The following is a 288,358-nucleotide window of genomic DNA, read 5'->3' as shown; positions in this document are numbered from 1 at the left end:
TCACCCAAATTTAGCTTAACTTTGTAGCGTTATTCCTTCCTGAGAAGACAGCATGACATGGTTGGTACCTCTGGATTCTTTATGTCCTCTAGTTTCACATGATGCCAGTATCATCTATCTAGTTTTAAAATGCAGCCTGGCACAGCCTGTTAAAAACGAAAATGTCAGCCGGATTATTCTGATTAAAAAAAATTAACACATTAACACATTAGATACACATTAGATTCACAGTTCAAAACAAGAAGGCTGTGAGCTAAGTGCCTCAGACTGTAAAGAGAGTCAAAAAGTACTAATAGATGGAACATAATTATCGTTAATATTAGTCTTTGTTGACACTAACAAAAAATGTGGAATATTCCCAGCCTTATCCTCTGATATCAGACTCAAATTTCCACCTTTCTTGATCACGTCATCCTTTAATTTCCTGGTGTAATGTCAGCCATCGTTAGCACATCCTCAACAGTGAAACTTTTACTGATTTGATACAGAGCTGCTACACACCTACATGTTCAGACACGTACACACACACACACACACACACACACACACACACACACACACACAGCACAGATCCCACCGAGATTTTAAAGTGGATTCGGGTGCACACACAGGCCAAGCCACTCACTTCAATAGACTTGAGTGTGCCAACAACCTCACTTCATTGATGCAATTATGGTGTAACCCTTCGCTTGGCTTACTGCAGCGGTCTGATCTCATTCATCCAACAATGTGGACTTGAAAGGTAGAGAGTTTTTTAGTGTGGGGCTTGACAGAATGCAAAGCTGGGAATTTATCATTTTTCTCCGTCAGGGTGAAATCAGAGCAGGATGGATCCGTCTACTTTCTGTGTGTTTGGTCGAACGACTGAACTTGTTAGGCATTCACTTGTCAGCGAGAGCGACATCAGTCGTGGAGGGTTCGGGATGTTTGAAGATGTTAACTGACGTGGATCAAAGAAGATAAGGTTGCAATTTATTTAAACATAGAGCCTCAAGAAAACTTTTGACCTGTTTTAGAATAAAAGGGCTGAAGATACCAGCTGCTTTGGGTGGTGAAAAAAAAGAACGAGATAGTGGAGTCGTGAATCACGGATGGTGATAAAAGCAGCCTCACCTCAGTGCTGATCACTTCACTAGAGACTCATTCAGCCATTGACATTGTGTCCTTTCCTCCCAGAATCAATGCTCAGACACCATGTGACCTGATCGCATTGGAAATGATGTATGACAGAGTGGAGCAAAACTGCAGTTATCATTTTCATACATCTGTTAATCCCTCTGTGTCTTTCACACTTGCACAGACATGTGCATACATTTTCTCCGTTCTCCGACTGCCCTTGCAGTTCACTACAGAACAGGGTCACATCCTCGCCATTGTCAGCATATTTGTCACCGCTGTCACCCAGCCCCCATCACCTCCAGCCCCACCCAGCTCCTTGTGTTACAACCAGTGTTGGTATTGTTCATTTCTGCAAACCATGAATATGTGACATTTGCATGTTTCATATGCAGCATGTTTGGTGTCTGGCCTAACACCCAGGCAAGACAGCTACTGTTCGAGATCCAAAACTTAACGAGTCATTGCAGCATTTTTCAGCCATGATTGTAGCATCAGAACTGTGTGTTTTTGAGCAAGACATTGAGGCATGTGGCACCAAATGCAGGTGTTTTTTTGGGAGACATCTGGGCATTTTCAGCACTAATTACGCTGACAATATGGGTATTTTAAATAGGGGTCGGCCAGTATTAGTTTTTCAAGGCCAATACGATACCGATTATTTGTAGTTAATGAGACCTATAACCAATATTTGGAACCAATATGCATTTATATTAAAAATCAAAATAATTCTGTCATTATTTGAAACTTGGAATATAACAACCTCCAACACAAAATGTTGTTTAAATGTTTGATAAAAATTTAAACTTTCAACATCATATACAGCAAGTTCCCAGCAACTTTTTATAAAGTCAAGTGAAAAATTTAATTAAAAAATGAATTAAAGTTAATTAATTAATTAACTTCATTGGCGATAGTTAAAATCAAATGCTGATACAGATAATCTGCAAAAGGCCAAATATTGGTGTGAATAATTGGCCAGGCTGATACTCTTTTGACACTCATAAATGCCACTGTAGTGAGGGCTCAATTTATTGTTTACATTTTTCTCTCACTACTATGGTGGCATAGATATATGACGCACGCCGATGATTTGTTTTTGCATATTGACGTCTATGGATGTACGTAGGTCGTAGCCTGAGATTCAGAAGGTGATGTCATCACACAGTCTGCAGGAGGCTTTAGATGACTCTAAGACTTTATGGTAATCGTAAGGATGGCACGATGGAAGTCAGTGTCATTTTTATCCTCACACTTTGTAGCTTTCTCTTCAGTGACTATGGAACTGTCTTATTCAGTTCATCTGTTCATACATACACGCAGAAGCTGACTTCTCTGTCCATGGTGCTGAAACTGGAGTACCCTTTCCATAAGGGCCTCCTTCATGGACATTAAATTTTATGTCCCGCACGTGCTCTGTAATGGGAGTAGTGGGGGATGTCTCGGGTCTTACTATTTTCCACCATTAACTCTCCATCTCCGTTTCTCTGTCTCGCGACCCCCACTCCTTCTCTGTGATGGCAACATAGCGTTTGTTTCACCGACCCATCGCTGCACCGGTTTGATTAAAGGGCGCAACACAGTCCATTTGTAGACTGTGTTTTAAAAGGTGCTATCATGGTACATTCATTCATCCTCTCTACAGCCTGCTGTGCTAGACTTAAAAACACCGTCTCACCCACACTGTCTCTTTGCAACATTATGTTTCCCCCGCAGTCATTCACATGAGGCGATACAGTACGCAGTGGCCTTTGTGAATAATGCAGTGGCAATAAAATCTTTTGCTATGTTCAATTACACCAGCTTTGGCTGCCTCCTCTTCTGCTGCTGCTCCCCTTCTGTTTGTGTGTGTAAGTTCATCTCTGTGTGTGTGTGTGTGTGTGTGTGTGTGTGTGTGTGTGTGTGTGTTGATAATGGCAGGACAGGGCTATAAAGACCCGACCAACATTCATTTTATCCTCCTTTATTTCTCTATTAAACTGGGATGGTTTCCAAAAGTGGACCGGCCTGTTAAAAAAATGTTGTTTTTAGAATCAGAGACAATCTTTTCACAACGTTGGTGCAGTTAATTGGATGGGTCGTCTTTCTTTTTGTCTCATCACACTGTGGTCCTCCAGTCCTGCTGGTGCCTGGTGATCCCTCTCTCTGCTGTGACCTTTAGCATAGATTTAAACGTGTTGTCTCACAGTCAATAGACAAATGAGAGACAGTGGACTCAATTAGACATGCCAAAGAAAGTGAAACGCCTCTCTAAGATGGGAAGTCAATGCATGGTTATTACATGTTCCCTGACCTATGACCCCAAGAATCCATGATAAAGTCAACACAAAATAACAGCCTTTCTTTCTTTCTTTTTTTCGTGGCCATCTGGCCTGTATTCACACTTAAAGGGTAATTTCTGAATTTTAAACCTGGACCCTTTTGTTTGTGAGCGACTTATGGAGATAACAATTTTTTAAATTGGTCCAGTATTGAGCAAGATCGCTACAAATGGCGGCAGCAAAACGGACCGCAATATAAGCATTCGGAGGATTTGTGCACCATCAGTTCACATCCAGTAAAAGTGGCTCAGATTATAGTTATGAGGGACAACATATTATTGTTAAAAAGTAAGGTCATTCTTGTTTATGTAGTACGCTATGAACCTTTCTCTGTTGCCGTAATTAATTCATTATTATTATTATTAGCAAAAACAGCTCCAGCTGACCCATTAAATGAAATCGCTCTTTATGTACGATTTTGTACAGTTATGGTTACAGATTTCTTCTTATACTTGTACTTTGAGTGTTATTAATGTGCCAAAAGTAAAAGATGAATTTGAAGTCGCATATTATTATTGTTTTGATTATTGTCAATAATAATAATACTTTGTTTTACTTAATAACTTATATTGTGATAATATTATTGTGCACTCTTTGGGTCATGATAATTGTGCAGTAAAACTCTGATACCACGGCAGCCTTACTTTGACTCAAGAGTTTATTTAAATGGAGCCCAGTGGGTTTGATTTTAGGGGCTTTTTTAACAATCTTTCTCCATAATGTTGTCAGACTATTATAACAATTAGCGCCTGTCAGTGGGAAAAATAAGCACTTTTAGTGGACGTTAACTGACAGTGCACAGTTGCCCCAGGTGGTTACACTGTGGCCTTTTGCACCACTGCTTCCCCTCTTGTTTTGTACTGAAACAATTTAAAAACTTGTTCTCTTGCTTAGTCATAAAAACATGGTAACATATGGTCCATGTTAAAAAATACCAAAGTTGTCCTTTAATAGCTTTAAGCCTTGAACGCTGATATTAAAGTGAATGATGACCATTGATCTTTGCGTTTGTCACAAAGCAGATTGTAAACACAAATCCATCTGGTCTATAAAACAACAGGGTTGTAAAGTTTACAAGGTTGTGAAGGACGTGTGGTCAGGGTTTACGTACATCTTTATATCTCAGGTTCTTCAGTTTGTGTCACGTGTGTTTTCTGTTCTCACAAACTGCATTTTAAACAGACAAGAGCAAATTTTGTAGGTCTGTATCCCTGCTGCTACCTCCCTCCCCTCCCATCAGACACTGAAATGAAACCTCTCCAAAATCAATACATCCGCTTGTGGGTTCACATGGGAAAAGCTGCATCAGATCATCCAGAAGCAGCACAGAAACCCCCCCGCTGAGACCACACCACCTCTGCACCTAATGTTTTTCCATAAAGGCTTGTTGACGGAGGGCTACCGGGCGAGCATCTGTGTGTAGAGAGCCAACGGAGAACTTCACAGCTCTCCTATCCGGTGTCTTGTAGAAACATTCTCCCCCGCTGTGGTTTCACTCTCTCTGGTGCCGAGCTCCAAACTTTTGAGCCGACTTTTTTTTTTTTTCTTCCCGAGAAGATGATTTGTGCCTAAAGCCCTGCAGGTGAGCTGGGAGCCTCTAGCCATTCAGGATTTTTAATGAAAGTGTATAATGTCGCAGCTGGCAATGAGATTGAAGAGGACTTTTGACAGGGCGCTAGGGAGGTCCTGAGTTGGTTTACCAGGGGCACAGCAATTAACATGGAGAGATACTGAGAGACAGATTGGATTAGCTACTTCCCTCCTATTGTAGCGAGAAAATGATCATCTCTTTTAGCATTTTAATGTTTTTTTCTGCTTTCTTTTAACCGAATTGTATTGGCGGCTATGAAAGCTGCTGGTTCTGATGACGCGATCCCAGATTCTCACCCAAATGACTGCTGAAGCTTCCATATTATGGTAATAAAAACATGTTGTGTTCAGATGCTAGGTCATTATAGCATGCCTGGCGGCTTTTGTACATATATTTGCACTGAGGATGTGTTGAGTCTGTGGCAGAGGCATAAACCACATGTAGTTTTCCAGATGCAGCAGCTGCTAACAATCTCGCTCCTGCTCCCTGCTGTAAATAATAAGATGGTAATTCTGGCATCAAATCAGTCTATATTTATGAAGGTAGCTTTCATGGGTGGCTTTCTCAAAGTCTCCGCCCTGACATGTTTAAAAATACTTGTAAATACTTATAATTAAAATAATTGTATTTAAAAACAAATATAAAGACAATCATTTTGTTCAGGATCAAGATCAACTTAATTTATAAGGGGAATTTGTCTCGGGCTACGTGATATGCAAAGTTATAATCACAGCAACACTTTAGAGACAATCAGTTGATACAGTGATGTGAGACACATAAGAAAAACACAAGACAAAACACAGTCTAAACATGTATTTACTGTCACCTCAAAATGAGGAAGGAAAGCTGACACGGCCTTCACAAAGTGCACCTGCTCTACAATATTGCACGAGCCTCTGCAGTTACAGTATTATTGCACAGTAATATTAAGAGCAATGTAATTGCACAAAGATAAATTAAAGAAAAATTATGGCATTGTTATTCACAAAGACAAAGTAAGATAAAGTATCCATAAGAGCAAATATAAATAGCAGCTATTTCACAAGGATAAAATATGATAAAATAACCATAATAACAGCAAGATATTTTAAAAGAACCAAAGTATTACACAGGGATGAAAAAAAGTAATAGCAGGTAATAAATAGATTAAAAAAAATAAATGAAATTATTACATATCAGAAAGATAAAATTACAAGGGTTACTAGGACTGTTAAAAATGCTGAAATTGGGCAGGTTGCATGTTAAGTACAGCTCTGGAAGTTGGATGGAAGGAGAACTTGTAACAATTAGTTTTGTATCTGCTGCATCTATAGCATCTCGGTGAGGTTAATACTATAAATTCAGAGTGAAGAATATGGGAATCTCTCCAATGGTGCCACTCTTGGTGTGAACACAGCAGAAGTTACCAACTTCTTCTCTGTGCTCAGATGCAGCGTGCACTGTAACATCTGATCAAGGTTGTTCGACTGGTGAAAAAAAGCCCAATTATTGCCTGATAACAGCAGTTTGCTTTGCTGCCCCTGAACTCTCTGACCTGTAGTATTAAGCTGCAAAGTACTGAAATCTTCGAGATTGCCGCTTTAAACAGTCCAATAGCCACTGACCATGCACACATGCAGCATAGACATTCCACTGCCATCTTTTTCAGTTATTTTTTATAATGAACTGAAAAGCGTGTGACCCTCTGCGGCCCAGAGTGTGAAGCACAAGTGCATCTCTTTTCAGCTATTAAAAAGCCTCTTTGTATTCACAGGTTGATCACACTGCAGCCTGCAGCTGTTGAGTTTTTCTGTCAGTAGTTTGGGCTGTTTAGCCTGAGAGTCGCTGTTTAAATGTGCGACAGCAGTAAGTGGTCAAGTACCTCCTGTTGTACTGCTACCAAACTCCAGCCAAAGGCTTCAAAAGCTGCATGGTCTTGTTTTGCTGTTGAATGTGCAGGTGCTTGAGAGTTCAGGATAAAAGGAGCAGTGAGGAAAATCTGACAGGAAGCAGAGAGACTGTGAAGTATTAGTTAGCTGTGGCCCAAGGCATCATGTTTTCAGGTTGTCCATCTGTCTCATTCATGAACACAATATCTCAAGAACACCTTGACGTATTTTTTTCAAATTTGGCACAAACATTCACTTGGACACAACGATGCACTGTTTAGAGATTGGCTGCCAAAGGTCTAAAGTCAAGGTCACTATGACCTTGTTTTTCACATTCTTGCAAACATGATATCTCGAGAACAGATGGAGTGAAATTCTTCGATTTTGACACAAACATCTCTTTGGGCTCAACATGAACTGATTCAACTGTGGTGGCCACAGGTCAAAGGTCACAGTCAGAGTGGCCTCATCTTTTCCATTCTTGTGAACACAATACCTCACAAACACCTTTTCCAAATTTGATACAAACGTCCATTTGGACGCTAAATTGGTGAGACTTTGCTGGTCAAAGGTCAAGGTCACTGTGACCCTGCACCAGTCTCATTCATTCTCAGTCTCACTCTCTTGAATGCTATATTTTGATAAATCCATGTGAAATTTTTGTCACATGTAACTCTAACGTCCACTTTGACTCAATGATGAACTGATAAGCTATTGGTGGTTAAAGGTCACTGCTACCATCCATCAGTCTCATTATCTTGAATGCTGACTCAAGACAGCCTTGAGGATTTGTTTTCAATTTTGGCACAAATGTTTTCTTGGACTGAACAATGAACTGATTAGAATTTGGTGGTCGACTAGGTCACTGTGATCTCACAACATGAAACACAAAGGGATGGATGATCAAGATCAACCTCACTATGACACTAACGTTCTCTGGCATCTTATCTCAGGAACAGATGGGGAGACTTTTGGTCAGATGCTGAATTGGTGACACTAATCTTGAGTATCCACCTTGAAACGGTGCTGATTGAATAGATATTCTGTGCTGCTGATGGTAAGATGTGTAAAGCATCCATGTTTTCATGAACATGAATGTAAACTGCAAATGCAGCTTGACTTGTGCGTCAACGCATACGACTGCGAGGCTGTAATTCTTGTTGGGAATGAATAACAGTGAAATTAAAGTGAAAATCTTTCCGGTGTGTTTTTAAAGAAAAGCTGGGACCCCAGCTTCAACATCCTCCCCTGCCTCTGTCTCTGTAATAAGCCTGATGCCGACACAAAGCAGGCCCCTGACTGGCTCTGTGATCTGTGCTAATATGAGCTGACAGCTAGTCCGGCATTGCACGGCTCTGACCAGGCCCCCGCGGCCCTGCAGGCCCTTCCAGTCCTCCGCGAAAGGAGGGGAGCACCACCTGCTACATGGCTATCACTTTAACACGCGACACAGGCAAAGTCAGCCCTACAAAGACCTCAGCATCCACCCTCCGTTGCCGTGGAGACGGTGGCTGCGGCTCGTCTCGACTCAAGCTGGTGGATCGGCTTTGCCACACCCATGGGTGTCTGGAATGAAAGACGGGGAAGGTTGAGAGGGAGTGAGAGATTAGTGCGAGAGAGGAGCAGCGCTCCACAACCGAGCCAGGTTTTTTAACCCAGACATGAACAAAACCTCTGCTTTCAAAGGGAAAATACCACATTTTCTGTTACTTTAATCACCTTGAGCCATGAATCAACACACGATGATTTATAATTCTGTAAGGCTCTACTGGACAATCATGTGTCATGGGAATTGTATTGATTATTGCAAAGATTTGGCTTAAATGAATCCATCTGACTGAAAATGGTCAAATTAACATGCTGTTAACGAGTGAAGCAGTTTCCTTCCAGAGTTGTTTTTCTTCAAATTCTTAACTTTTAGAATGATGATCTGCTGAAGTTTTTCTGAGGGAAAATCCAACTATTTCCAACATTGCTCCGAGGAGTAGAGAGGGTCAGGATGTTCCTCAACATGTGGGTGTTTTCTGCCGCGGTGCTGCGAGCAACATGTGCTAAAAACAAACTGACAGGCTTGTGTAATGGACGGCAGGATTGTTATATATTGAAGTAGCAGCAGAAAATGAGGAGGGATAGAGAGCCAGTGGTACATGCAATTAAATCAGCTGTATAAATTAAATGGATTAATAAAAGTATTAAAAATGTTGTTAGGACACAAACATTGTGCTTGTAACAGTTTTGCCTCGAAATGTCTTGAGAGGATGATGCATCCGCTGGGTTTGATTTGATCCTTCGCCTTGGAGTTATCTTTGCAAATATTGTCTGAAAATGGCTCTGCAGGCTTCGGTATGTGGTAGCTGGCAATGCACATTAACACATTTCCCCTCAGTAAACGCAATAGATCTGGAGGCCGCAAATTATTACAACTGGGATTTGAATGCAGCAGAGTTCATTATTCACAAAGCCAGGAGGCCTCTCTCGGTCAGGGAATAGTGTAGCCATAGCATGTGTGTATGATCTGCTTTGATTTGCACTTGGGTGTGAGGAAAATAAAGGACGGATTAGATGTGAATTTAAACCATGTATATTTTACACTTCCCTGAAATGATGTTGTTAGAGTACAGTATGTAGAGGAGGGGGTGTGCCTACACAGATTATTGCTACCTTGTGGCTGAGAAGCATGATTAATGTAGGACATATACAGTACATATACTGTACATATACTGTACATATAGATAAATAATTCGACCCGCGCCCTGACACGCCATACTGACTCAAAGCGCACATATTTCCCTTTTTGTTGTAAAACCTTGAATAATTCAGCACAAACTATAAATTCAGTGTGTTATTTTAAAAGAATGCGTTGAATTATTAATGCATTTGATGCAGGTGTGTTAGTGCACATCAGATCATTGCATGTTTGTGAGGAAAACCTTTCAGTATTTCGGACAGACGGTTATTGAACCGGTCGACAGCGGCAGAAGAAATGTAGAATTCAGCTCCTTTCCAAGAAGAATAAATGCTTGTTCTCATGTGATCTGTGCTTGGGCAGTTATCTATTTTTAAACATATTATGCAGCCTAATACATAATGATAATATTTTTTTTAGTTCAGAATGCACAGGAATCTATTTTTAAGATGACACAAATGAAAATTATAAAGAAAATGACATTGCCAGATTGGAGGAACTACAGTCAGTTTGTACAGAAAAGCATATGGACTCTTTCTTTTCATTGATCTGTGGCGCTGGTCTTGGATGAACCACAAGATATTTGCATGTGCGAGAGAGAGATTTCTCTACAGTCACGTGACACGTGTTCAGCTCATTAGGGCTCAACTAATGAAGAATCAGATGCAGACATGTTGTTGTCTGTCAGAGTCTAATGGATTATTCATGGTCATGTTTACACAAGTGCTCCCACTTAAAAGCGCTGAAACAACGTCTGTTGCGTCAACCTCCCGTACCTCTCAGCACATAAATCTTCTGTTAGCTGCTGGTTGAAGTGTATGTTGTGTGCAGTGTGTAGGCATTAACGGCCAGGCTTTTAGTGTGCCAGGGGAACAGTGGGTTGAGTGTTCAGTATTTGACCTTTGTGTGTTTTATTTGCTGTTTTTTAAAGAGCGTCTTTGTGTGTTTGTAAGGGCATTGAAAAGAAAAGTTTTGCAATGGCTCTTAATAAAAGGGAAAAATCTGATTACTGGGGCAACAGGTCTTCACATATATATATATATATATATATATATATTTTCTTCATTGAAGTGTTCCTTGCATGATTTTAGTGCAGTGACTGACGTTGGTTTCTTAAAAACACTGGAAACAAGTGGAATTACCTTGCATCATGGGCCGATTCTCCTGCATATTTGATGAAAGGCGAGATTTATAAGGAAGGAACAGTGAGATTTACGATGGCTTTCTGCACCGTGTGCATGTCTGACAACTTGAGCTACTTTCACATGATCAGCATCAAAGCGCTTAACACCGTGTAAAAGCATTTATTTTTTATGGAAGGAGCGCTGATGCCCGATTTAGCAGCGATGCTACGCCTTCTGCAGGGAGCTGCTCAGGCAGACTCACATCCCCGGTGCTCAGAGTTTGAATAGCTTCAGTTTGACACTGACCTTTAGAAGCGTTGTTAGCAGAGTTCACTTCTCATGAACGCAGCTCTTGATTCTTGACACGTGGAAGCTCCTTTTCACCAAAATGAAAGCTTAGTGTTGCATCAATGTGATTTCCCAGAGACCTGTTGTTTATGTCTGCTCCATAAACAGCCATGAATCTGAGAGTCTGTGCATCAGACGGTAACTCACCATGCTGTTGTACCAGTGGCATTTCCAGTCGTGATTGTGCCGTCAAACTGGGTTTCTTAGTAAAACATTGCTGTGTTTACATGCACTTTTTTATCAATCTGATTGAAGATTTCAGGTCAACTGTTCACATGGGATGTCGTCTAATACGATCTGGTGTTTACGTGCGCCGACATAAGCTGAGCAGCTGTGTGACATGCGCATAATTATGAATAGAATAACCTGACAGGGACGCCAACTCTTGCATACAATATGATACTTTTCACACACTAATGCCACAAGTGCATTTTCTCACAGTGAAATATAAATAAGGAAAACTTCTGACAGCAGCATGGCGCTGTCTCTCTTTACTCTCATGCACCCAGGGAGGAGTGAGTGAGTTACTATGGTTACAGGTCCGCTCAAGCCGCTTGAGCGTCTGGTGTGCCCCCTCCAGGAAGCTGAAATCAAGCTAACTGCTAAAATGGATATTTTTCATATGTTAAGCAGTATTTGCTGTTGTTTTGATTGATTTAAGAGTTTGGAATAAAGTCAAACTCTCCGTTGTAATCCACCTCTGCTTGAAAGTCATCATTTTCTGGAAGTAGAGAAATGTACATTGTCACGTCTCCTTATGTAAGGACAGAGCATGCGAAGACAGAACGCAGCCATAGATGAATCAGCTTCATCTATAACACGATACAAATTTTCCTTTGATCGATTTATGAAAAGGTTTAAACTATGCCTCTGCAACAGATTGACATTTGAATCAGTTTTGGCCTGTTGAAGCTGATCGTTAATATGAATCATATTTAATCTCTTTGGGCTTTTAAACTTATTCTAATCAGATTAGTAGGCCCCATGTAAACGTGCCTATTGACGAATTTTTAGCCGTGATTGTGCTAACAACGCCATTGGCTGATTTTACATGCTGCTTTTAGCAATAATTACATGACTCAACACATATTGATAAAATCCAAAGTTAAAAAAGATGAGCAGTGAAGTGAAGGAAAGATATTTGGAAACAACTTGCTCTAATAGTAAAGTAAAATGATTTATTCTCTGCTCTTTGGTTTTTAAAATGTGTTCATTATGCAGTATTATGTTGACATTTATTTGAGAACAAAGAAACAGTAGAAATAGACTGTAATTAATGTGTGCAAAGTGCAAGAAACTCTCAGTATAACAGGAATGGGCGAGGAAGTGGCTGTAACGCTGGTGCACTGAGGTTTGTGGGTGAGAAAGAAGAGACACGCTGCGGGTAAAAGGAAGATAGAGAGGTGATGGATGGCTGAGGACGGAGCTTTGGAAACAGTCTGCATTTGGAACAATTCCCATCTCACTCGGTGGTTGAGTAGCCCGTCAATCACCTCTTCAACATCAGACCATAGCAGCTGCGACACACCCAGGAGCTCCTCTCCCCCCTCACCTCCCAGCCCCCCAAACACGAACAAAAACACACTTGCCACAGAGAGCTCTCTCTTTAAAAAAAATCACATTGCACTCACTCTCAATACTCAGCCCATCACACTCTTGCACACACTCAAACACACTTTCCTCTCAATACAGTCGTCGTAATGAATGTTGACATTTACGTTCATGCAAATGTAATATTTGTATGTTATGATGTAGCACATATGTTGAAAATTTCTTTATATTTGAACAATGCTATGTTGTTTTGTTAAGGCACAAAAAAAACACTTGGGAATAGTTAGGAAAAGATTTGGGCTTAAAATACACAATTTTGGTGGCACAATGGAAATTTCACCGATGTCTCACTAAAAGCAACTGGTTTTGGTGGCAAAATCACATCTGGAGATGCTGCAGATGTCTTACTAAAAAACACCTGGCACAATCACCGCTGGAAATGATGCCACTTTCTCGCTTTAAAACTCACGGTTTCAGTGAAATAGTTGCAGCTAGAAATGCTGCCAATGTCTCACTGAAAAACAGCCCCTGTGGTGGTACAATCACAGCTGGAAATGGCGCCGATGTGTCACTCAAAAACAACGACTTGGTTGGTTATGCGACTGATGTCTCACTAAGATCAGCCAGTTTTGGTGGCAGAATTGCAGCTGGAAAAGCCACCAATATCTTGCTAAAATCAGTTTTAATTATACAGTCACAGCTGGTTTTGCCGCCCATGTTTTGATAAGAAACATCTTGGTGGCACAGTCCAGCCTGGAAATGACAATGTCTCGCTGAAAAACATGGGCTTTTGGCAGCACAGTCAAACCAAACCAAAAGGTCTATCTCTGTAGGGATCCTTTTTATAATGTTGTCAGACACTTAGAATAACAACCTGCGCCTGTCAGTGGCAAAAACAAACTTTATTTAAAATTTGTTGTTTTTATTAGGCATTTAGACACAAAAACATGGGGGAATAGAGTCCTGGTTGAAAAACACAGAATTTGCCCTTCAGGAGTGACTTTTTTCTGCTGTACATAAAGAGTTCCTTATCTCTTGTTTAGAAGATAATTCGCAACAAAGAAAGTTCAGAACTTTTTAATTTATTTTCTGGGAGATTTCCCGTTTTCTTATTAACTTTGTGGTTGAAAGATAATTCTTGGCTGAGATATTGGTTCGTTTCAGTGGAAACTGTCTCACCTCACTGGCTGGAGTTTTGCACTTAACACAAAAATGTATTGAAAGACTCAGTGATAGTGGCTCATTAGGAGAGATTCAGTGCTGAGAACTCTTCTGTGTCTGTTGGCTGGAGAGCTCTCCTCCTGCTAACAAGTGTCTGTCACTCTTCTCTTAAAAACCGAGTTTGAATGGTCTCCAGACAAGCACTGAGCCCTGTTTTCTGCCACAGTGATGCCTCACTCTGCTGTCATTGAGCTCCTGTCTCTTTCTCCTGTGTGTGTGTGCTGCCTGTATTGCCTCCATGATGAGATTTTACACTTTTGTGGCGTCAACAATTACTTTATCCTTGTGTAATGTTGATTTCATGCTTGGTAAACACCTTGTCACAGATGCTGCTCCCACTTTTTCCAGCACCATTCTTATTTTAAGCCTTGGGGGCGCCCTTCAATTTGATGCTGTTATCTTTTTTGCCCTCTGTTAATCTTCATTAAAACTGTCCGTGGGAGCGAGTACATGGCACGTTATCAGATTTGTTTGGATGCGAGACTGAATCGTCCTGAACTCAAGGGAGGCAAAAGGATATTGCTTTTACACACTCTCTGGCTAAATCAAACCTTTTGTTTGCATTTTAACTTTGGATTGAAGCAGAAAACTGAAAAGTCTTCAGTTTCTGTGGTCTTGACATTTCATCGCAGAGAATGGCTTCTTCATACTTTTAACATTTAAAAACTTGTGGCGTTTGTGACTGAAGCAAAGCCGGGTTTATTTGTGTCACTGTAAAACCAGTAAAGGTCAGTGGAGCGGCAGCTGAATGGTCCCAGCATTAAAGAAAGTGTAATTTAGGCCTTTTAGTGCCCCAGTCAGTATCAGCTTTAACTCTTTGAAACCTGGATTGACACCACTTTTCTTGTTCTTATTTTAACCTTTGAACACTGAGCAAATTGGTTAGATTTCTTTCAGAAACATAGAGAAAAAGGCAATGAGCAACTTGGTAAAAAACAACCTGCAATTTACCCAAAAAAATAGTAGATTTAGAAAATGATTGAAAATAAGCTAGGGAAAAATATTCAGAAACCGATATCAATTATTATCATTTAATTTTGAAAGTTATGTTTCAGAGTTATCATTATTTTAAGAACTTCTTCAAGTAATTTATCATTTGTTTTTTTATGTAATTTTCTTGCTTTTTTCCAGTGCTAATTTTTTAAGTATTTCTTGTTCCTTTTTACTAACGTCTTGCTAACATTTAGGGTTTTTTTTTGCTAGTCAGTGTGCTTTGCAGTGTACTTCAGGGGACATTTTGGTCTCCAGTTTAGAATTTAAAACTTTATATGTACAGCAAAACGATTCATCCATTATTCATATTTAACTGCCAAATCAGATCTGGCTGACATAATTCTGAGTCAGGTACCGCCGTGGATTTAAAGTTCAATGTAACCTCACAAAACATTTTTTTGGCCACAACTCATGAATTTATATGCTAATTATCAGAAGATCTCTCAAAGGATATAATGACGAAGTGATGCCGTTTATATCCAGGAGGTCAATGGCCAATTGCAATATCATGATGTTCTGCTAAAACTTATTCAACACCATAACTCAGAAACAGAAGGGGAGACATTTGCTCAAACTTGAAGACATTAATCTTAAAAAAGCGCTGATTGTAGAGATCTTATGTGCATTCTGGTTGAAGGCATGCGATCCATGTTTTCAGTCATGGATGTAAACCGTAACTGCCACTTGACTTGTGCAGGGAGGCATACTAATGCGAGGTGGTAATTACAGTTTTTTCTGACATTGGAAATTTGCTTGCGACAGTAAAATAGCTTGAAAAGGTGTAAGGCCGAGATAAATTGCAAGTCAAAGACTAGAAACATTTCTCAAATTTTTTGTTAAAAAAAAAACATGCTTTTTAATCTGATGCATTAGTTTTTATTATCTGTGTGCTTGCTGAAGAATTACAGGCTGCAGGAATGTGCAAAGATACTCATGTGTTTCTCCTGTTTGCCCTCTGACAGTTTCCAGTATGTAACTGTTCACTATGCATGAATTTGGAGCGAATGGAAAGATAAAGTTAAATTTAAAATACAAAGATTGCACAGCTTGCATAAATTGACCTAATCTCAGTATCAAAGTCAATTTTGTGTCATTTCTGCCTCCGTCATGTTCTGTCTGAACCTGCTTTGACTACAGAAACGTCACAAACAAATGGATCCCATCTTTGGAGATTTCAGTGACCCTCGCCCTATTATCGCCATTTTCTGCTTCTTTATTGTGTGTCTGTGTGCTCACATGGGTCATAACATTTCCTTTTTGCTCACCGGCTTTATAGTTTTCCCACCGCTGGTCCAATTAAAAAAAAAAAAAAAATCAGCAAAAATAAACCTTTATTTGGGACACTGTATAAAAGGTCAGAGAAAAACTTAGTTATAGTTTTGGAGAATAATAAATCACTTTACTTTCCATTCATTCTGGATCTCAAAAGACCAGAACAGACTGTCAGGGTTCATGCAAGGTGCTTGAAGTACTTGAATGCGGCACCCAGTTATTTAAGTCCTTGAATACCTTGAAAATCAGACAGTTTTTAACTTGGTTCTAATTATTTTTTTACTTGAAAGTCCTTGAATATAACTCGCCCTTGTATGTGCAAACCCTGGACTGTCAACCAATCAAAGAGAAAACGCTCTGTTACCTTTTACTGAACTTCCACAAGCACAAATCCACATTTCCTCATTATTTCATGAAAGCGCTATTGTTCACCTCATGAAAATAACCTTTTTTTTTTAAAAAAATGTACAGATGAGATACTCTCTCTGGCATCTTGCACAAATTGGTTAACAGTATTAGGTGAGTCTCCGTGCACAGATGCTCCTTTCACCCGCACACAGTCCTCTCATTGTTTAACATGCAGACGAGCCTCTGTTGGGTATAATCTCATGAGAGGTGCAGCAGGTCGTTTTATTAACTCAGTTTTAATAACTTCATCGAGTGGATGTGTAGCCCATTACTGGCGTCTACCACTGGCCATTCAGAAGTCATTGAGAGGCCTATCGCATCATTTTTATCTTTTTAGCGTGATTGAATAAGTATTTATGAGAAAACTGGGTGATTCTCAGTAGTGGGAAGTCATGGGTTCACTGACTAGAATGCAAAGTTGGATCATTCAAACAGAAAAATAGTCAATTAAACCTTTATAATGCTGTCTGTTGATCAGCAGTCAAACAAAGCAGCTCTCTCATGACTTTGTCTCCCATTACTGACAGTCCTATAGTACTGCCTTTCATTCCTTATTGACTAGCTACCATATATATATCTATCTACTGTATCAACCCAGCAAGCCATCTTTTGTGGTTTTCTCCTTATAAATATGTATTTTTATCTTTCAGAATTGACTATTTGGCTTAAAAGATTATTCAGTGTTAAATTAACCAAAAATGGACTATGGAAATAATACTGATAAGGTTTATTTAGATCAGAAACAGAGATTACAAAGTGCTTAAGAAGAAAATTTACTCCAAAATCATAAAAAACAAACTTTTTCTCCTACCCATAGTGCTATTTATCAGTTACGATTATTTTGGTTTAAGTTGCAGAGTGTTGAAGATATCGGCCATAGAGATGTCTGCCGTCTCTCAATGTAATGAACTATATGGCACTCAGCTTGAGGTGCTCACAAACAATATCAGCACAGAAGGAAGCGTGCATCTACTCACGGATGAGAGGCTAGAGCTCGTGACAGCACACAATGGAAACATTAATGGTGTCTCCCTCAGCCGAGCTATAACATTAGCTAGGTCAGTGGTGCTAAAAATAGATGATCAGTCTGTACAGTTTTATAACAAAACAAAAAATAACAGATATCGAAAGTTGGCATGTTGACTGCAGAAATTTCCATCAGAGCTGTTGCTGCTACCAGAAGCCGATTTCAATGTTTTTTCCCTGGATTTAGCAGAACATCCACCCTGGCCTCACAAAAGCACAACTCAGTTACAACTGCTGTCAGGTCAAAGACTCTGGTGAGGACATTAAGCATGCAGATGAATTTCCTGGTCACTGGCTGTGACGGTTTGTGCAGAAATGGTTCGGTTGCACAAACCAATTGCTGCATCAGCTGTTTGGGTGACCCTGAGCTGGTACAGTTTCATGTGGTCTGTGGTTATGACGCCAGTTGGGCATTATATCTGTTGAGTTAATAAAAAAGTTGTAGATCCCGAACTTAAACCTTTGAAAAATGGGAGCAAAAACAGAAGTGTTTGTGTTCAAATCTGTTCCTTCTTTATCTGACTCTTTTTATCTCAGTCTATATTTCCATCTCTCTGTTTTATGTTTCTGTGACGCACAGACTCATGAGCAGACCGGGCTGGTGGTCAGCAGGGGGTGGGCTTTGTTTGGTCGGGGGTCCAGTACCAGAATTTGATTAATCCTGGTTGGAAATGACAGAGGCCTGCCTAAAGTCCCATACAGTCCCGTCTAATTAGACTTGACTAGTTCCTCCCAGTGAGCCCCTGTTCATGTATGCATCCTCCTCTCCTATATATGTCAGTATATACAGTCCTGCATGGTTCCCATTAGAAGCAGACATGTGATGTGATGTGAGTAGAGATGATGGAGCTAGATGTATGGAAGGTCATTGTATGGCAGCAGAGCGTCTGTCTCTTTATTCATTTCCTCACAGATTCCTCAAACAGATCTACTTCCTGTCTGTTCTCCATGATGCTATCCTGCAGACAGGAAATAACATGTCACTCTTTCTCCCATCAGTGTCCTCTCTGCGATTCATCTGTGCTCTTTGTTTTGCTTCTGTGTTTTGATATTTGTCAGTCTGTCTTCATGCTGTGGCGGCCCAGCTTATCATGCAAAACTACAGGTTATAATGACCTGTCCATCAGCCGTCTACAGGCTTTGTTTTTATGCCTCCGCGCCGGCAACACCCGAAGCTGGAGGCATTGTTTTCAGGTTGTCCATCTGTACATATGTCCAGTTATTGTTAACGCAATATCTCAAGAATGCCTTGAGGGAATTTCTTCAAATTTAGCACAAACATTCACTTAAACTTAAGAATGAAGTGATTAGAGTTTGATGGTCATAGGTCAAAGGTCAAGGTCACTGTGACCTCTGTCTCATACTTGTGAACGCAATATCTCAAGTACAGTTTTTTCAAATTTGGTACAAGGGTTCGAGTACACTCAAGGAAGAGCTGATTTGATTTTGGTCATCATAAGTCGAGGTTATAGTAACCAGTGACCTTGCATTCCTCTCATTCTCATAAAAGTGACATCTCAAGAACATCTTGAGGGAATTTATTCAAATTTGGCACAAATGTTCAATTAGACTTAAGGATGAACAAATTAGATTTTGGTGGTCAAAGCTCAAGGTCACAGTGACCTTACATTCCTCTCATTCTTGTGAAAGCGAGATCTCGAGAACACGTTGAGGGAATGTATTCGGATTTGATGCAAACATTCACTTGGACTCAGCGATGAGCTGATTAGAATCTGATGTTCACATGTCAAGGTCACTGTGACCTTGCATCTGTGTCGTTTTATTGAAGGCAATATCTTAAGATGGCCTCAAGGGAGTTTCCTCAAATTTGGCACAAATGTCCACTTGGACTCAAGAATGAAGTGATTAGAATCTGGTGGTCGAAGGTCAAAGGTCAAGGTCAAAGTGACCATAGCTCCAGAACCACCTTGAAACTGTGCTTATTGTATATATCTTCTGTACGTTAACCGTCCATGTTTTCACAGATGTGGATGTAAACTGTAAGTGCAGCTTGACTGATGTGCGGAGGCGTGGCGGTGTATTTAGTGGTTGTCTTGCTTCCAGCAGTCCACTTTATTTCATCCTGTCACTGCTCATTTGAATTCAGTGAAAATGTGATGCTTCAAAGCCAATGTTGCAGGATCCCACTGCTGCACTTGTGATGTTAAGAGACACTTTTTTTGTGTTTGAAGTGACTTCATCGTGACACCAGAGAAGCTGATCTCTAGAGGAAATCACAAACATCCCTCTCCTATCTTCTGTTTTTGCTTCTTTTAATCAACTATTCAAACCCTCAATCAATCAATACGTCCTCATGCATTTTGAATTCACCCTGAGAGTGATGGTTTTCTTTTATATGTGCCGTAATTATTGGAGTAAAGGGGAGATATGACATGAAAGCCAAAGTTCAATTGCAGGCATCGCCAAGCCGATCTACGGGGGCATCAGATTGCGGTATTAGCAGTCGGTCATGCAGCTCTGAAGTTTGACTGCAGCACTTTGATGTTTGGGCTTGCTTGTGATAAGCCCCAAAGTCTCAGAGGCACAGAGATTGAGCAAAACACCCAGGGAGACTCCGTGCTGTTTGTGTGTCCGTGTGTGTGTGTGCTGTCTTCAAGTCAGTCTGAACAGCTCACAATAAACACTCGTGTAGCAGAGACGGAGAAATGTTATTAGTGAAGTTAGTTGAATCTTGTGCATCTGACCAGATATTAAAAAGCAATGAAACTAAGAACATTAAATGGATAAAAGTGGACACACACCTCTCTCATTCAAACCCATAAATGTTCTCATACATCAGCCTCCACTCTTCTTGGAAGCGCTTTCTCTCAGGATTTGGATACCTGGCTGGAGGGATTTCCTCCCATTCACATAAGAGCATTAGTGAAGTTTGGCTGCTGATATTGGCCGATAAGGTCTGACTGGTGGTCAGCATTTTAATTCATCCCAAAGGTGTTGGATTGGGTGAAGGTCTGGGTTTTGTGCAAGCCAGTCAAGTTCTTTTACACCGTGGCCTGAACCTAGATATGCATTATTTAATAGTCAGAATAAATGCTGGTAGTATATGATTTAACAAACCATAGATATGTAGCATTTGAATATTATTGTGTAGCTGGTACATTGAAACTAAACATTTCTTTATGTTTCAACAACGCTGTGGTTAATGTGTGGTTGTTGATATAGTGTCAAGATTATATTTGGACATAATAGCAATGTCCCTATACCTTGCAAGTGCTAAATCAATAGGGATTGTTTTCAGTGTCCATTTATATAATTAGCAAATATGTGTGCTACCTGGTGAAACTTAATTATTTGAATGTTAGGGTTGAGTTTTAGTTTCCATTAATATTGGAAGTATTTTTAACATTTATTAAAAACAAAAACAATTATTTGGATTTGTCCAAACCTCAATTCTAGCAGCCACATCAGGGCTGATACAGTGTTCTTACTGTAATCCAGCAAATGTGCAAATAGAAACTCCAGTCAATCAATCATGCACTGCAGTAGAGAATGATTTAAGCAGAAAAATGCTGTTTTTTTGTATAAAATCTGTATTTTAGCTCTTGTTGATTAATGGGGGAGTTCAGTAGAGTAGGATGTTGTGTTTCATATTCCAGTCGATGCATAATAGAATCTAGCTTTGCCATGTGCATTAATTAACACACCATCCAAAGTTTAAATGAGGCCACTGGGGCTAGTTTCCACATTTAGCTCATGTGGTGACTGAAAATGGATTGGTGGAGTGTGTCATTGCTGGTGTTGATTATTACTGTGTGCATGAACTGAGAAATAAAATGCAGTCCCACCATGAAAGGAGACATAAATGGGAATTGGATGCAGCAGTGAAGTCAAATTATCCTTGTTTAAATAAAACCAGTATCAAAATGCTGACATTACATTATGAATATCACAGTACAATGTCACCATGTTTTTTTATTGATTTATTTGGTTGCTCATGATGCCAACGGGCATTCAGTTTCAGGAATGTAGTAAACCTTACTGAGCTGCAATCAATAATTCAACATTTTTTATGCCTCTGCAGCGACAGGCGTGGACGGAGGCGGTATGTTGTGGGGTTGTCCCTACATTCGTATGACTCTTTGTCTACCTGAATGCACATCCCCTTCTCATGAACACAATATCTAAAGATAATCTTGAAGGAATTTTTAAAAATTTGACTGAAATGTCCACTTGGATTCAACATTGAGGAAATTAGATTTCATTGGTCAAAGTCACTGTGAACTTGTGTCCAACACATTCTGGTGAACTTGATATCTCACTAACACCTTAAAAGAATTTTCTCAAACTTGGCACAAACATCCTCACTCAAGGATGATTAGATTCTGGTATTCAAGGTCAAGGTCAGTGGGACGTAGCATCTGTCTCATTCTTGTGAATGGGATATCTCATGAAAACATTGAGGGATTTCCATTTTTGTCAATGAAATATCTAAAGAAATGGTGAGGTAAATTTTGCAAATTTGGCACAAATGTCCACTTAGACTCAACAATGAACTAATTAGATTTTGGTGATTAAAATTCACTATGACCTCATCCATCTAATTTTTGTAGATGCAATATTTCAAGAGCACCTTGACCTTTTTTTGTCTCATTCTTGGCACATTTGGCCATAACTCAAGAATTCGTGCTCTAGTTATGACACAATTTCACATAAATGTTGGACAAAATTTGATAAAATGATGAGGTAATTGTATTTTATATCCTGAAGATCATAGATCAACTTTACTGTGACAACTTTATACTTTTCTGGTCATTATTGAACACCATGACTCAGGAACAGAGGTGGAGACGTTTGGTCGGATACTGAATTGGTGACACTAATCTTGAAACTGTGCTGTATAGGTCTTCTGTGCTGACGGGTTGAAGATGTGTGTGAATCGTCCATGTTTGAGAATTTGTATCTTCCTTACAGCAGTGTCCATGTTTGAAGCATTGTTAACTTCATGGCTACACATGAGTCTGAAGAGACATCAATGGAAACTATAACTGCAACATGACTGTTTCGGAGAGGCTTTCAGCCTCAAGGCGATAATTCTAGATTTTAATGTTCAGAATTCTTAGTTCTCAGGTGTTCATTTTTTGTGCATTGATGCAGCTACATCAAGCTGAACATGGGGAATGCCCTCGGTCACCATTGGGCCCATGAGACCATGTTGCTCTGTAAAGATCCACATAATGAGACCCTGTATAATCAACATAATACAGATGCTCCAAAGGCCTCTCTGACTCATCACACATTTGTTTGAATCAAATGCAGTGTCACGGGCAAAAAACACAAACAACGTGGCTAAAAAGGTTAAAAAGAATTGAAATGAATTTGAATTTCAATTAGTGAATTAGATTTCCATAATGCAGTGACTGTGAGTCATCGCTGTGTGAGTAGCTGCTGCCTTTGTGAATAAAGATGAAAAGGGTTGTTTGCTTTCCCGACGTTCCTCCAGGAGATTATTTTGCCACCACCTCCCGAGAGCGGGCTTTGAGAAAAAGTGGCAAACTTTCTAACCTCCGCGTTGTTTATCAGAAGTTTGATTATGTGTTTGCTGTGCAGAATTCTTCTGTCGCTTAACCTTGAATGCAGCAGCGAGGTCCAGTGAAGCTTGAACGGATTTGTCTTTGGAAAGGAGGAGCTACTGGAATATTGGATTTGCAGGCTCAGCTTGGTTCTGCATGAGTGAGCTACTTCTGCTGTGTCCTGGAAGAAGTGCTGCTGGTGATTTGCCTCTGCAAAACTGCTTTTACATTGCTGTCAAGTTAATTGCAGACTTACATCTTTTTAATCTTTAGCTCATTCAAGGAAACAGCTGAAGGGAGTCAGCCATTACTCCTCCCATCCAGAACACATCCAATCACTGAATCTTCCTCCTAAGGTAGAGAGGTGGTTGGTTGCATAACTCCATCTGTATGTGGTCAGTGGTGAGGGAAGAATTCAGATAATTTACTCAAGTAAAAGTAGCAAAACCACACTGTAAAAACTACTACATATACTCTTGGGTACAGCAGTACATCACAATGTGTAAGTGGTAACTAGTAACAATAGCTGTAGTGTAAAATTTATGTAGCAGGATAACAAAACTATGCCTGAATTGTAGTGAAATAGAAGTATAAAGTTATGACTGTACTATTTTATTATTAAAGCAATAGTTTGGATTTCTTGAAATGGGCTTGTATTTAGGGGATGACCAATACTGTTTTTTCAGGGCTGATACTGATTATTATTCGTCAATGAGACTGATAATCTAATAATAATTCTAATATTTAGAATTTGGAGTATAACAAACTTCAACACAAAACTTTGTTTAAATGCCTTGATTTCATCAAAACTGAAACATCATATACAGTAAGTTCCCAGCAACTTTTTTTTTTCAGAAATTCAAGTGAAAAATAAAATTAAAAAAATCATTAAATATAAAAATATAAAAAATCTTCCCATGCTCACACTATCTTTGCACTTTTAAATTAATAATTTTTTTTGATGATAATTAAAATAAAATGCTGATACAGATGGTCAGCAAAATGCCAAATATTGGTGCCAGGCCAATGATGTGTTGCTTCATAGATTTCTGAGATGCTTATCCATAGCTGATTAATATTTTCATAGCTTTACCCTGACATTAGACAGTCCTTTTCAATCCTACACCCACTTTCAGCTTTTTTTCACAATTGCAGCTGAAATTGCTGCAGATGTCACCCAAAATAAAAGCACTTTTGGTTTCACACTTGTGGTTGCACATGCTGCAAATTTCTCACCAAAAAAAACAGTTTTGGACATTTGTGGCTTGAAATGCCATTGATTTCTTGCTAAAAAACCATGGCTCATGGCTGAAAATGTTGCTAATGTCTCGCTAAAAAAAACAGCCAGTTTGGTGGCACAGTTGTGGCTGCCTCTAAATTGCCTTCAATGTCTCATGGTGGACAATTGTAGCTGGAATTGCAGACAATTTCTTGCTTAAAGCCAACCAGTTTTGGTGCAGCTTATGGCTCATGCAGCTGGATGTCCTAGTAGAAAAAAAGCCATTTTGGTGTCACTTTCACAGCTGGAAATGCCGCCAAATCCTCACTAAAAAAATGCCCAGTTTTGATCACATTTTTTCATCTTAAAATGCTGCCAATGTCTTGATTAAACACGTTCTGTTATTTGTTGGTCTCATACAGTTGTCTGCAGCTTGACAACTGTCTGGCTCAGGTGTCACACCATCCACCGTGCCTTCCACACCAGACGACAAATTCAGTTCATAACTATATCACTTTAGAAACATTGATATAATACATATTATGTACAAATGTAATATATTCATGGTTTGCAGGAACATACAATGCCAATATTTTCTCTTGGCGACTGGACTGCATAAATAGGTACGCAGGCTAAAATGGTGCCAGAACCGGTCTGTTTGCAGATTGCAGTGGCAGCACAGCAGCAGCATCAGCAGCCGATTGGATCTTCTCAGCCCCCGTGGAACAAAACATCAAGTTGATGCATGACTCCTCCACTGTGTCTCCACAGTATTGAACTTCCTCTCCCCTTTTTCCTTTCTTCAGTGCAAACCCCCGAAGCTGATCATGACCTTTACTTTGCCAGAGAGGAAAGATAGAGACACAAGCAGGTCGTATCGTTGCTCTCTGCTTTAGTGTCTGCGTAGCACGTAGAGGTGAGCGGGTGGTGTCATTGCTATTCATTACATGTCCAGTGCTTCCCATTTTATGGATTCCAGTGTTTAACAAAACATTGATTCGGAGGCTCTATTATCTCCAGGCAGTCATATAGTAGGTAATGCTTGGCAAGCACTAATGGCACACATAAACACTCACACGGGAGCTCTGTCATTAATTCCCCATTGCTCTAGCATGATCATTATTAGGTGTCTACTTCACTTTCAAGGATGAATTGTTCATTTTCCAGACAAAGGTTTTGATCCTGCATTGAAAATAAGGCCACACGAGTGTATTCAAGGACCTCTCCACTACTTTTCTCCTCTCGACTTCACCGCAGTAATACTGGTGACCAGATGTATAAGTCATTGGATTTCACATCAGGGTGCTTGAAGTTTGAAAGCTACTGCAAAGCCTCCTCTGCAGAATGCACTCGAAGAATGAATGAATTACTCAGGAGATCAAAGCAATAATCATTACATCAAAGAAAACAATACAGAACAAAATCTAGGTTAGGCAGCACATAATTAGGCTTGAGCTCATAGCAACAATAAAAAAGGGAATTTTATTCATTATTTCTGAGTCATCTGAAAATTTCAAAACACGCTCTTTTACCCTTGAAGGCTGAGCACATCACTACAGCCTTTTAGAAAAATCGTGAGAATATCTGGAGGAAGAAGGGTCTAACAGGATGGCTAGTTTTAGAACATGGTTATTCAGAGATAATACCAGCATGAAATATTTAAAGAGATGAGGATCTGCGCTCACCTTCTGTCCCTCACCCTCATGACAGTAAAAGGTCTTCTTCTGTGTGAGCCCAATTCTTTATGCAATAGGCATGATGCAATAAATTGCTGTATTACGTGATTTTTTGTGATAACATGACAGTCTCCTGTCATAACATCATCACCATTCATTGTCACCTTCAGACTGAAAACATTCATCATGTACCTTTTTTCCTTTCAGATTTTTTTTTTCAGCGATAATTGTTGTTTTGATCTCATTTGTAATTCATTTAAGTACAAGAACTTAATCAAGGACTTTGCAGATGTAATTGATAGCTGCTTCTTGCTAATGGAGAATGTAACTCCACATGTGGGTAGCAAAGAAAAAGAAAGGTTTCCAAGGAAACAAACCAATGTGATGCTTTTGCTTTCCCTGATAATAGTAGGCAGGATTTGAAGCATTGTTTATCCTTTGCCAGTTGAAGATATCCTCTGGCTTTATCTCATCCATTTTGGCCAAAAGTAATTATTTGTTGAATAAAATCTCTCAACAAGTAGTGGCTATTTCTGAGCATTGATAATAAAATGGGCTTGATTGCAGCTATAGTGTAGAACCCACTTCTTGGATAGTAAACTCAGACATTTGACAAAGTAGTCTGACATGCGGTTGTTCCGAATTAATTAATTAATTAATTAATTCGGAACAACCGCAATTACAACCGAATTAATTAAGCAATTTTTATCCTTAGAGATCCCAGTAGATTTGGTGGGAGGAAACCTGATGTTATCAGGACACAGTTTGGATGGAAGATTCAAAACTTAAATGAATGTAGACTAGAAAAAATCCTGCCTTCTTGTTAAATTTTGACACTTGGGCGTCATCATAGTGATGCTAAGGGTGCCTTTTGCTTTGTATTTTTACGCAGGGGTCGGCTATTAGACTTAGGCAACAAAACTACTTACTTAGGTTTGACTGTCAACTGATCAGTGACTGACTAACAACTGACTAATGACTGACTAATAAATGACAAACAACTCGCTTCTAGCAACTCACAGGACAATTAAATCAACACTGACTTTTAGTTTCACTAGGGACACAAACACGTTACTCCTGGGTCAAAGTCCTGTGTTTGTTGCCTACCCACCTTTCTTCCCATCACCTTAACAGAACTTTTGCACTATTTATACTATTTCCCATGCTCCAAATGTGTCTTAATATAATAGCGGCACTAGTGGGTATTACATTTGAGTTGATTGATTACCTGCTGTGTCTCATACAGATGTTCAAGGGTGCAGTGTGCGTCCATATCTGTTGCTGAGTGCCACTGCCCATGACGAATGCATTTTAGGCAGGCTAGTAGCAAAAAAAGGTGGTCCACCACTTTGTTCTAGTCTGGTGTATCTCACCAACTATTACGATAAAATCTTGCAGATATTCACAGTCCCCAGAGAATTATACTGACTTTATATTTTATTTAACAAAATCATGTGGTCAGTTCAGTTTCTGCAATATTGTGGTTTAGCACCAAATACCTGCAAAACGTATTACACTCCCATAAGCCTCAGCTGTACTTTTGATTTAGTGCCAATCAACAAATGCAAGCATATACACAAGTCAAATTAAAAGGGTGAACATGGTAGACATAACATCTGCTAAACATCAGGATGTTATCCTTCCCATATCGCCATTTACCTTAAAGCACTGATGCTTTCATTCAGAAGATGGTTAAGAGGTCACTTTTTGGTCACCTGATCAGAAATCATACTCATTTCCAACAGATTACAATGGGATGGGTCACATGTTGACATTGTTTAATTGTTTGAACCACGACTGTATTGTACTTGCTTGTGTGGTATAACAGATCAAGTTGTGATTCATGCAAGACTCCAGGAACAGTGCCCAGCTCTGAAGCCAATTTGACAAAGTGGCCAAACCAAGGAATAACAACTTCCAGGTCTGGCATAAAAAACAAGAACATGCCTGTAGATCCTTGGATACATGTTTTTTGTGTCACAACCTCTTCTAAATGACTAGTTTTACTATCTGGATTTGATATATATGTTCGATTACACTTTAAAAGTCTTGAAAAGGTGCACTATTTGTTGGTTTATCCCCTCTCAAGTTAAAAAAGCTCTACCTCTGAAGTTAGTCACTCGGTTGCTGGAAGTCTGGAATAAATGGGGCTCTTTCTCCAACACTGTATCCAGTTCTCTTTATGCATCGAGAGTGTTGTGAGTTTTTTTTCTTGCAGAATTTTCTATTTGTGTGTGTCATTTTAAAGCATTTTTTTGTGCAGATGTCAAATATAGCAAGAACCATGAAGGGAGATTTTGAAAGAGCAATTCTCCAAAAATTCAAGCACGAATCACCTGGCTGCCGGCGTTTATTAAGTTTAAAATTGCGAGGCCAGTGATGACTGACTATCAATGGAGGGAAAAATCAGATTTATCTTCATGCAGAAGACAAACAGTAGCAGCACACCAGAGGGGAGAGGTCACATGCTTTACTATGGTAACAATACTCAGAGAAGAAGAATGCCTGTTTCCAAGGTGATGTGTGTTGCTACATCGCAGATGTAGGTAGAGGAGACGGCAAGACGCTCCACCTCGAAACAGCCTTGATTTAAAAAAAACACGCTCCATCAATTCATGTCATTAGGAGCCACTCATCTGATTGCTTTTTGTTCCCAAACATTCTCATAAAAATCTCTTCTTCGAGTGTTTCAGATTGAAACGTGCATCTTTAATCTGCGGCATTATTATATGATTGTAGCTCTCTGAGGAAGTACACGGGATAAATGTAGTGTCTGCAGCAATCAGAGAAATGCTGTTGTGTGTAGTAGATATGGAACATCCATTGAATTTAGGAGAAGATGATCTGCGGAGCACGCAAGTTGTTATTTCCCCCAGTCCCTTTCTACTTTAATCTCAATCATAATGATGTTTTGTACAGTTGTATAATCCTGAGATCCTGAAGATTACGTGTGTGGAAATGGAAAATTCTTATACCTTAAAACACTCTTTTGGTAATGAAACATTCATGGCAGCACTCCACACATCCCCACATGCTATAGGTTCAAAGGCATTTCAAAAAGCTTCCTTCTCTTTGCATTTCTCAACACCGTGGTCTTACAGATTACACGATGCTAGAGCTCGTAATACGTCCGGGCTGCTCCGCTGCTGAGATCCCAGTTTTAATTAAGAACGTTTGTCTGGGGAAGCCAACACTGGTGTTAATGAAAGGGACAGGCATTGGAAGAACTTGGGAGGGATATAAATAGCAGCTTTTGTAGGCTAGGATTCCCTGTCGGGTTGGAGCCAAGCTCATAGCAGATCACGCCAGCTGATTAGCATAGACATGCTCCCGTGGCTGTGGATGCAGATGTGCCTGTGTGATGTTGTGTCTGTGTTGTGGGGGGTAAAAAAAACTTGTTGCGTAGTATATCCTGTCTACGAGGCTCATATTTGCATTATTTGTGTTTGTGTAAGTATACACACGTGCAAAAATGCAAAAAAAATGAGGCCACAGGAGGAAGGAGGGAGGAAATCAACCCTAATACGCAGGGGAAGGAACAGCTACTGGCGCTTGTTTCTTGGCCTAATACAACAGATTTGCGTATTCCTTTTATTCTTGTGGACAACTGGCCAAACACAGAGTGTGAGACTTTGTGTTGGGATATTTTTGGTGCAGCTTCATAGGGGTGCAAGAGTGGAAAATGTCAGACAACATCAGACTGAGGTGTCAAGAGAAGGGAAAAACAAGGCCTTCTCTTTTGTACCAATACAGACTTGCATTGTACAAGAGTACCTTAGCAGATCATTATATTCATTTCATTGTATTCATTTTTTACTATTGTCAGAGTAGGGCAGCACAATGGAGAAATAATTGGCGCTGTTGGCTCACAGCAAGAGGGTTTAAATCCTCTGGAAGGCTTGCAAACTTTCCATTTTGTTTTTATGATCATCACAGGACACAAACAGCAGCCTCTTGAGTTGACATACCTAAGAGTAACTAAGTCATCAGTGATTTTTGGTTTCATAGGGGACAGTAACAGCAGTCTTCTGGGTCAAAGTACTGCATTTTTATGCGATGTAATTTGCATTACATATGTGACTTCGGGTAAATATGTTATGCAAGTTAACTCAACATACGTTAAAGTAAGTCAAAGTCTACTTTTGGTTTCACACAGGACACACACATCCGCCTCCTCTGTGTCAGAGTCTTATGGTTGTGTGTGACCTAAGTTTTGTTACATGCGTGACTTGAGTTAGTACATTCCTTAAATCAATGTACCTAAGTTAATGTAACTTTTAGTGTTACATAGGACACGAACAGCAGTGTCTTGGGTCAAAGTCCTGTGTTTGTTTGACCCATTCATTATCCACTCCAACCATTTCCCTGTCTGGACTTTGTCACGTTATACATCAGCTGACTTCCTTCTTTGCTCCTGTCATAACTGCTACAACCACGAAAGGTCACCACTAACAACAGATTTAAATATGCTTGCACAGACAACCTATACTGATACTGCTGTTTTCTAGGGGAAGGACGATCTGGATTCATATTATTCAAGACAATAACTGAAAGAATGATGAATATAAAATAAGCTGCAACCTTAGTTGCACTACATTGTTTATTAATCACACACTTAAGCTTCAAATAGAAGATACAAAAAGAGTTAGTCATTTCAGGAAACAGGAGATCATCAGCTGTAGCAGACAAGACACTACAGGAGAGCAAGATGATGGTGTAAGTGTTAGAGATTTATGTTATACAGTATAAAAGTGTAATAGTATTCAGTGGTGGATTAGGAGCGCAGCAGTAAGTGGATAGCAGAGTGAATGGTGAGACATATGTTGTGGCTGCTTCTCGACTCCACACCTTAGAGCAGCGAGGTTTTGTGTGTGTGCAGAAGTTACATTATCCTGTGTAAGCTGTGTAAGCTGTGTGCCGCTGCTGTTTCTTTACTGAGGATGAGTTGAAGTCTTTCAGACTGACAGGGTGTGTGATTTGTGGGTCGGCACGGGGATTTGCTTTGAATGAGGAGGTGCGCTCATCCTCCCGCTCCTCTAGATTCTGCTCTTTGAGTCGGAGGAAAATACAGTTCTTGCTCAAGGTCAGCCCATCCTGCTGCAAAGTCAGTCATCATCACAATAATGGATTTTTTTCTCTCCCTTGGCTCGTCAACAGCACCTTTTTGTTGCTGCTTGCGTTTCTAACATTGTTTTGTGTGTTTATGTGCACACCGAGTGTAGCAGTGTGTGTTGAAAAAGAACAATGAGGCCTATAAAATGAAATAAACCTCAAGACACTTGAGACTTGTAAGAACATGTAGCCTTGTACCACTGTTTCACCCTTTGACAGCAGCTTTCTGGAATCATCTTTCTGTGTGTAACTATAATCTCTGCAAGGTTACATGTATGAAACAACAGAGAATGCTTCAAATAAGAAAAATCTATCGATAAAAATGTGGACACAAAAAAGCTTTTACCCTGAGCCCACCCTGAGCGGACTGGTTTACAATGTGAGGTACAATTTGCATTTTAAAATATCCTTATTAAGCACTTTATTGCCAGCTCTCGGAAGTAATGCTGCTTTTTCACAGTGTGAGCCTCTATTCTTAGCTGCAACCAGCAGCAGCTTGTGTACATTAAGTCACTCTGTCTGTTGGTTGGATGTCCCAAAGAAAAACTTTAACAGAGCCACAAGACTTGTTCTTTCTGAGTTTAGTTTGTTTGCTAATAGGGGTGCACAATATTGGGAAAAATGACATTGCAATTATAACTTTACATTAATTTAATTAGCTTTAGCTTGGCTCATAGCTGGTAACTAGCTCCTACAGTCCAGTGTAGTATCAAAATATGTTCATGCGTCAAACAATGTTGCCCTCCTGTTAATACGTAGCGGTGGTTAGGGTTAGGGCTGAGGGTGTGTTTTAGGTTTAGGGAGACGCATATTGACAACAGTATTCAACACAACTTTACATTAAAGAGTGGTTGGAAGACGTTGTCACAGTGTTGCATAAAACACATGCTTTCTTTCTTCTGTTGAGGATCATAAAACACAGCCCTCTTTTTACAGTCTTTGTACTGGAACCTGAACTTACCCAGAGGCATTTTGCTGACTGCTGTGGCTGCGGAAAAGCATGCACTTCACTGTGTCTGCAGTACTCTCTGGCCCAGTTATAGTACTTTTCTACACACAAACTTCTGTAGGAGAGTCTTACTTTCCACACCAAATGCCACCTGACTACGTTTCACACACAGAGAACCTGTCTTAAAGGGGAAGGCTTTGCTGGCATTATTAGTCATGGAAAATGAAAAAAGTGTAAGATTTTGTTTTGTGTCAAGCAGCAAAAAAGTTTTCATGTTTTTCAGGCCTTACTTAACATTGTGCATCCTGTGATGCTATGGATATATTGTGCAGCCCTAGTTGGGCTTATATTGAAAATAAATAGAGGTGAAACAATAGATTAAGCTTGTCACATTCCACTGGTTTTAGAAAAAATCCACTCTATAGATAACAACATATTTCAGTATATTAGCATGATCTCTAAAACCATCATCTTGCAGGGAGAATTTTTTTAACAGTAATTAAACTGATGAAAGTAAATTGCCAGAACAAGCAAACACATAAATCATTGATCTTTGTTCATCAAAGACTTTGATTGCATTGCTGCTGTGAATACAAACAGCATTAATTCAGGATTATTTCATCAAAGATTAATGCTTGCACTGCACAATGTTAAATAAGGCTTCGCTGTACAAAGTGTGCTCTGTAATAAGCCGGTGGCTTAGGCATACAAATATTTCATGCACTGTTTGATTAAACAATAGGTCATTGGACAAAACCTTCTTTGTTCATCTCAGAATAATATCAACCTTGACACATTCATTGTGAAAATAATTGAAAACTCTGCTTTTGCACACAATATAGTTTCATCTTTGAAGCTAAAATAAACCTTGCTCGTGTTTGAGGAGCTCACAATAAGTGGCGCACTGCTAAGCTCACATTTCACCCACTGTGACATACATCTGGCAACCCAACAGCACACGAGAGCCTTTATCTGTCAACATACTAATGCCTGCAACTCGAGACAGAGCTGGCAGCCCAGTAACCGTCGAGGTTTGAGGCGGAGTTGGCAGCTTTCTAACTCCAGAGATTTCTGACACATATCTGACAACCCCGGTAACCCTTGAGATTTCAGACGCATATCTGGCAACGCTTCGTCCCACCAGGGCTTGCTCCACATGGTGCATCTCGATCTGGCAACGCAGCAGCCTGCCAGAGAACTGCAGGGAGCAGACTGGTGCAGAGGATGGAGCTGGCAATCCACCAGGATTGGCCAGTTTCTGCTTTCGCATGTTTGGCCTTTTGGAGTTAACACAAGGCAGCTATGACAACAAAGTTGTACCCTTGGAGAACGTAACAATTAATACTGTAGTATAGCACATAGTTCCATCTCATTTCCAGCAGTATAATTATTACCACTTCAAAAAAGTGTGTAATTAGTTCAGTTTTTGCCAACCTGGAACCTTTTTTCCCATGATTTTGTGTCTGAGTTACTAATGGAAAGGGCATTTTTTTGAAATTGGTCCAGTATTGACTGAGAGCGCTGCAGTTTGCAATGGCAAAACAATATCATACTGCTGTGGCAGGTTATGGTTTCTTATGGTTAGGATAGCTCCATCGTCATAGGTTAGAGTTATGGTTAGACAATGATAAACCCCTTTACTGTATTATTTTTGAGGCCACAAATGCTGTAATACTCTCAATTGTGTCTCTGATAAACACCTAATAGTATAGCATTCATATTTGCAATTAATATCAAAGTAATAGGTTAAAAAAGTGCTGTGAGAGATGCTTTTATTAAACCACATAAGAGCATAAAGAGTAGGATTTCAGCCATAATTGCACAGACCTTTGCCCTTGCTGATGCCCTTTGTTTAATGGAGGGCTCAAAAAAATAATGTTAAGAATAAATCTGTGTGTAATCATCTAATGAGTTCTTTAAGACTCGTGTTAAGGAGGCCGGATGTGTTTGTGCAGAGACAGTGAGAGCATGCAGGGCAGTTTTTAGAACAATGCTGCAGTGAAACAAAAGGAAGATTCGTAGACTCATGCTGGCTGGCAAACAGCTTGCTGACTTGTGACTTTCTTTGTGCCATTGTTGTGCAGTAAAAAGAGCGAGTATAAATGCAGGTGGATTTGATCACTTAGAGTCATCTAAACCCTCTTACTGTTTCATAGAGAGCTTTCAGCAAAAAATGTTTTCATAGATCCACCCTCATGTTTTATTGAAGCAGGTTTCAAGTGTTTTTCTGTCATATTTTTCCTCGACAGCTCGTCCTGCGGCACATCACTCCTCCTGTACCCTTGACTTGACCCTGTCACCGAATTAAGATGCCACAGGGGAGCCTCTGCACTTGTTTGTGTGCCTGGTAGACGCTGTAGTGCTTCTTGCTCTCGGTATTCTGGTGTTGTTTCACGCGGGATGCTGAAGTCTGGTGGTGCCTTATGCATCACAGCCTCACAGGCATAGAAATGGAGTCATATCTTGCAGGTATCTCACCTGTGTGCAATGTGAGATTTATCTGCCTGGAGATGCTTTGAATGAACACATATACACATATCTCACTGTTGGAATTGAGTTTGTAACTGAAGTGTGAAGTCACGATGTCATGCCTGTTGTGTAGATCAGTAGTTTCCAACTGGTGCGTCGTGGTCCAAAAATGGGTTGTGTGTCCATTTTGACTGTCAGTGGTCAAATCAGGCGCCTTTGATTGAATATCTGGGTTCACCTCTGGGTTAAACATTGAACCCTCATTGGTCGACTGTCCTGGTTTATCTGGATGTAGAATTTTACAAATGACTAAACTGTAGCTTATTCCATTTCTGCCTCTCCCCTTGAGATTCTACTGAAAGGACAAGATTAAATAGCGTGCTGCAGAAGTTTTCATCTTAAATATTTTTAAATTTCAGCAAGATGGGTCACATAACATGACGTCACATCCAACCTGTCCTGCACATAGACTGTATATAAAGATGGACAACATGACAGTTCCCCTAAAGTGTAGCTTTCAATCTCGATCGCCCCCTGGTGTCTGGCTGCAGTATAGGTCATAAAGCCCGCCCCCCATGTTAGTGAATGGGCCATATGCCGAACTGAAAACTCAAAGTGCATGCTAAATAAACTTTTACCAAAGATGGTTTCTGTCACTGAAGGTAGTTCTCATCACCCTGAGGTTTGTTCAAGAGATTGTTTTTATGATAAGTTCTGTTTTAAGGAGTTGTTTGATTCTACAAAAAGGGGATTTTCTGCCATGTTTGACAGCTGTGACAGCCAATCCCTGCGCTAGCGTTCAGTTGGGTTGCTCGTGATTGGTTGAGCGGGTGTTTTGGTGGGACTTCGGCTTTGAATGATATTACCAGCGCATGGTGGCAACAGCTGTATCTGGGATGTTTAAGTTTCACTGAAGCATAGCGGTGGTTAAGTGGGGACGCATCGTCCATCTTTATATACACGCTATGGTTCTGCCAGCTATCTGTTTCACCGTTCTGGTGCTGTTACCAGCTCCCTTGGTGCCTTAAAGGCTGTATAACTCTGTCCTCCCATTCTGTGATCGTACCTTTTACACAGAACGGCAAGGTGGCATAACAGTACAATACTCCTGTCTTGAGCAGGCTGTGTAAAAGGAGCTCAGTGTTGAGTTCCAGCTATTTAGTATGCGATTTAACAAAGACAAACCTCATTAACCTGCCATGTACAAGTGAAGGAGTTGTTGTTTTGCAGCATGTGTGCTTTGTGTCACAGCGTGATGGATGCTGCTTGTAACGGGACACTGGGGCCAAAACTCAAGGCACACAGGCAAAGCAAAACATCTGGCCTCCGAGGCCCTCGAGGATCTAAGGGACATTAGCCTCCCAAGGACAGTTCCCTCAGTCTGTGCTCCCCAACAACATCATCTGTTCCACCTGTATGTGCGCTGCATGTGTGAGTGCAGTTTCCAGAATCATCTCTCTGCAGCGCTCACAATCAGTCCGGACCGGACAAAGGAGCGCAGCCTCATCAACAAAATTTCAAATTCAAAAACATGAAAAACTATTATCCCCTATTATTGCCACCCCCTGCTGGAACCTATCACGGCCGTTTTATCGCTCTGATCACACTGTTGAGTCATTGCTCAAACGTTATGCAGTCAGCACATACAGGGCTGCGTGTTCATCACCTGTGAGCTGTTTGTGCTGTATTTCCTGGCCCCGCAGGTCCGTCCATGTTTGCCTTATCTCAGCACCTCTGCCTGGCTGCCAGCAGACAGCATTATCATCCCATTCTACCTCAGTCTGTGTTAATGTTTGATTTCTGCCTGACTAGACGCTCCGTCCCTGACCCCGCCGCTTCTGCTGCTCTGCATTGGAATAAACAGTGCACTGATTATAAGCTGGGCCTGTTTTGTAAACAGCTTTGTGAACTTTAAACGGACAAAACGATTGTTCATTCATATACAAGAGGGAGAATTGTTTTGATCAGTGTGTGTGCTCTGAAAGCTGTTTCCTGAATGCGGGCTGACTCTCAGGTGGTCTACTTCGTGCTACAGACCTTTTAGAAAATGCCAGAGATTCACAGCACCAGGCCTTCAACACTAATTCATTCTGAACAGTGCCAGAGGCCATTTGACTTTCAGTGTTTACCCGCAGAGAGAAAGAGAGGAAATACTGGTGTTAGAGAGCGTATGTGTAACAGCATGTCTTCTCTTGTTATCTTCACTGCCAGTTGAATATGTACATACTTGTCAGTCTGAGCAGATGTGGTTAAATCAGTAGTGGACGAAGTATCTAGATCCATTGTTTATTTAAAAGTACCAATACCACCAAGTGAAAATACTCTGTCATAAGTGAAAGTCCTGCATTGAAAATGTTACTTATGTAAAAGTAAGTATACTCAGAAAAGTATTAAATGTAAAAGAACCCAACACAGAAAAATCTTAAAAAAAAATAATAATAAAAAGAACATCCTAAAATCCTAACATTATCAGAAAAAATAATAAAAAACACCAAAAAACACCTCAAAATTATGTAAAAATAAAGAAACACTCAAAAAAGAGAAAATATCCCAAAACTGAAATTTATATTTTTTTAAAAACAAACCAAAGAAAAAAAAACACCCCCCAAAAGCTCAAAGTTATCAGAGAAAAAAACACCCCAAAACACCTTTTAAATTAAACATTTAACAAACTCAAAAATGTTTATCGAAACAGTTGGCAATTAATTTTCTGTCATTCGACTGATATTCAACTAATTGGTTTGGTAATTTACAGATTAGCATTTTTTTTAGAACAGCATATTTTTTTAAACTCTTGTTATGTTTTTTTATGCAAAATTCTTAATATGTAAAGTAAAGTCTTCAGTTAATTGTAGTGAAGTTAAAAGTACAATATTTCCCCCTGAAATGCAGTGAGGTAAACGGATGAAGAGCATGAAAATAAAATACTCAAGTACCAGTACCTCAAATTTGTACTTAGGTACAGTACTTGAGTAAATGTACTGAATTACATTCCACCACTGGGTTAAATATACGTACAATGAGGTATCTTTTTAACAATTCTATCATTGGTGTTTTGTACGGATGAGTCGTATGATATGAAAATCTTTTTTGTTTGTTTGACCTTTAAAAGCTGCTGCTTCTAGACAGCATGGATGATTCAGGAGTGTTTGGCATGGTTTGGTGATGATACGAATGGCTATTTCTGCATCGGTTTGTCCAACCCGTCACCGTGCCTCATCGAGAGCCTGCAGGGAGCCTCAGGATACCATCTCGTCTCATGTCCATGACTGTGATTTTCATTCGAGTCCATATAATTCATGTAGGAACCTGTGATTTACTGTTGAGCTAAGTGTCCAAAAGACTGCGCAGGAGAGGAGGCTGGAGAAGAGCGATAACGCCGCCTGCACAAAGACGGCTCAGATAAACGCCAAAGACAAGAGCAGGAAGTGGAGACGAATAGACAACTTAGGATAAGATGGTCTTTAATGGTGACCTTAAAGGCACCAGCCCTCGAAGGCATCTGACCAGTCGTTCTCCTGTTTCCCAGACAAACTGTACCATGAGCTGACTCTATGGGAAATATTACTGCTATGTCAAGTATTTAAATCATTTTGATCATGTTTCTCGACCTCTAGTTTTATCTTGACATGAACATAGTTTAAGTGTTTATTTAGCAGAGTTTTCAGGATTTCTCTAATATTTCTGCCACCAACCAAATAAATTGGAGGAGATTTTTTCTTTTAATTTTTTAATTCAACTGCAACATTTTTTTCCAGAAGTGTCTCCATTACTCAGGGTGATCGAAAGACCACATTTATAATAGTTTTATTGAGACTACTTTTTTGGTATAACATTATTTGTAGAGGCTGGGACTGCAAGATTTCTTTGGTAAAATAAGGCAACAGTGACATAAACTACAGTACATTTTATGTTTTTAAATCTATGTAAACCATAGCTTGTCTAAAATGATGGACGTACTGTGATACCACCTGTTGGTTTGTCGACTCCTCTTTTGAAGCCTTGAGTTTGGCATTTTAGCAGTCGCTGTTTTGGAGCTTTGAAGCCAGAAGTGACCATATTTTGACAAAAGGGTGGAACTTACTTTAATCCTTGGTTAGCATGGTGCATTTACAGCTATGTTTAGCTATGATTATGCTAATGCTAAATTTTGCCAGTAAAAACACAGCCTAAAAACCATCAAAACAAAATGTACTTACTGGATAAGCTCAACACCCAACTCCTTAGAGGGTCTTTCAGTATAACCAACTTTTTTTTTAGGTACAACCCAAACATTACAGTAAACTTTTATGAACTGAAAGCACATTAAAGTAGCAATGGCTACAACTATACTCTGAGAAACTGGGGTTATCTCATGGTTACCTAACCAATGTCTGTGGCAGAAACTTTTCAACAGCCTGACTTTCAGTCTTGATAGAAAATTTAAACAGGTGAGTTACATAAAAATTCACCCACACTACAGATGCTATTTATGGGTAAATTAGCTGTTGAAAATTTATACGACACTCTAAAGGTGTTTATTTCTGCTGTAGAGTTGGGCATTTTAACATGGAGGTCTTTAGAGATTTACTCGCTTTTAGAGCCAGCCTCAAGCCTCAAGTGGTAACCAGTGCAGTTATTCCACTCCAGAGAAAGTAATGAGGTTGGCAACAAAAACTCATGCATATATTAAAGGAGTCTGCACATAACAACCAAACTATCTGCTTGGTTAGCTAGCATTAGATAGATGTGAGTGAGAAAATAGGCTTTTTGTCAATTGGATTGACCAGACCTTTCAAAGCCATAACTGTTAAATGCCAGTGATGCAACTACCGTAATCTCTCCCTGAGCACTATTCACTCAACTGCTCTAAAACGCCATCCGGTTCAAAATGCTGAGACTGTAATTGTTAATTCATGCTGTTTGATACTTACAAGCCATTTAGCTTTAATGTTGTGTCAGCGAAGGACTAAACAGACACTTAAGCTACAGCACACAATGTTTTACAGTCGACAATAAACTGACATGGAAGATTATATGATTACCTTGATAGTTTGAGGTGCCATTAGATGATGTTTGACTCTCTATGTTGTCAAATAGTAGTAAATGTTAATGGATGAGTCTTAACTTGTATACAGGAGAGATAAGTACCCCTTGAGAGCATTAGGAAAATGATGCAATTAAAAGTTTTTCTATCTCTAGTCAATAATGCAGTCATTTCTCATGCTTGTTCTAATATTGGGCAGCTTTATCCTGTAGAGCACTCACACCATTTTCCAATTCACAATAAAAATAAAGTAATTTACACTAGGAATTGTTCTAGGTCTTTAAGAATAACTAAGGTCAGAGAGTGCAGCATCAACATAGAGCTTGTTTATCAAAAAGAGTGCCAGTGGAGGATCCCTCTCACTCCTGAAACAGGTCCACGCTAAGCCCCTAATGTCCTAAATTCCTAGAAACATCCTAAACTCCCAGAAATGTCCTATAATCTTAGAAACTTCTTAAAACCTGAGAAACATCCTGACATCCAACAAATGTGCTTAAATCTCAGAAACAGCCGAAAGCCTTAGAAACGTCTTAAAATCCTAGAAATGCCCTAAATCCCAGAGTTACTCTAAAACCCTAGAAATGTCCTAAATCCCAGAAATGCTCTTAAATCCTAGCTATTTCCTAAAATCAGAGAGATGTCCTAAAATCCTAGAAATGTCCTCGAAAACCCTAGGAATGTCCTAAGATCTGAGAAACGTCCTGAAATCCTTGAAATGTCCTGAAATCCTAGAAATGTCCTAAAATCCTGGAAATATGTATGGAGCTGCTGCGACTGGCCCCTGGCCCTCTCTCATTTTGCAAATGTGGCCCCGATATTTCAGTTTCATCTTGAGTTTCAGATTGCTTTTCTGTCAAGCATTTGTGATGAATGAAGGCAAGGTTCAGGTCAGTGGGGCTCCAAACTCTCTGAGGATCGGAGATGGCGTTTTAGCTTCCAGTGGAGACAAAAACAAAAGCCACAAATCACTAAAGGAGGAGTAGGAAATGTCAAGGGGTCAAGAAAGTACTAATCACTTGTTTCATATCCACTGCATTTGACGCCTAAACTAGTAGATCCAGGGTGAGTCACCTCTCTAGGCCTAAACCTGGATATCTTTTTCTATCTTTGTTCTATTCCATGTTTTTTACGCTACGATTTTTATAAATCTTTCCAGATCTCACGGATCTTTTTCATATCAGCGAGGAGTGAACATCAGACCGTCTTTGATGCACAGAGGGTGTTTTGTTTATCATGGCTGTTGCTGGTTATCTGCTCGGACAGGGATTGAATCATCGATGCTCCAAAGCCCACCCTCTCTCCCCACTGTAATCTTTGCAAATCCCAACACTTGTCTGATGAATTTTCAAAACGTGGCATCTCGCCCGCACCAAACAGCTCGGTTGTTCGCTTGGTTATCTGCCTAACTAAATTTGCCATGCTTATCTGGCCGCTGGACTTTGATTTACGATACTACACTGAAGCTGGTGTTCTGGGACTTTCATCTCTGCAGTGTTCATTCATCTGATGTTGCAGTGGAGTCGCAATGTGTTTTCTTTTGAATGGATTCGTCGCATTTCAGGCGCCTGGTGCTGTTGAATATGCCTGGGCCTCAGTGGACCTCTGTGCACAGTCATGATACCTCTGGTCTGCACATAGACCCTCCGAACAAACAGATACCAGGGCTGAAACAATAAGTCCATTTATTATTTAGCAGATTGACAGAAAAATGAATCGTGTTGCCAGAATTGGGTCAAACTAACTCGCTCAGCTCACTCGCTCGTTCACTCACTTTACAAACTTTACTTGACACTTTGTCTGAGATGAAAAATACAAATGTGTCTCTTTTACTTAACCTTTCCAGTTTGCATTTCAAAATAAAAGACCAACTTCATCATTAATTGTGATCTTCCAATTTTATACTTTTACAGATTATCGGCTGGTAATCTTTTCCCAACTTTTTTTCATAATAGTGTTGTAGTCCATGTATGGCACCACTCACATGCCAAATGTCGGCCATTCTGAGTAGCCTAACTGATCCATGATGATCTATTATGACCATTTCAAAAGCTTGTAAATAAAGGCAACATAAATAGATTTAAAAAAAAACAATTAAGCTTTCAAGGGTTAATTGTTAATAAAAAAACGTTTAGTTGCATCCCTAGACAGGTGTATAATCCCATTTGCTGGCTAAACTAGGGTTAGAGGACACGGGGTCGTCAGCCATGGGAATCATCTCGTCCTGCTGTGCAAGGCGAGCAGCAGTCACAGCACATCAACCAGCAGTCGTCCTGCTGCTGCTGTGTCCCTGAAAGAAAAAAAAAAAGAACTATTTTTCCCCTTTGGAGCCTTGTGCTCTTCATGGCTAATAGATGATGGATGGTGTGACATTTCCGGCCACGCTTGTTTGGGTGTTTTCGCAGCGATATGCAGCTTGGTAGCTGCCTGTATGGCCGGCATTATTGGGACCAAATGAGGTGAGCGCGACAGAATATTACATGTGGAAAACAGAGAGTAGGCATTCTCATCGGGTAATAAAGCGCTGTCCCCCCTCCCTGACCTTTTTAATATGGGCAAAGTATCACCATGCGTTGCAGTGGCATCAATTTATGTCAGGGAACCACACATTAGAGCTGTCACGTCTAGAGCACATGAATCGGAAAAGGGATGTCAATGTGATACTTTCTTTCATCGCCTCACTCTCATTTCCAGAATTAAAGCCAAATAATCCATCTTGAGATGAGGCTCATTGCTTCTTTACCTTGACCTTGACCTTTGCAGGCAGAAATCCGCATACACACACACACACCAGTGTCCAGGCGGATCTCATGTATTAAGAGGAGCTCCTCTGACAGCACTTGTTGTTGTTGGATGTCAACAGTTAATCAGACAACAGTTATCCTAGACACAAATCTTTATTGTTTGTTTGTATTTCTGGATGTTCTTTAAACGTATACTATCCAGGAATAAAAGGCTATTGACACTGCCAGCAAAAGTGTATGCCAACCCCAGATTCACTATATTATTTGGTGCTATGTCTACAATTTCACTGGTTTTCTCCTGGATGCGTGCAGCTGATGGTCTGGCACCTGGTCTCTACCTTTTCACAAAGTTTCGACCTCACCTGTGCACTGTGCCCATAGAGCGAATTTGTGTTTGTGAGCAAAAGCAAGTTATTGTAAACAAACTGTGATTCAGCGTATAGTTGCTAAATTCATCTCGCATTGACCTAAATTCTGTAAAGAGCTGATTTACACTGACAAATGTTCTCCTCTTCTTCTTTTTTTAAGACTTTTTTTATCAAAGACCTTAATATTTTCCAATGCAGTCTCTCATCTTTTGTACTAATGATTTAACAATGAGAATTTTATGTCCATTCCAGCCTCGACTCTGCAGAAAATGAACTGCTTTTGCTTCCATGAAGTATAATAATTCCTCCTATCGCTCTCCTCTATAACTACAGCGAATTCCACTTATTTAATCCGACACCGCCTCTTGAATTTTGGAGGTTCGAGGCTTATGTTGTGATGTGGGGCGATGGAGGTGTGGCAGTTCCTCATACAGGAGTTCAAAGGGATCAAAATTAGTTATTAGGCGCTGGAAGGGCAGTAAATTGTCAGGCTGTAATTTTCACCCTCAGATTTATGTCTTGGCCTCAAGGGGCCTTTACAGCACAGAGACGACCCCTCTTACCTCGCCAGCTAAAGGTTATTGTAAATCACACCCCTCCTTCCCTCAACGCCATCAGACTCTCTCACATAAACACCCCGAGTGACCTTTCATTTCCTTTTTTTCAGTCTGCTCCGCATGTCTGCTGTGCTTTCCTTGAAATAATCATGCACAAGCTTTTTTTTCAAGAATTCTTTTACTTCGTTCATCATTTAATATCTTGTTTTTCTTCCTTCTGTTAGTAGTTTCTATAGTTACTTTTGTCTTCCCTTTTTCCTCTCTTTTTAAAATACACGTCTGTTTTCGCAAGAAAAAATAGAATTCTCTTTTGTCTCTTTTAGCGCATTTATTAAAAAGTTTGACTTTCTTATTCCAAACATAATCACAGGCAATCAAGCAGCATAAAAATCAATGCATTATTCAGCCGACAAAATTCACTGGTTTCCTTTTATTCATGGCTGGCTCGTTTTAAGTTAATGGTTAATTGTGAATGATTAATTTCTGCTCGGCTCGTTATGCATAAACAATGAACCTTTAGGGAAGTGCCATTAGAGTTTATGTGGATTTTTGTGGAGGACATGCACAAAGCGATATAAAATCAGATTGCTTTATCATGTTGATTATGTTTCCTGTGTTGGAAAAGCAATAAAGAGCTTGATGTTTTTTCAGCCGCCCCCTACAGCTCCTCTGTATCTATATTGAATCATCCTGCTGTACGCGCTTTGGTTTGAGCAGCTCTTTGAAGTTTTGACGGTTTTACAACCTGCCACTTTCTCTTCCAAGGATAAAAAGGATGTATGATCCCACAAACACTGGAATATTCATGCCTATAAGGATCTCACATAGGTAACGGCTATATTGTGAGGAGAGTCGGAGGGTGTCCTCTGCGTTGTTTTGACAGATACATAGATGAAAGGCGACTTCGTGGTTCCGCACTCGTTGCTGTCGTATCACTCTGCGCCCACCTTCAAGTCACCGGCATGTCGCTGTGAACAGGCAGAGGTGCTTGCTCAGCACGGGTCACCTTCTTGAATATTTAAAGCCGAGGAAATGAGCCTGCTGGCTGAGCTGAAACTCGTGCAGCGATTGTTTCTCTGGCTCCTCGGTGTCCGATCCAGAGTCTCTGTGACCGATCTTTCTTTATCAGCAAGATATGAGCCAAGAATCAGGCTGGCTGTGGTCCAGATGGACTGATGCTGCTGTTCCCTGATCTCTGTATCCAACAGCTTCAGAAGAGTCAGTCTGTAAAAACCTTTAAAGGACCATTTGTATATCAGTAACTCACCTCTACCTCCACACCTCCACTGTGAATGAAGAATCCAAAAACAGAAAAAAAACCCATCTTTGGTTCCACATTTAACAACAGCAAAACATTCATTTATAAGCTTTCTCAGAACTCATGCAGTATAATCCAAGTCTCGTTTATCCAGTCGAATTCTCAGTACTTCCCAAACACACAATTTAAACGAAAATGGTGCCTAATAATTCCCAAAAGCGATTTTTTCCCTTGTTATCACAGGGGAACCTGTTTTGGTGCTGTACGGGATAAATCTTTTGTCAAATAGTGCCATATAAAACCATTAGAGGTGCTGTATAGCACTTTATAGATTTTGAATTTCGAGGCATTGAGTCATGCCAGATGATACCATGGAAGTGTGAATATGCTGCAGGTTTAAAGTCAGTCATAACCGCTGTGTTTCCTCTCTAACCCTGACTTTAGCAAGCTGCAGGTTTTCAGTTATCTAATTTCAATCCTCAAATGTGACTACAGTGATACTTGTCCACTTTAGTGCAGTGTCACTGTCTTGCACATGTAAACATTTGTTAACTGTGCGAACTGCAGCATCTGTATTAGTAGCAGAAGGCTCATCTCATCATTTATTTATAACCACCCTCTGTCCTGTCCTCCCTTTTTGTCCCACACTGTAAATATAACACTGTTCATCAAATATTAAAGCCCTAAAGCGTAGCTGCGCTCTCTGAAACTCAGATGTAGTAATTGAAAAAGCACAAATATCACAAAAAGATTGTGCTTGTTGCTCATTATCTGGTACTTTCCCAGAGTGTTTTTTTTTTTTCGGGACTCCAAATTAGAGTCACGCAGTGCATTCACAAAGAGCTCCTTTTTGCTGTTTCAAAGTTTCCTGCCATGAAAGTTGTCAAAATAAGTCTAATTTACTCTTTTGGAAGAGTGTCTATAAGTTACCCTCTGCCCTCTTACTGACTTTTCAATCTCATTTGCCTCATTTGAGGCTTTTGAGAATCCGCTGTTGGTTTCAGATGAGATTCCCGAGGCTTTGCTGGTAGCGTTATTGCAGTTTTTTTTGGTTTTCTTTTCGAGCTGCTTTCTGCGTTTCATTCGGTGAATCAGCATGCCGTCAATCAAACCAACCACTTCTCTGTGTCTCCTGAGAGCGATGCGCAATTGCCGGGGTTTGTTTTTAGCCTAGAAGCATGTCTCTCCTGCAGAAGCACACCTCCATTTAAAAAAAAAATTCTAGCTGCAATTTTGGCCGACACTCAGGAAGGAAGCCTTGTCCACCATCTCATTTATAGTTTACCTTCTAGGCAGACTCCATGCTCACATACACACTCATACCCTACCTGACATATTGCAGTGCGAGGCAGTTTGCCCAGGTAATGAGATGTGGGGGGAGGAGGGAGGTGGGTGGGGGTGTAATGGTCTAGCAGGTCATGGGTAAAATAGTGCTAGAGAGATGCTCGGAGCAAAACCTCAGCCCATACAAGTGGAATTTTATACTCCCCAGCTGTTTGAATGAACTATAAAATAAAACTGTAACACTTCATCAAAACTGGCCGCTGATGAAACAACCTTGGGTAACATTTTGAGAGAAAGCTTAAAAAGAGCTCAGTCGCCAGATGAATGCTTCTGCAAACCAAGAAAACTAAACATTTGAACGTTTCATGCGTATCATATGAATGTTTCTAGATTGTTGTAATGTATGAGCTGATTTTGTCATTGCGAAGTGGAGGGGACAGTGGATTGTTGTTGTTTCCAATGGCTTTTTATTTTTTAGGGTTTTTTTGTACCCAAACATTGCTGCCTGTTCGGCCGGGATAGTGGCCTCAAAAAGCATTTGTTTCTTTTAAAGACTACTTTTCAAGCCCAGATTGTTGCCATTTTATTTTTTTTTATGAGATATCACTGCTTTTTCAGCAGTTGTTGTGTGTCATTGCCTTTGCAGCCAGGATGGTGGGCTCAAAAGCAGTTATTTTTTTACAGAGAAATCGCTTCTTTTTTTGGTTAGGATAGTGTTATAAAACGCTGCTGGTTTTCTTTTTATTTTTGCAGAGTCATTGGTTTTTACTGACTGTTATGATCATGGCCCAAAAAGCGCTTTTATTCTACCAAGATATCGCTGCCTTCCAGCGGGGATTGCGTCCCAAAAAAGCCCTTTTTTTTTGCTTTCTGGCTGGGCTTGGGGCCTGAGACTCACTTGATTTTTCCGATACATTGCTACCTTTCCGTCCGGGATAGATCAGTTGTTTTTTTGCCTAAATCTAACCACAGCATCATTAAAATGTCAATTTTTAAGGTATAAACTCTAATTACTGGGTGAGTGCAATAGGTGTCATGTACAATCTGTGCAATCATACAAAGTGAAACTCTGACTGTGCAGTTGCAGTTCTGGTGTTGTTTTTGTTCAGGCTGTTGTGTTTTTAATGTCGTGGTGCAGCACTGAGTCCAAGACAAATTTCACCTGCGGGGACAATAAAGCGTATTGTATCATATCGTATAATAATGTGAAAACGTAACGTAGGGCGTTTTTCAGAAATGTCCAAAACCAAAAATTTTTCTGGTGATTGGATTGGTTAAATTGATCGTGGAATATTCTCCCCAGCAGTCAGCCGCTTACACTGTGTATGTTTTTCTCATTTAACGGTAGGATCAGCTATCAGAACCTCCTTTTTATTATAAACCAGCGCTCTGCTTTAGTTAGAGACACTGCTGCTGTTCACAGCTGGGAAACTGTTTGCAGCATCGAGGAATGTCAGCGCTGCTCTCATCACTTCCCCTGAGGGAGTTCTCAAACGTCCCCGGGGCCCCAACAGTCTACTGTGTGTGCTGTTACATGTGTGAGTGCGTATACTGTACTTCACCCTCTACCTCAGCTCGACTTGTAGAAGCAGAGCCGAGGTGAAAGTCCACTTAACTGAAGGTGCTCTGTCACGCAACCCCTGCATGTGCATCTTCACCTTTTATTTATATACGCCTGGACTCTACTGCTCTTGTGCTCGCAAAGTCGTATTTTCACTGCGGCGCATTCAGCCGTCTCTATCTTTTCCGTACTGCCATCCCATTTTCAGGTTATTTATGAGAGCGGTGCCCGGAGGCAGCATTTCCTGGGAATACAAATTCAGCAGGTTGTGTTTTCCTTGAGAGAGAGAGAGCAAAAATAAATATCACTGAATGGAAACAAACTTCCATTTGCTGCATTTTCAGTGTTGTGAATAATTCAGTGTGCCCAGGACACACTGTTAGGAACTCTGGTTAAGCATAAGTTACGCCTCGTATTGTTTCTGTTATTTTAGATATCGATATTTGTGTGTCTGACAGATGTTGCCAGTAACTTGTGAACTCAGCATAGTAGAAAACACAAACACAGCGTGACAGGTTCATTTGTAATGGCGTAAGGACGTGACATTTTTTCAAAAAACATAAAGAAAACGTGGGTTGGAACTGAATTAATTCCTCTTGTCATTTGATGTCAGAATACATATTGCTTTCAATATTTTTAACTTATTCACATTTTAAAATGGCATTTGGACTGGAAGGCAAAGGAAGAATTTATTGTACAGAGAAACATGTTTTTAACTCTGCATATGTCAATACTTGCGTTGACCTTGAACTGTATGTGACAACAAAGAAACAGTAAAACTATAATAGAGAATAAGAACTTTAAGACCTTGACCAATTTCAGCTCGCAAACATATGCGAATAGCAATCATTTATGTCATTCCTATGTTGTCATTCACATCACGCCATTTGCATCGCTCTGCACTGATTTGCATCTTTGCATTGACTTTATAATCTGGCCACGCAAAACAATTGCTTTAAGCTTGGTGTGAACACAGCAAAAAACTCAAAAGATTTAGCCAGGATTAACCAGCTAGCTCTCAAAGCTCCGTCACACACTGTTGTTTTTTTACATTACTGTTTTTGTAGAGATTAAACAAAAAGATATAATGTGTTATATAGTGAGCTTTAAAGTTGCAGGTTGATATACTTTAGATATGAAGAAAGAAAATAAGAGCATAAAAGTATTTACTCAAATCATCCGACCAATTAATAGGCTACAAAAATGCTTAACTAGCATCTCAGCTATTTTTCCTATAATTTGTAGCTTGCAAACTGTTGTTGAAATTAAACACTTACTTTTTAAAACTTTATCTTGTCTTGTTTGCTGCCTGTCTGAACTTGCCCGTTCATTTTTTTATAATCCGAACCTTCCCTCCGAGCCTGTGTGCGTTTATTTATGTGTTTGTACCACATTTGGCTGGAGACACTGACTTGCTGACAGAACATGGGGAAGTTAATTAAAGTGGGTGTCAGCTTGCTCGGTTTAGTGTGAGGACAACAGTTTCAAAATGAGCTGACACTCCCCGAGTCACAAATACCAACATCCACTTCTCTTATTAATCTCTAACAACTTCTCTCTGTGGCAGGGAAACTCAGATCACTTTTTTGGGGTTTTGGGGGTTGTTTTTGGGGGCCACTTTTGCAAAATGACAGGAGGCCAGGGGCCGGACGCAGCCCCATGCATGTTTCTGGGATTTTAGGACAATTCTAGACCTTCAGGATTTTACCAAATTTGTAGGATTTTAGGATTTGGGGTGGGGGGTTAGGAATGTTTCTTAGATTTCAAAACATTTCTAAAATTTTAGGACCTTTTTTAGGATGTTAGGACATTTCTTGGATTTTAGAACATTTCTAAGATTTTGGCACATATGTAGGATTTTGGGACATTTTTAGGATTTTAGGGCATTTCTTGGATTTTAGGACGTATCTAGGATTTAAGCACATTCCTAGAATTTTCTATAGTTTTTAAGTACGTCTACAGGATTTAAGGACATTTCTCAAATTTTAAGATGATTCTAGGATTTTAGAACATTTCTGGGATTTTGAGACATTTCTCGGATTTTAGAATGTTTGTCGGATTTTAGGACATTTCTAGGATGGTATGTCGTTCTAGGATTTTAGGACATTTCTCAGACTTTGGGACACTTCTCAGATTTTGGGACGTTTATTGGATTTTAGGACATTTCTAGGATGGTACGACATTCTAGGATTTTAGGATGTTTCTAGGATTTCAGAGCACTTCTCTGATTTTAGGCTGTTTGTCGGATTTTAGGACATTTATAGGATTTTAGGATGTTTCCAGGATTTCAGAACATTTCCAGGATTTTAGGAAGTTTCTATGAGTTTTTTTCTAGGACACTGGGGGCTTACCAGGACCTCTGTCTGGGGATCTTCCAGTGGCACTTTTTGATAAACAAGCTCTTTTTTGATGTCCTAAAATGTTTTGAAATCCTAGAAACTTCCTAACACCCTATCAGGGTGCAGATTCGGCCGGCAGACTGTAAGTTGAATATCAGCGCTCGATAATTTCACCTGAGCAGACATTTAGTAGATCTAGAAGCCACCATAGTGTGTGAAATATTGTTTCACTAGAGCCCATGATCTTTCAGCAGGTTGCTGTCAGTGTTGCCTTTAGGAAGACAGTTTTAAAAACCTTCCCTCGCCCCGCCCCCGGGGTCAAAGCCTTTTCTTTAACTCAGCTCTAAGACAAAGAATCGCTCTGAGACGGCTTGTTTAAAGAGGAGCTCCACACAGAGACAGTATACTGCCGACTGTTGCTGAGGAAGTTGAGGCTTACCAGCAGGGATTGTTGAGTCTCACAAGCATTAAAGCAAATGATGCAATTTGCAGAAGGGCTTTTTTCTTAAGGGGAGGTGACTGTGATTAGCTCTGTTCCTCTGGGAGGCAGATTTATGGGCTCTAAGCTTCTTTTTTTTGTGCCTGACCTACAGCACAAACCAAGTTTGGAAAATGCACTCTGGCGAAGGAGTATTATGTTCCATAATGACACAAGGGCTTTATTTTCAGATTATATCAGAGATAGAGATAACAGAGATAACATGGAAGTGTGTTGATTACTGTGGGGAATTTGGATTTTAGCAGCAAAATAACAAGTGAAGAAAGACAAGAGAGAAAAAAACATTTGTAAAATTCAGGGCCTATAGGGATGTGTAAAGTAATGAATTGGCCAAGAGCCGATAATAATTTTGTTGTTGTTGTTTATATCCCTATAGTAGTCTTCATTTTAAAATAAATAACTGAACTGTTTTAGAGTCATTCAGCTCGTCATTACACCGTTTCAAATGAGCACAAATTCAATCGCACAAATTTTTAAAACAACCTCTATTATTATTATTATTATTATTATTGTTGTTGTTGTTGTTGTTGTTGTTGTTGTTGTTGTTGTTATTATCAATATTAATTATTACAATTAACACTTAACACAATTATTAACACAGGAAAAATGTAAAAAAAAAAAAAAAAAAAAAAGATCACCTAAATTAATAATGGTAATACACAGAAAACTTGATACACATTGGTCCAAAAAATTTCCCAAAAATTGAAACTGGCAGAAAAGTTTCCCATCAGGAGCTTCATGGTTTTTGTGTATTTAGAGCACATTAAGCTGCACTTGCGTGACAAACTTGAGGGATGTGGCCTTTCAAATTGATTTTTTGGGCCTTAATAATAGCGCCCCCATCTGCCCAATCGGCATCACAAATCTTGAGCAGCATTTGCGCATGACTTCCAGTCATTGGTGAAAACATCATGTGTCTTCAGTGTAACATCTCACAGGAAGTTGCAAAACATTTCTGAAGAAAAATGAAAGAAGTTAAAATAAACACCATAGTACCAGCCTTGGAGCTTGAAACTGTAATTAGGAAAAACTTAAAATCTTACAATCTTACAATCTCTCTGTCTTCAGTTGTGTCAGTCTGATATAGGTCAACGCTGTATAAAGATGACTCGGTTACCAGGCCAACTCTTTCCTCCACCATAGCTTCTGTTGCTATGGTAACAGCTGGGTTGTAACAGTTGACCTGATCTTCCTCTGATAATGTAGTCGTTACTCTGCAGGCACTCATGTATAATAGACACATTTGTCCTGACAGTTTAACCTTTGGCATTTTGACTTATGTGGACCAGTTACAACTGGGTTTTTATTGGTTATACTGGATGTTAGACCGTTGTTATGTCTGTGAGGTCGCGTGTGGCATGATGTGGTAATTTGACTGCTTTTTCTATTTAGGGATAGTTCATATTCATTTTTTTGAAGTGGGGTTATTTGAGGTTCTTATTCATAGTCAGTGTATTATGCACAGTAGACGTTAGTCGGTACGCCCGCAGTTTGCAGAAGCAGCAGTAAAACTCATTATAGCCACCCAAAAAATAGTCCCACCTTAAAAAAACCAATATCAGTGTAAGTGTATGCTAGATTTTGAGTATTTTTACTGCTTTAATTTTCCATCAAGCAGCCTAAAAAACCCTTTAACTCTTGGATCAACATCAGTTGTCTTCAGTTGCTACAGTTTAAACCTCTGAATAATGAGAAATTTTCTTTAAACTGCAAAAAAATTTGAAAAAGGTGACAAGGAAATTACCTGGAAATCATTTCTAGTTCTGTAAACTTTACATAAAAAATCAGGTTACAGAACATATATATATGTATATATTATATATATATATATATATATATATATATGCATTTTATTTTCTGTTTGTTTGTTTTTGCTTATTTTCTTGTATTTTTTTCCTAATTTTCTGATAATTTTTGAGTCATTTCTCATCGCTCATCGCCGTCTTCCCATGTTTCTGAAAGAAATCAATGATAAATGTTATGACCGACTCTGATTACAGTTAATCCACTTGACTTTTTTTGAAGCCTTCACTCATAATAACAGAGCAAGCGTCAGCAGTGATTTTTCATGGTGTCTTTGTGCGGAGGATTTGTCGCTCTATAAGGTCTATAAGGATTTCATCCTATAAGGATCACCGCTGTAGCGATAAGACACAATATTGTCACACCCCCTGGAGTTTGTCTTTAAGTTATTGTCCTCGTCTCCTGAAGGGCAGATGGTGCACACACTCTGAATTACAATGTGTACTCAGATAGACAGATCACTGGCTGTGTTTGTCTAACAACTTTTAATGATTTGCTTGTTATATTTTTATTTTATGTGAAGAACACACGTTTTTTTTTTTTTTTTCAAGTGCTGTACAAGGAGAGTGATAACAATAGGGCTGCAACTAATTTTATTTTGGATCGTTTGTCGTATATTTTTTCAATCAGCGTTCTGTATGTGACATGCAGATCAATAATATAACACCAAACAACTATTTGCTAAAGATATTGTGGCGTCCTGAGCACAGATGAGCTCACGCTCCCTCTGTGTGTACCACACGTGCACGGGCTAGATCTTTGCCGCCACTTTCCCGTCCACTTTCAGGACGCCAACAAGTGATTGTTTTCATTGTCAATTAACATGTTGATTTATTTTTTAAGTAATCACTTAGTTCTTTGATGTATAAAACATTGCAAAATGGTGATAATGTCCATTTGTGTTTCCCAAAAGTCGTTCTCAAAAGTCTTGTTTTGTCCACCATCCAAACATATTCAGCTTACTGTAATTAAGGAGTAAAGACGCCAGAAAACATTCACATTTAAGAAGACAGAATCACATTTGCCTTAAAACATTGTTAAATAGATCATTAATCGTCACATTAAATGGTGTTTTTATTTAACAGCTGACCGTTATTTGTTGCAGCTCTGTAACTCATAAACTCTAAATGTCACATAGAGCCCATTTAAGTTTGGGTTTTTTAGAAATAGAAAATTATTTCTAAAAAGCTAGGGAAAAATGTAGAGAATTATGTTTATAAATATTAGCTATAATTACATATGTAAAATTATTTTTACAGACTTACTATAATTTTAAAGCAGTTTTTCAGGTAATTTCCTCGTTGTTTTTTTGGGTTGTTTGTTTTCTTTTGTTGTTTATATTTACTTTTTTGTTTGTTGTTATTTTCTTGTACTTTTTTTTCCTTTTTTTGTTAATTTTGGATCCATTTTGCTCAATGCCTCCTTTCCATTTTGAGAAGCAGATGGTATAATTTCTACAGTACTCCTCATTCTGCGCGCTCAGATAAATCCACACATTTACCCTTTTTTGATTATGAAATCAAACACAGAGCATGCTGGTTATTGTGCCACATCGCCGGGTTGTAAATGAAAATATAACACACACGTCCCATCACTCAGGAGTCACATTGAGACACTTGTGTCTCTGTTTGATTCCTTTCTTCCCGCCTGATGGGAGCCACTCCAAAGACGCGTCTGCTCCGCTCTTAAATTAGACCGCGAAGATGGGGACAAAGGTTTGAAGTGTTCCTGAGCGACAGGCTGTCTCTCCTCCTCTGATGCTTGTTTACCAGCGTGTTATTGTCACGGGGAAACACAGCGCCGAATCCCCGAGCGAGTTTGAGAATCAAAAGTGTGTTTAGGAGAACAACGGAGCAGGGGGAGAGCTGCTGTGGTCCGGATGTGAGAGGAGCAGCGGGGGAGAATCAGGCAGTAATTGGGGTATAAATGTAGTTCAGCCGTATTTAAATCTTTTGTCAGTGTCCATCTGCAGAAAAATGGACTGAGACGAAAAGAGGGAGGACAGCTGAGGGGAGACGGAGGACATGTCAGGACAGGATGGTGCATTTCACACTCAGTGGACACTTTAAGACTTAATGTACATCCAAGAAAACAAATGCAAACTTTTATTTAATGATTAAGTGAATATTTGCTTTTGTTTGTGCCACCTCCTCTTCATCTTCCTCCTCTTCCTCCACCTTCTCCCCTTTCTTCCCCTTTTACTCCTTCTTCTCCTCTTCCTCTTTACTTATTTCCCTCCTTCTCCTGTTTCATCTTCTTTCTCCTTTTGTTTTTCTCCTATTTTCTTCTCTTTTTTCTCCTCATCCTCCCTCCTCTTTCTCCTTTCTTGTTGTTCTCCTCCTCCTTCCCCTTTTAATACATCTCTATCACCTCGTCCTCCTTCTGTCTTCTTTTTGTTCTTCTGTTTTTTCTTTATTTCCTCTTCCTGCTTTCCCCTTCTCCTCTCCTTTTTCTTACTCCTCCTCTTCTACTTTCACTTCTTATACTTTCTGTCCTTATTCTTCTTCACCTCCTCCTCACCGTTCTCTTTATTCATCTTCAGTGTCATTTGAATTTATTATAATTATTTCCATCATCATCTTATTTACTTATTCATTTATTTAAATAATAAATAAAAGACAAAACACTGACAGAACACGCTGAGGACATCGACGGTACATACAGGATCTAACAACAAACGTCTTATTGTTGTCTTCGATGTAATCTTCGCGTAGACGCTCAGCTCAACCTGTGAGATGATTTCTGCCTCTGGAAAATGAAAAAATATCCGTCTGACTAAAACTTCAATCTGCCGTTTTGATCTGATGCAGCTCAGAACACACAGCAGCTCGCAGTCTGTCGCCTCAGCTGTTGTCCACAGTGCCATGCTCATTCTGTAGTACTACAGTCGACACAAAGCGCCGTCCTCTGTGCCGTCACTCAGAGCTGTAGGTGTAAATCCACTACACCTGGCACCGAGCCTGCGCCGCTGTATACAGCCAATCCTCTTTGGTCTGCAGATTACCATTAGACCGTTCAATCCTCTCCCCTTATTGTACGACGGATTGAACCTTTGTTCCAAAATGCAATGACATGGCTGACCTGTTCTCAATATAATACCTTTTATTAGATAAATTAAATCAATAATAGCATCTTAATGCGCAAGACATGATGTGTTTTTATTTGCTTTGTATGCAGATTAGATTTAGTGAGTTTTCCAGAAGAGAAACCACCTGCATCTGTGCCCGTCACTGAGGAACTGTAATATTTATTCGGGTCATTTTTGACCAATGATTTTGTGAAAGGCCTGTGGTTGTAACCTTGATGCTGTTGCTGTTTTATGTGAATAGATTGCTCTCGATGTAATATGAATTTGTACAAAAAGTGGACTTTTTTTTGCTGTATGTCAGTTTGCAGGTTGTAATAGAAGAGATCTAAATTCATCATTCATTCATCTAAATTATATATTTACCTCAACCTGCAACCATTTTTTCCTCAATTAGCCTGAACAGTTCTTGTCTGTTTGATATTTAACTTTTAACTATTTAACTTTACTTATATTAGGGTATATTGAAATATACATTTGAAAGTTGAAAATAAACACATTAATTTATTCACTGAATAGTGTAAATACTGCACATACAGCACATATATATCAGGGCTCAAAATGCAATTTTCTGTGTGCACTAGTGCATGTACCTTTTCAAATACATGCACCATTTTTCCTGTTTTGTTTTTACCTGCACCAAAAAAGTTTTTACTGTACAACGCAGTAGGTGAACAGAAGTCCAACATGGACCAATAGGACAGGTCATATATTGTCAGTCTGTTATAGCGCAATTTGAGCTGATTTCACTTTACATGTACTGTGAAACTTCTTCAAATACTGCAAATTTTATATGGTTGTAGGAACATTTTGAGCAGAAATCCATCAGCGATGTCCAGCAAATGTAATGTGGTGAAATGTGAGTCCTTCTTTGTTGTTTTTGACTTCTCCTAGTAGCGTAGTTGTTTATTTGATTTCTCTATTCTCATTTGTTTGATTTCATTTGATATGTTTTCATCGTCAGATGCTGGCAGCCAGTTACCCGCTAATGAGCCCTTCTGCTTTACATATGTTGCATTGCATCACTTTACCTCAAACCACGCAGGGCTGTTGTAGAGTATTGTGTGACGCTGACCATGATGCTGATGCTCTCTCTTTCTTCCTTTTGTTGCTCAGGAGTTCGCTGCACTGACCAAGGAGCTGAACGCCTGCAGGGAGCAGCTGCTGGAGAAGGAGGAGGAGATCTCGGAGCTCAAAGCCGAGAGGAACAACACCAGGGTGAGGCAGCATTCACACACAACTTCAAAGCATTTACTAAATTGATTTTAATGCCATTACCTGATCTTGTTAAAATGGGTTAATCTGCCACTAATTCTCTGAGGCATTCAGTGGGCAAAGACAGCCAATCAGTTTTGACATTTACAACTAGAAATTAAGTTCATGATGCTTTTTATGCCTCTGCGCCGGCAATCGCCGAGGCCAGAGGCATTATGCTCCCTGTTTGTTTATATGTTCCACTGCTGTGAATGCAATAGCTCAAGGACGCTGGGAAACAGCAAATTTTGCACAAGCGTCCACTTGGACTTAGTGATAAACTGATTCGATTTTGGTGGTCGAATGTCAAAGGTCAAGGTCAAGGTGACCTTGTTTCAGTCTCTTTCTTGTGGATGTGATATCTCAAGAACACCTCAAGGAAATTTCTCCAAATTTGGTACAAACGCCCAGTTTCAGTCAACAATGAACTAATTCTACTTTGGTTCTCAAAGGTCAAGGTCACTGTAACCTGACATCTCAAGAACAACTTAAGGGTATTTCTTCAAACTGTGCACAAATGTCAAATTGGACTCTGACTGAAGCGATTAAAATTAGTGATCATAGATCAAGGTCACCGTGACCTTAGTTCAGTTTCATTCTCATAAACAAGATATCTCAAAGTGACCTTGGGGGAATTTTCTCAGATTTGGCACAAACATCCATTTGGACTCAAGGAACTGATTCAATTTTTGTGGTCACAATCAAGGTCACTGTGACCTTGATTTAGTCTCTTTCTCATAAATGAGATATCTCAAGAACACCTTGAGGGAATTTCTTCAAATTCAGCACAAATGTCCTCTTGAACTCAGTGATGAACTGATTAGATTTAAGTGGTCAAAGGTCACTAATACCTTGCATTCGCCTCATTCTTACGAATGCAATATCTCAAGGATGTCTTCAGGGAATTTTCTCAAATTTAGCACAAACTTCACAAGTTTGAAAACACATTTTTTGGCCATAACCCAAGAACTAATGTGCTAATTATGATAGAATTTCACACAATTGTCTAAATGGATGAAATTATGAAGCGATGATGTTCTTTATCCAAAAGGGCAATTTGACTGTGAAATCATAACGTTTTGCAAAAACATTTTTTTTGGCCATTACATCATATCTCAGCAACAGAAGGGGAGACATTTGGTCTGATACTGAATTGGAGACACTAATCTTGTGGTGGTCCATCTTGAAACTGCTGATTGTCTAGATCTTGTTTGCTGCCTATTTGAAGATGTTTGTGAACCATCCTCGCTCAAACTGGAACTGCAGCATGACTGGTTCATAGAAGCATACAACAAAGATGTTAATTCTAGTTTCTTCCTTATCCACCCCCTGAAAATTTGCATTCCACAAGTTTGTCCAAAGTTTCTTAACTTGCCCTAAGTTTGCATGTCAGCAGCAAAAACCCTGCTGCATACAGGGATATATACGGCGTCCTCAGAAAGCTTAAGCTATCTGCTGGGTACGGTTTTAAGGCTGTAGAGCCACTGAAGCAACCATGCGCACTGTCTGTTTCCAATGCCCAGACATACCTCATTAGCTCCCTTCATTTTGCCTGAACATTTTTCCACTTACTCCACATGGATGGCTGCTCAACAGTAAAACTAAGTCCAAATGGCACTGATGCCCTGCAGTGTCCAGGTCAAAGTATTTCGAGGGGAAGAAAAACAACCAAAGACATTAGCGGATCAGCTTGATTTTGTGCAGCCTCGTATCTTCAATAAGAAACATTTTCTTTTTAACGCAGTAAGCACACTCTGCTGTTGACAGATAAGACTCTGTTTTCCATCCCCTCTGCTGATTAAGTGTGGATTTTTTCAGTCTTGCACTATCTGTCTCCGGGTGGAGGCAGAAGATTTTAGCACAACAGCGACTGAGAGAAACAGAACGGAGGGAGGTGAGGCGGAAGAGACGGGGACAGACACGAGTCGTCTTCTCTCTCTCACTTTATTATCACCTTGAATCTTGCGATGGGCAATTACCAGGCGATTTTAATTAAACCCGGTTTGTCGCAGTTCATAATTAAATCTTGGAAGGCGTGTGCAGGCAGTCAGTGGACTGAGGAGCTGAGAACAGATGTGATGACAGTGGAGACAGGCTGACTTTATTGGTTGTTTTAGATAAGCATCACAACTAAATGACACGCATGTAAACTCACAAACTGGAGTCATGCAGAGACATGACGAGACAGAAAAAAGAGAGCAGCAGATAAAGGATGAAAATATTTACACATCAGGAGGACAGTGTGGCTGAAGACATTACTTCAGGCAGAACTCAAAGTAAGCATCAACCTCCTGATTGATTCAGCAGTGGACATGATGGCTGCTGATGAGACTCTCAGAGACAGTTGTGTCAGACAGACGAGAGAAGAGACGACACTCAGTCTGCTTTCAGCTACAGTAGAAGTCTGCACGGGGCCTTTTTTCAACCCTGCATGCACATACTCCTTTCATTACCATTAACCCTTTAACATCTGGATTGCATTCAGACGCCTGTCACTGGTATATTAACCTCTGAAACCTCAGAAAATTGGCTTAATTTCTTTCAAAAACACAGGAAAAACAATGAACAACTTGGCAGGAAATGTCCCAAAGGTGTCCTAAATGTCCTAAAAGTAAAAGGTGACAAGGAAATGATTTGAAAATTAGCTTTGAGGGGACGGGTTATTAGATATTATAGATATATAGACATAGATAAAGATGTTAGCAAAAAATGTAGGGAAAGATGTGCAGAAAACTACATTTAGAATTCTTTTAATTACATATTTAAAATTGTGTCACAGAAAAAAGGACTACTTTTTCAAGATTTAGTAAAACTTGTTTTAGCACAAAAGCAACATTTTAAAAGCATTCAGGATTTTTGTAATTTTAACAAATTATTAATCTTTTGGTAAAATCCCATAACATGAGAACTTGAGAATTTCTTGTGTCTTTTTTGCAACTGAGACTTGCAGGTGATGCTTGTGTTGCACAATGGCGATGCTTTTTTGAGTTCCTCTTTCACTAAATAAATCAAGATAAATATATAAGAGAATAAATTAGATTCATGGATTTTAGGTTTCTTTTAAACTCGTGTTCGGCCTTGCCTGTTGCTCCCAGAGTCAACTCCATCTCTGTATTTGTCATTATCTTTTTTCCTACATCAAATTGCTTCCAACCTTCTTAAATAATGAAATATCATCCTCACTGTGTAATTCTTAGTTAGAAAAAAATGCAGCTGTTTTTAGTTAAGTAGTGATATCAAGTGGGAGTTTGATTTCCTTCGTAGTGGTTAACCACAGAATCCATTTAATCCAGCTGCAGCCTTCAGCGGAGGATCTTTAGACTCGTGAAGTGAAGAAATGTTGGGAAAGAAGACACGCAATGTTTTCTAGGAACGCTCTGGGAGGTCATTTTCAGCTGGAACTTTACCCTCTGACCAGATCATTATCTCCGGGATGTAATATCATGTCCTCTGACAATATCCGAGAGGGAATGAAGTGCCGAGATCTGCGTCACATGATGCCGCAGCACCGAGTAACGAGGGGAAATGAAAACAGATGATCTTATACTCTGATCTCAAGCAACAGTAATGAAGAATGTTTTATCTCTGCAGCCGCACTGGTTTTCTCTCTCCCAGTCGCATCCTGGTTGTTTACTCCCAGTTGCTGTTGTCGTGTAGTTTTCCTGATGTCAGCTCCGCAGCTCTGCATCTCATCTCGTCTGTCAGTGAAGCTGTCTGCCAGCAGTTGACTTGACATGTTACCTACTGTAGCAGCCCAGATTAGCATAATCCCTTTTGGACTCTGCTGGAAGGACGGCAGTACTCGCATCTTTTATACCTTTACTCTGAAAAGCTGCTATATATGCAGCCGCACTGGTTTTCTCTCTCCCAGTCGCATCCTGGTTGTTTACTCCCAGTTGCTGTTGTCGTGTAGTTTTCCTGATGTCAGCTCCGCAGCTCTGCATCTCATCTCGTCTGTCAGTGAAGCTGTCTGCCAGCAGTTGACTTGACATGTTACCTACTGTAGCAGCCCAGATTAGCATAATCCCTTTTGGACTCTGCTGGAAGGACGGCAGTACTCGCATCTTTTATACCTTTACTCTGAAAAGCTGCTATATATGCAGCCGCACTGGTTTTCTCTCTCCCAGTCGCATCCTGGTTGTTTACTCCCAGTTGCTGTTGTCGTGTAGTTTTCCTGATGTCAGCTCCGCAGCTCTGCATCTCATCTCGTCTGTCAGTGAAGCTGTCTGCCAGCAGTTGACTTGACATGTTACCTACTGTAGCAGCCCAGATTAGCATAATCCCTTTTGGACTCTGCTGGAAGGACGGCAGTACTCGCATCTTTTATACCTTTACTCTGAAAAGCTGCTATATATGCAGCCGCACTGGTTTTCTCTCTCCCAGTCGCATCCTGGTTGTTTACTCCCAGTTGCTGTTGTCGTGTAGTTTTCCTGATGTCAGCTCCGCAGCTCTGCATCTCATCTCGTCTGTCAGTGAAGCTGTCTGCCAGCAGTTGACTTGACATGTTACCTACTGTAGCAGCCCAGATTAGCATAATCCCTTTTGGACTCTGCTGGAAGGACGGCAGTACTCGCATCTTTTATACCTTTACTCTGAAAAGCTGCTATATATGCAGCCGCACTGGTTTTCTCTCTCCCAGTCGCATCCTGGTTGTTTACTCCCAGTTGCTGTTGTCGTGTAGTTTTCCTGATGTCAGCTCCGCAGCTCTGCATCTCATCTCGTCTGTCAGTGAAGCTGTCTGCCAGCAGTTGACTTGACATGTTACCTACTGTAGCAGCCCAGATTAGCATAATCCCTTTTGGACTCTGCTGGAAGGACGGCAGTACTCGCATCTTTTATACCTTTACTCTGAAAAGCTGCTATATATGCAGCCGCACTGGTTTTCTCTCTCCCAGTCGCATCCTGGTTGTTTACTCCCAGTTGCTGTTGTCGTGTAGTTTTCCTGATGTCAGCTCCGCAGCTCTGCATCTCATCTCGTCTGTCAGTGAAGCTGTCTGCCAGCAGTTGACTTGACATGTTACCTACTGTAGCAGCCCAGATTAGCATAATCCCTTTTGGACTCTGCTGGAAGGACGGCAGTACTCGCATCTTTTATACCTTTACTCTGAAAAGCTGCTATATATGCAGCCGCACTGGTTTTCTCTCTCCCAGTCGCATCCTGGTTGTTTACTCCCAGTTGCTGTTGTCGTGTAGTTTTCCTGATGTCAGCTCCGCAGCTCTGCATCTCATCTCGTCTGTCAGTGAAGCTGTCTGCCAGCAGTTGACTTGACATGTTACCTACTGTAGCAGCCCAGATTAGCATAATCCCTTTTGGACTCTGCTGGAAGGACGGCAGTACTCGCATCTTTTATACCTTTACTCTGAAAAGCTGCTATATATGCAGCCGCACTGGTTTTCTCTCTCCCAGTCGCATCCTGGTTGTTTACTCCCAGTTGCTGTTGTCGTGTAGTTTTCCTGATGTCAGCTCCGCAGCTCTGCATCTCATCTCGTCTGTCAGTGAAGCTGTCTGCCAGCAGTTGACTTGACATGTTACCTACTGTAGCAGCCCAGATTAGCATAATCCCTTTTGGACTCTGCTGGAAGGACGGCAGTACTCGCATCTTTTATACCTTTACTCTGAAAAGCTGCTATATATGCAGCCGCACTGGTTTTCTCTCTCCCAGTCGCATCCTGGTTGTTTACTCCCAGTTGCTGTTGTCGTGTAGTTTTCCTGATGTCAGCTCCGCAGCTCTGCATCTCATCTCGTCTGTCAGTGAAGCTGTCTGCCAGCAGTTGACTTGACATGTTACCTACTGTAGCAGCCCAGATTAGCATAATCCCTTTTGGACTCTGCTGGAAGGACGGCAGTACTCGCATCTTTTATACCTTTACTCTGAAAAGCTGCTATATATGCAGCCGCACTGGTTTTCTCTCTCCCAGTCGCATCCTGGTTGTTTACTCCCAGTTGCTGTTGTCGTGTAGTTTTCCTGATGTCAGCTCCGCAGCTCTGCATCTCATCTCGTCTGTCAGTGAAGCTGTCTGCCAGCAGTTGACTTGACATGTTACCTACTGTAGCAGCCCAGATTAGCATAATCCCTTTTGGACTCTGCTGGAAGGACGGCAGTACTCGCATCTTTTATACCTTTACTCTGAAAAGCTGCTATATATGCAGCCGCACTGGTTTTCTCTCTCCCAGTCGCATCCTGGTTGTTTACTCCCAGTTGCTGTTGTCGTGTAGTTTTCCTGATGTCAGCTCCGCAGCTCTGCATCTCATCTCGTCTGTCAGTGAAGCTGTCTGCCAGCAGTTGACTTGACATGTTACCTACTGTAGCAGCCCAGATTAGCATAATCCCTTTTGGACTCTGCTGGAAGGACGGCAGTACTCGCATCTTTTATACCTTTACTCTGAAAAGCTGCTATATATGCAGCCGCACTGGTTTTCTCTCTCCCAGTCGCATCCTGGTTGTTTACTCCCAGTTGCTGTTGTCGTGTAGTTTTCCTGATGTCAGCTCCGCAGCTCTGCATCTCATCTCGTCTGTCAGTGAAGCTGTCTGCCAGCAGTTGACTTGACATGTTACCTACTGTAGCAGCCCAGATTAGCATAATCCCTTTTGGACTCTGCTGGAAGGACGGCAGTACTCGCATCTTTTATACCTTTACTCTGAAAAGCTGCTATATATGCAGCCGCACTGGTTTTCTCTCTCCCAGTCGCATCCTGGTTGTTTACTCCCAGTTGCTGTTGTCGTGTAGTTTTCCTGATGTCAGCTCCGCAGCTCTGCATCTCATCTACATTTCAGCAACAATGCAATTCATAGTGCTTTACATAAATATTATTGAGACAAAGTGCAAAAGAGACACATTATAAATGACTTTTAAATACAGTTAAAAATACCTGTTAAAATAAATAACTTAACTGAATAAAATAACGATTTAACAATGTGGATGATGATGAGAATTATAACAGTTATAGTTAAATGTAATGTAAAAGAGGGTGTTTAAGATTAAAAACCACCTAAATTGTTTCCTTACTGATGTCTGTCTTGCATTACAGTTGTATTGTATTTTTTACAGTTGTATTGTATTTTTTATGTGTTAGCCACGTTATGTTGTTGATTTGTCTTTAAGGTCTGGGTGCGAGCCTGATGAAGCACACTTTGATGTGTTGTTACTGCTTGCAAAAATGCTTAATAAATTAAAAGAATAAAAGCTGGGGTTTGGTGTGCAGCAAACCTTTTCTCATTTGGATTCTTTCGTATTATTTCTATGTTTTATCAGCACTTCACCTGTTACACTGCTGTGAGGGGGATTTATTTTTTTCTCCAATGATGATGATGATGTTGTTAACAGTGATTTTTCTCATGTGTCTCCTCAGCTGCTGCTGGAGCATCTGGAGTGCCTGGTGTCCAGACACGAGCGGTCACTTCGAATGACGGTGGTCAAGCGGCAGGCTCAGTCTCCCTCGGGAGTCTCCAGTGAAGTCGAGGTCCTCAAAGCACTCAAGTCCCTCTTCGAACACCATAAAGCCCTAGACGAGAAGGTAAGTGTGCCTCCATTAGCACAGCATTTTGGTTTCAAGCTGTCTGCCTATAAGCAGCACGCAGTTTGTCTGCTGTGTCTTGGTGGAACCATTATTATTTATTTTAAAAGTAATATTCTTTTTTGAAGATGTTTTTGGGGCTCTCTGCCTTCATTAGTATAGGACAGCTTAAAGCAGGAGAGAGAGGTGATGACATGCAGCAAAGGGCTGCAAGCTGGAGTTGAGCTCGTAGCCGCTGTGGTGAGGACACAGCCTCCGTACATGGGGCGCCCGCTCTACCAGGTGAGCTAATGGGCGCCCCCCCTGCAAAATAATATTCTTAAAGCTGGCAGTGGAGGTCGAAACTGAGCTAATTCAATGTTTGTGTAAAAATGACAGCTGGCAGGACGTGATGGGTGTGACTTTTTGGCGTAGGAGATTTAAAAATCAGCTGACAGCAGTTGGCAGCAACCTCAAAGACGAAGAACAGCGGCTGAAAATGTCCACCTATATTGAGGTCAAAGAGCTCCTTATCCTCTTAGCAGAGGACGAGATCAGCCACCATGTAACAGAGAAGGCAAATGGTTTGTTATTGTTTAGAAAGTGCTGTCCGTGCACGTTTTATGTCACACTAGAGGCTGAAACTCTTGTGTTACACTTCACACTTTTATGGATTCCAGTACGCCTCCATGCAGTCCAAAATCACACACGTTTGACATGATGCCGCAGTGTTTGGTTCTGTATAAAACAGTAAAGCCGGCAGCATGAATGGACTTCCCAGCAGCTCTATCACGCAGTCTGGGTAAAAAGTGCTATTGAGACTGTGACATATTTTGCTGCCACAGTGTCATCTGTGTTTATGGTATCATTTGTTGGTTTTACTCCCAACCGGCGTGTCTCCTGCCTCCTCACAGCCTGCTGATTTATGACCTCCGCCCCCTGTGTGATATCACCACCGCCCCTGTAATCCATTCATGCTCTCCTCTAAAAGCCATCATTTATAAAGCAGGGCCAGCAACATGCTTTTCAACTGCATAAAAGCTGTCTTGTGCAGCTGGGGGGGGGGCGTCCCCCGCTCAGACCCCGGCTAACTCCTAATCCAGGATCTGGATCCTTTGAGATCTGACATCCTGTGTGGCGGCAGTAGCAGCGGTGGTGTACAATGACCATGCGGTGCGAGTAATTGCTCCATCACAGCCACGGCCACAAGCAATGAAAGCCGCAAAACGCCACTTTGAAGCCACAGCAAACTATTATTGTGAGGCTAAGGGAGGAAAAGAGGACAGCTCTTTGTGCTGCAGCAGTAGGGCTTCTTATGCTGTGTTAACCCTTGATTGCCCAGACTCTAATTTAAACAGTAGTCAGAGGGAAAAAAGTGCCTTTCTGTCAGATCCTTTGCGATCAGTCCAGCTCTGAGAAAATGTAGAAATCTGCTCAAGTTAATAATACAGTCCATCAGAGAGATCAACAAGTATTTCATGATGCGTGTTGGTTTTTTGTTTTGCTTTCCAGGTAAGAGAGAGACTACGAGTGTCACTGGAGAGGGTGTCCGCCTTGGAGGAGGAGCTGACAGCAGCCAATCAGGAGGTAAGAGCTGCCACAGCTAGACTGAATGTGAATAACGGATGAATGCATAACCACATGAACTGAAGTCTTCTATTGCTGACATTGGACTTTAATAGCTTATAGCCAGTTATATGTATATATATATATGTATTTGAAAATGTAAAGTGACAATTAAAAAGTGAAATTTGTGAAAAGCAAGCCCGATGAAGACAAATAGTAACATATAAAAAACAATATAAAATGTCAGCTAACTAGATACTGTTGCGTACTTTACACTGCAACATGTGTCCATGTTTGAATTCACAATGAACAGACTTCTGTCCTGCTCCTTTATGTGGCTGTGAATCTAAAACATACAGTGACGTGTCCTGAATTATGTATCAGCTCAAACACCCAGAGCACCTCTGCAGGCTTCACCCACCCTCATCTGTACACTGTGCACATGAGTGGCTGAGGCTGACAGAAGAGTGACCACTCTCTGCGATGGTGGCCTAACTCCTTCTCAACCTCCTGGCTCAGGCAGGCTGAAGTACCTGAGCACCTCTCACACTGCAGATGGTTGTCTTCCAGCTGAGGAATAAACCCTCAGGCTGGCACTTCACAGCCTGTCAGACATGCCAGTCTGACATTCAGGCTGAGAATAAAATTTGGTGAGAAGAGGAGAAGAAGAAGAAGAAGAAGAAGAAGAAGGGGTAAGGGGAGTGGAAAGCAGAGGGGGGGAGCGGTTGGAGTGGGAGGAAGGGCAGACAGGGAGAGGAGAGAGGAAATGCAAAAAGAGCAAAGACAGAAATAGAGAAGGCAGGTGGGAGGCAGAGGCAGGTTGTGTGCGGAGGTGTTTGTGTTAATGAGAGCGCAGTCGGTCAAAGAACATCTGCCAGGGTTTGGAGACGAGAGGACCGAAGGAGAGAAACACAGAGAGGAATGTCTGACAGTAGAGTGGTCTGAATCCAACATTAGACGGTGTCGGATCTGAGCAGACAGAGAGAGAATTCAAAGACAAGTAAAAGGAGCGAATAGTTAAAAAAAATAACGTGACAGGCCGCTGGATCCCAAAGCTGTCTCTCATTTCAGTTTTACAGCTTCTTGACAAAGTCTGCTTTTTAAGCTGTAAAGTCCCCGACAGACATCACAGTCGAGGATGTAGCACTGAAGATTTTTCTCACATCACACAGCCAAGGTTAGAAAGACCGTACAGTACATCTGCGGGGCCATCCCTCGTAAATGGTTAACACTACACTTGTCAGTGCTGCGGACAGATGAGTGATTGGCCCTTGAGGCGGTGGAGGAGGCAGTTAAACCGGCTTTGCAGAATAAAAATGTCCACGCTTCAGAGGCTCCAGGGAGGCGGGCAGACCGCGAGCCAGCGAACCGGTAATTGATTTGTGATGGAGGTCTGGTATGAGTCCCTTCTCCCCCACGGGGGTTTGGACAACACGGCCACGCCAGATGAAATCAGCGGCCTTTGACCTCATCCAGTCACAGGTGTTTAAGTGGCCGCACACTGATTACTGCTGCTGATTGTAATTTGCTGCTTTGCACCAAACTGTAATGCAGAATCTGTTGGAATCTGTCTGAGCATAAATTGTTGTTTTGCTTATTTATAGGAGTCACTGGACATTAATCAACACTGTGACACATTTTGAAAAAACTCCAATTTAAAAGTGCTTCGGGTGGCTGAACAACTAATTTGCACCCACAATCAGAAACGGACCAAACAGATAAAATAATAATTATATGATAAACAACTACAAAAACCATTGACATTTATAAAAATTCCATCTCATCAAGCAAGTTTTATTTATTCTTGAGTCCAAAATGTCTTGTTTAGTTTAAGACCGTTTTCCTGTATCAAATATTATACTATAAAATTAAAATTTAATGATGAAATAAGAAGAAATCCAACTAAAACTTAAGAAAAAAAAGCTTTAAAGGAATACTTCACCTCCAAGTGATGTATTGATTGATTTGTACGTGAGACTTATGCTCAAACAGATGTTCTGATATCGCAGACCCCTTTTACTCCGATCCATCAAGAATGTTTTCCGTTTTTTGTTCATTGCGGAGGCATGCGAGAAAAACGTCTTCAGGAATTCAACATAACAGCATAAATAACTGATATACAAATTTGCGGGCTGAAGTATTCCTTTTGAGTTTTTCCTCAGATTTTAATGCTCAAAAGCTCACTGTGATTGACAGCAGCTTGTCAACAAACAAACCCACACCTGTCATCAGATTTGATTCAAATACTGCTAAAAGCTGATTGGTGCCCAGAAGTACGAGACAGTATCTTTTTCCAACTGAGTCTTGGCCAACCGAGTGAGAGGCGCACAGACAAACCAGCAAAGCCAGAAATCTTACAGGTGAAATAAACAAAACAAAAAACTGTTGGATGAAAATCTTGTGTTCTTTTAAGACCCGGCCCTACGGAATAAAAAGCTAACTGAGAAAAATAGGTGACAAATTGAATAGATTTTTATGCCTTAGCGCCGGTGATAGCTTTGTTAGGAGGCATTATGTTTTTAAGTGAACGCAGTATCTCAAGAACTCCTGAAGGGAGTCTCTTCAAATTTGGCACAAATGTCTACTTGGACTTAGGATGAACTGATTCGGTTGTGGTGATCAAAGGTCAAGATCAGTGTGTTATTGCATCCATCTAATTCTTATAAAAGGATATCTCGAGAACGGGAATTTTATTTTCAAATTTGGCACAAACGTCCACTTGGACTTAAGGATGAACTGATATGATTTTGGTGGACAAAAGGTCAAGTTCACTGTGACCTTGTGTCTGTCCCATTCTCTTAAACCTATTATCTTAACAATGCCTTGAGGGATTTTTCTTCAGAATTGGCACAAACATCCGCTTTGACTAAATAATGAACGGCTCAGATTTAAGTGGTCAAAGGTCGAAGTCACAGTGACCTTACAATCATGTTTTTTGCGATAATCGAAGACGTCATCCACTAATTGTGACAAAGCTTCACAAAAATGTAATAGAATGATTAAGTGCTGAAATTTTCTACTCAAAAAGTCAAAGGTCAATTTCACTGTGACTTACTAATCTTCAGAAAAAAGATAAGGGGGGGCATTTGGTCACATGCTGGTGACACTAATTTTGGGTCTATACCTTGAAACTGTGCTGATTGCATAGATATGTGATGTCGGTGCTGCCGGGGTGAAGATGTGTGTGAAGCATCCTTGTTTTAGAATATGCAGTTTTTTTGCCGCAACATCCATATTTGAAGACTTCTCTACTGTCATGGCTTCACGTTGAACCTGGACAGACATGGATGTCAAAAAATAACTGCAACTTGACAGGTTCACTGAGGCATATGGCATTATTGCTAGTTTTACATGATTTTAGCAAACAAGACTTTATGGACTCAGTAATAGAAAACAGCTTAATAATATGAAGCCTTGGGAGCAGTCAAATCTAAGTAAAATGGAAGACTTTGACAGAGGAAACATGTTTTTTATTCTTCCTGTTCTAATCCTGTGTGCTAACTCTCACATCTTCTCCAAAGAAATCCCAGCACTATCACAGGCACATTCAAAAAAAAATGAACACCCTTCTCACATAAAAAGAAGTGTATTTTTTGCTTTCATGATCTGTGTGTGTATATATGTTTGTGAGTGTATGTGTGCATGCATTTGATTGATTGCAATTTAAGCGCATTGCACCAGAGACGTGCATGCCCCCAGCTCTCACCTTGACAAAATCAATCTTTTATACTCTAAGAAACCCTCCCTTCAGTCTTCACATTTGTCCAATCTCTTCTCCATCACATTACCTCAGACAGTCCTCTCAGTCCACCACAGAGGTGCTAAAGAAAGATAAGGAAAGCATGATGCTGTGCAGCAAAAAAAGGCCCATTTCGTGCATTTTGCCCCTCTTCTCCTCCTCCGTCAGATGTCTGCTTTTTGATGAGAGGTAGATCAACAACATCAAAAAGAAATAATGGGCACCATGTTTATTTTGCATCTGTCAAACGTCTCCCTTTTTGTAATTTCAGAGCTGGAGATGCATCTGTAGCACTCCGGTCGTCATTTGTTGTGCCTTTCTGTCAGGGGTGGTGTTGCTGTTTGATCTCTGAGCCGGAGAAATTACAGACAATCTCAGAATAATGGTGCAGAAACATACGGAGGCATAATTATGCCCTCGTTAAAAATAATGAACAGAGACGGTGTGTAGTCGATGTGCAACAGGGAAGAAGAAGCCAAGCTGTTGGCTTCTTCTTGTTGGCTGTTGGCTGCAGAGTTAGTGTCCAGACTTAATGCGAGGTAAACCCTGTCCAATGCGGATGGGAGGAAACGTCTCATACTGCCTTACGTTCCCGCGTTAAATAAATGCTGACTCGCGCTTAAACCCACTCAGAACCCAATTATGTTTCAAACACAAAAAAAACCTAATAATGATGGATTTCTTCTCTAAATGCACTCACAAACCATTAGCAAAAAAATATTATAATTATATGTTTTTTTCCCCTCTCCATTCCAATGGACAATGTATTTTAACACAGAAATTGCTTAAAAGAGATAATTACAATAAATGGTCTTGACAGACTTTTTTTGCACTAATTTCTGAAGTATCTCCTGAAATAGTATGTGGAAACCCTTCAGAGATAAATACTCCTGAACATAACCAATAAGAAACAATAAAGCTTATTGTTTCATCGGAAAATAAAATCTTAAAGTGCCTCCCCATATAAACTTTATTTCCTCTTTTCATTTTCCAGTGACATGGAAAAAAATCCTGAGTGAAAACTGTAAATATTTTACCTTTTTTACATATATAAGTGATATAACATCAGATGTTTACTTTTCAAAGCTGTTTGAACACAATTTATGTATTTTGTCTGTATGAATAATTGATTAAAATGTGTCTTGCACTCCCTTCTTTCCTTACAGTCGGCAGTGTTGTTATAAAGCAGGTGTGGCTCCACTACATTGTGATTGGTTGATAGACATCCTATCAAAGAAGTCTGCATTCAGGTGGAATTGATTGACAGTTATCACATAGATCTAGACAGCCTAGAAAAGTTGTGTCCATTGGAGTGGATGTGGGATCTGAATAGGTTAATGTAAGATTTAAGTTTGAATCAGATCAGTTCAAAGTTAGCGTTTCAATTCGATCGACCATCGTGTCATTGATTATGCTGAGGATTCCTTCACGGTTTCATTCACAGCAAATATCTACTGTCGGAAGAAATGCAATTTTCTCGCTTCCTACAGAGGAGCAGATTTTCGAGCATCCCAATTTATTTGTTCTGAACAAAGATGACCTTCAAGTAACTGTATTATCAACTCCTTCTGCAGCAAACTGTATGTATACTACAGATATATTGTGAGGCATCTAATAACAGATACAGTATCTGGGCTGCTTGGAAATTGAAATCACAAAAAAAAGGACAAAAAAGGAATAACACGAGAACCCTGGTGCTTCGGAGATTAAAGCGTTTCTAAAGTGTCTGAAAACTTACAGAGTGGAAGCAGCAGGATGCAGCTTTAATCAAGTCATGCTAACAGCATGGCACATGTTCAGTAGTTTCTGGTCGTTGGTTGATGGAGTTGCTTCTTGGCTGCTGACAATAAGAGTGGGATAAGAGGTTTTTTTTAAACAGAGAAGAAGCATTCCGGTTCAATGGACTACTTTCTGTGACTGTATATGTTTTTCCAACCCAATTTCCAGAATAAATGTTGGCATTGTACGTTTCTTTGTGCTTTGGTTAATGTGAAGTTATGTTATGGACAAAAGACACTTGGTTAGGTTTAGGAAAAGATCTTGATTGGACTTAAAATACCCAGATTTGTTGTCAGAAACATGGCTTGAAATGTCTTGTCATCTTGTTAAAAATACCCGGTTTGGTCACCAAAATCACGGCATTTCCCGATGTCTGGCTAAAAAATACCAGCTTTTCCTACCATAAACACTGCTAAAAATGTCCCATCAACTCATGAAAAAACCTTTGTTTATCGCCAAAAACATGACCGTAAATGTCCTGATGTCTCGTTAAAAGATACCAAATTTTGTGGGCAAAACCACAGCTGAAAATGTGCAATGTTTGTCAAAAATATCTGATTTTGTTGTCACAATCCCAGCTGGAAATGCCTCTGGACTCAGTCTGCTGCTTGACTTTTTGCCCTCCCCATTTTGTTGAGCACATTATAGCACTATAATTTAGCAAATTACTGCAGTGTTTTTCAAAGCTGCACTGAAATAAGAGGCGGATGTTTTTACTAGAAGTTGACATTTTTGGTAGGGCATTTTGCGTGGTTCAAATTACTACAGTACATGTAGCTTACACCCACAAGTTTTAAGTTGTGGAAAGTCTTGTTTTGGAAAGTAGAAGAGGCACCACCAAGTCTCAGGGGCTTCAAGCTGTTAATGAGAGACAAGCAGCTGTGAGGTGCACTGTCTACCTTTCTCTTCCCCATCACGAGGAAAGCGTTAATCACACGGTGTCTGTCGAGGAAGAACCTAATTATTGTTGTTGTCGGTCACCGTCTGACAGGATTATGACTTTAGGACAGTTGCTTAAGGTGGTGGAAAGAGACATGCGGTCCGCACTACCTGATAATTATAGTGATTGTATCAGTGCTCACATGCTTCCTGCTTCATGTTGGTTGAAGCTGTTTTTCCACAAATTCCTTCGGAGAGGGACAGACTGTAATTTACTGACGTTGCATAAGAGGGAAATGTGACGAGTTCAAACACTGAGGTTTCAACATGTTTGTAAAGCCTCATCGAAGGGAATGCAATTACATCAATCAGTCTGAGCTTGTTTTTATTTCGTCTCTCGCGACCTCCAACATAAAGTGTTTGTATGCTTTTGCAGGTTTTCTGTGTATTTCAGCTCTAATCTTTGTGCTTGTTGTCCTCCTGCAGATTGTGGCCTTACGGGAACAAAATGCTCACATTCAGAGAAAAGTGGCTTCCGGGGACGGAGGAGAGGACATCCTGGAGGGAAGTGAAGCTCAGCAGAAGGTTCATGGCAAGGTGAGTCTTTTTCTTGATAAAATGGACATTTATTTTAAACTTATCAATGGACATACAACTTTTTGGTTTAACGTTTTCCTGCAAAAGTGGATACTGTCATTACTGGCTGATAAGTTTTTGGCTTTATGTCAACATATAGGAGGTGGTCAAACTCTGCACAAAATTAGCACAGTTTAAGATATTAAATAATAATTACAAACTTCATTCATATAGCATGCTTCAAAACACAGCTACATAGTGTTTTACAATAAAAGAGGACACATTCAAAATAAAGAATAAATAAAACGGACTAAAAGCCAATCATTTAGCACACAAGCAAATTTAAGTCTTAAAATGTTAAAGTAATTCTTAAAACTTTACAGTATATACAAACGGCACAATCTGTGTGGTTACACAATATTAAAGGGTAAGTTTGGTAATTATAATTCTATTTGAACATGTTTTGAAATTGTTTCAGTATTGAGCGAGACATGTGATGTTAAAGAGTAAGATCCTTTTTGTTTTACAGGAAATAACCCTGAATTCACAAACCCACCAGACTCTTTTAAGTAAACTGTCATTTTAGCATGTCAGCATGTCATAGCCAGCATATTTTCACATTGAACTGGGTGAATTAAGGGTTTATTTCAAACCAACCACAATTGTTGATTGTTGAAACAGTGAAACAACAAACTAAGACATCTTGTTTTGTTTTGGTCGATTTTAAATGAAGTGTTTTTATAATAATAGAATTACTGTTTATTTAAATGGAGTCTGGTGGTTTTTACGATAGCAGTGTCGGGGCTGTTTTTGATTGAACAAAAAGGATCTTACTCTAACAAAAAGGGCTGTTATTGTTAGGATCCTTTCCATAAAGTTAGAATAACAATCTGAGCCCGACAGTGAAAAAAACTTGACGGCACAAACGTGCCCTGAGTGGTTACATTGCAGCCTGTTTCACTCAATGCTAGACAACAACATGTTCTTCTCAATAGTGATTTAGACACAAAAACACAGGAAAATAGGGTTCAGAAAAAATACCAAACTTGCCCTTTAAATAATATCTGGGCCCTCGTCGGTCATTATTAAGTTTCTTCAGTGTCGGAGTGAAATTGTTGGTGTGATACACAAATAATTCCTGCATACGTAGTTTCTCCTGTTGTTTTAAATGTCAGTATAATGTTATTAAGTACAATGTTATTCTAAGGTTTTGATCATCCATTTAGCTCTGCTGGTGTTCTGAAGGTGACCCACAGTCAGCCGTCGGCTCTCGCTGTGACCTCAGCCTCTCTTATTATTCAGGAGCACACGTGAAGCTGCATAACTGAATACAAATTTCCCTCTGATTATTAATTTAGAGACGGAGGTGTAACTGCTTACTAGATAAAACAAAACAGACACTGCATCAGAGCCCAAAACAACCGGGCCCCCGAATCCCAAACAGACCTTTGAAATCTTTTTTAACATGCAGACGGCTGCATCTGCATCTTACAGAGGATACCTGGGTAGATCAATGGAGACGCGATTACTCGACCGGTCTGCTGGAGAAGGCGGGGGGATGTCGGGGGTAAAAAAAGATGAAGGGTGTGTTGTGTGAAGGGATGGGCTAATGAGCAGACAGCTATCGTCTTGTGAAGATAAAAGGAGCAAATACAAAGTGTGTTGTTTTTGTTTCTGTGTGTATATATATGCAAAAGAAACGGTGTGTGTGCTAAAATGTGTTGAAGTGAGAGCGAGCGCTGGTTATTCAGTGTCATTGCCATCGCTGGGTGGGATGACAACCCTGATCTGCACGACGCACGTCTCACAGGAAGCACAGTCCTCTCCACTTGATTTGCACCTGTCCTTTGGTTGTCGTTAGTGTGACAGGTGAAAAGAGGTCACAGAGAGGGGAGGTCGGAGTCAGAGTGAGGAAGCGGCAGCTCTTGAAGTGCATATTGACCCGCAGAGCTCTCAGACCTTTCGCACAGACCTGGATCTGCCTGATAAGCAGCTAATGCAGTCTGACAGATGACGCCTGCTGCTTTAACACTTACATTTTTCATAAACATGCAGCACTGGACTGAGCCTGGGTTACTTACATTGCCCATCACTGCTAAAGAACAGATTCAGTGGCAAACTCTACACCTCGCTAACGTTTTACTTTAAATTGTAACAGAAGACGAATCTTTGTGAAAGATAGATGAATAAATAAAACATTAGTAACTTTGCAGCCGTGTTTCTGCATTTTACATCATGTGTGCAGAATGAGAAGAACAGGAAAATGTGATTATTATGTGATTTGGGATCATTTATGAATTATTTCAAGGCCCTTACTCTCACTGCAATTTTGTTTTTGTTTGTCTTTTTGTGATGGTAACGTTACACTGCAGTGTAGACAGTGCTGTAAGGAAGTAATAATACCTCATAAGTGTACTCAAGTATTTTTTGAGAGTATCTGTGCCTCTATCTGTACTAAACCCTAAAATGTATCTGCTCATGTGGATATAAAACTTTGTCTAAACTCTTGTGAGATATAAAAAGATTGCTCATTCAAACTTTCCCAGTCTTAAAAAACAGGGGTCTTAATTTCACATGACTGTGAAGCGGGCACAATAACAGGAGCCACAGATGCATAATTTATCATCTGCGGGACGTTTTGCAATAAAGTAGAGCCAAATCCTGAAAGTTGGTCCTTTTTATGAGAGCGGCCCGGTGCCGGTGCGCCGGTATTAAAATCAGTGGTGTGATTTAGTGGGTCTTGTTCCCTGCTCGGGTGAATCATTGATCACAGACAGCCGGCAGAGAGGCCCAATTAGGTTGGTCCTCACAGATGGATGGCCGAGGACGGGCAGCTGGGCCCGATACAGCAGAGAGACGAAGAATAAAGACATCACTTTTCCTGAGTCTTCACTTCCACCTGCTCTACAGTGATTACACTCAAACATAAAGCTTTGTTATTTGAAAGGAGGGTGTTATTTAGTGGTGATAATAAAGTTGTTATCTGATGCTCTGCTTAAGTTGGATCTCTCTGGCATCCCCCTCATTAATCTACCTCATGCAGAGACCCGCCGAGCTGCACAGAGCGAGCCCTAATCATTTTACTCATGCAAGTGTCAAAGTAATTTTTCCAAAGGAGACTGGAGTGATTCTCAGTCACACAGTCTTTGTCACCATCCGAAATCAAAGCAGGAGCAGAGCCAAGGCCTCCAGCTCCTCGACACGAATTTATCAGAGTGCTAATGTCTGTAACTCTCCAAAGAAGAAATGGTATCTGAAGTAGGAGCGAGACTGATTTCTCAAGGCCCACTTCAATACGCCACAAGAAGCCGGGGCATGGCAGGAAATCAGAAAATAGTTTTTTCACCTGGTGCATTTTAATCTTTGTAATGTGTCTATTTTTCAGTCAAAGTCGCATTTTGTATTGGATGTTTTAAATTATTTTTTTTTATCCCCAAGTCCGAATGTGGTTGAACCATGTTTTCAAAAGAGAAAGTGGTTTGAATCGTATATTTAAAAGCCACTAGATTGTTGATTTGATTTATTCATGAGCTGTAAATGTAGCAAACCAAATGCTCCCCAGCCAAATGGGCCTGTAAGACAATTACGACCAAGATCAGATTGCCAAGATACACGTTTCTGATTAACCAAAAAAAAAAAAATTAAGGCTGTGACAAAATGAGCCCTGACAAATGCATGCAGCAAAATGTTTATTTAAATAGAAACGTTCGTGCATTGAACACCCTGCTGCATTACGCAACGGCACTGCCTTTTAATACAGCAGGGTTTAATTCAATTAAATTCAAAGGAGCTTTATTGGCAATGGATACAAACATTTGCATCACCAAAGCAAGTGTGAACTCAAAAACATGTCAGTAAAAACGTACTAGAATTTGGTTTATGTATGCACCCACTGATACACCCACCAAATGAGAGGACACACCAGTTGCACATCATTGCACACTGTTTTCAGGAAACATGTTCAGCCTGGAAACAGTACCAAATGGTGCACATCGTTTGCAGATTGAACGTCCATCTGGACCATAACCACAGTCTGTTGCTGTGTTCAGATGCAACTTGTGAACTTGTGTTTATGACATAGATGGTTGTTGAAACCCTTTGAAACCTGAGCAAATTGGTTTGACTTCTTTTAAAAAACATGGGTAGAAGATAACAAGCATATTAACAAGGCATGGCCCAAAAATTAGAAAAAAAATGTTTTAAAAAAAAAGTTTCAAGAAAACTTCCTAAAAAACAAGGAGAAAATAATAAAAACAAAATGACCTAAAAATAGTTGTTTTATATATTTTATCACATTTTTATGTTACATAATTTTAAATTAGCAAGCCACTCAATATATTAGATTAATAAATATTATTTCTAGACAGTCTTCCCTAGTTTTGTATATACATATTTTTTATAACCCTCCCATCCTTTTTTAAACTCATTTTTTGGCAATTTTAATCTTCTTGTTGCCTTTTACTACTTTATTTTGCTTTATTTTTTGCCAAGTCGGCCGCTGCCTTTTCCCCCCCCCATGTTTAAGAAAGCAATCAAACCAATTTGCTCAGGTTTTGAAGGGTTAATGAATGAACAGAGGAGGATTCACAAATGTATTTTGTGATTTTAGTTAACAATAACGATGCACACAGAAGTAGTTATTGTTGTATGTAATTGTAAAGATTTGCAAATGTACTTATGATTTACACACAAGTATTTCTTGTTTTAAATAGTTGTAATAGAAATTCACAAATAAATGTACATAAAGTCTTAATGATAATATGATTTAATTTGACTATATTTTGTATTGTTAACCCTCTGAAACCTGGCACGATGTCTCTTGTTTTATGCTGCTTTCAGATGCCTATAACAAAAATATTAAAACCTGTAAACTGTGAGCAAATTGGTGCAATTTCTTTTGAAAACATGAGGTAAAAGGGCAATGAGCAACTCGATAACAGTTTCCACAAAATGTAAAAAACTTTTAGATTTTTAATTTTTTTTTTTTTTTTTAAAGCTTGGGAAAAATTTCTTGGGGAAAAATTAAATTGACTTTTTGTCTCTGATAAGCATCTTTGAGTATTGTGAAGAGCACTCTATAATTAAAATGTATTATTATTATTATTATTGTTATTTGTTATATCATAATTACATATTTAAATTTATGTTGCAGAAATATTATAAATGTTAAGCACTTTTCCAGATAACTTCCGTGTTTGTTTGTTTGTTTTTAACTAACTTTTTTTCCTTCCTAAATTTTCAGGAAATTTTCTTATACTTTTTATCAACTTCTTGTTATTTGGAGGGCATTTTATTTTTTTGTTGCTCATTGCCTTCTTCTTGTGTTTTTGAAAGAAATCATTCTCATTTGCAGAGGTTTCAAGGGGTTATATTTTTATCAATTTTTCATATTCATACGGGATAATAAATGCACTTAATAATGTTACTTTTGACCAATACACTTAGTTTAGGCTACTTTATACGATTACCTGTCAGCACTTCTGATATATGACAACTTCCCTGCTAAGACTTCATTCACAAATGCATTTTTTTTTCATCAAAAATTATCTGTAGCCAATCAGATGCCTCATTTCCATTCCAGCCAATCACGTCAGCGCGTTTTCCAGTTTGAACGATCAGGTCACGTAAAGCAGCGTAACATCTGCCCAGACTGTAATTTTGCAGACAGGAGGATGAACATCCAACTAATCAAGCTGCCTGGAGAGTTTGACGTTTAGCTGCAACATGACGTCTAATAGTGATAATCCACGTAATTCAACCGTCGTTTCGTGCGTGATTAACATATGTTGCGTTATGAATGCGTGCAACGTTTGTAGTGCTAATCTAAAATTAGCTAACCTAACAAGTAAGCTAACAGAAACAAACAGCCGAAGATCGTTAGCAAGCTAGCTAGTTACCACTTTGCTTATTATGGTTTGCCAGCAATTTACGTTATAATGCGCAACTTATATTCAGGCAGGTAAGATATTAGTGAGTTGCCAATATCGTTTTGGCGTCTAACGTTTGTAGGTTCGTATTTTGGCTAGCAGCTAGCAAATGATTCTGTGTTGTATGTTAGCATTAAATGGCTAATTTATTAGCTAACGCAAACGTTGCTAGCATTCATAATGCAGATATATTGTTATTATCTACACTGGGAGCGTCACTACAAGCTAACAAGTTAGTTGATAATGTCAAAAAACAGCCCAGGTTAATCAGCTAACCTGCTATAATATGAACCCTAATGCTGTTAGACAATCACAAATAGCACCTGTTTACAAATAGACACCTGCTTATATATTATTAAATATATTGAGTAACATAAGTTGCTAGCAAACCTCAAACCTCAGTGTAAAAGTGTAACTATTGTAGGTTATTTAAGGTTCTGAAGTGATTACAATTGCTCATGTTCAGTTCAAAGAATTATAATTAAGTAGAAATAAGAAAAGTTTTAGAAATATGAAAATGTATGTTATGCTGCAATGTCTTTACATGGCTAGGAATAAGAAATATGTACAGTATTTGCATTAAATATACATTCAAGAGGTTTTGGTGAAAATGAATTAGTATACTGAAAAATATTGCACGGTTGAATACGTGCACAGAGCATTGCAGCAGTTGAATTATTGTACCAGTTAAGGCAGTGTTGCAAGGAATAGTACCTTTAAGTCACTATTGCACTACTGAAATATGATAATTGCTCATGGGTGAATTAAGTGCAAGTGCTGGCTTGTTAACTAAGCATTCATGGCGGAAACATTAAATCATACACGAGAGGAAGTTGTTATTTACACCTGGAGCTATACTACAAGCTGCTGAGTTTAACCTCAACAGGGCAGCTGGATGTGGTTCGTTTTAATGTCCATTAGGATGTTCATAATTGCAGATGTAACAACAACATTAACAAATTCAGTGAATTTCAAACATAAAGAGTTTGTAGGTTCAACAATCTGTATATAAATGTCACAACATCCGAAAATATTTTTAATGAAAACAGCTATATACTTTTAAATACATATGCATGGAGAAATATTTGTGTGTGCATGAGAAATACATTTTTGATGTGGATTGGTTTACATTTTTAAACAAATAGTATTTTTTTTTTTGTGCATTACAAAATATTTTTGTAGAGACAGTCAAGTGCGTTGACATAGACATGAATACTCTTCATTTATCTGGTTTTTGGTGTATCCCATTGATATGTTTAAGCATATAAAAGCCAATTTCCTTTTAGGAGAAATCTCAATATTCTTGCTGGAGTACTCTGAATGAAACTGGGATGTGTAAGGGGAATATGAATTACTCGATTTCTCTTTGCTTATGTAACAATATCCTGAATATGATCATAAACCTGATAAAGGGGTTATTTATGTCCATGTATCGCACTATATATAAATCACAGAATACATCTGTGAATTTTTCTGCGTGCATTCATTAATATTGTATCATATTCCTAAGTCAACTGTTTGTGGGGTTATAAAATACAATCATTTTGCTGTCACACCGAAGCTAAAGTTACTGTCCCGTCTTTACTCATCTCTCCCCCAGCGTCTGTCCAACGGCTCTCTGGAGTCGGCCCACGAGGCGAGCCAGGTGGTGGAGCTGCAGGACCTGCTGGAGAAGCAGAACTACGAGCTGGCCCAGATGAAGGAGCGCATGTCCTCCCTCTCCTCTCGGGTGTCCGAGGTGGAGCAGGAGCTGGAGACCGCCCGGAAGGACCTCATCAAGTCGGAGGAGATGAACAACAAGTACCAGAGGGACATCAAAGAGGTTACAGCACACACACACACACACACACACAAACACACACACACTGGGAGAAGCATGCACACATTTGCAAGGGAATAACAGTTGCAAGAGAGACATCAAAGAAGGCTAGCAGTGGCCTAAAAAAAGCCCCTATTAGCATAAACTCTCACACCCCCTCTTTATGACTATGTATTTTTTCCAACACATACACACACTGCTTCTTTAAAGGTTGCATATTATGCTCATTTACAGGTTCATTCTTATATTTTGGGTTTATAGAACATTTTTACATGCTGTAATGTTCATTATTTTTCTCATACTGAGTGTACCTGTATTCACACTCCGTCTGAAATGCTGTTTTTTAGTGCCTGTTTCTTTAAAACACCCTCCTAAAACAAGATTTCCATATCTTTATTCTTGGTGTGTCTGCACTGCAACTGCACCCGAGAAATGACTGTACTGACACTTAATATATTACATTTCTGGCTAGAGGTGTATGATATGGCCCTAAAATAATAATTTCAGGGTATGTTTGCAATAACAATATTCTGAATATTAAAATATGAATATATAGATAGATATGAAAATATTGAAAAATATAAAATATATTCAATTATTATTTGCAATAACATACAATTGCAACAGAATATGTATTAGTTTTATTGTCAAACAATCACATGCAAACAAGTGAATCCTATAAATGTAGCGTACAAACAGACCCCAGCTTACCACCAAAACACATTCCTAACAATGGCTACTGTCACATGGACAAGAATAACCTGTTTATGAGGCTTATTCTGGTTATGATCATATTTGGGATATCAGAAATCAGGTTATTCGTTAACCTGTATACACCCAAGTTTATTTTTTTCTTTGTTTTTTTTAAGATTGGGTTTCTCATTAATGGAAAATGGCGTTTACATAAACACATAAACAGAATACTCAAAATAAACAGACCATAAGCGGGTTATTCATGTCCATGTAAACACACTGAATAAATAAAAACTTCTTAGAAAACAAGCAGCTGTTTGTGCATCTGCCACTGTTATTTGGTTTTTTCAAGCTGCATTATTGACGTGTAAAGCACCAAAGCAGCCAGTGAGATGCCTCCTTCCTGCAGAAACAAGGATGTTTGTGTCAAACATTTGCAATTAAGGATCCCAATCATAAACCCATTCTGTATATGTGTGTGTAAGGTGAATGCCGGTGAAGTGGACTAGATATGAATATAAGCTGATCCCCCTGTAGCCCTCGGCTGAAATTGCTATTGATTGCTAACGATGAAGGCAGAGGCAGAGATTGCGGCCTTATCGGACCGACCCTTCATTATTACCCGCACTGCCTTCTCTGAGGGCAGCTGTTTATTCAGCTCTCCCAGTGGAACTATTTTTTCTGTGGTTTTGAAACCACATGTTCTTGCATGGGCTTGTATCTGCAGCAATTCCCCGAGCAGGAAATGAGCTCTCAGAGATAATGCTGCCGTCATGAGAGGGGGACCTTGTTTCACAACAGCAGTGTGAGATATGAGATCTCAGCTGTGTGATTATGAAGCTATATTGTCTTATTCGGTGACTTGTTTCTAGTCTAAATTATACTACGCTCATGTCATATACGCAGCAAATCTGATGGCAAAAGCTTTATGGTCATCTTGCAGCTCCGCTTCGTGTTTACATTTTATGTTCAGTAACTGTGTGAAGGCGTCTGGACATGTATAATAAATATTGTAGCTGTTTTAGTTTCCATAGTCGTTGCATAAGTATTTGTAATAATAACATGCTGCAATGAAGCTATGGTGGTATAAATAAAATCTGTGCAGATATTAGATTGCAGCAATTCATGTTTGCAAAAATATTTCTTTGAGTTTAAAGACTGGAGTTAGAGCTGCAGATGACCGTAAAAAATAATAATGTGGGGTGAGTATTTCTTTAAGACAAAACTCAGCAGCAACCAAAAACACGCTGTTTGCCCTCACTTCAAAATACTAAAAATAATGTTTTTTGGCATGTTATTCTCTGATTGCTCTGACTGTGTGTTTCTGTGTGCAGGCCATGTGTCAGAAAGAGGACATGGAGGAACGGATCGTAACATTGGAAAAACGTTACCTGAGCGCCCAACGAGAGTCCACCTCGGTGCACGACATCAACGACAAACTGGAGAACGAGTTGGCCAATAAGGAGGCGTTCCTCAGACAGGTCTGTGTAATCCAAGTACTGTTTGTGTGAGGTCAGATTTACCCATGATCTTAATCCTGAGAGATTATCAAGATACTGTGGTATCTGATTTTTTCTTCAAAAATGGATCATTTTTTGTCAAATTGAGTTGTCCAGGTGGCTGCTAAAATTGACTATTCAGAGCTGAAACATCATTTTTTTCCCACAATATAACTGGATTCAGAAAAGCATTAAACATGCATGCAGCTGGTTGTGTGAGATAGATGGTTCCTGTCAGTTAACAAAACCCTCAGAGCTGATTCGCAGAGGTTTGGCAACGAGAAAACCTCTTGACATTGTGTCAAATAAGGTCAGAGAAAATTACTACCGGGGAAGGAATTTTGATGGTGGATCGCTGAAAGTCGTCTTCATAACTTGGTGTATCGCTGCACAATATGACCGAACAGTGATACACATTTATTCTGCTCTCAATGATTCTTTATGATTCATTGCAGCCAATTAGATAAATTGCCCAGCCATAGAAAACTGACTGACGTTTTCATGAGCACAGGCTAAAGCACCAGCTGAGCTCTGGAAGGATAGAAAGACTGTCAGACTAATACGAGAAGAAGTAATCATGAGCGCGCGCGCACACACACACACACAAAAACACACACCATGAGACACACAAGCTTCTTTTGGCTTTGCTGCGAAGAAAGTTGCTTCAAAGTAATGGCTCTGTTTGAGGAATAATTTGACATTTTGGGAAAGACACTTATTTAAATCAAATAAAAAATAAGATACTATATTATATACATTTATCTTTGATCTTATAGAATTTTTTTTTTTTTTCAAAATGTAAATGTTTCATAAATCTTCAATTAAGTAAGGTGGGCTGGTGTATATTTCTGTTTCTAGTTCAACAAAATCAGTCTTCGTGCCAACAATGTCACATTCTTAGACTTTTGTCACGAGGAGCAATTCTTTGTATAAGGAAGCTTTGTGAATACGGCCCCCAAAAACTGAAGAGCAACAAAATTAATTCATAGACCGACAATCATAACTGGTCAAAAATACTCTTGCTGACATTCTCAATTCAGAGTCAAGATTTCTTCTTTCACAACCAATCATTGAGTTAACAAGAAGACCACATTGCAAAATAAATGATAATATAACCTCTAAAACCTTTCCGTTAAGGCCCTGCTACCACACACAAACACACATCCTCGCTGGCTGTGTATTGAGTTCACCTGTTGTTGTGCCAGAAGGATGAACCCCCGGGATCTGGCCGCTGATTTTTTAAGATGAGTTGTTGAGGGAATACAGGCTCGGCTATCGGAACAGCGAGATGAAGGGCTGAGAAGAAATTTTGAGCAAAACGGGAAAACAAGTTGGATGAAAGGTCACTAAGGGAGGATATCGCAAACCAAAACACACAGTCACGGTTTCCCAGTGTCATCCCAGACACCAATGAGATAGTGATACGAATGAAAACAGAAAATATCTGACACAACACAGCCCTGGCCCACTCCAGTCTAATTATTGCTTATTGAGCTGCCAGGGCCGATGCTTTGGGGAGCAGAGCATCTGTCGCTAAAGGCAAAGGCTGCCAAGACAGTCCCCCCCCAAAAAAGAGTCTTAAAACTGATCAGAGCTCAGAGGAAGGCGGGGACAAAAGTCTTAACACGCAACGGAGAGATACACGTCACTTGGTGGAAGTGTCACCGAATGCTGGGTTTTGATTTCCATCCTCATAACGTGTCTGAATGCCTCATCAGGGCAATTACCGGGACGCTGAGCAAAAGTTGTCACTGTCACTCTTGGCAAGTGCAGAGCCGCTGCTATTCTGACTCTGTTATGGTGCTATTTTGAAGGAGGGTTGAGGCACGCTGCCAGAGCCTTCAGTAGCCAGTCCTCCCACTAAAGATATCTGTGGTGCTATTTTTTACCAGGCGATGATGCTCTGCTGACATTAAAAGGAAAAGAAGGAAGGGATTAATGTTCACAGACTGTTTTCAGATATATATGCCAGGACAGAAGGGGAGAAACATGAATACTGTTAACTATTCTTAAAGGTGTACAACGCAGGAAATGTTTGTTACTGTTTGTAAACATCAATTTTGCCCCTCCTCCCTACACTGCTTGTACCAACACTGCGAGCTACTATTGTAGGAACGTAAGATTTGTTGTAGAAGCCGATACTTTTGTAAGCTAACTAAACGAACTGCTGGCACCCACCACTCCAACTGACAACAAGCCAAATTAGTGTTACTCTTTATCCGAATCCATCCATACATTCCTCTTTGATGCTTGCTGCTTTTGGTCTGGCACCAGCCTGACCTCACCTGTACCCTCTTATTGGCTTAGAGGTCCGTGCCCAGAAACCTAGTTTCATGTCTAACTTGCATTATGATTCAGAGCCATGTAAAATATTCTACCATCTGTGCTCTCAATTCAGATTTGCTTTGGTACGTTTGCTCAAAAGATGCTTTGTGCCAAGTGCCAACTGTGACTGTGCAATTTTGCTACTAATTCTGTAAAAGTAGTAGAAGTATACAGTATAGTACATGCTATACATTTTTCAGACTAGAGGAACTTTTTAAACCTCTGTGCCGGCAATAGCCAAGTCCAGAGGCAGTGCGTTGTTGTCCATCCGCACATTCACGTGAATGCGATATCTCAAGAACTTCTCAAGGGAATTTTTTCAAATTTGACACAATCACTCGGACTCAGCGATGAGCCGATTAGATTTTGGTGGCCAAAGGTCAAGGTCACAGTGACCTTGCATTCAGTTAAGTCTTGTGAAGGTGATATCTCAAGGACACCTTGAGGGAATTCCTTCAAATAAGGCACAAACATTTGACTGGACTCCACAATTACCCACGGGTGGTCAGAGGTCAAAGTCACTGTGATACTGCATCTGTCTCATTTTGTGAACACAAAATCTCAAGAATGAACTGATTAGAATCTGGTGGTTGAAGGTGACAGTGTCACAGTGTCACAGTGACCCCATAAAACATGTTTTTGACTAAAAGTCAACCTTTAAAACTGTGGTGTGTTATATAGATCCAGGCTTTACAGAGCATGTATGTGACGGGAGAAATATGAGACTTCAGCGTTCTTGTTGGTGGTGTGAGTGCAAACAGAAAAGAGCTCTTGATGTTATCGAGTTCTTAGAGAGGAGCTCCCTCGTCGGCTGTCTACAGTGTCCTGAAATGTTTGGGCCGAAAAGGCTGAAAACGCCCACTGTCGACTATCTACCTTTTGTATATTTTCTACATAATATGGAATTGGGACACATCCTTATATAACTACATTATTTGAAAATTTAATCAGAGAATTTGCAGTATGCAGTATTCCATGAATCTAAATGAGTACCTGCATGTGTTGTCGATGTTTGTGTGTTCAGATGGAGGAGAAGAACAGGCAGCTACAGGAGAGGCTGGAGCTTGCAGAGCAGAAGCTCCAGCAGACCATGAGGAAGGCGGAGACTCTGCCGGAGGTCGAGGCTGAACTGGCCCAAAGGATAGCAGCCCTCACCAAGGTAAAACACACACACACGCTGTTGACACATTCCCACAGATGCCCTCGTCTCTAGATTTTTCTGTGTGCACGTGGTGTCATGTCATGACGTTTCAACATGTCCCTCTCCTCTTCCTCGGCCACGTAGTCTGACTCCAGCTCCTCTTCCTCCCCCGATGATTATCACTTTGTTATGGAAGCTAAACTCCAAGACATGAACTCCATTCTTAGGAAGGTAGTCCCACAGGGCGTCACAGCTGCTGCCAACTCCTGTAGAGAGCAGATTTCATTCATTTATCTTATTAGTGTTTTGTGGCGAGCGTGTTTACTGGGGTTCTGCTCTGGCTGTTCTACCACCACGGGACAGCTGCATGGCAACTTCTGGCTGGAGCTCACACTTGGCAGTGCTGGAGGAGCTCTCTTCCTCTTTCATTCTGTCCTTTTGGTGGCCTCTTTCTCCATCCTCCTCCTTGTCACTCTTTGTTTCGACCCTCTCTCTCCTGTTGCGCTTTAAAATGTTAGACATCCATCTTTGAGTTTGGGGTAGAGGCTTTGGCTTGTGTCGTCGCCACTGCTTTTCTTTGTCGCCCTTTCAGGCTGTCAAACACGCAGATCATCGTGCCCTCTTTTGTCCTGTCTATGCTGTGCTCCATGTGTAGGCGGAAGAGCGTCACGGGAGCATTGAGGAGCGAATGCGGCACTTGGAATGCCAGCTGGAGGAGAAGAACCAGGAGCTGTTACGGGTGAGTCACTGCGGAGGCGTCGTGCCAGGCAGCGTTAACCAGGCAGCCACTCCTGCAGGAGCATGACAGCTTGAGGCGACTGCGACTGATGACACATTGTCTGATTTATCACCACTGACACTAGACCGAATCAATGTTTCACACACTCTGGTTTGTAAATTGCTCACAAATGATGCAATAATGTACTACTTATTTTAGATCTCATTAGCATCTTTAAAGAGACATTTTATAGTATCATTTGAAAATACTAAAGACCCAGTTTGAGAAAGAAAAGATAATGGTAACCTCAGGAATGGTTCACAAAGTCAGTTTGCCTGCCTGGAGTCATGCAGGAGACCAAATAGAGCCGGATACAAAGCTGATGTGAACCCTGAATTGGTAAAGTTTCATACCATTATTTATTGTAGATCATACTTAAAGGCAGTTCAGAACAACTTATGAGAACTGAAAGAATACTTCAACCCCCAAATGATTATTTATCTATCAGATACTCACCTTATGTTTCCTTGAATTGGTGAAGAAAACCTTGTTTTTCTAGCATGCCTCCATGGGGAACAAAGAATCCAAAAACTGAGAAAATTCTCAATGAATTGGAAGTCATGGGGGTCCACATTTAACAACAGCAAATTATATTAAAACATCTGTTGACAAACTCTCACACAACCTGAGCAGTAAAATCCAAGTGTCCTTTAATTGTATGCTCAATACCTCCAGAACATACTGTGCTTTACGACAGAAAACTAAACTAAAAGTGAGAGTTATCTATCCATCTTATCTATGAAGAATTTTCTCACTTTTTGGATTCTTCGTTTCCTGGAGACGTAAAAGTTTTCGTCATGGATTCAAAGTAACACGAGGTGAGTAATTGATATACAAATGATCATTTGTGGGGTGATGTATTTCTGTAAAGGATTTAATCATGTGAAAAAACTTTTAAAAAATCAATAAGGAAACCAGGTTTATGCTTCAACAGCATTCAACAACAACAACTTCAACAACTAGACGTTTCTTGTTTTTTTTACCTGTGGATGTTAATCTGTGAGGTCACAGAATTATAATGGGATATGAAAACTGAAAAACATATTTTGAGTGTACAGAATTCTGTTAATTTTTTCACACTTCCCTCGGCTTTTCAGTAGAAATAACTGACATATTTATAACATATTTCTTGCCTTTTAAAGTGATAAAGTCAGAGCATAAAAAATGTCTCTTGGGTTGTACTTTCCACAACTGGTAGACTTACAGAAATGATTAGCAAATATTGCTTTGTTTTCAGGGGTTAAACGCCACAAAAGTTGGGAACCACTTTAAAGTAACCAGAAGTTTTACAGCAAACATTTTGAAAACTGGTTATGGCCACATTGCTTTTAAAGTCAATTGATATGACTTTGAAAAACTCTTCAGTTTTGTCCTTGAATCCCTCCAGGCTCGACAGAGGGAAAAGATGAATGAAGAGCACAACAAGCGACTGTCGGACACGGTGGACAGACTCCTCACGGAGTCCAACGAGCGTCTTCAGCTCCACCTGAAGGAGAGGATGGCAGCTCTAGAAGAGAAGGTTAAAGACGATGTCGATGAATACCTGTCAATATCTGTTCTATCCAGCGAATGCCAGGAAGATGTGGATTTTCTCACCTCTGACTTTTTTTTCCCTTCTCTCTGCAGAATTTATTAATCCAGGACTCAGAAGGTTACAGAAAACAATATGAAGATTCACTCCATGAAAAAGTAGGTTTCAGAGATCAAGAAATGATGATTGCATCTTTTTTTAAATCTCTTACATTTTACATGAGGCTGCTTTAATCAAGTACTTTTTAATAGGGAAATAATGAGGTTGGTTGTTTGTTGTTGCAGTTGAATAGTCATAAGCTTCCTGTGGGGGAGGGGGGGTATGGAAAACACTTGAAAACATCACCACGTCAGTTAGTAATAAGCAATATAAAAATAATCAGCACCAAGAGCTCACACAGTGCATCAATGTGACGACTGTAATGATGTCTTGTCAAATTGTTTCGTCCAGACACATCTGGCGGAGGAGATCGAGAAACTGAGATCAGAGCTGGACCAATTCAGATTGAGGGCAGGCTCCCTCACAGAACCCACCCTGTCACGGTAGGTTGGCTGCATATGAGTGTGTGTGTAGGTGTGTGTATTCTGGTTTCACCTATATGAGCGTTTGCAGCCCAGTAATATTTTTAACACTGAAGCCGTATATGACTTCAGACCACTGGACCCTGAAACTCTCCGCTGAACTTTGAACTTATGATATTGTCTGTTTGCTGAGCCCGGTGACCCTCATGTGCCAACTCCACCAGGTCCATAAACGGCGCGTTACGGCCACAGCACGGCCTGCTGAGCTTATCGTGGACGTTCTAGACAATGCTCGTTATTCCACCGGGCACACCTCAGAGCGTCTCAGCAGCGCGTAAAATACGCGCCCAGTCTATTTTTGCCACAGGCAGACAGCGGTTGTGTCAAGCCACACAGAGCAGATCGTACGAGGCAGGACATCAAGCAGCGGTGCATTCTGTCAATTTTCAAAATAAAATGCCTTGCAAGGACAACGGTAAACAGTATCTGCTTCTGCCACCAGCCCTCTGTACTATAAATTTGGCATAAATGTCCACTTTATTAGACACTTTTTTCTGTTGGTTGAAGGTCAACAGTCAAGGTCACGGTAATCTCATGAAACATGTTTTTGGCCTTAACACAAGAATCTTCGGCTTGACAGCTACGTTGAGGCATACAACCGTGTGATAGTATTACTTGTTTTCATCATGTATAGCGTTCATAGTTTTGCACTTTTGGAATACGTAGCATGTGTAGTCACTTCACCCTCTATGATTTTATAACTTACATTTCCTAGATTCAAATCTCAGTTAGCAGCACACAGATTTTGGTTCAGCAGCGTGATAGACTAATATATAAAAGAATTCTTCAGGAGGATTTATCATGTGTGAGTATGATAGGGAGAAATGGTCAGATTGTTGAACCGATGAATGATTGGTCCATCGCTTTCAGGAGAAGACAATCTGCAATAAATTATGCAGATTAAGCTCTAAAATTGACAAGTAATTGGTACTTTTATTACAGTTTTACAGGGAATAAAGGGATGCTTTCCGTGCCTTCGGTGGTTATGGAACTTGTCTGTCTGGTGTTTCTCAGGAGCAGGTCCAAACTAAAGTTAGATTCAGTTCACTGGAGTTCTGGAGCACAAAGATAATTAAGCAACTGCGTGAAACCAAGACGGTTCTGTGTCCAAACATTAGTCATTATTTGAACACGGAAGAAGACTCCAAAGCTCTGAAACAGTGGTTAGTACTTAAAGTTGCTTGACTGTCTGTATACATTTTACAGATTACTCATATTGTTACAGTCAAGGAAACATCTCCATTACTTTATTATTGGATGACATTGACTGGCTGAGATCCAGTAGTCTCCGTATGTAACAGGAAGCCCATAAAATACTGGAAAACAGATATACTCTCTCCAGTAGCAGTCCTGTTATTTTATCTGTCACTGATGAAACAATTTGCTCTGCTCTATTGTTAGAAATGCTGGTATCACTGAACTTGCCGTATCTATTCTTGGATGATTTCTGGCTTCCTTTTCATGCAGCATGAAGTTCTCATATTACAGCACTGATGTGTTGACAGTAGCGGTCTTAATCTCCACCATAGACAAACAATTTACTGCCGTAAAGGCGTGCATAACGAGCACTGATCCTTCAAGGAGTACACTTTACACCGCATCATTGTGACTATTAGGTACGCTTGAGGTACCCGAGTACAAGATTTGAATGGTTTACTGTCTGCGTGTTTGTGAACATTACCATAATATTTTTGTTGTGTCTCATCTTTTGTTACCGCTGTCAGAGCTTAGGCAAAGTTCCTGTGTTGTAGGATACTGTTTATCTTCAGCTTGGCTGAGGTGTAGTATTACTCATAAAAATATCTTCTCAGGTCTCATTTGGACACGTCAGCTGAGCTCCGATTCTCGCTGGGATCTCTGGCTGAAACACAGTCGGACCACTACCGCTCGGCCAAGGTCATCAGGCGGCCAAGGAGAGGTCGAATGGGTCTGCGTGAAACCAAGGTGAGCCGGGGTCTTATTTGTCCACTTTCTTTTGGTCTGTACTGTAATACAGTGTTAAGTGCCTAAGAGTATTCAATATGGCAATACAATTAACCTTTGAGAAGGATACTAAAATCAGATCAAAGGATAACTTTGGCAGTTTGCAACCTGGACCCTATTTATCATGTTTTTGTGTCTTATTAATTTACATCCACTGAAGTGATTGCTTTTCTATTAGTGTCTGACAACGTTATGGAGAAGATCCCTACAGAGAAAGGCCTTTTTTTCCCAGTATTGAGTGAGAAAGCTGTTGTCAGCAACTATGTAACAGGCTGCAAAGTGAACACTCGGGGTATATTCACGGAGTCTGTTCACGTCTACTTAAAGTGCTTGTTTTTTCTAAGTGTCTGACAACATTATGCAAAGGATTCCAACTGAGACAGACTCTTTTGTTGGTCCAGGTTAAGGCGACAGGGCAGCAACCAGCAGCGACAAAGGCAAGGCAGCAAAAAAAAAAACAACAACCACTGTCAATTTATGTCTACCAAACCTGCTTTTTTGCCACTGAAAGGCTTAGATTGTAATTCTGAGTATTTGACAACTTATGAAAAGGATCCCTACAGAGATAGACGGTGGTTACATTGCAGCTTGTTTTGCCACATCGGTCTAGTTCAACACTGGACCAATTTCAAATCTTGTTGTTCCCATTAGTCACATAAACACAAAAACAAGGGAAAATAGGGTCCAGAATAAAAAAAAAAACAGCAGATGCCCTTCAACATCCTGCCTTACGATTTCTTTAAAAATTCCTGAAGCCTGCATAATGTTCAGTTCGTATTAAGGCAACTTTAACTGAAAATGGTATTACGGATATACACAGGGAGAGATAAAGGCAAGTTTAAAAGACGATCTCTTTCGGTGTGACCACCTCATTTGTGCAGTTTTGGTGATGAGAGACACTTCCTGCCACAGTACATCAGGGCTTGCGTGGGTTTTATATGTTGTTGTGGGAGAAGCATATTATCACCAGGAGAGTGTAGATGGGCGTCAATAATGAGATCAGCTCGTGTCATCTCTTTTTAAAGTTGCATACTATTTTTTAATAGGCCTGAAGGTGAAGAGTACAGACTTGCAGCTCCCAGGATAAAAACATTTTAATTATTATTATACTGTACAGCAAATACATGATTACATTGGTAAATGGTGTCTCTTTTAAATTTAATTAGGAGAGACAACAAACTCACCATGTCGCTTGCATATTTTGTCCAGACATAATGAGACAATAGAAGTTGTTTTAGATGATAATGATGTGTTTTCTCAGGCTACAATTAAAACAACTTGTAGTACATTAAAATGTGTTTCCATCTTGTTGGTCTGTTGACTTTATTTTTATACTTTAACAATAACGATTGTTGTGGCTAGAGGCAATATATTTTCTGGTTGTCCATCTGTCCTATTCTCATGAATGCGATATCTCAAGAACAAGAATGATTTCCCAAGATTTGGCACAAATGTACATTTGTGTTTAATGTTAAACTGATTAGATTTTGGCGGTCATAGGTTAAAGGTTTAAGGTAATTGTGAACTCATCTTTGTCACTCTTGTGAATGTGATATCTCACAAACACCTAGAGGGTTTGTTTTTTTTAATTTGGCACAAACATCCACTTTGAGTCATGAATGAACTGATTTTTATTTCGTGGTCTTAAGTCAAAGGTCAATGTCATGTGAGATTTTTTTTCAAATTTCAAACATCCTCTTCGTCTCAAGAATGAACTGATCAGGATTCGGTGTTCAAAGGTCAAGGTCACTGTGACCTCGTATCCATCTAATGTCATGACTGCAATATCTCAAGAAGGCATTGAGGGGGTTTCCTCAAATTTGGCACAAACACTCACTGTGACCTCACAAAACATATTTTTATCCATAACTCAGTAATTCATACACTTATTGTGCGTATGTATATTATGTCTCATAACATAAAATGATAAAATCATGGCATTTGACATCTGGAAAGTCAAAAGTTAACATCGTTGTGCATTTACATGTAGAAGATGTCTCCTACAATTATTGTGAGAAAAGTTTAGGGACCGCATAAGAATTCTGAGCACATATCAAGGTGCCTCTAATTCCCATAAATAGTTTAAATGTATGAACTCTGAATTATATATTCTGATATTCATAGTCTGTCTTCGTCTTTATGTGCAGGCCAAATCGCTCGGGGAGCATGAATGGCGATCACAGCAGCTGGGGGTTCTGGGAGGCCACCACTTTGAGAGCGATACAGAGATGTCGGACATCGATGACGATGATAGGGAAACGTTGTTCAGCTCCATGGACCTGCTCTCACCCAGCGGCCACTCTGATGCACAGACTCTGGCCATGATGCTGCAGGAGCAGCTGGACGCAATCAACAAGGAGATTCGGTACTCGACACACACTGCAGTATTAATTTAATATAAAAGGCCAGATTCCCAGACATATTGATTTGCCTCCTTTACTTATTGTGTTTCTAATCTATTTGACTGCAAATTAGGTTAGCACTTGATACGCTTTAAAAGATTATGTCCTGGAAAGCTGCACCTTTTAATTATGTTTTACAGATTACTTAAAATGTTTTTGACTTTGAGGTGATGTTTTGTTATCTGTCTCCATCACTTTTTAGGAATGTCTCTTAACTTTTGTACCTTTTCTACCCACACCCTGAGCTTATGATGTGATATTCCACCCAAAATCTGTATTTTTGTAGTATTGGATAACACACCCCATTAAGAACAATGGCTTTAGTCAGCCTGTATTCATGTCAGTAACTACAGAAGCAGAAAAAAGTGTCACAAAAAACTTTTCAAACTATATGTGCAACATAATCCACCTATCTACTGTCCACTTTCAGTATGTTCTTGACACTTGCATTTTCCCCAACTATATAGCTTAATTTCTGCTGTGGTTTACTGTGATATTGCTAATATTGGCCAACAAAATAACAATCTTAAAAGCACTACAACAAATGTACAAATCTGAAAACTGAATATCTGACTCCTTAAAAGGTCTTTAGTACAACCAAATGCTGAGCAAGACTTTTTTGGGCAACCAAATCACTACATATAGCTTTTGTTAACTGAGAATGCACTGAAATAATGCCAGCTAAGGCTTATCCTATACTCTGAATCCATGGTTATGCCATGGTAATGTAACTAACGCCACAAATGACACCTGCCTGTCACTCATAGCATCCATGCCTTTTAATTATACATACCTGTGAGCCTTAATGAAATGTAAATAGGTGAGATATGCAAAACAGGCTGTAAACATGTTTATTTCTGCTGTAAAATTGAACATTTTAACACAAGGGTCCATGGGGATTGACTGTTTTGAAATGAGTCTCAAGTGGCCGTTGGAGGAACTGCAGTTTGATGCTGGCTTAATTTTTCAGTTCCAGAGTTTGCCTTTTGCTTAATACATTGCCTGTAATTGAAATGTAATGCAAGAATCTGTGACGCTCATACTAAGGTATCGGTTGTCTTTCAGCGTGGCTGTAAATTGCTCTTCCTTCTTCTCTCGTATGCACTGAATGTTTAATGAAATGTGATCTGCCTATTGCTTGTTAATGCTGTAATTATCTTGTGCTGATAAGTATTCATAACCTCAGGCGCAACTTCACTTAGTTGTTAATTTCAAGGGTTCTTAATGTGGCTTTTGGTCTTCGCTAATTTACATCCCCGTCAATAGACACTGGGCTACATTTCTTACAGGAAGAGTTCATTCAAATCTCACGGCAGATAGTGATCATGAAGGCAAAGAGTCGAGCGCTCAGCTAATTACAGAGTTAGGATATGGGTAAAACTAATGATCTGACTTTTAGCCTTTTTATCTCCTCACTTTGGCCTTTAATTAGCTTGACTTATACTGTAGGTGATTAATGGAATTTGTTAGGAAAATCTCATGAAATCCCCCCGTAGAGATAAGACTAAAGTCTGTAGTAAGGATGCTGATATGCCTGGGAATATTAAAGGAGCATGAAGTTAATGCCATTGGATGTTACTGTTACTGTATATAAGCTCTATATTGCAACATCTTCATGAGCAAATGAGATAAGGACGCCTATTGCTGACTTTGTCCTCCTCTCTGCTCCTCCAAGGCTGATCCAGGAGGAGAAAGAGTCGACAGAGTTGCGGGCGGAGGAGATTGAAAACCGTGTGGCCAGCGTCAGCCTCGAGGGCCTCAACCTGGCACGAATGCACCACCACGGAGCCTCCATCACTGCCTCAGCCACCGCCTCCTCCTTGGCCTCCTCCTCCCCGCCCAGTGGACACTCCACCCCCAAACTTGACCCTCGAAGCCCCGCCCGCGACATGGAGCGTATGGGGGTCATGACACTGGTGAGTTGCTTTAGTACAGCTGGCTGGATCAACAGAATGACCATTTTTTAACTGTTAGAGGAGCAGCTAAACAATGCAAGCTCTCTGTTAGAACAAGTAGCGCGATCTAGTCGTGTTTTTCTTTAAGATAGTTTAGTGTAACATCTGTTTATGGAAAGATATCTGGGAATCAACAAGTTGAGCTCTGCAATCCTAGAATATTTCAACATTTTAAGACACAAAATATACTCAAAGGAATACTTCAATCCCCAAATGACCATTTCAATATTAATTACTCACCCTATGTTATGCTGAATTTGTCAAGAAATCATTGTTTTTTTGCCTTCACAGTGAATGAAGAATCCTAGAACTGTAAAAAACAACAAGAAAACTATATCATAACATTTGTTTGCAAGCTCTCATACAACTCACAGACAGACAGCCGTTTCAATGGAGAACTAAACCAAAAGTGAAACCTGTCTATTCTCCAGAGACTTGGATTAAACTGCATGTGTTGTGTAAGAGTTTGTAAACAGATGTTTTGATATAGTTTTGATGTAGTTAAACACGGAGCCATATGACTATAATTCATTAGGAATTTTCTATGTTTATGGATCCTTCATTCACCATTGAGGCATGTGAGAAAAATCATCTTTAACCTACAACAGAAAACATCCCCTGCAAGATAAAATTAGCCAACTATGTGACACCCTTTGTTTTTTATATATTGTGAACTTTACGATCATTTCCAGCAGTATGATTTGTCACGCTAGAACACGATATCATATCTGCGGGTTCAAACTCATACAGACAAGTGGCATCTGAGATATCACACTGACGAAAGGACTGATGACCATTACATTACAAGAGCAGCAGCTAGTGTGAAATATGACATGGTATTCTGAGGCGCCAAATTGCAAAAATGTCAGTCTGCCTCTGCTTTTAGTCTGCTGCGCTGTGATTGACGGGCAGAAATGTCTTTAAGGCCATGAGGGATTTGCTGTCCTCACATTACACAGCAGCATTCGATTAGAGTTTGAGTATATGCTAAATCTGAGTGTGTACTTGCAGGGATTTAAAATTTATTTTTGGAGATTGTACCACTTTTGTAAAGTACATAGGGATTCAGATAAGTAGAGGAATATATTGAATATATAAAATATATCCTTCCCTTGTGTAAAGGCTACCATATGTCTAAAACAGCTTATGCATCCAGTTAATACTTGATGGTTGTTTCAGTCAGCGGTAAACATAATTTTTGTATAAAGAAATAATAAAGCAAAGAAAATGAAAGGACAGGCAGCTAGAGTTATGTGCTTGTTAAAGTATGAGTTTAACCCAAAAAAGATCATGACTGACCACTATAACAATACAGTGGTCGGTCCTCTCTGCTCCTTCTAGTTCATTTTAAATTTCCAGGGGATGTTATTGCACAAAAATGCCTCTTGACGCAATTGTGTAGACTTACAAGGAAACATAGCAATAACATGTGACATAGCACTGAGCGACACATGCAATTTGGGGTGGTGCTTGGTCCATTTTCAAGTAGGAAAAAATGGCAGCCTGGTCACAAACTTTCTAAAATTACAGCTGAACAGTACGATAAAATGTGTTAACGCTTGTTTGCAGCAGGGAACGGGGAATTATGTATCAGAATCTTGAGTCATTTCATCAGCAATTTCGGGGTGAACTGTCCCTTTAAGCAATATAGCTAGAGAAGACATTAATTTTTGAAGGCTTGCTGCATTAAACTTACATGCAGAGAGAGTCGTGACAGAAGCAGTCTTGCTCTGTCAGCTGTCATCACGCAGGTGTCACAGGGATGGCTCGCAGTTTCTCCAAGAATAGACAATAATCTGTTTCACAGCTCAGCTCCTCTCCAACTCTCTCTGCGCTGACCTGAGGCTGAGACACTCCAGATGTGCCTGTCAAGAAGATTTTGATAGATAAAAAAAATATTCATACATGCCCTCATAATACACCAGAACAGGAGAAGTGTGTGATGTGTCCTTTACCCAGAGGCTTTTAACGGTTTTGATTTTATTGACTGGTCAAATGACTTGTTTACCAATCCTTCTGTGTTCCTCTGTATTGATCTGTGAATTGATGCTCTGGTATTTGGAAAAGGCTCATGAGCATCTAATGGTGTATGATATCGATATGAACAAGCTGTTAGTCTTTCATTACATGGAAATGTGTTCTGTCCATGCTATAACATGTGGATATTGATGATTGCTCTTTTTCTGCCCAACAGCCCAGTGATCTGAGGAAACACAGAAGAAAGGTACGCACAGTATCAGCACAGCATCAATAGACTGTTAATGTGATATTAATAAACTATAGGTTCCCCTGAATTCCCCTTTTAATAGGTAAACATTATGCTTTTCCATATTTTGAGACTTAAATATATATATATATATATATAAGACTATAAGTAAATAATAAAAGACTATAATAGGTCCTCTTTAATAATATATTTGCTAAAGTGACTTCCTGGTGGTGTAGGAGTATTCAAGGGTCACTCCTAATGTCCTTCGCCCTCGTTCCTCAGATAGCAGCAGTGGACGAGGATGGCCGTGAGGACAAGGCCACCATCAAGTGTGAGACGTCCCCGCCTCCGACGCCACGCACGGTCCGAATGACACATACACTGCCAGCCTCCTCGCACAATGACGCACGAGGGTAGGTGTTATCTGTGCAAACTTTTCTTAAAGACAGAAGTTATTTTGTTGGTAGAATCATCTTGGCGTTCATTTTGATTGTTTAGACTTCTGATTATACTACTTAGAATTTAACATTTACCAACTGCAGTAGGGGAGTTTTTGTGTTTAATTGCCTCTCTATCTCTGATGCGAATTATAGTCTTTCTTGTGAATTGTTAGTTTGATGCACTGGTTTTCAGATGGTGTAGTCATCCCAGCTCTGCTGGTTTTTGCTTTGGATGAAAATGAGACTGTTTATTTAGAAGCTTCCAATTTAGCTGCAATTTTGCCATGCATAATTTTAAGCACACTAGAGATAATCTGGATGCTTTTTCAAAACTTAAAGCAAAGGCAGGAGCAACAATATTAGATAAATCTTCAGTAATTGACAGGGATAAATGAGCTTAAGAAGCGAAGTCAGGGAAAGTAGCAAATACTGCACGGAATAAAAACACATTAACAGAGCAAAGGAAGGTATTAAATATGAAGTTAGTGAGATAACAATTTTGGGATGATTACACATTGAGTTATGTATCAACTGTGCCCACTACTAACAACTGTCTATTCTCATTTTTTTTCACAAAAAGCAAACTTTTTCACAAGAATAATGAATATTTCCGCCTTTGAGAAATGATCTCATGAAACTTAAGTCTTCCTATAAGTTTGAACTCATTTACTTGTGTTTTGTTTGTGTCCTCAGGATCGTGGCTTCTCTGGAGGCCGAGGCCAGTGCACTGAGTAGCGTAGCCAGCAGCCAAGACTCACTGCACAAGCAGCCGAAGAAGAAGGGCATCAAATCCTCCATCGGACGGCTGTTTGGCAAGAAGGAGAAAGGCAGACTGGCACATATGGCACACAGACATGTCATGGTAGATCCACAAGGTGGGCACTTCAGGCATTTTTCAACAATACTGATTGCAAAATGCTGATATTTTACCCAATTCCTAATTTTCATAGTTTAGATTCTGTTGTACCAACAATCCCAAATTTATTGAACAGTGTTTTTGAGTTCGTACAATGGGGCACTTAAACTTATATGAAACTAAGGGTGGTGTAACAGTTTCACCATCCCAAATAGCTGCACTGTAACTACTATTTATACTAGTAGTAACATCATTTATGTTTATGTATAGTGAGCTCCTACACTCAGCTGAAACAAAAAATCACATTCATCCAAAACAGAGAAACTCTATGCACCTTACCATCATTCAGTTATCAATGACATTGACTGAATAATATAAAAAACTTAAATTTAAAAAAGTATCATCATGGTCTGGTAACCAGCAATGCAGTACAGTAATATTATCATACAGCAAATTGTAATGTGTAAAGATTGAAATACTTTATTAAAATTATGGAATTATACCCCTCCACAATATTTTTTGTTCTGAATTTTGTTTTCCAGTAACAATAGGTTTAAAAATAAAAATAAAAATGATATAATCATCACCAATGTTAGCAAGTTGAACTCCCTCAGAACTGCCTAAATCCTAATAAAAAATAAGGGTGTGACTTAAAGGAGCCCATTATGCTTTTCCTTATTTTCTGTCATACATAATGTTAAAGTGTTGGATGTTGATGTTAAAATGTGGCCAAAACTTCAGATTTCAGACCACAGTGAATACTCTGTTTCTAACAGATTTTTTAAATTTATTTTTAGACGAGCTGCCATCAGCTTGTGATGGATATCTTTGTATGATCATTTGCTCCAGGCACGTTTACCTTACATATACTGTTACAAGATGCTACATGCTAACGTCAGGGAAACATGTAATCTTGGTTGCTGATGGTGTTAATTTCTCCCCAATTTTGGATCAAATTCCTGCAGAAACATACCCTGTTGGTTTAAAATCTTTTGATTTTTCACCATATATAGTGCTGCTATTCTCTGTTACAGTCATTCCTCCGACTGCAATGATGGTGCAGAGGTTGTGTTGGCAGACTGGGCTTTTTTTGGAGTGGGGTGTTAAGAGAAAGGCACAAAAATGAAGCACTTCACATAGAGGATGAATACAGATGTTTTAGCATAGACAGTGTGAGGAAAGTTAAGTGTTTTTTTTTACTGTTAAAGCATGTAAACATGTTGTAGTAGCAACGCAAAATACAAGAATGAACCTGACAAAGAGCTTAATATGTCCTCAATTCAACACCTGTGGAGTTTATTTTAGTTTATTTATGACACAATATAAATTTCAGATTGTATTCACTGATGTCCTGTGCTCTTCTTCTTCTCTCAGCAACCATGATGGATGCAGACATGGCGGGCCAGGATATGGGGGTGAGCAAGCTGGGAACTCAGGCCGAGAAGGACCGCAGGTTGAAAAAGAAGTAAGCTTTGTCCATACAGGCACATCACTAGCCCACAAAACACATATAAAAGTAGTCCTCTAGTAGAGTCTCCTCACACACAGACAATAGTGTCAATTCAGTATATCAGCAGGTGCAAATGACCACATTAAAGTTTATGGTCATTGTGTTTAGAAGTCAGTGTAGATGTGTGTCTTCACACCTTTGACACACGCACAGAGGCAATAACCTCCACCTTCTGTGCTGTACTGCACTGTGCGCAATACCATAACCCACACTGAGAGCAGGATCGATAGAAAGCAGAGGCTGGATCAGTATCCAGGAGCAGAGATCAGCCTCACTGTATTCAGACATACAGCCAAAGTCAGACTATTGATCCGGCCTGAAAACACAATTAATCTCACAAAGCTACTTTGTCAATTTGTAAGCTTTAGACGACTTTTCCCAACACACCACCCGTAGATTACACTCACATCAGGTCACATCATGTGGAAAAGGGGGATCCCTCTTTTTGCAAATCTTTCAGCAGAAGTGTTGCCATATGTGTGTGTGTGTGTGTGTGTGTGTGTGTGTGTGCATTTGCCATGCCCCAGTGCCAAATGATGAATGTCATTTGCTCGAAGTGCACATTGAGTTGTCATGACGAATAACTTTGCCTCCCATGTAGTCGATAGTAGCGAGTACCGTTTGTTGTATGTTGACAAATGTGTTGTTTTCTCTTCCACCGCACTGACTCTTTCATAGCAGTGTCCAGGATTAAGGCCACACCACCACCTTGCATCTTGGCGCCCCCTCCTCCTCCTCCTCCTCCTCCTCCACACTGCATGCCATCGAGCTGCCTGCACTATTTCCATTTCAGCATCTTGATCGATCAGTACCGCTGTGGTTTCTCATTGTTGGTGTGTTTTTTTATTTCCTTCAAGAGGACAAGTAATCTGAATGTAACTGAGCATCTGAATGTAAGGCCGTGGAGGGGGTCTTGCTGTGTTTCAGTGCATTTTCTCATTTCCTCTGCTGCACGAGATGTGGTCAGGACTGCATTGTAGAAGATGACATTTTCCGACCGGTCTACAGATGCTCCTGTAAACGAATGTCCTCCATTGTGAGATATATGTGTGTGGGTGTGAGCGCACGTGTGGTTTTTTTTGAGCGCAGTATTGTTTAAATGCCTATTGACTCATTAACATTTGTGTACTTTTGTCTCCCCGTGGCTCTCTCTCTCTCTTCTTTGATTCTCTCCTCTTCTTACCCTTCCTCTCCCTCTCATCATCCTCTGACTCTAACAAAGCGGGTAAGTTGTGAGGATGTGTAACTGACCTCCTGGATATGACCATTGTCTCACCTCATTTTGCCGTCTGTCATCTCTTCCTGTCTGTCTGCCATCTTCCCCCGCCACCCCCGAAAAAGACCAGTGCCAAAGCTGACATCTCTTATCTATATGTGTATCTCTCTATGGCTGTTAACGACGCCATCTTTCTTTTTTCATTTTTCTTCCCCCCTTTTTACAGTTCAATGGCAGCTGCATCCACGGCTGGACAGCGAATTTGCCGCCGCTAAAGCTGGCGCCCACTTTTTACACCCGGAATGTCTTCCTCTCCTTTTATATGTGTCTCTATCTCTTTGTGTGAAATAACCAGCTGTAATATCTGGTTATGGGAATGTCAGATTTTGTTTGTATGATTTGTCATAACTGTTTTTTCCTTACTTCCCTTTCCCCAGCTATGTTCAGTGGATGTATTTCTCCATGCTTTAGACCTGACCTGAACATAAGACCTGAGCTATCTCCCCATGTGCTGGATAGATAAGACAGTGAATGTACTAGGGATGCACGATATGGATCTTTTTCTGTCTATACCGATAACTGATAATTAACTGTATCTCATGGCAATACCGATATGATAACCAGTAACTTCCTGCCTCTCTTGGTCAATACTGATACCAGTAAGTGAAATGACCTGCCTCTTATGGTCAGTACCGATGTGATAACCGATACTCTCCTGCTTCTCATGGTTGATACCGATATGATAACTGATGATTATTCGCCTCCTTAATGGTTGATACTAATACAATAACCGATAATTACCTGCTTGTCATGGTCGAAACCGATGCAAGAATTTCCTACTTCTCTTGGCCGATACTGATTCGATAACATAATTACCTGCTTCTCATGGTCTATATCAATACGATAACTGATAATTACCTGCTTCTCAAAATTGATACCAATGCAATAACCGATAGTTTCCTGCTTCTTGTGGTTGATACCAATGTTATAACCGATAAGTACCTCCTTCTCATGGTCAATAACGATATGAAAAACAGTCATTACTTGCGTCTCATGGTCGATACCGATATGAAAACCTTTATGAAAATTACCTGTTTCTCTCAGCCAACATTGATATGATAACTGATAATTACCTGTCTCTCATGGTTGATACCGATGCAATAACCGATAACTACCTGCTTTCTGTGACGACGCGTTTTGCTCTCTAGTCATTGAACTGTTCTTCTCTGTGTTTATTGGCAGCTCACAAACCAACTTTAAAGGTGTACCATCACCTACTGTATCGGGGTGTGTAGATGCTGTCCTTGTTGAGTCAGCCGGCTTCTTACTATGATGTATGGTGCTATTTATCGTCTATGATTTCATTATCCAAATAATACGTAATAATATAAATGTCCCGTTATTGTCTGATAATTAATTGACCAGATATATATTGTGCATCCCTAGAATGTACCCTGGTTGTTTTCGGATGCACACATTTGTATGCCATGTATGTTTAAGTGCCCTTTCACTGTACTGAGGCCTTCAATGCTCAGAGTGCTACATGTATCATGTTTATAAAGCACCACTCTTTTACATTTGTCAATTCTTTGACAGCACACTCAGGGAATTCAGCTTTTGTTATGAAATGTAAATAGAATAAGTACTGTTTTGGTATGTGGGTGTGAGTGTGTTCCTCAGTCCCCCTGTTTGTCAGGCCTTTTTAGGCTGTTTATAAGGTCTCCGTTTCTGGCCCGAGAGTGGGAGGACTCAGCACAATACAAATAGCTCTGTGCACGACAGACCAAGAACATCTACTCGCTGCTCTTTGTCGATAAGATGCAATTTACAGTTCTCAAAGTGAGGCAAAACAAAGTACCACTCCGCCCTCTTAGGTTACACCTTAGCACCTGTGAAACAAAAAACATGGAGCGCAGCCCAGACTTTGGAGAAATGTTTCTTTTATAAACACCCTGCTGCATGATACAAAAACTGCATCAACAAAAGTATCAGTGTGAAAAAATAATCTCTCTCAGCAGAATAAATTCTGAGTAGCTGAACTGGGATGAGTTGGGCAATTGTGCTTAGATTAGCAGTCCAGGTTCACTGTAGCATAGTGCCTTCCAGGTGTGTGTGTGTGTGTGTGTGTGTGTGTGTACGTATATGTGTTGTGTTATTTGCACTCAGAGAGCACATACAGTAACTGCCAAGGATGTAGTATCTTATAAATGTGTTATTTTAATCATATATTTACACATTTTCAGTTTGGATCTAGATCTGCATTAAAATTCAAAGAGAAAGTCCATGGTCACCTATATACTTTTAACCAATATCACAACTCTGTGCAGGGACAAATTGTCCAAAATTTAGATATGGTAGTTTAGTTTAGGTTTCCGCAGAGGTGTTCTGGAGCTTTAGGCTGTATTTCATAGTCTTCATAAGCAGATTGAGTTCATCTGCTCCAGAAAAGCTACTGAATGTGAGATGTTTTTTTTTTTTTTTTTTATCAACTGCTGTTTCAAGGTCAGAAATTAACTTTGAGTCTCAATTTGCAAAAACTTAATGCAATTTGTAGCAGTGGTGGTAAAAAAAAAAGTATCAACTTCCACCAAATGGCATTAAAATCTGTTCAATAGTTGAGATATTCTCCTACAAACACCAACAACATACACGGCTGCTCCTTCTTTCTACCAGCAGTAAATGTAAGGTAAAAAATATCATAGGTGTATAACAGGGAAAATGATAATGTCAGGATGAGGAATTTTTGGAATACATGTAGTCAGTGAATGCCCTCGTAAGACCACTCACAAAGCTTGTGTGTGTGTGTGTGTGTGTGTGTGTGTGTGTGTGTGTGTGTGTGTGTGTGTGTGTGTGTGTGTGTGTGTGTGTGTGTGTGTGTGTGTGTGGCTACAGTTGTGCACTCGTCTCCGCCGCTCTCTGGCAGCACAGAGATGAATGATAAAACCGCTGCCCTTTTCAGCACTCTTAGTGTACAAGCTGGACTCGGAGATAAAGTGTGTTTGAGTACTCTCCTCTCATGTATTATACACACACACAGTTCTGTACACGCAGACACGACACAGTGACTGCAGGGATTTGTGAGGATGTGAGAGGATGTGGTGTTGTAACAGAGTGAGATAATGTGTGTTTATTATAATGTACCAGTGCACGCGTTCATACAAGGTCTCCTCTGTCCCCGCCCTCAGACACGAGCTATTGGAGGAGGCCAGGAGAAAGGGTTTACCTTTCGCCCAATGGGACGGTCCCACAGTTGTAGCCTGGCTGGAGGTAAGCAGTCACAAATTTTACATTAACACATTTTTAAAATCAATGGTTGCCAGTACTGTGTTGGCTGTTTCTGACCAATCACTATACACCTAAGTCACTCATGGTTCCTGCTGTGCTTGGACGGTACCTACTTTGAAATAGTGGCCACAGAAATCCCACAGTTTTAAGGACAACTATATTTCATACTTTTTGTTGTGCTAACACAAAAAGCAGGGTTTTTGAAGCTATAAAAAAGCTCCTCTGGGTTGAAGAGAGAAATTGCTGAAAGTTTTTCAAATGTTTTCTATTTTTTATTTTTATTAATTCACAAGGCTGAGTGCCATTTAGTTCCATAAAACTGAATGTAGACATCTCTATGGCCAATATCTTCAACACTGCATCTCACACCAAACAATCTAGATTGATAAATATCACTAAAGTTATGAGGAAAAAAATGTATTATTACATTTGGGGTTAACTGTACTTTGTTTGACATGCATGTCATCTCTCGGAGACATAATGGTGACATTTCATAAACAATATCTGTATTTCTTTTATATTGTTGCTTTGCTTAGAGCCTTCGTTAGTAATTGTATTAAGCTGTGACCCTAATAATTAAAATAATCATTTATATTTGGTATAAAAAGCTGATAAACCAGAATAATGTCTTTGCAATTTAGGATGAGTCATTGCAGAGAATCACACATTTTCTCTGATATTTTTGGACTAACTGAACACACTGGAGTAGAAAAAGCCAAACAGTAGAAACACTACTGCCCCCTGATGTTCAATGGATGACCAACAGCCAGTTCATGACTCAGTCAAACCCAGTCCACTTGTCCCAATATTGATGGAGTCAAATGGGATTATTTTGGCTGCTAAATATTGAGCTGCTGATAAGGCAGCATTTTGTGCTGAAGTTACACACTGTATTCTTGGTGAGATTTTCACTGTTAAGGGACAAAATTATCTACTGATTCTCAGGATGGCTGACAAAAATGCAATAACTACTGAGAGTAAAACCACTTATTTTGGCAGAATAACATTCAACTTTATCATGATACAGTAAATATAGAAACTTGAGCAAACTGGCTTTATTTTTTTCTAAACAACAAAAAAAAAAAACAGGTAAAGAGGGCAACAAGCAATGGAAAAAAAAGACCCCAAAATTAGAAAGCATTTAGTAAAAAGTACAAGAAAATGGCCTGAAATTATCTGAAAAATTAAAGTCATTTTGGAACATAATTAATATATTTTAAAAATAACTTTCTATATGTATTTATTTCTTGCAATGTGAGGAACATTTATTAGCAAGTTGCTCATTGCTGATTTTCCCGTTTTTGATAGAAATCACACCAACTTGCTCAGAGTTCAACTGTTTGCATACTTGTGAAAAGCAACTGAAAGCAGCAGAAGAAAAGTGATATTGTTCCATGTTTCAAAGGGTTAAAGGATAATTAAGACGTCCAGCCAGATCTTTAGCAAAAAGCACAATGTCTAAACTCAACATCCCACGCTCCTTTGTCTCCTCTCTGTGTGGTACAGCTGTGGTTGGGAATGCCGGCCTGGTACGTGGCGGCATGTCGCGCCAACGTGAAGAGTGGAGCCATCATGTCGGCGCTGTCTGACACTGAGATCCAGAGGGAGATCGGTATCAGTAACCCTCTGCACCGCCTCAAGCTTCGCCTGGCCATCCAGGAAATGGTCTCGCTTACCAGCCCCTCGGCCCCGCCCACCTCCAGAACCGTGAGTCATACAGAAAATTTGGGGACATGGACGCAGACTAGAAGTTTAACACAAGCATTTCAATTCAGTTTTATTTATAAAGCCCATTATCACAAAACACAGTTAGCCTCAGAGGGCGTTACAGCATACCACATCCCTCTGCCCTTAGACCCTGGAAAAAACTCCCCAAAAATACCTTTTAACAGGGAAAAAAATGGTAAAAACCTCAGGAAGAGTGACTGTGGAGGGATCCCTCTTCCAGGACACACAGATGTACAATAGATGTTGTAAATAACAATTAAATTACAGAGGAGCTGATCAGGAGGACAAAGTGATCTCAGGATTTTGGGGTGTAGAAATGGAAAAGAAGAAACATTTTTTTATTCCATATCTGTACACCGTAATATCTGACATCCCTAATTTGTAAAGAGGCAGATTAGCTGTTTTCTTCATTTTCAGTCTTTACGCTCAACTATGCAAACAAGTTCCAGCTTCATGTTAAAAAGTAACATCAATCAAAATTTCCAAAATGTAGAATTGTTTATGTGAACAAAGCTTAAAGTTTGACTAACATGCAAACGTAGCAGGTCAGTATGTCTGGATCTTTTTTCTTCCCCCTGATCTGTTTTACTTGACTTCATTCTGTTATTTAACCAGAATTACTTTGTTTGAAAATAAATGACACAATTTCTGCCTCCAGATCAGCTCTGACAAATGTTTGCATGGCTGCCTGTCCTCCGCTTACATGCACAAACGCCTCCAGACATGAGTGACACGTGTGTTGGCGGGTGACAACAGGCAAACAGAACCGTCACAGTCACGCCCTGCTCATTTTGAATCCTAAAGTCTTTGTGCTAAGTGGGTGAATATTAGTGAGAGTGGGTTTGTAGAACATCGCTCTAGTGTGTGTGTGTGTGTGTGTGTGTGTGTGCTGTAATTTAGCTCTCCAGTCGCTTTCATGGCTCCCCGTTGTCATGGTAATTGCATACGGTCCTGAAGGACTCTGCTGCTCCTTAATGATAGCGACTACACACGCTGCAAAGCAATATGCTTCATACTGAAGGTACACATGCACCAACAATGCAGACCATAAATCATGCAGACATGAAACGTTTTGCACTGTTACATAAACCCAGCGGAAAATATTCATTAAAGTTTCCACATAAAACTATATGTGCATGTTGTGGTCCTAGAGCTGCACTTTGTCTGCCTCCTCTTGTTGTAAAATAACACTCACAGTACTTTTTATGCCCCCTCTTTCCTCTCATCTACCACTTAGCTCCACTTCCACACTTCATGAAACTTTCATTACAGCAACTCCACACGTCCGATCACAAACTCCCCCGACCGTGACGGGGCCGGCCACCCGTTGTCACACTTCCCAAACTTACAAGAGGGGGTTAATTGACCTTGTAAATACGGGTTGACGTGTATGCCGAGCAGAAAATTGAGGGACGGCAAAGACCTGGTTGCAGAGCCTCTTCTGTGCCTGTAGCTCACGCGTTGGGCGTGTAGGGTCGATGCCAGAATAGACTTTATTATAATACATCCATCAAACAGAGTTGTGAAGTAATTAGTCCTAAATTGCGGAAGTTCGTTCGCCTTTCGTCTTAAAGTCAATGGGTTTTTTTGTCAGATAAACTAAAGTTAACCAATAACACTATAGCTAACGTGACGTTTCCTGGCTAATATCTGACATTAGTTAGTGTGACCAGACCACAAAGTCTACCTGGATTACCCGACAATTTTATAAAATACAGATTTGTTTGTAAACATGACAGAGACTTCCAGTGCAAATAGTTGAATGATTTATTTGACGTTTTTGGTTGTAAATAACTGCTAAAAATGGTAATAAAAAAAGGTAAATAACAAACACTCAAGGTTATAACATGAATTAAAAGGTTAAAATAGTGGATAAAAAGGGCTAAAACAAATATTGCAAGGACTTAAAAACTATGCTGGTTCTGGGTATTAATACACATTATAAAATGTAAAAATAGGCGCGTGCACGCAGGCAGACAATGAGGAGCTGGATCCCAAAAAAGAGAAAAGACATAGAAAGCTTAAAACTAATATCGCCACGTGTGCTAACCCTCAAATACAACACAAAACACCCTTACCCCAAAGTAAAACATAAAGCACCACACCAGAGAATATATAAACATATTTTTAAAAAACTACTTAAACAGTAGCAGGCCGCCATCTAATCATCAGGCATCAGCCCGCTGTCCTCATTACCTTTGCCACAAACAATGGTATTAAAATACGCACACGTTATTTAATTTAAAGTTTAGAGAAAATATAGTTAAAGTCTACCTGTACAGGGGAAATACCAATCTCGTCACAGCACACGCGGACGCCCAGTTAGTTCCGATCTAGTGTTTTAAAAACAACAGATTAAGTTTAAAAGAACAATTAAACAGGAGAGGGGGAAACCCACACACACATACCTTAAAATCAGCAAGATAAAAGCCGCTGATCGTGTTGAATGCGAACATTTTGACGCTCCGCAGAGGAAGTTTTTTTCCTACACTTCATCCGCGGTGCGTTCAAGTGTACTCTTCCGGCAATTGGCAAGCAACATTGACGATGCCCTTATTATGTAAAAACAGAGCAGCGTGGCTGCAGGTGACCCGGGAAGTAAAAGTAATAAGGTTGCCCTACATAGATAAAATAATAACTAAAAAAAAAGATTGCCGATGCACTAGGAAGAAATCATTTGTTCACTGTTCATTTCTCCACCTTTGTCATTGTAATGCCGCTCCACACTGAGTGATAAACTTTCTCCACTTCTTTAAGAAAACTAACAAACTACCTTTGCAGTCACACTTATGAATGGGAATGATGCAGACAGATCATAAGTTTTACATGAAGACACAGATGTTATATACAGTCCATGAGATGGATAAACTAAAAAAAAAAAGATACAGATGATATAAGTGATATAGATGGTCTCAGCAAAATGAAGCTATGTCTTCATCGAATTACTTTAAACTATGGCCCCCAATTTTTGTGTCCCTTTTTAACAAATTTAACTTAATTTATATTCAGTACTTACGGTCTGTTCACAGTTCAACTTCAACATGTGTTGAGTGATTAAAAGTCCACATCCTACAGCCAAGCAGTGCGCATGTATGGAAAAACGAGGTCCTGAACCTGCTGTCTGCAAGCCTGTAGATACACGCTTCTGACCCACTCTAGTATTAACCCTTCTGCAGCAGCTCAGGTTCAAATCCGTCTTATGGCACTTTTCTGCCCGTCTCTCTCCCGCATTTCCTTTCTCTCTTAAACTTTCCCATGAATTAAGGTTAAAATGCCCCGAAAAATAATCTAAAAAAAAAAAAAAAAATTAATTTGCAGGACAATCACTGCTGCTATGACGACACAGCTATGCATCAAAATGAAAAGTAGTTATGATGGAATTAACTCAATTAGAAAATATAATATCATAGTATAATATCTTTTGAAGCTTGATTCTGAAAAGAGCATTTTGTGCACAGAGCGACACGAGTGAGTGTAATATTAAAGCGGGCACTAAGGGTTAAATAACTGACTGCATGAGGATTAGATAATGCTTTAGTGAAGTGTCTTTGCTGTAATGTTACCAGTGGAGTCCAGACTGAGAGGATGGAGGAACGTGGGGTTTATGTGTGTGTTGGTGTTAATGTTACTAATGTATTTGGTCCTCCTCGTTGTGCATGGCAGCTGTGTGTTATTTATGTACCACGTGCCGACCGTGGGATGTTCTGTGCTGTACTGCGTTGTGTTTTTGTCCTCTTCATACGCCCTTTGACCCGTGACGGGTTTGGGCCCAGTTCATGGTCTGACTGTGATGCTATAACACTATTGGCTTACAGTGGTGCTGCTCTTCTTCTTTAACACTGCTTGCCCCTCCTGCCGGACCTCTACTTCCTGCCCTGCTGCTCCTGCTGCTCTGTCTCTGGGCTCGGCCCCCTGTAGCCGTCAGGCAATGTGTGGGTGACCCATGAGGAGATGGAGACCATGGCAGCCCCTTCCAAAACGGTCAGTCCCCCTTGTGTCCTTTACCGTCACCCTTTTCTCTCTCTGTCAGTCATGTATGTCTGCGTGTGAGAGTGGGAATTGACTGAGTGGGTGGTGACTGATAGAGAAGGCATGCCTCATTCATCCCCTCTCCTGATCTGTTAACCTCTTTATCAAAACTCATTTAAAGTGATATTAAGTTGGAGAAGCCTCAGCTGGTAATATACAAAGCTCTGTGTGCCTGAAGCCTTCAGTTGCTGATGATGTCTCAGTGAAGGTGCGAGTCAATTTTTGCTGCGGTTTGACGCAGTTCATCTCTGTTATGAAAGGTCACGAATCTTTGGGGAAATGCTGTCTATTAATTTGATGCTGTTACATAAAAAATAGCAGTGTACACAACTCCAAAATCTTAAACAATATATACAATATACAATATGTACATGGTTGTGGTGAGGGTCCAAAAACAAACAAAACATCGAGACCCGCAGAAAAATATTAATGTTCAAACATCAATAATTCTCTTCTCTGATTGTTTTATTTTATTGATGATGCAAATTTTATCGTCCAATATTGGTACAAACAGATTGTCTCAGTGTTTTCATCATCCAATCAGAGGACATATTTGGGTTGGGCTTGGACAGAAACTGGTTCATGAAGGATCGGGCCATTTTTTTTTTTTTGGCAAAGCTCTAGTATCTGCTAGAGAAAGTAAAACATGAATTTGCAGATTCATCTGGTTCCCAGGCTACAATTTTTACAGGACTCATTACAGAAAAAAATACAGGTCTTATTAACATATAAGGACTATAATCACATTTTAAGGCTTTTATTGTGAAGATGCTACTCTTATCCTCGTCCAGAAGAAAACAAACATTCATCACAGCTGACGTACTTCATCTCCTCTCTGGCTTCAGGACCTTCAAAGCTAAAAGCCAATCTTATCCCATTTTTCGGGACAGCATTTTAGCCCATTAGAAACCTATTTCCAAACTAAATGCATACCGTCAGGCCTGGTCACATCTGAGGGTAAAAAGAGTCTCCCTGGAGACCAATTCCACATGCCGTTTAGATTTGAGCTTTCTTCCCTTTTAACTTTCTCAGCAGTAACTTCCACAAGCTTTTCAGCGCGTCCTGAAAGCACCTTTTCGTTAGTCAAGGTTTGTGAAAATGTAGCAGAGGTTGGTAAGAAGAAACTTTCTTCTTTCACCTGGAGTTTTTTAAAACGTAGGCATTCAATGGTTTTGAACCTTGGGTAACTAAAAATATATTAATATTTCATTTTAATAGGAAGAGTAGCAATTAAAACAGCCAAATCATGTAAAACAGGCAATGCTTTCTGTCGTCTGGCATTTCACTTACTCATTCAGCATGCAATTAGCATTTTAAGCGACATATGGGTGCAGCTGCAGCATTTCTTTTAGCACACTTTGCTGTCATAACTCGATTTGTTTTTCATTTTTTTAATCAGAAGTCAGACTCTGAAGAGGGGAGCTGGGCACAGGTAAGACCGGGGAAACTGCTGTTGTTATTTTGGTAACATTTGTCCATTCAGTGTTGTTTTTTTAAAGATTAAATCTTACAGCTGCTTTGAACATATATCAGTTAAAACTTGTTCTTTTGCGTCTTTTTTTTCTCAGACTCTAGCTTATGGTGACATGAACCACGAGTGGATAGGCAACGAGTGGCTGCCCAGTCTCGGACTACCTCAGTACCGCAGCTACTTCATGGAGTGCCTGGTGGACGCACGCATGCTGGACCACCTCACCAAGAAGGACCTTAGGGTGCACCTCAAAATGGTGGACAGCTTCCACAGGTACTGGACTCACCTCACCTGCCTCGTGGTGACAGCAGAGAGAATGTGTGTATCTGTCTGTCAGCAGCTCATCTCACAAACTACTGGACCAGTCAGCCTCATATTTTGTGTGCCCATTCATGACTGTAAGCTAAAAGACCTCTTGTGGTTGTGGTGATAACTGTTGAAAAACCTGTTTTATTGACTGCTGACTCCTCTTATTAAGCCGGTGAGGGCGTTAAGTCATCAAAAAAGTAAAAGAGAAAAAACATAAAGCAAAAAACATATTTTCAGAAATTGTCTCAACCTTACAGTCTGTTGCAGACCAAAATTTGGCCTTCTCAAAAACTGACATCCATAGAAAAGTTTGGTCTTTTTTTTCAAGTGGAGCAACTATAGATTAATTCCATACCTGCTATGTTAGGATCCACTGAAGTTGGGAATGATACAAGCTGAAAAAATGTGCCCGTTTTTGTCTTTGCCAACATTCTCCGCCGTCATCTTGACTTTCAGGGAGCCAGGAGGCATAATTCCACCGGGCGCAGCTCTCTGTGTGCATTGTCCTGATCATCTCTGGTGGTCTCGTTGCAGCAGGAATGCGACCACCTGGAGGAGATCTGCACTCCACTGAGTGCACTTTTTTTAGTTCATAGATTTAATAAATATTATTAAATTGCTGTAATTGCTTTAATTTCAATTTTCACACGTGAAAGTTTTGATTATAGACCCTTAAGATGAAGTATTTCAATATTTTATTAAAAGTATTAAGTATCTTTGTATCTGATAACAGTATCTGCATCTGCCCCAAAAATCCAGGATTGGTCGGACTTTTCAAAAAGAGTTTTTCTGATGACATGACTGTGTATTTGTGTAATTTTCTAAAACCAGAACAAGTTTACAGTATGGCATCATGGGTCTGAAGAAGCTCAACTATGACAGGAAGGAACTGGAGAGACGCAGAGAGCACAGCCAGCACGAAATGAGAGGCAAGTGCTCCCAAAATAAATAAAAAATAATCATAACAAACTAAAACAAGATGCTACAGATGATTAAAAAGACATTAGGCTTTAACATGAGATCTCTGTGCTCGTGTGTCTGCAGACGTGCTGGTGTGGAGTAATGAGCGGGTCATCCGCTGGGTCCAGAGCATAGGCCTGAGGGACTACGCCAACATCCTGCTAGAGAGCGGCGTGCATGGAGCTCTGGTCGCTTTGGATGACAACTTTGACTACAGCAGTCTGGCGCTGCTCCTCCAGATCCCCAACCAAAACACTCAGGTGCTGCAGCTACACCAAAACTAACCTTCATCCAACCATTAAAACAATGACAGTTAAATTCACTTTGCAACACAGACATGCAAAACTGATTTGAATTCAATCTAATGCTACAAACAGCTGCCAGATTTGCATGCTGTGAACACGAGTGATCACATACAGCATATTTAAGTTTCGACTGCCTTTTGACATAGATTTGTTTTTTTTCTTTTTCAATGGGGCCATCAGGGTTAACACGTTCATCATGATGCAGTTAAGGTCCATAAATAACATGCAATTTTTTATAATCCTGATAATTGCCGGCCGACATTCCTGTCTTTGAGAGGCTGTACCGTGATGACAGTAATGATATTGGGATCATACCAATTTCATATGGTGAAAGTTTGGATGAAAATGTCTATGAACCATGAGATTAACCTTGTTTTGTCAGAAAAGTCTGACTTGCACAGCTCAGACTGAGTTTTGTGCATGTATTTCACAATTCAGTCCAAATGAAATTGCTTGAAACATCGTTTGGTGTAAGTGGTGTTGGAACAGAGTAAGGTTATACACATCCTTTGCCAAAAATCAGGTATCCATCATCAAGGTCTGGTCTAAATTGCACTTTACAGGCTTTCCACACTGGAAATGGGAACACCTGATCATGAGGGGAACATTTGTAATTTAACTTTTTTTATGGCACTGTCAAGCCAATTTTAAAGGTGCTGAGTATGGGCAAAAATATTATCTGTCACCAGCTTCGGTCCAAAAGTAGAGGTATGTTGTTACCAGCCTTCAAAAAGCTGGTACAGTCTGAATCAGAACATGCAGATTTGCCAACTGTCACTCTGGCAGTTTGCCCTCTGAATCCTCGCTGCTTATCTCATCTATACTCAGGTAAAATGGATATGCAGCGCGAAGAACGTAACGTGTCAGCTGTCTGTGTTACCATGCTGCTATAAATAGCTGGCCTCGTGAAATCAGAATGTGTTTTTTGTTTTGTTTTTTTCCACAGGCACGTCAGATTCTGGAGCGAGAGTACAATAATCTGCTGGCGCTGGGCACCGACAGGAGACTGGATGAGGTGAGCTCAACCTACAACACTGACCTCATGACAGATGAAGCTCATGTCAGACCACCTAACAATTGGCCTATCGCTAAGCCCCGCCCTTGAACACCACGAGAAATTCACATTTCATGCAGCTACACAATGCACTCGGACATCCTACCTGTAGACCTCCAAAGAAAAGCAGCAGAAATTTCATTTGGTTTTATTTAAATTTATGCAGTTATAACTAAAAAAAATTGTCAAACAATGTGCATGGGGTAAATGTAACACTGATATGAGGTATCCTGAGAGGCTAGAGAATGGAGTGTATTTTCTCCCGTTCCCTAAACCTCACATAAACAGAGCAAAGTGACTCCTTTGGATTAAGCTGTGTGGCACATAAAGCCATTAATGTTATGACCATGGACTGGATATAAAGCTTGATGATGCACTGCTATCTTGCGCTGGTGATGTAATTCGAAGCTGGAGTCTGCGCAGTTGCAATATCTGTGGTGGGGGAGTTCCCACCAAAACCAGTCCCTAGCAGAGCCACTGAATACAAATGCATGGATTGCCTGTCACATCAACAGTTTTTGTGCAATCTCTCTCACTACCAGAGGAGGGAGACAAAAGTTCAGCACTCCAGCTTCAAGAAATTGTGGAAAAAGGGACCATTTGTCATCTTACCCCTGCAATAATAACATATAACACAGAGACATCTTTAAAACCTTACCCTCACTTAAGTGGCGTGACAAGTGAGGGTGCATCACTGCAAAATTTCCGAGCTATTATTAAGGATTGTTCATTTTAATTTTAATGAGAGTGATATTTATCTGTCCATCAGTGTGACGACAAAGACTTCCGAGGTCCATCGTGGCGGAGGCAGTTCCCGCCCCGGGACGTTCACGGTATAAGCATGATGCCCGGATCAGCTGAGACACTCCCTGCTGGATTCCGTCTCACCGCCACCTCTGGTCACTCCCGAAGGTTGCCCCCTGAGGGTAAGTGTCTGTTTATGTACCTCAACTCACCCACTGCCAGATTTTGTTATTTTTAATAGTGCATGAAACTTGTTAAAGGTGGATAATGTCTGAAAAGTTGCCTCAAAGGCAAAGCAAAGGTTAAATCCACCTGTTGCACCACACCTGAGCGCGGGAGTTGCTGCTCCTCGCTGTGTTGTGACTCTGTCTCTTGTTCTCTCCGACTCTGTGACGGCTGCTCTGCAGTCCTCTATGAGGCGCTGGATGACAGCCCTGACGACATGTATTTGGATTGGTTTCAAGGTCAGCTATGCCCCTCTGAGAGTTCTGGGCTTGTCGGCCCTGCGTGTCTGATTATTCTACATACACTCCCTCCTCTTCACATGGTCTCTGCCAACCACTGTCCGGCTGTATCTCTCCTTTTCTTTGTGGTCTCTCACCCTCGCCTCTCTCTTTCTCTACAACTCTCCAATCTCTCTGATATCAAACTCCAAGGGTGTTGTTTTGCAAAGTTGCAAAATAGTTGTCATTAGTCACCCTGGTTGTAAAAGCTGGGGGGTCAAGTTATGGATTAAGACCCATGCTTGCTTGGTTTAACCCTTGAAGTTCCAGTAATTAAGCAGCAAAACAAAAGGCGGCTGAGCGGTGCTATGTAAGTTGACCTGAATCAGGAGGTTTACATAGGGAACAAAATGTCTTGGATGTCTCAAGAACTCAAACTGACAGTTTGTGTCATTTTTCATCCCTCTGCTGTTAAAAGAGGACACTGGCTGAAATAGGCTTCCATTAAAAATTCCACTCTATCTCAACTTGGTTCTTATAGTTTTGGTCATATCAATTTGCTCTGATAATAATGTGCTCAAAGTAACTGCAGAGATCTGGCAACACAGTGGCATTGCTTCAACAAAATCAGACACGGCAGAAACAAAGTCACACAGGTTGTAAACAATTTAAAACAACTTAATTTGGGTAAAATGAAAACTGAGTGCACCCAAAGGAATTCCTGACTGCACTGGAAAACTGTGTGCGCACACTTATTGTAATTACGGTAATGTCAAAGCCTCTTCGTGCAGGAAGTTGCAGTCTAAGATAAATGTTTTCTTTGCTCTCTCTCTCTCTCTAAATTTCCAGATGGTGTTTAAAACCTGTGTGATCTTATCTGACTTTGTTGAGTGCTCATGTATTTTGCCCCCTCCAACTTTGTAGTGATGTTCCTGTATTCCCAGATCTCAGCAATTAAAGGAATACCTCACTAGATTTTGGTTGATTTCCAGTTTTGTTGGTCTGGTCCGGTGTATGGGCTTAAACTGGTTTGATTTTAGGCCAAACGGCTGATCCAACATTTGTCATAGCATAAGCCACATAACAAAGGTTTCACCCTTTGTAACCTTGACCTGATTTCTTTCAAAAACATGGGTTAACATGATATCATGCTCATAAACAGCTTAATGGAGCCACTACTGTTTGACAGGCTGTGTGCAATTACTGCCGAGCCAAGCGGCAACATGACATCACATTTTTGAAGGGTCCTGAATGGGGACGTGCAGTGCATGTTTTGTATGCTTACTGCAACTTTCATATGTTTTTCGGGTTAACCAGCAGAGATATGGCAAGGTTAGTCTCTCAAGAAAAAAGTACCAATAGGGTAACATTTGGAAGTCAATGAAGAAGTCTTCTAACTGTCCACAAGTAACACAGTTTGGAGCTAAACGTTTGTTCGACACCCTGTTTTTATTTTTTCCTGTCACTCATGTTCATGGCTTACAGAAAGGCATACTAATGTTAACTACTTACAGTGGAAAGTGTATTCCTTACTTTTAGCAAGTTTTAATGTGTTTAAAAATACTTCATATGTGCACTTAATTTGGCAAAAAAGGTCTTTGCTAAGATACGACTGGAAATCATTCCTCTGCACTGATTTCAGCCAGTGTTCTCCTCTAACAAGGTGTTCCCAGTGACACTGAAACAGCCTTCTTGTGTTCCTCTGTCTCTTTTCTCTGTACTCCCTGGTCTGTGACGTCCACAACACGTCCACATTAAAATCTGCTGTTGTCCACTCAAAATTAAGACTTCCTTTGAGTGTGTGATACATGGCTTTTTTCTTCTGGGAGTGACACTAGAATTAATGTGCGAGAAAAGTGTTTTGCTTGTGATCTCACTCATACCGTTGAGGACATCTGATCTTGTGGCACATGTATAAGGGTGGAAGTGGGGGAATGTTTCCTTCTCACTCACTCACTCACACTGGGTCCATCAGAAGAAAAAGAAGCTTTAATGTTTAAAGATCTTTGTCTCTCGCTGTCTCCCCCTACAGTCGGACCCTCTGCAGTGCAGCGGCTGGACAGCTCCACGGTGAGAACCTACTCCTGCTGAGAGGAGGAAGAGAGGGACCTTAAACTGTACGCTGTATGTAACACAACACAGACTCTCGCTTTGTTAAATACACAGCTTTCCTCAGAAGTACTTAAAAACATAGTGGATTAAAGCGAAGATGGTCAATTGTTTCCCCAAGATTTATGTTTGTCTCTTGGACTTGGCGTGCCTGTGCATTTCTTTTGCCAGGTAGCTGTGATAAGGTGATAGAAGACGGCAGGGCGAGCAGTGAGCTACCGTCTCATACTGATGTCTCCTCTTTAATGTTTGTCCAAAAAAGATGAGTCAGACATGGTCCAAGCTTTAGAAATCTGCTTCAAATAAATGAGGAGTTCAGTGCCTTACACAGAGATGAGTTCAAAGTCCATTTACATGTTTATTATAGTTCAAGGCTCCTAAAAATAAACCTTATGATACTTATCCAGACTTTCCGGATTACAGAGTGAGCTCGCCCTAGTTTAATTTCCAAACTGTTTTCTTGGTACTGCCAGGTGCAGTAAAAAAAACTGTTATCTCTCTCAAGTATTTGCTTTGATTTGACTACACTGTCTCTCTACATCTGTCGTGTCAACCTAATGCAAATGACTAAGATGACACTGAATTCTGCTTTGCTTTTTAGCAGTCTAGCTCAGATTGTAAAATCATAGTATTGTATGACATAAAAAATAATGTAGAATGCAATTAAGTCGTGGTATGTAATGCCATAAAAACACAATAGTGAACAAGGGTTCTCTCTGGGTCTTGTTCACGAGTGCGGGAAGGATGGAACAGGAGATCGACAGGCGGTGCAGCGTCTGCAGTAATGCGGACGCTGCACCGATCTGTCGTGGTGAAGAGGTAGCTGAGCCGAAAGGCAAAGCTCTCAATTTACCGGTCGATCTCCATTCCTACCCTCACCTATGGTCACGAGCTTTGGGTAGTGACCGAAAGAACAAGATCACGGGTACAAGCAGCTGAAATGAGCTTCCTCCATAGGGTGGCTAGGCTCTCCCTTAGAGATAGGGTGAGAAGCTCGGTCATCCTGGAGGAGCTCGGAGTAGAGCCGCTGCTCCTCCGCTTTTCAAAGTGCACCTCTTACGATGTATTCACACAGTAACTCAGCTGCCATCACAAAGCGTTTTAGGCAACTTTCTGCAGTGAGTACAACAGGCAAGAAAATGTTGAAGTCCTAAACCAGTATCATTACAATCCTACAGAATGTAATAAGTGCTGAGGCTAGAGGCACAGTAGACAGATAATAATGATATAATGCTCTGACTGCAGGCCTATCATAAAACAGAGCAATGTTAGGAAAATAAATAACACGACATCTACAGGGAGAGAGAGAGAGAGGGAAGACAAAGCTTGGGGAGGGGGTTATTCTGCTGGAAAAAGTTTGTGAGTTACATCGTTATAACAATAATTTTGTGATTCCAAAGAATTTGCTCATGCCATCAAGCATGCTGTGGGCTGTTTCAAAGGCTTTCATCAGCTTATTTTTATAAGTACTCCCACACAGCAAAAAAAGACAATAGAGTACAAAGTGTAGTGAGAGCAAAGGGTTGAATTCTGGTATGGTGTGCAAAACAGATTCAATGTAACTGTACTCTGCATACAGTATAACTGTCTTAGCTTTCAGAATTTATATTTTTCTTCTGCTGTAAGATGCCACCACAAAAAAAAAAACAAAAAAACAATTACACACAGGGCAAGATTTGCATAGACGCATCCACCCAAAAAACAGCATCATTACCATGGTGGTGTGTCACTACGTTGCTCTTTTGAATGAGGGTGTCCTGAATTTGTCTACAATTTGTACTGTTACCTTTACTTTCTATGAAACTTTGGGGAAAAGAGAAAAAAAGATTAAAAAAAAAAACAATTTAATGAAAGAGAAGTCAAATAGTAGAGTCAAAATTTAATTTGAGAATGTGATTAGGGCCCGAGCACCGACCGGTTCGAGAGGTGTAAGAAAATATTGATACACTTGAAGACATAGTACACAATCACTTACTTCACTACTTACCATTTTGGGTAATTTTTGATGACATATACTACACTATGAAGGTTTTGGGTCATTTTTGACGACATACTATTAGGGGTGTAAGAAAATATGGATACACTTGAGTATCGCCGTACTTTGCGTCGGGATACTGTATCGATATTCAAAAATACAATATCGATTTTTAATAGGCCGCTTTCTTTGCGTTCATACTGGAGTTGCGCTTCATTTTGTGTTGTGTTTAAACATCCGGACCGCTGGAGGCAGTGTTGCATTTTCGGCCAATTCACTCTTCTTCAACTTAACAACACACGAAGAAGAAAGTCGTGCTATACACAACATTGAGCTGTGAGACAACAGCTGAAGTGAGAGTTCATTTTGGCGTCCACAACAAAGAAGACACTAAAAACTTCACCAGGAGCCATGCTGTTTGCAAAATGCGTCACGCCAAAGTCAAATAGTCGGGAAATACAACGAATCTGAGAGCACACTTGTCAAGACACCACCGTGATGTGCAGCAAACGGAGAAGCTAACGGCTAATAAAAAGTCGCTTTCACGTATGACGCTTGGACGTGCAGGACCACTGAATCGTACGTCACATTACAGATGAGTGGAAGCTGGATTCACATGTGCTACAAACAAGAGAGCAATGCATGACAGTCACACGGGAGAAAACATCGCAGCGTTACTGAAGGAGGCTGTAACCGTCAATGCATCAAACATGAACGTAGCGGCTGAACTTGCAGAGTGCAAAAAGCACTGAAATGGTCAGAAGTGGCGCGACTACTCGCCAGCATCAGACGTGTAACTTCTCTGAAGCTCTGATGAAGGATGCCACCTTGGTAATGTCAGAGGAGAGCATGCCCACTCTGTCATCGCATCACTCCAGGCCAAGCTTGTCATCCAGAAAGCCTGGATGACAGTGAGACAGTGAAGGACATCAAGGCTGCTGCAGCACAAGATCTGGGAAAGAGATATGCCAAAGAGAGGGAGACAGTGTGCATGGCGTCAACTCTTGATCCTAGGTTTAAGGATCTGCCCTTTCTGTGTGAAGCAGAGGCCAAAGAGACCTAGTCCAAGATGACTGATGCTGTGGTGGCTGTCATCAAAAAGCAACAGAATGTAAGTAAATAATTATAAGGTTATTTGTTTTTATTACATACATTAAAGGTTATATACATTAAAGTGGATAGATTTGAGTAAATACAAATAAAATATATTGACCATATAGTTTTAATAGTTGTGCAAATGGGTGAATTTGGGCTCAGGTTGTGTTTTTGTAGTTAAAGTAAATTTACTGTAACAGGTAATACTAATTTGATTTGATGTTTTTCAGCAGCAAGAACAGCTGGACAATCAAGTGGAGGACACTGACCAGTCCGAGCCAGAGGAGGTTGATCACCCAGTCCCCCCATGAAGAGACCGAGGAGCTCATGTGCATTGGCTGACTCGCTTGGAGCTGCATTTGTCTCTGCCAAAGACAATGCTGCACCAAAAACTGCACATGATGCTGCTGCAGCTGAGATTAACTGGTTTAGAGAGGAAGCTCCTTTGTCACTCCAAGAAAATCCTTGTAATTGAACATGAGCATGAGTACCCTCAGCTCTCCACAGTAGCAAAAGTGTTTCCTGTGCATTCCTGGAAATAAGTGTCTCTGCGGAGAGAGTTTTTCTCCACCGCAGGAGACATCATAACTGCACCGAGAAGTGTTGAAAGTTAAAAGCATGTGAGACAATGTTCACCACTTGTGTTTTTTGTTTACATATCAGTGTTTACTTTCTGAATCCCGTGAGCACTTTATTTTTCATTGATATAGGCAGATGTATTTTCCTTTGTTCAGATTGCACAAAAAATAATATTGATGATGTTAAAGGCAGGGGCTAGCATCTGTTTTCTTGTTACTACTTGAGATATTAAACAAACTACTATACAACAGAATGCGAACTTTTAAAGCAGGATCTACAAATCTATACTGTAATTATTTTTTGTTAATTTGTTTACTCAAAGAATGCAGGCACTTGCTAAGACGCACAGATGTGATGGTTCCTTTGCTCACGGTGGAATGTTTACTGACTGTCACTGACTTTGATAAAAAAAAAACTAAAGTTTTTTACTTTTTACTCAGATTTTATGTGTGTTTCTTTATATTATGACATTTTTCCTGAAATAGATTTTTAAAAATAAATTTAAAAAAATTGCAATATATCGGCTTGCTTACAGTATCGCAATATATATCGAATCGTGACCCCTGTATCATAAACATATCGTATTGCCAGTTTCATGCCAATACACAGCCCTTTGTACAGATGAGGGTGTAAAGAGCATATTGCAAGTGGTGTGAGGAGGTTTAGCTCAGTGGGTTAGGCAGCCGGTTGGTGTCTCTGAGATTGTGGGATCAAGCCCCAGTCAGGGCAGGCAACTTTTTAAAGATTATTGTCCAAACAGTTTCTAAATTACCTCAGATTTTACTTTGACATTTCTTTGCATATATTTCTTGATTTTGACAGAGTATCACAAGCCGTGTCTAAACTGTATGAATCTACAGTCAAATGATATTTTATGGCATAGATAAAATATTGACTGATATAAGGGTCATATGGTGTTGAAAGGAAAAATTCAGTTTCAGCAGTGATGTCTGTCAAAAACTTGACTGATATATGAGTCAGGCCGATATTCCTTGACGCATCTGCCGATACTGGTTTTACCTGTTTCTGGACAACGTCACCTGATTTTTCACCCAAAACGATATATTACTCAATTTACATGTTTTAATTTGCTCTGCAATATCACAATCAGTGTCTAAACTATGAATCTACAGCCAAATTATATTTTATGGTATAAATAAAATAAAATATCTGCTAATATCTGTCTGCTGTGCTGAAACAAGGGTCATATGGTGTTGAAAGGTAAAATTCAGTATCGACTGATATATGAGTTAGGCCGATATTTCTTGATGTCGACAGACGCATCTGCTGATATTGGTTTTACCTGTTTCTGGACAACTTCACCTGATTTATCAGCCAAAACGATATATATATATATATATTTCATCTCACAATACAGGGGTCACAATTCAATATTGCGATACAGTAAACAAGGCGATATATTGCGATTTTCTACTTTATTATTTTAAAATCTGTTTTAGGAAAAATGTCATGATGTAAAAAAACACAAAATCTGAGTAAAAGGTGAAAACTAATTTTTTATTAAAGTCAGTGACAGTAAGTCAGTAAACATTCCATCTTGTGCAATCTGAGCAAAGGAACTATAACATTTGTGCAGTCTTAGTAAAGGAAATAACATATTTTCAGAATATCAAATAAAACAAATAAAGTGCCTGCATTCTTTGAGTAAACAAAGTAACAAAAAAAAACTTAGAATATAGATTTGTAGATCCTGCTTTAAAGGTTCACATTCTGTTGTATGGCAGTTTGTTTAATACCTCAAGTAGTTACAAGAAAGTGTAAAATAGATACTGGCCCCTGGCCTTTAATATCATCAATACTATTTTTTGTGCAATCTGAACAAAGGAAAATACATCTGCCTGTATCAATGAAAAATAAAGTGCCTGCAGGATTCAGAAAGTAAAGTGAAATGTAAACAAAAAATAAAAATGGTGAACATTCTCTATTGTTTTTAACTTTCAAGTGTTATTCCAGTTTGTCAGTTCTTATTTTTTAATGTCAAGGTTGTTGTGGATGATGATGAATCGGTCAACATGTCGAGCTTTGAGGACACTTCTCGGTGCAGTTATGATGTCTCCTGCGGTGGAGAAAACTCTCTGCAGAGACACTTATTCAGGAATGCACAGGAAACACTTTTGCTACTGTGGAGAGCTGAGGGTACTCATGCTCATGCTAAATTAAGAGGATTTTCTTGGAGTGACAAAGGAGTTTCCTCTCTTAACCAGTTAATCTCAGCTGCAGCAGCATCATGTGCAGTTTTTTGGTGCAGCATTGTCTTTGGCAGAGACAAACGCAGCTCCAAGCGAGTCAGCCAATGCAAATGAGCTCTCGGTCTCTTCATGGGGGGACTGGGTGATCAACCTCCTCTGGCTCGGACTGGTCAGTCTCCTCCACTTGATTGTCCAGCTGTTCTTGCTGCTGAAAAACATCAAATCAAACTAGTATTACTGTTACAGTAAATTTACTTTAACTACCAAAACACAATCTGAGCCCAAATTCACCCATTTGCACATTTCTTTTTTTCTTTTCTCCTTTTTTTTCATAATTATCCAAGTCCAACTATTAAAACTATATGGTCAATATGTTTTATTTGTATTTACTCAGATTTATACACTTTAAATGTAATAAAAAACAAATAACCTTATAATTATTTACTTACATTCTGTTGCTTTTTGATGACAGCCACCACAGCATCAGTCATCTTGGACTAGTCCCTCTTTGGCCTCTGCTTCACACAGAAAGGGCAGATCCTTAAACCTAGGATCAAGAGCTGACGCCATGCACACTGTCTCCCTCTCTTTGGCATATCTCTTTCCCGGATCTTGTGCCTGCAGCAGCCTTGATGTCCTTCACTGTCTCACTGTCAGGCTTTCTTCTGTGCCCAATGACAAGCTTGGCCTGGAGTGATGCGATGACAGAGTGGGCATGCTCTCCTCTGACATTACCAAGGTGGCATCCTTCATCAGAGCTTCACAGTCTTGAGAACTCATTCAGTGTGAAAGTATCCTTTTCACTTCGTCTGACCTCTGTGTGAAAGGAGTGCTGCACAGATGGCTGGTCTTTGTTCTAAAAAATTCTCCATCATTTCATAAGAGCTGATCCACCTTGTGACATCTGTGATGAACCTGTGTTGATCCGGCTGATCCTCCCGCCACCTCTGGCAATCTCCGTGCCTTCTGCCACGGGAGATTCAGGCTGTGTGCAAAGCATCGCACGCAGGTCATCTCTGCAAGTTCAGCCACTAAGTTCGTGTTGGATGCATTGTCGGTTACAATGACGGATTCTTTTGCCGATAGTATCTATCTGCAGGCTTGCAGGCAGCAGTTTCAGGACCAAAGATCTAGGACCCTCGTTTTTCGCAACAGCGCCACCCAGTGAATTGGATGAATGCCAAAATACAGGTTTATTCCACCAAAATAGTACAATAATAGTACTTTAAAGGATACACTCTGAACTGAACAGAGCGTAAATACTGAATATGAATTAAGTTTACTTTGTTTAAAATGAGACACAAATATTGGGGAATTGAACAGAGAAATGAGCAACAATTAGCCACACATCAGCATTGTGTAATGTTAATGTTAAACTATGGCAGTACCACAATTAAAGGCACTAACGTTAACATATGCTTTAGATAACATTAACATTAACCTACATGCTAACTCTAGCTGCCCCTAGTCAGTTCAGACGTTACTATTAATGTCAGCTGATAACTTAAAACAGATCATGACATACTTTTATCTTTGGGAAATGTATGCAGGCTACTGGAAAGACTTAATCCAACATTATCAGTGTGTGTATAGATCCATGGTGTGCATGGCACGCCCCTTCTTCTTTTTGTGTTACGTTTTGAGCAGAAGAGTGAATTGGCTGAAGATACAACACTGCCACCAGCGGTCCGGGTGTTTAAACACAACACGAAATGAAGCGCAGCTACAGTATGAACATATAGGAAACGGCTGATTAAAAATCTACATTTTATTGTTGAATGTCGATACAGTATCCTGACGCAAAGTATTGCGATACTCGTGATGTATCGATATTTCCTTACACCCGTATGTTGTCAAAAATGACCCAAAAACGTCATAGTACTAAAATGTCTTAGAAAAAGACCCAGAATGGCACAAAAATGTCCATAGAGTTAAATGTTGTCAAAAATCACAAATAAAGTCATTGAGTAGTATGTCTTCAAAAACCACAGAAAAAATGTCACTGTAGCATGTCGACAAAAACCATAAAAAAACATAACAGTATAGTATGTCGTCAAAAATTATTTTAAAAAACGTTAAAGTATATTATGTTGATAACAATCAAGATTGAAACGTAAACACTATAGTATGTCATCAAGTTATGGAAAAATGTCATAAAACGCCGAAGACAGCAAATAAAAAAAAACTCTCACCAAATTTGTGTTCACACAAACTAATTACAAGGCAAAAAATCAAATATACATCAATTATTTCAGAAAATATGTGATGATCTTCCCCTTCTTGTCTTTAGTAGCCTCACCGACGTCACTCTGCTCATTTAAACTACTTCTCTTCTCTCCCTACAGGTACAGTTCTAAATGGCGATTAACAAGTGGAGCTCTGGACAGGCCAACCTGCGAGGAACAAACCACTCTGACGACACGCACTGCCAAGAAGCCCTGACCCCTTTCCCCCCCAACCCTCTTCTTCCTCTTTTCTCCTAAAATGGGCACCACATGTCGGTGCTAAACTGTCCTGCAGGCTGCCCCGCTGTCACCATTTCTACCTTTTACATGTACAGTAACTTGTCGAAGCATAACGTACTGTGTATTTCTTCTACAGGAGATGTGTAGGTTATCTGTAAATAAATATGCCATTTTTAAATATACAACACACATCTATGTATAAAAAGATATATTCAGAGTTTGTGCAAAAAAAAAAGTCCCTGCCACCTCATTTAGTGGACCATAGATTAATATATGCTGCTCTTTAAACTGTCTCCATATTACCACCGCCCTCTTTAGATCATTTTGTACATATGGTTTTATTTTTTCATTGTGCTGTAATGATGATAAACCTGTGCTGCACCATAGAGAGAGGAAGAGACTGGATGTTGTGTGAAAACCTGCCCTTCTAGTGGTGTCTAAGAACCACTTTGAGCCCCACAACAAAAACCCCATTATCCTTTCTTACAGACTCGCTATCGTAACACGAGCATTTTAACAGGACATGTCGATGCAACCGGACGGACATGACAAGCACTTTGATACAACCGCATCAACTCAATGGACTCTTTAGTAGCCAAGGACAAAAACAAGAGACGCCCATTTGCTCTCTTGAAGTCGCACAAAACTTCTTCTCAGAGAACAAAAAAAAAAAAAAAGCAGGACGTCATTCATAGAACCTGTCCACTTGTTGTACTGTATGTTTTGTCAGGCGATACATTAACAAAAATGGACAACTACACACTCAGCCGAGCTGGCCTTCTCCCCCAACCCCTCAGATACTAGAACAGAGGAAATAACTGAAGACAGACTATGCTTTAGCTCATCAGTGTGCATAGAGTGTATATGACCATGTTGAAGTGAGGTGACATTTAATGACAAACCTGTTGCTTGCTGTGACTTACATTGGTGTGTAACTGTTAACTCTTTGTTTTCCGTCAGAGTTTCCAGGGTAACCTATCGTATGGCCTGATATCTGTCTTTTAGTTATTTCTGATGGACGACTCCAACAAGTCTCTTTAAATTTGTTTTTTTTTACATCTTCGATTTGCACGAACAATGAATCATTTTTTTTGTGTACCCATTCTTTTTTTTATTTATTACTTCTTGTACTTTGGTCAAAACTAAGTGGTGAGCAAGCAAATTTTCATTGTCAATAAAAAAAAAAAAAACTACCGTCAGTGAATGAGCTGTCTTTTTTTTCATTCATAATTCAGCATGTTTATGGTTAAACATTAGCTGTGCCTTGCCTCTGCTCATTAACTATGCATGTGCAAAGAATGTTAGTAAATTTAAGCTCACATTATTACTCAGATAACATAAAAATGAGGTAATTTCACTGTTAAAAATGGAAATGTTAATCAACATGCTACACAATGGCGCGTATCTCTGAGCTATAATAAGCACTTTTCAGCCAATTTTTAGAGGGGTCAAAATTTGAGATTTTTGCCTTACTATACTATGCAATTTTCGTTCATTTTTTCAACATGCTATATTATGACTTTTTGGCCTTTTTTTGCCCCTGTTTTCAACATGCTACGCAATGGCGCATATCTCTGAGCTATAATAAGCACTTTTCAGCCAACTTTGAGACGGGTCAAAATTTCAGATTTTTGCCTTACTATACTATGCGATTTTCGGTCATTTTTTCAACATGCTATATTATGACTTTTTGGCCTTTTTTTTAGCCGTTTTTTCAACATGCTACGCAATGGTGCATCTTTCTGAGCTATAATAAGCACTTTTCAGCCAATTTTGAAATGGGTTAAAATTTGAGATTTTTTGCCTTACTATACTATGCGATTTTCGGTCACTTTTTCAACATGCTATATTATGACTTTTTGGCCTTTCTTTAGCCGTTTTTTCAACATGCTACGCAATGGCGCGTATCGTTGCGCTATAATAAGCACTTTTCAGCCAATTTTTAGACGGGTCAAAATTTGAGATTTTTGCCTTACTATACTATGCGATTTTCGTTCATTTTTTCAACATGCTATATTATGACTTTTTGGCCTTTTTTTGCCCCTGTTTTCAACATGCTACGCAATGGCGCGTATCTCTGAGCTATAACAAGCACTTTTCAGCCAATTTTGACAGGGGTCAAAATTTGAGATTTTTGCCTTACTATACTATGCGATTTTCGTTCATTTTTTCAACATGCTATATTATGACTTTTTGGCCTTTTTTTGCCCCTTTTTTCAACGTGCTACACTATGGCGCATCTCTCTGAGCTATAATAAGCAGTTTTTAGCCATTTTTGAGACGGGTCAAAATTTGAGATTTTTTGCCTTACTATACTATGCGATTTTTGGTCATTTTTTCAACATGCTATATTATGACTTTTGGCCTTTCTTAGCCTTTTTTTCAACATGCTATGCAATGGCGTGTATCTCTGAGCTCTAATGAGCAGTTTTCAGCCATTTTTGAGACGGGTCAAAATTAGATTTTTTTTCCTTAGTATACTATGCAAATTTTGGTCAATTTTTCAACATGCTAAATTATCAAGGTTTTTGGTCGTTTTTTCAACTTGCTACACTATAACACATCTCGACATGCTATTCTATGTTGTTTTAATTTCTCTTTTTGACATTTCATATTTTGACATTTTTTGCGATACTATAGTATGCGATTCTTCATCTTTTATTTAATATGTTTAAATATGAAGTTTTTGGTTGATTTTGGTCATTTTTTCAACATGGTATCAAATCTTTTTTGACATGTCATATTGTGACATTTTTTGCCATTCTAGAGTTTGTGATTCTTGTTTTATGAAATTATTGGTTGTTTTTGGTCATTTTTTTAACACGCATGTCATATTTTGACATTTTTTTGCTGTAGTAACTTTGCGATTTGTGGTCAAACAGCTGAAAACCACATAAAATGGCATGCACAGAGACATCATAGCATAGAATGTTACACAAATGGCCAAAAACACATAATAGCATGGTATGTTTAAAAAATGATCAAAACCCACCAAAAATGTCATAATATAGCATGTCGAAAAAATGACCGAAAACTTCATAGTATAGTATGGCGAAAAATGAAAAACGGACACTTTTGGTCGTTTTTTTCAACATGATATACTATGATGTGTCTAGACATGCTTCTAATGATGTATTAGAAGGCCTTGCACTCATTACATAGAAATTAGGACTTATTTGTGATTAAGGTTTTTGTTTAGTTACTGACTCTGTTAAGGTGACAACTGAGAGAACAATTTTTAGTATAGTAGTTCACCAATTTAACAGTTCCTTGTGTACGATGCAATCAATCTTTTTTTTTTTTTTTTTACTTCATAACATATTATGACCTCTTGTTTTAGGACATAGTTGACTATGAATTGTTCTGATATTTCTGTGGATTGCTATTTTGGAATATATAAATATGATACTTTTAATGACCTTTTGACTACATAACTTTGATTTTTTTTTTTTGGCATACTACCATGACTTTTTTATAGCATTTTTCTATCATATGAGTTTTTTTTTTCATTACTCAAATTCTGAATCACAAAATGAGATTAACTGTTTGCTGAGCGGCTGTCACACACCTTGTAAGGCTTGCCGTTGACCAGGTTGGCTAAAGAAGAGCGGGGGATCTTGCCAGAGCGCGTCTTCGGCAATCCTCGGACAAAAAGCACTTTCCTAAAGGCAGCCACTGGTCCAATGTTGTCTCTCACAAGCTTCACCATCTCATTTATGATCTCCTCTTGATTTTTCTCCACACCTGATACACACAGCAGATGAAGTTTGACACAACTTCGAATATACATACTCGTGCTAATTGTGTCTATTACTGCATTTATATGACTACATATTTAAAACTTTAAATATTCACATTTTATTGCTAAGCACAAGCACATTATACATACCTTCATTTTTTAATATTTAGACACTTATTCTAATTGTTTTTCTTGTAACTTTTTTGTTGTTCATTTTATTTATTATTTTGTATTTTTATGCAATTTACAGTCAGCACATTACATATAACATTAATATATTTTCTCATATCTATAACACCAATATATACATACTAATGCTCATTAGTAATTCTTGATAACGCTGTATTTCTGTTTTGTTTTACTCATGTTACATACTCAACACATTATACATCCTTTAGTTTTTGAATTTTTTGCATACTTGTTCTAATTGTTTTTATTACTTTATTTCAGTTTTATTTTTTATTTTATGCACTTTAGACTCAGCACATTACATTTTACATTATTATTATATCATGACATATTTATAATTTTAAATATTCACATACTTGTATTAATTGTTTATTAACATTACTGTATTTATATTTCATACGATTTTCACACATTTTTCATAGTCAGCACATTACACATGCTTTAATTTTTAAATATTGCTAGCAATTACTGGTGCTTATTGTTTTTGTTATTTCTGTATTTCTATTTAATTTTGTATTTTTAATTACTTTGTGTTGGTTTTTATTTCTCTTTGCTAGGCATCAGAACAACTGTAACAAATCAAAGTTTCCCCATGGGGATCAATAAAGTATCTTTCTTCAAAAAGACGAAAAACTAAACATGGCAAAATACTGTTACTGAAGGAGTCACAATGCAGAGATAATGTATATTACGATACTATTACTTCGCTTTAAATCTGACATGCCTCACCATTCTTGAGTACACACAGGGCCAAGGGAACAACCCCCTTCAGAGAGTCCTCCAGACCCACCACAGCACAGTCTCCTACTGCAGGATGCTGCAGCACTGACTGCAAAACACACACACACACACACACACACACGATATGGAACAGTTGCAAACAGTTTAAAATAATGTATAAAAACATGATTTTCATGAGGTACATTGATGAGGAGGGGGTTTCACAATCACTAGGTGTTTAAAGGGGTTGCTGTTTAATTTTTTTAAATTACTTCATATTTATTTTTCCTGAGTTTATCTTCTGCTTTTGTCTGTAAACAATAATGGAAAAATGAAGATATTTGATTTTGGGAAGGTGTATGTACGCATATATGTTTAGTTATTAAGAGAACAGGTTTAAATTAACTAGTTAGCTGGTTAATTAAAAATTCAATGACTTATGGAGAAGGGATGGGATTAAATAAATGTGTATTTCTTCTCACTCCTTTTCAAATATGTAAATCAAATCATCATGTGTTTGACCATTTCTTCAGCTTTATGTTTTTAATTGCCTTTAAATATTACTTTAAAAAATCTATTTTCCTTTTTCAAATGTTTGGAAAAAAATCAATCTAAATCAAAATAATACCCAAAAGAGGAGTTGGGAAAACCTTGTCCTACCTCCTCCAGCGCTCCAGCTGACAACCTGTGACCTGCCACATTGATGACATCATCAGATCGGGACATGATGTAAAGGAAGCCCTCCTCATCCACAAAACCTGCATCCATGGTGTCGTAGTAACCCTGATGGTTGAACAGGAAAAATGAAATCATGTTTTAGAATATTTGGAGCCTCAGAGAAGATATATGTGACTAAGGAGCGTCATAATCTGAGGGTCACTCCATTTGTTTATATATATATATGTATATATGTAAATATATGTAATGAAAGATTTCACCACTAGGGGGCCACCTTTTACCACACTTGTACCACAGCCTACTTTTAAATTATTAATCCAGTATCATAAAAGGACAATTGAGGGAACTTCAATTAAATTGAATTGTTCTTATAGAAAGTAAAGTACTGAAAAATCTGATAACTGTGCAAATTACTTAATGTCCAATGAACATCATAATCTGAGGAAACATTCACACGACTTACCGGGAACTTGGTGAAGTAGAGTTCCTTGAATAGAGTGTGATTTTGCCACAGCGACAATGCTGCACCAGGTGGTAAAGGTAGTCTGAAGAAAAAAGGAAAATGCATTTAAAATGTAGCTCTATCCTAATATTTCTCTTTTACCCCTGCCTCTGTCATAAAAGTACAAAATATAATAACGGTGAGTCTGTGCTGCTTTTAGACAACTTCAACAGGTATTCGGACCTTTGGGCCCTGAGCAAATTGGTTTGAATTCCTTTGAAAACACAGGAAAAAAGGCAATAAGCAACTTGGCAAGAAATATGATGTAAATTGCAAAAAAATTAGCAGATTTATAATATTATTTTTTAAAAGTTTGGGGAAAATATAAAGAGATGTCAAGAAAAAAATACTTTTCCAAAATGTTTACCATGACTGTGGGAACCCTGAAAGTTTTTAAACATTTTAAATTCATTAAGCATCAAGAGCAGTCTATAAGATTTACTGGATAACCGTCTTGACACACAGCCAGCCGCTGCTGGACTTCACTACGCCTGACTCACACTGAGACTTGGCACACACACACAACACACACACGGCAGACAGGAGAGCTCGGTTACTCAATCTCTGTTTATCCATGCACCACCAGTAATCCCCCTTCTTGACCAGTATCCTGACCAAGATGATCCCATTTCCCAAGTTTGAACCCTAAACATGCCTCTGCATGGATTGATTTCACTTCATGGATAATATTCGCACCAAAAATCTTATCTGATGCTGATAAAAAGAATAGTTTCTGCTGTTTATGTCAGCAGCAAAAAGCTACACTCTCCCTTCCAATATTATTTCAGCCAAAACTAAGCAACTGATGTATGAGTGTTGCTGCCTGCATTTCTTTTTTAGAGTCTTTCACTGGCGAGTGCCTCCTACGCACAAAACCCACACTTGAAACAATAAAATGCATAACAAAAGCAACATTATATAATTGAAATATAATTTATACAAGCACTTTTTTGACTTGGCATTAAAGTACACACTGCTTAGAAGCCATAAAACACTACAGCAACCTCACTCTCTGTAAATATTGATTATGATTTTATGAAGCTGTGGATACAGACTTTCTGGCTACAGTCACACAGCTGTTCCCGTCTGCTTGCAGCTCTACCTGAGGTTATCCTTGTGTGCACTACATGCAAGTTCCTTGGAAATCCCCCGTGCTGGCACTGAGTCAATACCAGCAGTTACAGAGAACAGGGAAATGGAGTTGGAGAGTGATAACAGATAGTAGCAGGCTGGAAGATAAGGCGGCACAAAGGGCTAAGGGTTGACTGCAGGAGCTTTTGATGAAGTCCACTTTGCACAGGCAGCTTGTTAACAAAAACAGACACACAACCTTTGCAACACAAAATTCTCTGGAGTCACATACAAGCCCCTTGACAGTGAATTACTGAGATAAATGACTAAAAGTTTGTTTAAATTTAATTAGAGTGAGCTTTTGTGTCGATTTTTTAAATATGTCGGCATGCAAAGGTGAAGCAATGACTGAGCTGCTCACACAGCTGTGAACATAATCACTCAGCTTACCTAACCACGATATTTCCCAGGGTTCTTGGCTTCACCTCCTGCATGTCATCATCGATCACTGTGACTAGAGGAAAGGGAAGAGCATTCATATTCAGAGGTGCTGTATCACCCGCTGGCAAACTGGGAGAGCAAAAATATTAAATGCTCTGCAGGGAATGACAAGCAGTTGATAAGTTTTGTCCACTTCACTTTTGCTTTAAAGGTCCAGTGTGCAGGATTTCGAGGGATATTTTGGTACAAATGGAATATAGGCGTAGGTATAAGTATCTTGTCTTTAATTTCTAATCACCTAAAATAAGAATTATTTTGTTTTCGCTACTTTTTGAATGAGTTGTTACATGTTGCTCTGCCATGTTTCTATAGGTAGGGCCATTCAGGGTTTACTTAAGCTAGTATGCCAAATAAAGAAATGAATTCATTAATAGCATTCTAAACAGCCTGATATTGTGTGACCCATAAGATATGTTGCCAAGAAAACTTAAATGTAAAGTTATATTATGCAGGGCAGATTTTAGATTTTTTAAATACAGATGGATATAAAGTGCACCATGGATGAGATTTTTCCTGTAGGCCAAGCCAAGTAACGTGAAACTGCTTTATTTAGTGTTTTTATTGGTTTTAATCACCTAGTCCCTCTGTTTTGAAAACGAAGCTACATGTGCGGATAATTTTGCTCTCGGTTAAAAACGCCTGAAAATTGAGCAGTAAAAGAATCCTAATCTAGAGAAGTTTCAGATTATTGCACTCGGCAATCCTCACTCATATACACCACTAAATCTTGCGCACAACTCCTTTAAATATATCTGTAATTTTCAATTCTGAAAATAAGAAAAAGTTGAATAATGAGCAGAAAGTGAATTAAATGTGTACTTCAGGTGGGATGTAGATTGACAGATCTTGACTCTTACCATTATAACCTGGAACTGGTTTGCCAGCCTGACCTGCGGGTGGCGTGAGTGAGTTCCCCAGACCGATGCATGAAGAGGTGATGGCTGAGCCGGTTTCTAATGAGAGAGACAGAGAGAAAAGAGATGCATAAAGATTCAAATCTATGTGGGAGGCCCATAAAGTTTTAGTCAAAGCATGAGAGCTCTGGATCTGTAGTGCAACGCCCACATCTTTACAAAGCCTCATAGTTTCTGGCTTTTTTGCTTTCTATCAAAACCTACTAATAGTGGGCTGATCAAAGAAGCTTGTGTGGTGTTCGGTTGCATTGTTCCTGTGAACAGCATTAACCTACATTATGCAAAACTATGACAGCTTCAATGGGCTCTCCATGACTCCTCCACCCAGCTGTGCTCCGTATACAGCGAGGACCTGCCTGTTTGTCAGCCCTGCCAGCCCGCCCACACAATGAACACAATCGATCCAGCTCAGTAAATTAGATGATATCAGAAATCACACAGCAGCAGACCAGCCAAAGATCAGCATCTGCCTCCTTTGATACACTGAAACTTGAAAACTGAAGAAGGATTTTTCAGTCACTGTGTGTTTGTCAGTTTCTTGTCAAAAATGCAAAAACAAAGATGCAGCCGAATGCTTCCATCTGTCTGACAGGTTTTCCTTTTCACACAAGTAGAGAGTTTTACTTACCTCAGGTGTGTCTTAAAAGGAAAATGATGGTATTTTTTAACCAGGACCATATTTTCCCACGTTTTTGTGTTGAAGTTTCCAATGGAGACAACTATTTTTGAAATTGGTCCAGTATTAGGAAAGAGCGCTGCAGCTGGCAGCTGCAAAACAAGCTGCAATGTAAAACACTCATTCGTCAATTAATGTCCATAATAACAATAATAATCTGATAAATCTGGCAGGCTCACATTGCTATTATCAGTGTCTGATAACTTTATAGAAAGGTTCCCATAACAGATAAAGAATGGTTTTTATGAATTTTTTTATAACTTTATAAACTTTTTTTATAACTATAACTTTTATAACTTTATAACTTATCCAATTTGTTTTTCATTGTGTGTAACCAAGATCTCTGTAAGGATCCTTTGCATAATGTTTTCAGATGCAAACTCAAACATTTGCTAAAGGCATTTAAACAAAGGTTTATGTTGTAATTAGTTATATTCCAAATTCTAAATATCGCAGAAAGATTTTCATTTTATTGTCAATGCATATCGGTTCCAAACATCGATTATCGCTCTCATTAACTACTAATTATTGGTATCAGCCCTAAAAAACCAACATCAGTTGACCCCTAGTGTTGATAGTGAGTTTATTGTGTTATTTTGGATTTTAATGCATCAGGGATGCAGGATGCGAATGTAACTACATCACTGGACCAATTTCAAAAACAGTTGTCTTCGAGACAAAAAAAAAAGGAAAATGGGATCCAGGTTAAAACTTCAACACAGTGATTTCTATTATTTCCTTTCTACACAATAACACACTGTTGCACATCTGTTTGTTTACTTGTTGCTTTTTGGACTATCTGTAGGTGCATGCTTTTTGCACAATAATTAATCTTACAAACAGTACTGAGAGCTTCACTGGCTGTTAAACTAAACATTAGATCAGATTTGTGATCGCCCTTCAAAAAGCAGCTTTTTGGCTTTTAAACAACAAAACAGCTAACAAACAAAATACAGCTAAATGACTTCGTGAGCTGCCCTTCTTGTTCACCAATATGCAAATTAATGCACAAGCTCCTCCAAAAGGTAATCAGATCATCTACTCTATAGGGAGTGCATGCAGTGTAAATATGTTGTTTCTGTCATGTATTGTGCTTGAGTTATTGTGGCGCTGAGTGTCTTGGCACTTCCCCTCGTTAATATGCAAATTCATGCAGCAAAGGTGCACTAAACCTGAATCAGATCTGTTATTGCACAGGGGGAAGTGTACAGTTTCAATCACGTATTCTTTTAAAATATGCAGTCAGTGACAGTGCTGACAGCAGAAGTGACTTGACTTCTGAGAGGGCAAAGGCCAATGGCAAAACATTCAAGCTCGCAAGCCTGCTATGCAAATGACAGCTCAGTCGATACGACGGTGATGCACAAAAAAACATTTTAGACTCCTCATTAAATCTGGTGGGAAAGCTACAGCAACAGAGGCGCCCACCAGGGTTACACACCTGTCAGCTACAAACACTAAGAGTGGGCTGCTGGGAGAACCTGGCCACCAAAATGCTACATCTGCAGGTGCCCTGTGCAGATTTCTTGTAAACAAAGTTTGTTAAAATACAGTGTTACTCACCAAAAGGTACAGTCTGAATCCTCAGGGTCGAACAAACATGTCGAATGCAGTTCCTTCCTTATAAAAGATTCACTAAACCTGTGCTGCTCACATTCACGTTTGTTTAATGCATTGCTGCCGCCTGTCAATCAGTCAACCACTGGCAGGAATTTGAGTATTTCAGACTCCATTCCTGTATTTGTGTCGCTTCAGGAGTAGTAGTAGTAAAAACACATAAAGTACAAACAATATGACACAGAAACATACAACAGTTGACATTAATCTGGACACAGGATGATTTACACTTGTGCACATTCAAGCTCAACACGAGAGGATTATTAAGTATCCACCATAACTCCATAGGGCCTATAATTATTCAGTGGGCTTTAAAAAAGACAAAATCTCCGAATAAAACCACGTCCAATGTAGTACATAGCACTTTCAACAGGTCATGAAAACAACTCATATGATCTTGTAGTGGATCACTTTCAGATAATAAGCTAGCAGATAAAAACCAGCCACATAATATGGAGCCTACATTAAATGTTTTTTGTATATAGTCTTGTATTGTTTGGATTATGCTTTCAGCCACCGGCAGGATCACAGCAACGGCACCACCATGACTACGATGCAAGCTGAGCCATCCATTCAACAGAAGCTTCAAATATACAAAAATGGCATTCGATACAGCCCGAGTTCAGATCGTGAAGTACCTATAAGGTACAATCTTGAGGACATGAGGTCAACATTAACCACGACAAAATTACCGCCATCATTTTGTTAAGGTACCAGTTTGAACGATTTAAGTGCGTACAGGCTGCTTCCTCTCTCTACTACTAATCACGTGAGTGCAAACGTCTCTAGACCTGCTTTCAACTTCAGCGCAGCAGGCTTCAAAGACACGAGCTCAGGGCTGCTGTTGGTTGAGGAGGGGATTATATTATCAAATGAAGAGAGCAAGGAGGAAGGATCTGGAGTTAAAGACATTGCCCAACCACAGTGGCCTCTGAACTGACAACCATGTACGCCTCATTCATCAGTGGCGGGTTAGCCACTCCCTGCAGGGTTCAAAGCCCATCACTGTCAGACGAGGCCACATTCGGCACCAATGATAAAAAAAAGAAGATTTTGTATTCCTGTAGGTGTGCATTAAGTCCCGTCCATGTGGTCAGAGAGCAGGGTCACGACAGAGTGATGACAGACCCCCTGTTGACCAATCATGCCCTTTGCTTTCCCCCTTCAGGAGCCCATTACTCCTTGCATTGCAACATTTACGGCTATCATATAACCCGAATGGAACTAGAGCAAAGGGGAAATACTGAAACTTGTAAAGAAGCTGAAACATATTCACAGTGTCTGATTTCAAGGTCAGTTTGGCACGTTTTGTTTGGTAGAAGTTTTTTATAATCAGTTGGCTGTGCAAAATTAAAAACTAAGGATATAATTAGAAAATAATATTTTGATTAAAAGCTAGACAACATCATCTGATCCACATTTTAATAACAAGCCGGTATCGGAAAGCCAATATATCTGTCTGACCCTGACGGAACCCATGAGGGTCCTTAAAAGGCTCTTCTGAATTGCACGTCGATTAGGGCTCAACACATGCGCTGAACCGTGTCAGCATGAGCTGAGCGTTTAAACTTGGCTGTTTACAGCAGGGGCCAGGGCTCGCTGGCGGCGATTTAGGCCCAGGCAAGGAAATTCGAAAACCCAAATGAAAATAGACAATATAATTGGACCTTGACATTTTACAAGGCATGCAGGGAGACAGCGGACTGACTGTGCAGCTTTCAGGCATGAAATCAAACCAATACAAAGTAAAGCGATATCAATGAAAATTAGTTGCATCGCTAAAACATTTTTTCTCACATTTACATTAAAGATGGTGAGCTGACAAGAGCTGAACTCGGCTCCTAAAGGCTGACTCAGATGTTTGCAGAGAGCTCCCAAGGTTCCTTCCTCAGCCCACAATATGACGGCATAATACATCATAACACAGCAGGCTCTGAGAGATACAGAAACAAAAACGATTAAAATATTTACCTGGGAATAGGGCTGCAAGCTTTACAGTTTCAGCATCGACACAGCAATGTGTATGTATGCAATAATCACATTTCAGGATGTGCAATGTCAAGCAAAAGGAAAAAAGAAAAACTTCAATAGTTCTCATTTTTTGAGACTCATGTAGACGGCCAAGCCTGAAATCATTTTGATGCAGATGATGCACTTCACCAATAATTCGAATTAATTATTTCCAAATAGGGCTATTAGTGAACTATGGACAAAAAAATACAATATTTTTTTCATATTGCAATATACTGTATATCACAGTAAAAGAAAATGTCAGTTTTTTTCCATTATCGTGCAGCCCTGTACCTGGAAATATGTTTTATAGTCTGTCTGTGCTTCAGTAAGCAGACACTATCACTACTGATGCAGAAATATGACTATTGACACCCTCAGCACTTTGATTTCCCCACAACTCAACAGTATCCTACATGAATATCTTGCCGATGCGACAAAATCTCATCCAGTGGGGTTATCTGTCCAATATGGGTCTATTTACGGGTCAAGATGAAAACGTCCTTGAGGTGAAAGAGACAAATTCTCTCACAGCTACTACTCTGGTCACATTGTGCCGAGGAGATTAAATATGCTGGATGGGAGAGGGAGACAGCACAGGCAGAGACAGGTGAGTGAACGCTAGAGGGGAGTGAGAAAAAGTGAAAACATTGTCTGTGGGCTGACATCAATCACACACACATATGCACACACACACTCATGCTGTGTGCTTGTCTATCTGCTTGTCTGACTAGCTGCTGGTCCTGGCGCACACATCCAGAAACAAAAACACACCTTGGTATCAGTCTTCTTTTACTCCCATCACTGTCTTTTCCTTTTGCTCCCTCGCGCTCCCTCGCGCTCTCTTTGCCTCTGTACACAAACAAATCAATCTTCCTTCGACCTGCTGGAGATGAGCTCGGCCAGTGAGAGGCATTCTGAGTGTGATGAATGGGCTGAGGGAGGGGGAGGGTTGTTGGAGGATGCGTCGGAAAAGCGGGACGGGTGATACGGAGGCGCCTTTTCAGCTGAGAAGGTGCAATCGAACAGCCGTGCTCATTACTAGTAGCTTGGGGGGGGGAACTGCTGTTCAGGAAAACAAAGATGGCTCTCTGATCCTGCACTCTGTATTCTCTGCAACTCCTCGAGCACTCTTTGTAAAAGAGATGAAACAACTGTCTCCTCACACAATGTACCCCCTCCACAGTGGCTGTCAGGCCTGCACACTGAGACACATAAAACCGATATGGGAACAGGAAATAGTGGCCACAGAGTGCGACTGGGACTGACCAGATTTAGAACATGAAATAGGAGGAGAGAGAAGCAATAACAACAGAGTGAAAAAATTTAATTTCCCCTCGAGGGACAAATATAAAGGTATGTTCTCTTTCACAGCTGCAGATCCAATGCGGGCTTTTGCATAGATGCAATATCTGCTGAAAGGATACACAGAATTAAAAATACAAAGACTGCATCAGAGTGATGAGTGTGCCTTGTTAATCGCCTTTTGCTACTTGCAAACCAGCACCTCACCAGAAAAAGTGTTCATTTTAGTTTTTAAGAATCTGGAGAATGGCCATCGTAGAGCTCAAGTACACTTCCCAACTATAAACGGCGTGATATTCCTGCCTTGAACAGGCAGCATCAATGCTGCGTTTGTCTGTCTCTATGTGTCAACTCTGTAATGGTCTGGTGACCTGTCCAGGGTGTGTCCCACCTTTCGCCAAAGGTCACCTGGAATCTGCTCCAGCCCTACAAGACCCTTAACAGAATAAGCAGAATTTATTCAACAGATGATGAATAAATAAATATTTCGAAGCAAGTGTGTAAAATCTGCTCTGGAGGAAGCCGATTCACTTGTCTGCTTTTTTGAAATATTCACATTCGATGTCAGGTTGCATCTGAAAACTGCACAAAATCAAAGTATAAACAAAATTTAGAAATGGCACTGAGCTCTAGTTTGTTGATTCTTGGAAGGACAGCAGCAGTGAAGCGAACTCCTCCACTAACTGGTATAACACACAAACAAACAGCACTCACTTCACGTGTAAACAACAACCCTGTCAGAAATAGCCACAAGGGTGCTTTGCTTTCTGTACATCATATATATGCACGGCAGCGCTCGTGGTTGTCCTGGTGATATGTGGTTGCTGCGGTAACTCGGTCAGGAGCTAAACAAGTTAGCCAACCCGAGGTCATTTGGAAAGACGGAGCGGCGTAGGAGGATGAGAACAGATGGAGAGAGAATAGATTGTTTTTGTCCCTTTTTTGACATTGTTTTCTTTTAAAGTACATGTTACAATTTTGCTTGTGTCAGACAAAATGATAGCGACAGGGAAACAATATGAGAACAATGAAATGGGATATCATAAAAACTTCAGAATTGCAATAGAAAACATGTCTACCTTTAGGACTGGTGTTTCATTTCCCTGCTGTTTCTCTGAGAATCTGCTTCCAAGAATGAGTGACGAGCAAATCTCACTACAAACTTGTGGGATTAGTTCTGCTAGGAGTCTGTGTAAAACAATACAACTTAAACAGCTCACACTAAGACCATCATTGGCAGTCTGCTGAGGAGCAAACACACGAAGAAAGCAAAGGCTTGGTTAGCCAAGCTTTTCTGATTGGGCTGAATGTCAAAATGAAGCAAAATAACAAGAGAAGACAAGAGAAGAGAAAATGAAATGTGTGGGGACTCAGAGTAGGTTGCAGCAACTACAAAGGGTTGGTGAAACCGCCCACCACAGACAGACATGTAAGCAAGATGAGCAATCATGTATAACATGTGCACGCACACAGGCACACACATCCGCACACACTCTTCAATTTTCAACTCCGGACTCTCGGGACAATTTCATTCCATCAGCTAAAAACATTGCCTCCCTTATCACTTTTCAGACGGCTCGCCTCATTCGCTCAGAGCTAAGTTTATGCATACAAATTCACTACTTAACTTGCTAATGAAAGACCCCGTCTTGTGCCTTAGAAACCTCGGCAGACAAATAATATAATGGCTTGGAATGAATGCAGGACGAATTCCCAGGTTAGAGAGCCAATGACAGCAGCCGCCAATAAACAACGAGGTAACACAAACGTGGCACCTCGGCTCTCGGATATGTAATTACAGGAGCCGCGACATCTGTGCTACTGTCTCTGCAGCAATGTAATGAGACCGAGTGAGCGACAGCAGCTTTTTGCTGCTTGGTGTAGAATGATATGAGACTCCCAAAGGTGGGCAAAGGAGCACGAGGTGACATGACTCAGGAACAATTTTACAGAAAAGAAATGATTTGTTCTTTAAAAGGAGAAGCTGAGGGACTGCTCTATTTGGAGAAAAGGTGGGACAGAATACCAATAAGGTGAAGAATATAAAAAGACTTTTTTATAATTCTTGTTTTAACAACGAACAGCAAATACAGACAAATGAATTAAGCCTAAATGTCTGTTTGCAATACAGAGTCCACATATTTCCGAGAAAAGGCCAAAAACTTACTCAGCCCTTTGAAACCTGAGCAAATTTACTTAACGTCTTTAAAAATCATGGAAAGATGGCAATGAGTAAATACACAAGATATGACCTGTACTGGAAACTGCTGATATAGGAAAAAGTAATCAATACAATAATACAAATTATGTGATCATATAAAAAAAATTCTACAAAAATTATGCAAGGCTAAATTGTTTCTGCTTTGTGGCACATCATATGGAGGACTAAAAATATCCATTACCCAAGTGTTCACTACCAAAACGTTTCCATTACATAAAAGTTAAATAAATACATAAATGTTACATAATGACATAATTGAAAAATCTATTATTTTATTGATTACTTTCTGACTATATTAGCAATTTCTGGTACAGATCCAAGAATTAGCTAGAGATTTGTAAAACTTTAGGTGAAATTTACCTGAAATTAGCCAAAAACTATGGAGAGAAATGTATCAGAACACAGAAAATGAGCTGAAAAAATTGCTAAGATAAAATAAAAATAATAAATATCTGCAATCAGAGATTTTTTTTCTTGTTACCTAATTTAAAATGTATTTCTTTGTTTGTTTACTTTTTCCAGCTAAATTGTTTTCTTGTCAGCTTTTTTAAAATTAGTTACTTACTGACTAATTGGTAATTAGTCAGTATATTGCTGATTGCCCATTTTCCCCACATTTTTTTAAAGAAATCAAATTTCAAAGGTTAAAATACTTGCAAAGGTATCTGAACACTGTGCAAGAAAACTGGTGCCCATGCAGGTTTTAAAAGGTTAAACTTCCAGTTGCAACTTTGCTTAGTAAGATAAAGTAAGATACTAAATGATTCAAGAGGCCAACCTGCTCTAATCCTGACAAATGTTGAGTGCAGAGTCCCTAACTCATGCCGTATACTGTTTTTGAAATGAACGCGGACAATATGCTGAGAAAGTGCCACAAATCAATAATACACGCCCAACTTAACAGATCACTTCCAACTCAATTGATGGACACTAAAAGTTTGTTAACACCCAAAAACTTGCGCCCCGATGTGATTGTTGAAAGCAGGCGCTTATACCTGCTGCTTTATCAGCCTCCACTCCGCTAGTAAGGTTCGCTACTTGCCGCATGGATTCGCTCCCATTAAACCACAGGGCCATGACTGAGGTTGCCCACTGAGGTCGGGTGATAAGGCCTGTATCAAAGTCTTCGTATAAATTAATGCCAAATTTGTAAAATTGAGGTCAGGACTCTGCCAGTCAAGTTTCACCTGGAAATACCATTTCTTTATGACTGTCACTTTGCATATGAGGGCAATATCTAAAAACAGGCTAGAGCCTTCCCCTAAGCTGGCACAAGGTTGGAGACGATCCATTGTCCGAAGTATCGTTCAGTGCTGTAGATTCAAATTTTCCTTTATTGGGGATCAAACCACATTCAGCCTGCGACAGGGCGTCCACATAGTTTTGGTCATACAGAGAATTTAATACTCACAAATACAATTGTTCCAACTGTATATTTAAAGAAAAGCAGCATGAATTTCCTTAATTGTGTCTTCCTTAGGCTGAAAATGTGTTTTATGTGAATCAAAAAGGGCCACTTTATGTACAAATCATGAAATGTGTCAATATAAGCCCTTCTTACAGCACAGCACAAGAAAGCAGGAAATGACAACAATACATGCACTTAATTGCCTTGAATCGTCTTTGTCTGTACTTGAATAAACTTGCCAAAAGCAGACAAAAAGTAGCAATTAAACTGCCTATTTATTTCCTTACGGCAGAAGAACAAATATCAAGAAAAAATGACCAAATCCTAGTCTTACAGTCCTACAAATAGGGCAGGCAAAACTTCTAAAACGCTCCCAGCAGTTGGGACCACGGAGAGCTGCAGCTTGAGAATTGTCATTCCTGAATCCCTTGCGGTCAAGATGGCAAGCTAGGATAACAAAAATGGGGGAGTTATGCTCTTACACTGAGCGTAACTTTAGAAGATCACAGCCTGTCAGGTACTGAATTATTCTACAGAGCCTCCCGTTTAATATAAGAACACAAGAGGGAGGAAGAGGGGATGACGTGCAGCAAAGGGGCCGCAGGTGGAATCAAACCCACGACCCCTGCGCCAAGGACATAGCCTTTGTACATCGAGTGCCCACTCTACCAGCTGAGCTACTGGGCGGCCCGAATTAAGTGAAATTTTGATTTAAAAAACTTTAAAGCTGGGCTTTAACAACACAATTAGAAGTTATAATGCATTTGAAGTTATATAAAATGCTTAAAACCAATTTACAACAATTTTCTATGCAAACAGCTGGTTCTTGCATTATTATTATATTATTATATTATTGTTATATCTACCAAAGCAACTCCACAATTACAACCAATACGCTGATAAGCTGACCACTGAGATGCCAATTGTTCAAAGATATCCTGCAGGTTATGGTGATACATTCCAATTTAAATGAACACTACAGAGGCAATATTCCTGCTGCTTTTTGGTTTCGGGTTAAGATTCCTCATTAACCCCTGATTCAGTGCATTGCTCTCTGTGTGCTGAGTAAGTGAACGCCAGGCTGTTAAAAGCCTGTTTTTCTTCAGTAAGAAGATGTTGTTTTCAAGGAGGCTGTAAAACTGCCCTTCACAGACTCTCCGAGGCTCCGACTTTGTTTCCAGGAGGAGGAGGATGTGTGGAAAACAATCTTGTGCCAGCACTGCATTTGGCAAAGGGCAGGAGAAAATTGTCAATTGCACAATTTATTTGACAGGATGGGTGGTTTGAGGAGGTCCGGCTCACTTTTTTATGGTAATTCAATCCTGTGCGCAAAGGTTGTCCGTCAGAAAGAGTCGGTGAAACAAACACCTAAGACACTACAGTAAGTCCACTACCACTGACTGCTGACAGCTAAACCCTGCCAACTGGAAACACACATTTGTTGCCAGGCAACACCAGTGACATCAGCAACCTTCATCATCACCCCCCTCCACCCCCTGCCAATGGCACTTGGCTCTTAAAATAGCGCACAGATTATTATCAGGCTTCAAAATGGCAGACATTTTCTCGTATGCACATAAAGGAGAGTGAGTCAGCTTCAGGTGCCTCAAAGGTGCAGGCTGTGCCTGAATGTTGGTTTTGGGTGGGTGGGGGTTACCAGATGTTGTGTGTGAGTCTGTGTGCATGTGAGAGGAGCATATAAGCACAAACAGTATGATGGTTCTGGAGGTAAAGGGGAGGAATGGAGGAGAAAGTGCAGGTGAAAACCACAGTGGTGTCACGTCCGGGCTGATGAGACAGGATGAATCAGCATATGAGATGACAGCGGGAGGCTGAGCAATGATTGAGTCCGCTGCGCATGGGAATAACGAGCACAGCAATCATCTCCACTGTGTATCAGGAAAAAGAAATCTGCACCAGCCGAGCGTTGCAGAGTGAAAACTAATCAGCAAGCTAAATTGGTTAAATTAGTCAAATTCTCGGCCGTGTTTAATATTTCTAACAAAGAAAGGCTAATTTTTTTTTTTTTTTTTTTTTTTTGCAAGACAAAGGAAAGAACACTGACAAAACAAAAACATCAGACAGTAACACAAGAAAAGTAAATGGAGGGAATATAATGATCCAGCTTTCCCTCCCCACGCTGCCCATTCTTGAGAAATCCTTAAAGGGATAGTTCAAACAAAAAAGGAAAATCCAGTCATTATCTGCTCACCCTCAGGCCGATGACAAGTCAGGTGAAGTTTATAGTCCACAAAACACTGCCAGAGTTTCACTGGGAAAAGGGGTTGCAATCATTTCCCGAACAAGTGAAGCAAATGGTGACCAGGATTCAAACTTTTTTTTAAAAATCCACAATAAAACCGCAAAATGTCTCTATACTGCTCCAATGAAGTAATCCAAGTGTCCTGAAGCCCCGACGTGCCGAGTTGTTTTGAAAAACGTCACTGGCGTCATGTTTTTTGCCTTGTTGTAGCCTTAAGCTCCAAGTGAGGGAGCTGCTTCACCCAAATTTCCATCAGCATGAGGGTGACTAGATAATGACTGAATTTTCACTTTTGGTTGAACTACTGTGTCCCATTAAGAGTAGAACGTGTAAATTTGATGTTGCATGCAATCACTGACAAAAACTGACAAGTATAATACCAGTTGGCATGAAGGACGACAATTTGTCTTTGGACTTGTATTCCCCTGAAATCCAAGCCTCCTGGCTATATTGTTTACAATCTAAGAGCCTGAGACAAGTTTCAACCCATGACCTCCCCTCTGCTGCACGTCCTGCCGCCTTTCCACGGCTTGAGTCAGTCTTTCTTTCATTTCTCCAAACTCTGGGCCTTGTGCAGATCTAAGAAAAGCTCTGCAAGGAGTGAGCGAGCGCCGCTGGCTCTTTGTGTAATGCGACTGTTTACCAAATCAGCACTGATAAACCAGTTGGCTGCAAGGTGAGGAAAGTCCCACAAGGGATGGATGTGAAAATGTTTGAAAGTGAGCCTTTTTTAATCTTTTCAGTGGTATGCATCTGGCACAGCTGATGAACTGTTCCCAGTGTAAGGAGATGGCATAAAAGATAATAAATTAAATGATGTATCTTTTAAGAGGGGCTTTAATGCAGACGCACACTCAGTTTGATAAATAAATAATTCTACAATGATGATACAGCAGCTTTACACTGAGGAGCTGGAGAATACACTTCAAAGGTCTGTCAGAGACAGGCGTCCAGGGTGCGAGTTCAAAAGAATTTTAATCAAAAATCAAATACAGTGACAAATATTTTAATTCATTTATTTTTAATTTAGCACAAAGCCTTTCTCATAATGTCCAAACACACAAAACCGACATCAAAGTGGCAATGAAGGCCAACTGTTGCATCGTCTCAAGTCACCGTAAAGTTTAACAGACCACATTCTGAGCCTGTGTGAGAGGAAATAACTCTCCATACCAGCAGGAGGCGATAGTGTGTATTCGTCATTTAAAAAGGGAAAACAGAGGACCAACAGGACCAATGTAACCGTAGTTAGCCAGCTACCATATTAACAACACAAACAGATGGTGAAAGAACAAATGCTAGTGAACAATAACACAAACATTTACAACTGTTTATTTAATTGGATTAAAGAAAACAATCTTACTTTAAGCCTTGTGCAGACTGTGAGATTTTATTAATCTTTTAAATTTAGTGCAAGCTAAACTATGCGATATAGATTTAATTAACTTGGGCATGAAGTTTGATGTACGCCCACTGAATCACAGCGTTCATCTGACATACTTCCATTGATGCCAATATGCATGAACAGATCGTCATCAGCGTGAGTCATCCATCTATGCCACTGTAGTGGCAAGAGAAAAGTGTAAACACACATGAATCGAACTATTACTATAGTGGCATTTATGTGTGTCAAAAAAAGTCAGGAGAAGGAGGATGCAAATGTGGTCGCAGCTGTGGCTGGAGGAAAGACGCCAACTTGGCATGCCAATTTTGCAACGAGACCTCGAAGTATTTATTAGCGTCTAAAAGCATTTAGCAGTGTTGCACTTATCAGTGCGTCATTTCATGCTGCATTTCCGTTGGTTGGTCAGTAGACGTAGGTCGTAACAGCAGTCACAGAGTGAGAAGGTCATCGCAAATTTCCGACACTGTCAGAATTTTATTCCAAGACCTTGACGACAGACATCCTCGAACTTCTCTCACTGATCGACATAGGATCACCGGTTTAGAGCCACGACCAAAGATATCACCACGTTTCTTTCACGTTGGCCATCTGTGACAGCCAAAAATTGCACAGTGTATACTGGTCTTTATATAAAGAGTCTGTTGTGAGCTCAAACCCTTTGGACTTTAGCTTTGTCTGTACTTTTCTCACTGCTGTTTCTTTTCTCTTAATGCCAGTCAGAGTAATTTCAATCACTAATGGATCATCCATCTCTGACACAGATTCAACATGCTACTGCAACAGCCAACGAGGTCTGACGAGGGCCAATGAGGGCCAGTGAGGGCCTTCAAGGACCAGCTGGTAACAATGGTGCAGGAAACACAGCAGCAACTAGGGCTACAGATGCATACCAATGGCCTAACACTGACGGATGGATACAAAAATGGAAATTTAAAAGAAGTGAAAACTGGAGGGTTTTTATTTCTATTTGTGTGTTGTGATGCCTGGTGGTGGGGTGGGTGGCCTCGACACGTTGCTCCCTCCTCTCGTCTAATTGGCCAGCTGGGGAGGCTTCATTCAAGGATTACAACCACTCATTGCTTCCTTTTGTCTATCCAACATTTAACAAAAAGAAAATTCAAACTCTTAATCTACATTGTTCTGACAGACACAATAGACAGTTTGAGAAAATAAATTTTGCAAAATTATCATTCTTATTTTTGATATGGAAACCCGCACTGATAAGCGTGACACGGACCCTCGTTTGTCTAATAAAGATGTCAAAGGCTTCCAAAGCAGGAGTATTAGACGCACTGGGAATGAAAACAGGCTGGTTTGGTGTAGTTCAAAGCAGACATGTCTGTAGGACATGGAAAAGATGTTTTAAAATACTTTGTCGATATATTTAATGGCCTCACAGACCACTGCCGTCTACAACGCTGCCTCTGCTAAAAGGCACATTATTATATTCAGTATACAGCTGTATAATGTGGGGTTTGCTTATGGAGGTCAACAAGTGCAGGTATGTTAGGAGCTCTGGAGGAACTCATATTATTCTTCATCAGAAATGTTGTGTGCCACTCTGTTCACCCACGCTCCCCGTCATCACTCATGGCGCCTGTTCTCTCACCATCGATTACAGCTTTCAGCTGCTGAATATTACATTCCAGGGCTACAAGCATGAAGCTGGGAAGATTTATGAGCAACTGCATCAGTGATCGATTTTGGTCAATTTTTATCTATTTTGCAGGTAAGGTACAAGTAGAAGGACAGATCTATCAATATTTATAGCAGAAAGCCAAATGTGTGAGAGAGGGACTTAAAAATACTGTCAAAAGTTTGAAGAATGTGTTGATTCTGAGTTGGACTCTGGGAAATGCAAACAAACTTTGCTTTCAGGTGTTTTGACTGTAATGAGTTTCTCAAGGAGGACTCTGTCTCTCCTTTCTGTGATGCCCATTTTGGAGTAAACGAGCCTTGAATGTTAAAATGCTTTCCATTGACAAAGTTGCTTCTTCTTCTGTCAGAGGGGAAGATGAAGGAGGGGTGTCAAGGGACCGACATTGCTAAAAGTTGCTTGATTGATGTCCTGTCTCCAGGGAGATGGGCGAACACTGCGCCGTGACACTCCCAGCAGGGTGACTCATGAACTTAGTACAGGCGGAAGGAAACTGTGTACACACAGCTTTTTATCTTTTACTGACACTTGATACCTGTCTGTCAATATAAAAACACCAATAAATTTTAACTGTTTATATATGCAGCAGTATAGAAGCCCATTGCAATAAGTTTTGGGAAGACAATCGAGGCTTATGACCACAAAGTAATCAAGATGCCCTTGAGCGAAACACTTGAAGGGATAGTTCAACTCAAAATAAAAAATACATATTTCCTCTTGCCTGTGGTGCTATTTTTTAATCCAGACTGTTTCGATGTGAGTCGCCAAGTGTTGTAGAGATGCTCGTCTTCTCACCAATATAATGGAACTACAAAGCACAACAAAATGCAATCTGCAGCGCGCGCCAGACACGATGGTCAACCCGGAGAATGCTGCCATGTAGTTTTGAAACTTTGAAATTATTTAGATATTTCTCATTCATTGTTATCTCATGCTGGTTTGCATGCTGTAAAATTCGACTGGATGCACTAAGATGCCCTGGTATTTTTTGGCATACTGTGCTTTAAATACTATGTTCTGGGATTAGGGATGTCAATGGTTAACCATTAACTGGTTTAACAGATAGACTGTATATAAAGATGGACGACATGCCCCCACTTACCCTCGCTATGCTCAAGCGAAGCTGAAATATCCCGAATATGGTTGTGCCATCTTGCTGGTGACATCATTCGAAACCAAAGTCTGTGCAGTAGTGATATCCGCAGTGGGGGAGTTCCCACCAAACCACCCATCCGACCTTTCGCGAGCAGCCCCATTGAACACGAGTGCATGGATTGGCTGTCACAGCTGTCAATCATCCCCTTTTTGTAGAACTGAATAACTCATTAAAACTGAACTTATCTTAAAAACAAACACTTCCACAAACATCAGAGTCAGGTGACGACTTGCCCTACAGTGGTTACTGCTTGTAATGCCTTACAAACCGATGGTGGCAGGGTAGTGCTGCTATAGAAACATTGTGCCCAGCCTCTGGTCTCCCCCAGGTTGCCCCAGTGAGTAAGCGGCCTAATTCTTATGCCACAAAACCCCCTTCAGCATTGTTAACTATGTTATCACTGATAGCTCCGTTAGCAGCGTCAGCACAACGAAGGGTGCTACCTTTGACCACCACACGCCATCTCATCTCTCATCACCGACATCTATATAGCCGATATCGCCAACACTCTGCAACTCGCACCAACACAATTTAGACTGATAAATAGCACAACAGATAAGAGGAAAAATGTGTATTTTCATTTTGGGGTAAATTGTCTATTTAAATCATGAAGCTGGCATTAAGTTCCGTTTCATATAAAGGATTCACCTGAAGACAAATGAATTTATCTTGATAATAAGCAAGTTGCGTTTGCTGTGTTGGAGGAATGAATCAATATATGTCACCCATTTTCATGCTACAAGTCCTGGTAAACGTGCATAATCTATATCAGCCTTGGGCAAGTCTTGTTATTAGTATGATGGATTAATTGTTGGTTTTAGTCTCCTCTGGGAAACTGTTTTTGAAAAAGATCAAATAATGCCAGCTGACAAATACACTCTGAAAAAGTTGCTCTGTTTCTTCTGTAACTTCAGAAAGAAATGACAAACTAATGATGATTTAATGAATATGTATAACGTGGCAGCGTCTGTTCCACCCACGCATCTGAAGTCAAACTGCCTCAGACACACAAAGAGAAAAGCAAGTGAGACGAGGAGTGACCCAGTCTACCGTGAAAAAGTGGAGAACACATTTGGATTGCAGCGCCGGCCGCCAGCTGCCAGTTATTGAGTTTAGCAGGGGGTGAAGAATCCAATAGGATTTACACATCGAGACAGAAATCAAGAGGGCGCCAGAGGTTTTTCTCCAAACTCAATAAATCACCTGGCGAGGATAGTCAGAAAGTGTGACAGGGTTTTTTTTAATGTGTGTGTGTGAGGGAGAGAAAAAGGAGGTGAGATTCAAACTTGACGGTGAAACAAACATCCTTTTGTTAAAGTGGAATGAAATGTTATCTCACAAACACCAAAGCCTTGTAGAGAAAGATGAAAATCGGCAACTCTGTTCAACACATCCAGGCTGGTGAAAGTTCAGTTCATCCGTCTGCGCTGTCGGTCAGACAAAATCTAAGATGGAGGTTCAGGTGGAGAGCAACGTGATGTGTAATACAAAACAGTAAACAACTAAATCACACAGCGCCAAAACGCTTGCAAATGTCATAATCCTGTGTCTGCCTGTGCATATTTGTGCCTGTTTTAAACTCTTCAAAACTCTCCAAACATTGTAAATATCAACAGTAAACGCTCCGGAAGCCTCATAATAAAAAAAAGAAATCACTGTATGGCTGTTTAAACCGACCATAAAAATACCACAGAGAGGGAATTCACTGCCTTTATTGCATTTTGGCAGATCGATTTTCACTTTCTAGGGAGGGTGTGTCCGTCACTGCACTCGCACATTGGACTGAATCTTTACTTCTCAAATGAGACAGTCTGGCTTCACAAAAACAGAAAGTTTTGGTGCATTTGGCCAGTTCTCTGTCTCATGAAAGCAAGTTTACCACCAGAAAGTTGCCTTCGACTTTGACACATGATGGAGAATGATATGATGCCCTGCGGTTCACAACATGTCCAGATTTCTAAAAAGAACAAACTGTCTAAATTTCTCATTTGATATGTGTGTTGTTTCTTTAACACTATTTCTGTGGAGAGTTTTGATGTTATATTAATACTTTTTCTCTTTGCAGAGCTTTGACTACACACGAAAAAGCACAAGCAAAGAAATGAAAATAAAATAAAATTGCTCTGGTTTTGAACTCTGAACTTGGACTCCTCCGTGGTTCTCCAACACACTCCAGCATATCCCCTAACCGTCAATTTAAATTCTGACACAAACATTGGAGACTTCTCCTGGCTTAAATCTAATAAATATGGACGTTTTTTTCATCATACTTAATCCATAGATCCCATTTTACAGTTATAAATGGCTATTTGGGTGGAAATACCTTGCAGCTATGTGGTGAGTGTGTATGACTGAGAAGCCTGTTACTTTTTTGAGGCATAAATTGGACAGACTTAGCTAAAATGGGACAGCCTTATCTGCTTGTTGGTATTCGGCCCTGAAATGCAGACTCCAGAGGATGCAGCTTTGAAGTGGAATGCAGCACTCATGTGATAAGCCCACTGTAGGGTCAGCAATTTAAACTCAAGAGCCTGAATTGATAAATAACATTCCTGCAATATCACATTATTGAGCTCTCCACACTCCCATTGAGGCTGCACAGACCAATCAGCCAAGTGGGCTAATCTGCGCTCAGATCTGAGTGTGTACAAACTCAAGGTCGATGGCGTTACGACGGTCCAACAACAGTATTGATCCCATATTTAACACAGAGATGTCGTCTTGTCCAGCCATCGATCCTCCGCTCTCGCAGGCAGGATATTACAAAACAAAGAGACAACCGATTGTGCTCTTTCGCTGTCACCGGCACGTTTATCATAGCTCACCGGTACTTGGGAAGGACGGGGTTTGACATTAGCATGATGGCACGGTGCCTGGATTCAGGCGCTCCATCCAACTAAAAGCATCGTACCCATTCAAGAATAAAAACTGAGGCTTAATACAATGCAGCGGAAGCTAGAAATCCAAGATTTCAACAGTGGTGGAATTTAACTAAGTACATTTAGTATGAAATTGAAGTCCTTGTGCTTTACTCCGCTACATTTCAGAGGGAAATACTGTATTTTTTGCTTCAATACATAAAGTTGACAGTGTTGTTTATAAATTAAGATGTTTGCATAAAAAAACGTAAGAAGGCTTTAGAGCGACCGTTTACAGTCGAAACAATTGTTGATGAGTCAATAAGTCGATTCATAGAAAATTTAGAGTCAATTATTTTTTAAAAACATTTAAGTTTTTTCCTATTTTTTAAATGATTTCAAAATTTGGGGAGGGTTAATTTCAATATTGTTTATATTTATTGAGTTTTTTTCATGTTTTTTTCTTCTTTTTTAAAATAATTTTGATCTTTGGGGTGTTTTTTACTTGTTTTTAAATTTTTTTTTAATTAATTTTTTTTCTGCATTGGGTACTACTTTTAAAACTTAAAGTACATTATCCTGATTATACTTACTTAGTTGAACTTAAGTAACATTTTCAATACAGTACCTTTACTTGTAACCAAGTTTTACTTGAGTAAAGGATCTCAATACTTCATCTATCACTGGATTTCAGTTATGCATGTTATCATCAAAACCCACAACGGCCATTTGTATAATATTTGTATAACAGGTCGACTGTGAGGTGAAGAAGGGAGAAATTACAAACTTTCAAAAAAAAAACTACAAACTCTCCCCTCTTTGTCAAATGTACAACCAGCCGACTGTGAATTAAGGGGCATGACCTAGCCTTTTAAATGATGATCGTGACTCAGCCTCCGTGAGCCTGACATTAATCTAAAGTGCATCGGTGCAATGTGGCACTGAAGTATTGACTATGTTAATGGAATTTTCAAAGAGTAGACAGATCTAAATGAAAGCCCTTCTCCACCAAGGCTGATTAAACACAAATTATTGTAATCTTGTTTTAGTGAAAATCGACAGAATCCCTGTACCGTTGGTTGAGTCCATTTTTTTTTGTTTTGGACCCTTAAGTTAGGACAGTTGAGACTTATTATCAAGTAGTTTGGCTGACAGCATGCTTCAGTGCAGAAGCTATTTCAATTTCCGCTCCTCCACTGATGGACAAGGTGCCCGTGATTGTTTTCTTTCCTTTATCTCTTCGCTAAGCACACAACTTAGTCCTCACATCTCAGCCAGTCACTCAGTGTCCCATACGGGCGCAAAGTCAATTAAACATTAGCGAACTCCATGAAAGGGAATGCCAATCAAACCTGCTGTTTAATTGCTGCCCTGGATTGTGACCGGTTGAAGCAATGCTCTCTGGGAGTTTTCCCACCTCACTGTGGCTGAGTGAAATTTTGAGGTGAGGAGATCTGTGGTGGCCTACTGGGTGTTGATCAATAATATATTGAAAAGAAGTTGGAGAACAGAAAAATCAACCTTAATGCATGCATATACTCGAGAGATTAGATTTTAGTTCAGGTGCAATGAAGTGGAGTTTTTTTGCATAATTACTTTTAGTACTTTTAGACTTCTTTAAAGGGTCACTTTGATGCTTTGCAACCTCGACCCAATTTTTATATATTTCTGTGTCTAAGTGACTAATGGGAACCACCATTATTAAAATTGGTCCAGTACTGAGTAAGAGCGCTGCAGCCAGCAGCCACAAAACAGGCTGCAATGTAACAACTCAGGGCAATTATGCACCATCAGTTAACATCCACCTTAAGTGCATGCTTTTGTCACTAACAGGCTCAGATTGTTATCATAAATGTCTGATCGCATTATGCAAAGGTCAAACTTTAGTTTAAAAAGTCAAATATCTATCACCAAAACCACCAGACTCCTTTAAAATAAACAGTAATTTTAGCCTGCATAGAGCATGTATTAAAGTGGGGTCTGGTGGGTTCGGCAATTGTGATTATGGGCTGTTTTTGATTAAACAAAAAGGATCTCACTCTTTAACATAAAGGTCTATCTCTGTAGGGATCCTTCCCATAATGTTTTCAGACACTTAGATACCTTAGCATCATAAGGTTCTATGTAACATTTTTGTCAAAATTGAGTTATTTATACATCCTTATTCTGTATTGTTTTCCTTTTTTCCCAAGTAATATGCATTTTTGGAATTTTAATTTAGTACATAAAAAGGTTCAACTCATTTTTGCTTTTTTCGAATGCCAGACTTTGATGCTCAATACCTCAAAACCGCTCAGATAATTATATATATACTGTATATACATATATATAAAATTTTGGAGCCACTATCTAAACATCTGCCGATATAGATGATGTGCCCAGAATAGTATGTATCCCTACAAAATAAGGTCCAGATTGAAAACTACTTTGAAAAAAGAAGTTACCCTTAGTTAAAAAAAAGTTAAAAGAAAAAAAGATGATATTTCTCCAAAATGATCTACAGTTCTCAAAAGCATTTTTTCATCTGCCCTGCTGCACATCCCCATCTAATTGTGATTGCGAGTCAAATAACTGGTGCAAATGATGTCGCTTTGTGTGATGATCAGTTCTCACAGATGCTTAGAAAATCAAACATTGGGGTCTTTAACGTCATAATGACTCCAGTAGATGAGATCCAATCCCCTGGTCTATAATACTAAACATAAAAGGGATTCATCAAAAAGGGGAGTTTGATAAAATGTGCTTCATTATGACAGCAGGCTTTCGAGGGAATAGTGATTTCCTGGAGTTATGCTTCTTCTCAAGGCCAATTTAATGTCAATGGACTAATAAAATACAGCAAAGACCACATTTATAGTCCTCTCACACTGATAAGCTAAAGAAGAGACCAAGTCTTAAAGATCAAGTTAAATTAAAACATTATATACAGTTCATGCTAATGAGCACTTGAGGTCCTTGAAATGCTTTCTCAGGATATTTATCATAAGAGCTTAATCCCTGAAGTTTGAGAGTGAAGCGCTTCTCAACTTACTAGACTGACATAATTAATTGCACAGGGCAGCTTCACACAGAGCATATTGTTGGGGATAAATGTATAAACAATTTTCGCTTTAACCATCAGAAATTGTGTCACAATACGTCCAGAAACTGCACACTTTGTATGCTGGTCTGGCTGTTATATGATGCTTTATACCTCAGAGTGAAAAAATAAAATAAAAAATTTTAAAAAAGGCAGGAGAACAGAACATCATTTTTTGTCCAGCTTTCACTGCACAGCTCAGTCACTCATATCTACGAGTCACTTTGCATTTTCCTTTCAAGTTTCAATTTACTGCTTCCTGCCCAACATGCAACTTTGGGCCAAAAGGGAAAATGTTTGCAATCAGACAAGACAGGTGCACTATATATTTATAAATCCGTCCCAGTGTAGCTTTAAATAGAGCGCGTCAATGAGGTAAAAGTCATGGTTGTCAGATTCAGTCCTAAGAAAGCAGAAATCTTCCTACCAGTCTGCCACCAGTGATCCAGGACAGGAACCCCAAAGCTCCTCTTTGCCCACTCCAGTGTCTCCACATCACAGCGCTCGCCGGCCAAAAATAACGACCGCAACCTGCAAGGACACAGAGTCCATCTGTCAATCACCTTGAGGAAACTTGATACATCTGCTCTGTCACAGCAATGGTCAACAAATGCAAGGGCAGAATATATTTTATGTGTTTTAACCAAGTTTGAGTGTTTACATGCTCAAAACAGTTTCAGAGTATTAACTATAGATTTCTGAAGACTTAAATGTAAAAAATGTATGAAGAAATAAACATAAATTAGAATAAAATTTGTCACAAAGGGCATACTACTGTCAGTTCAGTGTGGACGTATCTGCATCATAGATCTGTGTCGTTAAAGCCCCCTTCAGACTAAAAACTCGTGATGAGACAAAATTGTTTCAAAATTGAGCAGAGAAATTTTGCAGCAGTGGGAACCTCTGAATTTAGAGAGGTTGCACAGAATGATTTGACTATCTTACTTTAAGAAGCTACAAATGATATTCAACTACATAATAAGCCTGAATATGGAGAAGAAATGCCGTCTCGTCTATTCGCATTGGTGTAAACTGTGAGAATGTTGGAGACTAGCGCATTCATGCAAGTTTCTACTCGACATGATAACAACGTTAACAGGCGTGGATTCAGCAAGAGCTGGACAGAGTAAGACGTGCTGTGTTGCACCGGGATCAGGGCCTCTCATCTTTGGAACGACCTGCCTGCAAATCAGTGACTCGTTTTAAATCACTTCTTCAAACCCATTTTTATAAACTTGCTTTTATTTGATTTTGTCTTTTAATTGTTTAAAAATGTGTTTTATTTTATTTCCTTTTGTTTGTGGTTTTATTGCTTTTGTTGTTTTTGGTCTATTTGTATTATTTTATATTGATATTTTGCATCCTGCATATTGAATTATTTGTCCTTTTGTTTTAATTTGATCCTAACTTTACCCTAGTTTTGTCTCGTCCGTTTGGATTTCTGTTGCTGTATTCTATGTATCCTATTTCTGCTTTTGCTTTTGCCAAAGCATTTTGTGAACTCTGTTTTTAGAGGTGCTATAAATATAAAAAGTTGTTGTTGTTATTATAGTGTAGATGAAGTTCACAAATTAATTAACTGATTAGCTGAGAAAGGGGTAAGAAATAATCAGTTTATACTTCTTCCTACTCCTTTTTGAAAATGTAAGATGCAATTTCTTGCTGCTTATTTATGCAATTCATCTTTTTTTTGTATCGGTCATTGACATTTTATTTAATTTTTATCTTTTTCTTTTTGTTTGTCTTGTTCGAAATAAATATCAATCTAAATTATCATTATCATTTTTATTATTATGGCAGTTTCACGTCATATCGCTATGACAATCAGCTAAAGTCCCACCTACACTGAGAGCGAGTCAAGCAGAGCTGAGCCGAACCACGCAGCAGAAATTAGCCATAAGCTGCTCTTTCTCCTTAATAAAGTTTTGCCCTCCGTATGACCTCACCATCAGCACTGATGTAACCCTGGATCATGGAGTACCTGGAGACCACAAACTCTTGCAAGTACATCTGAATCTGTCAAAGTTGTCCCTCCCTCACAAGTCACTCCATGTTCGAGCTGTAGTTTCCTCCTAGTTTGGACAACTGCTGCTTCATAAAACCCTCCCTCCATGACCTTTAGGTGACCCAAAACACTGCAGTTTCTATCTTCAGCCTCCCTTGATTCCTCCCACATCATTCTCTCCCAAAATCCCTCTGATGGCTGCTCATAACGAATTCACAACACTGCTGGCTGCTCACTATAAAGCTGTGGAGACATCTGTGAGCCCCTATACGTCCAGGCCACAGTGGAGCCGCAGATGCTTGTCCCATTGCTACACTTTCCCACAAATGACCGCCGGTCATCACTCATCGCTCTCAACCCTCTGCAATGGTGAAATGACTTTCCAACTCCAATCAAACTTGAAGCCATATTCTATCTTCAGTAACAGGCAGAGAGATTTTCATCATGTCACTTTCTCCCCACTGAATCATATCTTGTCTGTTTCTCTCTCTGGATTATATTCTATTCTCTTTTGCACTTGACTGATCTTTGGTCTAGGGAATATAATGTAGTCTCTGGTTTTCAGAAACACTGTGTTCGTGGAAGGCAGGCTACAAAAAAAAGTTGCGATTTCATGTTAGTGAGCAGAAAAACATCATAAATATTCTGCCTTTGTTCATCACCCAGATGTTGAAGGATGCCTGGAAGCCTTCATTCAGTTCAGTCGCAAATAACACCTCCATTCACTCCAATAATAGAGATTTTAACATCAAGCACAAGTAGTTTAGTTTAAAAGGGTAACTTGACAACATGCAGAACAGGAAAATCACCTTCACTGCATGTAAATATTCGGCATATCGGCAAAAATGTCAAAATTTTGCATCCCTCGTTTAGTGATGAATGATTCACAGCTAATGACAAGTTTGTTTACAGACTGGTTGACCACCCAATTCAACATCTAATATATATAGTTGTAAATGGCTGTTTAGATTCCATTAATTGTGCAAATTTTAACTTATTAATCCTTACTGGGGAGTTTTACATTACTTTGTGCACTGGAAACTTAGTGGCACCAATTAGTAGCTCCGACCTTGTATTCATGTTGATCAAGAACTTCAAGGTTATTTGACTCATAAAAACAGATTTAAGGATGAAATTTTAAATAAATGCCTTGATTGATATTAAATATGAAAGAATTTAATCAAAGACCAAAATAAAACCTCTACATGAACAATGTATCATCATTCAGCTGTCAGGCAGATCCTTCCCGGCTACATAACATGTGGAATAAAAGCATGATTGACTCCATGCCCTGGCTTTGACCTTTTGTTCCAGCTAAACCCTGCTATACTCCCACTACCACACTTGTAGTTATCTAAGGACAATTCAGTTTCTCCGTATTTTCTGAGGAGTTAAAAAGAAGTAAAGTTTGGAGGATTCAAAGGGACACTCTGACCCCAGAAATGGTGGTGGGAGGGCGACGGTTTGGCAGCTGCTCAAGCTCAGAGACGTAAACTGAGTCAGTAACAGTCAGTGTCAACATCCGTGTTCTGTTTTCAGAAAGAAAAAAGCTTAAGAAAGTCTTTCTAAATTCTTTAAAAAAATGAATGACATTATCTAAAACATAAATGACAATGATGTGTGAGTAATTTCAGATTATAGCTTGTTGTTCCAAACCTTGTTAAAATGATTAAATGTAGAAAAAAATAATTATCTAGAAGTTAAGCACCATCTGTTTTAAAACAAAGTTTCTCACATGCGCACAGTATGAGGACAAACAAGTTAGCCACCTGTTAGGTTTATCCTGACATCCACTCTGGGTTACTGGAGAAGGTAAAGTACAATGCTAGTAAATGTACTCTGAACTGACTCAGTGCCATAAAAAGATGTTAATAGTAAAAGCAAATATTCTCTCTCTCTCTGTAACACTGGCCACAACATGTTAACCAATGAAAACTATTTCTATGCCTGTTTGTAAAGATAAGGCCACAATAATCTCTACGGTTTGTCCTTGGAGTGGCCGATAAAGCAGAAAACAACATTTTCTTGGTGGTTAAGGTTATCCACATTCTGACCTTTTGTCACATGTCTTAAGTCTACAAATTGTTAATATGCTTAAAGCAGATTTGGTGAGCTCAGTGTGCCAAAGCTAAAGTGAGAACTAATGAGAGACACTGAAGTTGGTGGCAGAGATGTTTTGCACAAAGACTGATATTTAGACGCTGTTTGCACCTGGTATTTACATGCATCTTGGGTGATCAGATCGCAAGTGGACAGCACTAAATACAAGTGTTATTGACCACCATTGATCTGATCACTCAAATCACGTGCAGAGGTGGTCTGGGACGTATTTGACCATATAACTTTTGTTGTTGACTGACTGTTTTGGTGAAAGGATGATGCTGAGACTCACGACTAAGCGACTAAGTCGTGAACTTGGCTGTCAAATGACTAAGTGCACGGCTCCAGTCGAAGGTGGTGATGTTTGCACCTTGTTTGCCTTTTATTAAGATGAACTCCTGAGAATATAACATGATATTTACTAGGGATCCACTGATATGTTTTTTCAGGGCCAATTCCGATGCTCAGATTTTTCTTAGACTGCTCAGATCGTGCTCCTTAAGAGAAACTAATGTGTGCATAATCAGTCAAAATACACACGGGTGCAGGACAACGAATGTACTTAGTGCACAAAAATACACTAAAATATTTCCTTGTTCACCGGTGACACAGAGCGAAGTCTGCGTCCCATTTATTGTCTACAGAACGTGGCTGCAGGCTGGAGTGAAAGTCTGTCTTAATAGGGTATTTAAAAATAGCAGGTTTGTGTATTTATACCTTGTCAGGCAAGAACAGGGGTTTATTGCTGCCTGAGTTAAATTATTTTTTTCTCAGTATGCAGCTGCTGATAGAGGCTGAAATATCCTTTCATTTTATCATTATAGTTTACTAATGTATGAAAAACTTGTCATGGTACGAACAGCCATTAAATCCGTCCTAAGCACAGAGTGTTCATTCTCTACTATAAATCAACCGGCTTCAGGTTTCTAGCTCCACCTTTTAGTACCGGATCTGAGTGCTAGGTACCATAAGCAGAGTGGTGACAAAAACTGGGAATGGTTCCAAAGTTACTAAAGGTACAATCCACAACTTTTCACAAAGGAAACACAAAAAAATGCGTATCGAACTGAATTGAACCGAACTGATCTGCTGGTGTAAACGTCCCACAGGGTCTCGGCACCTTTTGTTGTGCTACATTTCTGCGGCCTCCAAAACTTTAAAAAGCCAGACTCTCACTGTAGCTTTCACATCAATAGTGACAAGTATTATGGCTCAAGTATAATGATAAGGGTCCAACGCTATTACTGCTGAGCAGCCTCTGTTTGGGGTACATGTCTCACAGTGTCAATAAACCGCAGACAGGGTATTTGAACTGTATCAAATTATTGTTTAATTCCATTCTAGCATGAAATTATGTGTTTGATAATGAAGCTAACATGGTTTTCTAAAATGTTTTACCATTTCCATCAACACACTTAATTAAAAACAACATTATACATATTGACATATCCTTCCATGTGTTATAAGAAGTGGAAAAATCCATAGACTACATGTGGATCCATTAGGCAGCAATGTTAGAAACACTCCCGTTTTAATGAATAGACAAAAACTGACAAATAGTCAGTAACTCCTCCACTAAGCAAACATTTTAAAGATCCATGAGAATATCAGACACTGTGTGCTTCAAAATGCCACACTTCATTGGCAGGAAACCTGTTTTTGGAGCTGTAAAATTGAAAGTACATATCATATGTTACTCGTGAAAGGCTCAGACGTTGTGCCGCCCTGCGCTTAAATGAAATCATGTTTCATTGCTTCCTTTCAATTGCTGCCTCTGTGTCATGGTGACATGTTTTGTTCAGCGCCAAAAGGAAATGCAGTAATCTTTCACTAACCTGCCTCCTCCAAGGGGAAAAGGCGCATTAAGAACAAGAAAGTGTACGCAGAAACAGCATGTCGCTTAAATGACTAATTGCGGCAAGGTTCGAAACTGAGAGGATAAATGCTGACAAATATTGGAGGGAAAAATATCAGAGGAAATAATCTCTGTCTGCAAGTACAGCATTCAAAAAAATGTTGTGCATTCAGCACAGGAAACAACTGCAGAACGTCGAATTCAGCACACAATTCAGGAGTCACTGAATGATTCACGGGTGCCAAAGGTCACGCGCTGCCGAATTGCTTTATGATTGTGTGCTTAGAGGCATTTTCACACTTCTGAGCAGAATGAAAGTGGTGAATTGACACCACGACCCCGCCGAATTTCTCTGCAAAACACCAAACAATTAACGATTCTGATAATCTCAGGAGGTATTTCAACATCTAGGCAAAAACTGATACCAAGAAAAATGTTTTTTAACTCTGAGCTACAAGAGACCTTTACCTGAACAGCGAGGCGGCAGCAGCCAGGGAAACAAGCTCTGGTGGTATGATTTAATGCAGGTGAGCTGCAGTGACCTGCCATTGTTTGTTAGCCATCCTGATTAACACAAGAGAGTCGAGGGCGCAGATCAGTGAAGGCGGAGAGAGCTGTGCATCAACAGATGGCCGGAGACTAACAAAAGACCGGACAGGCTGTGCACAACACAGTCAGCCGTGAGATATTTAAACACATCACTCCTGGTATTTCAGAGCTCAACAAACAACATGGGTTGGTTCAGCAGGTTAACGCCGAAACACACAGTTCTCACATGAAGTTTCTCAGAGCACCAGTTAATGACAGATTATTTCTGTGTTTCAGTCCATATCATGCAGCATGGATCATAGTCTAATGGGTTGAAGGGTTTACTAAAAATGATTTATGCTTGGTGTCATCAGCCAAATCAAGAGCTAGTGTGTGCAGAGCTTTAGAATGAAAAATATAAGCAAGACAATTTCAAATCATACACATGTCCATTATCGTCCACCTATCCCGGGCTAAGTCACTGGGTCAGAAAGGTTAGATTTATCCTTAGTCTGAATCATGATAACCATGATCATTTTAGTCTCTATTACATATTTCTTATTATTTTATCGTATTTACCTGTTACTCATGTTGTTTTTTTTAATAACCTGCAAAACACGAATGTGGGCTTCTTTTGAATTTGGATTTTCAATCTCCATTAGGGCTGAAACAACTGTGACTTTAATAAAAATCAATCATATAGTCTAAAAAATTTTTGAAAATAGTGAACACCACTCTGTCAATATATGAATGTATTTATCAGCAAGTCATTTTAAGACTAATCCCCATGGTACAGTGTAAAATATATTTATTTATTAGAAATACTACACAAAACTTTTTATGCTTAGTTTTACGAGGGAATTTCCTGTTGTGTGAAGTGTTGCTTTCTACCTGGATAGGGGGTATTTTTTCCCAACTGCAGCGTGAGGGTCCTGCTGGCGAATGGCTCGGATGGCGGTGGGAGCGGTGAACATGGACGAGGCTCCGTGTTCAGAGAGGACACGGAAGAACGCCCCAGGGTCCGGAGTCCCAACAGGCTTACCCTGTAAAACAGAAAAACAGCTGGTCGGTTCACAAACTGCAGCAGGCGTATAAATCATATGACGGGACTGTCTGCGGAGCGAATAGCAGATACATGGATTATTATGGAAGCTCAAAAACATTACAGCAATATTTCTACAATGTTACGCTGTGCAAACTCACTTCAACTGTGAACTGCAAAGCATGAATATTCATAGAGCAGCTGTTTAAACTGGAGAGGCTCACTGGAAGGCTGCCTTCCAGACAGATGGGCCCCCGAAATCCAAGGATTAGAAAACACAGTTGCACTATTGGAGCATTGTTTATCCTGAAGAAAAGACATGGACAAAAGAAGCCTGCAGGCAAATGAGTCCAACAGCAATTTCCACTGTGTGTCTGCCATTCAACTCGCCCGTCTCTACTGTGAGAAGACAACCACAGATGAATGAGAATGGTAAACAGCGGCAGTGAGTTCTGGTTGTCATTTTTGCTCTGGATAAATATTTGTGTTTGTGTATTGATCAGAGGGAAGACAAGAGGTTGGCAGCATCATGCCTGAAGAGAGACGAACTGTTAGCACAAGAGCCATGTGAGAACACCTCCGTGGCTGAAGCCAAACATTGATTTAAGGAAGTCAGATTAATTCACTGACCAGCAGCGCCGCTTCCTACAGGTGAGAGAAAGACTGTGTATTAGGCATGGATGGTACTATGGTATTACAGTATCAGCGGTATTTAGAAAACCGAACGGTGTGTAGTATTAGAGAGGCTGTATTGAGGATGTTCTGCATGCAGTGTGCATCACCTGCCCTGGAGGTTACACCCATGCTACACTGCGTCAGCGGTATGTGCTTTTTGTTGTTGCGGCGCTGCTGTAGAGCTGCCTACCATTGTAACTATTGTATTTCCATGCATTTACCCATTTACAGTATATCCAATCGCTGGTCCTGAACACGTTGCAAAACAAATTCAGCAGCTCCAAGGCCCAATCACTCCTCACTTAACAAAAAACCTGGGTGTCATCATGGATAATAACTCAAAAACAGCAAAAATAATATGCGCTCTTTTATCACCTTGATTATTGTAGCGCCATGTTTACCTGCTAAAAATTAGAGCTACAGGACAGCTCCAAATTGTTCAAAATGAAGCAGCTAGACTGTTTTTTAACTTTGTTTATAACTGAGAACACACCGTACTGTCCAAACAGGACACTATGTAAGTATGCATAGGTATATGTATGTATTTATGTGTATATGTATCTGCATATGTTTCATTATTGATGCTTTTGGTTTGTATTCTCATATTGGACAGCACTTTGTACTTGCTCAACAGAAAAATTCTATTTAAATTTAAATTTATTATTATTATTATTATTATTATTATTGTATCAGTTCAAATCTTCAGGACGCAGCCCTTCCACTGAGCTCAACATTGACATGCAGCACACCCAACTTCTCGTAAGATGAATGGTAATTAGGCATAAACAAGCTTAATATTTTCTGCATGACTGTGTCTTTTGAACAGTCACTTGATGCATCCGATTATTACAGGTAATTTGGCTTTGCTTTGTGAGCTGACTGCCCATCGGCTAGTGGAGTATGTTCTCCCTGCAGGATATTTATTATGTCGGGGGTTATTAGCATGCAACAAAATACGCAGACCAGCACTGAGAAGGATGTTTGCCTGTCTCTTGGTCTTTCTGTGTGCTTCTTACAATGTAGTTTTTTATGCTGAGGACCATTTATTACATCAGCGCTCAGAATGTCAGCAGTTTGATCCCAAGCTTCTCCAGTCTGCATGTCAAAGTATCCCTGGGCAAAATACTGAACCTTATATTCCTTCTGATGGCTGTTCTATCGGTGCGTGAGTGTGTGAGTGTATGTGAGTGGTTCACTGAGTTGCAGATGGCACCCTGTATGGTAACCTCAGCCCTCAGTGTATGAATGTGTGTGTGAATGTGACAAGCGGTGTGAAAGCGCTTTGAGTCTTTGAGAACTGTTTTAAAAACCTCAAAGGGTATAATAAAAGAACTGGAATAAGGAATAAGGTACAAGGTAGATTTATTGTAATTTTTCTTAAACGTGGTTAAGGTTCAATTTAATGTATTTGCCCTATGATGGAGGGTCGGGATGGGACGATATATGATTTTATCGTGGATTACAATAAAAACACTCACAGTAAGTTGTTTGTGGTAAAATTACATTATTAGGATAATCGTGAGTATCAGCTGAACCCAAAGAGTCATGGCTTTACTTTAACACTTGTAGTGAGCGAGCTGGAACAGTAGCAGAAGCAAGACAGATAATGAGCCTGATGATATTTTCAACTTGGATTAATTCAAAATTCCTAAAAATGTCCTAAAATTCTAGAAATGTTCTGAAATCCACAAAATGTACTAAAATGCTAGAAATGTGCTAAAATCCTCAAAACGTCCTGAAATCCAAGGAAAAATCCTATAATACTAGAACTATCATAAAATTAGAGACACATCCTAAAATCCTAGAAATATCCAAAAGTCCTAAAAATATCCTAAAATCCTAGAAACATTCTTAAGTCCTAAAATGTCCTAAAATCTGAAAAACATCCTTAAGTCACAGAAATGTACTAAAATCCTAAAAACATCCTACAATCCTGAACAGAACATGTATGAGGCTGCCGCAACTGGCCCCTGGCCTCCTGTAATTTTGCAAAAGTGGCCCCCAGACAAAGAAAGCTGAGTATTGCTGGTCTACAGAGACATACCTCGTAGAGTATTGTGCTGTTGCCATGGAGCAGAGGAGCATAGCAGATGTATGAATGGCCGACCACCCAGCCAAGGTCTGACGCTGCCCACCAAACCTGCAAACAGGTGGAATATGTTACTCTGGTTTCATTTTGAGCGCAGTGCATCAAGTGTTACTTAATAAATGAAGAGCATTCTATTTATAATAAATTCCCTTTGAGCCTATAAATGCTAAAAATAAACACTAGAAGGAATTATAAATGTGCACCAACTAGCTTATGTTGTATAAATGATGAATGTAAAGGAAAATAAAAAGCGCAAGCAAAACATACAACTTCCAAAACACATGACTGCTCGGTTACCATAAATATTACATGGTGACCAGATCTGCTTTCAAGTGCACAGCAATCTATCTCTTTGCTGACTGCATGCTGTTTTCTTGGGTTTTTTTCAAACATGTCTCAGATTCAAAAGAGGATGCTTTATTGCCTTACATCTCCAGGACTGAGTCCATAAATATTTGACATGGTCCATTTCAGCATCACAGCGTAGCCTGCAGTGTCTCGCACAACACCCTGAGGGACAAGATAAGAAAAACATCAGACTGGCGACAGGTATTGCACTGGGCAAAGAGGCAGGCGTATAATATCAATCTAAACACAGCCGCTCAGCCCGGCTGCAGTCAAAGGGGATGGTATTTTCAAATGACTGCTTCTCAGACTGACTCCAGTGTCCCACTTTTATTTGTTAATGGTGCTGTTAAAATATTTTGGAGCTGAATAGTATCCTCAAGTCCTCCTGTCTCCAATTATAGAGATGTTCTCAAACTTATAGTCTCCCTACAGCAATAACTGGGAGAGTCACAGCCAGTCGCAGAGGAAAAAAGCTGCCAGTAACAGCACTATTAGGCTCTGGTAGTAGCTAGCAGGTGGATATTTTATATCATCTGTTGGTCCAAGACAAAGTGATGCTATTTGAAAGGAGCTGGGGGGAGGTTCATTTGAAACTGCCTGCAGGCAATTCCTCCTGCAAGAGCTCCAGCTCCTGCAGTGGAAATCTTATTTATGTCACAGTGACGGTGTTTAGATTGGACCTGAATTGTTTTGCAGAGTCAAAGAACAGATGTGTCACGCAAGAGGTCTGCAAAACTGACAGTGTTTATACAAACAGGGCCAACTGTAAACCCTCCGTCTGCGTAACAATGTATGTTTTCGTGATATCCATAACCATTAGGGATGAAGTGATGTGCTAATTTACTGATTTGATACTAACACAATACTCAAGTGCTGATTTGACATGTACTGCATTTCACCAAAACACTTTCTTATATGTCTTAATATATATCTTAATACATGCATAATAAAAAGCATTAAAAATGATCAGACACTAGCCTCAATCCAAATTTGAAATATTGTAACTTAAGTTTTTTCAGTTTCCTGAAGCTGGGTTGATTTGGCTGCGGTTATCCCCAATCTGTGTCGAGTAATACAGATAATCTCTTATGAGTATGAATCAGGTATTGATTTTTCCCTGCTGCTGATCACAGCCCTGTAATGTCAGTACCTTTGGCGTTCCCGTGGTCCCGGACGTATAGAGGACGTAGAGAGGGTGATTGGAGGGAACAGAGACGCAGTCGTGTGGCCGAGCTGTAGCCATCTCCTCCTCCCAATCCAGACTCAACTCAGGACTCAATGATACTTTTTCCTGAAAAAAAAGAAAGAAAGAAAGATGAGAAACATATGCTTATTTTTATGCCTAGAAAACTGCTCTAAAAGGAAGCTGGTGAAGAGTGCTTCATAGCTTCAAATGGCCATAATAGATACTCCGGGTGTTATTGATCAATTTCATTTACTCAAGTGGTGAGACTTGTTTTGCAAAACTGATTTTATGGTTTGGGGGAAACTACTTGCCTGCTTTGCAAGTGACTAGGGAAAAATTATACATATATGTTTCTGTTTAAATACTGTTCCAGCTTCAATCAGTCATTATAATCAGTTGTAGTCACCAGCAGAGGTAAAGTCAGGTCACAGAATAATGCCCCTTATATCTCTGACATCTGTCTCATTTCAAATCTCTTTGATACTTTCATTTCATTAACATTTAAATCATCCCAGGAGGATAAAGAAAAGTCGTTTCTTTCCTTGGTTCTCAGAGAATGAGCTCAAGACTGAGACATCATTCAATAGCACACAGACTCTGGAGGCAGAGGACAGACGGCCCATATAACCTCCAGCTGTCTGAAATGCATCCTATTTTACTCACTTTACTCAAAGCCAAGCTGGAGAAAAACTTGGCTGATGTAAAAGCGCTTTCATGTTGGAAGCCGTGTCCACAGGACCACAACCTCTCGCTCGCTCAATACAGTAATTGATAAAGCAGCCGCAACCACCTTCAAAGTGGTGCTTCACATGATTTTAATGGGATGAGTTTCCGGTGAATTTCCAATGAAAACCATTTCTCTGACTGCACTGATAATGGGCTCATGTCCACCATGTAATATCTTCCAAACTAGAATTACTGCCTTGCAGGTGATTTTAACATTAGTGTCACCAATTCAATATCCGACCAAATGTCAGTTTCTCTGTTCCTGAGAAATTAGGATGATTAATGGCCAGAAGAGTTTTTGCAGAACATTAATGATGTCACAGTGAGGTTGACCTTTGACCTTTTCAATATACAACATCATCCAGTTACACATACGTGTGAAATTCTGTCATAATTAGCATATTAATTCATGAGTTATGACCCAAAAACATGTTTTGTCAGGTAAAGATGACTTTGACCTTTGACCACCAAAATCATATAAGTTCACTGTTAAGTCTTAGTACATGTTTGTGCCATATATATATATATATATATATATACACTTATTTATATATTCATTTATATTAATATATTTGTAGCAGTCTAACATATATAGTTACGTCTAATTTTTATAATTATAATTGTTTTGTATTTATTTTTCTTACTTCCCATCTCATTTTTCAACTCTTTTATTATTTCACTTATTTATTGTTTGTTATTTCTGTAATAAATTCAGTTCAACTCATTTCAACAAGCTTTATTGGCAGGACGTGGTTGTCAAAGCACAATTACAGTTAAAATACAGTGACTGAAATTAACAACAGATCATATTAATAACAATATTAGTAAAATAGACTGAAATAGGTATTTAAACAAGTTAAGAAAATAAAATTCTATATATATTTATGCAGTGCATTGATAGACATACATATATACATATTTACACATCTCATATGTCTCATACATGTTTACCAATAAGCACATTTTGTGTGTGTGTGTGTGTGTGTGTGTGTGTGTGTGTGTGTGTGTGTGTGTGTGTGTGCATACATCCAATATAGATCTGATGTTTGTTTAAAGTGATCAAAGAAACAATTAACAACAATTTTTTAAAAGACATTTGTAGAATCAAGTGTTTAAAAAAACATGGAATAGAATAAATAGAGAAAATAAAAGGCAGAGTGTTAGCTGTGAGGAGATGAACACAACGCTGGTATGTGTTGTGTTGATCGGTGTGTTAAAATGAGTTGATATGGATTTTTTGTAAAGCATCTCATATGCTCATATGTACAGTGTATGTACACATACACAGTAAACTTTCCCTCTGTCATTCTGTCTTTTGTGTCCATGTTTTCAGATGTATTATATAACACAGTGTATCAGAGACAGTGAGGAAATCTGCATATGAACTGTGTGACTGAGCTCAAAGCTGCTCTCTTCCCCTGGTCCTCTGGTTCACTGCGACTACAACAACACAAAGCATCACCAGCAGTCCACTGAGCAATGAGCATCTCACTTTGTAGAAGGTGGAGTGAATCCCAAACGGATCTCTGTACATTAACACTGTTTTGCTCGTTGTTATACACTGACCATCTGGCTCAAGAACTGCACACCAATACTCTCCTTTGTCTTTTAGTGAGATGTTAGAGATAACCAAACACCCATCAGGCAGAATGCTCCTGCTGTTCATGGTCAGATTAGACTGTATACTGACAATTCTGCCTTTTGTTTGGATCGACTTGAAGAACCACAAGCACATGTCACCCATTTTGGCATCTTTGCAACCGAGGGTGACCTCCTCTCCCTCTGAGAAAAGCTCTACAGCAGGAGGGCTAAATTTGGGGCACACAATCATGAAATACCTTCCATAGTCTCTCATAGAGATTTCACATTCATAAACACCTGTGTCATTTAATGTAAGTGATGATATCACCAAAGAGTAGTTTTGGTCCACTGAAACCATAGACAGGTTTTTTTTGCTCAGTGTAGGACTTCCAACGTGGGGGCTGGTCATCACTGAAATCAGTGACAGGGCATCGAAACACGGCCGTCTCACCAACTGAGCGGTAGATCATATCGTTGAACAGGTATACCTCTACAGGTTGGCTGCTGACACACTGCTGTTGGTCCATCACCAGACAGGTGTACTCTCTAATGGCTGTTGTTGTCAAGTTGGATATTTGAAGAGCTGATGTGTTTTTCACCACTTGGAATCTTCCTTCGTCCATCACTAATGTCGTATTGTCCCCAAAAACTCTGGTCCACCCTGTCTGCTCATATCTAAAGTCACGTTGGAGCCACAGGACATCGAGATCGTCAGTCTCTTTGTAACAATTCAGGTTCTCGGTTGTACCAGGCTTCACTGGAAACATGTTCATCTCATATATTAAGCTACAGATAATCACACTGCTGCTTTTCTCATATGTGACTTTGCCGTCGGTCCAACACTCCTCTTGGTACAGGCCGGAGTCTGACTGGGTCAGGTGGTGGATCATGTGAGAAGAATTATTCTCCGTGCTGATGACTGAGAGTCGTCGTTTCAAGTCTTCAGGCACTGTGGAGTTGTCGGACCAGAGGTCAGAGGTGTTCCACAGGACGAGCTTTTCCTCACCAACAAATTTGGAGATCAGGCAGGAGTCGGCCTCCTTGGGAAGGACGAAGGTGTAAGATTCTCGTTCCTCCTTAACGGTGATGAGTTCTTCTGCGTGAATGTTGTTGATGACAGCAAACAGCAGGAAGCAGATCTCTGTGAGTGCAGCCATTCTGCTCTAACGTCTCCTTGGGAGTGTTGCGCAAACGCTGACACCACTCACCGATAAACTCTGTGTCAACCCTCATCAGCAGCTTCTCTCTGTGGTCAGAAGGATGTGACTTATTTATCTGAGCATCAACGGAAACTCTGAAACATTTGGCTCTCTATCAAGTAATCTGTGGCTTTTTGTTGCTGAGGCTGTTGCGTCTTTAAACACAGATTACAGAGAAACGTGGGGAAACTACCAGTGAGACGTGACAGAGAGACATAGAATTATGGACCTCATTTATGAGATAAACATATGACAGAAAACTGGTCATACAGTCTTCTCCAGCAAAGCTACGATCAGATCTCGTGTCAGGTCTCAGCTCGCATGTCAGGCGCAGGTCAGGCGTTGTCATTTGGGTTAGGTTTCCAAGAACAACGACACATATCCTACAGTCTGTATATATCACAGAAACTGTGAAAAAACCCATTTGAGTCACATCACTATGAAATCAGGAGATTAGCGGGAGAAAAATACCAAAAGGGAGAAGGGTAGGAGGAAGAGTTAGAAATAAGTAAGTTACATACTTGACATTGTCATGAGTCACTAACAATCCATTAAGAATGCACCTGCGACCCATTTTTGGCCTGCAAACCATCAGTTGGAAACCACTGCTCTAGGCAATAAAATAAAACCTAATGCTCTGTATTTAGTTCAATGATAAAATCCTTTTTTATATGTTAGAAACTGCAACAAACAGCCTTAGGAAAACCTTTTCTCCCAACAGCAGCTATACTGAGACATTAATTAGATTCACATATGGCTGCCATATGTCGGACACATTTACATTCTGTCACACAGCCAGCGGGTTTAGAAATGACACCACATTGACAAATTAAGCTTTACGATGCTTTGTGCTTCTTACCATGTTAGGCCTGTTGTAGATGAGGACTTTGGAGGGCCTGTGAGAGCTCAGCTCCAAGGCCTTCTCCACCAGGGGGATGTACTCCACTCTTCTGCCGGGCTCGATGCCAAACGAGGCTGTAACCATCAGCTTGGGCTGAGAAACACAGAGATCAGTGGAGAAATTGGATTGTGTCAAAATGTCAAGAACCGTCAGCATCAGGTGTCTAGATCTGTATTAGAAACAGAATCTAGTGCTCCTATCAAAGCCGGCTTGAATATTTGTTTTGGTGTATTTTTTAACACTGTATTAATGGTGTGAGTCTGTTGCCTGTGGCAGCTCTCCAGCATCGAGTCAAATCAAGTTCACATACATGCGTGAAATATTAAGTCGATCAATAGCAGGCTCACAACATACCTGGTGTTGCTACAGAGTCATATTTTCTGTAACTTTTCAGGTTTTACAGTCCCAGCGAAATGCAGTTGGAAAGTCTGTAGCGTCTGTACTGACATATTTCCCAGTTACAAGAAGGATTTAAATTAGGAATGTTCCGAAAAGCAAATTTCAGAAAGCGAAAGTTTAAACTTTTTTTTTTTTATATTCCCCAAAAATCACAAAAAATAAAAATATCTGAAACAAGTTCCTAACCAACCTCCTGCTTCACACCCACTGGATTATTAATAACTTGCAAGTCAAAAAAAAGGGGGGGGGGGGGGGGAAAAAGTTAAATAAAGAACAGCAACAATGAAACAAATTTTAACAACAAAATAAATAAATAAAATAATAATAATAAAATAAATTTTTAAAAAAGAGTTACGCTGGTAGCTGCCATGTTTTCAACAAAGGAAAGACATGTCTGGTGACACAGACTTAAAAGGTTAAATTTTGATGCACATATTCAAAAACCTGAAGGACAGGGTCCCTAACAGAGATGCACTCAGTGGTAGTGATTTGCCCAAGTGTCTATTATAAAGCACTGAAATGTCTACAGAGGGTGCTAAACAAGAACCTCTCAAATGCCTTTTCTATACTATTCTGCTGAATTGCAAAAGAGGGATTAATTTCTATGAAAAAAAAAGTGTTCTCATTCATGTAGATCCTATTAACTATTCATCTGAAAAGAACTGAGTCAACAATACTTCAGCGTTACACATTCCCTGGAGAGAACCTCGACAATAGAGTTTAAACACTGGATCAAGGAGCTGGGAGCAATACTTCATAATACTGTATTTCACCTGAGATTTATGTTTGTGTAAACACATCGCTCAACACCAGATCATCATCCTCAAAAACAGTTCCTGTCAAAATGTCCGAAGGGTCCATTAAATCTTCTGTTGAACTGTTAAAAAATCTCAGTGCAGATGGCGCTGGCATCATTCTTCAGTGTACGACTGCAGAAAGAAACTGCAAGTCAAGCGCTTCCCGCTGTGAATGATTCATCGTGAGTTTACAAAAACAAAGAGGCCTCGGGCACCTCTGGCTTTCAGTGTTACAGATATTTTGCAGGGGTGAATGGTGCACATCGGTGCTCTTTAACACTTATGCACTTGTCAGCCTTAAACTACAAGCACAACAAAGTTCACGCATTTTTTCCAGAGCAAGAGGCGGTCTTTACCAGTCTTCACCTATTTACTGCAACACAGAGTCAGAGAGTAGAAATATTTGCCTCAAGTCGAGCTACTCTTTTCATCAGTCCTACATTATGGTGGCATCATCTGCAGACATGCTGCTGCTTTTTCTCTCAACCCCCTACACTCAGTTTATCATAAATCCACCTCTCATCACGCTCTCACGTATTTTATCCCTCAGATCAGTTCTGAGCTCAGGAAATAAGCCTTAAGTTCTGTTTGTGCACCAAATAAATGGAGCACATAAGACATATTGAAATTACATACACATCAGTCAATCAATTAATCAATCAGACTTTATTTGTGTAGCACAAAGTGCTTTTTACAGTTAAACCTTTTGAAAACATGGCCAAAATTGGCAACAAATGTCCTGCAAATTGCAAGAAATTGGGAAAAGCCAACAAGAAAATTCACTGAAAAAAAGACAGAGCAAAGAGGGAGAAAATTATCAGACTTTTTTTAAAAAATAGGGGGAAATGTCCAGGAAACTAACTAATTATAAGTTTATATTGACAGTTAATTAAACTCACATTTTAGCACATTTTCAAAGTCACTACCGTCTTTGTTTTTCTGTTTGTTTGTTTGTTTGTTTTTTCCATTTTCTTTTTCATTCCGGTGATTTTCTTGTAACATTTGAATACTTTTTTGATAATTTGGTTTAATTTCTTGTTAGGTCACTCATGGCTTTCTTCCTATGTATTGGAAGAAATTAAAGCCAAGTTTCTCAGGTTTCAAGGGTTTAAGTGTGGGCACTGGAAAGCAACCTGTTCCATGTTTGTGAAAAAGGGGTCAGAGACACTGACACTGATGGATTTGACATAAATCTGTGCTCGGTGGTACTGACATAATTTGGCTGATGTCCTTAAAAGAAGTAGTAAAGTTCGGTACTTTCGGTACATGAAGTTTGTTGCCTTTTGGGTATGAAATGTGCTGTATAAATAAACTTGCCTTTACCAACCCTACACAGGACTAAACCAAACTAGCGAGCCTCATGCGCTTCAAGTTTGACAGTTTTATTCTAAACTTGAAAAACTTCTCTAGAACGCATTCTCAAGATCAACATGCCCGCTACACCCCGACAGGTAAACAATGATCTCAAATCACTTTGCCTCAGTGTGCAATTACTTTTACTGAGTATTTTCTCTTTTGTTTTCACTCTGCATTTGTTTTTGTATCTCAACATCATCGTAAACAACCGAAAAGAATATAAAAAGAACAAAAAGCCGTCACATCAGCCTGTCCTCAATAAGTGTTGAAGGCACTGAGACTCACACTGAATTAGTTAAGATCCTGCCGTCCTGTTTTCACAGCTCAAGAAATGATAAATCTCAGATAATAACAAGATTTTCTAACCTTGGCATGATCGATGCGGACGGAGAGCTCTTTGGAAGCGAAGCCGCCAAAGATGAGGCTGTGTGGGGCGCCGATGCGTGCACAGGCCAACATGGTGAACATGGCCTGCGGCACCATGGGCATGTAGATGACGACCAGATCTCCTTTTCGTACGCCATTCTTCACCAGCACTCCGGCCAACCTGGAAACCTGGATCAACACACAGAGCAGGTACTGTTAATATTTCCAATATCTGCATAAAACCGCTCTAGATAACTGCTCATGACTATGACAACCAACATAAACTAATAAACACTGTGCATCTGGGATTTTTCTATTAATTTTGTTTTTGGTTTTGGGCTATTAATTTGAAAATAACTGTGAATTTAAGTCTATTACAGATTGCCTTCAGCTGGACATAGCCTGACAAATGGAAAGAACTCAGTATGTTTTTGTAAATTTAATTAAATCACATTAAATTAATTGTGTTTTTGCTCCAGAGGCAGTAAAAAGCACGTTTTGATTATAGTGCATGCAATTGAGTCTGATTAAACTGAAGCATCTGCTCAAAATCAAGTTAATAATTTCCTTCTGTTTTTGTTATTGTGTTTTGTTGTCCTACATGTTAATGTTGGCTCAATCCACCAGCTGCGGCAGGAAAACTGTCTCAGTTAAGGGATGGGAAATGTATCTATTGTCATGGTAACACAGACAAACTCTAAATACAGTGCTCAAACTTTTCCTGCGTCTCAGTTCTGTGTTGTCAGCCGCTAATAACACCATTTACCTGCTGCTGAAGTTCCCTGAAAGTGATTATCTGTTTAGTTCCAGTCACTGGGCTGTCATAGATGATGGCGGGCTGCTCTCCACGGCCGCTCTCGACATGACGGTCCACAGCGTTGTAACACATGTTCAGCTTCCCACCAACAAACCTGACAAACAAAATCAACAGCGTTCAGAGATCACATATGAGAACATATGTGTTTTTACACATGTGCATACTTATTATAGGTTTATAAATTCACAATCAATTTAAATCAGACGACCAACTTTGCACCTTACAGTGGTTTGCAGAGAAAATAATGTAAAACACACAGACATAAAGAAGACCCCACCACTGCTCCTAAATAGGACACAGATCTCTTTATAGTTGTTTTGTCTTTTAGAGGTAATTTTGTGTCTCTCTGCAGTCGTTTGTATATCTTTAAGAGCATTTTAAGTCTCTTTGTGGCTGTTTGTGTGTCTTTGTGGTAATTTTGTCTCATTTTGTGGTTGTTTTGTTTTTCTTTTTGACAAATTTGGTTACTTTTTACTCAATTTGTGTCTCTTTGGGGTTTATCTGTGTTTTTTGTGGTCATTTTGTGTATTTTTTTTATCTCTTTATGGTTGTTTTGTGTCTGTGTGTGTGTGTGTGTGTGTGTAGTCATCCATGTCTCTTTAAAAGCTATTTTTTATTTATACCTTATTTGGGTTACTTTTGGTTTTTTTTTTTCTTTTAGGTAATTTTGTGTCTCTTTGTTGTCAAATTTGTGTCTCTTTGAGGGCATTTTGAGTCCTTCTGTAGTTGTGTTGTGTCTATTTGTGGTCATTTCGATTCTTTTTTGTCTCTTTGTGGTTGTTTCTTGTCTCTTTTAAGTTATTTTATGCCTCTTCGGGGCACTTTTGTGTAATTTTTAGCTGTCTGCTGTGAGTTTCTAAGCACAATTTCCTTTGCCACTGTCTCTATCACTGCATCTATAAAAACGTGATTCTCTGAAGGGTATATTTTTGGCTGATAGGGTTCTTTCCTTTTACTTAAAAATTGGAACACAACTTGATGAAACCACTTCAAGCTAAAGCATATGCAGCTGCCTTTGCCAGCAGTACACAAATCAATGCACTTGATAAAGCGACAGTTTCAATCCATTCTGGTGCGCTGCATATGGATAAAGAGCAGCGAGCAGGTTGAGCAGATGGTGTTTTGGAAGCCAGCGAAAATCAGTGGCTGTGTGTCCTTCATTTTAATATGACTGTAATGCTACCACATTCAGGCAGCTCTGGCTTTTTCTACCCGGCTGGATGATATTATTGACAACTCCACCCACGTAATAAACAAACAAAGCATTTTCAATTTCACTTCTCGGTGCAGGTGCATGTGGGCTGTCAAGCAATTTAACGACGCTTGCTAAGATTAAAAACTAGAAATAGGACATTTTCCGTCTTGTAAACACCATAATTTACTTGTACTTGTCAATTATCTAAGTTATATTTGGTGGAATTTAAGACAATGTCAAGCCCCGAATTGTGACTCTTTTAATATTACAGGACTTTTCCGCTGATTATCTCAAAAATAAAAACAAGACCAATAAGAAAAAATGAAAAAGCTGCAGGTCATTTCACTTAAAAGTTTTTGAAGACATTAAACAAAGACTCATCTATCCAAATGGAAGAAAATAATCCACAAATTTATCCATATTAAAAGATGCGAAGCTAAACAAAGATGGCAGATGGAAGTCATGTACTAATGTGATGCTAGCTTGTCATGTGGGACCCATCTGTCACTTTTTAACTATTACTTCAGATTTTTACATTTGCCTGTTTTTCTTTTACGACGGAGGATTAGGGGCCATGTTAAAGACTTCAAGAATTAAGTCGTAATTTTGAGGAAAAAAGTTGTAATAATAAGGAAAAAACCTTTTACACTTTTACTATTACAATCTTTAGAATAAAAGTCCAATATACTAAACATACTTGTTACCCAACCTTTAGTAGTAATGTGACTTAATTCTAAAATTACAAGTTTAAGCTAATAATATTCCGACCATGTTTTCCTTAAAAAATTGGTGGTAAAATAAATAAAGTCCCTCCTGAGAATAAAAAAATATTTGACATGCCTCCCCCCATAAATAATGAGGGGACAGAGGTGGTGTGTCTTTGTAATAATTTTGTGACTTTTTGTGGTTGTTTTGATTGTTTTGTGTCTCATTTTTTTTTGGCTGGTTTGCATATTTTTTGTTATTTTTTTGGGGGGGGGGGGGTCTTTTAAAAATTGGTGGTAAAATAAATATGATATAAACAATTCCACTATGCCAAAACAAAAAAAATTAAGCCCTCCTGGGTGAATAGAAAATTATTTGACATGCCTCCCCCTTTTTGCACCACCTCTCCAATCTCATAACTAATGAACAGTCCCTTAATATAATAAATCATCAGAAAAACAGCTTATGAAATTGCTGCTGTCAAGACATTTTGGTGATCATGCAATTGTCATGACTTAAGTGTCCAAAGAGCTGACAGGATTCCGTGATTTTATTGTGAAAATGTTAGTATTTCAGGGTCAAGGTGTTTTCCTCAAAGCTTATAAACTCTCAAGGATTTCACGCTTTATGGGAAACTGGGAATCGCTGACATTTTTAGGGAGATTTTAGGGAGAAAAGCACTTTGTTTACAGTGTTGTTGGACACAAATACACTTGTTAAATGGACGTGTTGCACTAAAAATGTTTGTTCGCTTGCACCATTGTAACCTACCAGTTTGGAAACACTGGATCCTCAACGTGCAAAGTTTTACTCCACGGCTCAAACCAGTGTATATCCTGTCCCACTTCACCCCAGAAAGTCTCGGGGTTGTTCCTGGCTGAGGCGAAGGCTCGGCTGTACGCCGTGTCGGATGCATAGTTTCTGCAGCACTGCAGGGCGAAATACTTCAAGTCTGCAGGAGCATGCGATCCTGCTGCTCTCACGCCACGTTGTTGTTGTGCAGCTGCCGACACAGACCACAGTTTCCTCCCGAGTGTCCTCTCACGCTGAACTGAGGCGCAGTGATTGAGCCGCAGGAGGTGTTTGATTTGGAAGTGCATCGCTGCTGCTGCTCCTGTTGTTATTTGTAAAATGGGAAACTTTCGCTCGTTTCTTCTCCTGCTTCCGGTGTTTTCCTGCAGGTGTAGGGCGCTTCTACGGTTCAGGTCCGAGCAACGTCATGTGGGGCCACGTAAAGGGAGTCAAGCAAGAAATCCTCACAATATCCTCAAGGAATGCGAACTCTGAACTGGATGTGGTTGTTGCAGGAGGAGCTTTGAGTTACAATCAAAACTGTTACACAACGCATAAACTGGTATTAGTGCAAACCGCAGAACAGACCGTACAAAATATTCATATAAATATACGTGAAAGATGATGTTCACATAAGAAATAGGGTAATTTTAGGTGAAGTGGGACACTTGTTTGGTACATGCAAGGCCAGTCCTAGACTTTTCTGGGCCCCAAGCAACGGTTATTTTGAAAGTAAATAGAATTATTATTATTATTGTTATTATTGTATTATTGTTGTTATTATTATTATTATTATTATTAGTGTTGTTGTTGTTGCTATTATTATTATTATATTTAAAAACTATTGAAATTATTGCACAATTGAAAAGATATTTTTGCCACCTTGTTTGGTAGGGGAAAATAAATTACTTTGTTATCCTACTTAAATTTTCTTCTTGGCCTGTCTCTGGACTTTTCATAAAACATTTTTAGAAAATATTTTTATGTTGGAGTAACATGAATAACTTAGCTACACACCCTCAAACATACCATGACTCCATCTCTTATGCAGCCAGCATGTTCAGGTTACGTGGGTTTGTTTGATAAAGTGGCTTCTTTGCTACGAGGTGCATGAATGGATTCTTCGGCATGCCCTCTGGGCACAGGCGCAAAGTGTGAGGGGGTCCCAAAATGTCATTCAGTTAACACATCCTGGTCATGAAGAGACTTTAAATGAGCACAAAGATGTCAAAAGGAACCGCAAAGAGACACACAAGAACTATGGAAACAGGAAGAAAAAAAAACTATGAGACACACAATGACAACAAAGAGACAAGACACAACCACAATGTGACATGAAATAACTGAAGAGACATAAATCTATCAAAAAAGACACAAAATGACCTCAAAGAAACACAGTTACCCCAAAAAGACACAAAACAACCACAATGAGTCATAAAACAACCACAAGAAGACCCACAATATCTGATGAGACACAAAAAGACCAAATGAGACACAAAATTACCTCAAAGAAGCAACGTTTCCTCAAAGAGACACAAGACAACCAACAAGAGACACATGGGAACCAAAAAAGTATAAATGACCTAAAACAAACACAAAGCTACCACAAAGAAACAGTTACCCCGGATACACAAAACAACTACAAGGAGACACAAAATTACTAACAAGACACACAAAAAAACCAAAAGAGACACAAAACAATCCAAAAAAATTTAAATCACCTAAAAGCACCACACAAAGTTACCACAGAGACACATAATTACCTCAAAGAAACACAAACTTATCTCAAAGAGACACAAGACAACTACAAAGAGAGACAAAATGACAAACAAGAGACACAAACCCATATGAAGATGCATTGTGACTACAAAGAGACCCAACCACCCCAAAGTTTGTTTATCTTGCCTCTGTCTGTGTCCAGGGGCCCATTTTCTCATTATATGCTCTTCACTAAGTGAATGCAAAACGTTTTTTATCAAACAACAAACCAGCCACCATCATCAATGTGGTGCTGAGCTCACCATGTGCTGGCACTGCAAACACTTCCTGGAAAGACAGGCCACGCCCGCTCTGATGACGTCATACAGAGCCAAACCCTGGGCTGCCTTCAGCCCCGAAAAAAGTTTAGCAACCCTTTGGTACTGTTTGGTACATTTTACCCCTATTTCCAGCCCAGCTCCTTCAGAAAGTCTAAAATACACAATGTGAACAAAATTGTTACATTCACACTGTTAAGTGCAAAAAATGAGCCATTAAAACCCATTCAAACTGCAATTTTTGATCCCACAACCATCAATGCATAAAAAATATGCATTGTATTATTTCTGAACATCACTGTGGGCTTTAGCCTCGGAATTTGTATATTTTACCATTTTCCACCTGATAAAATATCTCAGGCTGGGATGTTTTTTTTTTAAAAAATCTACTTTGCATTTAGTATTTTGAATATATATATATATTTTTTAAATCTAAAACATGGTGGCATCTTGACAAAAAACGGGCATTTAAAGGCTTAAAATTCAGAAAAACAACAAATATTTGATATTTATGATTATGACTGATGATGATTAAAAGTTATAAATATTAACGCTGTAACACCCTAGGGGTTAACTCACCCTAATGTTTACTTTTATTTTTATTTTTTAGAGGTCTTCATACAACCTAATACCAAAATATGAGTTGTTAGCCCCACATAATTGCAGCAACATTTTTCTGGAATAGCTGTTCAGCCTGTGGCGTGTCTTTTATCAGGCAACACAAGAAGAAATCATTGATATCGTAAAATGCTCAAAGCTCATTAGTATCACAAATCTTTGTTTACGAGCTGCAGCATTAAACTCTCCTGGTCCTCAGGGTGGCATCAATAACCCATCTCTTGTTAAGAATGCAAATATCTGCCTAAACTGATCAGGGGATGCATTTAGGGGCTTGTTATAAGATATTTATGATGGTAAGGTTTCTTGTACGGAGTCGCATTCTCAGAAATCTCTTGTTAAGCTGAGTCACTCGCTCTGGCCTCATCACAACAGCAGCTTGTGCAATCCTGTCACGCCACACGGGCAGCAGCAGCTCTGTGTCTCTCCCTCAGATGGTGTTGCGTACATCTCTTTCGTCACTGCCATCATCCAAGCTGCTGGTAAATACCCATAATCCAGCTGACCCCCCTGGACGTAACCCCTGCACACTGGTGCCCCTGGTTGAGTAACTCATCCATGGGATATTTCAGGGTCATCTGTTTCTATTTATATGTGCAGAGCAGTGTTTTCCATTCAACTGTTGTGGAAACAGCGTGCACTTTTCCTGGAAACCCCTTAATATTGCCTTATAGCTACTGGGTTCAAAACAAGTTTCACCAAATGTGTAAATTTAAATGAAACTGAGCGACCAGCTTGGAAATTAACAGCGGCTTTGCAGGGAGATAAACAGTGAATTCTTTAACCCAAATGCCAGACTTTTTTTTCTTTAACTTATAAACACATGTATTAATATTGTGTTAGTTTTCCATATTTTTAATTATTGATGAGTCCTTCTTAAATCCAGCACATCCCAGCCTTATCCTGCAGGGGTTTTTTAATTTATTTTATTTTATTTTTTTATTTTATTTTATTTTATTTTATTTTATTTTTTTTTTATTTATTTTATTTTATTATTTTTTTTTTTTTTTTTTTATGACAAACCTGTGCCACAGGTGGATAATGAGATACAAGGTCCCTGGGCACAGACATGGAGAAGGCCCCACCACCTCTCCTAGATAGAAGCAACACACACAGGTGGTTTTTTTTGTTTTTTTGTTGTTTTTAATCTCTTTCTATTGTCTTTTCTAGGTAATTTGTGTCTTTTTTGGTTGTTTTAATCTCTTTTTTGGATGTTTGTGTCTCTTTTAGGGCACTTTTTGTCTCTCTTTTGTGAATCCTTGAGGTAATTTTATGTCTTTTTGTCTTTCTTGTTTGTTGTATCTTATCTTGCCACTTTTAGGGCATTTTGCATTTCTTTGTGGTAAATTTGTGTCTTTTTGTAGTTGTTTTGTTCATCTTTGCAGGGTATTTGTGTCTCTTTGTGGTGATTTTGCATCTGGGTTTCTGGTTGTTTTCTTTGTCTCTTGTGGTAATGTTGTGCCTTTTTGTAGTTTTTGTGTCTCTTTCGGGTCGTTTTGTGTCTCTTTGTGAATCTGGTGTGTATCTTTAGGGTAATTTAGTGGGGGTTTTTTTGCTGTTGTGCCTCTTTGAGGTACTTTATTTCTTTTTTTTCCTTCTTGCAGTTGTGTTTCTCTTTGTTGTTCGTTTGCATCTCTTTGTAGTCTTTCTACACCTCTTTGCAGTCATTCTGTGCCTCTGTGCAGTATTTTGTGTCCACTGTAGTCATTTTGATGCTTGCTGGTCAGTATGTGTTAATGTGACATTTCATGGACGAAGGCTGAGGTAACCCCTGACACTCTGGCACCCCAGGCCCGTTCTGACCATCCATGACCTCTGCTTGTTTGTTCTGCTTGTAATATCAATTTCAATCTCATCACATTTCAGTAGAGCATATTATAATCTATGTAGTCTATATCTTTATATGGATATAACTACAATACGACTTTGATGGAGAAAGGATGCCTCCCTTCTCCTCTCATGCTGTAATTTTCCGGCCAAAACTTCTCACTAAATCACTGCTCCCCTCGGCGCTCCCATAACTTTATATTTATTTATTTTTTTTAATAACAGAGCAGATGCTTTTGGCAGAGCACATATCATTCTTGTTCTCTCTGGCACCGGATGTGCACAGAGAGAACACTAACTAATAGCTGCTTGCAATCAGACCGAAACTGGAGTCCAAGATGGCTCATTACGGCCCCTCCATCCTGCCCTCTTCTGTGATTTGATGTAATGAGTGTGAATCTTCTGAAGCTGGAAACAGTCGGCTGCCCTTCAGAAACAGTTAGAGGCAAATTACCAGAGTTTATCTACAAAAGATTAATCTCCAAGCACTGTTTTTTTTTTTTTTTTTACCCGCAGAGTGCCTGAATATGGATTTATAATAGAATTAGTTGTGCGATAATGATTGCCGTTTTGCATTTTGAATGGGTTTGGGATGCGGCAGTTGGCAGAGAGGCTTGTGAATGATTTCAGTCAACATTTTTCATAAAATAAAACTGATACATCATAACAGATTATTACAGCTGAGTAATTTTGCCTAATTTTGGCCATGCAAAAATACTGGGGACACTTTGTTGTTGATTATTACATTATTTAATCCTCAAAGCAGGAGATAAAGACAAGATGGGATTTTTACGCGTTTAGCTCAATATAGACATCTTAATATTATTTTGCTGTCAGTTTATGTGCAGCTAAAATGCCAAATAAACAGCAGTGGAGCTTCAGTGAATTTGTCCATTTCATGCTGTGTAACGATGTGACAAGAGGGACGGTATTCTCTTATTAGCTTTCTTTCAAATGAAATGACATTAAGTCGCTCAGAGGCTGGTGGAGGGGGCTGTTTCTTGTCTCTGTGGTAATTTTGTGGCCTTTTGTAGTCATTTTGTATCTCTGTGTGGTTATTTTGTGTCTCTGTAGTTGTTTTTTGTCTTTTTCAGGGGGTTTTGTCTCTCATTGTGGTTGTATTGTGTCTCTTTGTGGTTATTCTCTGATTTTTTTTTGTCATTTATGTATATTTTTTTATTGTAATTTTGGGTCATTGTCGTTTTTTGTCTCGTAGAAAATCTTTTTTGTCTTCTTGTGGTTGTCTTGTGTTAATTGTGTCTTTTTGGGGGTACATTGTATCTTTTCTGGTTATTTTGTGTTTGTGTTTGTTATTTTTTTGTCTCTCTGCAGTTCTTTGCATGTGGTATTTTTGTATCTATTTTTAGTCATTTTTTGTCTGTTTGTTATTGTCTTGTGTCTTGTTTCTCTTTAGGGTTGTTTTGTGTTTATTTGCGGTATTTAAAAAAAAACCAAAAAGTTTTGTGTCTCTTTGTGGTTGTTTGGAAGCTGGTTGATGAAACAAAGTGAACGAGTGTGCAGTGTCATTACTCTTTTAGTCATGAATTATTTCCATTTGACAAAGTGAATGGGTGCCTTATCCCTGAAGGGGGCGTCAGTTGCTTAACAGTAAGAAGAAAATCGTGTAAAAGGTTAATGGCATGGCAAATGCATGATGTGTGAATCAGTGTTGCAGGTTCTGAGTTTTGTGGCCTTGAGCAATCCCAGAGCTGCTCCAGCTATAAATAAGAGTCTGTAACTGTGGCAGACAGCCTTGACAAGTGAGAGAAAATCATCGTGGAGCTACTTCCCTCAGTTGTTCTTCTAAAGAAAATTGTATATTTGTTTTATTTACTTGCCTTGTTAGAAAATAAAAACTATGTTTAAGATGTCTATCAGTCGGCTATACCTCCCTCATGCTTACATGATGATGATCGTTATCTGTCAGCAGCTGCATGATGGTAACAAACAACGGAGCAGCTGTGGGAAAGCAGCCTGTCACATCATCAAACTACTGCATAAAAACATTATTTTCGAGTTTACATCAGGTTACCAGGAAATTTTCATTGATTATTTGCCAGTGTAACATGGCATAAAAATCACAGTTAATGCTGAAGTGAGGTAAGAGTCAAACGTTGTCCAAGTTTGATACCTAATGTTGCTTTTTGATAAGTACAAGCTGAACAATTATTACCTGGACATGAGAAGTAGTGATGGAATAAGTGAATAAATTCAACTTCATTGCAGAATAACAGCCAGTACAGAGGAATTTCATGTACTGTAGATTTTAAAGGTAGCGAAGCCTCCATAAATCTGATCTGAAACATAACTTCCCATAAAACCCAGCCCAGTCACCAGAGTAACATGTTGGATGATTTTAGGTTTTTGAATATTTGTCATATTTTGTTTCATACATATCATATCAACATTTTCAATAATCAGATTGCATGTATGTGAGATGAGTTTCTCATCAAGAGGTTGGCACACTGCTGACCACTGATCACGACCAACAAACCTTAAAATTGATGTTTTTAATGACACAATGTTCCAGCCTTATTTTTCGTGGCATTTCTTTAAGATGTACTATGCAGGATTATTCTAAAAAAAAGCCAACAATATGTGGACTTTGGGAGTCAGGATGTTTACTGGCGTTTGACCCAAGCGCTCAAGTGAGGTCACGGCTTTAAAAACTGTAGCAACCACGTGCCAGACCATAAAAACAGACATCCAAGAAGCACAGCACTGGAAAAATGCAAAAATAGCGAGGCAAAATGCCAAACTAGAGCGATGGAGTTGGAATTACTTTTGCTGGTGAGTGTATTTACAAACTGTAACCAACAGTCCTGCCTAGTGTACCTTTAACAAGACATTTCTAGCCATGTTTGTGGCAACAAAACGTGTATTTACAACCTGTTTTCATTCTGAACTCATCAAATAGCGTTCTGTCAGTTCTACAAGGGTGACGCCAGAAGCCACCTCCCGCGTCCACATGCAACGCACACGGACGGCGTCTCTTAGGTTCGCGGCCAGATGAAACCGGTCGCATGTGCTTTAAACGCTGAAGGACAGCGTCAGGTAATAATGCTGCAGGTAACCAATGTAAGGTGTGAGTGTGCTATTTTGGCGATTGGGTTGGCAAAACCACAAACTGACATTTTTACACTTCTTTTCAGGTATGAATGGAACAAACAAGATAAAATATGTCAATAGTGAGTTTTAGAAAGCTTTATTAGCTTTGTGCAGAGCTAGGCTAGCTGGTTGCCCCTCTTTTCAGTATTTATGCTAAGCTAAGGCAACCGAATGTTTGGTATATCTTAATATATACGCCACCGTACAGCCATGAGAGTGGTATCAATCATCTTTTCTAATTTTGGGCAAGAATGCAAATCAGCATGTTTCCCAAAATGCTGAACTATTCCTTTAAAGACCTGTTGACTTTATTAGCATGAATACTGATGGGGATTGGTGCCAACAGACCTTCTGACCCTGGAGCTTTAATCTGACAAACATACTTCAGTCCACTCGTCTGTATTTGCCGTGTCTACATGGCCTCGTGCTCCCTCTGTGGGAGTCGAGACCTTTCGGAAATCGATTCACTTGCAGTTAAAGGGCTTTAAGAGCGCTGCAGCGTAATCCCACCTCTTAAAAAAAAGAAGCAGAACTGTATTCCGGCCCATATGGGTGGGAGCCTGTAATCTCCCTCTGCCCTCTTTCCGTGGCGCTCTCTAAGCCGGCGCCGTCTCTATCCGTCCAGCCCACCACTTAGCACCAGTGTACATCTGCATGCAGCTGGGTGGGACTGTGGGTGGCTGGAATTCACCAGCACATATGGACTGTGTGATTAGGTTTAGTAACAGTTTCAATCAAAAAAAAACTGAGCAGATTACGATGACAGAATATTCCCTGAGGACGAAAACTGAAATCAGCAGAAACACATCGATATGACATTTTAAAAATGCCATTCTTGGATTACTGCGTATCTGCCAGTTTGAAGTAAAAGTGAGGTTAGGAGTACGGTTATTGCTTCCCAAATAGGTATAGGCGTAAGTGATTTTTCTTGCAAGCAAAATAAACGACATTCAAATGATTTCAGTGTCTGCGTGATATTATGGATTTTCTCGGAACAGCTGTGCACATGGAAGCTTAAATATTGGTTCTTGCCTCAGGTGTGTATTCATGTTTACAGCTTGCATTTGTCATGGAAAATTCACAGTTTGTGAGCCATGTGAGTCCTCAGGCTGCCCTCCCCCCAGTGGTGGAAGAACTATTTAGATCCTTTACCTAAGCACTATTCCCACCCTGTGAACATACTGCGAGTAAAAGTCCTGCATTGAATATTGTACTTTAGTAAAAATAAGTAAGTATTATCAGGAAAGTGTACTCAAAAGATTAAATGTAAAAGCATCAAATGTAGCAAAATGCTCACAAAAATAAAACTAAACACAAAACACAGCAAAGAACATCAAAATTATTTTGAAAAAAAATTGCAGAAACATCTAAAACTCCTGAAATAAAAAATTTTTTAAAAACCCGTAACCTTAAATTCATAAACTATAGTCCCAAAACTCAAAATTGTCAAAAAAGGAGAAAAAGAAAACATTAAAAAAAAAAAACAGAAAAAAACAACCAAAACTCAAAATAAAAACACTCCCAAACTCGAAAGTGTTAAAACAGAAGAAAAAACAAAACACCCCCAAAATCCAAACTATAAAAACTATTTTTAAAAAACACCCCAAAAATAACCTAATAAAGAAGAAAAACATCCCAAGAATTCAAAATTATAAATACATTTTAAATTACTACATCAAAACTCAAAATTATAAAAATGTTTAAATGTTTATCAAAGCAGTTGAAATTATTTTTTCTGTGAATCAACTGATTAATTGATCATCTAATAGTTGCAGCTCTACTTGTATAAATATTATACAGTAACTAAAGCTGTCAGATAAATGTAGTAAAGTAAAAAGTAAAAAATTTCCTCTGAAATGTAGAGGAGTAAAAGTAAAAAGTAGCATGAAAAAAGTAAAATACAAGTACCTCAAATTCATACTTAAGTACAGTACTCAAGTAAATGTACTTAGTTACATTCCACCACTGCCTCCCCCTAACCTGGGATTTGCTACGTGTTTTTATTGAGCGCTGCTTCTGTCGAGTGCAGTGACTGGCCAGGTATGAGATATGCCACGGCGGCAGCAGGCACCATTAGGCAGCAGATCTACAGTAGATGAAGAGAGTCAGTGGTTTGGCTCCGTTCTGTGGTAGCACATAAACATGAGGATTAATCCGTAAGCCCTTCGACAAAGGTTCACTACCATCATTCAGTCCTTATCAGGCTGCATGTGGTGCATGTAGCCAAGAGAGGAGATAACATGGCTCAGTGCTTCACAATAAACCTTAATGGCAAGCGTGGCAGCAATCAGCTGATCTCTGAAGTGCAATGGATGAATGGATCATACACGGCTAAGCATTTACAGGCGCAGAGACTCACACATACATGATTTAGGGATTCAGCGTGCAACTCAGGGCCGCTGGTTTGACCAATGTTCACGGTGAAGCCACATGCTGTAGGAATAGTTGTAACTATGACTAATGACTGAGTTTTTTTTATTCAGTCTGGGTTTATTGTTCATCAGTTTCCTACAGAAAGTAAGATAAAACAATTGTCCTGAATGCTCCTCTGATTTATGAGATACACTATGAGGCCAAAACGAGGTGGTCCACATATTTTTTGTGCTCTTTGAATGTGAGCAACTCCCTGCAGTTAGATTCCAAAATCACATGAAAAGCCTGAAACCAGGAGACTGGAGGCTGCAAAAGCAGCATATAAATGCCTGAGATTTTGCAAGAAGATGTTCAGTAAACACACGTGATGCACAGGAGTCTACATATTTTTGGCCATGTAGTGAACTCATCATAAACGTGTCTCCTGAGCAAATTTGTACAGAACCATAATGCATTCCCTTGAGAAAAAAAATGGGCTCTTTTGCTATGAATTAATGAGGATATTATCTCACAATTTTAGGAAAAGTTTTCATAATAGAAAAAAACACAAGCCCTGTGTTTCTGAATTAAAGGATTAATTGCCTTATTAACAATTCTGATAATTTTTTCATAATTCTGACATAATTGTCTTTTTAATACAGAAAAATTAGAGTCTGAGATCATGAAAAAAATGCAGATTTTTTTTCAATTTCTCAAATTATAATTTAATTATGAAAAATGAAATGATTATTTAGTCATAATAATTTATCATATCATTATCTTGGTAATTTAGAAAAACAAAATCAAAATCGTTTGTTTCTCAGAATTATGATAAACTAATCCCATTATCTCAGAAAACAAGAATGCATAAAATTATTTAGTTTATTTAGATTTTTTTCCATCCAAATCTCTTTCAAAATTCTGAGAGTAATCCTTAAATTCAGATTTCTTTTTTTCGAAAAAATAGCAGAATATTTTTTTATGAAAACTTCTCTCAGAATTCTGAGACAATCTCATTAATTCAGAAAAATTAGAATTTATAAATTCAGAAAAAAAATTAATTTTTTTTCTTCAAGTGAATGCATCACACTTCTGTAGATCTGTGCATTTTATTTATCTTTTTATAGTAGTTGACATCCAATCAAATATTCAACTGCAATATCATGACTATAAATAAGAAATTCAATTTATATAGTAATGAGTGTTAGAAATCAAATTTCTCAAAATGCGAGAAATTTTTTTTTAAATGTCTGAATTATTTCTGTATCTATTTTAATTTCCACGACGGATTAGGCAAACAGTATGTCAAGAAAATCTTGTGCCATTTTTTTTTCAGTGGTGGACAGTCTGTCTTGTCTTTATCGTGATAAGATGGACATTCGTTTATTTATCTATTATTTCGTGCGTGCGTTTGTAAAGCTGCTGCTCCTGTTCAAACAAAGCCAGGTTATGAGGATGGAGGTAGATTAATCCCCCTCCCAACCACTCCCAACATCATCCCCTCATCTCTCTCTCCCTCTCTCTCTCTCTTCCTCTCTCTCATCATCCCCTCATCTCTCTCTCTTTCTCTCTCTCTCTCCCTCTCTCTCTCTGTGATGCTGCAGCTCCTGTAGTCTCTCCAGTCTCCAGTAAACAGCAGTCATGGCGACAGTGGTCCAACCGCTCTCTCTGGATCGAGGTAAGACGCTCGGAGCTTTGCAATTTGTGCTCGTCATCTGACGTTTTGCCAAACTTCGGCAAAAGATCTGGCAACCCGGTGTACATCCAGGTGTTTGTGCCCGACTCGGATTTCCTACAGATTGTTTTTACGGGTCGGTATTTCCTGGCAATATGAGCTCGCGCTATTCTAAATAAAAAAAAAAAAACGTCCAGCCTGTCCGTTCCGTGCGTGCATTTTGCAGAAAGGAGCGCTCGATTTCTCTTGAAAATCATTGCGGTGTCTTTCTTTAATTCGCCGTCATTTATCTGACAAATGCACATCCTTGCATCGCCAACAGTGCGATTCATTTATTCCTATCTATATTATGTAACGTGCTCAGTAATATTATCCTGTTCGAGATCGTTTTTTTGCGCTTCGTGTGTAAAAATAAAGCCTCAGCTGCTGTTGCACGATTATCTACTTTGTGATATAGGAGACAACTTTTGTATTTGGATTGGGCAGGTGCAACCCAGGCAGGTTGGTGCCTTCACGGGAGAGCAGTTGTCTTTTTTTTTTTCTTTTTTTTTTTTTTGCACTTGTTGGAAATACACAGTATGCAAGCAAAATTGCAGTGAAAACCTATAATGATATATCATTGAGATGGTGGTTACACAGCATGTTCTGCTACTGCACCACAGGTAGTGTTTACTAAGAGCTGAGATAGCGTGTGTAATTGTAGACCATGTGACTTAAACACTTATTTGTGTATCCCCTGACCTCATTCATATGGTAGTAATGCCTCCAGGATTCATTTTTGCATAATTGTTTTCACTCTCTTCTTAAAGAAAAGAGCTGCTATAGTATAATGCATTTTAGCATATTTCATAAAGACCCTTGTAATAATATCATAGCAAACCCACTGGGGGATTTTATACAGATCTTAGTACAAGATGCCCTATATACATGGAGAACAGAGTCACTTAACCGTTTGAAACCTATAATTGACTTGATGTCTTTCAAAAACATGGGAAGAAGGCAAAAAGCAATGAAAGACAAAATGACCCCAAAATGTGCAAGAAATTTGTCAAAAAACCTCCAAACAAACCTGAAAATGAGTTAAAACTAGTTAAAAAACAAACAAAAAGGAAAAATCCTCTTATATATGATGAGTCTGTAGCATAATTTTAAATATGTATGATAATTATAAATATAGTTTTCCCTAGCTTTGTTCTTTTTTCTCTAGCTTTTTAAAAATCATTTTCTAAACCTGCTAGTCTCTTGAAATTTGTGAAACATTTCTTACCAAGATGCCTATTACCCTTTCCCCATGTTTTTAAATGACATTGCACCAATTTGTTCAGGGTTCAAAGGTTTAAATACTTGTAAAAAGTGCCTGAAAACAGCACTAGAAAAGTGCTCCAGGTTTCAAAGGGTTAAATCCCTACACTTAATTGTTAAAGGGAAAGTTCAGATATTTTGAAGTGGAGTTGTATGAGGTACTTACCCATAGTCAGTGTAATGCATACATTAGATGTTGGTTGGCATGCCCCAGTTTGGAGAAGCAGACAGGATTACTGACATTGAAGCTAAGCAATGTACTGCTGTGGATGGGGGGCAGCAAAAAAAAATGCATTTTAGCCACCTAAAAACATGTCTCACACCCCAAAAAATCTGTATCATTTTAAATGTATGCTAAATTGAGAGTATTTTCACTCTTAACCTTCATGTCAGACATCCTGTTGTGACGAGATAGCTGTTAACAACCTCAGTTTTCTGACAAAACTTTTGTCAAAGCCACCAGACTCCATCAACAAAAACAGTAATTTTAACTCGCTGAACACAGGAGTTGCTGGTCGACCACTGCCTCCATCAGTTAGTTAGCTTGTGTTATTGTGTGACTTTGTAGAATCTAACTAACCCTTTAAAATGTCAAAGTCACTAAAAAAAACCCACAAACTAACTAACTGACTGAGGTAGCGGTAAATCAGCAACTCCCATGTTGAAGACCATATATATATATTTTTAAATTTAATTTTCTTTTTAAAATTATGTTGCAGGAAAAAAATAGAGAAAATACTTTTTTCAATACTTTTTAAGGTAATTTTTATGTTTTTTCTATTAATTATAGGAAATTGTATTCCAACTTTTCTTGCTAATTTTTGGGCAATGTATTGTTAAATTGCTCATCACCTTCTCTCCATGTTTTTTAAATAAATTAAACCAATTTGCTTTGGCTTCAAAGGGTCATATCACTGTTTCTCTCAGTGGAGTCTGTCTATGAAGAGGAATGTAATGACTTAATTTCTCAGTTGGAAATCACTGTCTGCCATTAAGATAAAGCAGGTCAAATATCCTAAATACATTGTACACCTCAACTGATACTGATTTTTTTAGGTATTGCTGACCCCATCCACTGCAGTACAATGCTTAGCTTCCATGTCAGTGCTCCTGTCTGCTTCTCCAAACTTCTAAACTAATACTTTAACCCTATGAAATCTGAGCAAATTTGTGTGCCTTCTTTCAAAAACAAAGGAAGAAGATGATGAGCAACAAAAAAGGAAATGACTTTAAAATTAGTAAGAAATTAGTAAAAAGTACAATAAAATTACCTGAAAACTAGTAAATAAATTAAAATAAGATAAAAACAAGAAAAAATATACTTAAAAAAGAAAATGACCCAGAAAAGTGCTTATATTTTTTTAAATTACATAACGTAACATACTTTTAAACAGAATTTTCCCTAGTTTTTTCTCTTTTTCCCCAAGTGGTCTTTTAACCAAGTTGCCTTTTTCCACATGTTTTTGAAAGAAATCACACCAGTTTCTCAATGTTATAAGGTTGAAATACTTGTGAAAGGCATCTGAAAGGACCACAAGAAAATCTTTGTCACTCCATATTTTCAAACGGTTAAAGTACTTATTTCTAGCCCACAAGTGAAAAATTCCCGGCCTTACATTCAGACCAAATGCATATCCAGTGGTGAAATGTAATATTGCGCAAGCCTTGCGTAGGAAACGGATGCTGTCAAATATCATGAAAGGAGAGCTATTTCCTCTGTGCCAAGTAAAGCTAGCATCAGCTCCCCAGTCACTTCCAAGCCACAGGAGGTGACTATAAATACACTTAATCTCGTGGGAGCATACATTATTATGTGGGAATTAATCTGACTGCTGTCATGTGTTATATGGAATCCAAGTAATTAGCCACAATTGATCATTTTCGGGATTTTTTTCTGCTATGTGCTTGATTGAAATTTGTTCTTCACTAAAGTTCATTGCTCGTGGGCAGTGAAGCTTTACTGATGCACAATCTGCAGGGTGAAAAAGTGCTGTACCACGCAGAGTTAATGAAATGAGTTTAAGATTGCAGGCAAACAGATAAACAACCCACACAAATCATCCTATAGAATCATTTTAAAAAGGGCTTAGCTGTGCTGATAAACAGGCTTTTAAACACTGACGCTAAGAGGAATATCTTTCATCTTGGTAAAATGTCAGTGTTCAGCCTTATCTGATCTCAGTCATTTGCTGGGGCAGCGATTCAGACGTGACCTCAGCCTGAATACAGGGGGGCTGGCTGATCCATATTCACATGCTGTGGCTTGAATTCGACCAGTCAGCGGCTGGCAGCTGAAATGGCAGTGGCAGTAATAATGATAGTTTCACACAGGAGCCGTCAGAGTAAGAGAGAGAGGTGACGTTACAGGCTCTCTATTTTCAGCTGCTGCCACTTTGGAGAAAACACTGTAATTGCTAATGAAAAGGTAGCCCCGTCTCGCGTTGGGAGTCGCCTTAAGCTGCCGAGTTGCTGAGTTTGTCACACACATACACACACACACACACACACGGCGAGGAAACGGACAGAGATGTTCATTTCCAGAGCTCCCACTTGGCTTGTTGGGTCACAGCAGGATGAAAAGATCCTACATCACTGACCTTCCTGTTATTGTCGGAGGAAATGGCTGTAATAAGCAAGCACCAGCACCCTCTATCAAGAACAATGGGTTTGAAAGTCCCTGAATATTTTATAAAAACCAGGCTGCATTCTCAGACGAGCTGGCATTTAACTACAAATAGGCAAGTCTCAGACTTGACAGCTTTTGGATGTGAAATAGTGAAAGCAGAGGTCATCGGGGGAGTATCTCAGTTGCTGTTGGTCGAGCAAATTTGTCAGAAATATATAGAGAATGAGTGAAGGTAGATTTGCACTCTTTTGTCAAAAGAGAGATCGTCTGTGTACAATAAGTGCAAGTTGTAGCAACTGCAAACAAAATTACACTAAAACGCCTTTCCCACTGCACAAAAATCTACAAACATCCTCTAACATCTGGCTTTTGTATGTAAAGGGAAACAATTGGCATTCACTCCCAGAACAAAGGACACTGCAGTATTCATTGGTATTTATCAGCTCCAGCACTCAAACATGAGTTTGACAGAGAAACAGGTATAAAAACAGAAGTAAAGACCTCCATGCACTTTTCACTGTGTACTAACCTGTTTTCTAGTGTTTTAGTGACATTGATCATAATAACACACCAGGATATAAACAAAACAAAACAGAAAGGTTTTGTTTTTTTGCATGCTGGCGTAAGCATTTAGCTCAAACCACAGCTGCAAATAAAAAAGGTTGTACCCTACATTGGTTTGTATCATATCCTACATAAATCCACACACAACGGTTCCTATGATACCTTATGACTTAGCGCCCCACTTACGATGTTACGTACTTAACGTGAATCCACCACCTCAACCTGCCCCCTTTACAGGACCACTTCCTTCTCTGCTCCCACCAGTGCACTGGTCACATGATTATTCCCAAATACGTGGGTTATACAAAGATTACTGGCTCATGATTACATAGGATATGTATGAATTTTGGTGCATTACTTTTTGTTGGAAAACATACACACAGTGCATGAGAACAGTCTGGAAAGGCATTATTTGCCATAGCATCATGTGACCTATAAAAGCAACAAAAGTGTTTCCATTGCAGTTGTGCAAAATAAGGCTTTTTCAAATGACCAGAAATACTACCTCATGTAAGCATAAACATTGCGGTACATGGAAGTGTTTTCGAAATTGACATGTTTTCATTAGGCAGATTTCATATTTGCAGTTTTAATTTGTGCCGTTTGAGGGTTAATGGAAACACACCTAATGAAAAAGTCAGCTCATGTACAACATCACTTTGGAAACGTTGATATGATACGTATGAATTGTACAAATGTAACGTGTAAATGGTTTACAGAATCATACAATGCCAACATTTTGTTCTGGCGACTGGGCTGTTACATTGCTTGTTCTTTAATAAGTTACTTCCTCCATTTCCCAGAATGATAAGCCAAAAATACAGCAAACGACTTGTTGCAATCATCTATTGGATATACAGGTAGAATGAGAGAGCGACAGCCTGGCGATGCCTTTGGAAGAGCAGAAAACCTCAGTATCTTGTAACTGCATAATATTCTGATCTACAGCAGCTGGTTTCTCTACAGTGTATTGTTCTCTGTGAATGTGTTGCTCATCGCTTCAAAACCACAACTCTAGAAAGAAGCTCTTACCCCTTCAATAAAGGCTCCTTTTAGTTCTCTTTCCTGTGTGTCAAGGTTTAGTGAGTCTCTCTACAGTTTATAGCCTCCTGTCTTAATGGACTGAAAGGAATATCTGCAGCACTCTACTGCCCCAGTCCTTGTTTTCACTCTGAGGGATCACGGCGAGTTCACTGACTTGAGGCCGTACCTTATTCCCATCACATGTTCTCAGGCACACCAGCAATCCAGGGATTAGCGGGGTTGCTGACAAGTTTACGTCACTCATAGCAGTTAATATCTCAACCCACAACTGTTTAATGCAGAAAAAAGGTTCTTGGAGTAACTGACTGAACTTAAACCCTTTGAAACCGAAGCAATGGGCTTGATTTCTTGCAAAAATACAGAGAGAAGGCAATGAGCAATGACAAGAAATGGCACAGAAATTAATAAGAATTTAGTAAAATGTTACAAGTAAATTGCTGGAAAGTAAGGCTAAAACAAATAAAGAAATGAATAATTAAATATTTAAATAATTAAATAAATAAATAAAGGAAAGGTGAAAAAAAGAACAAGAAAACCAACTCAAGAAATTGAACTAAAAACTAAATTAAATATAAATATATAATATATATATATATATATATATATATATATATATATATATATGTTAGGATTTTTTTGCCTTAAAAAAAGAACAAATCTAATAATGTCCTCGCAGCTACTATTTTTTAAAGTAATTTTCTTGTCACCTTTTACTATTTATTTTCCTATTTGCGGGACATTTTGGACATTTCAAGTTGCTCACTGCTTTTTCCCCTTGTTTTCAAACCAGTTTTCTCAGGTCCCAAATGCATGTTAAAGGCATCAACAAAACTGATTTCTTTCCCGGTTCTAAGCAGTTAAGGGACGCTTGGCAGCAGAGTTGCCAAGGGCACAAAGGACACTTAGGTCAAAGTGACAGTGGCAGATGGAGAGGTCTTTTCAGGACATTGTATTCACGCCTGATAGCATCTCTGAGTCTATAAAGGAGTCAGAGAAAGGTCAATGAAGCAGAATTTGAAAGGAGGATCCTCAGGTTTCAGAGATTTATCACGACCGCATGGTTTAATGAGCTCAGCCTCTGATCTGGGCGTGTTTATTTACATCCCTGCAGTTTTGTCAAAATGACACTTCTAAGTGCTGAGAATGATTACACTCAGTTCTGCCACTGATATAAATTGACTAATTGTACCAGAAAACTGGAGCGCTGCCCAGTGCCAGCACATCCACACAACAATGTTGTGGAGCCTTGTCGAGCGTTGAAGCCTTCATTACGTGTCGCTGTGGCTTTGTTCAGCTCTGTGCCTTTTCTCTAATCAGCAAATGATGAGGACGACCTTTCTTAGTCTGACTGAAAAAGGTGATTTCTCTACACTGTATTCCTCCCTGTGAGGCTGCTAAACATCACCGTAAAGTTTTGCTCTGACGAAACATTAGCTAGGCAGTAAAAATTAGATTTAAAAAGAAGAATCTGGCGATATGATACATATCATAATACGGGGTTATGATTCAGTGCATAGCAATACTGAAAGTAAGGTGATATATTTCAGAATTAGAATCTGATGTATTGCCAAGAGGGTTTTCAGAAATGTCTTGTTTGTGAAAGCTAGGCTTAGGCGGTATGTAACATACCTTCATACCTTTCTGAAATTTCATCAGGGTATAGGGTAATGGTGGTATGAGTGTGCGGCGTTAACATCCCACCCCAACGGCGAGTACGCTATTTACTTTAAGCTTTTCAGACTATTAAATGCACAATAGAAACCCACAAATTGTTAAGAAAAGTAATACTTTCACACTTATTTTCGTTATTAAACACAGAAATACAACTATACACCTTTTGAACTCAACTTTTGCTCCCACTCAGGAAGACTGACAAGGCTTAATTAGCTTTGTTAACTCATCATAAAGCTCTCTGCATTCAAACTCGACAGAAACAAAATAAAACTCATCCAAACCATCTTGACTACTCTTGCTAGTAATCTCGTTAGTAAGTCCACTGTTCCAACAATCACCAGCTCAAGTTTGGTTGAAAAAAATCTTTAATTAACAAAGTTAGATGTAAAAAACATGCCCCTATTCACCACAGTTTCTCGCTCTGCCGGCTGTGTACAGTCCTGTAACTTATCCCTCCACCACTTGGTGTTTTGTTATCTTTCAGCTCATCTGTGTTTTCCATCAGTAGAGACCAGAGCTCTGGTGGTGCATGCTGTGCACTACAAACAATTACTTTAATAGAATGAGGAGTGGCTGTAGTGTAGTGAAAAACTATCTTCTGGTACACTATACACTGGTCTACAGTAATACTGTTATAGCCTGGTGAAAATCTGCTTAGCAGTAAAGCTGATTCTGATTTGCCTGATGTTGCCTTGGTTTTAGTAAATGACAGTATATTGAATCATAATATCTTTATCGTGATAAGACTGCTAGATTCTTGGCAATACGCAGCCCAGTGACAAGCCAAACCAACATCACAGAGCTAGTGGTGATGAGGGCCAATTGTTGAGTCACTTCACATAGCTTATGTCTTGACCAAAAAGTTGAAATTGAGAACATCACAAAGACTGCAGCCAATTAGCACGTACCCTCTTGGCGTGCATAAGAAGAAATAACTCTCCATACCAGTAGATGGTGGCAGTCTGTATTTGTCATTGAAAAGGGGTGAACCTAAAGATTCAAGATGCTAGTTACCCAGTTAGCACATTAACAACACAACACATTATTGAAGGAACATTAATTTACGGTGCACCAGCGGGCAATTACACAATGGTTTACTCCAAAGAGCTTGACAGCTAAAAAAATATTCTTACCTATTTTGACAGGTTTGCTTTGATCTCATGTCCTCCTGACTTTAGCCATTTCCTCACTTACATTTCACTTCTAGTGTCTGAGCTGAACTGCCAATCAGAGGGATTTCATTCACTGACAGGCTCTGCTGTCTTTGACACTTATTAGCATGCTGAATCAGCCCAAAAAGACCAACATCAGTTGACTGGTGCGGGACACTCTACAAAAAGTAGAGCATCAGATGCTAACCCACTTTCTGACATTGACTGACGGCCGCTCATTGACTTGGTGTGTCAGGGCCCTAAGGACAACTCTTGAGTGAAGCCCTTGGTACTTCAATTATGACTCCTCCTGATGGCATCCCTGTGTGCCAATCTGAGTCTCTGTACAATTTATAGCCTTCTGTCCTTAAAGACTGAAAGAAATATCTGCAGCACTCTACTACCACAGTGCTTATTTTCCCACTGAGAGATCATAGTAAGTGCATTGATTTGAATCCAGACCTTATTCCCATCGCATGTTCTCAATCACACCAGCGATGTCAAAGATTAGAAAGGTCGCTGACAGGCTGATCTCATAGTTGTTGAGATCTCAACCCACCTCTGTTTAATGCAGAAACAAAAGGTTCTCATAGTAATTGTCTTGAGGGGAAACTGTCCAGTAATTAGCGAGGATGAAGAAGACAATAAGCGCGATGTTTTCGGTCTCTGCTCTCACCGCAGGCTCCCATACGAGCCATTAGCCCTCAAGGAGTGATTTATTTGTCGGGCTTTGAGGGGATCGTCGCAGAAGGGCAAATTAGAGCTAATTCTCTTGGCATGGGACTTGTTTGGTAAAACCCTGTCGTCCCATTTTACTCATTCAGAGTGTGATTATTTCAGTTATTATAGTTTGAATTAGCTGCAGAGTTGCTAAGGGCACCAAGGACACCCGGGTCAAAGAAGCGGCGGCAGATGGTAAGGCCTTTTCAGGACATTGTATTCATGCGTGGCATTCCTGATAGCATCTCTCAGGCTGCAAAGGTGCAGAGGAGTGGAGGCGGAGGAAGGTCATTTAAGCTGAATTTGAAAGGAGGATCCTCAGGTTTCAGAGATTTATAACTCCCGCATGGTTTAACGAGCTCAGCCTCTGATCTGGGCGTGTTTATTTACATCCATGCAGTTTTGTCAAAACGACATTTCTAAGTGCTGAGAATGAATTACACTCAGTTCTGCCACTGATATAAATTGACTAATTGTACCAGAAAACTGGTGCGCTGCCCAATGCCAGCACATCCACACAACAATGTTGTGGAGCCTTGTCGAGCGTTGAAGCCTTCATTACGTGTCACTGTGGCTTTGTTCAGCTCTGTGCCTTTTCTCTAATCAGCAAATGATGAGGATGACCTTTTTTAGTCACAGCCTGATGTTAGAAGAGCTCAGAGAAATGAGTTTTCAGAGTAAAGTGCCACACACACAATGCCTGCTATAGTTGTCTTACATCAGCTTTCTCTTTTGCATTGAATTTTATTATTCCTTTTAAAAAAATATTGAAGAAAAGAAACTATAAAGACCTTTTGTATTCTGGGTGTGTGACGAGGTACGCATAGGTCTCTTTGGTTGTTAAAGCTTGTAATATCAAGGGAGAACTATGTTGTGTTTGCCTGATGTCAGAATTTTTAGCTCTTTACACTCCATTTCCATCCTCCGTTTGACATTGCGTCCACTCTAGCCAATCTCTATTGGAGAGTGCATTTGATTTTCCCTAACCAATTACTAGAAACCAGAGGTTGGAGTAAGTCACATGCACATGTCCAACCCATTCTCATTTTAAAGTCGTCAAATACTGCTGCTTTGTTAGTAATTTCTGCATAAGATACAGGCACCAAAAGCCATCTTTCAGGGCCGGATGATATGTTACAGTGCAGCATCAGTTTGTTTATGATATGGCACCGGTCAGCCAGACAGCTGGTAAGCACCTGTCACGGCCATACGATACGCCCATTGGACAACATCAGGTTGAATCGCTGCCAGTAGGGACATAACATAAGGAGCTGAAAGGGCCCTATAGGTTGGGCAGGAGTGGGAGTGGATGGTCAGACTTTTATCTGGGAGCCCGGTGTTCACGTTACACATGAATATAGAGCGAAACCTCTGTGCTTTTTCTGAAACATAACCACTCTTACCTTTGTAGCCTAATCCTAACCACGTGCTTTTGTTGAAGTCCTGGCATTGGTTTCTAGTGCTGTCCTGTGTTTTGTGACATCCAATATCACAACCTGTCTGCATATGTGGCTGCTTCCTTGTTTACTCTCACTAGTGCATTGTTTACATTAGCAAAGCGTTCCGACTACATGGATTATACAGGAATTACAGACTCATGATAACATGGAACAGACAAATTGTGGTGGATTACTTTTCCAGATAGTGTACATATGAACAGTGCATGAGAACATTTTACTAATCTTACAGAAGAAATCTAAGATGTTCGGGTCCATTAACGTCGATTGTTTTGCCATCTCGCCTGTTTTCCCCTCGCTCCCATCTGTATTATAATGCTGCCTCGAAATTGATGTCATGAGGTCATATCCTCGACATAGAAAGTCAAGTACACTGTATGTTTGGCATTCAACCCATGAAAGTCAACACTGTTGCTAGGCGACCAACAACAAAAATGCATGTCATCTTCCCACTCTTCCTGCAAACACAGCAAACACAATCCCACTGGAAAACACTATGAGGCCGATTCAGGATCTTTGACTTTGATGTGAGAAAGATAAACAGAAAGCATGAAACATTTTGGAAAATTTCGTAGTTTTTTTTAATGCTGTTTAAACACCTTTAACTGATGGTTTGTGAGCGTAAAAGTGGAGGGAAGAGCCACCATTGGTTCATTATTGAATCTCCATAAATATTGTGACTCCATCATCAGCACACAATGGAGACTTTGTTCTGAGAAAGTCTTGACAGTCTTGTAATTCAAAAAAACTTTTAGCATTAAACTTAGCTCATTTAATCATTAAGTATCACTAATGAGAATGCCCTCATCCTAAGTATAGCAGAGGGAAATTAACTGCAGACAGGATCTCTGCCGGTGTCATCGCTCTGCTTAATATGGCAGCAGTGCATTTCACTGTAACTGTATCGTGATGTAGCCTGCACACAATTTATTCGGGTTGGTGTCACAACTCCTCAAAGATACCCTTTAATTACATCTTTTCCTTTGCACAGTGCGATACCTTGTTGGGTTTTTTTTAAAGCTTTTTCGGGCAGATAATGAGAAAGAGATACTTTTTTCTTGTGTCACTGTTCTTTAAAAAAGAACTCCTCATTTAGATACAGCAGCATCAGCTCCTTTTTCTCTTCCTTTAGAGAAGAATCTGTCAAACTGCACAGTGAGAATGACCTAATTGCATACAGTCTGTTTGCTTCACAGATATGCTAAATTTGGCAGACTTTCAGCTGTCAACGTGAAGATTGAGCATATATAGTTTTCAGTGAGGCGGATGGAAAAACTTGTGCAGATGCTGCACACATCTGGACCTCCTGAATCCCCCAAGAGCATGAAACTGCAGGTCTCTGGGTTGAGATTAAAGTCAAAATATTAAAGCAGTTGAGGGATGAACTTGATTTCCCTCCTCTGTATTTTTAGAGAAACAGATTTGGCCAGGATTACTGGGAAGTCCAGTGGTGAAAGAAGAAGTATTTGACTTACGTAGCAGCTGAGTATGACAGAAAGAAGCCTCACATGCACAAATGAGTTGCAACCTGGTGGAGAGCTGAGAGTCAGGGGTTGATGGGAATATTTGGAGCAGCTGTGCAGCTGGGTGTGGCTGTCAGGTGATGATGAGAAGGCAAGAATAGCTCATACCAACTGCAGGGGAGGGATGAAATAGCAGGCCCTGGAATGACATGAGAATTATTAGCTGGCAGATAAATAACAGGTCAAATGTGCAGAATAAATATTTTTTTATACTAAAGGGAACATATTATGCTTTAACTTATTTTTCGATGTTCATAATTAATGCAGCAAAAGTTTCAAATACTGACGTTGACGTTTGTAAAATGATATACTATATACGAAAACTTTTTTTTTTCTAATTTTGCTACAAGGTCAGCTCATGACAGATTTCTTTATGGTCATTTGCTCCAGGCACGCTTCTGCAAGTTTTAATATGACACACTGCTACATGTAGTGGTAGGCCTGTGTTAAACATTTCAACAACAATCAGCTTATTGTTTTGGTTTTATGACCCTCATCCTTTTGATTTGGTAACTCATGTACAGATATAGCAGCCAGCTGTATACAGCAAAAAAGCTCCACATTATCAGCACCAAGCAGCAGAGAGTCAAAGTTAGCAACTAGCTGGTGAACACAGTGCAGCATTTAGCAGCTAAAGAGACAGATATTTCCCTCAGGAGTCGCTGGAGTCCCAAAAAGAGAGTGAATGTTGAATTTACATTCATCAGGTGGCCAGAGATGCAACTGCAAGTGAATGCTAATGTTGTTCTGTGTCTGCTGGATGTGCAAATACTCAACTGTCTGCGGAAGTCGGCCATAAAAACTTTAAAAACAGTATTATAATATTACAATATATTCTCTATGACACTATAGAAAACAGATTAAAAAGTCATACAGTGTAAAATAATAAACCCAGTCAACAGGATAATTGTTGTCATTGTACATTTTTGCAAACCACAGATATGTTACACTTGTACATTATTATGAAGGTGATACATTACTGTGGTTAATGTGTTAAAAATTACTATCCTGGTGGGAAAAGCATGAACATGCCACCACAAAACAATAGTTTTTGTTGTTTCTTGGTATTTTGCAATGTATTTCAATGTATTGCAATATTTTGCGATGTATTACCTTTTTTCAACAGCAAATGGAAACTCTGTTTTATCCAATAACATAAGATTTTCAGTCTATTAATCTCATTGTAGTCATTTTTATTGATGCAAAAATGTATTTAGTGGACTGAGAAAGCAACTGATTTTAATATTCTTGAAGGCTACCATAAATTTAATTTGTATTTGTTATATTTATTATTTATAATATGAAAAAAATATACTTTGCATTTGTATTGATATAATATTGCCACAAAATATCTCGGTATACTATGCTGTATTCATTTTTCACCCACCCCTGATATTTACCTAAAGTGGTGGATGCATAAAGTGAAATAATATAAAAGTTGATGTTCCATCACCGGTGAAGTCGAAGGAAATGCATGGCTTGAAATACAGTTTCTGTTTAATTATGACTTATTCCAAATCCAGCTGTATTCATGCATGTTGTTATTGCAAAGCATTGTTGGTTAGTCACGGGTGCGATCATATTTCATGTATTACCCTGCAGCTAAAGTTATTCATAGACTGCATCTAACAAGCACACCATGTGGGTGTTGAGCACATACTTTGTGTTATCTTCAACTGTGCTTCATTTGTTCTGTCAGCCTCTTTTTTCCTCTAAAGGTGCTACATGAGATGAGTGTGGTCTTTCGCCATGATTATGTCATAGTGCAAAGGGTCATCCAGGAGCTTACCCCCCCTCTCTCTTGCTGCCAGACTATTAGGTAATGTAAAATGCCTTTTCGCTGCACATCTGATTCGGAAAATCTTTTCCTGTTAATGTGACGTAACTGAGATCCCCTGCAGTTATCTCAGCATGCTGTGTCATGGAACACAATAACCCTTCAATGCCTTTTACCTCGGTTTTTTTACACCCCTCTGATCAGTCACACAGCTCATCTGATGTCCTACTTTTACACCAAGCATGCAGAGCTGTGGGTATTGAAGTGCACTCATGGGACACTTTTGCTTAAATCTGTGCGGCTCAGAAGTTAAGACAAAAACAAAAGAGAGATTTTTTTTTGCACTTTATTACGTGCTAGAAATAATCCAGCAGGCATGTGCCAGTTTTCATGCAACACTACTTTGATTTGTTTACACATTTTCTCACAACGGTATCTCCCGTGTGAATGACAAACAGTGTGACAGTGAAGCAGAAAATCTTCACAGACACAGATTAGACATCACTGGAAGCAGTAAATGTGCCACTACAGTGCCGGCAGACATTTCATTACCTCTGAGCTGCACCGTTTGAATGAAAGAGCTATATGATAACCACTTATTACCATTCATTTTGTAGACACCTGTAATCACCTTTTCTGTGTCTCTGTGCTTTTGCATTGGGATAATACTGCATAAGGTCATAAGACATACACTGGAGCAGGCTTACAGGATTCAACCAGAAAGGCAGAAAAAATGTTGGTATTTCTGCAAACCACAGATATGTTATTTTTGCAAGTTATTACAGTAAATAGTTGAAACCCTGAAAGTTTACGTTTCTGACAATGCTGCGGATAATGTGTGGTTAGGTGTAGACTCAAAAACCAGTTGGTTATGATTATGAAAATATCATGTTTCGGCTTAAAATACAGGGGTTTTGGATACAATCCCAGTAGGAAAAGCAGCAATGTCTCATAAAAAAACAACTGCTTTTAGTAGCACTGATTGTGCTGAAAGAACAGCAATGAGTCGCTACAAAACACCCACACTTAGAGCATAGAAAGAAACTGGAAACACAGACAGGTCACTACAAATCTGTGACATATAGGTTGCCACAAAACACCTAGGTTTGGAGCCTAAAAAGCAGCCAGAAACACAGCATGGGGTCATTACAAATCATCCACTTTTAGAGCCTAAAAAACAGCTGGAATCACATAATGGAGATGCAAAAAACACACATTTGCAACCTAAACAGCCAATGGAAACACGTACAAGTTGCTCCAAAACACCAACATTTTGAGCCTAAAAAACCACTGGAAACACTGACAAGATGCTATACCACACCAATGCTGCTTGGAAGGTGTCTCACCTAGGTGACATGTCATACACCAATCCCTTCGACGCCCAATGACAAAGTCAGCTATTATACTTCATCACCGTAGAAACATTGATATATATATATATGTTAGACGGGCAAGTGTAACATATTTGTGGAGTAGAAACGGACAATGCCAACATTTTCTTTAAGCGACTGGGCTGCAGCATTACAGTTATCAAAATAATTGTAACACATAATTGAGCAGCTCCTCTTTTTGATGCAAAACTTTTGCAATTTACCCAAATTCAAACAGAAAGATTATATCAGGAAATGAGCAGGCATCACTTTTGATCAGCGAGATGAAAGCACCAGCAAAAAATGTCTGCAATATCAATCTTTGAAGTTAAGTTCCAAACGCCTAGTCAAAGTCCTTGATGTGGATAAGGAAAATGGTGCTAATGAGCATGTGAAGGCGAATAATGGCAGAAAGGAGGGGAAAAAATATTTCCTGGATGGCCCTTGACCTCTGTTTAATGAGAGAGAAATGCTTATAAACCTTCCAGACAGATGCCCTTGCTGCTTGGAAATGTACCAGCTCATTACAAGCTTTTACAGAATCTGTGTTATATTCCTATACGAAGGCACTGGGGGCAAAAGCTGAGCCACACACCTTGACAGGAAAAAATTAATATGGCATAGTTAGCAGAAAATACGCTTTTAAAAACACAGTATGGTGGATTTGTTTCTCAGATGATAATAGGGAAAGTGGCTATAACATGGATGTAGAGAACTGCAGCGTTTGAGACAGAGCGCTGTTCATTCCTATGAAAGTTGCTCAGTTGTGCATGAAGCCAGAAAGGTTTAATTTCCAGGTAGAAAATTACCCAGATCAAGCATTACTAGCATTTTGTTTTCATCCTCCACCCACTGAGTCTTGGGTTCGCTTACATGAATTAAAGTTGGAAAATAACTCTGGATTCAGCCATTAGTAAATTTTACACCATTGAGGACATAATGGTTTAAATAAAGACTATTAAAAGGGGTACTTTACCAGTTTTCAATCACTGCTGTTGTTTTTCCAACTGTTTTTTTCTACTTTGGCTTCAACATAGTGCCAGATTATGATGAATCATCTGCTCCAGGCATGCTTCTGCAAGTGTTTACATCCATAGCCTACACTTCTATATGTAGCTACATGCTAACATCAGGAAAGCATATCATCTTGGCTGCTAATGTTGTTAATTTTTTCTCAGTTTTGAATCATATTCTTGCTGGAACATGTTTGTTTGTGTTTAGAAGTTTTTTTTTTAATTCAATTTCATTTTAATAGTAGAAAATGCTGCTATAGGCTACTCAGTCACAGCCCAGCTGCAAACACACTGCTACATCTAGTTACATGCTATTGTCAGGGAAAAATTGAATATTGGTTACTGATATTGCTAATTTCCTCCCGATTTTGTATCATATTCCAGTTGAAATATGTCCAGTTGTGTTTAGAAGCTTTTATTGGTGATATTTCATATTTTTCTTTCTTTTTTTACAGTAAGATATCACTTACCCCACATCAGGCAGGTTACGGTGAGCAGGAACAAGAAAGCAGATAACAAAAATCCAGACCAAAAATGAAGACAAACTGACAAAGAAGCACTAAGCACTAATTGGGGAGGTGAGAGCAGGTGAGCTGACTGCAGGAGGGGCAGGTGAAATCAATCAAGGCGGAGCAGACTATTGCTAAGGAAGGAAAACAAACAAAGACAGAAAAACCAGACATAATGCATCAGGACTGAACCTACAAAATAAAACAGGAGACAGACTAAACATAAATTAATACATGAAACAAGGAAAAACAAACGGACACTCAAGCACAAAATAACAGACTACAAACAGAAAGCAAAGGATCATAAGTGGAACATGTCCAGTCATGTTTAGAAGCTTTTATTGGTCATTTTTTATGGGAGAAAGTCCCAAAATACACTGTCATCCCCTGGCTGCAAGTACACTGCTACATGAAGCTTCATGCTAACATCAGGGAAACATGTAGTCCTGGTTGCTGATGTTGTTAATTTTTCCCTGATTTTGGATCATATTCCTGCTGGATCATGTCTATTTGTGTTTAGAAGCTTTTATTGTTAATTTTAAACAAGGAAAAGTACTGCCATATACAGTCACTCCCCAGCTGCAAACACAGGTCTACATATTGTTAGGGAAACATCTCCTCTTGGTTGCTGATGTTGTTAATTTCTTGCAGATTTCAGATCATATTCTTGCTGAAACATGTGGTTGTGTTTAGAAGCTTTTGTTGGTGATTTTAAATGAAAGAAAATGCTGCAACTATCTGTTCCAGTTATTCCCCATCAGCAATCACAATGCTACATGTAGCTACATGCTAATGTTAGGGAAACATTTAATCATGGTTGTTGATGTTGTAAATTTCCACTTTTAGATCATATTACTGCTGGAACATGTCCGGTTGTGGTTAGAAGCTTTTTTTCTTACAATTTTTAATGAGAGAAAGTGCCTCTATATACAGTCATTACCCGGCCACAAGTGCACTGAGTAGCTACATACAAACATTAAACACGCAATCTTGATTGCTGATGTTTATTTCCCCCCTTTTTCCCTGCTGAAACGCTGACCAATCAAAGCAAACTTGGCTTTTTAGGGAGGGGATTTAAAGATAAAGACACTTTAACAGAGCATTGCAGACAGAGGGTGAATACAGGTGTTCAAGCACAGACAGTTTGAAGAAAAAAACGTGTTTTTTGAACATTAAAGCATGTAAACATGTTCCAGTAGAAAGCCGAAATACTCCTGTATGAACCTTAAAATGAACACAATAGGTCTTTTATTTCTATTTTCTCTACACGAACCTGTGACCCTCCACTCTGAGCAGAGTGTTTGATTAATGGCTGATGAGCATCATCATGATGACTCGACCCGCTGCCAGCTCTAATCTGCCAATACAACTCCCGCCGGACCAGTTCTCGCGAGCTGTAACCGCTTTCGATGGGAACTGAACTTGCAATTTCAAGCAGATCAATATAATCCTCAGTGCTTTATTACAGAGTGCTTAAAATAGAAACCGGCATTTGATTTCTGTGCTCAATGCCAACCATATGTAGCATAAGAGGCAAAATGCAATAAAGGGCACGATCTTAGTGTGTTCCATTTTTCCTTTTTATGGCCTTAAACAGTATTCACACAGTCATAGCTGGAGTCTACTTCTTTTCTTGTCTCCCACAGGTCTGCAAACAGTAAAAGCTCCTCTGTCTGCGGTCTGCTTTATTGAGTTTCTCCCATATTCCCAGAATTCAATATCAGCATGTGTGTGTTTGGGTGTGAGTGTGATGCATCTACGCACAATTTATCACTGTGTACTGTGAAGAGAGACACTGATGCAGCCTTGTAGTGAGAAACTGATTAGTCAGTTTGGATTTACTCACAGCTCGTTAGATATCAGACACCTTTTTTTTAAAGGTATATATTCCCTTCAGATCTGCACTTGTCATTAGAGCTGCACCCAACAATTATATCCACTGAAGCTTGAACTTATTTTTGGCATTTTGAGGATCTAAATTGTTGTATGATCACTAGGGCTATTTGTACACTTGATTGCCACACAGGTAAACATGTCATGCTTAGTTGTTTGCCTCATTTTTATGACATACTGTACATATTGATGTACTGGCAGGTGCAGCTGATGCAGAATACATGTACGGTAGTCGAGAAAATATGGACGCGTCTGTTCAGCATTGATCGATCCCTGTCGGGCAGCCAAACGCTGCTGGAGCTGTGAAAGGTTTTTTAAAAAATGATGCCGATGTTGCATGGTGGAGTGACATGAATCTAAACCAGCAGCACAGCTGTCAGTCAGATAAGGTGTGGGCGTTCTGTTTGCAGGTGGAAAATAATGTTCAGTAAAATAACTTCATAAATTGTGGAATGGGAGAAAGTCAAATTGGTTTAAAAACATTCTAAAAACTAACTTTGTGCCTTTTTTAACCCTTTTTTATTGGGTATATAACAATTTTATTAGAGGCAAATACTACCGCTTGGCCTATATTTAAGAAACTATGGGATATGTTAAAAAATAAATAAATATACATTCATTATTGTTATTATAACCTCAAGTACAAAAAAGATTTTTTCCCACTGCTTTTTTTTTTTCAGTGAGGGGCATAAAGGGAGCTTGTGGTGTGAAACTTTAAGACAGTAAACACCACTGCTCCACTGTGTAACCGTACCAACACCTCTCTCTGTGTGGTCGCAGTTCTCTGGACACACATGCTGAATAAAACATGTTATTGACCCAACAGTCCAAGTCCAGTGATTGAGTACCAAATCACTTCCCCCTCCCTCCATTATGTATCTCTATTTGGCCTGCCAGTTTCAGAGGGCAAGAAATTAATCAGCCAAGCTGGCGGACTTATTCAGCTCAAGCTAATTAGGGGAGGAGAGCTCAGTAGACCCCAGAGTCACAGCCTCTAACTTAAGGCTTACGGTTTAGTGTAAATGCTTCGTAATGCCCGCCGGTGCCTACTCTTAACAGGAAGTGTTACCTTTGAACAAATGAGTGCCTGACTTATTCCCTCTCTCCCTCATTCTCATGCATATAGCTGAGCCAATGCAAACGATCCATGGATGGGATAGCTATTCTATCTTTCTTGCCCCAGCTGGCCTTGACTAAGTCTATTTCCATTATCCCACCCATTGATTCGCTCCAGCGCCTGTGCTGTTAGTGTAATTGAATGGGGCATTTTTTTCCCCCCTCTGTCCCATGGCATAAGTCCCCACACACATACACTCACACCCATTCTCTGTCTCTTTTTTGCCAGATGTTGCCAGGGCCATTGAGCTGCTGGAGAAGCTGCAGGAGTCGGGTGACGTTCCCGGTCATAAGCTCCAGTCCCTGAAGAAGGTCCTTCAGAGCGAGTTCTGCACAGCCATCAGAGAGGTGAGTCACTGCCAAGGGAGGGAGCCGCTGGTCCGTGAATACCGACATGACTCATGTCTTTTCATACTTTTTCTTCTGGGAGACTTTTTATTTATTTTTATTTTTCACTTTTTATATGATGACCTTTCTTGTGCGAGCACTCCTTGTTGCAGTGCTCCTCCAATCAATCATCGTACTCGCTGCTGGGATGTTTTTTCCTTGGAGTTGCTGTTGATGAAGCTGTTGTTCTTTCGCTGGTTCAGTTATAGTTGCTGTGTTGTCAAGACCTTAAAGGAATACTTCACCCAAAAAATGGCCATTTTTATACCAATTACTCGTCCGGTGTTACCTTGACTTAAATAAGAAAACTTTCTGCTTCTGCAGTGAACAGAGAATCCAAAAAAGGTGGCTATTCTTGATAAATAGAAGTAAAGGGGGCCAGGTTTCACAACAACCTGATCTCAAATTATTTTAGGAACTGAACACCCATAGATAGACTATATTTCATTTGCTGCTTAGACAGTTGTCATTTTCAAGCTTCTGGCCTTAAAATGTCAACTGTGTCGGTCCAAAGCTAGCAATGACAGTTGCACCGTGCACCACTTTGTTTCAGGTGTAAGATAGGGCCCTTTATATTTCTGTTAGATGTGTTAAGTGCCATCTTTCTTATTACCAGAATATTGCGTAAGATGTAAATGTCCCTGTCTGCAAAACTTTTGGTTGTGGCCAATACAAATTATAATATAATTAACCATGCAGCCTCCTTCTTTTGCATGCTAAAAGCTGTTAATATAGTTGTTCATGATTTGGCTTTCCTGTAGGTGAACGATAACACTAGATGTTGTTGCTGTGTGTGCTCCCAGGCAAATACTGATGCCTGGAAACTTAGCAGAACAATACACGGGAGGAATTATGGCTCTGAAACAACGAAATTGTAAATTACTGTTGTGTTACATCAATCAAAAATGACTGCGGCATAATGAAAATGTCAGAGATTATTGCTCTGCCTTATTACTGCTGGAGCCGAGCAGCAACACTGAATTTCTGACTGCATGAAAAATTCACACAGAACATTTCAATAATCGGGAGGCCAGAAAACATTATGAGCATTTCATTAACTTGAAGGTTTGATAAGCTCGTTACACTGAATTTTAATTAAGCAAATCACTGTTAGAGATTGGTTTTAATCACATTTTACAGGGACGGAATAAAGTGTGAAACGCAAACAGAGGAGTTTCTCTCCTCCTGCTTTTGAAAGCTTTGATTCAGCAGCCACCCACTGATCCATCATCTTAACACCATTCATCAGGAGGACGGGGTACAAAACAAACAAGAGCGTTCACTCTTACATGACACCACTACACATGCTGATAACAGCAGATCTTGTGTATTTAGTGTCCTGTCTGTTGTGATATACTGCAGCAGCACCCAGTGACATGTATTTGTTAAGCAAACACAGCTTTGAAGAGCGGAGAGACAGATGACAGACGCCATGATGGCATCCGTGCTGCAAGTTAATTTGTAAACAAAGTCAACATGTAATTTGTCCTGGAATGAAAGCAGACGTGATCCGACTGTCGTTACGTTGTAAATTATAGGGACGTTAAGTAAGATTTTACTGCTTCAGAGCACAAAATAATGATAATGTTCTAGAGTATTGATCTGTATCAGTGACTCAAGGATTTGTAGGCCAGCTGCTGAGATTGTTTCTTCAACTCTTTACCTTTTGTTTGTCACTTCGATATTTATAAGGGGATAAACGAAATAGCCTCATGAAAAATTTTATGTACCGTCACAATTTCAAACACTGCTACAAAGTAATGCACTTATATTTTGATTAGATTAAAAAGCTTTATTATTCCCCTTTGGGAAATCTCATTTTCCACCATAACAGCTCATACAGACATTCTCAGTTCACAACAAAACACAATGAATAAAATAACAACATAAAAATCCCAGCCAGGCACCAGCATGGGTGTTTTGTAGTGACCTTATGCTGTTTTTCCAGCTGAATTTAAGCACCAAACCTGGGTGTTTTGTTGCAACCCATCCATGTTTTTCTCGCTGTATTTTTATGCACCCATAGCTGTGACTCTAGTGGCTGTTCAAGCACCAAATGTGGGTGTTTTGTAGTAACCCGTACCTGTTTTTCCAGCTGCTTTTGAAGCACCAAATGTGGGTGTTTTCCTAGCCTTTGTGCTTAAATCTAACAGTGTTACACACACTGTTAATCGTGAAGACTTACAAAGTACAAAAAGTACAAAAAGCTTTAACATATCTGTTACATTACAATGTGTAAATGTAACATATTTTATGTTTTGAAGATATATACAATGCCAAAAAAAATTATTTACTGATGGGGAAGAAAAAGCCATTTGAGACACAATTAACACCAGAAAGGTGCTGCATCTAAAGACCCCATCTAAAAGTAATTATTTTGTCTTCTCAGCATATTTCTCATAGAAACTCATTAGAAACTTTTGTTTACAGACTGTGCCTCATTATAATAATGAAAAGGTCACCAACGCTGGCAATGACACCAATTAGGAGAAATGGCTTCGGACAGAGCATTACTTAAAAAAAGTCTGACATCATGAAAAGTGACAGAAAGGAAGACAACACTCCTCTCACAGGGTCCAGCTCTGCTCTGGCTCTCGCGGGGAAGCTTGGCACATCCTAACACTGACTGCACGTCTGGCAACCGGCTGAGTGATCTCAGCGCCAGTTACTGGAGTGCAATGACAATGATTCTGAAAAACCTCTGAAAAGGGCTTCAGCAGCAACAGCAGCAGATGCCCTTTTCTAAGAGGCAAAGATGCAGACCACTTCTCCCACAAAGAGCTGGCTAAACACAGTCACCAGGGAAACCATCAGAGATGCTCTGGGATTAGTGGCTGCAGAGAGGCTGACTGTGGTTTATGGTCGATTACAGGTTTGTGAGAGCTGATGATACAACAGCTTCTTTGTGGTGCTGAGCCAGCTGGAGGACAGGTTGTAAGTGCAGGCCGTTGCATACTGTAGATTATTATTGTTATTAGCAGAGCATTAGAGGAGTTGTTGTGGTGGAATATCGCACTTCTCAACAGCTGTGTCCTCCAATGCTGCGGCTGCAAGACAGGCTCGGAGAAGAAAGTGGAAAAGAATCTCAGTGGGGAAGCAGCAGTTAGGGCTGAATGGCCTGATGTGCACAAATCTTTTTGAATGTGTTTGTTTGTGCAAAGAGAGAGCGTTCACATCCACATGTTTCACTTACCAGACAAATTTGTTCTTCCAACACATTACAGCCCTCTATTTCAGGCACAAAAAAATGTTTTCAACACCACTTTGAAGAATCACAGTGGTGTTTTTATACATTTTGGGCAATTTGCTGCAGTTTTCAATAATACAGTATTCTTAACTTTCCTGCCAACCATATGTTGAATATTTTGAAGATATTTGTGACAAGAGAGAGCAGTAACATTTACAGGGTTCACAGACAGATAAACTGTTATTTGAACACATGGCAACAGCGGAGCCAGATGTTAACATTCAAGGCTCAACATGAACCTGGGTGGGTGTGCATCATCACCCAATTAGATATTTTTTTCCCCCATTTAAAGTAGCTATGTGCACTATTTTTCAAGCAATTTGAGATGATAAAATCATTAAATCATTTGGGAAAGTAATGATAGTTTTGAAGGGGAAAAAATCATTCCGTAGAGGTTTTTGTAGCCGATTGTTCTCCAACTGTCTTCATCATTCTGAAACCAAAACACAACAAATGTTGAGGATGACTCATTTTCATTCCCATCATCTAAAAAGAGACAAAATCGTCTGATGTTTTAAGTTGCATAACATCATTTGGGAAGGAATTTGCATTAAAAACATTACTGATCATGAAATATATCTTTTGTCACACTATGCTGGAGTCTACAATATGAATGTTTCGCTAACAAATCTGCTGCATTTGAATCTGTAATCTTGGCTGCTTTAAATGCAAATCAAGGATCCCCAAGAATGAAGTGATCATCAATAATGTGAACTGAATATTATGCCAACAGAACCATAGATATAGAAATATAGATACCTCATTGGCAGTCAGTATCTGCTGGTAAACATATACATGTGTATTGAGAAAAGCAGATTTCACTGCAAAATCGACTGGAACTTGCTTAATTTTGAATTGATTTTTATGACATTTGTTGTGTTATAAATGTAGAATACAGAACATAATTGTCGTTACTTGTTGAAATTTATTTCAGTCTCTGGAGGCAATCTAATCTGCTTTATGAAAAAACAGTAATCTTCTGAATGGCCACAACACTGGGTGATATGTTCGTGTGTGTTTTTTATGTAGTCATATGAGCCTCAAATTGTGGAACTCCACTGTCAAACTGCAACATCATATCGGCGCTGAGACATCTGTGAAATCCTCATTAGCATTTTCACTACTTCAATTTTAGTTTGTCTTTTGCAGTTAGATTTTTGTAGATATGAGATGTCAAAGCTTCCCACCTACCCATGAACACACCACTCTAGTGGAAATAAATCAGAAGTTTCAACCACAAAATTATAATGGAAAAAGGAAAAATGCATCCATTAGTCTAAAAAAGTACAAAAGTATAAAAACAAAACACTGGCAAAGTTCTTTAAAGGAAGAGTTTTTCTCCACTTTAAAGCTTTGGTTTTTTTCTGCTCCTCCCTGTATAATTTGGTTCTAATTCTTTCTGACTGCACTCACTTCTCTTTCCTGTAAGTCATCCATCAGAGTTAACTACCCTCGAGTTAAAAGAGCCATAAAACGCAGGTTAAACTGTAAGTCCAACCCCCTTGTTGTTAATTTTGATCACACACACCTCGGTGACATTTCATTATAACAGATGACCTTTCCTTCGTGTCCGCGCCTCGTGTAATCTGATTCCTTCCTCTGCACACACATGTGATGTAGCTCATTTCACAGTCGGGTGGGTCGACGCAGAGCCCGACAAGATGGACATACTAATGTTGTCGTAAAAACCCTACTGTAAGTCCACCTGCAGACCTGGTCCCGCACTCTACATCGATAAAACTTACGGAACATGAATCAGCCTTGTTAGGGATGACAGGCAGGGTGTCAATATGAAGAATGGATAGCAGTGGGAAGAGTCTGTTCCGCAGCGTTTGGGCTAAATGACAAAGAGGCAGAGTTTGATGAGCTGGTTGTCTTTCCCCGCCACGTTCATCAATGACGGAGTGGGGGTAGAATCTGGGGCCTGTGCGTTAGTCTCACTGCATCAGCCTGAATGAGTTGTCAGGGTCAATCAGCCTTGCAAATGGGAAAGGAAGGACACAAGACGAAATGACTGGGAGAGCTAACCAGCTGGAAATGATGAAGAGTGGGAATTCGCCATATATTGGGTTAGAGGGTCCCACTTGACGAACGCAGGAAGTGCAAAAAGCAGGCCAGAGCAATAGCAGCTTTCACACTGCAGCTGATTTTCCACTTCAGCAGAGATTTTCAATCAACATAATTGACTGTGTTTTTCTATAAAAGCGAAAGCAGGCGAGGGCGGAGGATTTGTGTTGATTCCATCCTGATGCCTCCGCTTCCCACGTCACATTAAATTAAAGGATGAAAGGTACATTAAAGTGGAAATAGAAAAGTATTTGCTTTAACTTATCATTATGAAGTAAATGTTGATTGTACAATATAATGGTTGTAGGATAATGACATCATCCGTGTTTGGATTTGTCCCGTTAAGTCTCTCTGTCACTATGCGATCTTTTCTGCCACTGGGTACAATCTCCTGGGAAGATGAAAGCTGGATTTATGTCAAAAAGAAATATGCCATATAGACTGTATATAAATACAGAAAACACCTCTCCCAGTCCATTCTCATTCCGAATTTGTTGAATAGCGCAGCTTTGTCAGTTTTTTGGATGTACGTTCCTGACGCCTAAAGGTACCTTTCACATGCACATGATACAACCCTGGATGGCACCAAATGAGAACGCAGACGGACCAAATTGCTGCTGTTGTAATTATGCACCGTCGGACATCGCCTGCCGCCTCAGCCTGATCAACACCATCTCTCTCCGATGTCGTCACATGGTGATGGTCGGTCAGTGACCTTCCACATCAACCTATGAGTTTTAGGGATCCTGGCCACATCAACCTATGACATTTGGAGTTTGGAGTGAGAACGGGTTGGGTAACCACGTAATATACGGAGCGCAAATGGGCTTAGAGCAAGCGGGTGGGGAGGTGGATGGGTCCCACAAACAACAGTTTTGTGTGAGAAACTCAGTTTTTTTTCTAGTTTTTGGTTTGGCCCATTTCTCTTCACTTTTAATTGCAATTTTAAAAAATAACCGTTAGTTTCAATGTGAGTTTTTTGCAATTACTATGCACAGTTGCAAATATGGCAGACAGTAAACAACAAGAGTACCTGTGGAAGACAAAAAAACAGTGTCCTCTGTAGCTGGTACTTTCTGGGCAGCGGCCCCAATAATCACACAAACATCATTTTGAAATGTTAGGATTGAATAAGTTTCAAATTTGTCTGATTCCACTTTTCTAATCTGCCCAATTTTGACATTTTTCTACCTGTATAGCACTGCCGAGATTTAATGTGTATTGTCAAGTCCTGTGCTGGTTTTCATCCTTTTCCAACATCAACCAGGCTAAGACCTCTTTTACCCATCCCCCTCCCTCCTAACTGCCTCTCTGACTCAGTAGAAGAAGCAGGACGCCATGGTTACAAGCAGCGTTGTCACGTCAGTTTGCCCTGCAGGCATCTTTCTCTATTCTCTGGCTGTGTGACGTCCTCCTTGTAGGTGACAGTGCCTGCATCCTATCACGAAAAATGTGTGTTTGTGTGTTTAACAATAATGCACTGCGGTGAACCAAGCAAGAGAAACATGTTGGAGAGGGCGGAGTGATGGTGTCAGTGTTTTAGAGATGGGCAGCGAAGACAGAGGCGGAGGGGGAATTGAAAAGATGCCTGCAGGACAACTGGCCTCTTTAGAGCAAAGTGCAGCCACAACAAGAGCAGACTGACATTCAAAAGCACACAGCGATTTGTTCTCGGATATGGCTCTGTTATTCAGGCCACTGCATTTAGGTTCAGAGACATACTGAATGTGCATCTTGTTTTGTTTCCTTTAGAGCACTGCAGCCTAATACCAAATAAATATATAGTGTTAATAAGAGAATTTTGCGGCTGTGTTACTTAATAATTTTAAAATAACAATAGATCATGTGAGAAAGTGGTTGCTCATATGCTGTCTTTCTGTGCCTCTCAGAAATATCGTATTTATTAGTTACGAGCACATGAATGGCCCTCCAAAGTTGTTAATACGAGTGTGAAATTGGGAAATTTTGAAAGTGTGAAAGTGGGAAAAAATTTGTTTATACATTTAGTTATTTTGTTCCTAGCAGCAATCATTTACTTTTAGTAGTTGTACATTTTAGTATATACATCTATTAGCTGTAGCAAGTAAGCAGTTTTTTAACTATAAAGCATGCCAGGCGAGTGTACTAACATTGATAACAGTGTTATTTTATAACATGAGTTGCCAACTTGACAGATCGACAGATCAGCACCAACAGTTAGAAGTGATTCTGTGTTGCAAGATTTCATTAGTTTGTTACTGAGATAGAGACACAGCTTAATTTTCCCCTGATTTGTCTTGAAAAGTACCTAGTTAGTGTCAGAATTTTAGAAGATACTTTGGGTCCAATGTTTACTTCAGCGACTATGGGGTGAAAGAATAAATGAGGTAAGAGTACAAAAATCTGTTAGGGTAGAGGAGGCAGCTTCCCTTGTGTTCTCGGTGGTCATTAATTAAGCCTTCAGCTGCAAAAAAAAAAAAAAGAAAAAGTTTTTAAGTCTATCCCTGGTGCACCCTGTGAAAGAACACACTCTTTTAACTTGCTGCTGTGGCGCTGCTCCCTCTCACACTCTAGATGCCAAATATTACACAAGCATTGCAGCTCTTTCTGTAAAACCTCCTGTCACGTCTGAAAAGAGCCGATACTTAACACAATAACGGAGATTAATGTTTGGAGGCCCAAAAACCATTGGTTTAAAAGATAGATGAAGCCAAATGACCCAATCCCATCTCTAATTTTTACCCAACTCTTGTTTTTGAACGCCACCCTGCACCAGAAAAGTTGCAAACAGCTTTGCCCACTTGGTGACTTTTCTATATTTAGCAAATTTATTTCTAAAAAGCGACATTTGACAAGTTTAGCTGCTCATTCAGACCATCAGGAAGATAAGAGAGAAATATCATAGCCTACTGTATTTCAGTGACGTAATGCCCTATTTATATATTCTATATATTCTGTGAAATCTAACCCTATGAAATGGGACGACCGTCCAAGATTCTGATTCGTCATTGCATTGGGCAATTAATTTTGGTGACTATAACACAAGTTTCATCAGTCTGTTTTCCAACACACAGCACCCATGCTATCACTCTCCCACATGTTGTTTTCAAGGACTGTCAGAAATTTGAAAATTCAACCATAATATCCATTTTCACACTTTCTGGCTTTGATATATGGCGTAATTTTGATGGGCACGCTGGTTTGGAAGGCATGTTTTCTTTAAAAATCACCAAATATTTCAAAGAAAAAAAAAGCATTAAAACTTTTTTTAAATTACCAAAAACATTAAAAGAAAAAAAAAATCACTAAGCATGATGTTTTAAATAAACAAAAAATGTTCAAATTGCCATTTAAAAAAAAGAAATTTGAAAAAAAACATCAACAAAATTTTTTAAAAGAAATGAAAAAAAAATACAATAGGCAGTAAAATAGATACAAAATCATCTTAAATTGTATATGTTTAACGCAGTTCATTTACACAAACTACTCATATTGATAAGATACAAATTTCGTTGAAAATCAACCAACTATTTCCTTCAAAGTGTAATTGATATTTTTTGGTGACTAAAATAGGTTTCGCAGTACATTGTGCAGACTGACATCTACTGTTTGCAATACAATGGCTATGGATAAACACCTCATGCAACCCCACTTCAAAAAATCCAAACTATCCCTTCAAAGTCACTGAGATGTATGGGCTGATTACAGAAACTCCCAGAGGAAATGTTTTTTTGCTGAGTTGGTGCATCTGACTCAATGAAACACATAAATTACTGCAAGATGCATGACATCAGCAGACAAAGTTTTCCAAGTACAAACACATCCACTTGTTTCACATTTACATTCAGGCTGGTTTCAGTTAATTTAGCAAACGAGCAATCAAATTCTAATCAGAGGAGTGATGAAAAATCCTCAGTGCAAAAATAAGCTCAAAACTCTCCTCTATGACATATTATATGTTGTGGCTCAGAGATGAATTTTAATCATCTGTTTCCACTCGCTACATGATGTCTCTCATCAAAGCGTGGCAGCGCGCCTGGAAGCGAACACGCCTGGTGGCTTTGACGTGCCACGGTTCAACGTTACAAAGGCCTCGCTTCTCTGAATCATCAAAAAGGATGTGTGCTTATAGGATACAAACCCTGAGATATTTGTATGTACAGATCTCAGAGATGGAGGAAAAATATCCCTGAGCTTCTGTTGTCTTGTTTGCTCATGAATCTCAAAGAGCAAATGAGGGTGCGGCGCTACGTTTCACACCGCAACACGTTTTTGTTGATTTATAGCGCTGATGCATACGCCTGCAGTCCACACACACACACACGCTCATCTCCCCAGTGATAACTTTTTCCCGAGGACTTCTTCCACCTTTGCACTTTTTGAGGCTGAGCACAGCGTTATAAATGCCACGAAAGGGTTTTCTGGCCCCTGTCTGCCTGCACGGCAGCTTCATTTTGTCCCCCAGTTATCTTTTTTTATTACCACTGCAACTGCTAATTACATATTTATTCTTCCTGAAACTCTCATTGTTACCCATCCTAATACACTCCTTGCTCCTACCACTTAGCCAGGGGCATTTATAGTATTGTACGAAATTCTTACTGTGCAGCAGTACATTGCTTAGCTTTTGTGTTGGTACTCCTGCTGCTTCTCCAAACTGGGGGCATGCCGACTGCCACCTACTGTAGGTAATACACTGACTATGGAGAAGTTCCTCATACAGCCACACTTAACAAGATCTGAATTATACCTTTAAAATTTCACCTCATACTGTCCTTTATTTGATGTTCAGCACGGTTTGATGGAGATGTATTTGAATGGTGGCATTCAGAAGTGCTCTCACAGAAACGTGTACTTTTGTGCTACGGTGTATTAACTACATATCCACATTCAACTCCGTCTCTATCCTCTTCTCTCTTTCGAACAAGTTTGGTCGTAAGGTGTCTTTAAAAGACATCTTAACTGGAAAGGTCAGCTGTCTGTATTGATTCTGTCTGCCTCAGCGAATAGGCAGAAAATGTTGTTTTTCACCCAACTGGATGTACAGCGACCCAGTTCTTGGCACCAATTCAGGACCAGCAATTTGTGTTGCAAGGTCAGGATCAGGTTTCCTGTGCTAAGAATTTTTATTTGTTAAGAAATGTATTCATTTCAGGGTGCTGCACACATCAGCAACACTCTTCAGATGGATTTTGTGAAGACTAGCTTTATACAAGGCCGATTCCTTTGCACTCTTAAACACCCTTAATACAGTAACTGAAATATTCTATTTTTTTCTCCTACGCAGAATTAACTTCCTCACTTTCCTGATTTGCTACTGTTTCCATAAACAATAAAAAGGGATTTTGTGTTACAAATTAATTTGACAAAACTTTTTATTTGCATGGCCTTGCCTACAAATGCACCTGAGGCCACAATAATGAGATTTACATACTGTTTGCATATGTAAGACCAGTGTAAGCAGACGTGCTTTTGGCTAGTGCAATTAGTACAAGCACACAATAAATCTGGGCTTGAGCGCCGTGTGTTTCCCATCAGTCAGCCTGTTAATGCCGTACATGTCTGTACAGCCAGCTGTGAACACCATTATTTGACTATGGAAATGAACTGTTTGAGCTGCGGTGATTCAGTTTTCAACCATGTGAAGCATAATTATAACACCTGTCTCTCTTCATTTCCTTCAGGTGTACCAGTACATGCATGAAACCATTACAGTGAATGGCTGTCCAGAGTACCAGGCGAGGGCCACGGCCAAGGTAAGATCTGGATCTGATCTTTTCTAATCATTTATTAACTGCAATAAAACCATGAAAATATGACTTAAATGAGTGGTGAACTATCTGTTAATCACATTAGCCTGTGATATCATCATTTCTTCTGGCCAAGCTGATTGAAAAAGTAGAGTATGTTCTACTTTGTTAATGGCCCTCATTAATAGTGTGTGTGTGTAATTAAGCAACAACACATCAGAGTGCCAGTTTCTAGGAATAAGTCAAAGGATTGCTCAATTTAACATGCTTAAGCACTGCCGAAAGTGTATTTTTTGCTGCTGTCTGGACATTTGGTTTGTCTTTACACAGGACATTTCTGCTTAACTGCATTTACCAAACATTACTGAACATTACCAAACAAACACATGGGTTCATCAGAAGTTGCTATATTTATTATTATTTTATTTATTAGAAAACTAAAGAACAACCTCAGGATTGAGGTCATTTTTTTATCACGAGTAAGAGATTATTCACCTAAAATATGGATATTGACACATTTTACTTGCGTGATACTTGGACACACGTTTCATCCAAGTATTCTGCTCAACCCACAAATAAGCATAGCATTCTGAAAATATGCATTGTTTTGCAATAATATTATAGTATTATTTATTTATTTATCAAATGAGATAGAGTTTTGTATATACGCAAAACTTGAGTCAGTATGCAGGTGTAACTGATGCTGTTCAGTTAATCTCAGTTTGAGACAGAAAGAATTAAACAATTTCCAGTGCTTACTTTGAGCATGAAATCATAAAAGTACATAAAGTGTGTGTGTGTGTGTGTGTGTGTGTGTGTGTGTGTGTGTGTTGGTTTCATAGCTGAATAATGTAATAATGAATTGTTTTTAATTTTCTGAGTCTGGAATCCCTATTGAAAGTGAAAAAAGTGAATAACGCAAAAATTCAAAAAGGTAACCCACAAGCCAATAACCACATGGTGACCACGTCCACTTGCTTTTATAAAGTCTATGGTTTGTTCTCAGTTTTTTAGTTAGTATGCTTTGGGGGAAAATAACACAACTCACAAGGTCAAACAAACTTGTAATCAATACTGACATCAAAAACAGACTTTTACCCAGAAGAAAGACTGACAGATTTCAAAATGTGCTTAGAATTTAATTTCTTAAAGAAAATCTTTTCCCTTCAGTATTAATCCAACAGGATGTCTGGCTCTTCATCCTAGATTCAACAATCTTCAGTTATTAAATACTTTTGATTTGAGCTGTAATCTTTTTTTAATTCCTCATAATTTCCGCCCCTGAACCATCAGATTAGCCGCCACTAGATTTCCAGCTTTACTCCCATTAGGCACAAATTTTGTTTGCTGTAGCGACACTGCTGTCACTTGAAATCCCTTTACACAACCTTGATGAAAAACAACTCTGTGAAACAATGTAATGATAAAAGCATATATTTGTTTTGCTATTATCAGAAATGACAGACTCGCTTTATCAGAGCGATGCCTTCATGTTGTTGTTCGGTTAAAGTGTAACAAATCCGTTAAAGATAAACTAATTCAATATTTGCATGCAGTGTTATTTCATCACATGGAATTTTTTATACATGACAGCTCATATTTGCTCATTGATTCAACTCATATAAGATGTCAGTCTTTGAAAAAACTCATTTTTTGTGTCTTTTACTTGACTATTTAATACTTTTTAAGCAAAAAAAAGCCGTGTCCAGGTGAAGGAAAAAATCAGAGCGGAGACATTTCCCGCTGCAGTGTGAATGTTTTGGTACACAAAGGAAGAGAGTCACTTGAGCGGGACTTGTCAGCACCTCGCCTGCAAGAGACCTTTATGAAAGAAAACAAAGCGGGCAGGCTTGTCTGATTTCATGTGGAGGAGGATGATGAGATGCGGGGAGGGAGAAGAGACGAGAGCACCTCTCTGTCCTTCACTTGTTCAGTGTCCAGCTGGGTCCACTCCTCTTCAGTACATCAGAGGGAGTGGGAGGAGGATGCGAACAGAAAAGGATGATGAATGCAGAGAGACTGAGCGAGGCTTCAGATGATGAGAGCTGTTTCTCTTTTGTTGCCTTTCCCAACAAACGCTCTGCCTCTGGTTAAAGGGAGAGTTGAACACATTAAAAAAAACACATATATATTTGAGCTGAGAGTCAGCTAAGAAAATTGATACCTCTCATATGTCTGTGTGGAGAGTCAGGAGTGATAAGCTTTAATTAGCATTTAGGCTGGAAACACAGCTAATGATATTTACAACCTATAACTTGTTGGTTCAACCCTTTGAAACCTGAGCAAAACAGTTTGATTTCTTTCAAAAACACTGGGGAAGGTAATGAGCAACTTAATAAGACATGGCCCATAAAATTAGTAAAAAAATCCCCTAAACATTAGCACAAAAAAGGAAAGCAAAAGAGAAAAACAACAAGAAGAATGACCTGAAAACACATGCTAAAAATTAAAACATATTATATATTCTGCAATTCTGAATATATAATTCTCATATATAGTTTCTGGACATTTTCCTTATTTTTAAAATATTTTTTTCTCTCCTTTGTTAAAATATTAATTTTCAGATTTTTTTCTTGTCACCTTTTACCAACTTCTTGCAATATACTCATAACATTTCCCTGTGTTTTTGAAGAGAAATATTTGTGAAAGGCATCTGAATGCGGCACAAGAAAAACTGCTGTTGATCCAGGGTTCAAAGTGTTAATCTGTACACTAACAAAAGTGTAAAAACTCTCTTTTTATGCCCTCACGTGAGCGAAAGCCGTGACCGCAGGCATTATGTTTTCAGATTGTCACTTGGTCCCATTCTTGTGACCCCAATATCTCAAGAACACCTTAAGGGAATTTCTTAAAATTTGGCACAAACATCCACTTGGACTCAGCTATTAAATGAAAAGATTTTGATGGTCATAGGTTACAGGTCAAGGTCACCATGACCTTGTTTTTCACATTCTTGTGAACGTGACACCTTGAGCGATTATTTTCAAATGTGGCAGAAACATTTCACTTGGACTCAAGATGAACTGATTAGATTTGGTGGTTTAAAGGTCACTGCAACCTTGTTTTTATCTCGTGTTTTCTGAAGAACAGTTTGAGAAAATTTCTTCACATTGGGCTTAAAATTCCCCTTTGAGACACAGATGGACTGATTAAAATTTGGGAGTCATAGGTCAAGATCACTGCGAACAGATGACAAAAATGAAAAATGAAGGGGTTTTTTTTCAATTGCAAGATTTCTTTTTCAACAATTAACTTTCAAACATCAAAGTGTATCCTTTAAAATATAATAACGTCCACCATGCCTGGGTACTGATATAAGCCAGCTACTGTTGTGAAGGCTACAGATCATTTTGGAAAACTGTCATTATTCCTATATTCACATTTTGCTAATGCTGGCTGTATAACATGTAGGTTTATCAAACCAGTTATGGGTGGCAGTCTAACACCCATAATCTGCAGAAGTGCACACAACTTGTGCGATGATGCTATTTGTAAGGAGGATTTGCATTTTGCTTAAGAAATCACTCTCACTCCAGTCCAGTTTGCATGTCGCATTGGTTCTAATATTTACATTTAGTGTGGATATATAAATATGTAGTTATTTATGGTGGAAGGAGGGCCATGTAGTTTTTCCCAGTCACTCAGGGAGGAAAAATATTTGCAGCTTTGGGAGGGTAAAAAAAACCCCTCCCTCCTCTGATAAATAGAGAACAATCCTTTTTATGCACCAGTTGAACTTTTTGGCTTCATATGCCTGTGAGCAAATTTCATAGGAATGAGCCAGGCCCCACCTCCAACGCTGTATCCAGTTCTCTTCATAAATCCATGCTCTGGCTTCATACTTCATGCACAGACATGAGAGTAATATCAATATTCCTATTTCACTCTTCAGTGAATAATCATATTTCTCACAATGTCAAACTATAAACAAAACAAAGAGAGGCTTTTTTTTTAAAGGAAAGATTTGCTGTCAACAAAGTATTGCTTTCTTCCAATTACATATCTTTTACTACATTTGGAATATCTCCTGTCATTTGTCAAGTGGGCACCACTGTGTTATCTACTAAATAACATCTTTATAGTGGAGTAATTTCCCCAAAGAAACTGTGATGGATAAGATGAGACATAAAAAAGTCTTTTTACTAAGCCTGAAGCAAGCACAAAGACATGATTTAAGCAGCTTTAAAACTCTTTTCTACTTTTCTCTCTCTTTGCCCCAAACTTTGTAAAGTTACTGCTCCTAAATCTGTATTAAAATTGCATATCCACTGGGCAATTAAGCACACAGCTAATAGGCCTTAGCTGGCTTAGCTGTGGGGACACTCTCAACTGGGAGCAGTGGATAATTTGAAAAGTTTTTTGGAGAGAGATTCACAAAGCCAGGGCACAGTGCCAATTGCATTCAATTAGTATCATGTATAGTCTGAAAGGAATAAGATGCACACTTTACACTGTAAAATCTGACAAGTTGATTTTACTTGAAAAAAATCTACAAAAAAACCTAAGTAAATATAAATATTTATCTCTATTTATTCTTACTTTATATCAAATGTTTAGTTTACTTAAAATGTTGTATATTTACTTAATTTTGTGAAGCTGTTGCAACTTAAAATTATTAGTTTATTATTACAAATTACAAATATTACAATTTATTATTATTATTATTTTACAAATGTTACAATTTATTTTTATTATTTATTATTATTATTATTATTATTATTATTATTGTTGTTGTTGTTGTTGTTGTTGTTATTATTATTATAGTCAGACTAACTTAGTTTACTGAAGTTATAAAGAACAAGGTAATTTCACTTGGCATTTTTAAGTTGCAACAACTTCACAAACTCCAGTAAATACAGATAAATTTCAGGTAAATTTAACACTTAAATATAAAGTAAAAATAATCTAATTTAACAACTTTAAGACAATCAATTTCCAAGATTATTTTCAGTAAAATCAACTTGTCAGATTTTACAGTGTTAGCAGCAGTATTGAAAATTAAATCTATAAGCAGCTGCGGCAATAATGACGAAATGCGTGAAATATGCTGCTCATCTGCCTGTCGAGTGCTTTAGTTAGCAAGACGGTAAATCTCCCGACAGTTGAGATTTGTGTTTCACCTGAACAACTCGATTCTCTTTGATTGCTTCATTAATTAAATCAATTTGGCTTCTAAATCTTGGCTCCAGGCCCTTATTACTGATCTTAATGGAAACAGGGACTATATGGGCTCCCAATGTAAAAAAAAAAAAAAAAATATGAGCGAATGATCAAGTGGCTTTGGATATATTAAGTCATTCTTGCACTGTATAGTGTGAGAAAGTATCCTCTAGCAAGCTTTTTATTTGAAAGGCCTCCCCTGTGTTTGAGAGGCGCCGGCCATCTGCCAGATTGTTTTTTCGGATAAAGTTGTGAAGGTCGATGTGCTGTGAGGTCTGGGAGGCGACGGTGTGCATGCTGAGGAGCTGCCTTTTAGCTCCACAATGGGACAGTGAGGGAGGGAGAAGGAGGACAGAGGGAGAGAAAAGGAGGAAGAGGGGGAAGAATACAACAACCAGATTAAAACAGGCAGCGGGAGAGGGAGGAGGGAGAAATGAGCAGAAATGAATATGAATATGGAAGAGAGCGGAGATGGGGATGCTGCCTGGAGGGAGCGTCAAAGACCTCAAAGTGCCAAGATACTCGCCTGCTGCTGGGGAATTTGGATACACATCTGCAAAAGCTTCTGACAGAGCCTCCCCTCCTCTACTTTTTTATCCTCCCCTTTTCTCGATCTACCTCACATATCATATATGATGCCGACTTGACAGCGAGGCACCTGTGGCAATGCATCTGTGGATCAGTGGGCGCTGGGTGTCTCTTTCTCTGTTCGTCTGCCATTAGCTCTCCCAGCCTCGGCTAACAAGCTCCTGGGTGCTTTGTTCTGAACGCACAAGGAGCAGGGAGCTCGCGGTTCAAAGGAGCCCCACAGCCAGCGAGCAACATCAACCAGCTGGTAGAGACACAGAGGGTGAAAGTTGTCTGGCTGCTTCTCCAGTGTGAACTTGGATGTGTTAATCCATGTGCTTAGAAAGCCAGAGAACTTCTCATGTGTGAGTCGAAATCCCCCCAGCTCTGACTAAATCCGAACGCTTTGTTATAGCCGTCCTCGCCGAAATGAGAAGGAGCAGTCGAGGTTCACGTTGTATTCCCAACTTCAAGATCATTTTGTAGCACTTTTTAAATTGGTTTCTTCCTTTGCGTGCATTGTGAGTGTAATGAAGGAGACTAAAGCAGCTGTAAACTGTAAACCAGCTGTTTTGCTTCAACAATAACAGACAAAACAACTGCTGTCACAGTCTGTTTTCTAGCACTGTTTGTATGCATACATATAAAAAGTAATGCACCAAAATTTGTTTAACCCATGTAACTGGGAATGCTGCAATCGACCAATGTGATAGTAAAGATAGAAGTAGTATGAAGAGCAAAAGTCGGCATAAGGAGGCAGGCATGGGTGGTAGATTGGTCAAACAAACAGGACTTTCCACCAGGAGACAAGTGTTTGTGTCCTGTGTGAAACTAAGTGAACTTTGAATTAGTTACCACATTCTTTTCCCCTAGACATAACCTACATAACTTTAGGTTAAGTACATAACTTTAAAAGTTATGATGCCTAACCATGTTTCTTTTCCTAAACCTAACCTAACATTATATTACTAAACCTAAGCTACGTAACTTAACTTCAAGTACAGATCCATGATTGCAATATTTTCTTCTTGCAACTGGGCTGAAGAAAATCTTTCCATTCTTTCTCACTTTTTATCCTCATCCTAATGTCTCAAAATAAAGTCTTAAATAAAGTGTTTTGGGGGATAGTTAGTAGTAAGATAATTAAGTTCCATATTTCTTCTCTTTCATCAGGCCACAGTTGCAGCCTTCGCAGCCAGTGAAGGTCACTCCCACCCACGAGTCGTGGAGCTCCCCAAGACGGAGGAAGGACTGGGTTTCAACGTGATGGGCGGCAAGGAGCAGAACTCCCCCATCTACATCTCCCGCATCATCCCCGGAGGCGTGGCCGAAAGACATGGCGGCCTAAAGCGAGGGGATCAACTCCTGTCGGTCAATGGCGTGGTAAGTTTAACCACACTTAACATTTTGATACAATGTACCCGGTTTGGAGGAAGAGTGCAGATACACTTTTCTGTCCTCATTTATTATTTAAGCCTCTTTCCAAAAAGATATTTCCTGGACTGAAATATTTTTAGCAAGGTGTCACAAAACAGAGCAATGTATAATTTCCAGTTTGAGATGTGAGTCAACAGTCAGGAGAGCTATCGAGATCAAAGTGCTCACATGTCTTGAGTTAGGAGCACTTCAACCGCTGCAGAGACTTGAATAACGCCAACTGTAAGCCTGCTGCTTTTCACATAATATCACAGGGTATTAAAAATGGAGGAAATATCCTTTTTTTCCCGGAGAGGAGTTACTATTTTTAAGGATATATTCAAATCAGCCTCCTTTAAAATTCCACTCTTTCTGTCTCTAAACCCCCTGCAGAGCGTTGAAGGAGAGCACCACGAGAAAGCGGTGGAGCTGCTGAAGGCGGCCAAGGACAGCGTGAAGCTGGTGGTTCGCTACACCCCCAAAGTGCTGGAGGAGATGGAGGCCCGCTTCGAGAAACTCCGTACGGCCCGGCGGCGCCAGCAGCAGCAGCTCCTCATGCAGCAGCAGCAACAGCAGAACCTGACCTCTCAGCAGAACCACATGTCGTAGGTGAGGCGCTTCATTGCTTTAAGGGTGAGGGGAGAGAGGGGAGAGCAACAGGAGCATGAGGTAAGGCGCCGCCGGCGAGGAAGAGGATGACAGTAAAGCCGCATGTGCATATCAGTACGTGCAAGTTGCTATGAGTCCCTGTGTCTATGTCCCAGTGGCTAGCTAATTGACGCCGCTCTGCACTGTGCTCATATGGTATTTACCACTGATAATGCTGCACCGACTCACGGCTGGATGTCATTGTCCATTGAAATTAACTTTGTGAGCTGTCCGTCCATCCATTGTTCCCATTCTCATGAACATAATATCTCAAGAACGCCTTCAGGGAATTTCTTTAAATTTGACACAAACATCCTCTTTGACTCAAGAATGAACTGATCAGACTTTCGTTGCCATAGGTCAAAGGGCAAAGTCACCGTGACCTTGCATCTGTCTCATTCTTGTGAACGCAATATCTTAAAAAGGCCATGGAGAAATTTCCTCAAATTTGGCACAAACATCCACTTGAACTTAAGAATGTAATGATCAGAATTTGGTGGTTGAAGAGCAAAGGTCACTGTGGCCTAACAAACATGTTTTTGGACATAACTGAAAAAAAAAACTGAAATATTTTGATATGTATTTTAAAATGTTGTTAACCCCTAAAACTCCCCCTAAACCCCCACGTTTACCACTCACGTTGAGTCTTATCAGTCACATCATGCTAAGCCAAATCATTTAGCTTGGTCTACTCAGATTTGTGAATTTATCCTTCTTTTGTTGGTAATGTTACTCCTTTCCCATCGCCATGGAAAATGTTCAATTGGTTTCCGCCACTTTGACCGCCTTACACCCATGTGTTACTTTAAATAACAGTTCCACCTTGTTGTCAGTTCAAGCTAAGAAATTTCTGGTCTTACTGTTTTCTGTAATTAAGCAACAAAACACACAGTAGACAATCAGTTCCTGATAATACCAACATGTGCATGCTTAGGGTACATGAATGGACATTTGAGATGTCTTTTTGTTATTATTCATGTAAGTATGGATGGAGATTAATTTTGAAACAGCTAAAACATTCCTAACAAAGATCGTTTTCATTCTAACATTTCATTAAAATGCAGGCCTACCAGTGGATGTGACCTGAGTTTTCAGTTGCTGTAAGTGTCAAAGTAACATTTTTATAAGCATACAGCAACAGAGGAAAAAGATGGAGTGAAATTAAATGGAAGCAGACTCAAGTCCCCTTTTGAATCATATTCGCCATGCTCTGCTTTGCCTTGCAACCACTTTTATTGGCTCGTGTGCAGGTAGCTGACATTTACATCCCAGCACGAAGCCTAAAACCTCAGTGGTATATTTTGCAAGCTCAGCAGCCGGTATCCTCTGTGCAAACTTTACTGCCTCTGCTGTGTTCTGCCACTGATTCTGTTGTAAAGGCTGTAAATTATTCAAACTTAAACCGATTACATCTGTGGCTCATGCTCTGCAGGTACGTGCATAAGTAGATACAGCCTTGCACTGCTGTTACTTGGAAGCTACAGCTGGATGGAGATGCTCTGCTTTAGTCAATATTTCTACAGTTTAAATTTAGAACAAAGCTCTGCACTGCCAGTCAAACTACACTTTCACTGTGTGAAAATAGCAAAACTTAAAAGCAGGAGGAAACTTTTCAGAAACTAATCAGACCCATTAAGCCAAATCATATCATGCTACGCTTAATTCTGCCTGGGCCTATCGAATTATTAAAGCATTCCCCCGACGTATTGGAGGCGGGCATGTGTCCAAGATCTCTGTGTCCATGCCTGTTTGATGCTAAATCCCCCAAGTATATCTCTTGTCTTGCACTTGGCACGGCGCAGCTTGGGAAGGTATTTGGGAGCTTGTAACAGTGTGTTACGGTGGAGCTACAGACAGGGAAGGGAGCAGGGATCATGTTTTATCAATCCCGGCATGCTGACCGCAGAGATTTGCTTTGGCGGCCAAGAGGCTGCTGACCAAGTGACACGCACAAGGGGACAAGAATGCAACATAAGCCAACGGTTTGACTGGTATTCATCTGTCTTTGTCACCGTCTTTCTGACTGTGTCTCTCTGTCCAAACAGAAATGATCGGATTACAGGTTGAGAGAGGTTTTGATGATAGCTTTGACCTTTGAAACCTGGATCGACATCAGTTTTCTTTCAATAACAAGGTGGGAAAAAGGCAATGCACAACTTGGCAAGAAATGTCCCTCAAATGCAAGCTGTTACAAGAAAATTACCTATAAAAATATTTTTTAAAAAGGAGGGCAGGAAAACATTGGGAAAACAATCCCTAAAACTATATTAATATTTCTAATTATCAAAAAAAAATGTATATATATATATACATATAATAAATACATTTTTCTCTCCCCTTTTATGTCTTTTTTTCTGTGTGTTTTTGTTTTTGCAAACTTTTGGGTCATGTTTGGTTAAGTTGTTCATTGCCTTCTCCCCATGTTTTTGAAAGAAATTTTTAAAAAATCCTCAGGTGCTCAGGGTTAACTTTCTGGTCAGTAATTTGTTGGCATTTAAAAATAAATATATGCAAGAAATAAATGTACCGTGTTCTGATGTATTTCAGGCAAGGTGACCCACCCTAAATATTAAACGCTGCAGGAAATGTTGCATATATATGCAATATTTAGCAACCCAAACCACATGCACTAAACCCTTCATAAATTGTCATAATAGGTTTTGAGGCAGCATAACTTTTTGATTTTACTACCTTGTTTAGCTTTGTCAAAGATTTACTGCTATTATCTGAAAAGTTTCACCCCACTTTTATTTAGTGCCTGTAGTGGGTATAACTCTGAGTTGTGGTTCCCAGGGTTTGTCTTTCAGCAATTTATTGAAAGGCACCAGCAAAACCTCTCTCTAATTGTAGCAAAACAGAGCCTTCAGAGGGTATCTCTTGCATAAATGCTCTCTGTGTCTGTGTAACACAATGAACAGAGTCACTAAAGGCTGCGCGCGACATTGTCTCTGCACTGTAGCATGGCAAGCAACATGGCCGGGCTGTCACACATGCCTCAATGAACTTTTTGTCTTATTAGCAGATTAATGCATGAAAATTTATAGGACTTAAGGTCTAAAACGAGGCAGAATAAAATGCTGGTATTGTACGTTTCTGCAAACCATGGATGCATAACAAATATTTGTTTTATACATATGAAGTAGTTCAGATTGCATTTACCTGTTGCAGAGTTTCATTAGGAGGAGGGAATGTTGGATTGTGTAAGATAGTTATTTTTTAACAAAACTTTGGGACATGTCCAGCTGTGTTTGTAGCGACCGAAGCAGGTATTTTTTATTGACAGGTCGGGACACTTGCAACCGTGTTTGTGCTGGCAAAAGTGGCAACAAAGTATTTAAAAGTGTTTGTAGCGCCAAAGCAGGTATTTATTTAACAAGGGGTTGGGACATTTTCAACTATGTTTGTAGTGACAAACGCAGGTATTTATTTAAAGAGAGTTTGGAACATGTTCCCACATATTTGTAGCGACCGAGGTGCATATTTTTTAGCTGCAGGTCTGGACTTTTATAACTAACAACGGGATTGAACATCATCTAATAAAAGCAGGTATTTTTTAGTAGCAGGTCAGGGCATTTTCAACGGTGTTTGTGCCATCAAAAGTTATTTTTTTATGAGAGGTCGGTAGATGTTTAAATGTGTTTATAGCGACTAAAGCGAATATTTTTTAACAAGAGTTAAGAGTTTCCAACCATTTTTGTTGTAAAAAAAAGCAGGTATATTTTACCAACAGGTCTGGACATTTCCAACCATGTTTGTAGTGACAAAAAAATGTGAGTTTCATGAGAGTTTGGAACATGTTCACACATTTTTGTAGCGACAAAAGCAGGTATTATTTATCAACAAGTTGGGAGATATTCAGCTGTGTTTGTACCGTCAAAAGCAGATGTTTTTTGACGAGAGGTTAGGACATTTCCAACTGTGTTTGTAAAGACAAATGTGAGTATTTTTTAACAAGACTTTGGGACATGGTCGGACATGGTTATAGCGACAAACACAGGTATTGTTTAACAACAGGTTGGAACATTTCCAACCATGTTTGTTGCAACCAAAGCAGAATTTTTTAAATGACACGTCGGGACATTGGCAGCCTTGTTTTTAGAGGAATTGAATCTTATAGAGAATCAATTAAAAGTTGAAATCATTTTTTAAAATCACCAGACAGCACAATATCAGCTTGATAACACTTAGATCTTTAAGTGTAAACTGTCTGCGAGCTCTTAGGCATCGCTCTCAGCGTGTTTCTCTCCTTTGATGATCTGCAGGTTGTTCCAAAAGAAGAAGAAGTGAAGGAGAGCGAAGACGTGGATCTCGAGGACCACCTGTTTGTTGTTGAGGATCCCAAAGGAATCTCTCCGCCGCGGAGGAAACCAACAAGTGGAGGACTCTTTTACTTACTCTCTCCCTTCCAGTGTACCACCGATTACTGAGCAAAAACAAAGAGCGCCATACGCCCCGAAATTGGTGCTTTGAAAAACAAGTATGAGGGAGTCAAGCACTGAACGTCGTCCATTTTAACTTTGTATTCCCTTTTATAAGTTGTTCTCCCGGTTGTGACTCTTACTGAAAGTCCCCTTCTCTTGTGTTTGTTGTTTTGTTTACAGTCATCCATTTTTGATTGCTTACCGACATCCATTATACCATCGTGGCACCTTTGCCATTTTGCCATAGATATCATTTGTACAGTGGTGTTTCTATTGATTCTTCAACTGGTGCTCGTGTCTCTGTATGAATGATCATCAGTTTCTTTCTGTGTGTGTCCTGTTTTGGATAAACGTGAACTCTTTTTTACCTTCTATATTGTAGCAGGAAAGATTTTTGTATCTTGTAGGTTTAGCAATAACACACATTCTTCAGTTTTTACCATTTCACCACTAAATTCATGATTGGATTCATGCATATATATACAGAGTTTATGGGATATAGGCGCACATGTAAATCACTGTAAAGCAAAACTGGGTCTTATGTACTGTAAGGCAGCTTCTGTGTCCAAATCTGTCCTCTTTGCCATTTAAAGAGATTATTGATTTACAGGTGGCATGAATAATTGATGTGCAATAATTATCAACAGACTTTGTAAGCTACTCCCGACTGAGATTTATCCAGAAATATATACCACCAAGAGATTTTAACGTGGTTCAAATCAACCCTCGGAAATGTTAACTGACAAACAGAATGTTACCAGTTTTTATTTGAGCAGAGCGAAAATTAAAAATCAAAGAATTATGTTTATTTTTCAGACTATTTTATGAGATCAGAGATTTAACATAAAGTTTTATTGTCCCTTTTAAATATTATGTGCTCTTTCAAAGACGTTCAGATTATTATTTAAAGTCTATTTGTTGTATTAACAGCTGAATATTAGCACATGTAGATTTGTTCCCTGCGTTTTTGTTCTGACAATCATTTTTGAGAAGTTATGAGGCTGAGTGGAATGTTTCGCCCTCTTTTTCTCCTCCATACCTGTAAGGGAAATCTGTTTTTAAGATAGAGTTAAAGTGGTTATCTGCCAGATTTAGTTTTCTGTCCATCTTTGGTGCTAAGCGCTCCTTGTTGCGTTTTTTTTACCCTTCACTTTTCAGAGATCACTTCCTTGTTGATTTGTGTTACCGTCTTGTGTTTTCCTCAGTTTTTTTTTTTCATTTCCTGTAGGTGGCGCTCTTTTCTTTGTTTGTTTAACCATGCAGGCTTTACCTCTATTTCTTCTTCTATAGAGTGCTGCCTGAATGAGTCCTAAAACCCAGAAATAAGTCAGCATTTCAGCATTCCTGGTTCCCTTGACTCAAAGTCGGTGGGTTTTTGAACGCAGTTTTTGACATGACTCAAAAAAGGTGGTTGCTGACAAGCGGCTAAATGCGCCTTGTTGTGGTGGTGGAACACATTTTCATCCCAACACGTCAAATCCACTTTGTCAGTGGACCTTGACGTCCAAATTTTGTCATGCTAGGTACCCTCATGGATCTCCTGTTGACAATCCCGGATGGCCCGTCACTTTACATTTGTAACATTCATTGTGTTTTTTCAAAATAAAAGTACAACATAGGTAATACACTTAATTTTCAAGTTTATTTTCTTGTGCAACAAAAGTTAGGTTTAGAAAAAAGATTATGGCTTTTTAAACAGGAAGCACACAGCGGGCTACAGGGTGAAAGTCCAGGGTTTGTTGGACCCATCCACTTGCCAAAGATGTCTCTTTGCATTGTTGCCTGGCGCTGACATCACTAATTAAGCAGCGGTATTTGGGGAGCTGGGAGTGAGACAGGCTGGGTGGTGGTGTTGGAGCCATGCAGCCATGGTGCAGTTTGTTGAGTTTGTCCAGAGTTTGTTTGAACCACCAGCATCAGTGCAGACTTTATAGCTCTTTATACAACAGCTCAGAGCTTGAAAAAAAATGCCACAGCCCAGTGCATCTCATACCACTGCTCAAGGGTGCCTCAGTGTGTTGGTATCTGACGCCGAGGGCCACCAGCCAATCGTCAGTATTGGATGAGTTAGAAGTGAGACTGGATTGCATTTACTTTGTAATTACTCAACAAAATGTGTAAGTATATAAACGTTTGTGTGACCCAGAGATTATTTTTTTGTCATCATCCAAATCTAATGGAAAAATCCCATTAAGTTTTCGTCAAGGGAACCTGGGAGATGCTAACGTCCGGGTTGACCAACAAAAATGACGACTTAGCAGCACTCTATTAACCATAAACAAATCTAAAACATGAAGCCCATCACTTCCATATGCCAGAGTATTTTTCATCCCCAGTTTTATGTGATGAGCAGCAAATAGAAAGCTGTTATGATGTTATAAAATAAGTTATAAAGTCACATTTTCATGAAAATGTTGCTTCATTGATTTATTGACAAAAAATCATAGGTTTTATCTTTAAACTTTTCTTATCTACATCTCATCTAATTGCACAAGTACAGCTGAGCAAAATCTTTTTACATGCATAACATGTGCCATCGCCATTTCATGAATAGCCTGTCAGCACTGAGGTCACTTAATGCTTTTGTGTTGGGTCACCTCTGGGCTCAGATTCATCGGATACTCACATACTCGCCGAGAACATCTCAACACAACAGATCCCTTTTTGTATCTTAAAATCACAGGTACTCTTTCTTAATTGACTTACATTTTTGAAGCTGATGGTCCTGAACTTACCGTAAAGATTAAAAAAAGACAACAAACTGTTGATATGCAATTGTTATACATACTATATTTGTATAAATAAATCTATGTGCTTGTGTACAGTGAATGTCTTGTTGTCCCTTCCTTTGTATCCCATACTTCATCTTCATGGTATCATTTAGTATTTTGTCATCTGTAGCATCAGCAGTTATGTTGGCAGTGTGACACCCGGAGAGGTATTGATTTGTTGCCCACTGAATAAAAGCAGAGAAGTAGATTAAAAATATAGATGTGCAAAATTACACATGGTTTGTGTCTTACAAATTCTGTCCAAGCTTTCCCCCAAAGAGAAAGGAAAGCCGATAGTGGCAGTGTTAACTGCAGGAAGGGGTTTAACTACCGAACGACACCCAACTGTATCACCACGCAGAGCAAAGCTCAAATGTATTTTTTGTTTGTTTGTTTGTTTGTTTTTTGCACCACAATTTAGCTCTATTATTTTGGAGAGAAGGCAGATATTTCAACGGCCAATATCTCCAACACTAAGCAACTCACACAAAAAAAATCTAGACTGATCAACAGCAGAACCCGAGGTGGCACTTGAAATCAATATGACGTTAGACAGACATTGGACTCTTATTTCAGACAGGCGTTAAACTTTCAAAAGTCTAACGACGTGAGAATTTCACACTTTGGTCGTCATACCTCACAAATATGTTGCTCTTGTATTACAAGATGACGCTGTAGCAGACATTTGGAAAACCCTGCATTTTGGTTACTGAACAGCACAACTTAAATCCAACAAGATGTTGCCCACATTACCACATGAGCTAGCGGGCGCCCTATGTACAAAGGCTATGTCCTCGTCGCAGCGGCTGCAGGTTCAACTCCAACCTGCAGCCCTTTGCTGCAAATCATCTTCTCTCTCTCCCCTTTTCACACTTACTAATCTGTCCTTTCTAATAAAAGCAAAAAGCCAACAAAATAATCTTGGAAAGAAAAAAAAATGAGATGTCAGTGACATCTGTTGTCAGTGTTCTACGTCTAATCGAAGTTGACGTTAGACATCAAATTTTGGGAACTGGAGTCTTATGACAGTCTTATGACGCTGGTGACCAGCTCGGACAGGTAAGAGGGAAAATACGTAAATGTGTATTTTTGATTTTGGCATGAATTTTCCCATTGAGTTCTTCCTAAAAAAATATAAATCATGTGTAGGTTTTTAATTGTAAAACCAGCCATGTACTGAACAATTACTGCACTGCCAGAAATGAAGTGGCATAATGAAGTTACTAATTCTTCATTAAAAACTATGATGCGTTTATTTCTCATAACAATGGAACAGCAGCTTGCTACTGATTGCCTTTCCCTGATCTGAGTGCAGCTGCAGAAGGTGAAGCCATTAAACCTTGGCTGCTGAAATGTCCCTCTGAAGACTCGTCCAGGTTTTTAGCCCGGGAACAGAAAGTCAATGGCCTTTTGTTAGCTCAATACAGAGAGCAGACACTGAAACTAATAAAGAGACTCTTGTAAATGGAAGGTATTAAACTCAAACGGTGACAGTAGAAGCACAAAGCAGTGCCGTTTCTCCGCCGGCGACGTGTTGTACGGGGTGTTATGTGCAATAAAATCCCCGTTAGAGCTATTCTTCACCAAATAGCCAATACAAGAGCAAATGACCAAAGCCTGAAGTGACAAAACTGAAGAGCGCAGGTGACAGTAACGCATGTGACAAATCCCTCGCCTGTCTCCATGGCTGTTTATCAGGGGCTAAAAAGGTAACACATCAGGATCACATAGTAATAACAAAAGGTTCAGTGCAGATACACTGGAGCTGAAAAAAATATGATAAAATCACAAATATTCTCATCAGCTTCTCTATAGTTACAAACACTCTCTAAACACTTTCAAGCAAATTGGCTTGATTTCTTACAAAAACAACATGGGAGAGGGTGACAAGCAACTTATTAAGCAATGACCCCAAAAACTGGCAAGAAATTATTAGCCTTAAAAGTTGGAAGAAAATTGCCTGAAAATAAAAAATAAAAGTTTGTTTTTTTTTAAAAAGTCAATGACCCCAAGAAAGGGCTAAAAAATTAAATACTTTTTTCTCATCAGAATTTTAAAAACAATATTGAGAGAGTCATAAACACAGTTTTCTGAGCATTTTTTCTTTGATTTTCTTTTTTAAATTTTATTTATTTAGTAATATCTCATAATCCCTTCCAGCTTATTTTCAGATCATTTCCTTGTCTCCTTTTCTTAATTTTTTGTAGTTTGCACAACATTTCTTGTCAAGTTGCTCATTATGTTGTCCCCATGTTTTTGAAAGAAATCAAACCCATTTTCTCGGTTTGAGAGGTTTAAACTGTAGTGAAAGGAGTCTGAATGCAGCCAAAGAACACCGAGGTCGATCCAGGTGTTAAAGGGTTATTGGTGTAAAAATAGATTTCGTCGGCTGCTTGAGCTCTTTTGTCTTCCACCTACACCTCCACGCCCTGAAATAGCACTGAGAAAACTATGTATGTGTGTTAACAGTCTGTTTTTCACTCCGGCTGCTCCTAATAACCGCAGCGTCATGTCTTCAATATGAAGCGTTCTGATCCAAAAACAAAGCTCATGTTAGCCGGTGAGACTGAAAACAGACTGTCTGGATCCAAGGTGGAAATGATAGATGAAGATGTTTTTTCTTTGTGACCAGCAGTTTTATATTTGAATAGATTGCATATGCAATTCATGGGTTTTATAAAGAAACATTTCTTTGTATTTATCATGTGGTGTGGAGCAGACGGACCCAGGAGACAGTGAGCAGCAGGAATTCAAATTATGTTGTATTAAAGATAAAGAAAGCTGATGTTCACACAACACAACGAAAAATCAAACACAGACTGGGCTGAGAACTGGGACTTAAATGCAAAGTAGTCTGACTAGAGGATGAAGTGCAGGTGGGGAAAAAGGGTGAAATAGCTCAGGTGAGGAAAATAAGTTGATTAATCAGGAGAACGTGCAGAGAGCTGATTGGCCGGGAAAAACTGAGGAGCAGGGAAGGACTAACGAGGCTGATGCAGGAAAGATGTGAAGAGGAGGGAATGAAGGAAAGGCAGCACAGGAGAGGAAAAAATACAGTAAACAGAAACACCCCAGTCTCCAGTAAACACAATCCTTTTAACCCTTAGGTACTGCTTTAATATTGCATACACTCATATCGCTCTGTGCACAAAATGGGCCTTTCAAAGTCAAGCTTTGAAATTAATTTTTTTTACATTATTATTATTTTATTCTTTTATTGAGTTGAGTTTTTTACCAGCATCAGCCCTAATCATAAATATCAAATATTCATTCATTTTCAGAGTTGTAACCCTCTAAATGCCAGGTTTTTGTCATGATGTCAAACTCATCATTGAATGCTTCTTTTGTTTTGTTTGTTTGGGGGTTTTTTAGGGTGTTTTTTGTTTGTTTGTTTGTTTTGGTTTGGTTTGGTTTGGTTTTCAGGTCATTTTCTTGTATTTTCCTTAATTTCTTGCTAATTTCTGGGTATTTTCCTCTGAAGTTTCTCATGGCCTTTTACCCATGTATTTGAAAGAAATCAGGCAGGTTTAGAAGGGGAAAATACCAGAAAAGTCATAAATTTGGTGCATAAAAAATAAGTGTTAAGTGTTTGATGCTCAAAACTTTCTGGCAAAGAACCCCGAACCCACCGTTTCGTGTCAATTCCAAATATTTAAATGAAATCTGTGCCCTTGAGAAAGCGGATTAATTTGTGAAACCAAATTTTGAGATTTCCACAAGGAAATTATTTTTTCAACAGTATTTTATCTTAGGATTCAAAATGGCAGAACTCTCTCTATGTGAAAGGTTTCATCTACACACCAGTGGAGCTGCTGAGCAACACACTTGACCTTTCCTCCAGTAATACGGTCCTGCACTCTAACCCTGATGGCTAAATGAACTTAAGACACTGAGGAGCAAAATCTATTCTTGTATGCAGTCCGCATGTTGCAATGAATAAACGCTCTAAAGAACACTCAGTGCTTTCAAAACATCAAAATATCAGCTGAACAAATCAAAAAGACTTGAAACATAACGTATGCTCGAGTCGTTAACAGTTCAGAAGTCTCATCATCTTTTCCGTCTTTACAGTTTCTTGCTCCGACAGCTGTACAACATCACAGATTTAGCCAGAGGGCAGGTTCAATCCTCCAAAGGCCCCAGTTAAACATTCATTATGAGATCAGTATTCAGCTCAAATAGGAGGAAATGTATGAATTACCTTCATGAGTCAGACTGCTGGGATTATAATTTAGAGACTATGGAATGATCCCCTGGGGTTAAACCTGCTTGTTTGCATTGATTACATTAAAATTCAAACACAGAAGCTAAATATGACACGTTAATGATGGAAATGTAAGAAACACCTCTCTCTTGTGGTCTCACTGAGTACTGCAATAATGACTGTGCTGGTATTTCAGTCATGCTACTCCAGAGTCAGTGCAATATTAATGTGTACTCTGTCAGATTCAAATCCAGCTAATAAAATAATGAAAATCAGATTTTTAAAAGTTTCTCTCTCCGTGTAACTTTCATGTGCTTCCATGCTTGACCTTGATGTAAACTCATGGTATGTCTTTTGTGTGTTGACACTCCAGGCTCACTGAGTGATTCATGAATCACAACCGAAGGCACGGAAAACGACATCAGTGACATTTGGAGTGTCGTACGCAGCCGTGCTGGTTGGTGAAATACAAGCCGCCGCTGGAATGTCCACAATGTCTCACAGCGCTGCAGCAGAGAGACGAGACCGCTGTGAGACTGCTGCTATTCTCGCCTGTAGGCAGTGTTTAACTCTGAGCTGCTCCACAGTGCTGCAATAACAAAGTGCTGTTAGAGATGGATGTATATGTTGAGGAAAAAATACTGTGTGTAGTTTTCTCCCCCTCTATGTATCTTTTTTGTAGCATGACTTCTGCAAACACCTTTTGCACGTCTGTCCATCCTTGGAGAGGGATCCTCAGTTGCTCTTCCTGAGGTTTCCTTTTCTCCCTGTTAGAGGGTTTTTTTATCCACTGTTAGGGTCCAAGAGTCTGTTTTATGTTATAAAGCCCTCTGTGGCAAATTGAGATTTATAATATTGGACTATAGCATAAAATTGAACTAAATTGAAAAGAAATTACTAAGTTTTGCATGCTGCTGTCTTTCCTGTTGAGTCGATCCAAAGAGAAACTTCATCAACAATTTGATTTGCATTTTTACTGAAATAGCCATGTTGTAAAGTAACCAAGTACATTTATTAAAGGACTGTGCTTAACCCTTTAAAATCTGAGCAAACTGCCTTGATTTCTTTTAAAAATGTGACGAAAGCAATGAGCAACTTAAGAAGCAATGATTCCAAAATTAGCAACAAAAAAAAATGTAAACAAAAAAATACCTAAAAATTAGAGGGGGGGGCAAACAAGGAAATGGTCCCAAAAGTGCTTAAATAATTCTGTGCAATATTTAAATACATAATTATGAAAATTCAAAATACTGAACATTCAAATAAGACATTTTTCCCTAGCTTTTTGTAAAAAAAAATTCCTTTGATACTTCAGTTGATAGAACTTCTGTACCTTTACTGTACCTTTGAATTCAGGACTTTTACTTAGTATTTCTACATTGTAGTACTGCAACATTTGGTGAAGCATCTGAATACTTTATGAACAACAACAGTTAAATAGCTCTAGTTTTCCTATCATCAGTGTTTTGAAAGAGTAACAAGGAACACAGCGTTCAAGAACAGAGCAGATATATCGAGCCTCCATAGAAAAGGAACCATATAAGGGTGTACAGGTGTATTTTTTAATTTATTTGCAATTTAACAAAGACTGAGCACATTAGAGCGAGGAGAAGACATTGTAGCAAAGGAAATTAATTTAGGGAGTAGACAGAAGAATAGATTTAGGAAGAAAAAAAGTATTTTTTTAATGTGCTGCCCCTCCATAGACTATAAACTAAAAAAAACCTCACATCAAAGACGTGATACAGTATGACACACATCTAACCCCCCTTCTTCCCCTCAAGTACAATCAGAGGCCATTTGTTCTCTGGTGTTGACGATGTAATCAAAGGTGTTACTGATGACTCACATTTGGAAGGAAAGTGCAAACAGGTACTCACAGTACTGCGTCCACTTAAAACACACTTTTAGAGATACTAAAATGTGATCAAAGCAGACAAAATGTGTTTCTATTTTCCAAATTATGCAATATTTTTGTAACTGTCTCTTTTGGCTGAAATCCCTCTTATGATGCAGAAAAATTTGTGTGTTTTTTGACACAGCTGTAAACAGTTTTATTTTTATTTTAAGTTATTTATTCATCATTATTCTCATTATTGTTTTCATTATCATCTGCAATTTTTATCTATTGTGTGTTTTCTTTTATTACTTAAGTAACATAAACTGAAAAAAATAGATAAATAAAATCAATAGACTACCATATGTGCAAATTTGCAAATATTGTCCTATTTTTGTTTTTGAACTGCGCCGCAGATGGCTTTCACCATAAACACTCCACTTCCCCTTTTCCTCAAGTCAAATTTTATTGCATATCAAACAAACACACAAAAGAAAAATTGGGTGCCCCTGGGTGGTGCTCTAGGTGGCCGCCTATGTCGCCTATAGATCGACCTGCCACAGCGCTAATGACTCATACGCAGAATGCCACACAAGTGATTACAGCAGTGTCGAATGATTCATAGTATCAGCTGACCTCTATCAGTTTCTACTATGTTCTCCACACCTTGTTAACTGGACACAGTCCACACTGCCCTGTCGCATGATAAATAACTGATAAATAACCTTTTTATTTTGATAAAATTCACCTTTTTTGAACTTGTTTTTGTTATCATGCAAGATTCTGCAATCTCAAATTATTAATTTTGCTGTTTTATTAAAAGATGATGCATCTTTAAACAGTTGCAAACCCACTAAACTCTGACTAATCAGTATCTTAACGATAGAAACTGCTCTAACATTAGTGTCACTGTAAAAAAAAAAAAACATGCACGTACAAAAGCTAAAACAGCGAGAGCTAGTCATCAGTTTTGGGTGTTTTATGCTGACATGGAGTCTTGACATTTATTAGAGTTAACAGCAACAACTCTAAGTGACTATTTTAGTTTATTATTTTCACTGTTTTACACCTCCTACGTTGACAGGATGACTAATATCTGAACTCACAAAGAGACACAAAAAGCTCAAACTTTACAAAACAGTAAAAGATTTAATGTTTCATAACAACATGGGAGAAAAAACTGCTTAAATACCACTTCATGTTGGAATAATGCAACATTACATTAACTGTCATAATTAAATATGTCTCATTGGGGTATAATAGCATGTATAGAATAAATGGGCATTTACATTACATATTTACAATCTCATGTACAATATAAAAGCTGCAGGTCGTCGGCTGAGTCTCCTTCACACAAAGTTCTTATCTCTTGTTGCAAATGCAGCTGGTGTTTGGTGAAAGCAGTGCGCCAGCCTGCGGGAATATATCAAAGTTCACAGGACGTGGTAGACGGGCCTGGATGCAGGGCTCTCTGGCGTGCAGGGCTGCGAGTCGGAGCTGCCCGGGGAGAAGGTGGCCATGTCTCTCAGAGCTGCAGGTCCACAGCTGGACTCCACAGAGGACAGCCGGTCCACGATGCTGGAGAGACACTCCAGGCTGGAGGCTCCGGCTGTTTTTTCCCCTAAACTCTCTGATAAGAAGAACAAAGAGGACATGCGTTTATCAGCTTATTTGTTTATAATATACTCCCAGAGGCACAATATAACATGCATTTAACATAATCCATCATGCAGTTATTACTGGCATGTCATATTCATATCTGCTGTCTAAAGGTCTCACCGTTCTTCGCATACGAATAACCGTTGCTGTAGTTTGCATTCAGATGCTGCCACACTGGACTGTTGGTGTCCGCCTGCAAGGAAATGAGAAAATTCACCCTTGAATTCTTGCAAGCACTTGTTATGTTTGCATAAATATATATATTTATATATATATATATATATATATATATATATATAAGGAGAAAAAACAACCTTCACAATACTCTGGACAGGGCTAATAAATCCTGAATTCCAAAGTTATGGCCTTCTTTATTTCACATCCACCTTAAAGCCAAAGTGGCAGCGCTCCCTTCCCCTGCCCCCCTTTTCTCCCAGCGTGCCGAATCGATTGTATCAGTGGAAGCAACACCAGTTTGTGCAAGATGACACTTTCTCCTAGTAAATCTGCAGAAAATCCTGGCAGCGGTGCAGAACATGCAGTCAAGATGGAATGCAGAAAAGTGTCCAGTTTTTTTTCTCCCTGACTTCAGTAAGGTGGATTTAGCTCGGTTTATTAGGGGCTATAAAGTGTCCGGTGGTGGGAAAGCCATTACTCCATCCCGCGTGATTCCTTCTTTTGTATTAACTGATACGCTGTCACCTTCAGTGCTGTTGACTAATTCAACCTGACCTTTAATAACAAGCGTCAGAGATGCTTGTAAGACTACATGATAGATTTTTCTATTATGGGATGGTATGACATGCATGGAGGAGCATGGTAATTGAGGTCTTGGGGCAAAACAAGCTTATTTGATTAATGGGTTTTTAAAATTGGAAATCATGGCTTAATTTTGAAATGCACAACATGCTGATGAGAAATGGAGACACTTTGGTCGCCATAAAGGCCTTTTCAGTTGACAAGATGGCGCTCTATCTCGCATGCAGTAAACCAGATGTTTGCATGTGGACTTACCATGCCGTCGGAGCAGCTGGAAAGCGGGCTCCCAGGCTCCGAGCTGCTCTCTCCAGGTATCCCGTAGTAGTTTTCCACCTGCTCTCGTAGCAGCTCCTGCAAGCTCTCGATGTACTGGATGGCATTGCGCAGAATCTCCACTTTTGGGAGGCGCTGGCTGGGGTTGGCTGAGGTGCAGCGCCTCAAAGCTTCAAAAGCGTGGTTGACCTTCTTCAGCCGCCGGCGTTCACGCATAGTCGCAGCCCGTCTGCGGTCCACAAAGTTGGACTTGCGCTTGCATGCCTTGCAGGCCCATTGGAGGCAGTGTCCCGGCTGGTGAGGGGCTCCAGGGACCCTGACATGCTCGTCCTCCTCAGAGCCGTCAAGCTCCACGCCGGGGCCGAACTCCAGGCTGTCTGGAGACGAAGCGCACGCTCTGTCGTAGTAGACCTGGGATGGTGAGAAGACGTCCATGTTTGCTGGAGAGAGGAATGGATGGAGAGGAAGGAGGGTGAGAGAGAGGAGACCTCTGAGTGATATGAGGGGTCTGTTGCCCCGGGCCCCCCTTATATGCCCCGAGGCCGGAGCCCAGGGCCCACATTGGCCAGATCTAATTACCATGGCCCATTGGCCCAGCCAGAAGGCAGGCTGGGGTTAGATCAGCTCTCTCCCTGCCCCATCCCCAACCCGCTCTCACCCCCCAGTACCCTGCAGAGTTTCCCACATCTGCACTTACTGGTGTTTTCCTACTCATCACCACTTCGCCTGCAAGGCCACGATGAATGTAGTGCAGCTCTAACCATCACATGACCTGTTTTTGAGTTCATTTTGTGTGATTTATCTGGCATGCAGGCATCACGTCAAGGCTGCCAATGAAAGTGACACTCCGCTATGAAGACGTAAATATTAAATGAGTGTTTTGTTTAGTCAAACTGTGCAGAAAAAGAGCACTTGTAGCAGTACGCCAATTTTTACAGCGGAGACAACAGCGTTGCAGATGCAGCCCAGCTGCAAAGGAAGGTGTAACATTTCAAGCCCTGTGAATTCGCATGACAGCGGTAAGCCCCCTCTAAACACCCCAAGCTCATCACTGAAGGTGCTGCGAATGAGGTGATCCCTGTTTACCAAAGCTCATTAAAACAGTAATTACACAACCGACACCACCACTGCAATTCCCCGCGCCAGTTTGCCTTCCAAGGACCAAATTTTAACCGTTAAAAGTTATTGACACAAGTCAATTCAGCTCACAACAGATGGTCATTATGGTGCAGGAGTCTTTATTCGAGTGGAGGACTGATGGTGTGATGGGCTTTAAACAACGAGGAATGCAAAGGTGTTTACAGTGCAGGAATCCCAGAATGACTTTTACTTGTTCCCCTTTTTAACTGAATTTATTTATTTATTTATTTATTTATTTTTACAGATTAAATTAAACCAGTTCAACATGTTTTTGATATTTACTGTTTCCAGCGGAGAAAAGTTACTATGGGTCATGAGATAATGGGCACAGACATGCAGAAGCCCCCACCACTTAGACACATAGACTTTGGTAGTTTTGCCTCTTTGTTGTTGTTGTTTTTTTGCATGTATTTGTTGTGTTGTCTTTCTGAGGTTATTTTGTGTCTTTTTGGTCATTTTGTGTCTCTTTGTGATTGCTTTGTGTCACTTTTAGGGCATTTTGTGTCTCTTTTTGATTGTTTTGTTTCTCTTTGGTGACATTTTGTCTTTTGTGGTAATTTTGAGATGTTGTTTTTTTATTTTTTGGGGTTTCTTTGTTGTTGTTTACAGGGGACACATCTCCCCTTGTACTTGTAATATGCTTGTGCATAGCAGGTAGAGACATAGCAGAGACATTTTCACTGTATATTGATGTAGAAAAGGCACAAATTGGTGCATAAAAATTAATTAGAATGCATGAAAGTAGGTGTTTAATGCTCAGAATTTTCTGGCAGAGGTCCCTCGCCCCCCCTGGCGTCAATAATTATAATCCAACAACATAATCTTTATTATTCTCTGTTGGGCCATCCTGCATAATAAGTACTTTTACTTTAGTATATTGTAATGCTCATGCTTTTTTTTTATTATGACCGAAGTAACTTTTTGAATGCAAAACTTTTACTTGTACTTTTACTTGCACCACAGCTTAAAACTCCAGTATCATCAGCAATATTTGACAGTTAAAATAAACAGGCTTTAATTTAGAACTTTTTGCTGTTTTTGCAGGAATCTTAGTGATAAATTGCTTCTCTGTCAGGGGGCTTCTGTTTCACCAAACAAGCAGCATATTAAGTGAAAGCATGAAGCCGTTTAGAAGAAATAAGGTTTTCAGACGTGAGGGCGATGGACATAAAAGATCACCTCCTGCCCCTCACTTAACTCTGTCTCTGACCCTTGAGAACAACAGATAAGCAAACTCGGGGAGTTCCCAAGAGACCAGCAGAGCGCACAGATCACAGCGCGCTGCGCGCAACGACTGCGCCAATATTCCCCCAAAAAAACACACCATGTGCTGCACTAATCTAACTCCAGCCTCAATTAGCTGTCGGTTACTACCAGGTTTTCTCATTGTCGACGTTGTTCTCAGTCTAAACAGCCTTTGATCCTCTCAGCAGCTACAAGCGATGTCTTCTTCAGCTGTGCCTAATCCAAACTCTTCGGCCATTCAGAGGCAGCAGCAGCTACTGGTGTTTTTTTAGGTGCGCGCGGTTCCCAGAGAAGAGGACTCGCCAAACGTTTTGACACATTGTGAGAAATATCCGCATTGTATCCTTGTAAGCTGTCAACAACATAATTACTAGTCGGCTCACACGGTGTTGAACTGCAGAGAAGCCTCAATTCAGTCTGAAGATGTGACAGAGAACAATTCTGCAAATAAAGCTCAGTGCCATCACCTTTTGCCTGTTTTCTAGGAATAGCTTGTAAATAAACAGAATAAAGACGCCTGGGGGGAAAAACAGTGGAGGTGTAAGTATTCAGATGATTTTTAAAATATTTACTAAAAATATAGACCAAAAGTTCCAAAAGTAAAAGTAAGTTTACTAATTGTGCAAAATGGCCCAATTCAGATAAGGTTAAAGTACTTGAACACTGTGAAAAATACTTTGATACAAGCAAAAGTTCTGCATTGAAAATTTTAGTTAACCCTTTGAAACCTTGACAACATGAGTTTTTTTTTATGTGATGTCTACAAACTGTTTGTTTTGGCTTTTTGGCATGAAATACCCCGCAAATTTCAAGAAATTAGTTTAGAATAACAAGAAAATGACCTGAAAATTAGATTTAAAATGGTGTGGGAGGGGTATTAGAAAATAATAAGAAAAAAATGTATAGAAAACTATATCTAAAATTATTCTGAGTATATGTATTTAAAATTATGTAACAAAAAAAAGTACAATATATTGTGTACATACATATATTTATCTTTCATTTTCAGCATTTTAATGGTCATTTTTGTTGCTATTTTTACTTTTCTTTTTGTTTTGCTTTGTAACTTTTTTACTCATGTCTTGCTATTTTTTGGGTCATGTCCTATTAAGTTGCTTATTGCCTTCTCGCCATATTTTTGAAACACATGAAACCAATTTGCTCCAATTTCAAAGGGTTAAGTAAAGGTTAGTAAGTATAATGAGGAAACTAAATTATAACAAGTAAGAGCATTTGTAAGATTTAGAAAGAAAAGAAAGAAAAAACACACAAAAAGTTCCAAAATTAAAGGCTATATATTGAATAATGTTTTTTGCTTATTTTACTTGTCAAATAATAGTGATGTTGGAGTTTTTAGCAATGATGGAAGAAGTATGCAGTTTAGTTAAAGTGCGAGTATACTGTGAAAATACTCTGTTACAAACAAAAGTCTTGCACCAAAAATGTTAAGTAAAAGTAAGTATAATCACAAAAAAAATGTACATAAAAGCCAAAAAAACACACAGTAATCCTTTTGAGGCTCTTTTCAACACAACTATTCACATCTTTTGCTAAACATCCTGTTTTCTGTAGAAGGCAGACAGTAACGTGATATCCTAAAACAGTAATGTGGTTTTAATGGCCTCCTGCCCACTCACTCTATCTGATAGCGCTGTTACTTCACTTCATTTTGCAGCTCTGTGGGTATCTGCTAATTTAACGTCTGTTTGGTAATGACTGACCTAAATTGTCGACCTCACATCAGCACTCACAGTTTGTCCCAGAAAAAGAAGTGTTTGGTTCATCATGGGCACTAATTACTGTCTAAAATTAAATATTTTGCTGCATATAAACCTGCAAGTTGTGCTGGTAGAGGAGTTGTTTTTGCTGTAAAAACACCAGCTGTGTTTTTAACTGTACTGTCTCATTCTTATGTTCGCTCCCTCTCAGAGCCCCGACTCTCTCTTGTCTGACTTTACAGGGATTTCGGTGTTACTGATGACACCATATAATTCTCATTTGGCTGTGAAGGCAGTGTTTTAAAAGTCGAAGCTGATGAAAGGCGAGCAGTTATAGGAGGGGGGATAAGCCTGCAGGGCTGAATGCTCTGATTTATCCAGACTTTCCTTGAATATGCTCAGAGGAGAAGGATTCACTGCAGCGGGGCTGGCAGTGCACCTCGCTCTGCTCGCTGCCAAACAAATGCTGTTGCCACTCAAATTTTTTTTTCTTTCACTAATTCTTGTGGGGAAAGGAAAATGGACTTTCTCTGTGAGGAAATAGCCTTTATAAAACTACTGAGCTTTGAAAAGGAGTGTCTTTCTTTTTATTAAATTTTATTCATTTACATTTTCCTTTGAAGAAAGTCTGAATTAACATGCACTTTTTCAAAATATTGAAAACCAGTGATGTACTCAAGTACTGTGCTGAAATACAAATTTAAGCTGCTTTACTTGAGTATTTTCTTTTCTTGGCACTTTATACTTTTACTCCACTACATTTCAGAGCAAAATATTGTATTTTACTTCAAAACATTGATCTGCAAGTTTTAGTTATTTTACAAATTCAGATTTTTGTATAAAACATAACAAGAGTTTATAAAAATGATGTTTTGTTATAAATTAAATCAACCAAAAATACACCTCAAATTATTAGTTGATCAGTTGATTCACAGAAAATTAATTGCCAATTATTTTTGATTAATTGTAAAGTTCTCCTTTTTTCAATTTTTATTATAAATTTGATGTTTTGGGGTGGTGTCCTTCTATTTTTTATCACTGAGTTTTTTGGCATTTTTTCTTTTTATTTAATGGAAAAGAGTTTTCTGTTTTTTAAGAGGTTTTTTTTCTATTATTAAAAGAGTTCTGTTTTTATCTATTTTTTAGAATATTGTTTTATGCCACTTTTTTGTTATACTCCCTTTCATTTTAAAAGGAAATATTGTAGTTTTTACTTCAAAATATTTCCCTTTAAGCTTTAGTTAGTTTACATATTAGATTTTTACATCAAAACATAAGAATAGTTCATAAATTATGGCATTTTGTTACAAATTAAAACTACAAAACAGTTTATACGAGTACAGCTGAAATTATTAAATAATGGTTCAACTCCCTCTTTGACATAACTCTGTTTACCTAACATTGGTCATTACATTGACATTTCTGATAAACCTGACATGTGTGTGACACTTTGCATAGACATGGGTGTGTGTGTTTGTGTGTTTGCAGGCCTGAGAGATGAGACCGAGTCCTAAAGGTCAACCAAGGCTGTGTGTCGTCCACAGAGATCTGAGGGACACCAGCACGCCCCGACATCAACAAACATCCCCCCTCTCATGTCAATAAAAGACAAACTAGACTCAGTGAATTTCCATGCCGTTAGCATCATGTCATGCATTTTAATAGCTCGCATGTAAATCCTTTGCCATGTGATGACAAAGCAAGTGATGATGAATTAAGGTCTAATGGCTCATTATCCCAACAGGCTTTGCACTCAAGCCTGCTGCCCAAGTTTCCATGTCCCCAACATCTGATAGGAGACGAGAGGCACGCTGTGTTTTGGAGTGGGCTCGAGTTACTGTTGTGGGATCAGTGCTGGAACAAAGAGAAGCAGCCCAGCAGCAAACTCTCCCAGTTTAAACAGATTTTATGGACTTCTAATAGCCGTGAATGCTGGGTGAACTGGTAGACCTTGAACTGGTAATGGGTATTTTTTTCTCTTTTGGTGTAAAACACAGAGGGGTAGAGTGACCTTTTATATTCAGAAAATGTTTTAACCATGATTTGTGCCTGAGGAGATACTACTAAAAGGTAGCTTTTTCATAATGATTGTGATTTTGGGGATTAAATGGTTAAAAAAAACATAATTTAACATTTAACCAGAGTTATCGGATATAAAAAGTTATCACTTCATCATTATATTCTATAAGACACTGGGTGAAATTAGTGTATGAGTTCTTGAGTTTTTGCCAAAAACATGTTTTGTGAATCCGCAGTGATCTTGGCCTTTGACCACCAAAACCTAATCAGTATATAGTTGAGTCCAAGTGGACGTTTGTGCCAAATTTGAAAAAAATATTCTAAAAGTGTTCTTGAGATATCATGCTCACAAGAATGAGACAGACAAAGTCACAGTAATGTTGACCTTTGACCTATGACCACCAAAATCTAATAACTTCATCATTGACTTCAAGTGGACATTTGTGCCAAATTTAAAGAAATTCCCTCAAGGCACTCTTGAATATTGTGTTCATGAGAATGAGACAAGGTCACAGGGACCTTGACTATTGATGTATTACCACCAAAATCTAATAAGTTAATCATCGAGTTTAAGTGGATGTTTGTGTAAAATTTGAAAAAATTCCCATGAGACGTTCTTGAAATACCACCTTGATGAGCATGGGATGTACGGACATTGGTTGTCAAATAAAACCATAAAAGAATGGAAGGACTCTCCTTTCCAAAATGTCCTTGAAGCATGAAGACAGTGCTTCAGAGTATTGCAAAAGTTTAATTTACTGTCTTGGTCAGTTATGTACAAATATTTAAATACAATATCAGCTTTCTCAAAAGAGTCATTCTGATTCTGAATACAAAATAAATAAATCTAAACATCACATTCATATAAAATATGTACAAATTTGTTGCTCCTGCTGTACAAATAAGAACTACGCCTACAGAACAAACAGAAATCAGAATGGCTGAATATAGTGGAAATAATTTAGAGATGAATAGTGGAAATTTGAAATTTAAATAGTCGAGGTCTTCGCTAATGTTTCAGTTTTCGGTGGCGTCCTCGGTCACGTTGATTTTTTCGTCGGTGGTGATGCTGTCCACGATGGAGGACAGACGCAGGAGGCTGGTGGACCCAGAAGACTCACTGGTTCCTGAAAACAGAGGAAATAAACTTAAAATGGTTTTGTTTTATTTACTCATTTATATATTACTGATTGTAATAGAAGTTTGACCAAGCAACCTCTGAGGCTGAAAAATAAAGCCAGTATGGAAGAAACAAAAACTGCAGTTCCTCTAATGGCCACTTGAGGCTGGTGCCAAGAGCGAGTCAATAGTTTAAAACCTGTTTTTTGCTGGTTAAAACTAGCATTACCAGAGTTAACCATAGTTGTATATGCACCGTGCTAACCAAACTGGAATCAGGGTTTGCTCCACCCTAACGTCCAAATTTGGTCACTTCTGTGTCCAAAAATCCAACATGCCAGCCAAAATGCCAAACTCGAGGCTTTGAAACTGGAATCCACAAACCAATAGGTGACGTCATTGTGGCTAAATCCATTATTGTATACAAACCAAAAATTTGACAGATGTACCTTCTTTCTGGTTTGTCATTGCTGCAGTGGAATGATCAGCAGAGGTCGGCCACGTGTCCGAGGACTTTTTCCAGTGGTACTCATGACTGGCCACCTGTAAAAACACACATTACATGTTATCCATTAACCAATAAACACCCTTACTAAACATATGTATATTTGATCAAACTGACAATTAGGACACTGAAAAGCCATATTAGCCGAGCTAGCCATGTGTTGACTAATTCAGAAACAGGCGTAATATTCTTTACAGACATAAAAACCCCAATAAAAACCCAAATTAGGGCTTCATTATCAATCAATCTGCAGATTATTTTTAGAATATCAAAAATTTGAGAAAAATGCAATCGTTAATCCCAACAGCCCACAAAGCTTCTTTTGTCCAACCAACAGTCCTTTTCATTTATTATTATAAATGAGAAATAAAAATAGCTAAATATTATATTTAAAAAGCTACGAACAATGACAATAAAATGACTGAAACGATTGATCAACAGTCAAAATAGTTGGCGACTAATTATTTTTTGATGACTAATTTATTAATTTGACAAATCATTCTCAACTCAAATAAAAAATATGAAAATTGTTGTAATATCAAGGGGATACCTTAACAAGAAAATATATAAAGTTGGCAATAGGACTAAAATGATTTATCAAAAAAGTTACCTTTTTTCGAACGTATCAGTTATCAGTTAATTGACTCATTGTTTATGCTTTAACCCATAGAAATAATAAAAAAAAGAATATTATTGGAAGGTCATAGGGATATTTTAACAAAATAAAGTAACCAATTCTAACAAAAGTGACTTACTTAATATCATACTGGTAGTCACAAACAGAATAAAAGTTTTTAAAAAATGCAATTAAAAGCACCACAGATACATTAAAAGTCAATGCAGGAATATTATAGGGATGTTAGACATACAACAGAAATAAAAAGCACATGATTAACTCATCATGAAGTCATTATAAAGTCATCTGAGTGCCACGGACACACTGACTGACTCTATGAGGAATTTATTGGGGGGTTTTGTCTGTTTTGTTTTGTTTTTATTATAATTTTATTGGTATTTCTCCGTATATCTTACACTGTGTTCTTTGAAGTTTGGGGATGATCCGTTTTTCTCCTGCTCGTCCAGCGTCTGCAGCAGGTCCTGTAACCTCTCTATGTAGCTGATGGCGCTGCGTAAAATCTCCACCTTGGGTAGCCTCTGGTTGGGGTTGGCCACGGTCTTCCTCTTCAGCGCGTCGAAGGCCTCGTTGATCTTCTTGAGCCTCCTCCTCTCCCTCAGCGTGGCGGCCTTGCGTCTGTCTGTGGGCGCTGACTTCCTCTTACAGATCTTACAGGCCCACATGAGGCACTGGCCGTCGCAGTGTGCGCGGAGACCCGGGGGCGCAAGGACGTGCTCCTCCCCGCTGCTCTCCCCTCCGGTCTCGGACGGAACATTATCCTGGCCCGGGGACAGCGGGCTGTCGTTGCCGTTGTACAAAGGGGACACCCCGGACATGTCCAGGTGCTGCAGTGGTCCATGATCCCCGTCTTCCAGATAGCGCAGATCACTGAAAAGATAAGGGTTGGTCTCAAAAAGGTCCATCATATTGTTGCGCCCCTCTCTCTGTTTTGACAGTGGGACTCTGGCATTTAAACAGAGCAGCAGGGACACAAGTCACCAGGCTTATATATAGAATGTGAAACTCTACCCAACACTTTGGCTGTCACACTGCATCAAGCATTTTCTCTTTTTTTCAATGGCTCCTTACAACCAGTGCTGGAATGTAACAAAATACATTTACTCAAGTACTGTACTTATAAGTACAAATTTGAGGTACTTGTACTTGAGTATTTCTTTTCATGCCACTTTATACTTGTACTTCTCTACACCCCGGGGGCAAATATTGCACTGTTTACTCCACCACATTTATAAAACAGCTTTATAAATGTGAGGTTTTGTTGTAAATTAAATAACCAAATCGTTTTATAAAAGAACAACTCAAACGATTAGTTGGTTAATCAATCAGTTGATTCAGAGAAAATTAATAGCCAGCTATTTTGGCATGAACATGAAAGGTTAATAATTTTGATGTTTTGGGGTGATGTACTTCTTATATATATATATATATATATATATATATATATATATATATATATATATATATATATATATATATATATATTATATATAATTTTTAGTTTTTTGGATGTTTTGTTTAGTAATTAAGAGTTGTTTTTTTCCAATTTTTATATTTTTTAAATAATTTGTTTAGTTGGGGGTTTTTTTAGGGTTTTGTGGGAATTTTTTTTTGCTTTTTGTAATAAATCTGAGGTCGTCTTGTGTGTTTGTTTGTTTGCATTATGTACTTTTACTTTTAATACTTAAAGTACATTTTCTTTATTATTCTTGTATACTTTTTATGTAAGTAGCATTTTCAGTACAGGACTTTCTTGTATTGTCACAGGTTGCTATTGGTACTTTTACTTCAGTAAAGGAGCTGCATACTTCTTCCACCACTGCTTACAACCTACTGACTCTGTTCAGGAAATAAATATACATTAAAGTCTTCAGGAGCTATTGAAATGTCATCTCGGGTTTCATGGCAGGTGCTTTAAATATCTGCATCCGGACAAAATAGCAGTGCAGTGATATTTCCCAGTGTTGAGACATAATACTGTTGTTCCACAGTTAACAGGGCAAAAGTGAAAGTTAATGGATGTGGAGTCCTTGATGTCATATATGAAACACTCCGTAAGGGTTTATAACTAATGGCTTTAAAGGATCTGTATTTACCACTTTAAAGAACAATCTTTTCTTTCGTCTGCTGTACATCCTTCAGCAGCTTAACCTTATTTAAGGGTCATCAAGCTTTCTCTTAAAAGTGTTCAAGGGTGAATGAAGGTTTGTGAGCTTCTAGTAAATAATATATGCATCATAAATAAATGCATTTTGATTCAGATGCCCCAAAGCGTATTTCAAGATTTTATGAAGGACAAATTTTATGTTGTAGGAGGAGGTGCAACGAGCAAAATACTTTTTCTAAACACTTTATTTATAGAGATTTTATAATTTATCAGACAAGACATTGACATAAGCTATAATCTCAAGGCACTAGGCCTAATATGTACTGACATGTAAAGAGAAATAGAAGGGAAAGAAAGAAACAGACAGGTCACAAAACAAAACAACAGAACCGGTCGCAGGCGTATGAAATGTGGAAGGATAGTGTCAGGTAGTAATGCCACCTGTGACTGCGTGAAAATATGAGCTCAAGTGCACCTATAGAGCAGGTAAGAGAGGTGGTAGTTGGGCTGACTTTCATGTTGGAGTTCGGTGTTTGCTTTTCGTGTGAATGTGAGGGTTTTTTAGACACCATGTGCTTCTTTTGACTAAACCCAACCATCCAGGACTTTGTTGCCTATTTCTAACCATCATGACAGTCCTCTTTGGTTGCCATGTGCTCATGTTGTGTACACATAATGATGTGCTGCGTCATCCCATCATGTGCATTTGTTGACATCGTGGCACTGGCATCCCAGAGCATAAACAGCTGATGCAGAAGGATATCTAAAACTTCATAAGTAGACATTATATAATGAGCTGGGATGAGAACATGTTGGAAGATATTTTAAATGACCCTATTACTGACTTGATTTATTACAAAGTACCTCAGTAAACATTTTTGTAATGACTTTATGAGCTCAATTGATAGTTTCAATTCTACATCAATACAGCATGATGTTCATTTTGTAAATTATGGTTTACTATTAAAGTAAAACAGAAGATAAAGCAGGATATGCTTTAGGGTTTAGGTTTAAGTTGCTAATATGCCAGTGTCCACAGGTTCTAAGTCGATCAAAATGTCTCGTCAAAGTACGGTCACCTCTGGCTCCAAAAAAACAAGACAGCGACAGCCAAAATGCCAAAACAAAAGGCTTTAAAAAGGTTGTCCAAAAAGCAAAAGGTGACATTGCGGTGGCTACCTTCACTTCTTTTGTACAGAATTTGATTTTAGCCTCTTCAGGTTCACTGTTTTGGTTTCATGTCCTGCAACTTTACCCTTTTGGTTCAGCCTCGTCATCTGGCAGCTGTTTTCAGTGAAAAGCTGTTAAAACCCACAGCACACTACCTGCTCAGCAGACAGAGAAGGTCAAAGAGCATTTAGCAGCTAAAGAGCCAAATATTTCCCTCAGACTCCAGGAACTAAGCAGAGCTAAAAGGAGAGAGTGAAACCAGGCCTTAGATTCATCAGGTAGACACAAGCACAACTCCAACTGAATGCTAATGTTGTTCCCTGTCTGCTGGATGTGTAAATAAGCAACGATTTCCTAACAAGCTCGACATATAAGATTAAAAGGTGATAATATGTAAGTGTTGTGTTTACAGATTGTTTTCACTGCCCCCAAGTGGCCAAAAAATCACCTAATGCAGGTTAAAGTAATTGAACTCTTGAGATGAATTAAAGTGTTACCCCAAAACAATAGCACTAAATAATAGGCTGAACAGGTTAACCCTTTGAAAACTGAGCAAATTGGCTTGATTTCTTTAAAATAAAAGCGTAAAAAAGGCAATGAGCAACACAACAAAAAATAACCAAAGAAATTAGCAAGAAATTAATAAAAAATTACAAGAACAACAAAAATGAAAAGCAAAAGAACAAAAACAGGAAATGACCTCAACAAAAGTGTTTTTAAAAAATAATTATCATACATTAATAGATTTTTCCTGAAGCTTCATTTTTAATATGTAATCATAAATACAGAGCTCTTTATGTTTGTCCATCATTATTTAATCAATTTTATGTGACTTTTTATTATCAATATGTCGACATTTAATGCCAAGATGCTAACTGCTTTTTTAAAGTAAACAAACCAATTTGCTCATGTTTGAAGGATTTAAATGCTTGTGAAAGGCGTTTGAACACCGCGCATTAAAACTAATGTCGAGCTAGATTTCAAGGGGTTAAACATATTGCCCAACGTCCTAGTTTAAGGTGAACAAGTTATTCCCACTGAGTGTATAACATAATTTACATACAGAAGCCATATAATCGTTCACACATTTCAGATGTGTGTGTGCCCGTTTTAGCCGTTGGGGATGGTATGTCCGATTGTAGCTTGTAGAAAATCCCAACATAAATAGATTGGAATGTGCAGTGTCAAAACAGCTTTGTGAAGCGCATGCATGAGGTGCTATAAATAGAAACATGGCTCATTCATCTCAGATTCATAAAAGAGATAAAAGCCTGTGGGGAGGTGATATATAGCCTGTGGCATATTTGCCGCAACCTGAAAGGTCTACAATTGGAAACTTCAGAGACGGGAATGTGAGGGATACCTATTTTCGTATGGAGGCAGTTCTAGTGGGGTTTTACTTTTACCCTATGGATGTACCTCCCCCCTCCTCGCTCCTCTCTCCCGGCTTCTGTTACGATGTTGTGGAAGGCTGAGAGTCACGGGGGCTTTTCATCATTTGTCAGGGTGTCTGAAATACTATTACCAGTCAACATGGTAACTCCAAGTCATTCATGTCACATTATACAGACAGTTATTAAGAGCAGCCAAGTGAGAAAAACTATTTATCAGCCGCCTAATTGTAATTCTAATTCAGAGGTGTCATATCTCTGAATAATAATTACTTCAACAATAAACTGCTGGCAAAAAGGTCACAACGCCACCATCGCTGACAGTTATAATCAATAAGGAGGTCAACATAAATGCCGTCCAGATATGTTAAACCTGTAAGGTGGCTTTTGGCATCATCCTCGAATGCGGAAAGCACTCACGGAGCAGCGCTTTTTGACGAGATCGGAGTGAGAATGGGCTGGATTATCATACAAGTACAATTAGTTACTATCTGCATTAAAGATCAAAGAAAATACTTGTTTGGGTCATTGTGTTCAAAGTTTTACTTTTGCTTTAAAAATGATCTGAAGCTCAATTCTGAGGCTGTTATGTGAATAATTTTCTAATACAATACTGAAAATAGCAACCTCTAAAACACTCATATCAGTTTCAGTCTCAAAATAAAAACTTCAGGTTAGGTCCCACCCACTCACAGTTAACCCAGACTTAAACTCCGCCCACTCTGACTACAGATATGGATACAAATAATTCAGTTGGTCGAATAGATTCACAGATACAGATAATGGTGTACTGGCTCATCCATACCCAACATATACTCATGCAGTATTTCATATGATATATTACAAAAATGCACAAGTAAGTATGATATCTAATGAACTAGCGCCCCACAAATGGCGTCCTCACATTACATAATTAATGTAAAATTACGTCGCTTCTTTACTCAAAGTTACGTAGGTTCAGTTTAGGTAAGTAAAGTTATGCCTGTTAGTTTTAAGAAAGGAAATAGTGGATGTTGTCACATACATGCTTAAAGAAAAGTTGTTCGTCACCTGAAGTTGCATAGGTTGGGTTTAGGAAAGTAAAGTTATGTGGGTCAGGTTTAAGAAAAGAAACTTGGTCGGGTATTGTCACATATGTAGTTAACGTAAAGTTAAGTGGGTTGGATTGAGGCAAGTGAATTTATGTAGGTTAAGTTTAGGAAAAGAAACATGGCTGCAAATACATTTTGGATACGGTTTCTATTTACATCATAAGGAAATGTTGAAAATTAACATAGCAAGCTGCAAGAATGTTGATACTGAAGGTATAAGCAAAACATAAAAATTAAGAATTGAAAACATATCAGTTAACAAGTGGTTTCTGCAAAAAAAAAAATAATGCAACCTTGAAATACACTATTCACTTGTAGCGAAAAAGAATCTGGTTGGATTGCAAATAGTGCCTCATTAAGTTCCCCAATCTTTGTAAAATTTTAAAGTGTGTGACTGAAACCTCACAGTCTTTAGACGTAAAAGTCTTAAAGTCTTTTTAAAGTTTCCTGGTGAATAGTTGGTTTGAACCCGTCAGAGAGTGCGCTGATTCGCTGCTGTGGCCCACTGAGACTCCAGCAGAGCAGAGCCCCAATTAACACAGTTAGTTCCACCTGTGCAGGTCACAAAGCCCACTGTGACAAAACTGCTGATATCTTGTCAAACAAACTGAGCTCAAAATAGACATTTTTCACAGACGATTTGAAGTGCAGGTGGAGCTCCTAACATTAATGAGGGCTTTGTTCCATTCAGGTGTGCCAGTAAATGATGACAGTGACATGCACATATCTGCAGTAACACAAATGTTTACACTGAACAGCTCATTTTTCCTGCATGTTCAATCGCTGACATTTTCACATTTATGTTTCAACAACAAAAAGCACTTTATTTAGGATTAGGGAAAGCTTGATATTTTGGTCAGGACTGAATTTTATTTACAAGAGGTTTTTAGTATTAAGTCAAACCAGCAGATGAAGAGCACGTAGCTCAAAATGTCACCTCGGTGGTAATTGAATTAAATATTAATGGGAGCATAATCCAGTGTGCAGACTTTGGTTTGGTTTTTTTTTCCTCTTGAATTATGTCTTGTTCAGCACCCAATGTTTTGTCATCTGGATGTGCGTGCTTTTGTGAATTTTATTCTCAAAACAAATTGACCAGGTGTTTAAAATGGATAAAACACATTAAAAAATCGTGTTTCTCTGATGCTGACACAATATTTGCTCAGTTTATTTCCCTGATAACTTAAAATCCATTCTTTTGAGGACTAAAATTCTTCAAATAATTAAACTTGAAGTCAAAAAGACGACAATCTAAAAAGTGTATTGTAAAAATGTGGCTTAAAACAGGATTAAAAAGTCCATTTGTGACAGCTTCCACAATGCTGTCACATACACAAAGGGAATATCATGCCACAGACCGTGTCCTTGACAAAAATGAAAGATTTTTCTTAGGTTTTAACACTGTTGGTGACATTTTGGGATAATAGAAATACACAACTCAACAAAATATACAACCCTGGTCTAGTTGTTTCAATGCAGAAAAGTGAAATATTGTATCTTTAAGTTTCTAAACTGTAACATGATGTGAGATGCAAGAGTTGACCCTCGGTATCTGGCGCTGAAGTCCTGTCTTTAATACCCACAAGTCCTGCAGGTGCATAATTAATGTTATTGATTGCACCTGTGTGTTTCCTGCTGTGTCAAAAAGTGGCTCATTGCATCTCTGTCTCTGCTTGGAGTTTATGTTGATGAAGTTTTTTCAGTTTTCAGAACAGCAAAAGCTGCAACTTTCACAAACTGCTTTTAGAGGTTGAATCTGCACTATGCTATGTGAATTGATAACAGCCAGCAGATGACATCCATTTGCAAAATGTCAGATGTTATAATTAACATTTTGACCCTAATTAATTTTATATGCACAATATGTTGTGTATTTCCTCACTGCTACTGCCGCAGGGCAGAATATGAATGCATATTTCATTTTCAGAACTTATAAAAATGCTGAATGTATTCCTGTTAAACTCTTGAATCCTGTTCTCAGTGATGTTAAAATAGTAAACACACTATTTAAAATGTGTGTATTTCATCAAATATTGCAAATGCAAGAGATTTTTTATTTTCTTGAATCAGAGGGGAGGTATTCTCGGGGGCAGTCACGTATGGAAAACAATATAGCTTTTATTATTGGATTGCGGTTTGTGAGCGTGCTATGCAGCAGAAATGGTGTGTTAGATACAGGAGAGTGTGTGTGTGTGTATCTGAGTGTGTTTTGTCAGGTAAGATAGATTTTGCATCCCATAGTTAAAATTCCAAACAAAACTAGCGTCCCTGTCGGCGACACTTTTTTTATTTTCATGCAAACAAACAGTCTGGGAAAAGCAAAAGTGACAAACGATGACAAATGAACGATGATGGTAAATATATTAGGTAAACAGTTTCTCCAAATGGCTCATGAATATAATACATATATTACAATTAAGCCCGACTTCAGGCTATATTTGGCCTCGATCCCAAAGCTGAAATAAAGGGAAGCCTTGCTGCACTTTTTCGGGGATGAATGGAGCAGTGTCCCTGCTGTGCCCAGATCGTGTATTCTCTTCCCGGGGCTACTGTGCATCCTGAACCGGACCATAAATTCCCGTCAGTGTCAAGGGGTTGACGCTTCAGCTGTCAGGGAGAATCATGGGATAGCCTGGGTAGAAACTCAAACTGGGAGGATCTGGCCTCTCAGGCGAGGAGGTGGAGTCAGGATGGACTGCAGGAAGTGTAAATCTGTCCAGAATCCAAAGAGGCTCTGAGTCAACAGCTCTGCAGGCTGAACTCTACATCTATATACTGAAAACATACAATGAACTGTCACAATGATCTTATTCAGAAGTTCAGCATGAGATATCACTTCTTCACATTGTGTTAAAGTAAATAAAGCATTTACATTTTTAAATTTGCATTTACATTTTGGAAATACGCTAATGTTTTCATTTGCAGAGAGTTAGATAAGATTAATACGGCTTTCTTATTTGTTAAATATGAGGCTACAGACAGGAGACCGTTAGTGTCAAGATGAAATATGTGATACGAGTGGCACATGCGCTAAAAGGTCGGCCATCTTTGACAGCGAGCTATGGCTACACCACTTGGACAAACCACATCAGGATTTAACTTATGACATGGCCCCAGTTTTTTTTAAGTCCTGTTGTTGTTTTGATATTCTTTATTTTGTTAAAATGTTAGCTTTAAATTGTGAAAAACTCCGGTAAGAAATCAAACAGTTGGATTTGAATAAATAATAATTATTATCCTCCTGCATCTCCTTGCGTCCCTGCTTTCAGCCACATGAAATTCATGAGGGAGAAAGTCTTTGCACTTTGGCAGCACCACAGTATTTCCAAACTTTAAAGTAGGACATGATCCCAGCAGGGGACAGTCAGTATCTCCTCCTGTGGCACTCGGAAATTCAAACACTTTTTCTTAGGTGAATAATTGATCAGGCGCTGAGAGAGAAGTAAGATTTAATGGCATACAACAGTGTGCTGCAGATTTACTCTTAACTATATTGATCTGTGTCCATTTTGAAAGAAGGAACAGATTCATACAGTCATTTTGCAAGAATACTATTACACTTTTAAGCAAGTATAATCACTTTTGAGTTGCTTAAGTAATTTGAATTGAATGTTGAGTTTTTGATTGGAGTAGCTCCTTATTTAAAAAAAAACAAAAAAAAACACAGATTAACCACTTAACTGCTTAACCACAGATAATTTAAAAAAAAAAAAAAAAGAAAGAAATGAGCCTTTCTTTAAAAATATCCAAAAATTACACTACTTATCATAACCGTTCTGTCAGAAAAAAAAACAATAAAAACTTAATAAAAAAAACAACATAACCAAATCTAGGCTTGAAATAGTAATATGTAATTAAAATCACTTTATATCTCATGTCAGGTTTGGCAAAAAAAAACATCTGTGTTTAGTAACCAACATGCAGAATGAGTGAAAAACCAAGGATTTAAAAAAATAAAAATAAAATCTTATTACTAATTTATGGCGGAGGGATGCCCAAATCCCCAAATCACTCAGAGAGGCTCAAAGAAAAATATTTGTAACTATGGGGGGGTGAAGTCACACCCTAGGCACCCCCTTCTTTGAAAAACTGTCCCCTAAATAATACAATATTCATATGTTAGTGACTCAGTTACCCCCAGGAATTCAATCATGAACTGTTTGAGTGCTTAAAGAACTTTATAGTTTATCACTTTGCTTCTCTCTCTTTTGCACATCTCAAATTTCCAGACAGTTTAAGACCCCCTAACACCATGTCTGCAGTATCGTGTTTTCTTACAGTTCATAATGGAGCTCGTCCACGTGACTTTTCTCCCTCCATCAAGTGTTAGAGGGGGGATCCAGTTAGGACCAGTGCTGACATGAGGGTCACAAACAGAACTGATAATGAACATGAACTGCAGGACCCCCATCTCCCCCGCACACCTCCTACCCTCCACCAACCCCGAGCTTAGCTGGACCTCCTGCCTCAGACAGGCTGCCCACTCATTGTGCTGTTGTAGAGGAAACTCTGATCACCGTGACGGACACACCGTATATAACCCGGCTCCACACCTGGGATATGAATTAGCCAATAAGGGGTTAAGTACCCTGGTCATGGGCCCGATGACAATGCCTCACCTGGGATCACTGCCCTTTGACCTTCAGGGCCTCCAGTCCACCCACTGCAATGAGAGTTGGTGAATGGGAGGGAAAAAGTGCTCATATCTCAATAAAATGACAGACATTGATAAATGATGCCGGGACGCTAATTACAAATTTTACATCAGATTTTCATCATTCAAAAGAGGAAATAAAGAGATGATGGGTCATTTTTGTAGTCTCTTTATTGTCGTTTTCACTTTTTTTCTCAGTTTGTAGAGAAAGAAATCGACAAAGACTTCCATCTTAATGACATTTTTATAAATCATCCAAATAAAGTTTTATTTCACCATTCCCATGTTGGATATAGCGCTTTGTTTGCTTTTCTCAGAACATTTTTACAACTCACTCCCGACCTTTCAGGGGAATTAATAACCTCGTCACAAATAGCAGAATGTGTGTGACAGAACGTGAAGAAACTAATGTACCTGTGGTTTCTAAACTGCAAACGGTGTCTCAAAGGGAGAGAAACAAACATTTGTGGTGCTCTTTTTACAGCAAAATTAGCATGTGTCGGGGAAAAAAACATGCAAGAAATAGGTAATAGACTCCTTTCCAGCTGCCAGTAGATGTAATTCATGTACAAGACTGCCCATTAGTCATGAAGGGTGCTGAATGAAGGGACCTCCCTTTGAGTAGCATCAGTCTGACTACTGACTAGTCTAACATGCAGATGTAGACTGTGGCTGCAAACCTGCCATTGGCTGGCTATTTTCACCAGTAATCTCGCCCACTTTCGCTATCTGTGTGTTACTGTTTCCAAAATCCTCTCCACTATGAGAAACAACAAACAATTTAGACAATGTGAATGTTAGGTTTTGATGAAGATTTGGATCGTGCAACAGGGCATGCCTGCTTTGTTCTCCCGGCGAATTGTTATAAAGATCTACAACGAATGAAGCAACTTATGAAAGCACTGCAGCTTTCATAAGACTGTCTCGCACAAATCTCACGCCTGACGTCGATCTGTTTTCAGCCCTGAACAGTCTGAGTCGATTTGCAACATCTTGGTATTAGAAAAAGTCAAATTACTGTGTCAATCTGACTAAAACTGGGCTTAGAAAATACATGTAAACATGTAAGTCCAACTGAAATCGTCCTGAATTGGATTTCTTGAAGCCTATTAGTAGATGAATAACTATTAGTAGATGAACAATATAAATTTATAGGGAAAAGCAAAAGAAAAAGAATGTTTAAAAAAAGGTGAAGGTATGTGAAGCGTAGCGCAAGTATGAAAGCATAATTTTAGCTAAGTTACTTTTAAATTTAAATTACTTTTTACTTTTTTATTTTAATTTTAAATGACAATATATCTTCAGGACAGCTTACCTAAATTTTGGACTGCTTTGCTTTCAGTCAAGACTGAAAGCAAAGCAAAGTAAATGCAGATAATTACAAAAATAAAGGCACTGACTAGCAGCTCTGTGTTATGGAAGGCCATAAACTGGGGCAACAGGTGGTTACAATGAGCAGGAATTCCTCCTCTCTAGTTACTCTGCTTAATGGCAAGTTTCATTACCAGCCAGAAATAACCTCAGATGTCATTCCAGGACACACAATTATTCACAGAGGTTACCTTCTTTCTTCACAGAGGGTCCCTTTTGCAAAAGAGATTGCTTTGCAATCAGTAATGAGCCATCCCTTACCTCCAACTTGTGCCTCTCTGTCTGTTCTCACTCAATATTACCTCTGAAGCTAAATACCTATTTCTTCTCAGTCATCTTTTTCAAACTGCTGCCTCAAATTATGAGCAAAAGAATTTTGTGGCAATGACATGAAGTTGACATGCCATTTCCATAACCTTGCCACACTGAAGAGTTATCAGTCAAGTTAAAAAAAAAAAAAAAAGCTGCATAACTGGCTGAGAATTCATTTGGACGTTTTGGCTGAGAGGGAAAATTTCTTCCACAGCTGAAAACCTCTTTGCAGGAGTTGGGAATTAGGCATATTGAGTGCCGTGCACAGAGTGTTTGAATTTTTTATGCATGCAAATCTTCACAAAATTCCAGGAGACCACACTCCAACTGATACTGATACAGGATTTAAGTGCCACACACGAAGTTCACAACAAATGTTAAAATGTTGGTTGCTATTATGTTATTTTCATGATATGGAGTTACGATATGATATGGGGGGGGGAAACATATTTTCAGGTATTTTCCTTTAATATTTTATTAATTTATTGTTACTTTTTGGGTCATGTGTTTCCTTCTCCTCATGTTTTTGAAAGAAATTAAACCAATTTGCTCAGGTTTCAAATGGTTAAGGTGCATTACAACTCTACAGGCATATTGGTGGTTTTATTGAACATTCATTACATACATCAGAGAAAATTAAATTGAGATAGTTAGCATTTTATCACCCAGCCCTAATATAGAGTAACATAACTCCAGGCCTATATGTACAAGCTCGTAGGATAGAATTCCCTCAGGAGCCCTCCTGCACAGAGCTGGAAGAGTGCCAGTCGAGGCTCAAGTCTTGCACAAACAATATCGCTCCTTCCTTGGGCTAACAAAACTCTGAGACACCGCAGTCACTACCGCCGGCGTGATAGCATCTCCCCTTGAAAACACAGCTAATCTTTTTGGCCTGGCTCCCTTAAAAACTCACAGACTCGACAGTGGTCAAACAAAGCGGGGAGTAACTGTCTCTGGAGCTAAGCTAACAGACGGCTCCTCTCACTCGTGCCCTGAGCTGCGGGTTAGACGGGCGGCTTGGGTTTCAAAGGCGAAAGGGGAGGCAACGCTGATGGCATCTCTCCGGTGGACGACGCGGGGATTCAGTTCAAAGGCCGAGCGGCTGAAGTACATCAATTAGCGAGGGGGAAAAATTTTGCCAACTAACTCGCTATGACCTCAGAGCATTACATTATGAGGCATGATGAGAGTGGTCAGACAACGTCTATAGAACGCTTTTGCAAATGGACTGGTATTGATGGACAAGCTTAAAGGGTTGTTCCTGCAAATGGATGCAAAGAAAAATAACTTAGTATTGAAAAGAGAGCATACGGCGAGCAGATTGCACCAGCTGTTCACATCCCGATTGTTTCAACAGGTTGTTACAAGCACTGAGAATAGGCCCTCTGCAGCTTATCACTGACAGCCCGCGGTGATTTAGGTCGCAGTGATCTGAAGGTCCCTCCTGATTGATTCTGTCCTCATTCAGGAGAGTGATGGATTAGCCTTTGGTGTTGTATCCCTATCTGCCGGCCAGACAGAGCCGCTGATGGGGACTTAGAGAGGGCGCTGGCCTTGACCCAGCAGCAGACGACAGGAGACCTCTCGTCTGGCCAGTGAGGTGAGACGTTGACCCCGTTGCCCTCCGTCTGGCCTTTTGTGTTTCACTTCAGCTCTTGTTCATGTACTTTTTGACAAGTGCACAGGGTAAACATCATGAGAGAGAAAAGAGGTTTTCATTGCAAAAAGAGTGTGGAAATCAAAAGATCTTTTTTGAGTTTTTTTTTTCTTTTTTCAGCATCTCTTTGATGTTGCAGCCTGTAAACGATACTGTGGAACATCGCTATCATTAATATCACACTGCCTCTGGGAGTCGGGGATGTAGCCAGCGATAACACAGAATGAATCCAATCATCAGCAAGTGTGACTGTAGCCATGGCAGCCTCGGCGACAATGATCCACCAATATTGGTTTTTTGAGTGTCTGAGCCTAGAACAAAGCGTGTTTTGTTACAATGAAAATTAGACTGTTGAATAACAACAGCAGACTTTTTTGAGGGTGCAGGGGGGATAAAGCGCCTGGCTCCAAGAGAAACTAATAGGATATTGATGAATGTCAGTGTTGACGAGTCAGAAGAGGGGCACTGCTGCGCTGTATAATTGGTTATATGGGGTCTATCATTAAAACAACAGATAGCAAAGGGCACTGAAGCTTTGGCTGGATGCAGGCAATAATATGATAGCCATAAAGCGGCAGTGGGTAAAGAACACAGCCACGTCTGGCTCAGCGTTAATGGAGAGCCTTTGTTACCCAAAACCTGTCTTTTATCCTGTTGATTCACAAATGAAGATAATATGAACCTTCATATAAAGGCATATCATCCAGAGTCATTTGACACAGATGGTGTGAAGCAATTTGCAACACGTTCTCATCCCAAGTCGTCACTGATTGCAGCTTTTCAGGAGACTTATGCATCTAAATATTACATTTTAGGTATCCTTCTGCGTCTGCTCTTTATGCTCCAGGATGCCACTATCGTGATGTCAACTAAAGCACATGCTGGCATGGATGGTTAGGATTAAAGAAAGGAGGCACATAGGAAGGTGTAAAACCTTTCACCCTCGCACTCCTTATATTCTTTGTCACTGGCACCTTTTTAACCTGACACCGTCCTGCTGTGTTTCATGTGTAGATGACAGGCTTGTCCGACCGTATTTTTAAGCGACTCTACCTGTACGTACAAGACAGGTGGTGTCCAGCTGTCCGCCAGTGTAAGTAACACCGCGACCGGTTCTGTTCTCACCTGATGACGTCCAGTGGCGTTTCATGCTTTTTAGCGCGCAAATTCTTGAGTTGAGTTCAAAAATGTTTTTGTGATGTCACACTGACCTTTAGCCACCAAATTCTTTTCAGATCATCCTTGAGTCCAAGTGGACGTTTGTGCCAAATATGAAGAAATTTCCTCAAGGTTTTTTTTTTAGATGTCACGTTCACAAGAATTAAACAGGCGTGAAGCCATAGTGACTTTTGACCATGAAATTCTAGTCAGTTCATCCTTGAGTCCAAGTGGACGTTTGTGCCAAAATTTAAAAATGACTCCCTTAAGACCTTCTTGAGGTATCTTTCTAACAAGAATTAAACGGACGGTCAAAATGACTTTAACCTTAGACCATTAAAATCTAATTTGTTCATCGTCAAGTCCAAGTGAACGTTTGTGCCAAATTTGAAGGAAATCCTCAAGATGGTTTTGAGATATGGTGTTCATGATAATAAAATGGAGGGACAACCCGAAACAATGCTCCCAGTAGTGGCTTTTGTCAGCTTAGAGGCATAAAATCTTCAATACAGACTAGTCAGAACAGTCTTCGCCAACAGGGATTATCTTTACATATGTTTACCTCATTATTTAAATAGCCAGATTCAATATGAACATCCAACACTGTAGCATTATACTTATGACACAACTTAAGTAAAAGCTTAATATGTCCCCTTTATGAATTGTTTGGGAATCCAGTGATGGATAACGGCTCTTACCAGGATTTATACAACCGGTGAATCCCTTCGACTTCTTGCCGCAATATTTATGATTGTCTGACTTGGCTGAAAGCAATAAATGAAACTTGATTTACAATTGATCCCTATAATGTTGACAAATGGGCTGAAGATAAGTTCCATACGTGTGTGTGGCCCACAAAATGTAAGAGAATCCTGAGATTCCCACTTTTGACACTCGCATGAATTATTCTCAACAGGTTGCTCTCCACACCCAAAACCCTGCAGACTACCATTACTGTCTAAACATAGGGGAGGGTAATTGAGCATTGATGATTGTGTGTGTGTGAATTCGTGCCAGTTGAGCGTGTGTGTGTTTGTGTGCATCATCGCTGTGTGTGGAATTCTGCAGGCATTTTATCCTGGAAGATGTTGGTGGTGTTTGACTCCTTCATGTGCCAAACAAAGAGCAAACAACAATGTGAGACGGACATTCGATCGACGCTTCTGTCATGCACGTGTACACACAGACGAAGACACAAACACACGAGTCTTACACTATGCCGGGTGGCGTGCCACAAGCTCTGAAGGTCATCGCCACCTGTTTGATACAATAAAAAATCTAGTGTTACTGTTGTGGAAGTTATTGGAGATAGAGTTTCATTGTGTGTGTAATAGTAGTGCAGGTGCATGCAGGGAAATGGTCAGTACTTCATTTTTTTTGGGGGGGGGGGGGATTGTTATTCTTCAATTAGGCTGGGAAGGGTATGTTTTAAATCTTGAAATGATTTCTTTTTTTCTGAAATATCATACATAATGTATGTCAGAGGTAAAATCTGACGCCGTTGACATTTGATGGAGTTGACAAAAGGTCCCTTTATTTCACATGTTGACGTTAGCTTTGAAGACCTGTACTAATTTTTTGTATCAGTTGGTAATATGTTTATTTTTGCTGTAAAGTTGGGCATTTTGATCGATTTGAATCTGTTCTGGAGCCAGCCTCTAGTGGCCATTAGGAGAACTGCCATTTTTGGCACTTTTGCATTGGCTTCATTATTCAGCCTCTGAGGCTGCTGCTTAAGCACAGTTCAAGTTTGGAAGTTTAAAATTAACTTTAAAAGCAGATCAAAATATTTTATAAATCGTACCTACTTCATACATATAAATCCTTCAAAAATTATGTTTCACCTCAGAAATTTTGTTTTATATTTATTATTATTGATAAGAAGGCATCAGTCAGTAGTTTTCAGCTATTTCATTTCATTGTCTTTTGGTGGACGATAACCAGAAAGGACTTTATTGAGTTTTTGCAGCGTAAAAAAGGTTAATGAAGAATATAATGAGATGTAATTCGCTTCAGAAATTAATTGTCCATCCAAAATAAAGGTCAGGGGAGGTCTGCCAGCTCTGCTCACAGATAGAAAATCAATTGCTGTGAGAAAAGAATATCTTTTTACAGAGAAAGTCCCTGGCTGAGGTTTTAGGGGATGGCTACCCTTAATGACTTAATCCAAGTTCAGTCTCAGTGGTTTTAGCTCTTTGTGTGTGTGTGTAATCCTCACTGTGAGATGGGAGCCCAGAGCTGACCTCACTGTTTGGTTTCACAGGGTCTCCGGGGGCCCGAGGAGGTTCTGGGGCCGGTCCTTAACAGCAGAGCGGTCTGAAACACTGACATGGAAGACGGGGTCCGCGGGGAACGCCGGCCCCGACTCCTGTTACCGCCGGGTTAGTCACGCTCTGTGAGATTTATGTGTGGAACAGTAGTGAGGGTTTGGGTTGCACGATACCACCAAAGTGTCGCAATATTAATCCCCTGCAGTACTGAACCTGTAATGCCAAAGATGGAGGAGAAAGTATCATCACTTTGTCCGTGTATCTATTGCAAGTAACACAATTAATAATGGAGGACAGTCAGCCCAGTGTCAGTATAAATGCATTAACACTGGGAAGTACTATCTGTGTGAATTGATTTTAAAAGATCATTTACTTAATTTACATTCAGCCCCCTGCATCACTTTTCCTGGACATAATTTCTCTCGTCAGAGCTACTAAATTATTCAAGGAAAGAGTGGTTTAATTATACCTCAACACTTAATTAGAGCCATTTTCTGCCCCAAATGGCCATTGGGTGATCAAGAAAAAAAAGAGTTGAATTCTTCTTCTGTGGTTTGCAGCAGTGGAAGAAGTACCTAAAGGGACAGTTCACCCCAAAATCAAAAATATATGTTTTTCCTCTTCCCTGTAGATTGTTTTGGTGTGAGTTGCCAAGTGTTGGAGATATCAGCCGTAAAGATGTTTGCCTTCACTCCAATATAACAAAACTAGATAAGGCTGGGCAAAAATTTTAAAAATAAATACAGTATTTGAAAAAATTCAACAGCAATGTCTCTTTCCAGAAATCGTGACACGGTTACTCTAGATAATCCACAGACCTTGTCGTGAGCAGTTTCATGCAGACACTATTTTCTTTCGGTGGATGTCGCCGGGCGTGTTCACATGCAACATGCACAGGTGGCATCACTTGAAAACACTTCCCGTATGAATGTGTGGGGTTTTTTCTCTACACCGTACTATGTGCCTCTTTTGCCAAGACCTAACCATCGTGACAGTCTTGTTGGTTATCATGTGCTGTTGTGTAAACTGCTGTTGGTAACAGCATCCCAGAGCGTAAACAGCTGATGCAGATCATCATAAGTAGACAAAAGGTCACTGACAGAGTGGTACCTTGTGACAAATTGGGATGAGAACATGTTGTATGTATAGGGTATGATATCTAAGGTATTCTAGTGCCCCAAGAATGATAAAAGTTACGTATTCAGTAGTTACCTCAATTAAGTTACCTCGGTTTTTAAAGATAATTTCAGGACATTTCATGCCATGTTGCCAATTTGCTCACATTTCAAATGTTTAGAGGTTTTTGTGAAAGGCGTCTGAAGGCAGCACAAGAAAACTGAGGTGTATCTAGGTTTCAAAGGGTTAAGGTGATAAAAATAACTAAATAAGAAGTTTGCTGCAGTGTCGTCCCAGAAAGAGAGCTGATAATGTTTTGTATCATCATGTCTTTACCCTCCAATTGTAAAGCCTTGGGTCTTTTTGCTCTAAAACTGGCCTGAAATGTGATTATATGGTTCAAATTATATATATAAACAGCAGCTTCTATATGCTGCTTCTCTAAACACACCAGCACTTCAAATACTAATGATATCAGCACGTCTTCTCGGCTCTGAATGTGGTAAATAACAACTGGCAGTACCTAGTTATGAGTCATTGATTATATAACCCCTGAAACATTTGCTAAGCTTTGGTACAATAATATACTCCTATTTGTCTCATGTTAAATTTAGCAGGCATTTCTATCAGCGTCACAAATTTCTGTCCAATTTTTTGATAGATATTTCCAAAACGTCTTCTTTATTGTTCACTTAGGAGTGACTCAGATGTTGCTCAGCAGACGCTTTCATGCAGGTTACGACAACAACCCAACACAAAACGTATCTTCATGTGGAGACCACACAGTGAGATAACTGAGACGTGTGGTGGTCGTTTTTAAAGCGAGCACTTGTCCTGGCTGACATTTGGACAGGCCACTGGTTAATGTGTTGTTTCACACTGTTTAGCGTTGATAGGGTGGGCTTGTGGTGTGGATGGAGCCAGGCGGGACCACCTCTCTGGTGGCTGACCTTGGGTGCTTGGGGCAGGGGGACAGGTGGAGTCAGACCCCCCATATTTAACCAGGGACCTCCAGTAGAGAATGCTTAGTCCTGTTTCCCCAGGTGGATTGTCAGGTTGGATTTTTAATGCTTTTGATGGATTTTTAATGTGAATTTCATCAAGCGTTTGTGCAAAGTGTGCGGTTTTATTAGGATCCCCGTTAGCTGATGCATAACATTAACTTCTCTTCCCAAAAGTTCAGGGTATTTAAGCTAAAGTAAATCTACAACCTCAATTCCAGAAAAGTTAAGTAAAACTTAAATAGAAAGAGAATGCAATGATTTGTAAATCCTGTTTGACCTTTATCTGATTGAATACATTCCAAACACAAGATGTAAAATGTTTAAACTGACAAACTTTTTGTACTTGATATACACTTATTTTCAATTTCATGCCTGCAACATGTTTGAAAAACATTGGGACATGAGCATGTTTACCATTGTGTGACATCATCTTTTCTTTTGACAACACTCATAATCTTCATTATGCAGCAGAGGGCCAAGGTCACGGCTGCAAGGAAGTTGCCTTTCTATCAGGTGAGCTACTGGGTGCTCCATGCCAGTCTAGTACCTGCACGAACTGGTTCCCTCAGGCATGATGTACCCGGTGCTACAAGAGGTGTTATTGCATCGCATAACTCTTCAAAAGTTGAGTGGATCATCTGGAAGTTTTGAATCCACAATTTCTCTATGAAATCATGAAACTTGGCTGCAAGAAATAAACCAGCTAATGTTTTGAACATCCATCGGCATGCTTCTTGGAATGTAATTGCGAGAGGAGAAGTCGCATAACATCACTCAGTGGAAATGCAATGATTTTGCAATTGTGTTTTGCCAGCATTTCAAAAATATCATTTAAGATTTGTGCAAATCTGTAATGGAAACCCGCCTAGTGTTACCAGCTCAAAGTGCATTCGTCCCAGCTTTTTTGGAATGTACTGCAGGCAGTAAATTCAGAATGAGTGTATATTTACCACAAAAAAACCCAATAAATGTTATCAGTTTGGACATCAAATATCTTGTCTTTGTATTGTATTCAAATAGATTTAGGTCCAGTGTCTCACACCATGTCCCAACCTTTTTTGGAACTGTGGTTGTAATTCCCTGAGTTTAAAACATATTTTCAGACATAAAACACCTATTGGAAGTTTTATTTCCCAATTGCAAGTGTTGGCAAAAGAAAAGCTGTGTTATTACACCTCATCGTCTGTGTAGGAGGTTTTAGTATCCCTGTGTTACATTGCAGAGACATAAGGGCTGCACACACGCCCCTGCATGGATGCAGACCACAAACAGGCAGCATAAACAATGCCGAGCCTGCCTTGTGTTTTATCTCCTTGCCACCCACAGTTTACGCCAGCGGGGAGCTGAAACCTTGCGCTGCCCAGGGTTCATCCGTAAAGCCCCCCAGCTAATCACCATACCGGAGCCCATCACAGAGCATTGGCTCCAGCCCATTAGAAACTAAACCACCCTCTGGCTCCCACTCAAATTATCAAAACACAAACTGTAACTTTAAACTGCTATTAGACACTATTTCCCACCAGTCCCAGTTCCGCTGCTGGCTGAAAATCAAGCCTCTCTTTGGAGAATTTTTGTTTTAAGGACTGATGTTTGAGACCCTCACGCTCATTTGTACATTCTTTGTGAGTGAGGAGTTCCTTTGGGGGCAATGTTTGAGTTTTGAGTCATGCTTCTCTGGTGGAAAAAAGATGGTCAGGATGATGAACAATAGGAGGGAATGGAGTCATCTTGGACCTGTGATTCCCCTCTTTTTTCCCCCGTTTGGCACTTCGGACTGACCTGCTTGACCCATCCTCAACAGTGCTTGACAAAGGAATGCACATCTTTATTCTCTGCAGTTGGAGGTCTATAATCATCATAATGGAATAGATGATTCAACGCTGTCCCTGATGCTCCTCCCACCTTCTCTGTGTTGGATTGAGGCAGATGAAAGGCAACGTCAGTGCTTGTTGCTTGTGTTTGTCGGACATGTTTCCCCTGATTGCCTCTCCCCGTGTGGTCCCCGCTGGCCTGCTTTCAAAAACAGCCTCCTGAGTCACAAAGAAGATGGAGCTTGACACAGCAGCTGAGTCTGTACATGTCAGAATACGAATCTCTCTGGGAGCACCACAACATCTAAAAGCGTTACACCACCAAAACTTTGTAAACAAGACCACTGTGTACTGAGACATGCAGCAAACAGTCATAAAAGTTATGCTGTGGTTGGATATTCCCATAGAACTGATTTGGTGATTTGCAGGTCGAAGATATTCCAGTGTCAAGTATTTATAGTATTTCCATCAGAACATTCCAGTTTTAAATTAAAACGTGTTTTAATTTGCAGATCCTAAACTCAGAATGACAGATTAGACCAAACACTTTGCCCACATAGTTGTCCCCATAGTAAAACTTTTCCCTCCATAACTGATATGACAGTGGTTCACGACTTTCATCGATTGCTTACATGCACAAAATTATTTTGGTTTTTTTTTCACCCTTATTCTGAAAAAGATAATATTCCTACATGACTAATGACAATAAAATATTCCAGTTTAAATTCGGCCGCGCATTCCCCAATTAATGTCCCCTAACATGTCGTTTATGATGTCTAAATACAGAAAAGGGTAATGTTTTCCACAGATGCAAACTTGTTTCACAATACAAACACAGATTCGCTCTCAGTCCCCATGCTCTTTTTATGATACATTTTCATGCAAAAACTAATGCAACAAAATTTGTAGATATCCTGCTATACATGAGCCAGTGATTTTGTGTACAACCAGCATATTTGGGAAGGATGCAATCATGTGACCAAGGCAAATTGGTCTGTGTCGAACACAACAATGACAACACACAGTCGCCATTGCAGTAAAAACCCCAGCTGAGATGCATATTCTGAATGCACTGATCACATATTCAAAGAATGATCCTAAATCCCAAATGCCATCGACATATTCCATATGTCTTTCTCGGAAAATGCTAAATTCAGAAAAAACCCTAATTCAAAATATCCTCAGAGACTATGTTGTTTGCATGACACATATCAAATTCAGAATATTATCATATATGAAATTTTAATAGTATAATTGTTGCATGTAACCATAGTTACTGATTCCACCTTGTGTTTCACCTAATCCTCATATTTTGTGACAGCAGAGGGAACATCCAGTTAAAGAGACACATGCCCTCTAACTGCAAAGTGTATGTAGATCTAATCCTTTTTTCTCATTCAGGCGATCCAAATGCTGAAGGTCAAGTTGTTTTTAAACCCATGAGATTATAAACACCAACATTATTTCTTTACCTCCAGGATGTCTTTGTCCACATGCTCCATGCTAATAAGGCTCTATGTGACCTTGTGAAGGTCAGTTTCCTGACGATTTTTTTGACAACAAAATATATTTGCACTGAATTCATACATTGAAATACTTACTAGTATATACAGTCAGTTTTTTAATTATATATCACAGGCAGTTTTTTAATTATATATCACTATTTTTCTCTCTTCTCAATGAAAAGTCATTTAAAGGATTTTTTATTTATATTTTATTTTTATTATATTGTTTATACTGGATGGCCAGACAGCGCCATGATTCGTGTCAGGTTATATGAGGAGCATAAAGCTCCCTACAGGGCTGGCAGCAGGTTTGGTGAATGGATCCAGCAAACCCCGGACTTTCATGCAGAAGCCTGGCCATTTAGATGTGGTGTTTTTTTCTACACCTTACCATGTGCCTCCTCCCTCCAATCATAACCATCCGTGCCAGCATGTGCATGTGTTAATATCCCACTGTTGTTTGCCATGCGCTTTGATGTCTAAGCATAACCACATGCAGTTTAATCCCGCCATGTGGTTGTGTTGACATCACCGTTGCGGCATCATAAAACGGCAGTAGCAGAAGGATACATAGAGCGCAATGTTTAGACACAGAAGTCCAGTTAGAATGATGAGAATGTGTTGCGATTGTTTACCTGCAGCTCAAATATGAATGGTAAACACTACTCAAACTACAACAGTTACCAGAACACTTCCGATAGAGTTGAGTTGTTGTTGAATTTGTTACGAGTTGCATTTTTTATGTATGCGTATTGCCAAGATTTCTTGTAGTGATTTGTAATTCTGCTTTTACGTAGCCTACATGTTGTCATATGTACATATGTGATGTGCTGATGTTGAAACCAAAGGATAATTTCCACATTGTGGACAATATTTTTTTTTCTATTCTGATTCATATAGCAAAATTTTGTCTTGTTACCTACAGATTCGGCACACATATGCCGATATCTGTTTATAGAGACTACATCGCAGCTAACAAGAAACCTGGTGGGTCGTTAGTGTCACCTCACAGATTCTGCTTGTAAAAGCCTGTGTGTGTTCTTGCAACATTTGTTATGTAGTTCAGAAAATATTTTGCTTGTCAACAAAGGTCCTCACCTGGGAAATCATCAGCAGATTCAGAGGAAGGAGGTCTGGCATGGTGGGTAAAAAGGGAGGAGCTAGAGAACAACCTGGGTAAACAAGTGAGGGTCATCTGGGGTTCAAACCCAGGAAACCTCTGGTAAGATCTCTCTTCTTCTGCTCTCTCTGTTATTCTGTCTCTTCTTCTATTTGTCAAACAGAAATTACTTTGGTCCCCACAAGGGTCACAACTCCCCCTTCTCCTCCTTTTTTCTGTCTCCGAGTCACATACAACCTGAAACTTTTCAATTAAACTGATACAGTACTCTGCAGAGTTGTGTCTGATGGATGATGAGTGTATCTGCATAAGTGTGTACGTGCATGTGTTATTGAAACTGCCACGCCAGGTGAGATATATCCGCCGAGACGCTCCTGGACAGAATGTGTGGAATTTCAAAACCCTCCAGTCTCCGCCTGCAATGAGTACGAAGATGATTTGCGCCCGTGCAGCCCCAGCTTTATATCACCGCTGAGAAGTCTTCACTTCACTTCACCGTGCCCCCGGAGTTAAAGTTACATGATGAATGACAGGGCAATCAGATCGACTTTCCAATGCTGCGAGACTCTGCCGCCCTTGAGACAGCGCCGGCGGAAGAATTGTTTCACAGCCGGGCCAAAAGGACATCGAGATAAAGACGGAGCGGATATGGAGTGTGGAACTTAACAACAGATAACAACTGATACAATTCTCTAAGTGATCATGCTTTATCTCTTTGGAATAAATCGATCTCTATAACCTCATTATCCAGAGAAGAATATGAAGAGCAGAGGGTCGGGGGTGGGTTGGGGTGATGGGGTTAGAGGGGATCGGGATGTCACTGCAGCACTGGGCCTTCATTGAGCACTTGATGGATGCTCTGTAACCAATGGAGATCGAGTGCCCCCATAGCCAGAGCGAGCACACAATCTTCTCAGCAGATTAACTTCCATTGATTTATAGAGATTTACCTCAGGAGAGAAAACAGCTGGCAAAAGACAAATACCAGAACTTGCGAGGGATGAATTCAGCAAGAGAAAAGCCAGCTCATTTGTTAAAATATGATTCTTATCACCACAGAGCAGATGGAGGATAGAATTACTGAACAGAATCAATGGGACTGTGCAACAAAGAATACCATACTTTACATGAAAACCACTTAAAGATACAAAAAAAAAACAACTCTAAGCTGCAAATCACTAACACTCTAAGCGGCCAAGCACTAACATATCATGATCTTATGAAGTTGATACAGCTAATGGTGATTGACTAGCAGATTCTTCAATGTGCTGCATTAGGGTACATTAAATCTATAGTTCAGAGTCCATATTTTTTGTCTGAAACTGTTGCAGAAAAGCCTCCCTCGATTATGGTTTTTTGTATGATACATCTCAGAGCTATTTTAAAAGGTAACAACATTTTCTATAATATATGGCAACCCCTTCTTGATTGTCTTTCCAGAGATCTTGTTTATCTGTTGCAGAAATGGCGCCCACACCTTGTCCTCACAAATAAGTCATAGAGACTGTCGTTTGCTGATGTCCTGGCGTTGGTTGCCATGCAACATCCCGGCACGTACAGAACAAACACAGACAGATATTTAAAACATAATACTTAGCATTTGAAGTCCACTGAAAAGCTGCAATATGTGACGTGTTAGGATGAGAATGTGCTCATGTGAGTCAAGCAGCAACGTCCAGGGTTAGGGTTCGGGTTGGAAATGAAAATATAGACAAATTAGCAATCAAAAACAACCAAAAGAGGCCAAACTGTTCCGTAGACTTGCAGGAAACAGCAGAATTTTGTGATGATTTTCTGTGGGTTTGTCACCCAAAATGACTCTTGTCACATTGAACATTTTCATTTGATTCACTGTGAATATAAAACTGATTAGTGTAGCTTTAACTGGAGCCAAGGGCATGGCTGCTATATAAAGCCAACATGTTCCAACAGGTTTTATTATTATCGTGTTTAATGGCCTCGCTGCTAAGTACTGATTTCACAATTTTATCTGGGACGCTAATAAACCTGCCAGAGGTTAGAGATGTCTGGGAAGGCTGAATAATTCAGACTCACACAGGAAGCTATTAAGATTATCTGAGAAACTGAAGTCGGCAGAGAGGAGATACTGTTAGAGTCTCTATTGAGAAATAAACCTATATGGGATTTATTTGGGCAGAGGCAGAAAAAAAAACTAAAGCTACGCTTTGTTCGGCCAAGAGCTCTCTCCCAGCTCTCTCCCATGTTCCTACTGCTTCCCCTCCGCTATTAACACCCCTCCATTAAAGTGAAATATCAGATGTGGTCTAACATGAACATTAACAGAGCTCCCATGACATCAGCTCCGCGGTTTGGCCAAAAAATCACGAAACTTTGGCACAAAAACATCAACTTAGCAAGTGCCCTTTTTTGTGGGCTTATAGAGTGAAAATATAGGAACTGTAGAGTTAAGTAGCTCCTTTGGTGCATTTGTAATTCCTTGAACATTTGAGTTAAATTTCTTTTATGTACATTTTGACTGAAGTGGTGTACTCTTACAGTAAAAACTGCATCCATTACAGACTAGAAAAGCAGCCAACTTTGCGTCAACATCAGAAATTGGCAGAGTGTGAAGGTTTTTCCAGCAAACAGTTTGTCAGTAAAGAAAACAAGAACATGCTTTTTTCTGCACTTTATTTATTTATTTTTGTTCAATAAAGAAAAAAGACATGTTTTCTCTTACAGGAGAAAAACCACAACCAGCTGAGTAAATTATTAAAAAGCTTGTGAAAGTGTCTGAACACAGCAAAAACAATTATATCAAGTCAGTTTTCAAAGGGTTAAATAACATCAGTAGTTTTAATTTAATTTAATATGCAAAAAGCCTTCATTTCTAATGCTTTAGTTCGACACTAGTTCATTTCCATTTCTGCTTTTTGGCATTATGAGCTTATAAATAAGGCAGGTTGTTGCAATCCATCAACAGCTTGTGTTTTTCTTTTCCCAACCTCCAGACAAGTCTGGACAAGTCCAGTCATTTTGGGGGACTTGCATTGAGTCAGTTTACCTCACGTCACACCAGTTACATCCCATGGCATTATGTCACATTACATTAGTCCCAGACATGTTACATGCAATAATTTTCAGATTACAGCATGTTGTGTGTTGTCACAATTAATTAGTCAGTTAATCACATCTCACAGAGTCAAATCAGAGCACTGAAGTTTGGTTGTGTCTGAAAGCAGTTTCTTTTTACTGTATAGCGCACAATATTGAGCCCAGCTGCTAGAAGAAAATGTTTGCATTGTATCTTTCTGCAAACCACAAATACAGCTGAAGGTTTCTCACGTAACATATCAGTGTTTCTGATGTGACGTAAAATTTAAATGCAATGTTTTACATTTAATAGATGCACCTTGATGTGTTGTTATGTGATGGTGACCTTGAGTGTTTTGAGAGGTGCCTACAAATAAAATGGGGTTTTTTTTCAGGAGTAATTTCAGACACAGCCTTTCATTTTAGACCATATAATTTCACGTCACATTTCATCAAACACAGAAAACGGCAACACCTGAAACACAAGTTTAAAAAAACAGTTACTCTAAAACAAGATGCTGCAAAAAATTATCTATCCTAACCTTTTGGGAAAGGCATTTTAAACACACATTCGCATGTCCTCCCTTTTTTATAGTGTTATGGCTCACAGCCACCGATCAGGAGCCCGAAGGGAGCAGTGATATTTGTTCTATAGCAGCTCATACAGTAGTTTCCTCCTGTATTGGATGCAGCTGTAGTTGTGTTTAGGTGCCTCTCTGGACCTCGTGTGTAATAATGTTACACGGCTACTGCTCGACAGATGTGTACCTCTCTCCTTTTTACTCACACACACATACAGATGTGCATGCAGAGAGAGAAAGAAGTCTTTCCCTCCTCCCTCCTGAAGATCCTTCCACACCTTGTTGATAGGACCGGAACTTTTCCTGTGTTTCGCCGGGGTGGGCCCGGCTTGACTCATGGGGCTGAATGAGAGGGGTCGTGACCCGCGCTATGAACTGCTTCCTGTTTCTGTTGAAGGGGTCTTCCGAGGCCTGCGGTGATCACAGGAGAGGCAGCCGGAGCGCATCCGGTTTGAAGTGATGCTGCCACTGTAAAAAAACATACATCAACGTAGCAGGAGCTGGAACAGCACAGAGAAGGGAGATAGTGAAATGCTATTATTTACTGCCGTGAAGGCTACAGGGAGAAGTATGCTCACATGTCAGATATAGGAGAAGAGAGACGGTGTGAGACTGGAGGCTCCGTGCAGCTTGAAGGGGGACGTTTTCCTGATAGTTTGGAGAAGAGGTTCCAACCATTTTTAGGCTCATAATGGCCCCTTAACCCTTTGAAACCTGACGTGACATCACTTTTCATGTGCTGCTCTCAGATACCTTTCAAAAGTATTTAAATCTTTAAACCCTTGCTTTAATTTCTTTCAAAGATATTGGGGGAAAGACAATGAGCAACATGTAAAGAAATATGCCACATATTGAAAAAAAATATAAAAATGTTTTAAAAATATAGAAAACAAAAATGTCTAGGGAAAAGGGGAAAAAAAGTTTGAAAAAAATGTCTAGGGGAAAAGAGCTAGGGAAAAGGAGCTAGGGAAAATGGAAAAAAGCTCGAAAAATGTCTAGTGGCAAAAGTTCAGGAAAAATGTCTAAGGGAAAAAAGATATAGAAAAAAGTCCACATGCAACGCGCACGGGTGGCATCACTTGAGAACACGGCTGGATGGAACCAGTCGCATGCGCATGAAACACTGCAGCATCAAGTAGAAACGCTGCCAGTAACCACATAATATAAGGACCGTAAGTGCACTTGAAGGTTGGGCAGGTGGATGGGTCCCTACAAACAATTGACCCTATTGGTCGCATATCAGGCATTAGAATATCGTTGTTAGTGTGGTAAAAGTGTCATGTCTGAGCTATTAGTTTGGCACTTTGCGGCAGACAGATTGGATCTTTAAATTCACAGTGCACACAAGGTTTATCTCTTATCTACAAAAACTCCAGTCGCCTTATGCGATTTGTCTTTCCTCCTCACTCGATGGCTCCTCTGACCTCCTTATGCCCTGCTGACAACTGTCATGCGCTGATTTAGGATTATTTTTAAATCAGGAGCTGTCGGGGTTTGACGGGACGAGGATGGGGCACCCGTATCCCTGGAGGCCTTGTAAATCTGGACAGTTTACTACAGAGAGGGGGAGGAAATAGCCCTGTGCTCTCGTTGTCCAAGCCCCGGCGTAATCCCACCACTTCCTCTCCTCCTCTCCTCCGCTCTGCTGCGGCGTAATGCATTTTCTGTAACTAACAGCCGTTGTTTCCCGATTGTCACGCTCCCATCCCTTTCTCCTGGAATGTGTGTATGTGTAGCACTGGGATAGGGTGTTGGGGTTTAGAGCTCTCTGCTGGCTGGAAACGGAGAAAAAAAAGTGGTAGTAGAAGGTCTGGAATTGCAGTTAATATTAACACCACCCTCCTCCATTACCGTTAACCTCCACCCCACAATTCTTTGCCCTCTGACTGAGCTCTGGCAGCCAGGCGGGGTGCTGCAACCTGGGCCTCCTGCTTCCGTCACGCTTGCCCCCTCTCTGTCTCGAAACAAGAACACATGGATGTCAAGTCCTCTCGTGCTGGCAGTGTCCAGCCCCTTTCAACAACTTTTACTCCGTTTAATTAGCCATGCCGCCCCCCTTATCTCCACGTATAGGAGGCATGACAGCCCGAAACACACACAACACAGGATGGCACACTGAGCGTAGTTTTGGCAGCAGTCAGAGGGCAATCAATTCACACTCCGCACTCTCGGTAACATTCTTCACAACACTTCCTGACAGGTCCGAGTCAAGGAGCTCATGTGCTCTGAAGCACTTAGAGGAGCTGACTCGGAGGTCAAATCCCTCAAAGGAGGGCAACAGGTTTTCGGGAGATTCGCCAACTCTCGCCCTTAAGTGATGAGAGCATCGACAATAAAATTCACCTGCCCCCTGCTGCTCATGTTAACAGTTTACTGAATGTTAAGTGATAAAACATGTTTCCAGTTTTACAGTCATTATGTGTTGTTTTGTATGAGATCATTTCAAATTATACACATGGCACAAGTTTTTATTTGTTGGAGAACAGATCTTGGTAATCCATTCTTCTCATGTTTCAAGATCGGATTCATAAACATTTGGGAGGAGTGTATCAGTGTCTTGCTGTTTTTTTTTAATGTGTTGTAAAACACATTAAACAATGACACTCTGGTAACACTTGGTTGACAGTTTTGGATGCTTTGGGGCAGCATGTCATTTTAAATTTGTATTGTGATTTACAAAATTATCATTTTTTATTAAATACAGTAAGTTTTTTTTTTTTCAAACCAAGCATTAAACATAAAAATGTCTATTGGTCTACTTGTTTAGGTTTAGGCAACAAAAGTATACATTTAGGTTTCATCATGGATGATAATTTGTTATTGACATAAAGTAACATCACGTGACATATGTCACAAGCACAATATGTTGTTATTAAAACAACTTGATTGACTTTTTGTTTCATATGGGACACAAACAGCAGTTTCCCAGATGAAAGTCCAAAGTCTGTATGACCCATCCACCCTAAACATTCTCACTCTTTATACTCCAGCAGTTAAAAAAAAATCACTGCCCGGGGCATCTGATACCACCAATATTGTGCACGTTGTGAGTGAGACCAGGTTTGCATCTACACGTGGCTGAGAGGCTCGCGATCGTGACAGTGTGAGATGTAAACATTAATGGCGTCCTCCCTGGCTAAGCTGCAACATTAGCTTGCTCAGTGGTGCTAGGTGAGCTAGCAGTAGATGCACACTTCCTTGAGCACAGTGATATAGTTGGTGGGTGTAGTGCGGTAGAAAGAAAATACATGAAACTGCTTACAACAAGGTCTGTGATTTATCTCGTGTAACTGGGTCATGATTTCTGGAAAGAGACATTGATCTTGATTTTATTTCTAAATGTTTTATGGGAACAATTAAGGTTGAGGCAGAGGAGACTGCAATTTTAATTTGATTGTAAAATAAACACTAACTATCATTATCATGGAGCACCAGAGCCATTAATCTGAAAACGACACAGCCGATAATGGTGCCCACATTCTCGTCTCGTCTCAGGTAAAGATGACCAATCCTGACTTTAATCACAGCGTTAAAAGAAACAACAACAAACGTGGCAGGAATGAAAGATAACCTCGATACTTCAAAGCCGTCTGGGAGCACTGTGAACTCTAATAATCTCCTCACCCCTGCTGCACAGGAGGTGTATGAACTGTGTGTTTTCACTAAAATAGATCCACGCTGACCCCTGAGGAGGGGGATCAGCGCAGGTCCTCTGCAGGTTGTCGCAGGGAATCAGAGCGCCGCGGCCAGAGCTGGAGGCTAAAGGTTGGAGGGTGTGTGAGGTAGCCTATGACCTCCTGATTTGGCTCGGGCGTAACAGCCGAGCTCTCGGGGGAGAAACCCCTGCATGACCCGGCTCACCCTGTGTGCAGGCCAGTGTCACACTGCCACACTGCAAGGATGGAAAGGCAAAAGAGAGCTGGTGGAGGCAGATTTTAATGGGAGACGAGGGTTCTGTGGTGTGAGCGCACTGGGACTAATTCCACTTTGGTTCAAGTCTAGGTTAAATGCGTTGGGAATGAGTCAATGCTGGCCGCGGAGAGTGTGACTAACAGAGCGGGTCAGTAACAGGGAGCCCTTTTCTGGCTGCTTTTGGACCAAAAACAGGCTGCGAGCGAGGCCTCTTTGTGCAGAGTGAAACAGATGAGATGAATCCATCATCAGCTCGATGTTCTCTCTCAACCCTCGTCGGTAACGAAGGGTACTTTAAGGGAAGAAAGCGGGGGTGAAACTAAGTGGAGCGTGGGATTGTGGAACACAGAGAGGAGACTTTTAAAGTTGTCATCAGCATTCGTGCCTGACTTCTGAAATGTTTATCTCAAACATTCACGTTTATGATCATTGTTCTTTTGCAGAGAGCCAAAAATATGCATAAAACAATTTGCACAAAGCATCTGCAAGAAAGTAGGAAAAATGTTACACTCGAAGAAACCATTAAAAGCCAAACATTTGTGTGCTTTCCCTCGCAAACAGAGAATAAATTAGTCAGCAAATGATCCCAGGTGCGATTTTATGACTCAGACAAATTGATATGTGCTTTTTCTGTTATACCAGGGTACTTTTTATATTATTATACTTTTAGGGATGCTATTATATATACTTTATCTATTTATATATGTTTTACCATGTTAAAGAATCCTCATTGCATGCACACTGATCTTTTTATCTTTATACATTATAGTTTTTATATGTAATGTAGATGTGTATGTTCTATGTTTAGATGTCTGCTGCAATTGTGTTTGTGAATGTATGTGCCATATAAAGTCATTTCCATAAGGATCAGTAAAGTATCTATCTACCAAAAGGACCGAGGAGAACAGTGTTCAAAGCTGCTGCCTGTAACAAGCAGCCTCAGGCATACAGGTACACACACATTTGTATATGGAGGATTGTTAAGTGTCTACGACGCGAGGCTCAAGATGAATGAGAGTCTTGATGTTCTGTCTGCATGCAAAGACTAAGAATCACTTCTTAGAGCGCTGTTACATTGTCTCAGTCTGAATCTCCAGCAGAAAGCAGACATAGTAAACATGCACACACTGATATGAGTGTCCAGTCATTCATCACGATTTGCATTAGCTGCTGGAACACAGTGGATGTGAGGACGGCTTACAAAGTGCAGGACTGATGAGGGGAAAGTGGAAACAGGTGAGGAGGGAGAGTCAGGTAGCTGCAGGGCAGATGAGGAGATTGAGAAAAGGTGTGTGTGTGTGTGTGTGAGTGGGGTAAGTCAGGTGATGTGGAAAGCAGGGTAAATACGAGGACATCTGGTGGATAGAAGAGGAGGGACAGAGAGATAAACTGTGACAGAGCCAGAGCACAGTGTAGATCACACACCAAAACAAGGAAACTCAACACATTCAGTCCAAGATTGTCTCTGTTAGGGTTGTGTATCAAACCTCAATTTTTTTGTTTTGTTTTTCTAATCCTGGAGCAGTTAGCAGGAGACCAGTAGAAACTGTAGAAAACTACTAATCTGCATTACTTTTTTTTATTCGTAAAGGCTGAACGTGGGCAGTGCCAGGTGTGCGCTAGCAAGAGGGGTGGGTGACAATTTTGGCCCCTGGCCCCGGTACCAAAACTCATCATATCAGCACAGCAGACAAAGAAATGTAGTATATCCAGTTCTGGTCTCAGTGGAGACATCCCTCCTCCTCCACACACACACACACACACACACACACACACACACACAGTGAAAACTTCCCCTTAAGGACAATGCAACAGATCAGCAGCTAGCCTCTCATTATCACTCGGCCCAAACAGCGGCGTGTCGCTTGGTTAAGCTGCATTTCCTCTCCACTGAAGCCAACATTTGCTACTGTCCCCTGATCCCCAGCCGCTGGCACCCTCGACCAATTGTTGTTTACTCATTCAGGGCAATGAGGCTCGACGAAGAGTCGACGGCTGCAGGGAGGAGGAGGAGGAGGAGGAGAGCAGTGGTCAATATATGTAAATGAACCTCTCTGCCTCCGTCTTTTTGTCTCTGCAGGAGGAGGCTGAAATAAAAAATTTAATGTACTGTAGGTCATGTTTGAAGCCTATTTTGTGTGTGTGCATGTGGGTGTATTCATATGCTTTCATGTGTTAATTGCAGAGTGTGTGCTCGTGGAGGTGTCGTGAGGAGAGGTGCGGATGAATTGCAAGTGATGACAAAATGCATCCTGGCCTCACACCTCAGTGTTTGTGTGATTTGGAGACCTAGAGAGGCAGAGGTGTTAACAGAGGAAAGGCAGGTGTTAGGTTCAGTGTGTGTGCGTGTGTGTGTGTGTGTGTGTGTGTGTGTGTGTGTGTGTGTGCGTGCTCAGTCATAAAGAAATAAACTTGCACACTTAATGACACGATTTCAAATACCAAAAGAATTACAAGACTTGTGCAAAAATACATCAAACACTTTTGTATTCTCCGTCAAATTAACTTGATTTCCATCACAGTCTCTTGTTTTTTTAATTAAGTACAAAAGAAGTGTAACTGAATCAAAGCTGCAGCTTGTTGAAAGGAATGAAAACAAGCCAGCAGAGGTGCCAACATGTTGCACACATCCTTTTATGTGTTACACGTGGTGCTACAAATTACAATACACCAAACAGTGCACCAAAATTTCACTTTTTTACATCATTTCCTGCAGCCATGCATGATTACATAATAATAAACTAGAAACCAATATGACTTTTTCATATGGCAACGAACAGCTTTAATAAAGGTTGACGAATCATTAATAAATTCTCAAATGAGAAGTTAAAAGCCATCATTAAAGGGCAACTTGCGTCTTTTTCAAGCTGGCCCCTGTTTTCTCATGTTTTTGTGTCTAAGTGACCATTGAGAACGTTTTTTGTAATATTCACACCATCAGTTTACACCCACTGAGTGTGCTTGTTTTTGCCACTGACAGGGTCAGATTTTTATTTTAAGTATCCAACAATGTTATGGAAGGATCCCTTCAGAGATAGACATTTTTGTTTAAGGTTAAGATCCTTGTTGTTTAACCAGAAAACGCCCCCAAATCACCATCAACAGACCAAACTCAATTTAAATAAAAGTTAATTTTATCATCCTGCAGTCAAAGTCATCAGAAACAAAATAGAACTCACAAAAGCCGTCTTGGTTCATCTTTCCTTTGTTGAAACAATCACCAACGCTGGTTTAGTTGAAATAAACCCTCACTTTACCCAATTAGAGTTAAAAAATAATGCTGTCTCTACACACAGAAAACACTGGTGGGTTTGGCAATAGCGATTTTGGGTCTGCTCTGGCTAAACAAAAAGAATATGACAAAAATATTTTAATGTTATTTGAATGTTGACTCTTACAATAATCTGAGCCCATCAGTGGCAAAAACAAGCACTTTATGTGTTTGTTTTGAAGAGAAAGAGACCTTTGCATGTATTTCTAACCGGGAGAAGTTTCAGCTGGTTATAATTTGCAGTCCTCGCCACTAGATGTCACTAAATTATACACACTGCTCCTTTAAGAATCAGTCAGTGTGTTATTTTAATTATTGTACATATGTCTGTTGTTGGTGGTTGTTTAACACGTTCCTGTCTTTTTCCAGCCATGAT

At 39.5% G+C, this 288,358-nt stretch overlaps 5 protein-coding genes across 7 annotated transcripts; 2 read left to right on the top strand and 3 right to left on the bottom strand.

Moving 5' to 3' along the window:
- The first annotated feature begins 56,168 nt into the window (after positions 1-56,168).
- ppfia2 (PTPRF interacting protein alpha 2) lies at positions 56,169-126,079 on the top strand. The gene is made up of 29 exons (XM_042511096.1): positions 56,169-56,220; positions 63,608-63,772; positions 65,264-65,338; positions 72,201-72,311; positions 79,818-80,039; positions 82,064-82,210; positions 85,578-85,712; positions 86,350-86,433; positions 87,860-87,991; positions 88,099-88,161; positions 88,454-88,545; positions 90,396-90,528; positions 92,715-92,932; positions 94,645-94,885; positions 97,119-97,148; positions 97,416-97,546; positions 98,267-98,448; positions 99,822-99,894; positions 104,341-104,422; positions 105,947-106,147; positions 110,087-110,149; positions 111,597-111,629; positions 111,766-111,941; positions 112,809-112,906; positions 113,022-113,197; positions 114,189-114,257; positions 115,066-115,222; positions 117,516-117,607; positions 125,797-126,079. The coding sequence occupies exons 2-28, from the start codon at positions 63,662-63,664 to the stop codon at positions 117,572-117,574; spliced, it is 3,294 nt and encodes a 1,097-aa protein (XP_042367030.1). The 5' UTR covers positions 56,169-56,220; positions 63,608-63,661; the 3' UTR covers positions 117,575-117,607; positions 125,797-126,079.
- acss3 (acyl-CoA synthetase short chain family member 3) lies at positions 123,579-179,021 on the bottom strand. The gene is made up of 16 exons (XM_042511754.1): positions 178,527-179,021; positions 175,805-175,949; positions 175,039-175,227; positions 172,079-172,213; positions 167,678-167,818; positions 166,609-166,689; positions 166,135-166,230; positions 163,265-163,416; positions 156,313-156,416; positions 134,174-134,269; positions 133,266-133,329; positions 131,706-131,787; positions 131,225-131,347; positions 130,574-130,673; positions 129,485-129,660; positions 123,579-123,659 (listed from the first exon to the last, which is right to left on the bottom strand). Exons 1-16 carry the CDS (start codon positions 178,853-178,855, stop codon positions 123,579-123,581), a joined length of 2,094 nt encoding a protein of 697 aa, XP_042367688.1. The 5' UTR covers positions 178,856-179,021.
- An 11,104-nt stretch (positions 179,022-190,125) lies between these two features.
- lin7a (lin-7 homolog A (C. elegans)) lies at positions 190,126-236,458 on the top strand. Of its 3 annotated transcripts, none has more exons than XR_006107038.1 (6): positions 190,126-190,166; positions 210,132-210,250; positions 221,267-221,338; positions 228,233-228,442; positions 228,869-229,144; positions 233,386-236,458. XR_006107038.1 is itself a non-coding variant. In XM_042511220.1 (6 exons), exons 1-6 carry the CDS (start codon positions 190,130-190,132, stop codon positions 233,408-233,410), a joined length of 675 nt encoding a protein of 224 aa, XP_042367154.1. In that variant the 5' UTR covers positions 190,126-190,129; the 3' UTR covers positions 233,411-236,456. The 3 variants fall into 3 exon arrangements, 2 of the variants coding, with proteins under 2 accessions (XP_042367154.1, XP_042367155.1); XM_042511220.1 differs by having other exon boundaries at positions 228,869-229,080; positions 233,386-236,456; XM_042511221.1 differs by having other exon boundaries at positions 228,869-229,084; positions 233,386-236,456.
- Positions 236,459-243,485: 7,027 nt separating this feature from the next.
- Positions 243,486-245,525, bottom strand: myf5 (myogenic factor 5). Its single transcript, XM_042511219.1, has 3 exons — positions 245,030-245,525; positions 244,136-244,208; positions 243,486-243,986 (listed from the first exon to the last, which is right to left on the bottom strand). Exons 1-3 carry the CDS (start codon positions 245,480-245,482, stop codon positions 243,790-243,792), a joined length of 723 nt encoding a protein of 240 aa, XP_042367153.1. The 5' UTR covers positions 245,483-245,525; the 3' UTR covers positions 243,486-243,789.
- A 6,412-nt stretch (positions 245,526-251,937) lies between these two features.
- On the bottom strand, positions 251,938-254,367 carry myf6 (myogenic factor 6). The gene is made up of 3 exons (XM_042511396.1): positions 253,826-254,367; positions 252,738-252,831; positions 251,938-252,296 (listed from the first exon to the last, which is right to left on the bottom strand). Exons 1-3 carry the CDS (start codon positions 254,333-254,335, stop codon positions 252,187-252,189), a joined length of 714 nt encoding a protein of 237 aa, XP_042367330.1. The 5' UTR covers positions 254,336-254,367; the 3' UTR covers positions 251,938-252,186.
- Positions 254,368-288,358: the final 33,991 nt, after the last annotated feature.

Source organism: Plectropomus leopardus, chromosome 22, assembly GCF_008729295.1.
Source record: "Plectropomus leopardus isolate mb chromosome 22, YSFRI_Pleo_2.0, whole genome shotgun sequence".
In the NCBI taxonomy this organism is placed as follows: domain Eukaryota; kingdom Metazoa; phylum Chordata; class Actinopteri; order Perciformes; family Serranidae; genus Plectropomus; species Plectropomus leopardus.
The sequence above is the reverse complement of the archived record's forward strand: the minus strand, read 5'-3'. Positions and strand labels throughout refer to the sequence as shown.

Bases quoted from the DNA above. Each gene is read 5' to 3' on its own strand.
- acss3 (XM_042511754.1), bottom strand. From the start codon at position 178,855: ATGCACTTCCAAATCAAACACCTCCTGCGGCTCAATCACTGCGCCTCA. The intron at 175,228-175,804 runs GTAAATGGTGTT...GTGTTGATCCAG, and splicing joins TCAGGGAACTTCAGCAGCAG to GTTTCCAGGTTGGCCGGAGT. The intron at 156,417-163,264 runs GTAGAAAGCAAC...GTGTCCTTGCAG, and splicing joins AAAAAATACCCCCTATCCAG to GTTGCGGTCGTTATTTTTGG.
- myf5 (XM_042511219.1), bottom strand. From the start codon at position 245,482: ATGGACGTCTTCTCACCATCCCAGGTCTACTACGACAGAGCGTGCGCT. The intron at 244,209-245,029 runs GTAAGTCCACAT...ATTTCCTTGCAG, and splicing joins CCAGCTGCTCCGACGGCATG to GCGGACACCAACAGTCCAGT. The intron at 243,987-244,135 runs GTGAGACCTTTA...TCTTCTTATCAG, and splicing joins TTATTCGTATGCGAAGAACG to AGAGTTTAGGGGAAAAAACA.
- myf6 (XM_042511396.1), bottom strand. From the start codon at position 254,335: ATGATGGACCTTTTTGAGACCAACCCTTATCTTTTCAGTGATCTGCGC. The intron at 252,832-253,825 runs GTAAGATATACG...GTGTTTTTACAG, and splicing joins CAAACTTCAAAGAACACAGT to GTGGCCAGTCATGAGTACCA. The intron at 252,297-252,737 runs GTACATCTGTCA...CTCTGTTTTCAG, and splicing joins AATGACAAACCAGAAAGAAG to GAACCAGTGAGTCTTCTGGG.
- ppfia2 (XM_042511096.1), top strand. From the start codon at position 63,662: ATGACGGTGGTCAAGCGGCAGGCTCAGTCTCCCTCGGGAGTCTCCAGT. The intron at 63,773-65,263 runs GTAAGTGTGCCT...TTTGCTTTCCAG, and splicing joins ATAAAGCCCTAGACGAGAAG to GTAAGAGAGAGACTACGAGT. The intron at 92,933-94,644 runs GTACTCGACACA...TGCTCCTCCAAG, and splicing joins GCAATCAACAAGGAGATTCG to GCTGATCCAGGAGGAGAAAG.
- lin7a (XM_042511220.1), top strand. From the start codon at position 190,130: ATGGCGACAGTGGTCCAACCGCTCTCTCTGGATCGAG. The intron at 228,443-228,868 runs GTAAGTTTAACC...AACCCCCTGCAG, and splicing joins TCCTGTCGGTCAATGGCGTG to AGCGTTGAAGGAGAGCACCA. The intron at 229,081-233,385 runs GTAGGTGAGGCG...GATGATCTGCAG, and splicing joins TCTCAGCAGAACCACATGTC to GTTGTTCCAAAAGAAGAAGA.